Genomic DNA, 265634 nt, shown 5'->3' on the forward strand with positions numbered 1-265634 from the left:
TTCCCAGGGGGTCTCCCATTGGCCCAGCCAATGTATTGCCTCAATTTCAGCAGCCTTTCCATGTAAACCACAACTCTGACACTGCCATGGCAGTGAGAAGCTGGCTGAGTAAATTCCCTTTGGAACAAGGGAAGGGCTGGAGCTGGCGCGTGCCTCTGGGGCTGTAACGCTGGCCCACGGCTCTGGGCAGGACTGCAGCAGCTTTTGTTCCCCTCTGTGCTCCTGAAAGGAAGTGGTGAGAGGCAGCCAGGGTGCCTTTATTTCTGTGAAATGGAGTGAAATGAGCGAGGGGACCCATCGGAAGCAGATTGTTACAAATATTAGTGACCTTAAATGATCTCTCCAGGGCTGGCAGAGGAGCAGGCAAAAAGGACAGAGTGTCCTCATTTGTCACGTTAGCAGTTTATCATCCATGCTCTGCAGGGCTCATTTGTCTCCCTTGTGAAGGAGACATCCATGTTTCCTGCTGGGGGAGAGCAGCTTCTCCAGGAGGGTTGAACAGACTGTCCACAGAGGCTCAGCCTGGTTTCAACAAGCTCTAGCTGCACCAGCCTGCCCTGGCTGGTTAGACATAGTCCCTTGGCCAACTTCTAGCAGGTTTCCCATGTTTTCCAGTCCCACCTCCCAACCCTTGGGACCCTCTCTGCACCTTTGTCAGCTTCTGTTGAGGGCTGTGCTGGGAAATCACCTCTGCTGCTTTGCTGGGACCATGCACAGACTGGCTTTTTCCAGAGCTACAGAACGAGCAACAACACTCTCTCCTGTCCAGGAAGACTTTTGGGATGTCATCATAAGCACTGTTCTTCCCCTCTCCCATGGTGTAGGTTGGATAAAGATTTGTACTTCCTCAAAGCCCTTGTGGGAGAGGAAGGACAGAGAGTAGCCTTGAGAAACAGAGTCTGAGAAAACCAAAGCCCAAGACTGCTCCTTCTGGGTTCTCAAGAGAGATGTGGAACTCTGCCCCTGGGTCTGTGCTGAAATGCTACCAAGCCTCAGATGCTGTAGTGCTTCTGGGGTTTGACTCAGCTGTGTAGAGGATGGAGGGGGAAGAAAAATCTGTTCAAGCCTAAGCTTTGCCACTTCATAGTCAGCATGTGGTCTCTCTTCTGTGCTGTTCTGCTGAAGCACTGTGCTTGGAGCTTGGCAGAGTCCTCTGTCCTCACAGATATGGGGAACAGAGCTGGGAAAATACTGCAGGGAAAGGGCTGGAGCAATTCAATCAGCAGAGCTTAAAGGAAAGTATTGCTGCCATACCTCACTGCTACATCAGTCTCCATGCCCATGGAGTGTTTAGGGGGGGAAAAACCCCAAACCCCTGCAAAAACCCCACCACCATAAAGGTAAGAGGGATGCACACTGTCAGATCCATGGACTGTGGTGTGGCTGCTGTGGGCCTGGGTGTTTGAGGCGTTCAGTCCCTTGTGTTGCACAGCACTGCTGTACATGATGGCTACAGCTCTAAGGCAGATTACTCATCCAGAGCTGACTGCTGGGTATGCCATGCACTGCCTGCCTTGGGCTGGAGCAGGTTTGAGCAAGGCCTTAAAAACCAGGTCCCAGTGTGTCATCATGGGTTCCCTGATTAATGCTTCCTGTGAGATTTGGGGCTGACATTCATTGCTTGCATGACTTTTTGTAAAGATCTCTGCTCCTGTACATGCAAGACATCTCTGGGCAGTAGAGATGAAAGAAAACTTCTTTCTTGATTGTTCTTCTAGTCACTGGATTTTCTGTTGTCTCTGAGCAACCTACAAAACTCTAAGCTAGCATTAAATGGCAAACAGTAGATTACTTCCTTTTCCCTTCCAAGGCTGCTTAATTTCAGGAGGGAGAGTGAAGCCTTGCTTAGCTGAGAAGGAAGAAGAGCTTTAGGTGTGCTTTGCTATTTTATGTTGGTTGCTGCTGGTGGGACCATGGAAAAATGCCATCAGTTCTTTTTATAGTTTAGTTTGCAAGCTGTAATTTCTTGGCAGAGAAGATGATCATTGGTGTGTTTTTATCCCTTTGGCATAATGAGTCATCAAAGATGATATTAATTAGAGAACTAATCTCCCTTGGTGGCAAATGGTGCAAGTTCTCTAGTTTGCCAAGGGTTTGCTCCATTCTAGAACAGGATTGAGGGGTGCTAGTTAGTTGGTATGGAATCTTAAGCTGCTTATCACCTTTCTGTGCATGCAGAAAAATTGGAATTCCCAACAGGGCATAACAAGGAGCTCTTTACTGAGGGACTGGATATTGAAATTCTAACTGGGGAACAATTCTGCTTCTGAAAACTTAACATACCTGTGAGCTCTCAGCTTGGACTGCAGCTGTGCTGTTCTGATACAGCTAGAGATGTCTGTGCTGTAGGACATGGAAGCTTTAAAAATGACAGGATGCAGGGAATTCCTCCTAGTCTGTGTTGTGAATGGCAGCAAAATCTTCATTTTGATACCTTTTCACTGTCTTTATGAAAAATGCTGCTGAAACTCCTTGAAAACTTGTGGTTGAAGGAGGTCAGAAAATGGCCAGAGAGCTTTCCCTGGGAGCTGTGCTTCCTACTGTCCTTTGTGCTGCCATCACCTTATAAGGAGCTTCTGTGATCCTCATCTGCCTAATAACTGCGTGGGGTGGTGGGTGAAAGCTGCTCAGAGAGAGCTGCTGTTTGCTCGCAGAGGAATTCCATGCACACGCCCCTGAGCAAGGGCCCAGGCAAGGAGGGAGATGGAATCCACAGCCTATAAATCCCTATAAATCCCTCCCACGTTCACATCTCCTCAGCCATTCGCTGACAGCTGTTTACAGCACTCCAAAGCAGCTGGAGAGGAGCCCGTTTCAAACCCAGCAACTCGTGCAGTGTTTGACAGCAAAGGGCTCAGCGGGACGGGCACGTGCTGTTCCCTGCAGGGATTGCTCTCCCTTCAGGCACACAGCAATTGTTCCAAACCCTGCTTTAAATACTGGACTTGTTACTCTATCAGCAGTGCCTGGAGGAGCTAGAAAGCTGCAAGATTGACTTGTCTGCACTCGCCTTGAACTTCTTAGTATGTTGAGATTCCAAACTAAGCCTTGTTTTTCCCCCACCCTTGGGCAGATTAGGAAGAGGAGGGAAAGGCTCATAAGCATGAGGAAGGAAAGGGAAAGATCAGAAAATAATAGATACTATGCTATGTTATGAAAACTCCACAAAAATAACTTGGATGTCAACAGCCAAAGCTGCTCCTGTGGAGTAATTCAGTGCTGTTCTCCATGAGTGCTCCCACCTGTCTGTCAGGCTTTGAAGGACTTGAGGACTTCTGCATCTAGGAAGGGCTTTAATAGTCTACTACACCCCCTGATTTACCAAAGCCTGAATGTGGAGCCACAGCTTCTGTCTATAATAAAAGAAACATGAGATAAACAGTGGCAGAGGTAGAAACTATCAATGATGTAAGAGGTGTAGCGTGATCTTCCAGAGGAGCTTGTTCTGGTTCCAGCTGTGCTTGCAGGAACACTGTCCCTCTCTGTAAGGTCAAACAGCCCATAACTTCTGCTCACTAACCAAAGGCTGCTGTCATATGGACAAAGCATTAAGGCAGAATAAGGAGAGCAACTTAACAGTTTCCAGACTTAAATCTGAATTTTATTGTTGTATAATGTTTGTGTTGGAACTCAAGGTGATGGAAAAACTGATTCTAACCTTTTCTGTTTGATTAAAAACCCTTCTGAACTTCAGCATGCTGGCTAAATTCCAGCTCCTAGAAGTAATTGCCTTTTGCTAAGCTACACACCTCCTGTGAAACCTTATTCAGGGAACTTAGTGTAATTATTATCCTTCCCTTCAAATAAATGGTTGTATAGCACTGTTGATCTAATCTGCCTGTCATGTTCCACAGCAGAGAGAATTTAATTTTCAAAAAACTCATATATTAGCCCATATAGCATGTAGGTAGATGTTTCTGCTCTATATCCTTCCCAGAGAGAAGACCAAATGCAGTTCCTACTTAGAGGGGTTAAGAAAAAAAAACCCTTTTTGTTCTCCTGATCTTGTGAAAACTCTTCTGTGTGAGAGCGAGTAGAGAAGGACATGAGAGGATGAGAGAAGTAAGTGGTAGTGGCATGTTCACATGATAAAATCCCCTACCCACAGACAGAGCAAGTGAATTGGTTCCTCTGTGTAACCTCCTGGGGAAATCTTGTCGGTAATTGAGCTCTGCTCTTGGAAAAAGGAAGCACTGTTGGACACAGATAACTGCCCTTGGAGTGTGATTCTGTGAACTGGCAGGAACCTGCACTGGCTGGAGGCCTGCATGCAGTGCCTGGAGTCCTGGTGGGCTTGGGAAATCACATCCTTCCACAGATGTGGGAAACAATGCAGGTGGCTGGGATTGCCCAGGCAGTTGTAACTTGGAAAGGAAAAGGGAAAAAAAAGTGGTGTTTGCATTTGCAGCTGCTATCTGTGAAAGGGATGGAGAAATACATGGACCTTCCCATGACCATAGTGAGAGACAGGATCCCAAGTATTTTTATATAGAGAATGTCAGGGTGTTTAAGGTTTGATATGAGTTTTTGGTGTTTTATTGGAATTTTGTTTGATTGTTGCTGGGGTTTCTTTTAACTTCCTGAAGAGCCTAGCAAAAGTGAAATGTGCTGAGTAAAGTTATCTGAGTAAAGAGGACTGTTTGTAACCTGCCTCTCTGGGAACACAGCCTCCCTAGCAGGTGTCCTGCCCCCTCTGCAGCAGGGCAGCTTTATCACCTGCCCTACCAACACAGGAAATCTATTTCCTGTGTAACAACGAGCCCTTCTTTGAGATTAGTCTAAAGCACAACCACACTTGGGCACTGGTAACTAACTCAGTACCTACAACAACAGGCCAGTGGTTTGGCTTGTGAACTTGTATGCACAAATCAGGCACAAAAGAGCCCTGAAAGCTGTTTGATTGCTGTTACAATGAATTTTTGCCTACCTGAGCACCTTGCTGGAGTGTACAGGGAAGAAGAGACTACAAGACCTCACCTTCTCCCATCCCCTGAAAGAACCAGCAATGTTCTGCTTTTTAAGGAGTTAAATTTCAGCATGGCATGGTTGGCACAAACAATGTGCTGTGTGAGTGGCCATGAGACAGTTGTGCCCACACTGAGGTAGGGTTGATTCACAGTGCTCTGCTCAGCCTCAGCTGGAGTGGGATGGATACAAATTCCTCAGGATGACCTGGACAGCCTTAGCAGATGTGTATGTGGTGAGTTGAAGTGGGGGTTACAGGGCAGCTGAACTGCATTTGACAGTTTGCTGGCTTTCTCTGCAATTTGCATTTATTGCTTTTGCTCTCCACCATATGATTTCCTCTTATCCCTCTCTCATCCTGTACAGATGCTAGATGGAAACTCTGCCAACTCACACCCTCTCTCCAAGTGCTTCCCCAGGACCATTCCTAACTGCTCTCCCTGTCTTGCTCCACACCCCTCACTGTCCCACTCTGGGCTTAACTATCATTGTCATGAACACCTACAGAAAAGAATGAAGACAGAAATAGAATTAGTCAGTAAGACTTAAAGCTAAGTTTTTTTCATCTGTTCCAGATCTTGATAAATTTGTAGCATTCTCATCTGTGACTGGCAGGAGCAAACTCCTTCAACACATTCTTTATTCCACTGAAATGTGGTTGTTACCCCTCCCCTGCACTGAACAAGGTGAACCATGGGTACAATTCCTCTTGCTTTGGCAAGTATGGAGGTTGTGATTAGACTGACAAGAGAGAAAGATGTTGCAGATGTCAACCAGTCATTCAGCAGTGCACACCCGAGTCCAGCTGGGCTGATCTACACATGCACATTTGTTGCACTTAGAAAAGGCATTTTTTAATTTTCAGCTGCATTTCATTTTGCTACATAAAGAAGCAGACAGATCTGGCCTTTCTTTTTTAATAATGTCTTAGGACCAGGGTACAAAAAAGGTTAATGCATTAATTTTTAAGACAGGTGATAAATGTACTGCAATAAGCACATCCTACATACACAGAATATATTTCTCTATATAATATGAACACAAGAGATATAAAATAAGTTATACTTATCTTGGTTTTTCATCACAGTAGGAGCTCAGCTTATATAAAGTGACAACAGGATTGGAACAACACACTGCTCCAAAGCAACAACAAAAACCAGAAGAGTGTGCGCGCACGTGTGAAGGCAATGAAACAGGAAATTCAGGGATTTCTGCTAAAATCAGATCTTGAAAACAAAAATTTCATAGAGCATGAAAGAAATGGGGAAGGTCTCTTGGCTCAGGGTAGAAGTTCTGGAGGGGATCAAGTGTTACTGTGTGGTGAGGAGGGTGTGTGAAGGCTGACATCTTGGCTAGGTTTGTGGAGGCACAGAGCAGAGCAAGCTCTGCCAGTGCCCCTCTGTGCTGTGCCCTTGTGATGGATCCACCTGGCAGTGTGGGGTTGTGTCTGTACAGTGAGAATGGGGCCTCACAGCTTTCACTGTGCACAATGAGAGCAAACACGTCACTTCACAGGATCACTGACACCACCACTGTTCACAGAGCAAACGCTACCCACTGGCTGTGAAATGCTGCCTGAGCCTGGAAGTGCTGCTCCTCCCTTCCCACCCACCTGATGTCCACCTCTAGGGCCCCTCCCTCTGCATCCCTTGAGTGTGCTCCTCTTGGCCATGCCTGCAGAACAGTCTCCCCTGGGGACTGAATGGGAGGTAGCAATGACTGGGAGCTCTGAGTGCCTGTCCCAGCGAACACTGAGGAACTCCAGCTGCCCAGTTCAGAGCTCTTTCAGATTTTATTGATGTCTTTAAGGACAGGGGAATGTTTGTAAAATTTGCATCTTAATGGTGAATCAAGGTTCCTAAAGTTCTTAACTCGGGAGTTTCATATCTAGTATTCTAGTGTGGGCTTATGTGAAGTAGGAAATGCTCTTTATTTTGGCCAATAGCTTGAAGACCTTGTGGTTTTTCTCTTAGTCTCCTGAATTTTGCAAGACCCATTAAAAGGCAGAAGGTGCAGCCAAAGCTCAGGAGTGATACTGGCAGTTAGCAGATTTTTATTAGTGCCTATTCCACTCTCCAAAAATGCAGCCCACTTCAGGTTTTCTTCTACTCATGCCTAACAGAGTCTCCTAGTTTGCAACATCCTTTCTTTACCTTCATATTTACAGACTACACATTAGAAAGCAGGGACAGTACACTGGAAGAGTTAATTGCATATTATCATGAAGGATTGGACTTTTTTGTTCTGCTTTAGATTTTGTTCTTCATACAGCAAAGTAGGTATAAATCCAAATGTGATCTCATATCTAAAGGTATAATTTAAGTAAACATGTTTTTCTAGAACTTTTAATTTCCCCTTCCCTTTCCCTCTCCCCTGTAACCTCCCTTTCACTCTGTTATTTTCCTTTTGGATGGAGGGAGGAGATGGGAAGGGAGCTCATTTGGCAGCTCATGACCCTCCAACTTGACTTTTATGAGATGATTCGCCAAGGCAAACTCCTCATCATCCAGCATGCCATCTTTGTCGATGTCAGCCAGTTTCCAGATCTTGCCCAGCACGGTGTTGGGCAGCTTAGACCTTACCATCTCCTTCTTGGCGTTGGCACCAGTTATTTTCCCGTCGACGGGCGAGAGCGTGTAGAAGATCTCGTCGTACATGGGCTTGTCCCTGGCCACCACCCACTCGGCGTCGTCGATCCCCTCCCCGGCCCCCTCCCCGTAGCCGTGGCCGAAGGGGCCGTGCAAGGTGCCCTCGAAGGCTCCTCCCTTCACCATCTGGGTCGGCCGCTGCGACTCCTCCTGGCGCACCAGCACCATCAGCTGCGCGATGTCGTTGGCCAGCATGTCCTCCACCGTCTCCAGCAGCTTGCTCTTCAGAGGCTGGAACTTGCTGAAATCCTGGGCTTGCAGCTGGTCCTTAAAATGGGACAACACAGCAAGAGGTGAGCAACATGGCCGTGTATGGTGCAGTAATGGTGTGCCTGCCTGCTGCTTGGCTCACCACACTCTGCTACTCAAGAGGACAGGGGAGCCTGGAAAATGACCAAACAATTCAAGCCAAACTGCTTGTGTGCTCCTGCTACATCTTCCTGCCAGTGCTCTCTACATGCCTGCAGAGAACTCTCTACTAGCTGCAGAAAGACCTACAGCTTTATCTTTCACCCTTGACTCATTAAATCCACACTATTCACTCCAGCTGTATTGATACAGGGTTTTTTAAACGCATTTTAACAAATAGTGAAGGAGATCTCCTATTGGATACACTCCATAGATGTTCCCAACAGCTTAGGGAGAATATCTTTTTAAAAATAGGCAAATGCTGTTTTCCATAGGTAACTAATAGCAACCTCAACAGCTAGAACTCAGAACAGGTTTCTGCTTGGACTGAAGCCACGCAGCAATGCAGCAGTGCCCAGCGTTGCTTCAGTGTACAATACAAGGCTCTGATCCAAGGCCCTTTGAAGTTTTTCACTTGCATGAACACTGGGCCAGGTCTCAGGTCTGCAGAACAGAAAACCTGCTTCTCTGCTTAAAATAGAAAAGGGGCTTTAAGTTTTCACACCTTCCTTTCTCTCTTTCTAGAAACAAATAGTGAAGTAGAAGGCAAATATAGCTCTTGAAGAATGTGGCATATGTAAACTTTTCAGGGCACAGCTTTCCTTTTATTATAAATTAACAGTATGCTTAGGTCTAAAAAAATCTGCAAATGAAACCTAGAATTAAAAATAAAACCAGAACAAATCATTTGCTGTAATATGATATTCAGGCAATTATACAAGAAATGAATGTGAAGCTGTAATGCTTCACATGAGCTCTATGTGTAAGAAGTGCTCGTGCTCAAATATAGCCTGCACATATTTTAAGGCACATTTCAACACTACAGCAGGCTTTTCCCACAGATGTCAACAATCAATATCTACATGGCTCTGTTGTATTCCCTGCAGTTACTCTAATGCTCTTGGATGTTTGCCAGGATGCCACTGCTTACCTGCATTTTTCTCAGGTTAGGGAAGTCTCCTGGTGAGATCTGATGCTCCCGTTCAATCCGGGCATAAATATCTCCCAAGTTGTTAACAAGCTCTTTCTTTTTATTGTCTTTCCCAAACATTGAGGGCATTTCCTTCTTTAGGGAACTGATGATGTAGGCATGGACCTGAAGGGAATTAATTTGGAAAGAAGGTAAATGTTAAATAGCACATCAGAAAATTCTTTTCAACTGAGTATCTCTGCCTAGAACTCGACTGCATCTTGTCCCACCCTGAAGAGCAAGCTCAGCTTCTCAGCTTGCCTGGACCTAGGGATTGTTATTCCAGTGCTAAACACTCAGCTGTGTGGTCTGCCTGTGCTGAGACAAGGTGTAATCCTGAGCATACAGACAGTGACATTCATATGCACTTTCTGGAGAGAGCATTGGGCTTTGTTTCTTCCACTGGGCATGGCCTCCAAGACAACAGTCCCTTTTCAGTCCAAACATACAGGTTCAATGTTTTGTATGAATACCAGTCCTTAACTTATGCAACATTCTGGCTTTTTTCTTTTTTTTTTTTAATGGTGAACCAAGCATTTCTTCTTGAAATTAAGACCTTGCACTGAAAGCTTTTGAGAGATCTTTTTATCTCTTTTCTCAATTCATGTGGGGTTCTTTCAGTTTATTTCAAATACTCAGGAATACTATAGGCTTATTTCTTGTTTGTGTAAGTCTCCACCACCTCTGCATCCATCTAAGCCAGGTACCTCTCTTGGCTAAGAAAGTTTAACACAAAAGACCTAGAACATATCAATCCCCTTTGTGTATAATATACTGAATTGGTCCTAATTCTCAAGCTGCTACCACAGAGAACCTGCTTTCCAGATCCCTTCAACTGCTAGCTGCTTTGATCTGTAACTACCTTCCTGCCAGGACTGACACACCAAACAAAGGAGCTGTTTTCTTCTCATATTGGTATAGGGCTCACGAATTAAATGGATGGAAGAAGTGCACAATCCACCAGTTCTGCAAGCTGAACTGGCCATAAACACCTCTCCACAGGCTGGATGCTGCAGACAGCCCAACCCAAATGCTTGGGGCTCCTCTGGGCACACCTACCTTGGCCAGGCGTGCTCGCTTGATGAGGTCGTTCAGCTTCCTGAGGGCGGCGTTGCGGGGCAGGCTCTGGATGTCCCTGAACAGGTCCTGCTCCTCGGCCTCGAACAGCTTGCGGTTGTCGGGGATGAGCAGCGGGTGCGACCAGAAGGAGCCGATGTAGACTCTGATCACCTCGGGAGTGTTGACGATCTTTCCCAGGGACCACATGAGGGCACCGTACACCCGCATCAGCTGCTGAGTCTCTATCTGGTCAGCCTTGTTGAGAACAACTCTCATCTTGTCCTCGTGGTTCTTCAGGGCCTTGATGACTTCAGAGAATTCATCAGAGATGTCCAGCTTGTGAGCATCAAAGAGGAGAATGATGCGGTCGACTCGTTCTGCGAACCACTCCAGTACGGCAGCGAAGTCATAACCTGCAAGGGGGGCAGGAAGAGCAGAGATGCAGCAAACATGGCAGTACAGAGCCTACTTGCTGTGTCAAACTATATCTGTGCCTAACTGAGGGTAAGCTTGCAAGGAAGTGGCTTTCCCAGTAGAGCAGGTAGCTTGGTAAGGATATGAGGCACCTTCCTCCACATGGAAATGTCACAGCACACAGTTAAACTCTTGTCTTCTCCACATTAAGAGATCGCCCAAAGAAGTCTTGAACTTGTGCTCCAGATCTTCATTAAAATGCACATCAAGGAGCAACTGCTGTATTCAAACACCTACTGCAGAAGTCTTGTATGCAGCAACAAGAGAGGTCTAGTTTGTGAATGACTGGCCATCAGCATAGCTTACAAAGAGTGTAGAAAGCTGGGTAATTGCAATACTTGCACCCAGACTGGTTTGAGATGCGTATCTCCACTTCCTAATAAATCTCAGGTCTTGTCTAGTTGTGCAAGACTAACTTTGTCCCATTTAATTCAAAACCCAGCATGCAAATAATCTTTCTTACCAGAGTAATCACCCTGTCATACCTGCTGCATGTGCACAAAGCCAAATGATTTGTGTTCACTTAGCCAAGAGCTTGAGGCTTAGCAGAGAGCATTGCTGTGAATACCAGAGGCAGACACACACCAGGAACAGTGGGCTCAAATTTCCCCTGCCTCAGGACTAAAGATCATGGACTCAGTGCCAGACTGGGTCCACCTCTAAGCAGTACAGGGCATGATAAATAGTGTGTGGAGAAGTCCCCAAAACAATAGTAATGACAGCAACAAAATTACATTTTTTGCTAGCTCTGTGGTGGTTTTTTTATCCTTCTTTAAAGTCTTGGTGAGAGACTGGTTGGTTCTCTCCCCCTGCTCTGTCAGGCTTCCCTATGCTGTGCAACATTTGGGGTTATCTGAGTCACCAGTGCTGCACTTTGTAAAGGGAAATCAGGACAGAGCAAATGCTATTTGCATTCAAATCCTTTAATATACTATTTTAATCTTGGCTTTCATGAATAAATACATGATAATTAGTTTGGTGCTTTTTCCTCCTGCTCCCCTTTCTTCTTCCTCCTTTTTTTCCTTCTGTCTCCTGTAAAACCTAGAGGCAACCAGTGCAGCCCAATCATTAGACTGGAACTACAGAAGGGAGGATAGCAGAGTTCTGACCTTGCTTTTTCACACTGGCCTTTTCTTCCATATGACTAAGCAATCTGGAGTGAAATCCCAGCTCCCATGTCAGGAGTAAAGACTGTGGGAACTTTCTCTTCAGTTGGATAAATTGGTATTAACTTTTTGCCATTGAGAACTTTTATATAACTTTAAAGTATTATTACTGGGCAGTGTTCTGCTTTGGTCAATTACAATTTGCTCCTCACAGGAAAAGGGGGTGTCAGAGTGTGGTGTGTTCTTGGATGTGAACACTTTATCCTGCTCTCTTCCATGGGATCTACAGAAATCTTAAATGAAAGACAGATGTTTGTTCCAGCAGTGTCCTTCTGCTCACTAGGACACTAATGTCTCCTCTAACAAGAGCAAGCAATGCTGAGCCTGGGCTCTTTGCTCAGCTATGTTTGATGCTGGGAACTTCAGAGAATTCAAAATCAGTATTAGCTTTGAAAAGACCTGCTGAACATTCAATACATTATATTGCTAGCTGTGTATCTTGTTCAATCTGTGTGTCTTACCTTAAACACAGTCAGTTTTTAAAAACTGAAATAAACTTGATCCTGCTCGCTTTCAGATACTAACAGCCTTTTTTAACCTTAGGTGCTAACCTCAGCTTTTGAAACTCAGGGGTTGTGGTTGCTGGGAGCTCTACTCCTACCAACTCTAATTGCAAATCTGCTGCAAAGATCAGCATGCTGACTCCTTCCTAACCTGTGCTGGGGGCAGTGGCAGCAGGACAAGGTCGATGCTGAATACCTCACATCACCTGGCCTGGGTTCAGGCTGTCAGCTGTCTCTCTACAAGCAGATAATGGATGTGCAAATAGGGACCTCCCATGCCCCCTCAAACTTTCCTAAACAGAAAATACACAGACTTTATGTTCACTTCTACCAGGGCTGGAAGTCATCTGGCATGGCAGGACAGTTTATTCTTCATACAGAGAGCTGCTACACAGCTTGCTTTTTCATCATGGAAGCAGTGAGTCAGGGTGACTTTATTTGGAGATGTTTGTGCATTTAACCTTGTCAAATCTCATGGACTGGGATGTTTTCTTGTCAAGCTGGCACATGTTTGAATTGTACCATAGCTACTTTGTCCAGTCTTTTTTTTGGGAGAATCAAGTGGAGAACAGCCATGCTCTCTAGCCTACCTTGTAATGCTATAGTGATGTCCTGTCACAGATCATGTGGATGGTTTCCCTCTGACAGCAGAGGAACAGTCACTGTTACTCTCTGTTGTGTTAATAGGGGCTGGATGAGTAGGGGAAATTGCCTGCACTGACACTCACTCCATCTTGCAGGGATTTAGTAAAAGTGGGGATTGATTATTTAAAAGAAGGGAGGTATAGAAAAAAAGTGTAATTGTAGTTTTGGTATTAACTGAGGACATGGGAGACTGACCTTAGTCGGGTCTCAATGTTTATCCAAAAGTATCTTTAGGTGCTTAGGTCTCATGATTATCCTGTATCAAGCCTGCATCCACAGCAGCACTTAAAAGCTATCTATTTCCTGAGCCTCTCCTTCCTATTAACAAAAACAAATGCTGCTCTACCCAGCAAGAAAAGGAAATTACTATCTGCTCAGGTTCTTTGTGTATTCCCAGCTGCTACAGTAACATACAATGGGTTTTGAATGTCCCTGTGGACTTCATTAAATGTCTAGATTGATTACCAGACTTTCTTTCCTGGCTTCTCTGCTAGTTCAGAGATATTCTCCTGACAGCTGTCCTGCATATCTCCATTAAAGAGAGAACAAAGCCCTGGAGAGGAGCACTTGCTGTTGACTGCTCTGAAACATCACCATGGGCTCATTTACATCCCACACTGGGACCAAAGCCCAGCCCACACCCTTCCCTTGTATGTCCCACTTGCTCTGCCTCTGGGGAACCTCTCCTGTGGGTGCCCAGCTAAGCAAGAAACAAGTCTTGTGTGTGATCACAGCTACATTCCTCTGTATGGAGGTACTTGGCAGGAAAAACAGGGTGTAAGAATATGTATTCTGTTCTTAAATGATGGAACACTATAGAGGGAAAGAGGGAGAAGTTATCCTGAGTGCTGTAAGTTCCTTAATACACAGCATGACGTGGCACAGAGCTCTGTTTACAACTATCTACGTGGAGCCAGTGACTGTGGTGGTGTTTAGGAACACAGTGCCTAGAGAATTGCTACAGATGTGATTCATGGAGTTGACTTTTTAGTCTTGCTTTTAGTGTGTAATAGAGTAGATTGTTACTGAAGTGTTTGGATAGCAGAATGACAGTGTAAATGGCTAAGGGCAAGCAATTAATAAAGGTGTTTAAAAATAAGGTCTTAGATTAATATTTTAATGTTTAGTTTGGAGCTTTCATTTTTGAAGGGCTGTGGAGGACACAGAGAACTTGGGGCATTTTGCCTGGCTCCAGCCAGAGCTGGAGGTGTTCAACACCTGAAAACATGAGGCTTATTCTGTGACTAAATTAAAGCACTATAGCCTGGCCCACTTTTCATTTCACAGATACACTGGGCCTGCCTCTGTCTTCCAGCAGTTTATTACTGTGTGAGCTTAGACCAAGAACTTATCTTCATCCATGGTCAAATTAGGAGTTTTCCTGGTGTCCCTTGCTCATTCCACTGCAAATGTGTTATGTCTCCCTACACTCCCTGTGTTGTAGGGTGTTGCTAAGGCCTCTCACTAAAGCAGGCAGTCACTCTCTCTGCTTTGGCAGTGTTTCAGGGGTGGGTGAAGCTGTCCATGGAACAAAGTTTTATTGTGAACTTACAGGGTGGTAGGGAAGTCATCTGCTTGCCAAAGCTGCATTAATGCAAAAACATTATTACAGGGATGTTCAGACTGAACTGTAAAGGCAAGAATTGGCTGTTCAGTAAAGCCTGTCTGTTGTACCCTGCTAAAAAAAATGCTGCATATTTAAACATTCTCAAATATCACTGGTGCAGCTTCTTTCACAACCTCCAGATAAGGTGAATGTGAAGAGAAAATGAATCCATATCATACAGTACCAGGAGGACAAGATGAACACGATAACAATTTTATTCCATCAGATTTTTTTTCATGGGACAGGTTTCCTTCTGACAGAATGAAAGGGACTCAACAGACTAAACACAAAGCTGACAAGTCAGCAGGACTGTCAGTGGCTTCAGCTTGTAGAGAAAATGATCCTCTTGCAGACACCCTGCCACCTAGACTCTATAAGGCAGGCTAGCCTAATGAATTCTTGTCTGTGCACCACTGGAATACCTGGCACCATGCATTTCACCAAGATCTGGCAGGATTATGCAATTACATTCTGTCAAGTCAGATCAAGCATGATACAGTCTTTAGGATGACTGTGGGAAGATGGATGATACCTGACCTGGCAAAAAATCTGCCTGACTGTAAGATTTTAAAGCCAATTTAAACCAGCAAGGAGTGGGCATGCACTGGGTCAGCATTTCTCACCATGCAGCTACACTGGTTGTTGGTTTAGGTTTGTTTTGTTTGTGCTATTTTATTTATTTTTTTTTTTACTGCTACAAGCATAGTACTGATTTCCTGTCTTGTGGAACCATAGCCACAGGTCCTATGGTAATGGAGTTCAGGTGGGGTTGAATGGGAACAGTGTGATCAAGAAGTGCTGAAAACCCCAGCTTTGCACCAGGTATCTCTCAGCTTGCTGTGATTACTGCTGTAAATCATGCTGCTGCTTTTAGCAATTCAGCTCTTTCCTACTGAATTTTAGTATTGGGAGCTTCCTTCTCACCTTTCTAAAGCTGGTGTTATTTTTCATCATAGAGATGAAAGATTTACCAGATTTATTCTACAAGGCAGTGTCCCTATATGTCTCAAGTGGGAGACTGGCTCTGATTGTCTGAGGACAACATCCTAAGATGGGACAGCTGACACTGAACACTGACTGCCTAGAGAAGGAACAGCTCTGGGGAGATGAAATGAAATGAATGCTGATTCCAGGAAGCTTATGACTTAAATTTTTACAATTGAGTAAGAGGGTTTTGAGGCTTAGTCTAACTGGTCACAGTAATGTCCTGCCTGAAAGCCCTTCAGAGTTCAGGGAAGAAAACTTATGTCATTGCAAAACAAGCAGGCAGTCCACAGTGGAATGTGAGAATGTGCCAGGGTAGGTGTTACCCAAATGTGACAGATGGCTGTGAGCAAAGGAGAAGGAAGGTCAGAAGAAGAAAATGAAGAGAGGGAGAGGGAAGTGATACATCCCTTTGAGGACACACAAAGTGAGTGGGAAGCTGGGTTGGGTGGCTGTTATGAGACCCAGAGAGCAATGGTGTCCTAGAGAGTGAAGGGTGCTGGGTAAGAGTGTTAGAGAGGAAACAGCTGGGACTGGGTGGAAGAACAGGAATTTCAGCAGGTTTGTCTCAAGATGAGGAGCTGGTTGTGCCAGCAAGGAGAGGACAGAAGGGATGACGAAAAGCAAGTGATGGTACTGGATACATCTCACTGCAGCTCATCCTAAAACACCTTTGTAAAAAGCTGCCATACTCCTCTCTGGAAGTGGCTGCCTTCCAGGGGAATACAAAGAGATTCCTGTAATGCATATCTGTGGGTGTGTTGGGAAGTACACACAAGGCCTTTGGGATGAAAAGATTTCTTTGAATGTCGCATGCCCTAATTTCTAGAGCTGCTGATTCAGAGCACTGGGAGCTACATCCTCCTGCCAGTGCTCCACATTTCCTACTCCTCTGTACCAAGAACTAATGGAAAAATTTAAATACATTTTGGAGGCTTCAGGTTTTCCAAAGCAAAGGCAAAAGGACTCAAAGCACAGCAGATCTCTGTTCTGAGCTAGCAACAATGCTAACATTTACATTAACCAGTACCTGGAGTGCCAGACTGCACAGCCTTCTGCTTTCATATTGTTTACTGCAAGGGCTTCAGGGTGGGAAAGAGACTGGGAGCCTATGGGGCTCTTGCTTTGTGTCACTGGAAAGTGAACAAAACCTCAGTAGGCACATTCACACTGGAGCAAAAATGAGAGCTGTCCAGAGCTAAATTTCTTTATAACAGCCTGTTTAGCTCCTGTGTACACACAGCTAGAACTTGCCCCATCTACAACTTTTATATCATTGCCACTCGTGACAGATGGGCCTGAGAATTACCTGATACTTTGGCCAGTTCTCAAAACAGTTTCTTGACAGATTTTGAGATTGCAAAAGGCACCTTAATAAGGCCAAGTTTTCCAGAGAAGTCAGTGCATAGCAGCATTAATGTGTAGCTGGGATTCCAAGGAAGTTTTTTTTACTATAGCATCCAAACACAAAGTGAATTTTTTTGCATTCATACTTTAAATTACAGGGGAAATCATGCTTGAAAAGCTGGCCTGAAATGGCCACCAGTAACTGATAGCTCCCAGTGACCAGGAAACACATTCCTTCTCCATTGTTACTCAGGATGCTGAAAGAATGCATGGTAGGCAAAAATAATGCAAATTGATGAGATGCTGATGGCATGACTATCTTCCCTCAATGCAATAGATACTTAGAATATTTCTGGAGTGCACAGTGTACAACAAATGGACAAGCTGCACAGCTGTTCTGAAAATCAGACTTGTTTAGTAATACAAATGCTTGCTGTATGTTAAGAGGAATAGAAAAAAAAGCACAGCCCTTTATCTGTGCAGCCATTTAATCTTGTTCTTTTTGTGTTACTTTTTTTTGCTCTTCCAGTTCTGGAACTGCAAAATGTATCAGTATTTCCAATCCTAATCATGAAGATAGTCCCTCCCAAACCCCCTCCCCCAGCCCCCACCAAATAAAATAATGGTTTGGCTTTCTCAAACCCCAAATATAATCTTGACCTTTTGTTTGCATGCTGCTTTCAGGTCAGAAGAGTTAGGCTCATTTCTAGAAATAAAAATGAGAACTGTGAAGACTTTTTGCTCATTTTTGTGTTGTTTTTAAGAGGAAGTGCAGAACAGTGTGCCTATAAGAGCTGAGCATTTCAGTGGAACAGTATGTGTTAAATGAGACTGTGATAAAATCAGGCAAATTGGCAGAGCAGCTGTAACGGAGGTGAACTGGAAAGTCAAAACTAACCAGTGCACTTTCACCCTCCCAGGCAGAGTGAAATACAGAATATAAGCAAACATCACCAGTGGGGAGTATTATAGCAAATATTTGAAATGCCTCCCTTTTAGAGGCTTTCAGGGTGGATGCCTTTAGTTTGTATCATGCTGTTGCTAGCACATGTGACAAAGCTCCTCAGAAAAAATATTTTTTGTTGCCATTATACCCTAAACAGCATTGCATGAAGTGGGAGAACATCAATTCCCTTGGTGTTTGCCCTTCCCTTCCAAGCATGGCTATTTGAGACACAGCCAGGCTGAGAGCTCTGCACTGCCCAAGACTGTTGTTATTAGTATTTTTCTTCTTGCTGTCAGACTGGTGAGTGACTAAGTGTCTCTGGTGCTGAAGCTGCTGGTCATTTGGGAATTCTACTTTCCCAGGAGAAGGGTGAGGCTGGTGGGTAGGATTTTTTCCCTTGGTTATGGGATGCTTAGGCTGTACTGAAGCCAGAATGGAACTGGTGGAAGGCTGGGAAAATGCTGGAATAGTGTATACTGAAAAGAAAACTAATGGGGAATGACACTGCCAGTCCTTACCTCCTGCCTAGGACCTTGTGGTCCTAGCTAATGCAGGAAAGGAAGAAAGCAGCATATAGAGTGAATACAAAGTAAGTGTTCAGGATATATCCAGGAGGGATCAAATACAGCTTGGCCAAGGTGTCACTGAACTTGGCAGACCTGGATCTGCTCAGCTCAGGGCTGAGACAGATGGGCAGCAGAGCGTGCAAAGCTCAGCCCCCAGGGATGCACTGCCACTGAAGCATAAGAGCTCCTGTGGCCAGGTGGCTCCATTAAAAGGGCAGACTGCACAAGGTGATGAATTATGAGGAAGTCCTCACTCCTGTCCTGGCTCTGATCTGTGGGCCTCCACTCTGTCCTCCTTTGTTTCAGTACGGTCATCCCCTCCTCATTTTCTCTCCCAGCAGACTGGTCTGAGTTCATTATGTGACACCAGAACAGTGCTTTGCAAGTGGATGGCATTTGTATCATCATCAAATTGTCAAATCAGACAGGACTGCACTGCTTTGGTACAAATACCTCCCCTATGTGCATCTCTGCAGCCTCACACTCCCCTAGAAACAATAAATACCAAAAAGGACACAGAGGAAGGGACAAGGCAATGCAACCACCAGTTCTTTAACTGTGGGCATAGATTCATGACCCAGTCTCTAAAAAAGATCAGGAAAGAAATGACTGCCTTTCAGGCAAGGATAACACAGAAGCAGGGACAGACAGAATGCTCTGGGCCAGGACATCCTGGAAACATTTCCCACAAAGCCTGTAAATGACACCTGTGCATCCTAGGGAGTCTGGCTACCACACCTGTGTCACCGTGGCTGCCCACCACAAAGTAGTGCATGAGTCAGGAGCTCAGTAGGTCAAATCAGTGCAGGAAGCTCCTTGGCTACACTTTTTACAAGAGCCTGAGAGCAGCAGCAGCTGCTGTGTCAGTGCTGGTGATGTCACTGCATGTCAAAGGGATGTGCACTTCAGCTATGACAGACTGCATCACCCTCAACTGCTTGATAGGTCTAAACCTGCAGCTCTGCTACTGGGAAAATTCATGGGCTGCTCTGTGGGGGAAGGGGGCCCTTTATGGTCATGCAGTCCTGGAAGAGAGCCAGTGCAGAGCTTTGTTTCCTCAGATTATACAGCATTCCTAGGAGCAAAGCTTGCTAGCCATTTGCAAAGCCCTGCTGCTGGCTGTAGGAGGCTGAGTGCTGCAAGCACTAACACCAGCATCTCATGCTTGTGCACACACTGGCTGTGAAGGGACTGCCAGATCTGTCATCTTTAACAGCAACAAGGCAGTGAATTTAATTCAGAGTTCGGTTCAGGCAAGTGAAAATCTTCAGAACCCAGACTTGGCCCCTGAATCAATCCTTTAAACCCTGTTCCCTTGCTCCTGCTCTTTGAAACATGGATGCAATAACAGGAACAGCCACTGCTTTGAAATTCAGAGGTATAAGGTGGCTCTCATGGATTGCTACACTTTGACAGCATGGTATTCTGCTAAGCTGACATTATATAGATTAACTAATGCTCCTGACATCTAATGGGGAAGGAGATGGACTTGTGATGTTCCCACTGAGAGGAATTTCCTATTTTTAGAAATGCTGCTGGTTCTCATGGGATGGGCAGGCTGGGAAAGCCTGCCACATCTTTTACATCTTTACTTTCCCCCTCAATTTTATAACAGATTGCTGCTTCACTATCTACTCTCTTCCCTGGCATTGCATCCCAGGTACCCCAGTCTGAGGGTCTTAGAAGCTACTAAGCATTAAGATAAGCACTTTAATTACCTTTTTTACCTTAGAAAAGTAAGATGCTTACCTTTTTAAGGTAAGAAAAGCATCTGTATTACAAGCAGTTAGGAAAAGCTCTGTAAGACTCTCTAAGGTACTGCTTCATTCCCAAGTGAAATCTGAGCAAGCTGGGATGATACAGAAGAATTTTATTGTGTCAGCCCTGTCTTGTTTTCTGCCTAGACCATGTTACTGCTCTATCTGCCTCCAAAACCAACTTTCTAATGAAGTCAGCTGGCTTGTAAGCTTGGTGGCAAAGGTGTCAGCCTCACCACTTTTTCCTATTCCTCTTCCATGTGAGCTGGGAGGTGAGTACTCCCTTTCAAACACCTGGAGATCAGCTCAAGCCAATGCCTGCCAGCAGCCTTTCCTAAACACAGGCACTTCAACACTCTTGACTCTTTCTGCTCCCTCTAGACAGAAATTGCTGGAGTTGTTCCAACCTCAACAAAGCCATATTGACCTAAACCAGATGAAGATCTTGTCCTGTATCTATTGCAAGGTCATCTGACCTGGCCGACATGATCACTGTCCCGGATGTAAATAGTGACAAAGTGAGATCCCACCTACACTGCACTTTTAACTGCTCTGATTAGATTAGTTGACAGGTCATGACAGTCCCCTTGTATGGCTGGAGATACAGCAGAGCAAATTCCTAGGATGGCAGGATGATCAGGAGATCAGGCTGTACTTTATCTAGAGTTGCCTCCTAATAAAAGGGTCAAATGACCACACACTGTAGTCACAGGGCCAATGTGCCAATTTTCTGTCCTAAGTGCACTTAATTGCAATGGGGAAGAGAAGTTGTCCAGGAAGAACCTGTTCCACATGCTGAGACAGGCCTCCAGTTCTACAAACACGTATAGCATTCAAAAATGTACAGAATTGGGACTCCCCTTTAGCCTCCTCAGCTGTTCCCAAATATTTGCAGAGGCATTATTGGCTTGAGTTAAAGTACACCAGTGACTTTTGTAACAGTGCACAGCTGTGTCATAAGCATGTTCTGGCACTGCTGGCATTCATTAGAGTAGCTGCAGGAAGTAAAGAATTGTTTAGGTTAGAAAAGATCTTTAAGATCATTGAATCCAATCTTAAACCCAGCACTGGCCTCAGCTCATTGATCAGTCCCATCCATTGAGATCTCTCCACGGATTCCTCTGCAGAGCCCTCCCACCCTCCAGCAGACCAACACTTCAGCCCAGAATCTTCAGGTGTAATCTTTAGACTGACTGAGGGTCTGCTTTCAATTTCCTTGTCTAGATCATTTATTAAGACATTAAACAGAGCTGGCCCCAGGAGTAAGCCCTGGGGAACATCACTTGTAACTGGCTTCCAGCTGGATTTAACTCCTTTCACCACCACTCTTGGCCTGGCCATCCAGACAGGTTTTCACCCAGGGAAGGGTGTGCCCATCCAAGCCATGAGCAGCCAGTTTCTCCAGGAGAATGTGAGGGAAACAGGGTCATAGGCTTTACTAAAGTTTACATCCTCAGCCTTCCCCCATCCAAGAAATGTCACAGCAAGAGATCAGGCTGGTCAAGTAGGACCTGCCTTTCATGATCATGATCAGTTCCATGACCTTTGCCAGCACCAAGGTCAGACTGACAGGCTCTAGAATGGGACACCAAGACCCACTGGAAAGCTGACAGAGAAATTTTTGCAGAAGGAGCAGCAAGAAGTGCCAGTGTATTTTGCAGGAGGGTATTTTTAGTTTTGTAAAGCTGAAAAGTAGGAAAAATCTTGCCATATATGTCAGCATTTGAATTAGCATTTGAGGAGATTTGGAAAAGGGGCTTGAAATGACTCACCTATACCAATTTTAATTTTTTTAATAGCAAAAATACTTCCTCCTAAGCAAGTTTCTTTCACTATGATCATTCCACAGAAGCAGTTGCTTTCAGTGGCATTTTTTGACTGGAAAAAGTCTCCACCACATAATACAATTTTTTTTATCTTCATAACACTTTCTGCTGAGGGAAAGAATGCTTGCACAGCATATTTTTCAACCTTCTCATGAAGGCTGGCACACCCTGGAATTTCTGATCCCCTAGCAATGCAGAGGTCCACACTGAAAAAGGTTTATGTTGAGGGTTTTTTGTGTAGCTGTGCTTTATTGACACTTCTTTGCTAGCTAAGGTTCCTGTGGTGGAAAATCCCAGCAAAACAAACAAAACCTGATTCTGTGCAAGGTGGCTGCTCAACTAAGAGAAAAAAAGAAAGTTTCCAAGAAAAATTTCAATACAAAAGTTGTAGGACTTGGAAAGTCATGAGTCATCTGAAATCTTATGGAGCAGAACATGGAAATATGGAAAATACCTCAACACTTTGGGGTAGAGCCTGTGCTGCTGAAACTCAACTGTGCACTATTAATTGGCAGTGTGCATGAGAACTGATCTCAAACCTGAATGCTGAGATTACTGTTCTTGGCTTTCTTCCAATGAAATGGTGCATAGCTCCCAGCTTTATCTAAGGAACCTTCCAGAAATGCAAGCTATGCCACCATCACCTTATGAAGCAAGAAAATGATCACAGGGGTTAAGTTTAAAGTATAAAGATGTTGTCCACTTTAGAAGGTGAGTCTGAGAGTGACCTCAGAAGTTCACTAAGAGACACTGTGCTAATTATAAGCTCCAGTTACAAGGGTCTGTACTGCCAGGACAAAGGGAGATGGCTTTAATCTGAAAAAGAGTAGGCTTATATTGAATATTGAGGAGAAATTATTTACTGTGAGGGTGGTGAGGCACTGGCACAGCTTGTCCCAAGAAGTTGTGGATGCCCCATCCCTGGAAGTGTTCAAGGCCAGGTTGGATAGGGCTTAGAGCCACCTGATCTAGTGGAAGGTGCCCCTATCTATGGGAAGGGGTTGGAACCAAAGGGTGTTTAATGTCCCTTCAAACCCAAACTACTCTAAGATTTTGTGATTTAGTGTCCACAGGCATTCCAGTTCCCCACTGCAATCAGGAACTTGAGTGCCAATTGTTCTTAAACCCAATCCAGTCCTGCACTAGATTTAGGAAGCCTGGCCAGTGCAAGAAACCAGTTTGATTACAATGGGGGCTTTGGCTATGGATCATCAGTAAACCACTGAAAGCATTTTTTTCTGTAAAGCAGATAGGTATTACTTGACTCTGACAAAGATTTCTGACAGTAATCTCTTCCATAGGGAAATACTGGACTGTGACACAGGTACAGCTGACCTTGCCAGCAGCCTTCCCTGAAAACATTTAAATTCTCTGCAGATTAACCATGTCTGTTTGGTCACTATTTGCAAAGCCATGCTGTATCTCTGAGAGGCTCCTACCACTGCTTTTATCTACAGCTTGTCTAGTTTGAAGTGAAAATCATATAAAGTTCCTTTGGTTTACATTACTGACATTTAGAAGAGAACTGAACTTGGCACTTACCTCTGCTAATTCTCTGCTTTTCTCCAGAAAGGATTCCTGGTGTATCAATGACACTGATGCTTTCTAATACGGGATTAGGTAGCTGGGCACAGACAAACCTGTGTCAAAATAACAGTGTAAAAAAAATATTAGAACAGGTAAAACATACTTATGATGTGCTGAACATCACAGGCAGCATGGCACAAGCCAGACTCTGATCTCTCAAATCTTTGGTTGGAGCTTGGAGCTACTGTTACTTAAAGAAATGAGAAAGAAACTAGAACTCATCAATTTTCTCTATTTTGCTGCCTCTGGGACATGGGTCTTAGTCATGACCTATGACAGGTTTTTTATATGGGCCCCCAAATTGTGAATTATGAAAACATTTGCATTTTTTCATTTATGTGCTGTTTAGATTTTAACAAGAAGTGGTATTTGTTTTTCTTTGGTTAAGCATTCCCCTGTAGAGTCCTGAACCCAAGTGAACTAAAATAACTTGCTTTAAAAAAAAAAATCAGCAATGCTACAGGACTTTTGCTCTCCTTCAAATCTGGTCTTAAACAGACAAAAAGTGTGCTATTATTGCACCATGGAAGCAGTAAAGCATAGGCAGCATGAGATCTCAAGAGGTTGCTCAGTCTCTCCTCCTGCCTCAAGGCAGGATCAGTCAGGTTATTTGTCTAAAGTGTTCTTCAAATCCACAACAATGCAGACTCACCAACATTTGCTGTGAGACTACTCCATTACTTAATAACCTTTACAGTAAATCCTGTTTTTAATGTCTAATCTAAATTCCATATGCTATAATGCCCCTAGTTACAAACAACAGAGATGTGGAAAATTATTTATTTTCCCCCCTCTTGTCACAATATACACCATTGTCATTCTGCTCTCCTCAGTGTTTCCTCTATAGATAACAGGTTTGTGGTTGTTTTTTTCTTTTTCCTATCTCTTTCAGTTCTCCCTAGCTGCCTTTCCAGCTCATATCTACATCCCTGAAGACCCCTGCAGCCTTCCTTTGGGTCCTCTTAAACTGCTCTGCATATTTCTTCGGGCACAATGCCACAAGCTGATGCATTCCAGCCATGGCCTTGCTAGTGGTGAGCAGAGTGGATGGATTGCTTCTTATCTCTTGGAGTTGACAGTCCTGTTTATACATCTCAGTGACATGTTTGCTTTTTTAACAGCAGTATGACACTGTTAACTCACATTCACTTTGTAATTCACTGGTCCCCCCTCTGCAGCTCCATTTATGTGTAATTGCTCTTTAGCTAGTTGTTCCCCATTCTGTATCTATGCAAATCACTGCCTAAGAAGAGTCACTTATGCTTTGTGGGCTGCAGCTCGTCTATTTCAGTTGCTAGTAACAGCAAAGGACAGTAAAAATCTGCTTCCCAAGCTCCTGGTAGCTTTTCAGGGATAGAGGTGTGTGTGTGTGTGTGTACATATGCATATTAATATGGTGGTGTGACATCCTGTCACAGAAAACATGTTACTGTGGGAAGAGGCAGTACCACGGAGGATGGGGGCTGGCACAAGGACTACTCAGTGCAGTCAGGGCAGACGTGCCCCTGCAGTGTGCTGGTTGAGTCTCAGGTTCTGCAGAATTCCCTGCACCTCTGAGTTCCTCCAGGCTATGGCACAACCCAATTGTTCTACTTGTATGACTCCAAGAAGATTCTGATAAGAGTGAATCCTCATGGGTTAAAGAGTGCCTCCTCCCTTAAGCTGTCAGCTATTTCAGACCACATATTACAGCTTCCCACATCCCCAGCTTGGCAGGTGGCAACAGGGAGCAATTCTGAATATGTAATACCTCATATCAAAGAGGGGGACTGGCTTGATTATCCTGTTGAGTGCCAGGCACAGCAGCAGAGAATAAAAGGCTCAGGAGGTCATGTTATTCCCTTGTCCTACCAACCCATGTTTGCTCTTCACTGTTACAGCCCTGAGTACTCCTTGTGCTGCAATATTAAATAGGGCAGGGGGATTTTCCACTAGTTTATCTAGGAAAAGTACTCTACAGGAGATTTCAGATATAAGGTCAGAGGCCAGCATGAGGGAGTGCATTCTGGCTCTTTTGGCAAAGTTAAGGCTGCTGCCCTCCTGCTGTCCCAGCAGAACTGCAGGACCTCAGGGAGCTCGACCTAATTCTGTTTGGGGCCATATGAAGGGTAGAACGTTGTGCCAAACTAGAGTTTCACTACCTCTACAGGCAGAGCATAGGGCTGAAGGAGCAACATGTTATTTACCACTCTTGCTGTTCACAACACAAAACCAGGACTGACTCCACCTTAGCTTCCCAAAACAGACTTTGCAGGTGGGGGAATTCTTGCAACCTAGTCAATGTGATAGGAAAGTAATGGGTGAGATTCCTGATTTTGCTCCAGGCCCTTGGAGCCAAACAAATCTTCCAGATAATAAGGTGCAACTTCTCATCTCTCTGGAATCTTCCCAGGGGTGGGGTTTGGCCAGCAGAGTTGGGGAAAGGAAAACAAACTCTTCTCTCAATGCCCGGGAACAACCTGGGGCAAGAAGGGCAGACAAGAGATAGGATTCTGCAGACCTGCTATCCCCATTCCAGCCATGGGCAGGTGCTTCATCTCCTGGGAATGAAGGGAGGGAGGATACTGGCTCTGAGCAACACCATTTGCTTGTCTCCCAGCCAAATGCTGACTGTACCAGTCTTCCCTTGCTTCCTGGAAAGCAGCAGATCCCAGTCTTTGCTGGGGAGGGAGTCCCAGCTAAGGGTGGATGCTCACTCCTGGAGCAGCAGGCTCTGCACCCCACAGGACACAGTGCTGTGGGCTGTCACCCCTCAGCCAAGACCAGCTTGGCCTGTATGAATGCTACTGCCCCGTGCTGCTCTGTTCCTTTCCACTGATGCTCAGTCAAGTGTTACCTTTAACCATCTATGGGCAAAGCACACTTCCCCGTGGCCACTCTTATCTCAGCTTACAAGTGTGGCCCCTAGAGGTTAGCTCCCTTCTGCAAATTTCTTGCTCACAGCTTCCTAGCTGAGGTCAGGGCCTTGGCATATATACAGCAGCAGCAAGGTACATGCAAGGCAGAGATGGCTCTGCTTGTCCCTAGCCCAGAAGCCAGGCCCACTGGAGAAGTAAGTGTGGGTGGCTTGATCTGGTCCAGTGGGGTGCACCGGGACTTATATCTGCTAAATTTCTGGCCCTCTGAGTCAACTCTTGCATATGTTTAATTTCTTAATTAGCATCTGCTTTTTCTGCATGTGGCTCACACAGCTGAGCCAGTCCCCCTCAGCATGTCTCCTCTGTCAGTTTAGAAATCATTACCCCCCTTTTTTCATGTCAGCAAGAGAAAGATGTCATTAGCTGCTGTGGCTACTCCTGCATTGCTAGAAGGACTGCACTTATGCTGCTGCTGAATCACTGCTGTGTCCCTCTGCCCTGCTGTCTGCACCGACACAGGCTTGACTCTTTCCTCAGAAGAAGGAACAGCAGAAGAAGCATAACAAGAGCACAGCATGAAACAGTGAACTGGGCTAATGCATGCAGAGCTCCCTTGCTGTATCAGGAGCAAACTGCATACAGGACACATCCATCAGGCCAGTTCAGAAGTGTTTGGTCTTTTGCCCCCCATGTCTGGCCTAATGTTCCTTCTCTGCAGTGAACTGGCTGCCAGCTGTGGCTGTTCTTGGCTATCAGCTGAGCTGCTCTGAATTATGTCCTCTTCATCCATGATCTCTGCACTCCAGGCAAGAGGCAAGCAAATAACTATTCTGCCCTGGTGTAGGGAGTGGGCAGTCACCTGACCTAACCTGGTCAGGTGCAGATGTTCTGGGCCCTATGAAATTACAAAAACTTCTCAAAGTCTCTCTGATGCAAGACCATGTTGATGCATTTGAATGATGCTCCTCTGCAGTGATCAGATAGCTCTTCCTGTCACCCTGAGGTACTGCACACAGCAGTGACTTCAGCTAGGTCCCTCTCCTGCCAGCAAGTTTCTCCCCGTGCTTCTCTGCAGGGCCCTTCTCTGCCTTGCTGCAGCCCACACCAGCACTCCTGAGGTCAGTGCTGGTAGGAGATGCTGCACCCTCTGGACAGTCATGCTCTAAGCTTGGAAGATCGAATGGGAGCCAGAGCCCAGCCCAGCTTTCCTGGCTGTTTGGCTGAGCAGCTGCCATGTTTCCAGTGTCTCCCACACTGTGTTAAGGGAAGGCGTCAATGATGGGTGTAGTCAGTTTGTTGCCTTCTGCAGCACAGTTTGTGCTCATCTAGGATATGGGTGTGTGCTGCTGGCTTCCTGCAAGGCCTAGATCCAAAATCTCCCTATGGCTGGGCTGGGTCTAGGGGATGGAAAGGTTATATTCCTCATGTCACAGAGCTGCTCTCCAAACACCCTGCTACTCTTTTTTACAGGAAACACATTAGAGCAGTCATCAGTTTGCACCTGAGGTTGTATGTATAAGGCATGGGAACAGAGAGAGCCTGATTTTGATTACAAATGGAAGAAGCTAGAAATACTGAAGCAGGGGAGAACAAGTATAATGAATATATTTACCTCTAGTCTCCTATAGAGTGAGGGTAGGCTGTGATGTCATTTTTGTTTTGTTTGTTCAGGTAAAATGAAAGTTTGTCACACTTGCATTTATCAGTCCTTCAGCAACTGACTTAGGTTCATCTGGCAGGAATGGACTGGCTTTGCATCAGCCATGTGTATGGGAGCAAAAGAAGTGTATTATCCCTTTGTATTACTGGCTGTGCTGCTCATTAGATTCTAACTTTACTCCACAGAACAGGAGAGTTCCTGAGTACTGACCTGTTCAAAAAGGCATTGCCAAAGGCGTTGAGTTTCCTGAACGGTTTTTTGGGATCCACCACCAAAGCGTTTCCAGGAACGATTCCTTCCACATCTCCTTGCATAACTGCTATAAAGGAGTCAGTTGTAGGCTCTGGTCCAATCCTCATCCCTGGGAAATCCTGCTCCAGCAGGTACCTGTAAGTGAAAACAGGGTGTGGGTATGAGACACGAGCTGCTAAGTCCTAAATTAATTGTACTGAAGATTGCAGTGCAATTATGATGCTCAAGAGCATGGATCCTTCCGAGACTATTTTTAGCACTGTCACTGAATTGTTTGATAAATGTCTTGGTAGCTTTTCTACTTAGGATCTCAACACTGAAAGCTCATTTAAGGTGGATTAAGAAACTGAGATGATTATAGCTGCTGGGAAGAGATTCTCATCACGTTGCATCATTCTGTGTACTTCAATCCTCAAGACATTTGGAGCAGATTTAGCACAGCAACGTAAAAACAACAGTTCACTGCAATCACAGAGTTAATCCTGAAACCCTACTGGCTCTTGGTGCCAATATCAATTACTTCACTGCTGCTCATTTCATCCAGCTAATGTGCTTAGCCTCTAGTCCAAATCAGTCGCTTAAATGCCAACTTCCCCTGCACTTGACTGAAGTCTCAGCCTCTGTCCTTGTGTGCTTCTGAAATGCAGCACAGGTCTGCACTACAAACTGCTCAAGCATATTGAGCACTACACACGTGGGTGGGGGAGTATATTCCAAGATATATATCAAGCTAGATAGCACAGTAAGGACAGAATCCCTTATTATTTCCTGAAGGTAGTTTGGCAAATTTTAGGGAAAGATAGTCACCCACTGGATTGTAGGGCTTTGAATAGGACCCTGGCAGCATATCCCAACTGACCCTGCCAAATTCAGGGTGGGTAAATGGCATATACATGGGACAGTTCCCTTTGGCTCATGAAGGTGCCAAATGCCATCACTGAGGCCAGGTCTGTGTTTGTGTGGGTGGGTGCAGAAAACCACCTGCTGATCCTGTGCTGAAAACCAAGACCATTATGTCCATGTGGCTTGCAGAAGGTAGCTAGAACTGGTCTAGCCCTCCATGAGGGATGGCATCAGAGGTGACAAGTGATAAACTCTGGCAAGTTACCTGAAGAATAAAATTACTACCAGACTATGGAAGTTAGTAAAATAATGTGTTGCTTGTTGCCAGAGGGTAGCTGGAATTCCCTCTTTGACCTAATCCTCAGTAGGAAGAAAGATTATTTCAGAATTGCTGTGATGCTAAAACTAGATTATGGGGATGTGGAAAAGGAAATAGGGGAAAGACTGGAGATTTTTTTCATGAGACTGGTATGTCTAAGCACCAGAACTGGCTCACTCAGGTGAGTCTTAGTGAGTGAAGTCCTTGTGTGAGGGACTATAGGACCACTGGCATGAAGGCTTGTGATAACTTTAGTGGTTCCTACTTTCACTGTCATTTTAACATAGGTAATCACTATCCAGTGTTTAAAGAGCAACAAAAAAAACCTGTGCAGGCAATTTATTGATACCATGTCAGCAAACGTGTCTTCAGTTCCCAATGGGCAAGGCCAAATCAACTAGATTTAGAGATAATGAAATGCATAGCCAGGACAAATCACTGATACTTAATCTGGCTTGGTACACACTCACACTGCAACAAGAATACCTCCACAAATGGTATCCATAATTCCCTTAGGAGATGACCATACCTCCTCCACTGTTTTTTTATCATGTATTTTCTTGTATCTTTTGTCCAAAGTGATTTCCAAGTCCCATGCTCACCAGAAGGTCACCAGAAGTGATTCTTCTTAGTTGCAGAACTCTGAGAAGCTACAGCAGCTGTTGAGCAGCTCCTAAAAGACCTGAAATAATTCAGCAAGGGAGCAGCCCTCTGACCACCCATACTAGGGTGGACATATCCTATTTATCTAAACCTTATGTAGGGGTTTCTCAAAAAAGAACCTTTGCTATAAAAATGGGTGATTACCTAAGAAAAGCAGACTGCAGGTAGTGCTGGTGTGTGCCACCTCTCTGGCTGGTGATCACAGTACACCTTCCTGGCTGCCACAGTAACTCCTCACTAGCTTGAAGCACCTGAGAACAACAAGGGGCTCCTTCTCTTCCACCATGGGCTCTGTAGACTATAATATGAATATTCTTGGTTCAATTCACTGGAAAAGCCCCTACACTGCATAGCTATTTGCTAGTTTAGAAGCCACTTGGTCAGACTCTGGAAACTAAGCTTGTGCCCCCTAGATGGCAATTGAAACACCAGCCCCTGATGGAAACTGCTGTCAAGCCTTTTTTCTTTTTAGAGGCTTGAAATGCACGTGTAATATGACAACTTTTGAGTAGAAGTAAAAAATAGTAAGGGTGGGAGTTGTTTATTATTTATAGATAAAACTTCCCAGAAAATCTAACCAAAAGTCCTGTGTGTAATAGCAACACTCCTTCAGACAGCCTGCTTGAAAGAATTTTACCACAGCTCCACTCAGCTAATGTTTCAAAGCATTTCTGTTTATTTCTTGTGTAAGACCTTGAAAAAAAACCCACAAAACAAAACAAAAAAAAGCACAAAAGAAGGAGCTGCACACCAATGTTATTGACTTATGTGCAACAAGTGGTAGGAAACCAGAGAGATGAAGATTTGTACTGGCCACCATCACAGCATCTATTTTAAGTGAGGCCTCTCTGGGAGATTGGGGTACATTGTGCAACAGGGTGTCAGCAGCACAAGAATCTCATTATGCAAAGGATAAATACAAGGGGTTGTATTGACACTGCCTGATGGGGGGAAGGCACCTCTGCTCAGCAGTGGCACAGAGGCAAGCCAGAGAACAACTGGCAGTTGTCACATTTGTGGGGATTTCTGGGAGAGAAGAGCAAACAACAGCTGTGGAAAACACCAACCATCAGCAAGCAATTTCTTCTGCCAGTGCTGCATGCCTCAGCTGAGCTGCTGAACACCAAAGGCCTGAGGAAGTGACCTCCAGTGAGGCTAGGGAAGTCTGCAGAGTACCCCAGGCAGGAGGGGAATAGGTCTTTTGTGACCACTCTGCTTTTTAGAGAAGTGTCTGGAGTCGGTATGTGGCTGGAAGCATCGTGTTGTTTGCCTGTTTCAGGCCTGCTCCTGGGAAGGGCCAGGGCAGGGAAGCTGGGTTAGTGCTAGCTCAGCTTGGGGTCCCCTTTCCCAGGTGGATTTGGAAATGGGTAAGGAGAGGCCAGGCTGCCTGGGCAGGAGTGCCTCAGGATGTGGGGGAAGGGGCTGCCTGCCCGTGATGAGTCATGCAGGAGCCCTGCAGGATGCTGAGTGTGGCAGCAGAGGTGATGCTGAGCTGAAGGGGAAGAAGGCAGAGCAGGAGGAAATGGTGACAACTGCCTGATGCAGACACAGATGAAAGGTTCAGGGCTGCACTGGGAGGTCACACCAGAGCTCTGCGTGTAGCCTGTGACAAAGAGCGTGGAGAGGCCAGGACGTGTAAATGATTAGCTGTGGGAGGAAGGGGTGGCTACACCAGAAAAGCAAGCTATGTTGACAGTTAGTAGGACTCTGGCAGGCTTGTTTATTTTATTAGCAGGATAGCTGGACCTGAGCCAGGATTATTTTTAGAAATGACCAAGGAACCTAAGTTAATTAGGAGAGTAATGTTCTGTCCTGTACTCCCACCCTCTTACAGGAAACATAAAAAGCAATAACGTTATAAAGGCAGGCTCCAGTGAGATCCTGCAGTGGCTGTCAGATATTCCCAGGTAGAAGTGTTGCTTTGCCCTAACCAGCACTGACTTTCAGCCCCTAACCCTGTAGAAAGGCGTCAGCCAAATGTTTGCTGAGGAGAGAAATGGGAGTGAGTACAAAGAGATGATACAGCAGGAATGGAAAAGCTGCATTAGCAATGCTACACCTTTGACTTAGCACAGAAAGGCTTGGTTCTGTGTCCCTGCAAGCAGAAGAGGAAACAACCTGGTTCCACTGAAAACAAGCCATACTCTGGTCTCACCTCACTGGTTTTGGCCCACACAGCTCACCTCCCTCTTTCCAGGCTCAGACTCTAGGAATGTTTCTCACTGCTGACCTTGACTGCCTTTTCTGCCATCAGCTCCTGACAAGAGTGCAGCCTCACTGCAAGATGCTGCAGCTTAGGTACTTCACAGCCTTGCATTTCTTTCTTGTTTCTCTGCAGATTCCTCAAAACAAGGAAAGATGATTGGAAGACAGACATTCCTTAGGTAGGTGACTAAGGGTGTTTTTTTTTTTTTTTTTTTTGGTAAGGTGTCCTGGGATCCAGGTAAATTGGGACTGAGTAAATTCCACATGATTGTTTAGTGGCATTAAGTCATCTCCCTAAATTGCATGGCAGTATAAGCAGGATGCAATTTAAGAGTGGAATTGATACATAAGGCTAACCCTAATTATCCCCCATCCTGACAAGACTGTGGACGGAATGTCCAGAGGCTGCTTCTTGCTTTAGTCTAAGACATAATGGTTGTCAACCCTCCCACTTCCTCCCCCCAGCCCCCTTTAACTCCTCCCTGCTCTCAGCTTTAGCTCCCACTTGCCTTCCCACAATAACTCTGGATGCTAATCTGGTGTTTATCCCAGCTCTTTAATGAGCAGTGCCTGCAAGCTCACGCTGGAAGGCTGTCACGAGCAACATGAGGTTGTTTGGCCTTTGACTGGGAACACACTGGAGTAACAGACTCTCACACTTCTCCTAAGCCAGAGAACCTGGGGTTCTACCAAAGTTCTCAACTTTCACCTTCTTAAGCACTATTTTAAACAGAAGACTCTGCCTTTCTGGAAGGTCCATTTGGCATTCCTGTGAAGCCCCCAAACCTCCTGGTCACTTTTTTTTCTGCTTGACCATCATCTCTGTGAAGGCTTGTCCCAGCCCTGTGCCTGGAAAAAAACTGGAAGAAGGCACAAGTGAAAAGCAGTTGTCAGAGGGGCTCAGATCCACTTGCTGACAGCAAAGAGGCGTTGCTGCCTTTTCACATGAGCAAAGACTCAATCTTCCTCAGCCTGGAACATGCTCTAGGCACCCAAACATCCTGCAGAAGAAGCTAAGGCTTACAGAAAAAGGACTTCACTCAACAGACAGGGGCAAAGACAGGAAGTGTCTGCTAACAGCATGCAGGTCAGACTGCAGGGAAACACTGATGCTGACAATCTAGAGAAGAGAATTAGGAAGAGATGCTTTAGTTAGACAGCTTTATAAAAAATTTAGCAATTCCTCATGTTCAGGCTCTGAGTGTCTGTAACCCAGAAGACAGAAAAAGGTTTCCAAACAGACTTGGCACCCAGTCACAGAACAGAGATCTGGGGTAGAATCAGGCAGTTGTGCTATCCTCTCTGTTTTTCGTAAGAGTAACTCCCTTTGCAAACATCTGCAAAATGCTTCTCTGGATCATTTTGTACCCCTTCACCATCCACCTGACTTGCTCATATGAGAAAAGCCTTTTAAACTTTGTTTGCCAGGTACATGCCAAGGTAGCAGAAATGTATTCTGTTCTTGGCTCCTGACCAGGAAATCCAGCAGCAGGAATATTACACCACGTTTAAAAAAAATCTTCTGCATTTCTCAAGGTCATTCCTTTAGAGGTACAGTCAATTTGATTCACCTCTCTCTACTCCCTGCAGTTCCCTCCTTCACCAAGAAATACTGGTAGAACAAAAGGCTGGCTGCCTATGGCTCGGGTCCAGATCTACACTGGGGTAATTCCACAGATTTCAACACAGCCACACCAGAAAAAGGCTGGAATTTAACGCTTAGCGTATGAATCACATAGGAAACACGGACAGCGCATATTCAGCTATGATCCCAAGGGAAAGGCTGCTGCACGTTGAACTAACAGCATGGCTGAACAGCCATCCCTGCAACCAAGTCCAGCCGGAAAAGTTTAACCCTCTCTGCGACAGTTTCACATCACCGAAATGAAAGAGCTGCTAGCAGCTCCTCTTTCATTATAACTCGAAAGGAACTTGCTGCTCCCAACATCTCGCCGAGCAGGACACAGTGTGAACAGGGCTTTGCTTCTGCAGCCCTGAGGAGGGGCAGGTCTCTCTGTGCTCTGCTTCTCTAAGCAGGCTCTGTGTGCTGTCTCTGGGACGGTGCAGAAAGACAGACACACGCAAGCGTGTAACAGCGACCACTGCAAACCGAAGCACCCCGTTTAAAGCTGCCTCACCCCTCAAAAGCCAGATCCAATTGAAAAGAATGACTACAAGGGTCAGCCCGGGCAGCGCAGGCACGGGATGCCCCGCGCGTGGCTTCCCAAAGCCTTTGCACTTTGGACGGCCAGGAGGGCCCCAGTGACTCACACCTCCACACTCCCGCACTCCTCAGCCCTGCCCTGGGCTACTTTTTGCCACGTCGGTGTTTTATAGGACATCTTACACCACCCTGTGCTTGCGAAGGAATGCCCTGCGTTTGAGTGGAGGTGACTTTTCAATGAAAAGCTGTTGAGGGGGTAAAAGAAGGGGGATCAAGGCATGGCACGGGTAGCAGGGACACGCTCTACCCCACCCCAGCGCCCAGGCGACGAGCGTGCAGGCATGCCTGGGAGGGGGCAGCAGGATTTTACCTAATGAAGGTGGTCTTCCCAGTGGAGTACTGCCCCACGAGGAGCACCATCGGCTTGTTGTCGAAGTCGGCATCTTCCAGGGCGGGCGAGTGGAACTCGTGGAACTTGTAGTGTTCTTCCAGCGGCAGCAGCTTGGTCTTGTAAAGCTTCTTCAGGCCGTCGCTGACCGTCTGGAACACCTCCGGGTCCTTCCGCCGACGGTCGTCGGTGCCCAGCCAGCTGAACATCTTGTGGCCTCCTGACGCCAGCTCCGCGGCGACCAGCGGGGCTGGGCTGGGCTGGCTGCGAGCGCGGGCTACCCGCGCATCCCCCTCAGGCCGGGCGGGCCTCACTCCGCTCCAGCGCCCACCCGCGAGGGCCGCCCGCCCTCACGCCACCTGCGCCGGCGATCTCAGCCAGAGAGCAGTCCCCGCGGGAGGCTGAGGGAGCGGCTCGTCCGCGCAGCCCTGGCCCAGCGGCACCGGCGGGCGCCGCCTCCCCTCACGCCGCCGGCTCCCGGCGTGGGCATGGCGCGGAGGCCCGGCCCTCCAGGAAAGGGGCGGGCGCCGGAAGCCGGCCGTTCCTGGCAGGCGCCGCCCGTTCTCCCCGGCGGGTGAAGCCGCGCCGGGCGCCGCCATGTTGGGCACGGGGAGGGCCGGGCCCCGCCGCGCCCCCTGGGGGTCGTTGAGGGGATTTTCAGCCCGGCCGCCATTTTATTGCCTTTCTCTCCTCGCTGCGAAATAGAGCTAAAAAAATCCACTGAAATAAACCGTGCGAGTCTGAGACGGAGCCGGCTGAGTACTGCCAGCCTCATCTGGGTCTCCAACCTATCACAGAATGGGCCAGGTTGGAAAGGAACACAGTGGGTCATCTGATCCAACCTCCTGCTCGAGCAGGGTCATCGCAGAGCACCTGGCAGAGGGCTGTGATAAGATGGTATGGAATGCTCCAGTGAGGGACGCTCCTTTCTGGGCAGTATGTCCCATGTATGGTCATCAGCACAATAAAGAAATTCTTCCTTATACTCAGGTAGAATTTCCCGTGCATCAATTTCTGCCCGTTGCCTCTTGCCCTATGTCTTGGCACCGCTAAGAGGAGGCAGGCTCCATCCCCTTGACAGCCCCCTTGAGATGCTCACACACATTGAGAGATGTGCTCTCAGTTGTCTCTTGTTCTTTCCCCAGCCCAGTGACTGGGCTGCACTGCTGCCCCTCCCTTCATGGGGCTCACAGCTCTGGCTGTGCCTGGAGGAGTCCATCTAAGCAGATGAGATGGGCAAATTATCTACTGCCCCAAGTTCTTTATTCCTCCAGCAATGAGGGATGACAGGACAGCTGCATAGGTCTTCCAGGAGTGGCCTGAGGCTCGGCATGTCCTTGCGACTGGCCATCAGCTCCACTGCCAGGCTCTCCTCACCTCCACTGCACAGCTGGGATAAAGCAGGACTTTTTTCCCTAAAATATCTCCTAAAGGCTTTTTCACTTTAGTCCATCCCATGGGTCTGAAAAATGTGGCAAGAGGCAGTTTTGGAATCGATCCTGCCGTGTGGCAGTTCCTGCCCTTTCCCAGCCGTTTCTAGCCGGGAGGAGCCCAGATCTTGCATAAGCAGAGACAGCTCTGCATTAAAACTTTTTTTTTTTTTTTTTTTAATCCCCCCAGGAGTTGGGGGATACATGGAGACTCTGTGGCCCTGTGTGCCTGAACAATAATCCAGGTCCATTTCTATGCCTTCTACTGCAGGAGGAAATACTTTCCTTGTTCCCATTGTGTCATCCCAGGCTCTCTGGAATGGCCTGACCCAGGAGGTGCAAGCAATGACTCCAGGGACCAGCTTTCTTTTTCTGGAAGAACACAGCAGGCTGACTGTATTTTCTGAGGATCAAAATTCTCTGCTTTCCTGCCAATGTCTAGCACTGAAAGTAGAACTGATGTTTTGAAACCTCCTTAAGACCAATTTCCCTCATTTCTTTAGTTTTATAAATAGAGACTTTTGGCTTTAAGAATTAGATGACTCCTTTCCAGTGAAAACTCCTGAAAATGAAAGGCCCCATAGAATTCAACATGTTTTGGCAAGAATTACTCATTTTGTAGGAAAAAAACTCGCTTTCATCTTCTAGATAGTTCTGCCATTTAAGGGCTGTGCTCCTCTGATGGTGCTCTGGCATTTCTACAGCTATATATGGAGTCTCTTTGGTGTTTGCTTGTGTTATCCTCAGAGCTGAGCAGAGGTCAGGCCAGGAAACCTTTGATTGTAAATCTCCCTGGCCACCTTGGTGCCCTTCCTGAAGGCAGTGAGTGGAGAGCAAAGCAAGGTTTCTGTTGTGCAAGGCTGCAGGAGCTGACTGCCACAGGTATGGCAGAAGCTCAGTTGTTCCCCATTTACAAGGTGAGGCTATTAATCATTAAATTGCACTAATCATAAGTATGCATGTCTGATGGCTGCCAAATGGTCAAAAAAAAAAATTCTTTGTCTTGGATGAAGATAATCCCTTTCCTATGGATTCATTATCTCCAGGGCAGATCACAATGAAGCTTGGCAGTCTTTATAGACTTTCTGTAGGTATCTCACAAACATTACACAATTTTATTTATTTTTCAGTCTGTTTTCTTAGCCATTTGAGACTGACTTCCTCAACAACTGTCTTTACCTTGAGATACAGAGTATGCCAAAAACAAAGGGAAGTAAAATTAGGAAAGGAAGTTTACAGTATAATTAATTCTGTCAGAATCAAACTGAAAGTTTTAATCTGTTTTCATTAATAATTTATTTTCATTTCTTAATCAGAGGTGTTTTAATGGATGGTTTTCTGTTGGAGAGCTTGGTCTTATGGTCCAGTCTTTAATAAGTTTGAGCTTTTTTTAGTAATTTACATTTTTTAAATGTAAAAGCTCTCCTTTGACTGCCCTGCAGAGAAGCCACTCTACTGCAGTACTCAGTACATACCTCTGTCTGATACTGATGGGGTCCACTAAAGTCCTCTACTACAGAATTTGTCTTTATCTTTAAACATGTGGTTGATTTAACCTTTAGTTTTATAGTTTCTCAGGCATGTCCCTGCTTTTGGTTACAGGGATGGCAGTCACTTAACTGGATGCTTGCCTTGACCAGGAGGGAGAAGCTTGCTGGAGAAGCTTCACTTCCACTTTGCTGAAAGTCAGTGAGGCTGGACTAAGTATTTGTACACAAAATGAAACCTGGGTTCTCGGGGACAAGACACAATGTTGTATAACTGAAACTTGTGAAATGGTGACAAATATGTTTGCTTATCTGTAGCCTTGGGGTGGACAGGTTTACTTCTTACCCGATCATCTGAGATGGGCAGACTGAAGTCACAGAATCTGAAAGATGTGACTCAGACCATAATGTGTTGACAGTTTCAAGAAGCCTGTGGGAACAGTGCAGTTCAGAACTTCCTGCCACTGCAGTTACTGCCACTGTTTGTCCATTACCAAGTATGAAACTTGGGGCAGTGTCAAAAGTTCAGGTGCTGATGGGTTCAACAGGGAGTAACCAGGGTTGTGGGAAAGGAAAGAAGGGAGAGCGAGGTGCAGAATGCCCCCAGAATTAAACCAAATATACTAATTTGGTAAGTAAGGGAGGGACAGTTTCCTCTGGTCCAGCTGGATCAAAATTCTCAACTGCCTGCTGGTGCCATATGGCCTCTATGTGGAGACATAAAATTGTCTCCAGCATAGTCTATTCCTTTCCTCACTCACTGCTTTGCCTTGCAACTCTGCTGCCTTCCTCCCCTGCACTCACTGCTCCTTCAAATTCCTCTGAAATATCTCCCATTGGTTTTCTTGTACCATTTTTCAGGTGTCATGATAGACACACACACACAAAAACACGCACAGAGTCCTTTTCCTTTCCCTCCCTGTACTGCTCTTAGTGCCTCATTGCCTGAGGTGGAAGGAGGTGTTTTACCACAGAAGTGCCACCAAAAATGGGGAGTGTGGGGCTGGATAATAAACATCCAGTGAGTGGGAAGCATTCTTGCTTCCAGAGAGCTCCCTCCTTAGATCTGTTTGGCAAAGAAAGCTGCTTGTGTTGCACACAGGGGACCGGACTGATGGGATGTCTGTAATAGTGCTGGAAAGAAAAATCCTCTGAGCCCTTCACCGTCCTTGTAGTGCAGAAGCTTGGTCTATAAACTCTTGAATGATTTTGTCTGTCTCTGCCATGGGACATACACCTCTATCAAACTTGCATAAATGTTCTTTGTGGAAATTGATACGATTAACTGATTGACAAAGTGTCATGTCCCTGTTAGTTCTGAGAAAGTATGTGAGGTTGAGAGTATTTCCTCTCTGAACTGTTTGTTACCTGAAAGCAGAAATCCTGTTAAATTATATTAAGACACAGTTGAACACATCTTCCTGTTCTACCTTGTCAGAGATTTACGGAGAGATGTGGTGTTTTGTTCTTTGAATAACTGAGTAACAAGCTAAACAAGGAAACTGCCTTCTCCTGAAGCAATGAGTCAAAAGGTAGCCTGTGTGATGGGCTGACCTCTTCTTTCATGTCTTCTGTGGAATATTTTTGCATTGACTTCTCCAGAAATTTTCTGTGATTGCTCAATATGCTTTTTTTTTTCCCCGCCTTCTGCTCTAGCACAATGTTTGATAGGTTAGGACAGGCTCTTGGAGTTACGTATGCAAAGCATATATATACATGCTCTTAAATACACACATAGGGAGAGATGACAAATATACTGTTTATGAGCAGCAGGCATCACTGCCAGGTATCCTCTGCTGTGAGAACACACCTGGAGAAGGTAAGACATCAAATGCCAAGTGCTATGTAGAGGGATTTGGTGCTGGCATTTAGCAGTTATCTCTGGCTAGCACAGAATTAGGATTTTCCAGAGGTTCGAAGGGAATGTAACTCTGTCACCATGTTAAGATGAAGCTGTCCTCTGGGATCAGATGGGGATATTAGTTACACAATGCAGCAGCTGCTGCTGTTCTCTGGATGTGTTGAAGGGAAAGGCAAAAAGTTTGTATCAGTAAATGTGGGAAGGTTGGGTGTGATGTAAAGCAGCTAGATGAGCCACATCAGCTGCCCTGCATGTCACAGCTCCAACACTTCTGCCTGCCAAGTGGTTGGCAACACAGGCTGGTGTTTTAGCTAACCCACATTTTGTGCACCCTTATTCTCTCACTTTTGCTGTTTAGAGTTGGTTTGGCTGATACTTGATCACTGAGTATTCTGCAGAGATCAAAAATATCATCTGTCATTAGTGGGAGTTGTGGGTAGTCAGAATATTTAGTGATTGGGATGCTTATGAATAGGATGTTGTAACCTTAAGTGCTAAAACACAGATCTTGAGTAAATGGGATTTTCGTATTTCCATTGGTTTCAATGTAGCTTGGACAATTTCCACAGCTAAGGATATGTATTTTTAAATCTCACCCAGAGTCTTTAAAAGTGAATCTGTGGTCAGAGAGGTATTACTTGAAATTCTGAAAGCCATCCAGGCATTTGATACAGACTTTTTGTTGATATCACTGGGAGCAGGTTCACTGCTTGACCTTGAAAATCTCAGCACCAGAAGGTGTTCATCAACTTTTGGGCCAATAATCTAAGCACAGGAAATGCAGGGAAAGGTCATCCACCTGTCTCTATATTAATTAATTTTGTGAGAAAACGTAGTTCAGTGCTACTTTTCAGGATATTTCTATTTGCTTTACCAGGCCACAGGAAGAGCAGGAGTCAGCTTTGAGAATTTTTTTTCTGAAATACAACACTCTGTTTAATCAAAGACTAGAAGTTATACCTGCAAGTACTGTTTTTATACAGTTGTTTAGAGACTAATAAAGATTAACAATGCCTAATGCACTCACACTATCATTTTGACTAATGACTACTAATTTCTGTAGCTAATGTTCTGCTGTGTTACATGAATGGTTGTAAAAGATGGCCCTGCATCATTTGTTCTGCTCACCCTAAAATTTATTATTTTGCATGCAGGCATTTACTACTTTGTTCCACACAATCAAGAGCAGCTCCTCAGCCCAGATTTGGATTGTCTTTGTTAAATCAGAAGAACTGAGCTGAGCTCTGTCATCCCCAGGTTTAGCCCTGAAATGGCCCACTATCCAAGTGTTGCCTGAGGTAAATCCTCCCATAGACTGAGTAAGAGGCTCTCAGAGAATTAATTCATGGTCCAGTTACTTTTACAAAAAGTGAAGGATTTTCCATGGATTCTTCAGCTTCTTATTTCAAGGCTTAAGAATGAGGCATTTAAGATCTTGAGAAATCTCAGGGGAGATCATAGGATGCTAATGCAGGAAGGAGTTAGATCAGATGGTAAATATGCAAACTAGGGGAATGTGCAAAGAATAGAGAATCAAATCCATTTAACCTACTGGCTCATGGCTTCCCTCTAAAGCTTTTAACCTCTGTCTGCTACACTTGGCTGCTTTCCCTTAGAAATTTTAATTGCTGGAAGAGATATGCACACACTCTGCTCCACCTGTGGAGGAGGACTGATTCAGTGTGGCTCAGTACCATTGGTGAATGCAGGAATACTTTGGCTAGTCATATACAGCTGTATCTGGTGCCTGTTCATACACAGGACTGTGGCCAGGCAGAGGGTTAAACACAAGGTGGAACACTTGCTGTCTGAGAAGTGACTGTTCATGATACATGAAGTGCTTCATTGCACCTTTTCCAGGTAGTTTGGAAAAGACTTTAAAACAACACACAGTCAGGCTTAGCTGGGAGGTTTTCAAAACATAGAAAGTAGCATCATTGATTCAACACACCCTTACAGTCAGGGGTGCTGGCTGAATTTCTTGAAAATAAGGCTACATATTCATGTGATTTAAGACTTAATTTTTGAAAGCAATGGTTTTTTTCATACTATATTTGGGTTTCAAGACCTGTATATAAAATTCAATCATTTTTCAAAATGACAGAGGGAAGTGAGAACTGGTTAAAAGTTAAAATAATTTTATCAGGCACTGTGAATTCTCTGCACACCCAAAAACAGTATCTCAAATGTTTGTTCTTCACTGTAGCTCAAAGTGTGCCAGTTGCTTTCCACTTCTTTTCCTGGGGAGCAGCAGAATGAGGAATTCTTCTTCACACATGTTTTGTCTGCCTATGTAAAGTGCAGCTGGTCTCCAGGCTGTTTTCTTCCTTTGTTTTTCTCTATCTCTGTATGTTGCTTATGTTGTTGAGGCCATGAAGGCCAATGGCTGTAAAAAGGGAAGGTTTGGAGGGAGAAGACAGCATTTTTCATCTGGAGAAAAAGTAAATAAGTTGTTAGGCACTTAAATTCTTTTTCAGCTCTGAAATGTCTGTTGTACAACAGAAAATTAAATTTTCATTTCCAGTGTTATCTTTTGAAGCTTTTTCTCTTGGTTGCCCTTGAGGGTTGACCTTTGTGAATCACTTGTAGAGTAGTGTACAATCTGTGGTTGTTTGTTTTCTGACAGGGACTTCTGCTGACCTTCAGCTTTGATGGGAGTAACAATCAACTGGTGCCTAACCGAGACCAGCGTCCTCGGGTGTCTGGGGCAGGGATTTTGAGTCTCTAAGAGCCTCCTCAGTGAGGGATCCTTCCAAATACTGTATCATTATGGCATGTGAACCATTTCTTAAACTTTTTGTCCTGGTTAATTTTTTTCAGTCCACACTGTACTAACTGATTGTGATCACCTTGTTAGCACTGACAGAAGTGATTTACCTACTGAGACATTAGTCATGATTTCTCCCAGCAAGGAGTGGTGCAAATGTTTAGCATAGCTGCTAATATTAAAAAAAGGCCTAGGACATCACTCTTCAGTGTTTTTAGTGGGGGATGAGAAACATCTGTCTTGAATGTGGATGTTACAAGGAAAAAAATACCTCAGCATGCAATTTCATGTGTGAATCTGTGGTGTTCAGCAAGATGGAATGTGAGCTCTTGGGGAAGATCATATCATATCATTCTCAAAATGAGGCAAAAAGGGAAGAATAACTATCATAGGAGTGTGAGTTGTGGCTTTCTGAAACCTAATGTATTCCATTTTTCTGTTAGCCTTGGGCTTGCCTTTTTTTTTTTTTTTTTTTTTTTTTTTTTTTTTTTTTTTTTTTGGGAGGGGAAATAGCTTCATGCCAGAATGTGATTGAATAAAGACTGTCATTCATGTTGCAACACGTTATGAAAATATCCCGGAGAGCCTAAAATAGTCCTGAGAGAGACATAGAATAGCCATGTAAATGGCTTCAAAGCTCTAGTAAAAGTCAGTGGGGTCACTTGTTTTGATTTCACTCGGATCTACAGTGATATTAAAGCCTTGAAAATGCAGCAATAAGTGCTCAGTTAGAACTGGATGAGCCCCCACCACTCCTGGGAATGCCAGTGTTTCTACCCACCACTGCTGACTAAGAGGAACACTTTTAAAGCCAGGGTTAAATTTACTTTTCATACTTATTTTAACTATCAGGAATTCTTCTGAAAAGACACGCCTCATCTGAGAAAACCAAGAGTTTCCAGCAGAACTGTGCAGTGTGAGATCCCTCCGGAATCCTCAGTGGAAAAAAGTTATCCTGGTGTTATTGGAGACATCAGCATGCCTTTTCTGCTGTGCTTGAAAAAAAATAAACCACCTGTGCCTTTAGGCAGAACTATATTTCAGAAACACACCACTCCCATTCAGCAGAACTACCAGGCTTTGCTGGAGTCGTGCTTGAGGAGCAAACGCTTGTTCACAGATGACACCTTCCCTGCTCACATCAGCTCCATTGGAACAGGAGCACTGCTAAAGAAACTGCCCCACAATTTACAGTGGAAGAGGCCACATGTAAGTGACTTGCAGTGAGTGCTGTGTGTAAGAGGGTGATTACAGATGATAGCCAGCAAATAGTTTTAGTACTGAACAGACTACTCTTAGACTTTAATTTAGGTGCACCTTAATGTCTCTGGGGATTACATTTATTGCATCGGGTGTCATTTTGGAAGCTGGGCTACATGGAGTTTCATAATTACCTTTGAAGCATTTTTTGCCCAAAATCATAAGCAGCCTTGGAGCAGGCAGGGAGAGGAGGTGAAGGAAGCAGAGTTGGTTTCCTTGGAGCTCATATCTACAGTGATCTCACTATGATTCTGTGGTGACAGATGAGATCCTTCTCCCTAGCGATCAAGATGATGACCTCTTAGAAGATTTCTGAGTTTCTAGACTGTTCTTAGCAATGACCTTTCTCTCCATGGACCTCATACTGTTATGAAGCTGGAGCCTGCTACTTTCCCAGACAGAGCAGGTACCTTATCCTCATGCTGGGCTGTTTGTTTTTTTCCCTCCTGCTTAACTGTTTGGTCTATTGTACTTGGAGTAATCTCTCCCCAGCTCTCAAGGCTGAGCTTCTATTACAACCAGTGACAGAGCATCAGCCTATGAGTTAGTTTTAGTTTTGGAGCCTTTGTTTTCTACTTGTGCTCATGTTTCCAAGGCCTTTGCTGGCATTTCAGGCTTAAACTGAACATCACAAGAGACACCCAGGTGCAAGGGCTGGTCACAGAGCACGTTCTCATAACGAAAGGGTAGATAACATGTGTGGGAGGCCAGGACTGGGGCCTGGCACAGTTAGATAAGGCCTGTTACTAGCAATGCCAGTTCTGCTTTTACTGAGCCACTGAGCAGAGTATTGACGATCAGATCCTCCTGGAAGCAATGTACAGAATTATATGAGAATTTCAGAATTCCTTTGTCTGTAGGGAATTCTTCCATGTAATACCAGATAGCATGTTCCAGGTAAGTTATTTTCTAGTTGTCATATTTCGTGAGATTTAAACAATTTGCCAGAAGGATCAGGTTTCTGCAAGAGGAAAAAAAAAAACAAAAAAAAAAAAAAAAAGGGTAAGCATGAGTCCTGGCCTCTACAAAGTCTTTCAAGTGTCTCTTCACCCCTCAGATATTGGAATGGATTTGAAACCTCCTCTGTCTCTCAGTGAACTGTTCTGCTGCTTTGCTATGATTGTTGGGGTATCCTGTGCATGTCCAGGAGTTGAACTTGATGATCATGATGGGACCCTTCCAACCCAGCATATTCTGTATTCTATGATTCTAAGACTGCCTTATGAAGAAGGCTGCTGTTTGCTCTGGATGCCAGACTTTCTGAGCAAAGACTCTGTGAGAATGGATGCTGTGCATCCTTCAGTCCCTGTGCTGCAGAGGAGATGCTGAGATTCTGCTATTCACCCTGCAGACTTGTAGCTTGCTGCATCTGATGGTCTGCAAACTGAACACCCAAACTCACCAAGGGTAGGGCTTGGAGTCTAATTACTGTGACTGCCTTCTAAGGGTTTGCTGTTTCTTTGTTACTGCCTGCAGGGGAAGCCAATAGTGTGAAACTTAGCTTGAGCAATTTCTGGGTCATTTGAATGAAATGTAATTTTGACACTTAGGTTATTAATTTAACTCCAGAGGCACTTTTGAAGGGGAAAAATCACCACATTATTTCTGTCTCTACAGTTATTCACAGGCTTATTCTTGTCACAGCAACAGGAATGCTGTAGCATCCATCAGTCCTATAGCTCAATTGTCAGTCAAGCTGTGGAGATGTCAGCCAGGTTGAATGAAAGATTGAACAGTTGTGCTCAGCCCTCAAAACTCTTGGCTGGCACTTGTGTGGAGGAGCAGGACTGGCAGGCTTAAAGGATTGTCTTCTCAGCATGGTATCCATGAAAAGCCATGGTGATGCACTGAGCACCAGTGACTTATACTGGGGTCCAAATTCAACATAGACCAAGCACAAATGTGTGCCCAGGCTGGTGTCAGGTTAGCCAGAGCACATAACAATAGGTTTATACCTGAGCCAGAACAATGTCTGCTGGCACAAAGGACTCTCAGTATTTTAAAAGCTTTAACTTTCAAGCTAAATCAGCTCATGTTACTGGCTTAACTCTCTTCTTTTTTTTTTCTCTTTTCATTTGTGTTTCCCAGGCTTTGCACAAAAGTCCTGTATTTTATGCTGCAAACAGAAAGCAGCTTGATCTCTGCCAAGGATTGGTGGGTAAGGAAACTCCTTTGTATAAATATCTAAGTATTCTTTCACAAGATAACATTTTGCATGGAAGTTTTAATGTTTAAAACTTGGCATGGAAATAGAAAGTATCCATCTCCTCTCTCCACTTGGCATGTGGATGAAGCAATCATTTACTGCCGCAGGCTCAGTAAATAAGCTGGCAAGTTTCAAGGTGAGATTTGAGGCATGAGAGGTGTCTCCACAAGCTGAAAACACTGCTCTGTGTTGTTTCTGCCCATGCTAATAGGAAGTGATCCTGTGCTCTTACTGGTCTGTGGTGTTGCTGCTTCACAGTTGAACAGAGACCACAGAAGGACTTTATATTTGTACCTAATGCTCAGTGTGAGTGTGTTTTCTTCTCAGCCTTGCAGTTAGAAAAATAATTTTATGCTTGTGTTGCCTAAAATAAAAGTTATATTGCCATCTGAAAAACAGGTAGAGGTGGGAGTAAAATAGTTTTTAAGTGCTTTATGTCCTTAAAACCAAAGTTTGCTAAGTACAGTCTTGCATGTAAGATCCTCTGGAAATTATTTTTTTTTTTTCTGAGAAGCTAATGTTTTCAAAGAAAAATGGAAAAGAATTTTTTAATAGTGTGTCTCTAAAGAGAACAGAAAAAACCTCACCCAAAGCCAGTAAAACACGGAATGTTTCTATTGACAGTTATTGCTTGCTAAATTTCTTATGTAACTTAACAGTACCCAAATGAGAAGATCAGGAGAGAACAATTATAAACCAATCACAGTTTGGTTAAGTAAAGAACATATCTGGATCATCTAATTTGTTATAATTGTGAAAACATCAGCACAACAGCTCTTCTGCTGGGCTCTTGGTGGGGTTGCTGAACTTGGCTGAGAGCTCTCACTTTTCAGCCAACTGCATGTGTCCGTTTGTCTTGGCGCAGAGAACTGCTGGTTCCTGGCGGCCCTGGAAGCCCTGACATTCCACCAGGACATCTTGGCTGCAGTTGTACCACAAAACCAGAGCTTTGAGAGGAAATATGCGGGCATTTTCCACTTCCGGGTACAGCTGCTCCCCCAGATTGCAGGAGATCCTCAGATATCCTCTGCTGTGTGTCACGCCCTTAGATAATTTATACATGGTTCCCTTTGGCCAGGGGCAAGTGGCCAGAGGGTATCCCAGTCTGGAGAGGAGCCCATCACCTCTCCCACAAAGTAGTGCAGGCAGTGAGTCAACTGCAAGCCACTGAGGAAACACCTCTGCTTGGCTGCTCTCTCCAGCTGCGTCCTACCCATATTTTAACGCTGACAAAACTCTGTTTCAAGAGTGGCAACAGTCAGCAGGATCTGAGCACATCAGCTCCAATATTCTAGCCCTTTGCCCCCCTCTGGGTATAACTCTGCTACCCTGCAGTTAGGAATTCCTTCCCCACTAGTCCACCTGTGGCTAATTTCCCTGCTTACTCCTTTTACACCTGATAGATGCTTTGTTTTCTCCTCTGGCCGGGTGGGGCTGGGGAGCTGGCCCTGTGGGTGAGTCAGCACATCCCACTGACCCACAGCAGCTTGTTCTGTGCCCACAGCCAGGCTATCTTGCCTTTCCTGTTGTTCCAAGGGGAGGTCCCTTCCAAGGGAAACATCAGCTCATTCCTTTCCCCTGACAGTTCTGGCACTTCGGGGAATGGGTTGACGTAGTGGTTGATGATCGCCTGCCGGTGAATGAAGTGGGGGAGCTGCTCTTTGTTTCCTCGGTCTATAAGAACGTGTTTTGGGGAGCCCTTCTGGAGAAGGCATATGCTAAGTAAGTGATTCATTTCAACTTATGCAAATAGCCTCTCTAAAATATGTTGGTTGGTGCCTACACAGTTTGTACTTGTTTATAAATGCAAATCCTAGGCCTTGCTACATTTGGAGAGTAGTAGATGGCTCTCATCTTAATATTATTGCACATGAAAGCTGCCATTGCAGTAGCTGTTATCAAACCAGGCCCTTGAGTTTAAATCCAAGGGTTTAGGTGTGAAAACAGCCCTATTGTGGAGGGTTGTCCTCTGAGTGTTATCATTGTTTGCAGTGTATTGGCTGAGGCTGATGCCTTCCCTGTAAATACCACAGAGGAGTGAAACACCGTAGATAAACATTTCCAAATGTGAATGATTTCTAAAGCCTCCTTTAATGTATTATCAGTATGAGAAACCTCCAAGGATTTTCGTTTTGGAGGTCTGCCGAAGCACTGAACTTTGTTTAGGCAGACGTTTTTGCTCTCAGGTCCCCAAAGCTGAGGCATGTCACAAGTCATATGGCACGGTGAGAACAGTGGCTGCTCTCCAGGGTGTTTTGTCTAAGGTGGTAGTATCAGCACAAAGAAGAAAGCAGCAAGGCCTAACTGATGGAGTTTGCTAATGTTTGGCTGAAATAATCTTTGCAGAGCAGGGAAAAATACTCCAGTTAATTCTGAGAGAAAGATCACACAAAGGTGAGAATGTTCAGTTATTTTCATTTGGTGTTAGGGTTAGAATGAAAAGACTGGGCCAAGTTGCACTGGAGTGATAAAGAAAATCAGATTAGAGACTGAGCTCTCAAGGCACTGTATCTTAGATACAGCACAGTGCCTGGTGATAAATTCAGGCAACATTCTCTAAGGCAGAGTCATCAAAGAGTCATGATAGGCATGTTCTTATTACAGTGCAGACAGTGACTGAAGAGTCCCTTTCAGACTATGGCTAATCTTGGAGGCAATTTTGTAGATTCTCCTCTTTCCCAAATGCCAAAAATTCCCTTAAAATTAAACATGAGCTATAGCCTTCCTTTTGCTTTTTGCACATTTTAAAAAATGTTTTCACTTTTTTCAACCTGTGACTATAACCCAAAGAATATATTGATGTCTTTTTTTGCTAGACTCTATGGCTCCTATGAAGATCTGCAGATTGGGCAAGTTTCAGAAGCCTTGGTGGATTTTACAGGGGGTGTCAATACAAGGATCAAGCTTGCAGAAGCTCCTCCTGATCTTTGGAATATCCTGACAAGAGCCACCTACAGCAGATCTCTCATGGGTTGTCAGACACACATAGGGGTGAGGCTTGGAGGGACATCAAATTACTTTATAACTAAATACCTTTCTAAAACCTGTTTCCCTCTGCTTAGCTGGTCATTGTGACTCAAAATGTATCAAAGCTGCCACGTGTGGTTTTCTGTAGAAGTGATATACTTCATGTTAAACTTTGCCCATGGATTGATTCCCTGATGCTCTCAGCTCCCTGTTGTTTTTAAGAACTGGTTTATCTTTCAAAGAAAATACTCTATTGGATAGGGACCTACTGCATTTTCCCATTTTTATTAAATAAATTTTCCATTTTTACAGATGGTGCAGTGAGGTACAGACACACATGGAATAAAGTTATAGCTAAGGTAGAGAGGTGGGTCATTCACAACATGAATTAAAGTCTTGGCTTCCAAACTTTATGCTACCACCTCAGCTGTTGGGAAACTCCTCTGAAAATCAAAACCTGACTTTCTGTGCTTCCTTCAAGTGAGGTGGTCTCTAGCTGGAGATCCGCAATTTAGGAAGGGCCATTAACAATCAACCTTCCAATTCCAAGCATACTGCATAATCTGGCTCTTAGGAGCTTCAATTTATTTATTTATTTAATTTTCAATTCTTCATTTGCTTTAAAAGTCACTGCTTAAAGGATTACAGGTCTCTGGTATTGCTGTATGAATAGGGATAGAATAAAAGGTTTATTTTCCTTCTGTTTCTTTCTTGTATACAGACAACAAAAGTCCTGAAGAATGGGCTTGTTGCTGGCCATGCCTACACAGTAACTGGTATTAGAAAGGTAAGACCAGCCCAAATGTCATGGGTCCAGGTTAATTTGGATATTGGCAGTTTTTATTGCATTCATAGGTTCACCAATTGATCAGAGCAACTATAATATCTCTTCCCCAATACTCTTTTCTTAGTCTAAGGCTAAAAGAGACTGTGGACTTTGTTATGATTAACATTTTAAGTGTGTCTATTTTGATTTGGAGGCCTTGATATAAAGGACAATTGTTATGGATCAGTGTATCTCTAAGGGTGGTAATGATTCATAGGGCTCTGCTGAGACCATCACCTACAAATGCATCTCAGCTGTTAAGAATGAAAGGACTGGCCTTTGGGGCTGCTGGGAGGATGTGATGAAACTTGGGGATTTGCTTTTTACTTGGGGTAAGAAGGATGGCAAAGACTGTGTGGGGCTTTGGAGATTTTGGTGAAAGCTTGTTCAGTACCTGTTTGTGTGGAGTTTTTCAACAACGTGTCTGTCAGGCTCCTCTGATGAGATGAAGAGCCAGGCAGCCTTAAGAGACTGACCAAGCATGTGGAAACAGTGTGAAGTCAGCTGTTCTGCTGTGTGCTATCAACAAAGCCCCTAACTGGCCTGGCTCCCTCTCCTCCCACCATGGCATCCCAGTTCAGGAGGCACTATTCTATATGGTCTTTCATGGGGGGCTACACTGTGCTGTGCCATTGCACTGGGGTAGGACTTGGCTTTCACATGAGTACAAAATGAGCAGATGTTGGAAAGGAAAAGGAATTTGCAGTCAAGCCTTTAGATTAGGAATCTGTCATGTCTCTGGTTTCAGTTTAGAATGTAAGATGAAGCACCTTAATCTCTTTGTTGCTGGCATTCAGAGTTGCATGTTAAAAGATTTTTTGTCATCATACTTGCTGGCATCCCAGAGAACAAAAAAAAAAAAATTGTTAATATCTGACATAATATGATGATATAAACCAGATGAGAACTGCTGTTACTGCTTTCTGCAGGTGACCTGTCAATATGGACCAGAAAACCTAGTGAGACTGAGAAATCCATGGGGGAAAATTGAGTGGAAAGGAGACTGGAGTGACAGGTGAGTTTAAAAAACGAAAGGTGTGACACTGAGGGGAGGAAAGGTTTCTTGGAGGAAAGATGCTGCCATCTTCAGGCATGAATTAATGTTGAGGGCAGCAGTAAGATAATAGTTACTTGCACAGACCTTCTGGTGTTAAAGCAATGACTCCATAGATTTATGTCTCCAACAGACAATGCTGCTCTAGCTGGCTTCTCTTCACACATGCAGCCTCAATCAGATAAATTCTACTTTTCCTTTCACTAAATGCCAGAGGAAAAATAATATCAACATGAGACACTGACCACCTTGCTGTGATCTAGAAAGCTGTGCAGAAGGCTCTAGAAAACCCCCATGTTTCAGGACACAGTCATTTATCATGGGAGGGGCCAGAAAAATGTCTTCCATAGGCTGCATGGTGTTGGAAGAAGTCCAACAGTTGAAAGAAGTTGAAAGAAGTCCTCTCTTCTGACTGCTCAGGGAAATGCTTTTGGGCATGAGAGCAGAGGAAGCAGCTAGTGAGGAAAATGGGCTCTATATTTGCATTTACCTGATTTTTAATTTTTTTTTAATTGGAACCCATGAAAGACAGTGGTTTGCATACTAGACCATGGGCAGCTGTTAACTTGTGTCCTGTTCAGCTTCGAAGTGGAGCACGTTTCTTGCTTCCAGGCTTCACTTCATTTCCTGCACAGTCTGTTTGCTGAGGCTCAGGGCATAGAAAGGAGGGGAGAGAACAGAGGTCATTGGGAATGTGAATGGCTTTCACCTTGTCTGCAGAGCAGTAACTTCTCTGATGCGTGTCTGTCACATAATGACAACACACCAGCTGTTCTGTTGAAGAGCATAATGAGCAACATACTGCAGGCCTGCCTTAGAAACTACTCCCAGCTGCCTCTTGTGCTGTCCTAGTCATTCATTCATTATGCCAAACACTCTTCTTATTATGTCTCCTTTGACAGAAAATTAACCAACAAAGCAGGTCTAGATTTTTATATTTTAAGTACTTGGGAGCTGTGTGTTCAAGTGAACTGATTGGCTGATGGAAAAGGAACATTTCTGGCTTCTGCTGGCGAAAACTGGAGCTGTGTAGCTCCATCTCATGGGACCCAGGGTGGTTGTGGAGAGTCTCATGTGGCTGAAGGCAGGGTGGGGGATAAGCACAGAGATATGTAGAAAGCAGGGATTTGGCCTCTTTTTTTATAGAGGAAGGTTATGTCCTCTGCCTTGAATTTGGTTAGTCACCTCATGTTTGTCCCCTTAGCTCTTACAAGTGGGAACTGCTGAGCCCGAAGGAGAAGATTTTGCTGAGGAAAAAGAAGGAGGATGGAGAATTCTGGTAATGGCACAGTCTTGCTACTCCCCTCTCTGCTAGTAGCCCTGGGGCTGCACCTGGAGCTGAAGCATCACATTGCCACTTAGGCCAAGGCATAGGTGATGAGCTTCATAGCAGCCTGTGCTCCTCTCAGCTTGATGCTGTGAGAAGCGGTGACTGTCCTTTGCACTGTTCTTCAGTGCAGGAGTGAGGGAGAAGCAGGACATTGCTAGGTCTCCTGGAGGTGCTGGAGATAAAGGGCAGCCCCAGGAGCTTTTGTCCTGTCTTTCCTTCTTAGTATAGCTCTTCTTTGCCCATTTGTCTGCAGCTCTCTTCACAGCTTCTGCCACGAGGTGGCAATGTTGCTGCCCCTGTAATTTCACTGCATTCCCTTTGCTGGCAAGATTATTTTATTCTCCGTTCTGCTGTCCTTTGCTGAAGTTTTAGTCGTGCATTAGCTACTCCTAGATGCTGCTGTGGAAGCAGACACTCTTTTCTTTACTGTCTATTAAAATATGAGCATTACCATATGTAACACAGAATGGTGTGGCTTCGAAGTTCCCTGCTCCCTTTTCTTTTTGTTTTATGAACCATATGGACTAAACTAAACTTCTGACAAGATCTCTCTTGGCACTCTTTTTCCCAGGATGTCTCTGCGAGACTTTAAGATTCATTTTGTAGATCTGATGATCTGTAAATTAACTCCAGACCTGATGAGCCAGGAAGATGGGAAAAAGTGGATGTACTCCTGGAAGAGTGGGAGATGGGTTAAAGGAAGTACAGCAGGAGGAAGTCTGGGATTCTGTAATGGTGAGGGGTGCTCTTTTCAATAACTCTGACTTTTGGATGCTCTGCTGACTCATTGACCAGCTCCTTATAACTTCTTAATATAACATTGATAACAGAAACATGTGCTTCCTGTTTAAGCCTCCAAACAAACATCAGAAATAAGCAGCTGAAGGACTTTGACATCTACTATCACAGAAGATGCACTGCTTGCAAACACAGGGCAGTGGGCTGATTATAGCATGAAATAAGCTTTAGGATCCCAGGATCAATTGCCAGCACGGATCTGCTCTAGGGCATTAAACTTGTCGGTTAAAATTTGCATCCTCAGCACCTCCAGGGAGTGTGTTTTAGGTAAAGTGAATAAAATAGTCAGAGGCTCATCTCTTCTGGGAGCAGAGTAGGTGGAGTCTAAAGCTAGCTAGCCCATACACCAGGGATGAGAGAGAAATAATGATACATCTATAAACAAAATGAGCTCTTAGTTGCATATAGACAGAAGTAAAAAGTTCCTTGTTCCTGGATCTTTCTCCTGTCTTAGATAGTAGTTGTACTGCTAAACTTGTAAAATGCACCTTAAAATCAAATTCCTGTGGGGTCTGGAGATGCAGACAGCCCGCAACCTATTCAGTCCAATGTCAGACACCATTTTGTGATGGAAAGTTACATCAAAATGTTTTTCTTGTTTTACTTAGGCAACTTTTGGATGAACCCTCAGTACTGGCTGAATGTGTTGCCAGTTGAAGACAGTAAGAAAAGCCCAAGTGCATGCAATGTGGTTATATCCCTCATGCAGAAACACAGCACCAAACACCGGAACCGAGCCCCTCATCTTTTCATTGGATTTTTACTCTATAAGGTGCAAAGAATTGCTTTGCTTTTCTTGCTCTCACCAAACAGGAGAACTTCCAGCCCCTGTAGATTGTAGTGCTCTTCAGGCCAAGAGTTTCTGTTGTGTGCAGGGTGATCTCTGCTCTTTCCTCCTGCCTGTGCCCAGTCTCCTCATGCATCAGGGCTCCCTCAGGCTCTGTGCCCTCCTTGCTGTGTCTCCAGCATGCTGTGTGTCAGCCTGCAGAGCAGTGTGAAGTGCCTTTTTCTTCAAAGCACATTGGGATTTATTTTGCTGCCTCTGAGGGTATGTGCAATAGCTGGAAGAGGGTGCCAGGAGTCCCCTTACTTTGAGGCATTTCCACTATAGTAAAATTGTACCTAAAAAGTGTTCCTAGTATGTGGCAGCTGCTCATGTGTGCATACTGCTAGCTCCCTCTGTATCCAGAAGTAAGTGGATATCACTAGGAGTGAGAGTTTCCTACCTTAAATTCACTGCTTACCTGAGTACTTTGAGAACCACTCTTCTCTCTTGGACAGAGCCACAGGTCTTGTTGCTGCTGTGAGCTCGTACAGTTATGGAGAGGTGACTTGGGGAAGGGGTTTTGGGTGGAAGGACTGAGGTTTCTAAAGGCAAACACCTCATATAGGTGTATGTAGCTGCTCTGCTTCCCAGCAAGGACTTGGCTGCGTTTTGTGAGACACAGAGGTCCTTACTGACAGATGCTCTGTTTCTTTTCTTCCTGCAGGTGGGCCTACAGGTGAGTCCCTTGTCACCACTGCTGGCTGTTCTCTGGGGGACCTAGGCTGGTGCACCTGTTAAGACAACACTGCATGTGGTGTGTTTGCCTTTGTTTCTTGGCTGGACAGCAAGTGACAGTCTTTGAATTCAGTGAGGCACTACAGCAAGGCACTACTAACATAGAGCCATCCTCTGACTCTGCTGAAAAGCAGCCATACCAGGGGAGCTCATTGGCTTTGAGAATGGGCATTATGTGTTCAGCTTCTGTTCTCGGTCTTCATAGGTATTAGGAGTAGCTTCAAGCTTTACCTGATGAGCACTTCATCCCTGCTGCAGCTGTGGGATGGTGCCCCAATTCTTGGCTGTGTCATGAGAGTCAGAGATGCCTTTCTGCTGCCTTCCAGTCTTGACATGAGGTGGGAAAAGAGCCTGTGCCCCATGCAAGTCAAAGATCTCCTAGGGAGCTCAGGTTCCTGGCTGTCTGATGTTGAAGCTGAACGTGTTTTCAGCTTCTTCAGGTCAGCTGTATTTCTAGAATTTTCTTTATCCAAGAGGCTTTGGTACTGAGAAAGGGCCCTGGAACTTGAATCTTGATGAAGTCTCAATTTTGGCCCTGATCTCAGAGGGCTATTTAAAACAGGTACAACTTTAGGTCATTTTGTCTTTAAAGGGCATATTTTCATATCTTTCACTCTGTTACCACTCAAATGAGAGTTTACCTCTTAAATGAGAACTTGGGCTGGCAAAGAACTACTTTGGGTATATGGTATGAGCAGCACAATTGTGTTCCTCGTTACCTTAGACCCAGCATGGTAACATAAGGAAAGGTGGCACCCCTTCCTGACTTAAATATCTTGGCCACTCTCGGGGTTACCTTCAAGGTAAACTTTCTGGCAAAGGGGGTCTGAGTGTGACCCTAGCAGAGTGCTCTGCTACACCTGAGTGGGAATGGTGACAGCCAGGACTTCAATCTCAGGTTTGTGGTGGTTGCCAAGATCAATACAGAGAGATGGCAAGCTGAGAGCATCTAAAGTATTGGAACTGCTGTCAACAGGGTATTGACTGGAATATAAAAACTTTGAATTTAACATAAGGGGCATGAGGAGGAGTAACCCTGAACCCTTTATAAGAAAGATTGCTCTATTAGTAAGAAAAATACTGGCAAAGGAAGAGGAATAGCATCTCCCCATGAGACTGCAAAGTAAAATGGCTAAATGTTTTGAGGAACAGCCAAGATCAGAAGGTGACAGTAGTTTTAGCTAGCAGGATTATTTATTGGGCTTGTGTACTGGGCACTCAGTGGCATTAAAATTAATTCCATGTTGCCTGGATCAACATTTTATCCATCATTCTATGGCAGAAAAGGGCCTGTAGAGCAAAGAGTACCAGACAGATCAAGGACACTTGCATAAGTCAGGATGAGGGCTTAGGTTGCTCATGCAGTATGCTCAGATCACAGGTGTTCTGAAAAATCCTTTGCTACCAGATCCTCAGGAAAAGCTGGGGACAAAGTATGTGGTCTCTGTGGGAAAAGAGGTGTTCTGGCTAGTGGAGGGCAGACTCTAGAGCAGTTCCTGCCTGCAGTAATTTTGGCCCATATGGCCGACTTTTGCAGAAGCCACTTTGACAGGAATGGCTTCTCCTCCCCAGTTCTTGCTGCTGTTCCTTACAAGTAGTGTCATCTTTTTAGTAAGTGCAGGAAACCCAGTCCCTTGTCCTATTAGTACTGGGCAAGGTGCTGCATGGTGAGAACCATCCTGTCCTGGGAGGAGACTGAGTCCTTTGGATTCTGTTTCCTGCCTGTGCTGTAACACACGCTGAGATGTGAAGGCAGGCCAGCTGTGCCCTGCCTGTGAATCTTCCACGTGCCTTTTGTCCATGTGTTCAGCTAGGCCAGAACACAATTCTCTTACCTTTCCTCCCTGAACAGTACCAGGAGAGCAACAGAAAGCTGCCCCCAGGTTTCTTCAGCCGACACCAGCCTGTGAACAAGCACCAGGTTTTCCTTGATGAGCGGGAAGTGACTTGTGACTTCCATCTGGAGCCTTGTGTCTATGTGATTGTCCCATGCACCCTGGAGCCTCAGCAAGAGTCTGAGTTCATCCTGCGGGTCTTCTCCAGGAAGCACGTTCTTCGGTGAGATGCTGCTGCCCCTCTGCCAGCACCTAATTTCCTGGGAAAGTCTGGTCTTTCTAGTCTAATGGGGGCAAGCATAAAGGCTTAACTCTGCAAAAAGCAGCATGATCTCTTTCAGAGAAGCTGGCTCTGGATTCTTCCTGCTATAGGATTCTCAGTGGTTGAAGTGTTGGTTTTGGCCTTATCCTTTCAAAATAGGCTGAGATAGGCCCACAAATCCTTGTAGTGTGCTCATGTTTGTGACTGTGGGAAGGATAAGGGCTCTTCAGCTTTTTGACTCCGTCAGTTTGCCAGCAACTCTCTGCTGGCAATACTAGGATGGTTGTTTGTACAGAAATGGTGCTTTGGATACTTCAAATGCCAGCAGCTTTTGGGGTCCTGTACGGATACAAGGCCTTGCCTTACTGCAGCTGTAACACCAGAGAATAAAACACAGCAAGAGCAGGTTGGGCCCCTATATGGGGAAGGACACCTGTGGCGAGACAAACAACTCAGATCTGTCCTTAATGTGTCTGCTTTTTTTGCATCTCCAGGGAGATGGGTGGGAACACGAGCTTTACCCTCTGTAAGGTGAGTGGGTGTGAGTGGAGTCGAGTATCTGTGGTTCAGTCTATAGCTCTGAATGTTAAGTTTTTACTGTTGCTCTGCCCTAGAGGAGAGGCTGAGTGAGAATGTCAGCGTTTGTGTTGCCACACTTGAAAGCACATTATGGGTTTACAGACAGGATGCTTTGGACCAAGGGGACAGATGCAGTCAAATATGGGGGACAGGCAAAACTTTGGACAGCTTAGTTGCCCTTTGAGTAAATATCATCTAATGACACCATCTTACTTGCTCTGTAGTCTTTCCTGTTCATGGCTTTTTGGATACTCATGGTCCATTCTTGCACTTCTTTCCCTTCCTTTCACACCTTGAACATTTTGAAGGCATTATGATTCCCATGCAATGGCCTAAAGGTTATTTTCAAAAGAGCTGGTCTCAATGGCATTAGATGCACATCTGCAGCTTGTGCTAGGGAATTTAGAGCATAGTCTGTTCCTCTGACATAAACAGGGCCTTTTCTGCTTTCATCTCCTCTGTTGGGCTGTGTGAAGGGGAACTGAGATCCTTCTCTCTTCTTGGCACAGAGTGAGCCCCGTGCTTTGCACAGCTTGGGCTGGGGTGACAGGATGTTTCTCCCCACTAAGTGTTATCTGAGTATTTCTCTCCAAGAAATAGCAGTTCTGTGATGTAAGGTGGAATCTTAGCAGTGGGCTGTGTTACTGATGTAACACTGCTTGCAGTGGTGGGCAGGGAATGGGATGATGTTCTGGGAAACTTGGCTGACAATATTTTTCTTCTGCAAGTTAATGATTTTTTTTTGATACCTTAAAGGAAATTGTCGATAGGTATGAAGGCAAGATTTGGGAGGATTTCTTCACAAAGCATTTTGAACAGGTAAGTGCTTGCATAAGTAAACTCCTCCAGAGCTATTATGTAGCTCTGTGAAAGTAAAAGCATATGGATGTTCAAGGGAGGTCTGTGGATGTGTAGGGAGCAGAGAGGGGCTGTGGAGAGGAGGTTGGACTCTGTACAGTGATGACTCCACACAGCAAACTTCCCTGTGGAGCTTAGCAATATGATAGCATTGAGACAGGCACAATTCTCTGCACAGCAGGGTGTCAATGCCTGGAACTTAATGTGGATGTGACAGCATCAAGAGGCTCAAAAGGTATTAGCAAACTGATGGGCAGAAAGTCCATAAACAAAGGCTAAAGGACTGAGCAGGGATGTACCCTCTAAATCACTTTTCCAACAGAGTAACAGCAGAATGGACTACAGAAGCTGGCCAGGCTCACATGCTCTCCCTAAACATTAATTTCTGTTGCCTGTATTTGGGACAAAGTGATGGGCTGTGTGGATCCATCCTACCCTTTGGGGCATTCTTACATTCATTGGGAAAAGTTACCTATTAGAGAGCACCCCTAAAACATTGAATCTTGTCTCATAAATACTTCATCACAGTTGGATGGTGACTGACCTGCTTTGAGAGGTGAAATAGATATTGTGTGTCACTTCATCTTTTTCCCATAATTTTCCTAGTGAAATAGAATCTTTCACAGGAAGGATCATTTTCAGTGATTTCTCTGGCCTGATTTGGGATGGAGCTGGCCATCAGGGGTCCCACTGACTGTGGTGAGGGATGCAAGTGTTCCACCTTTCAGAAAAGGTTGCTGCATTTGTTTAGTATCATACCCTGTATTTGGCAAACACAATTTCACAAAAACAAGTTTTCACTTTTAATAGAAATATTTTGAAGGAAGCTGTTGCTAAAAACAAGGAATACTTTCACTTTTTGCCCCTTGTTTAAGATTTTGAGAACAATGTGGCTTTGGATGGGCTAGAAATTGCCACATACTGTGAGGTGCTGGTCCTTTGCTGTCAGGATATCCAAGCACACACAGGGGCAGAAGCAGCTACTGCTATTTCTGAAGGCTCTACCCTGGCATGTCTCAATGACCTGAGAGCAGGCTTTTATTTTTGAAGAGTGATATTTTAAAAAATCCTCCAAACAAACGATTGGTGCAGCTTCTAAGATCTGTAAACTTTAGTATGACAAGGAGGAGGGGGAGTCTCTGCTTTGAAAAGTCTGGGGAGAAGTATTCCAAAGTTTCCTTTTTTTCTTGTTTGTAAATGATAAAAGCAGATCTCTTGACAGTGTGCTTGATGGGACAGATGGAACTAGGGCTGAAAGGTCTGCATCCTCACTCAGTGGAAAATCTGCAGTACTGCATTGATCTGTGTGGAGCCCTGAGAACTTAGCCCAGAGCTCACTGCAGCTCTTGCAGTCTCAGAATCTTGTCATATTCAAAGAGAATCTTTTCTATCGATTTTCACAGTGGCTGGAGTGGGGCCAGAAAAGCAGAGAATGAAGATGGGGCATGCTGGGAAAACAAAAGAGGGAGAAAAGTGATTTAATACTTAGAAAAAATACTGAAATTCTCTTCTGTATCACAGAATCCTGAAATAAATGCTGTTCAGCTCCAGAGGATCTTGAATAATATATCTTGGAGAAGTAAGTGCTGAGAAATAATGTTTCTGTAAAATAAGCCCTTTCAGAGAAAATTCGCAGCTCCTGTATCTATTTCTTGAATTCTGGGAAGAAAAACTGGCTTCAATCTGACTGAACTGACTCTTCTGATGCCATGTTAGATTTCCAGAGCAAAAGGATTTGCTGGGGTGTGAATCAACATGGCAGAAATATTATAAGCAGAGCTAATCTAGTTTGAATTTCAGCAACTGAGAGAATGAGGGTGGAGAACAAGCATGGATGCAGATTTTTAATTTGGACCCAAACCCAGCTTGACCTCAGTTTTGATTCTGAAACTGTATCTCATTTCACCGTGTGCCAAACTAGATGTGGAATGCCAGGTCCATAGGATTCATGTGGTGAAGGATGTGATGTATTTTTCACTTAAACTGAATTTGATATTACTCTTTTTTCTACAAAGGTGGAGAAGGATAGTTCTGTCTTTGTAAACTGACCCACCACATGCTGTCTTATCTGTGAGAAAACTGTATTGAACTAGGAATCTTTACTTTTCATAAATTATTAATTTTAAGCATGATTTAAAAATCTTTACTTGGTTCATATTTACTAAACAGAGCTATTACAATATTAAAATTATTAAGGCATTTTGACTTTCTGCAGGGAAGGGATTGGTGAGTTATGATTCTGTCCCTTATTCAATGCAAGGTGCAGACCAATTGTAATCATGATTTGCAGTGAGATTAGAGCCTATTTCTGTTACTTTACATGAAACTTGTGTATGAACCAGGAATGCTAAGCTTTGAGGCAGCATAATGTTTACATCAGTGCCTGTACTTTTAATTATATTAAGAGCTGGCAGTGTGTCTGTGAAAGAGAGGGACACAGAGATGCTTTGTACAAGGGTTTCAATTAATCTGCAGTGCTGTTCCCCAAAGCTCTTCAGGTCAAGTGACTTTGCTCAAGGTCATGCAGTAAATTCTGTTTGGGATTAGAGCTTTGGATGTCCTTTTCCTTCCATTTTCTCTAATAGCTGAAGATAGTGTACCATATTTCATTCTATATTACATGCCTGCAGGGAGCTCATATTGGATTTTCTGAGACTAGTAGAATCCATCCTGTTGCCTCATATTTTTATCATCATAAATGATATATCTTCTCAAGTGTGTGTAAAGTTTCATGCAGGCTTTGGGGCCTGAGCCCTTTCAAGTAAAGGCAAATTTTGTGAGAGTCCATTTTTCTGAGAGATGTCCAATGACTCCCCAAAACAATTTTTTTTTTCTTCTCCAGATTTCCAGAGTTTTCACCTGAATTTCAGTCTGGATTCCTGCCAGGGTATCTTGGCACTCCTGGATGTATCCTTGTCATGAGTGATTCTTCTGACTCATATAATACTTTACCAGAGCATTATTTCTTAGGCCAGACTGGGTGTTACTGTGATTTCTTTACCATCAGAACATGGCCCTGCTTATTGAACTTCTCACCTTCCATAATAACAGTTCAGCTGAGACAGAATGGAACTGGTTTGGGAAAGGGGTTGATTCCTGCCACTTCTGAAATCAGCAGCCAGGTTTCCATTGACTTTAGTGGGAGGAGGATCAAGTCTAGAAATAGGCATGTGGGCTAAGAAATCATTATCCTCATATTATAATTGCATAGATGTTAGAGTGGCTGCAAGGTTTTGGGTTGTTTGGGCTTTTGGTTTGTTTTTTCTTTTTTCATTTTTTAATATATGTAATGGGTGCTCTCTAATGTTTAATTGAGATGTTTTGACCTTAATTCTCCCACTAAGCTGAATGCCACTGGCACACTGAGTATCCAGGAATTCAGAGTCCTGTGGAAAAGGCTGCTTTTCTATTTGGTACCATTTCTATGCCACCTTTCAATATCTCCCTGCTCACAATCCCTTTGGTGTCACCTGTTAGGTTTTGGGTGGTTTGGTTTGTTTAAAAGTACTCCCTCACCCCACAGGAAGTTTTCCAGAAGAGAGACACCAACAGATCAGGAAAGCTTGACCTTGTGGAACTGCAGGCAGCTGTACAGGAGACAGGTGAGCCCACAGCATATTTTGGCAAGTCTCATCTTCTTGCTTATGAAAGCTGAAAAAAAGCACAGGGTTGGGAAACATCTTGATAATGGCATGTAGAGCCAGGAGAAGTGGAAAACTTTATAGTTTGCATGGCCTTGGATATCTCTGCTTCCTTCTTTAGCTGAGTCAACACATCTGAAAATTATTTTGCCATGGGATGGGCTGCCCACTCTTTTCTCAGTGTGGTCTCACACTGTAAGTTGTCTGAAACAGAAGTGTCTGCTTATTTCAATTTTTATAACCCAATTTTTAAATCCCTTCCTGTGTGTTACTAATTGAATTTTAAAAGATTTTGTGGGGTTGTAGGGATGCAGACCAGATCTAGCTCCTATTAAATTGCAGCCTCTGCTGAAAGCAACAGCTCAGAGACCAAACCTGGAAGTGTGGGAATTACACAGAGGCTATAATGGTGCCAGACTTCACTAATGCAGTGTCTGAAGCTTGATCTAGAAATGGAAGATGATAAATGTAGGCCCAAATACTGAGCTCTGTTGCTATTGCTGGGTGTTTTGTGGGGGTAGGTGCTCAGTCTTGTAGCTTCTTTTGCATATTTACACCTTAAATACCATTCCTCTTTTTGGTGTATGTTCACCCAGTTAATCTGAGTCAGTGAAAGCACAGTGAGAAACCCAGGCAGACCTCTGGTAAAGCAAACTAAAATCCCAGGCCATGAATAGAGAATGCTTTTGTTCCTTGCAAATGCTGCTGCTGCTGCTTGACATTGGGACTGATGCATTCTGTATGAGCTTCCTCTGGATTTTATTTTTCATCTCCTTTCCTACCCTCTTGGGAATATTGCTCTTAAACCCAGCTGCTGCTATTACCCTCATATCCTATTAGCAGAAGAGGCCTATTTGTATTTTATTCCAACTCTGGAAGGACTGTAAGTATAGGGGACCAGACCTGAACCCTTTTAAATATGGAGAAGATATCTTCATGTAGACATCTCATTTTGGCTGGCTAATATTTGATTATTTTACCCCAGGTGTGAAAAACAAAGCTGTTGGAGAAGGGATGAAGACCATTCAGTTGCGCCATCTCATTCTGTTTTCCTTTTTTCCCCCCCTGTTTTATGTAGGCATTTCACTCAGCAATGAAGTCTGTAATTTGATGGCAATCAGATATGGTGACCCTGGCTTACAGATCAGTTTTGAGAGCTTTGTTTGCTTCATGCTTCGAGTGGAGATCATGGGAGGTGAGGCTGGTGCTCTGTGTCTGGCCAGGCAAGCTGGGCTGCCAGCTGAACCATGGCCCCTCTGATGCTGTTCCCACTGGCAGTGGCAAGGTCAAAATTGCAGGACTGGATTTCTGAATAAAGCAAGAGCAATCAGTTTTAAGCAAGGGACAGATACAAAGGAAACCAAGCTCTCTCTTCACCTCCCCACCAATCCCTTCCTACAGACATCCAAGCTGTACATATCTGAGTGATTAAGCTCTTTGCACTGGCCTTCTGTAGGAAGAGGTAGGCAATACACAAATGAAAATTGCTTGTTTTCCATGAAGAAGACAGCCTTGAAACACACCTTTTCCAGGAAGAAGAAAGTTTTGAAATATGTCTTTGATGGACTGCAGTTTGATGATGAGACAGCTGATACTCAGATCATACTGTAGACACTCAGCATATGTCTCATACTTGTAGTGGGTAAGGTTAGGACCACCAGCATTTTGAGGTTTTTCAGATGGATGGGCAGAGAGTGATATGCCTGACTTTATTCAGCTGCTCCCAGTGTTCCAGCTTTCAGGGGTCTCCCAGGGACAGACCAGAGAAGCTCACATGCATTTGAGAATAGTCTACAAAGTCTGCCTTTGGGGTTTTTCCCAAGAGAGCCTTGGCTATCAAGTTAATGCACCTCATTTACCTCTTTTGCAGAGGCCTTTCGTAATCTAACACAAGATGGCAAAGGGATATATCTCCGGGAATCTGAGGTAAAGCCCCTTCCCTGACTGTCAGATGCAGGCCCCTTTGTTGCATGTGGCACTGCATGTTTTATTCTGTAACCTTAGAAAAGATATCTTTAAGATATCTTACAGGGCAGGTTACAAACAACCACGAGGTTCAGGCTTCCAAGTCTTCTTTATTATGGCTTCTATTCTTCTGGAGGCAGAATATCTCCAATGCCTCATAGTCCAGTCCAAGTGAGAGTATGGCAGAGCTCTCATAGGGATGGAATATTTCAACCCCCTTTCCATATTATTTTACAGTGGATGATGATGACACTTTATTCATGAAGCAGTGCTGTAGAGGAGGAGACAACCAGACCTGTACCAGAATGAGGAAGGCTGCCTTGTTTCAACTTTTTTGCTTCATACGAAAAGTCTTCCCCTCAAGCTGACTTGACCTGATAACCACAGACTTGGTGAAGTTTTGCTAATTAATGCATTTATTTTGAGTCCTATTTCACTTCAAACAACCCTACTGAGGAGAGACCATTGGATGGCAACTACCACAAATTCAAAGTGTGACACCCTGGAGCATGGTGGCTGAGTTGTTGGGGTCACCTATGTCATGCTGATTTTGATAGGCACACATTATGGCAGTGCCCAGAGGCTGTGCTTGGTGAAGGGGCTCTTGAGTCCAGGAGGGAAAAGCCCCTGTCCTGAGTAGCCTGTCACCTGATAGAGGGATCCCAGTTCTATAGCTGCTAAGCCCATGGTAGAGAACTGGAATCTGTGTGCTTCTGGGAAAGAAGGGGTGGAGATTCACAGAACGAACACTCTTCCCTAGCTCTGACTTGGAAAGGTGAATTGCAAGCATTCAAACCATCTCTCTTGCTTTCATAGTTAACATAGGCCTATTGAAGTGGCTCTAATTTGATTTGACCAAGTGATGAGCTGAGCCTCCAGCTGTTTGTTGTATGATGATTGTATATTTATTCCAGAAAGGCAGTGGGTTTTCTCTGCAGATTGAAGACTACAGTACAGTGAAAAGTAAACTGATCCCATATTGTTTTTAAGTCACCAGAGACTGGCAGGGAGTGAATGTTCTCAGTAGGGTGATACAGGAGCTGTCTGATAAAACATTTGGATATTTATTTTATATAGGGTGAGAGTGTGTGTGTGTGTACTTCCAAAGGAGACAGGTAAATATAGGTTGTAGCTAATTCAATAGTACAACCCAGGTGTGAGGGGCTGTGAACAGGATTAGAGGACGTGGTATAAATCCATGAGAGAGTTGCTTGATGCATCTATCTGTAGGCTCCTTTTGCACTTTTTTACAATTCATTTATTTTGGGCTGGAAATTTCCACGCTAAGTGCCTGTTACAGGTTGCTGCTTTGATTTTTTTTCCTTTTTTTTCCCCTCTTTTTTGCATTCCTGCAGACAGCTCAATTGAGGCTCTTTTACACTGCACAGCCTAGTCTGAGCCTGGATGCTAAATGAAACAGAGCTCCTATGGGAATGAACATATAATGAAAGACCATACTCTAATACCTTTGTAGGAAGGAGTTATATTAAGATTGCATAGGTAGCCTTCCCTCTGGCTTTTTGTGACTTTTTAGGTGCTTAATCTCATAAATATTTTTTCAGAGTGCATGTGAGATTCAGGAATGAGGTGGACTGTGGGTAGGAAAGTAAACATGGGCATGACTGAGCTCAGGGATGTGCTCACCACTGCACTGAGGCCTGAGCAATAGCATAAGCATATTTATAGAGGAACTCCTTTGCATATAAGTGTTCCCAGTCAGGAGGCACTAAACAGTAAAAACAACAGCATGCACTTTATTCCCCAGAACAGTCTGTTTCTAAGCAATATCATTTTCACCCTGTTTTTATGAGAAAACAGTTAGAACCAGATAAATAGATGGCTGTGTTGGTACTTGTTTATTACAGATTATATATCTATCATTTATTGGGATCAACCTACTGTGGAGTCACAGGGTTCAGGTCTGTGGAGCAGAGCAGCTTGGAGGGAGCAGGGACACCCAGGGTTCCTGGAGTAGCCGAGGGCTCTGTGTGTGCCAGCCTCCCAAGAAGCCTCCATCAGCAGCTCCCCTCCCAACACACATCTCTGTTTCCTTTTGTGACTCACAGCTGAACATGATGGTGCAAACTAAATTAGCCTGATTTAATTTGCACTCAACTCAGCAGGGGATGTTATAAACACTGATTTACTGTGTCCAGGAGCAGCGTTGGAAGAACCAAAAATGTTGGTTGAGGGAGTGTAGATCCTGCTTTTGTTAGCATATTTTGGAAAAGATGGTCCCTGGCACCATGGGAATGTCCAGGGGGATCTGTGTGAGTGCAGAGTGTTCACAGCAGGCTCTGTTGGACATGATGGAGGGGAAATCTGTCAGTCCCAACTGAGTTTGCTGCACATTTAAGGCTGGGAGTGTGCTGGATGTAGGTCTGCCAGAGGTTGTGTGCAAAACTGGTGCAGGACACCCAGTTTCAAATTGCAGTTCATTTTTATGTTGTACACATTGTTTTTTCTATCAGATTTTGTACTTATTTACTTCATACCTCTTTAATGCAGAGCAATGTAATTGCAGGGGGATTATTTTGCTATTGATTACTCGATCCAGGAAAGAAACAGAATTCATCCATGCCATGAATCACTAAGCATTTGCAGCAATAAACTTTATTGAGCCATGTGACTTGCTGTTACGGAATTGTAAAGAATCCTTTACTGGAATGATTATACCAAACCATGTACAATTCAAACTGAATTATCTGGCTCACAATGAAATGTTTTTGGCGAGGGCACCTACTCGGACACTGTGAAGCTTTTATATTGCTAACAGAATAATGTTTTCTGGGCAATTCTGAAGATATATTACTCCTCATTTACAATGTGCATTGTGAAAAAATGGTCTGAATTGCTGCTGAAGGATACATTCGTTTGTAACCACAGCATTTACAGGGAGGCTTTGCAGTGGGTGGTATTGCTCTAGCCGAAATGAAAGAAAAGTGGGACTGTGGCTTGAGACTAGTATTGGTAATAAAAGCCCTTTTTGAAAAAGATAGGTGCAAGAATAGCAAATAATGTCTGGAGTGGGAAGAGGAGATGGATGGTGAGGTATACTGTAACAATAAGGCTGAGATGAAATTGAAATGAACTAATCAACCCTTTGCAAACAAAGTCTTCAGCTAGAGCTTATTGCTGCAAATACACACACACACAACTGGAAGTATTTAACATTTCCTGATACAGTTGATACATAGTGAGAGTGCAGTTAGGGTACAGCAGATACCAGCCAGCCTCATTGCTCACATCCATTCTGCATGGTCTAGATGGCAACAGGACAGGCTCTACTCTCAGGCTAACAGGATTCCAAAAGAACTAAGAATTACAGGAATGACAAGCATAGCTGGAGAGCTCGTGGGTACAGTGAAAAGCTGTGGCAGTTTCAGGCAAAAGGGGAAGAGCTGCTAACTTGTCCTCTGGGGACAAGTAACCACAGGGCAAATTGCCCCAAGACCATGGGGCTCTTGCCCTTAGGCAGCTAGGGATGACCACCCTAGGGGATACCAAGCTGGCCCAGGTTTGAGATAGGCAGAAATACTCAATCTGTGTCTTTTTTTCTGAGTAATTAGTTAAATGCTGTTGAGACACTGCAGTGCAATTCTGTCTGGGGTCACATCTCTCCTTTTACCAGTTTTACAGTGGGGCCACCAGGACTTCTGCCTTACCTAGAAGCATATTTGCAATCCTTTGCTGAGAGGTATTCTATTCATGCAAGTGGCTATTGAACAATTATAGCTGTCCAAGCTGTGCCAGCAGACTTTGATCACACAAGATGCTTTGTGTGGAATGAATAATGTTGCTTTGCTTGTGATTATTAAACAGTGTGTGTAATCCTAACTCCACGACCCACAATGGACCCCTAAAGAGCAACTTTTCATTGGATTGGCACCATAAAAATGAGAACTTTTGAAGCTTTTGGAAGGAAAATCCTGTTTCCAGGGGCAGGTGCTGCCTGAAAACTGTTCACTGAGCAGAATGGGTGCAAAGTGTCCCACTAGTGCAGACCTCTGCATGGGCAGTGATGGGAATGAAGAGACAACCTGGGGACATGGAGTCAAAGCCACTGCCAAATCCAAGTGTCCACCAGTCCTCACTCACCCACTCTCCAGTTCTACAACCAGGAGCCACAATTCTGACAATGGGTTTTTCAAATTTTGCAAACCTAAGGTCCTGCTTTATTTCCTCTGGGAGCTGTTTGGGTCAGTGTTTCATGGAAGACTGTGGAGACTTTTCTCCAAAAGTTAGTCCTGCTAGGCTCTGGTTGTATGCAAACCTGTGCTCCATTGTGGAAGAGGGTGAAAAGGAGTGTGTAATACAGAGGAATGATTGCATCATTATTCAGAAAATTGAAGGGCAAAAATCCCCTTTGTTATTATTTACAGTGCCACAGTGCCAAGGGGAGAAAGATCAGGGTCCCAGGGTGATGGCTACTGTGTGACACGAGCAGGACTTGATGTATACTTAGCAAAGACATACTTCTGCAATTCCCCAGGGGAGTGATGTGTTCAGCCTGGGGCTCTGTTAAGAGATAAGATTTGACTCAACCTCAGCCTCCTGAGGTCCTCCTCCCTTTGCATGCCCTAGCATGGCTGCTCTGTAATCCTCCTACTGCTGGGAACTGGATTTTTCCCACAAGCAACACTTCTATCTTGTTGGCGTCCAAGAGCTCAAGTTGTGACCCCATCCCAAGGTTTGGGGCTTGGCAGGGAGCCAGTGATCTCTGAGTAGTTCTTTTGCACCTCTCTCTCTGCACATGCACCCCCACACATTCCTGTGAACCACATGTCACCTTCCTTAAAAACTGTTGCAATGCTGTGGTGAAAAAGAAGATGAAAAAAAAAATCCCTTTTTTTTCCCCTCCCCTGCTCAGGGAGCAGCTCCTTGCAGAATGAAATGCTAACGAGTGCCTTTGCCTTTCCTTCCTGCTGTGTCTTACACTGAATTAGACCTGAAAAGCAGTATCACCAAGCTTGAAGTTCAATTTATCAGTGCAGTCAGGATTGATTTGTTACACTACCTATTCTGGGGAAATGAATGTCTCCATCGCGCTCCCTTCCAGTGCAGGCAGACCTTTGTTTTGCTCACATCAGCCATGTAATGTAAGAAGCTGACTTTCTACAGATAAAGGAAAAAACCTACAAAATCCTGACTAATTCTACCCAGCCTGGCAGTGCCAGACAGTGATGCCACTTGCAAAGGATACACTTGGCATTGTGGTGGCTGCAGATACCAGGCAGAAGTGTTCTCTACCTGGGCTTATCTTGCTACTTTTTTGTTATTGAATAAGTGTTTAGTGCCATAAGTGTCCTAGAAAATTATTCTTGGGTGAATTACATGTCCCCATTATCACTATTAATGTTATAGCTGGACCATCGTGTTGATCCTTGGAACTCATATTCACAGTAGGAGTCAGGCTAAAAACAAACTTGTTTTTTGTACAAATTTTCAGCTGTTGTGTGAGACAAGAAAAATGGACTTTGCTACTGCTGTTGAGGAGGAAAATTTTCACTCATAATCTAGCACAGGGAATCTCCATTAACAGAGCAGCAATTATAAATCGTTTTCTCTTGCAGCACATTTTGATGGAATATTTGCAATGAACCACACAAAAATGTGAGAATTACATATTCAGGCCCAAAATACCCAAAATGTGAATGCTGTGAAGTGTTACAATGTAAAAAGACCCTCCTCCCTCCCAGCTTGTCATGCACACATCAAATGTGGAGGGAAGGGTTAAGAGTTAAGCACCCTGCAGAACCATGCAGAGCTCTTCATGCTCCTGGAAATGTGGCTACAAGAAGGATGTCTATAGCTGGTGCTCATTAAGTGAGGTAAAATGAAAGAGGTAGTTGCTCTAAAGTAGCTTTTTTTTCTTCAGGTAAAAGCAGAATTTCATTCTCATAAATATGCTGCAGCTAGACATAAATTACTTATTGCTTGAAAGCAGCTCTGCACTGCTGAAGAGGTGGAGCATAAGAGTGAGAAATTTGGTCTTAAGCTACCCTGAGTGGGTGCTTTCAGCCTGGCTGCTGGTGGCAGCAATGCTCCTTTTTGCCTGGGCTGGGGGTGCTGAGGGCTCCTGCCTCTGCAGCTCAACGCTGAGTTTCCAGAGGACACAGAACTGGGATTACATCTGTGATTGTCCCGTTGCCACAGTCTCTCCCTTCCCACAGACCACTTCAAAACCCAAGAGTTAGTTTGGAATACTGCTCCAGAAACTGGGGCCATGCTGTCTCTGTAAGTCTTTGGGTACAGCCCCCTATTAATGGAGTAGGTGTTTTTTGTGCTCCAAAGGAGCGCCCACCCTTATTGACCCTTCTCTGCTACTTGGGTATTCATTGTGATTTATTGTGTTTCATTTTAAAATGAAAAAATAAAACAATATCAACATCACCCACTCTTCCTAGCAGCTCCGTGGTCTCAGATATCAGCAGAATCATAACCCTAGTCTTAAAAACTGCTGCTCTTAGAGCATTGGTTTGTGTGTAGCAAAAGCCTAGCACAGATGGCTGAGGTGTTCCCCCTGATCCTCTTGGCCAACATTAACTCCACCTGTCCATTAGCTCCAGCTCTGCAAACTCAAATCTGAAGTCCTGCAGGAACTGGCTCATGTTGGACCACTTGGGCAGCAGGGTGTGACTGCACCCAGGAGAGGTGTGGCACAGACCCAGCTCTTAATTTAACTTAGAGCCATGCTTGTCTCAGAGCCCTTTTCTGAAACCCAGGTACTGTCCATGCTGAATGCATCCCTTGTGCACAGCTTCTACCTTTCAGTGAGGCTGGGGAAATGTCAGCCTGATGTTAAGATGCTTGTCCTCAGGGACTCTGGCCCCTGGCCTCCCAACACTCACCAGGCAGATACAGACAAGAGAAATAACCCTGAGCATCTCCAAAGTAGTTTGATCTGAAGGGCTCATTATTTTTGAACAGCTGAGTTGAACATTGCTGAGAACTCAATTTCCATTTCAGCTTGCTTTTCTACTTGTGCAGGGCAGAGCGTGGGAGCAAGGCTTGGGCACTTCACAGCCTCCTCTGTATGGATCAATATTTTCCAATGTGCACAAGTTTCCAAGAGTTTAAACCGCTGAGTTTTGCAGAACTTTAATTGTATCAAATGCAAAAAAGAAAGGGATACTCTATCAAACCAGCACATAGCTAAGCACATAAAGAATTTAGGGGATGAATTAACAGAAAATAATTCATATGCTGCAAGAATAAACTGCTGAGTCCAGTAGAAGGAACTCCCATTTATTGTTCATTTTTATTTTTACTTTTATGGTTTACAAGTAATTGGAAATAAAAAATGGCAAGAGAAGTTTGGTGGAAGGGTCGTGTGGAGGTGCCATTCCTTAACACTACTCTTTAAATTATGAAAAATCTTGCAATAAATCTAGAACATCAATGAACTTCTGTCAGTTTTGACCACCTGATGGAGCTGAAGGAAGCTGAGAAGTCCAGATTATTTTGCTGAATTAAGGTGATGGAACCTGAGCTAGACACAGCTGTGACTGGAGAGCTTACTGTGACAGGAAATAAGCCCTTCCTGCTGTGAGGCAGACATTCTTCATTTCTCAAATTATTTAAAACAACCAGAGGCAATAGGGTGCTGCTACATATGGCTGAAAGTTAGGATCAGTTGAGAATGTTTCTCCTCAATGACCTGGCATATAGAATCATAGAATAATTTTTGTTGTAAAGGACTTTTAAAGGTCATCCAGCCCAACCCTTCTGCAGTAAGCAGGGATATCTTCAACTAGACCAGATTATTCAGATCCTCATCCAACCTGGCTTTGAATGTTTCCAGGAACAGGTCATCTGCACCTCTCTTGGCTGCATGCTCCAGTGATTCACCATCTTCATTGGAAAAAATGTCTTCCTTACATCTAGTCTAACTCTTACCCTCATTCAGTTTAAAGCCATTCCTCCTTCTCCTATCAACTCCTACTCATGTAAAAAAATCCCTCTGCAGCTTTCTTGTGTGTCCCCTTAAGGTACTGGAAGGTGCTCTAGGGTCTCCATGAAGCCTTCTCCAGGCTGAACAATCCCAGCTTTCTCAGCCTGTCTTTGTAGTACAGGTGCTCCAGCTCTCTAAACATCTCCATGGCCTCCTCTGGACTCACTCTGACAGGTCCACATCCTCCTCATGTTGGGAGTCCCAAGGCTGGTTCAGTACTCCAAGTGGAGTCTCATGAGTAGAGAATCTGTTCCATGGACTTGTTGGCTTTGCTTCCTTTGATGCAGCCCAGGATGTGGTTGGAAATATATGAGGAGCTGCCTTTAGTTACCAAAGCCCAGAGAGAAGGTCTCCTGATGGTTGGTAAAGCTGCTTTCCTAAGAGGCTGTGCTGGGTGCTTGTGCCCTTCCCAGGCTGGGTCCAGGAGCTGAGCTGGATGTTTTGCAGGGCTGAACGGCAGGCTGAAGGTCCTGCAGTGTCACTTGAGGCTGCCTTTTTGCTCTTTGTGTAAAGTCAGTGTTTTTCATTGGTGAATAACCCTGTCCTGGAGATTGCTGTGGTGAGGGATGAGGCTGTTCTGATGTTAACAGGAAGTGATTGCAGTGGGATCAACCCTTTCTGTATTGCTTGGGTAGCAGGGTGAAAGTATTCCATGGATGAGTAACCATGGGATGGGAGGTGGGCACACAGTGTCTCCATCAGTAACCCAGCTCTTGGGGGCTGCCAAGGATATGCTCATCTGCTCTATTGTCCCCAAACTGAAGCTACTCCTGCCTGCTTCTGGACTGTGCAGGGACAGTCAGCCTGGGACCTGAGCCCCTCCTTGCATTCAGCACATGGAGGAGGCAAATTAAAGGAGTCATCCTTCCAAGTCAGATTTTTTGTACAGCTCTTCAAACCTAGAAACCACTCCTTTTTCTCCTGGCACTAGGCTCAGCTTGCTGAAACAAAGATTAAAAGCCTGGATTCCACTAAAGATTCTTCAGTGGCAGCACAAACAGGCTCCCTAGGGAAGATTAACTATTCCCTGCACTGAGGGGAGTTTGAGCTTTAGCAAAATGGACTGATGAGAAAAACATAGGTAATACTGCAAAGATGAATTTGATGAAGTTGGGCAGAGCACAGTGGGGGCATGAAAGGCTGGTTAAGTGTTCGCTTTTATGTATAGCTGAGTTCTAGGTCTTTAGACAAGACTTAATCTTTTCTATAAACAAATAACACATTCATTTACATGAATAATCCACATTTCTTATGCAAATCATTTCCCTGTTGCTATTTCTACTGAGAATAATATTCAGTATAATTACCACATTAATTTAGTGAATCTATTTACACAGGATAGCTCTCTGTCCATGAACACTCTTCACCAGAGAGGCCCAAAGAGCAACAGGGGAGGCCAAGCTGCCAGTCATGTGTGCCCTGTGCTTTCTATTTTTGTTCCCATGAAGCATTCTGGGACCATTTGAGATGTCTGGGCAAGAGCAGAAGAATGCCAGCATCCTGCCTCTATCCCAGGGAGAGCACCTGCTGCTAATGGAAGGCAGCTCTCCCCTGCTCACCAGCCTGCTGTTTGAGCTCCAGCTAACTATAATGAGGCAAGGCACTTTGAATAATAACTTTCCTTTGGGTATAAGGCTATCTTAATTTTTTGTGTGTTTAAGTTGGTAATCGCCAGAGAGTTTGAAAATCTTCCAGGTTTTACCACTCCTAATTATGTTCTCATGCATATGCATCCCCTGCTTGTGCGCTCATTACTGCGAGAGATCAGAACCCTGAACATTGGAGCAGTTCCCTCCAATTATCTCCCATATGCAGAAGTTCCTGTGAAATACCTCTCCTGCACGGGATGGCCCAAGCTATTTGGAGAACATCTTGCTGTCCAGTGCACATTTTGCTCCAGGTGGTAAAATCATGATGCATTTCATCCTTTGTGTGTCTTGCCCAGGCTGCTCCTACCTGGGATGTCTCCTTGCTTGTAACACCAGCCATTGAAATACTTGTTCAGGGGAAGTTATTAAGGTGTCCTAATGGAAAATATTTCAAGTTTCTAAGGCCCTGATTGCCTCTTTACCTGCTCTGTTTGCATCTATTGATCGTTCTGGTTCAACAAGACCCTCTGGGACTAAGAAACTCTAACAGGTTTGAATGCATTCATGAGGTTCTGTGCGGGGAAAGAAAAATAATGCTGTTGGGCTTCTGACTTGTTCTTGCTCAATAACAGCAAAACAAATGTGTGCAATTAAACATTACTTTGTTTTCTAAACAGCAGACTTGAAATTTTGTCCTGCTAGTGGGGGAATCAAGCTGCTGCTTTGCTGTCTAACCAACAGTAAGGATTTGGTGATGGGAAAGGAGATGTTAATCCACCTGAGCACGTCCAGGATAGAATACCATTCCCTTGTAGGCAGGCAGGATTTTAGCACCATGTGTGCTTTTGTGTAGGAGATCACAGTGGATCCTTATGAAAAGATCAACATGGAGCAAGCACAGACATTGACATTACTCACTCTTTTTGTACAGGGTAACTGCTTGTTAACTATTTTTCAGGGAGCTATGGGGTTAGTTGTTAGCCCCTTGGGGCATTTGTACTAAGAGAGGGAGGTTGCCTGATCAAATAGAAATTACTGTCTTTATGCTTAAAGCATTGGATTGTACATGAAGAAATGTCTATTCCTAGACACTTCACCTAAATAACGAGATTAAAATCTTAAGAAGTAAGGTGATGTGTGGCTCACTGTCTCCAGTTTTTGTATCCCTCAGGAGAATGGAGAGATAAATAGTCAGGAATATTTTCTATTAAAAATTTTATAGCAGGAAGATGAAGGTAAAGCTTTCCATCCAGCTGTGAAAACCCTCCTTCCCCAAAAGTACCTGGTGCAATATTACATAATGCCAGCTGTGTTAATAGATGCCTAGATCCCAGTTGGCATTGGGCCACACTTACATATCAGAAATAGAGATTTAATTCTGAAGTCTGCTTAACACCTGCACACAGAAGGACAGAGGCATTAAAGGTGCTTTAAGGACAAAGCTTTATTTTAGCTAATGTGTTCTCTCATCCATCACATGACTTGTTCTTTATTCTGTTGAGTGTCACCTGTCCAAACCACAATTATGGGCTTCAATGTGTCTGAGAGACAGAGTACTGCAGCTGGCAAAAAAGGGACTGATTTAGCATATTCAAAGCAACAAAAGGGTTTACTCTGAATTCTGTCAGGATTCTCTGCTTTTAGAGATGGATTGTGTGGGGTGTGTGTGCAAGTATGTGAATGCACACAGGAGCACAGCTCCCTGGGAGGCAGGTGAGCAGTTTTGCTTCCCCTTGAATTCCTTGAGGCAGCACTGGGGTCCCCTGGGAGCATGTGTTTTACCAGAGCTGTGCTGACAACTGCAGGGTGCCCAGGACCTCACAGGCTCAGCTGCTGCTGGTAAAGATTCACCTGTCCTGTGCTCTGTTTATGGATTGTTTGCTGCAAATTGGCCCATAAAACTCTCTGCTGCCTTTGCTCTCAAATGCTCCTTTGTGGCCATTTGCAGTGCTGCCACTGGTTGCTGGTGCAGTGACCTGGAGCTAGGCAGCTTTCCCCACCAAAACACTGAAAAAAACAGGCTGTGGGATTGGCAGCTGTTGCTTATCCAGGGGCTTTTTCCAGAAAATGGGAGCATCAGGAGAGACTAACATGCACCAGAGACATATGGGGACAGACAGGATCTAGAAAGCTTTATTGTAGCAATAAAAACCCAGAGCAACTAGTGAAAAGTATTGAAGATGGTTTCAGTGGAAGAGCACTGTCCAAGGGAATTGTTCTTTGCTAAAATGTCCCTCAGTCACACCCTGAAGTCAATGTGTCTCCCTTCAAATTTCCCATTACTTTTCCTCTTGCTCCCACATCTGCTTGGATTGGTATCATTGGGCAATTGGAAATGCTCTGAGTAATGACTGCATGTAGTCCAGAAAAACCTGTGCTCCAGTAAATGGAGACAAGGACTGGGGAGTATGTGAATTAAACACAAATATAAGTGGGTGCCCATTTGCAGTTGCTGGAGATGGAAAATACCTTGAGGTAGGCAAGAATTCCCCTCAGCCTTCCTCCTGTTTTACTACAGAGAAGTCTTTGCAGCTGTTCCAATGAGGGAGCTCAGTGCTGCCTCATCCATCAGTGCCACAGACACTAGCCTGGAGGTGGGAGTCTGACTTGTAGGAACTGCAAGCAAATGTCTGGGTGTGTGCTCTTGCCCATCGACTCGGGAAGCAGCTTCTGTTGCTGCAGCTGACTTGATGAGAGCTTCAATTAACAAATGCTATTAAAGTAGCTCTCCTCTTCATTTTATTTTTTTTTTTTTTTTACTGCATAGCATTTCCTGACAGCTTAAACGTTTAATTAACTGGTAATGCCATCGTGGAAAGTTTGCTAGAGAAGAATGCTTGCGGTTTAATTGAAAGGAAAAAAAAATTCCTTTAGAGGTACTGGAAGAGATCTGCTTGCAACACTGAGAGAAGCAAAAAGCCTGCAGGAATTCCTGCATTTCCCTTTTTGAGTGCAGCAATAGGTGAGAAGGTGCACAGCGATATCATCACCCAAGAGGAGAAGGTGAGTGCTTCACAGCTTCATGTTTGACCCTCCCATTTAAGCTGTAGATGTAGGACAAGCTACAGTTCTGTTGCCTCAGCACAGGAGACAGCCAATATAAAGTTTTGGTTTTATTTTTTTAATACTTTTTAAGACTTACAATTCTCCTGGTATTAGGCCAGAGCTCTCTGTAACATTTTTGTTCTTCTCCAAGGACACACAGGGAGAACATTTTTCATATAAGCACTGGTCTGATTTTTTTGGCTTCTGTTACAGCACAAAAACAAAGGCAGATCTTACCTGCCCCAAAAATGTGGAATACTGTTCATGTTATCTTCAAGAGCCATCATGGAAGCTGTTTTTTGAGATGGTAGGGTACTGCCTGAGATGGCAGAGATCCTCTGCTGCCCTCACAATGCTGAGGGCTGTGTGAGATGGTAGCTGTAGGTAGGAACCACCAGCTCAGCACAGCCTTGCCCCCCTGCAGCAGCTTTCCACAGGGTCACAGCATGGTGGTGCCAAGTGCTGCAGAGCTGGGGATCCCCATGGCTAAGCAACAACCTCCTTGGTTCTGTGCAATGACTTCTGCCCTTCCTCTCCTCACACTGACCAAGTGACCCGGAGGCTTTTTGAACAGCTACAGTTCAGAAAAGGGAGCTTTGTTCCAGTATTAAATATAAACCTGGAAGTCACTGACATGACTGTTCACATTTGAAGCACAGCTCCACCCTAGAGCTCCAATGGTTCTGAGTCATCCCTGGGAGCAGGCTGGGGTTGTGGGGTGGTGCTGGGCCAGGGCATGTGCTGGCTTGCTGTCCTGGAGCCTCTGCACCCAGGCTGGCACCTCCACTGCTGGTGACGAGGGACAGCTGGGCTCCTGCCCAAACACGCCAGTGCTCAGCACTTGCCAAAAGAGCTCTTTGGGAGCAGCTTGTGCCCACCCTCCTCTCCTGGCCCTGTCCTCATCGTGCTTAAATTCAGAATGTGTAGCACACCCTTTGCCAGGGGTGGGAGGAAAACTTCTGAATGAGCTTCTTCCCCGAGCTGGGAGCACACACCACAGAGACACCACTGAGTGAAATCCAACACCCTGTATAACCACACGTTACCATGCTGACCCTCTCAAACGCTGATCTCTTATTTATTACAAGCAAACACAGTCTTTCTGAAATCCATGCTACTGCAAGCAGCACCTCTTCATGGGGATGGTGCACTGCCCTGAACAGCACAAAGTGCTGGGCTACCCCAAGTCACTGACTGAAACCAGATCCTCTCCTGGCAGTAAAGCTCTCTGTCCTAGAAACCCCTTTCAATCCAGAGCTCAGGGGGGCTCCTCCATCCTACAATAACCTCCCATGCTGAGACTCCTCAGCATCCCCAAGCTGGGGGTGGATTTTGATCCTTTCCTCTGATCATTTCTTGATTGTATCTGTTTAAGCCCCTTTCAACTTTCTGAGAAAAAATTGCAAAGTATTTGTGATCCTTTTGGAAAGGAAACACTCTGTGAATGGAATCTCAGATGTGAACTGAACTCATACCCAAGAGTATTCCTAGTAAAAACTGCACTGAAGCAGTGTCCAGCTGGTTTGTAGGCCCAGCTGAGATTAGATTCCCTTGAAATGTGCTTTAGAGATGCCCTTGAAATAGCAAGGAAAGCTACTTTCCCCTTCCCATTCCTTAAAGGACCCTGAAGGGCCACTGTCTGAAGCTGTGATTGTGATGAGTCCCCCTCCCACTCAGAAATCATGTCCTTTTTTTGCTTTCATGAAACTATCACTTTCATCAGCTTTTCAATGCTGATATCAACAATGCCAACCACCCATTTCCTAGACTGTTTTTCGTTCTCTGGCTGTGCTGCCTGTAAATATGCCATGTTGGAAACAGGTAATATATTATGGACCTCACTTGTGAAGCAGCTGAGATTGGCAGATGAAAATAGAAAAATGGGAAAGATACGGGTCAATAATACAACGAAAGATTTTTTTTTAAATGTTTTTAATGGAATTGCAGTAGGACATTTATACAAGTCTCTGAAAGTCTACCACTTGAAATAACTCTCAACCTCCAGATTTATATTCTTGCCTTATTCTTGTTTAAATAGCTGTTACCATCATCTGCTTGATATATTATGTGTCCCAGCACCAGGAGGAGGAATACACTTCCTTGGGATCAACGCATTGCTAGAGCTCCTTGAGTCCCCTGCCTCCACAAAGGACACCTGGGCAGAGTGGGGATTTGTACAGTGTCCCCTCCTGGCTGGAGTGGTGGCAGTGCCAGCGAGGAAAGATTGAGCCCTTGGCTGTTCTCTGCCAGGCACAGTGAGTTATCCATCACAGCACTGAGCCCTGCCAGTGAAGCTTTCCCTCAGCAGAGGGAGTTGTTTCTCAAGGTAATAAGAAAGCATTATCTGATTGCATTTTTGTCAGGTATGTCCTATTCATTACCTTACCTGTAATCTAATTTGTAATGTATTTCCTTGATATTTTTCTATACTTCCCCTCTGTATTTTGTAATAGCTTCCCCTGAAAGTCTGACCTACAAAAAAGACAAGGTTTTAAATCCAGCTTTGAATGATAACACCCTCCAAGTGCCTTTATCTGGAAAAAACTCTCCTTGCACAGAAGGAGGTCTGCTAGGAAAAACTCAGCACCCTCTGAAAATGTGTTGGGGGAACACTGTTTAACAGCAGCCAAGGTCACTTTGTCCCAGGCATGAAAACACCCGTGGCTATTTTCCACTTGTGGCAAGGTGATCTTTTGGGTCAGAAAGCCATTCCTGATCCAAAGGAGGTATGTGAGAGCTAGCAACCAGTCTCTCCCAACAGCAGGGATGAGCATAAGGTAAGAAAACAACTATAAGCCATGCAAAAAACTACAAATTATGTGCCTCAGCTGCTAAAAGCTGCTCAGGTGTTTTACCTTGGCTGTCAGGAAAAAGCACAAGGCAACAGTTTGGGGAAAGAACAGCACCTGTAGGTCCCAACTAGGTTGAGCAAAGAGTTTTATGGTGGTAGAGGTGAAGTGTGATGGTCCAGCTACCCTGAACATGGGGCTGAGGAATGGTAATTGACATCACAAATGACGCACACCATGGGAACAGGTCGCATTTTCAGGTTGGTGTGGGCTTCCCATATGACATCAGGTTGGTGGCTCACCAGGGCATGAGGACTTTCTGCCATCTTCCCACCTGGTTAGTTCTCCTCCTGCCTGGCTGTAAAACAAAGTTCAAACTAACTGCCTGCTGGACCTGGATTTCCTCATTCTGGAAAAGGTGTTTCAAAGTCACACAGCTTTAAAACAAAGAAAGAGAAATGTCCCTTCTTGTGGATGCTAATGAAATTTTTATCTGGGCATCTTTCTGTGACTGTTGGGCCTGAGAGGCATGGAATATGTTAGGGAGAAGGGCTTATTGAGCCCTGGAAATAAATCAGAGGAGGACAGAGGATGAAGATTGCAAATGATAAATTAGCAAGTGACAGAAAACAACTGCAGGAAATAATAAAGCCAGGAGGAGTGTGTGGGAAATGCATAGGAGAGATTGTTTACAACATGTGCATTGGACTTTCCAGCATTTTACATCTTATCTCTATTTCATTCCATATGTTACTTTATGCATGGATTCTCTTTTTTATGGGTTTTGTTCTATAGTTTTTGTACTGACATGAATGACTCACATCTGCTCCAATACTTAATTTATTCTCTGTGTCTCCTCCAAAGGTTTGCTCAGCTCATGTAATACTTGTCAGTGGCAAGATCAGAAGAGCAGTGTCAGGCAGGTGAGCAGGGATAGCTGGGTGAGACAGCTCTTTTCTGGAGTCCTACTCTGTAGTTGTGTTAGGTTATTTTTCCTGCAACAAGGTCTGTAATTCCCACTTTGTCTGTCTGCTGTGCTGGGGCTGTGTATGGAGCCGTGGGGCAGGGAAAAACGGCCGAGGTCCATCCTTGCAGGACCATGGTTCGGCGCTAAGCTGCTGCCGGAATACCAACAGCTGATGATTATGATTTTATTTTTTAAGTGTTCTTGACAGCTCTGGAGACACACATCTTCTCTTCCAAATCCAGTAATTAAATTCCACCTACCTGAATTCCCCCTGCTGTTTCAATTGGTTAAATTAATCTTCCCATCATGTCTGAGCCTCCTGTGTGTGTTGTTGCACGGTGGCCTTCTCTCGCCCCGGAGCCGAGCGGGGACCGAGCCGGGCCGAACTCGCGGCGGCTCCGCGCATCCCCTCCCGTGCAAGTGGCCCGGACTCACTCAGGGAGGCAGGGCAGAGCGGTGGGCATCCCCGGTGACACACACCCACCCCCGCACCGCTGGGTGTCCCCGTCCCCGTGCTGTCCCCCCGGCAGGGCAGCGGCTCCACGGGGACCAGCCCGGCTGCCTGCGCGCTGCACCTTTCCCCGGCGAGCGGCTCCGGCTCCAGCCCCCCTCCTCCCAGCGCCTCCTCCTCCCGTTCCTCCTCCCCTCCCCTCCCCTGCAGAGCATGCACAGCCCGGGACTCGCGTCGCCGGCTCCGAGGCGGGCGGGCGAGCCCCTCCTGGCCGCCAGCCCCGCTGCCGCTGCCCGCCGAGCCGCCCGCGGCTCCCCGCCGCCTCCTCCCGCTGCCGCCGCCGGACTTTTCCCCGCTGCCGAGGATGAGGCGGCCGACGCGGCGGCTGGCGCTGTCTCTGCTGGGGGTGCTCTGGCTCGCCGCCCTCCTCCTCTTCTTCGGGGCGCGGAGGAAGTTGGAGGCGGCGGAGCCCGAAGGACACACGCCGGAGGTGAGGAGGGGGCGGCGGGGCCGCGGCTGCTCCGGCGGGACTCGGGCACGGTGCCGCCGCCGCCCGGGGAAGAAGTTCCTGGCGGTTTTCGGGACCCCCACCCCAGCGCGTTCCCCTTCAAGTTTGGTGCCGGAGCTGTGCCTTTGCCGGCGGGCACTGGGGCCCTTTCCCTACCACCCGGGCTTGGTTCCCCTTCCTCCGCTGTCTCGGACAGCGGCCGCCCCAGCCGCCCCCCGGGGCTGCGGCCGTCGGGGCTGCCCCGGCCGCCCGCGGTACCGGCCCGTTGTCCCGCCGCCAACTTGGAGCATCACAAGCTCCCGACCCTCCCCTGGGGAGCGGGGGAACCGCTGCGCCCCAAGGGAACGAAACGCGTGGTTCGTGTCGCGGGTGGGGGATCGGCTCCTTTCCCCCGTGGGTCGCGCCGTGCTCCCGAGCTGCGCCTTACGGGGAGCGCTCGCTCCTGTCCGGGCTGAGACCAGCGGGAGCGGGCTGGGATGGTCCGTGTTTGGAGCCCGCTTGAAGCGCCGGGCTGTGGTGGAAGAGCAGGCACGGGCAGGGTGTGCTGCCCCGGGATCCCCAGCCGGGCTGCGAGGGAGCACGGTGCCCGTGCCTTTCCGTGTCGTGTTTGCGTCCCGGAGTGACAGCACGGCACGGGTGTGAGGAGCAGCTCGCTCCGCACGGGGAGTGAATCTGACGAGTGTCACTGCCCAGACGAATAGCGGGGGAGCTGCGAGCATCTCCGGCTGAACGAGGTCCCCGGTCCGCTCCGGGTCCCGTGTCCTCTCCTCCTGGGCTGAGAGCGGCTGGGGCTTAGCTGAGGGTTAACTTTCCAAAGGACATGGATTAGATGCTGCTTAGTTGTACTGTTGTAAATCTTGAATTAATTAATCCGGGTTAGAGCCCAGCTTCTGAAAATACATCAAGATTAGGGTTATTGTGGCAGAGGAAGGGTGTGAGCCCTCAGCCCCTTTTTTTGTATCGGTGGCACCCAGCAGTGTTTCGCCCACAGTCTGTGACAGCTTTACATGTTTGCCACATCTTTGGAGAGTCTCATATATGCGTCTGTCACCTCAGCAACTGAATTAACGACCTGATCGGAAAAAAAAAGAGTCAGAACTCATAAAGCTTACTTTGATTTTTTCATCCCGAGGAATTATTGGTTTTCCATGTTTTTTTAAATAAAAATGATTGAGGAGGTCTCTTCAGGCTTTCGCAAATCTTTCAGTCCTAGAAGAAGGGAATGAATCTGTGTGACTTCAGGCCCCAAAAAGAAATAATTATCTAGACATTTATTTATTTATTTAAGTGGGGGAAGGCAATAAATAAGTCACTGAAAACAGAAGATGAGTGCTTTCTTAACTAGAACTGTGCTTTGGTCTTGGAACTGTATTTGTAAAAATTGCAAAAAAAAGACTTCCCCTGTTTGACAGAGGCTACTATAATCTCCTTGAAATCTACCTTTCTTCTCGTTTAGCACCAGCTGCCGCTGAATTGCTGGCATTTTGCAGCCCATTTTGACTTTCTGCTCCCATTCAAGGCTCCCCCCACCTCGGGGGGGAAGCTGTAGGTTGCTGATGCTGTGACAGGCTGGTCTTGGCTCCCACAGCAGGTGAAGGGAACTTCTGCCACACAGGATCTGTCCCCACGTTTCGGAGATGCCACTGCCGTGTTGCCATAACTCCAGCAGTTTGCCTGCTTAAATTACCTCTTCTTCATTTCTTCTGAATTTTCCATCCAAACAGTTGCATCCCCTTGAGATCCATAGAGTGCAGATTGTTTTTTATTTTTTAATGCATTGCATTTTTTGGCTTTGGAAACCGCTTTGGAGCAGTATGACTTATAAACTGCTTATAAGCGTGGGGAATGTGATGTCACTTCAGTTAACACTTCTGAACGGCTGCAGAGCTGAGTGGGGTACCAGAGACAGGAATGCTGTGCTCCACAGAGGAGCCTGGTGCTGTGTCCTGCTGCCCTGGCCTGATGAGAACTTGAGTTAAGAGTTGTCTTCCCAAATTCCTTGAGAAACGTGGATTGCCAACAGCAGCTCAAACAGTGTAAGACAGCTACAGAGGGGAAATGGAGCAAATCCACATGAACTTTTCTGTCAGCATTTTCCAAGCTGTTCCCTTGCCCCTTCTCTTCCAGCTGAGCTGTATTTCTGTGGATGTGTATCATGTCTCATGTAGGCTTAACCTTTAGACCTTTCCAGTTAGGCTCCAGCTGGTAATGCTGCCTCCTGTCCCTGCCTGTCCCTGGCAGGGCTCCCAGCACACATCCATGCTGGAAGGCTGTGGTGCCTGAGCTCCCTGGCTGCCTGTGGCACATTGGTGGCTTGCTGAAAGCTCATGGAGCTGCTGCCCTTGGCTCCAGGGATGCCTGTAAATCACTGTTATTTTGGTCTGCACCCTGCTTTACCCTGAATCCTGAGCCAGGTCCAGGTCTCAGCTTCCCAAGAAAGGCTTGTGATGTTTTTATTGCAGCCAGGGGATCCTGTGCTGGGGTGGGAATGGTCTCCAAGGGGTCTGATGCAGTCTTTGAGTCCTTCCTTTTGCTGAAAGTATGCTGCTGGCCTGGCATCTCAAGGACCTGGTGAAGGCAGGACTTGCAGCAGTAGCTGAGCTTTCCCCGGCTGCTCACACCCAAACAGGTGGGTGCAGCAGTCTGTTGTAATTAACTTGGCTTCACCTCCCCCTGTAATTTTTTCCCCTGTATACCCCTGCAGTCCATCTCTGTGGATCTCCCGCTGCTGCCCAGTCCAGGCAGGCAGAGGGCCCCCCTTCTTGCCAGTCCTTGCTTCCCTCAATCCCTGTCACCTCCTTTTCCTCCTCCTCCTCCTCCCTGCTGCCTTCAGCCGCTGGTGGTGCATGCCAGGGCGGCAGGAGCAGGTTGAGGCTGGATTTTAGGGTGTGGGACTCCCTCCTGGCCATGAGGTGTAGCAACCTTGCAGGGCTGGTAGGGTATGGAAGCAAAAACCTGGCTGTGTTTAGGACCATGAAGTTGTTCCTGGGACAGCTTCTCCGGTCCCTCCCGTGCTGTTTTTACCGCTGTTGTTTGGGGCTGGGAGGTTGTTTTTTCTCTTTTTGCAGGGGCAGATCAAGCCCTCTCAGTGCAGTCACACTGCCCTTTGGCTGCCCTTTGTGCAGTGCTGTGCCTTGGCCCTAGCAGGGTGCCAGTCCCTGCCAGGAGCTTTACCCACCTGGGTGCCTGGTTAGCAGCCTGCAGGGAGCCCAGCTGATGGATGGGGCTGGAAGGACACGGGGATGCCTGGGGTCACGGATCAGCTGGGATTCCTTGATGCCTTCTTCTTCCCTGCCTTTGGTGGAGGGTTTTGAAACCCTTTGCAAGCTTTAATTAGTTCCAGCCTGTCTCCTTGTCCCAGCAGTTTTCCAGCTGGATAAACCCGGAGAGGTTAACTGAACTTTGTATTCTTCTGTCTCTGGAGAACTCCAGAGGAATTGGAATTGTTTTATCCTCTTGGAAGGTCAGGCTGCTTGTGACCCACCTGAGGTCACGCAAGGAGACAGTGGTGGGGCTTAGCATGTGCTCCAGTAATCCGGGCTCATGGTCCTGTGCCACTGCCTGGCATCTCCCCTGCCTCCCCCTGATCCATCCCACTGCTCTGCTTTGGGGGGGGGAGGGGAGGGGAGAACGGGACATATAAACTAATAACTTAATTACATTAAGGAATAATGAGAGGAGCTGATACGCAGGATTAATTACAAGCAAAATCCCAAATTAATTGTGAAGTACTTGTAGCTGGCTCTGCAGCAGTGCTTTGCTGGTGTGCTGGCTCCTGTGTCCTGTGCCAGCCTGTGGCTGGGGATGCTTATGAGGGAGCAGGAGATGAGTAGGTGGGTGGTGAGCCCTTGGTCATCTCATTTTCTGCACCTGTACCAGACCACAGTGGCTGTATGGCAGAGCCCTGCAGCAGGGAGGGGTTTTCAGGTGTTTGGGTCCTGTGTTCCAGGCCAGCAGTGTGTGCAGGAGGGGCAGGAAAATAGTTTTTGTTTGGTTTAGGATTTTATTTCCCTTCATTCCTTCCTGCATGCTAGCTTGCTCCTTCTGATGAATGGCTGAAGCACAGCTGACAGCCTCTGGAGGGAAAGCAGGTCTGTGATGGGCTTGACTGCTAGAGAAAAGCAGAGGAAAAGTTTCCTTTATTAAAAAAAAACTGACCTGTTCTACTTGACTTGTACTAGTGTTTGCAGTGCAACATCTCCTTCCTGAGTGTGCTCAAACAGAGCTGGGGAATGGCTCCTGGGAGATGTGGAGAAGCTTGGCAGCCTCACTGCCTGCTCTACTGCTCAGCACCCTGCAGGGTCAGACCTGAGTGCAGAGGGACCCTTGCCAGCTTTGTGCTTATGTGCCTTGCACCAGCCTGTGCTTCCTTCTGCATCATCGCCATCTAGAAAGCCTCAGCACCTGGAGCTCAGCTGACAATCTCCAGATATTAAATTCCTGTCAGTTTTATAGCAGCAGAGCCACTTAACAGATTAAAATAACTGTGTATCCTGCAAAAATTCAGATCTTGACAATTAAGGGATTGAAGTGGCAAAGCTGTTTGGAACAAAAGGAAAAAAAAAAAGAGGCGGAATGTTTAATACCCAGGAAGCTTGTATGGACTGGGACTTGGCTGGTGACATGGGTAGGTCCAGGATGTGGGAGAAGGGAAACTTATTTCATGCTTTGTTGGTGAAATCCTACTCTGAACAATCTCTAGGAGCAAAACTAGGCTTTATAGGATATGCAGAGCTTTGATTGTGAAGGAGGGGTGGTGGAATCCAGTTCCTCTCTCTCTGCTTGTGTGTTCAGTGCTGGATAAAACAGAAAGCCATGCCCAAGCTGCCCTCATGTGTGGGATCAAGCAGGACAGGTCTGGTGGAGCAGGAGTCTACCTGAGGAAGTCCACCTTGGTAACTAAACCAGATGTGGACAAATGGTGAGCAGTCTGCCTGGTGCACCTCATTTAATTAACCTGCCTGCTACACATTACAGCGCTCCCTGGGATACCTGAAACAATAACCAGTCAATGAAAACCCTCCTAATTTTTCAGTGGTAATTGCAATGAATGACTTTTGCCTCCATTACATTCTGGTGGAGCTCTGTGTTGCAGCTGTGACTGATGGGGGCATAAATATTGATTGAACAAGACCTGTTTGCTTTGCAAAACAGTGAGCATTGGAATGTACAGGTGCCTTTCTTAGCTTGGTGCTTTTAAAAAAAGTATCAGGGAGGGAAGGAAAGGAGGCAAGGATTCTGCTTCTCTCCTGGTAAGAGTATAAATAAATTTCTGTGCAGGTGGTATGTGTTTTGTTGACAAGAACTGTTGAGCACCAGAAGAAGAAGAATACTTTTTATTGTGCTCTGGAAGGATAAAAAGAATTGGAAGAGTCCTGCTGCTTCACTCTGAAGGAGTGTTGGAGGTGGTGGTGCTCTGAGGGTGGGTTGGGCTCAGGAGTGTTATGGTTTCTCTTGTAAACTGCCTCTCCTGTCAAGGTCCCTCTGGAGCACCCTGCACGTGCAATTGCTCCAGGCTGCAGCATCCCTCTCCAGCTGGTGTGACATGGTGTGGCATCATCCTCTCCTAGGTACCAGGGAAGGGCTCAAGCCCTTGCTGCTGGGTTTTCAGGAGGACTCAGCTCTGGCTCACAGCCTGAAACCCTTGGTGACCTTTGGGAGTGGGCTTGACAAAGGTCCCATTTTTGAGCGAGGAAGTCTCCAAAACAGCTCTGTGTCTGGATGCCAAGGCTTCAGAGACACAGCACATATGTTGAAGTGTCTCCATGCTTGAGGAACATGTTGATATCAGGGAAGATGTTTTGTCCTGTTTATTCTTTCACCACCTCAGATATGCACAGAGTTGGATTGTTTACTAAAAAATTCACTGTTTTCTCCCTGCTTTTCATTTCCTTGATAAGAAGGCATCATCTTGATTTATTTTGATGGGCTCATGGCCCAGGGCCTGTCTTGGCTGGGTTTACTTCTTGCTCTGCTGAGACTCTTGTCCCTGGCTCTGCAACGTGACCTGTCCCTCCCTGCAGGCAGGGGACTCTGCACATGGAATGGCTGCAGGGTGAGAGCTATAAATGGGACTGCTGTGCTTGAGGAAGGCAGGTCCAGGGGGCATTTTATGGTACTAGAGATTTTCTGTGCCTCCTGAAGCTGAGAGGTTGGTTGTATATGTAGAGGCTGGGGCAGAGTGTGGAGGGCACATTCTGCTGAGCTGCCACAGGTGTGAGCTGGGTGAGCTCCAGCATGGGAAGGGCACTGCCAGGAGATGCAGCCTTGCAAATTACACTGTCTTGTGATCCCTCATGAATGCAGGTGCAACGTTATTGTCCCAAGCTGACAAATCCCTGGGAAGCTGAATATTGGGGTTTTGGGTGCCCAGTGTTTTTCTTGGGTGTGTTCTGTGTGCACAGCTCACGGGGTTCCACTTCGGTACCTCTGGGTGTGTTTCTCTGTGCTGTAATCTCTTTGCCAGTGGGAAAAGCAAGCTCGGAAGAAGTTGTGGAAATGCAAAAGCAATGTACTCCGCCTGGGAGAGTCTCATCTGTGAGGGCAGGCCAGCATTTGGTGCAATAAAACCAATTAAGGGGAATGTATCTGCGGAGAAAGCAGAAGTAGGATCTGTTTAAGGAAGACGTTTGCGTGAAGGAGTAATTACGTGAAGCCTAACGACAAAGGGTGCAGCGGATTGACTATTAATTGGAGTAGCAGGAGCGGGAGATTGCTGGCGTTAGCTTTGTTTCTTGCTGGCTTCCTCCTGTTTAAAGAAGGAAGGGGTGAAGAGCAGATGATGGGGGGGAGTTTGCTCTCAATCCGCTTTCCCGTGCAATGAAAAAGCCATTTCTCCCCCTTTCTCTCCCAGCAAAATGTTCAGATTTTGCCAGCGACGCTTAGTGCAGTTGCTTACTAAGCTGCAATTAAATTGATTTCCCACCCTCTTTACCCTTTTTGGTTCCAGAATCTCAGCAGGAATCAGTGTTACAGGAAGAGTAAGCCAAGGAGGAGATCTTGAGTCCCATTTTCTGCTCCTCTAAATCAGTATTGCTCCACTCTTCATATGTATTTCCAGAGGAGCTGGGAAAGTGAGGCTGCCCAGGTGTAGGTTTTCCCATATAGCTGCTTCTGGGGTGGGAGGCACAACTCTAGGTCAGGCTGGAGCAGTCTGGGGGTACCTGGATAGGCATTGGGTGGGATAGGCATTGGGTGTCCTGGGAGTGGCTGGTCCTCTGGGTACCAGTGGAGCAGAGTTGCTGGGAGGAGCAGGAGGAGGATTTCTTGTCCTTAACGTGTGCCTTTGGTGAAAGTGGTCAGAGAGGTTCAGCAGGAGCTCACCCCTTTTTTCTTGGAGGCAGCATCAGTTGTACTAATAGTTTACCTCAGTCCTGCTGTTTGGAACTCCCTCATGAGCCTTGGTTAACTCTTCGTGCAGCCTGAGGGAGTGAGAGGTGTGGTGGTCCTTTGTGGGTCATTGAAGAGGTGTTTGAATAAAGGACAATGTGCCAGTGTCACTTCTCCAGGAGGGGACAAGGTGGCATGCTGAGTGGGGGACTGTCCCCAGACAGCAGGTGTGCAGATGGGTGGTGGCACTGGGAGGGTGTGGCAGGGCTTGTGTCCCCTGCCAAACCCGCCTTGCCACACATAGGCAGAAATTAATGATGATTTACTGCAAAGCATCTCGAGCTCCAGCTTTGTGTTTTTATTTGGAGGAGCAAGTGAGCTAATGATTGCATCTCATCTCAGAAAGTACTGCGGGAAGTGCAGTGCCAAGAGAGAATTGATTCAGAAGCAAAACAGGTTCATTTTCAGATCAGGTTGAAAGACAAGGGAAAGAGAGATTCTTCTTTTTTTTCTTAACTTTTGTTTTTTCCCCTCAATCTCAAATGAGGCTGAGGGTCTTAGCCTTTCTCTCTTTGGTTTTCTTGTGGAAACATCAGCAATAAACCTGATTGGAAAGTGATATGAGGAGAGTAGGGTTCATGCGGTGCAAAAACAAATGAGCTATGAAATCACCCTCTATTCTCCAAACATTATTCACAGAGCCAGGAAAATTGAGACGGATGATTCTTTTTCTTTTGAAGCTACTGGAGGAGTAAGTCCAAAGGATGTGATTTGGCCCATGCCAGGAGAGAAAGGCTGCTTTGTCCTGGCTTTCCAAATAGCTTTGCCTGCATTTAGACACACACCATTTCCTCCTCAAGGACCACTGTCGGCATCTGCCAGCTACAGCCACACCTCATAACCCGTTATGGAGACACACGGCTCGCAAATAAGACATGAATGTGTTCAGTGGTGCAGGCTTTGGCTGCAGCCCCCCCGCTGGATGGAGCTTGGCACATCTTTTCTTGCTTGTGTGCTGGATTTTTAGTTGTTTGTTGGTAGGTGAGATGGAGAAAAGGTGAGAGGGAGGAGTTACAGGTGTGAGCAGACGCACTTTCAGTGGCTGGCTTAGTTCTTCTTACTAAACAGTGATTTAAAAAAAAATATATTTAAATGTAGTATTTACATTTGGGTCTAGACAATCCGCTTTACCTGTAGTTCAGGTTCTGTGATCCTGCTGATTCGGGATCGTTCAGGATGGAATAATATCCTCTGCTATCCTTGAGGATCTGCCTTGGGGGGATATTTGGGATGCAGCCTCTGTATGCTTTGACCTCGCCCAGACAAAATGTGAAACTCAGGTCCTAGTGAAAGTGAGTGGTTTTTCTAGTGTCCAGGTGGATGTGGGAAGACACTGGGAACTGCTGGAGCTGGAGTGTGGGAGCCAAGCTGGGAAGGAAACTTGTGTAGCATGATCCTGCCTTCAACAGGAATGGAGCTGAATGGAGGAGGAGCAGGGAGGAGTCAGGGCATTCATGATGCCCGCTGCATTTTCCTGGTGCCATAATAGAGTGCAATTTGGAGAGAGGCAGACTCAAACATGCATTACCCAGCCATCTGCTGCTGCCACTGGGATCCAAATGGATGGATATACACATAGTGCTCGGAGTTAAGCCATGTACGATGTGTAGGCTGCATATGTTGTGCTCTCGGTGGTACAGCAAAACACTTTGGGAAGAAAAACCTCCTGTCCTGCTCTCCCATCCTGCAGGAAGATCTCTGGTTTAAATCTCTTCAGGGTAAAAAGAACCAACTCCTGTGCAGCCCTTGGGGATGTTCCCTCAGCCCAGCCGTGTGCTGGCCAAGGCATGTGAGGAGCTGATTTTGGGGTGGAGACCCCTTGCAGAGGTGATGTGTGAAGGTTTTGGTTAGGAGCACTGGAAACAGTGAAATATCTGAAATTTCAAATTAGACTTGCAAGTGGTGGAAAAAGGGAGTTGAATGATGAAAGAAGTGTTACATTGCCTGCTGCCATGGGCCTGTGTTACTGTGCCTGGGTGTGGATGTGTTTCCTCAGCAGGGACCTCCTGGATGCACCTGTGCGCTCAGGAAACACAGTACTTCCGAAAATCAAACATAAATATAAACACGCTCTACCTTGAGAGGTGAGAGTGAGCTCCAGCAGGCACCTGAATGCTGGGAAAGGTCATTCACATATTGTTCTTCACCTGAGGCACCGTGGGATTCAGCAGGGTGAGGACACCTTCCCTCCTGAAGGCAATGTCAGCAAAGGAAAGTCAGTTTCAATTTGGCCTTTGCAAGCAGAAACTCTGCTCACATAGGGGAGAACAGCAGGAAATCGTGTTGGTGCTTTAGGGCACAGCTGCTGGGAGGTGGAGGGTGGTCAGCCTTATCCTACAGGCACAAGGGGTGCTCTGGAAAAGGGGGTTTCCCAGCTCTTCGTGCCTTACTGCGTCCTTGAGAGCTCCTGCTGCCATCATCATGGCCAAATCCTGACTCTGTGAATGAAAGAGAAGTTTCATTCACAGGAGTGAAGCACATCTTTGCTGTGTAACCAAACCTTTGCACGTCTGTTTACCCAGAGCATCGTGCTGGGACAGCAGCCATAGCACTGGGGCAGAGCTGGTGCAGCAGCAGGTAGACCCAGCACGGGGATTTGCCCATGCGATAGCTGGAAATTAACTCATTAAATAAAGCAATTTGCACCTTTTAATCTCAGTCATTCCGGTGTGTGGGCACCTGTATTTAGGAGAAGAGCTTATTCTGCTTCAATTAATTTTATATCAATATAAGCTGAATAATTAAAGGTGTGAATGAAAGGCTCGGTAGCTAATTCCCTTCCCTCTGGTGCACAGGCTGCACTGAGATAACCTGGGAGAGGGAGCTCCTGGCAGTGCCTAACAGTTCTGAGTTTCTGTATGTAAATATCAGCTGGGATCAACTAATTTTTGATGTTGATCTGGATTTGGGCGTTGACACCAGCTCTGTGTGTAGCTTTGGGCGACCCAGCATTTCTCTGGTCCAAATGCAGGCTTGGTTTTCAAGATGTTCTCTCCATCTTCAGGCAGAACCAGCAGCCATTACTGCATCTGAGAGATAAAGCAGGTAAATTCACACTTTTTTCCTTGTTTCCAGAACCTGTGTTTCAAGTCTTAGGCCAGGAGTGGCTGTGTTTCACAGGTGTTTCATTGCAGTAGGATGCTGTAGATAGCTGGCTATTTCTGCTTGAAAATCACAGGGAACTTTTCAGAATTGTATAAATCCAATGAAAGAGTAAAAACTTGCAAAGTGTAAAAGCTGGAGACATTTCTCCTTTGAGAACAAACTAATGCTTGACCTAAAAAGTATGATATATCTCAAGTCCTGAGGCACAGCTAAACTCATGCTATGCTCAGGATTTCTTCTCCTCTCCCAGTAATCCTTTCCTAGTGCATCAGACAGGTACAGGAGATTAATTTGCTCAAGCTCTTAATGTTTGCTTCATGTTACTAGGACCCAAATTCCACAAGAGGTTGGCTTTCACTGAAGGAGGCTCTCAAGTCACCCAGTTCAGCCCAGTGTGTGCTTAAGGGCTTTTGCCACGTGGGATTTGGTTTGGAGAGAGCATCTGGGGAAGCCAGCACTCACTTTTTTGTAAGCAGGACTGATTTCAGTGCTGTAAGGAACACGGGGAAGTTTGATAACCCAGCAGCATGGTTCAGTGCCTTCCCTTGTGCTGCCTGGCTGTGTTCTTGCAAGGAGCCACAGTGTGATTACAAGGGCTGTTAAATGCCCTTAATATTCACACTGTTGGAAGAAACATTACTCCTGCCGGCTCTGCTGTCTGCTGCTGTTTGCAGTAGCATTGCATTGATGATTAAATCACCAATGCTGCAGTGAGTAGTGTGTGAAGCCCTCCCAGCCAGGAGATGCAAAGGCAGAGTTAAATCTCTCCTGTTTGTCCACTTCTTTCTTTGCTGTCTCTTAACAACATTTTTTTTTTTTAACAAACAAAGCGCAGCGGAACAGTTTGGAGCCATGAAACAAGATGGGAATTGAGCTCCTTGCAGAGAGGTTAAGAGAACAGGGCATGGGCACTGTGAGAGGAAGGAGCTGGAGGGCTCAGAGCAGCCCATGCTTAATGCAGTGCTTTGCATGCTTCTTCTCCTCATTCTCTTTACAGGCACAGATGGGAGAAGCAGCAAACTGAGTAATACTTATTTGTGTGTATACCCTGGTACGTAGTTGCTGGTGCAGCAGAGTGGAGAGTGGCAGGGAGTGCTATGATTGTGGTGTAGGGAGGCTTTTGGAAGTAGGGACTGTTGTGAGAAAGCCCTGTTGCATCCTTATCTCTTCTGGGTGCTCAGGGGAGCTGCTCCCAGTTGGTGGTGGGTTTGGAGAGTGCTTGTTCCTCATTGTGCCTGTGCCACTGCCTCAGCTCCCCTGTTTCCTAGTCTGGCGCTGGGATGCAGCTATTTCTCCAACAAAGCCTTGTCCCTTATGTGCAGCCTCAGCTGCCTTGGGCAATCTTTATTATGTCGAGTATTTTAGGGAAAAGAGCCAAAAGCAGATTCTTGGCACCCTATTCCACTTGTTGGTCTGCTCTGCATCCTTCTGTTTTCACATTTCCCTGTGTGCCTTCCTGCTCAGTCACAGGTATCACAGGTGACTTGTCTTGGAGGTATCCCCACACTTCCTATTTGGCCCAAAATGTGCAGTGTCCATCCAGCCATAAAGACTTGGATTATGCCTGTGGGGCCAGGGATCTAGAAACATCAGTGGCTGTTTGGGACACAAGTACTGAGCCGAGCATCCTCAGCTGCGAGGAGATGCTGGGGACTTCCCCAAGGCCGGTTCCCGGCAGCACTGCAGCAGCCCCCCCTTTTCTACACAGGTATTGCTGGGAGAAGGCTGGCACCTCCAGAAATGACTTGTTTCCATGGCCTGCCCTGCCAGGGTGTGGGTGAGGAGCCCTGACAGGGTGGCCATTAGCAGAGCTGTCGGGCAGTCGCTCGCCGTCGGTTCGAGTTAGGGAGAGCAGGTGCTGGGGACGCCTGGCTGGGCGCTGGCATGAGCTGTGCTCAGGCTTGCTGAGCCTCCATTGATTTCTAAGCTTGTCACGCTGTTCATTAGGAGAGGGAGAGCACACGAGGTGCTTAGCTGGAGTGGAGTCGATCCTGATGAAGTAGGTTTCTCTGCTACCTGGCTAGGGGCAAAAAAAATTATTGCCTGAGTCTCTTCTGCTTGTAGAGTCTTCAACCTCAAACCTCCTGTCTTCCAGGAGTGTGCGGCAGCATCTTACCACCTCCCCTGGCACTGCCCTGTCCTTGCAGACTGGCTGTACTGAGAAGGAGTGCAGAAAGTTGTGCTGCTGGTGCTTTTGCTTGTGGGATGATTTTGTTCCCTGTCCCTCCCTCTTGTCCTTCCACTTCTCTCAGCTGGGTCCCTGTTGTGTGCTGAGCTTGTGTCTCTTTTTTATGCTGGAGCTGCATTGATCAAGGCAGTAAATCAGCTGGCTGGTGCTGTGGGTATAAATGATGGATGTAATGAACCAAGGGGGAGAAGAGGAAAATAAGGAGGGGGGAAACAGAACGAAAAATTGGGAAGAAAATAGTGTACTCAACAATAGATGGGCTATGAGATGAAATATCTACCTCAGCCAAGGCCCCTCAGCATGGCAGCATGATTCTGGCAATGGCTGGAGGTGCTGCAAGGGGACCTGCTGGGGGAGGAAAAGGGGGTTTCCATGCATGCAGAGCTGTGCTGACACCCCACCTTCCCCCCACATTGCTGACAGCAGCTAATGGATGGTGGAGATGAGGATGGAAGCTGGTGTCTGCCGTGTGGGCTGCATTGAGGGCACCAAATGGAGCTAAATCATAGCCAATTTATAGTCTTGCTGGCTGCAGCTGCAGGGGAGGTTTGAGATACTATTTGAATGTCTTTGCAGCTCTTAAGGTTGCATCCCCTTCATTTGCTTTCTGCCATAGCTGTGTTTCATTTTTTTTTTTTTTTTTTGAGTTTTAAAGCACTTTCCTTCTGGTGAAAGGCTGAAAGACCCAAGGCTTCAGCCTTCTACTGATTTCAGCAGTTTCTAGGTCCTTGAGCTGCCTGCACTGTGTCCCTCAGCCCTGGCCTGTGCTTTGGGGATATAGTAGGAAGTTTGGAGCTGAGTCAGTGGCATCTCCACCAGTGGGTTGTTATCCAGCTGAACAGAGCCTGGCAGCTCCCCACGGGCCACAAACCAGATGTTGTGTAGCAGTGATTTAAAGTCTCTGTCATTTAGAGACAAATCAGTGATAATGAGTCTCTTTTTATAGAGAGGGACTTTGAGGCATGGGAAGATTTAATGGCAGACACTTTGTAAAATTAGCTATTTAGCTAACTTTAGCAAAATCTTAGCCGAATTAACTAAAAATGAGCTAAATTCAGCTAAAATCATTTGAGAATTGTCATTCTGGATGGAAGGAAATCAGGAGTTGAAGGGGAAAGTGAAGCGTTAGAGGCACTGATGAAGTTGTACCACCAGTTGGTAGTTCAGGAATGTGCCCCCTGTCTTGGGTATGCTGCCAAGTTTTGGGTATCTCCTTGGGAATAGGTTCTGGATTGGAAGAAATTAAACTGGCTGATGGGAAGTTACTTGCAGGGAGATAAGAGTAATTTCCTTGTAGACCTCACTGCTGCCAGGCTTTTGTTGCTTGAACCACTTGATGGCTGGCAGCAGAAGGATTCAGTGCCTTCATGGTCACTCTCAGCCACAGCTTTTGTAAGAGGAGGGAAAAGAGATGGGGGAAAAAAATGTCTTGTGACTCGGGATGGTATCTTGAGGGCAGGAAAATGGGGCAAAGCATCACTCCTAGGGGAGCTGTGTGTAGCTGCCAGTGCAGAGAGGTCTGCTCTTTCCTGCCCTGTGTTGGAGGCAAGGTGCCTGGTTGGATGGGTCGGGAATGATTCGTTTTCTGAGGTTGGGTATTGAGAAAAAAGCAGGGCTGTTGTAGTCCCGTGCCCTTGGAAGTGAAATACGAGGAAGGAGAGATGAAGAAAAGCCTTTGAAGTGGCTGAAGGAGGAGGTGAAAGAGGGTAAGATGAAATCCAATCCTGTGAGCCTGGCTGTTGGCCAGGAGGATGTGGTGAACTTCTGCTGTATGCCTCAGGATCAGTCATGACCAGGAGCACTTAGGAGCTATTTTTCCTCCAGCAGAGCTACATCTTTCTGCAGATGTTAAGTTGACAGAAACAAGATGGATTGTTGCAGAAGTACAAAGGGCTTGGATGTACACTTTTTCCCTTTATCCCATATTGAGGTAGTTGTAAACCCCACGGGGAATTATTCCTGGTAGAAGATCTGGTGATGTGCTGGTGGCTTTCTGGCTTTTGGCTTTTCCCAGAGACAATTCCAGTGGACTAACTAAGGGTGTCAGTGTGACTGGCCACCAGTGGTGAAGCCAGTCCATGGGATCCCCATCTCCTCCTCCATTAGCTAGTAAGCTTATGGATTAGGAGGGACTGGAGTTGTGGCGTTGTGGACTGTGCATGCTTGGTCTTATCTGCCCTTGGAGCTGGCAGAGTCGTTTTATCCAAGCCATTTTTCCAAGTGGTGCAGAGTCAGGAGGGCATGTCCCAGGGAAAACCTCACTTCCTGCATGTTGGGGCTGGGGACCACAAAGGGGGACCTAAGGCAAACCCCAGAGCCTACACTCCTGAGGGAGATGAGAAGGGAATACAGAGCTGTGCAGAGTAGTGCAGGAGTTTGCTCAGCATTCCCAGCTGGCTTCTGGGACAGGAATTACTGTGAGGTTTTCAGGAAAGTGGTCTTGGAAGAAATATGTAGAGGCAGAAATCTGAATAATCTCTCAGTTTGCAGGCTGTTCTGATAAACTGGTGTCTTCAGGAGTGACAAACAGGTTGTGCAGTTTTTATGCTTCCTCCAGAAAAAAACCCAAACCCCTAAATGCCGAAAACCAATGCCCTGCCATTTAACGTGGTTGATAGGGCAAGGAAGAAATACATCTCTCTGTTTGGTTCACTTTCATTAAATAGGTTACCATGAAGCATTGTTTAGTTTAGGAATTTATTTGTCCTCTCTGGAAACTGCACTGCCTGTGCTGGCTGGGCAGACCCTGGCAGAGGGTTTGGGCCCTGGGCAGTGTTCAGCATGGGACAGCTCTCACAAGCTGCTGTAGTTCTTCTGGGTTTGTGGGTAATAATGAGCTGCCATGGGAAATATCAGTTTCTTTTAAAGCAATCTTCTGTACAAAAGTCCTCTTGAATTTAATGAAGACTTAGAAAGTTGTTCCTGCAATTTTTACCCTGGCATATAGATATCCATAAAAGAGCCCTCCCGTAAATGGAACAGAAAGGAAACCATTCATTTTAGCGTCTGTGCATTTATGGATTGATTTTTACAGAATCCTATTAGTTTCACTGCCAGTAAATGGCATGAGGACTCTATTTCAAACCAGACAATGTCAAGATTTAAAGGTGGGCATTAAATATCATCCCACCTGTTGCTGTTCAGCTCTGCTGCGTGTGTCTGAGCAGAATGTAATGGCAGAGGCCAGGATTGCCAGGTCGATCTCTTCCAGCTCTTTGCTTAGTAAAATCATTAGAAGCCACGATAACGTAAGAGGCTGGCATTACACTGTTTCAACAGCCCATTAAATAGATTTGATCATTTTTGTGCAGTGCTTTCTTAAAAGCAAAGGAGTAACTCCTGTAGCTGTTCGTGGTGCTGCTTTTGAGAAAAGAGTGATTTAAAGTGCTCCTCTTAGTTAAACATGTTAGAATGAAGAAGACCCCCAGCCCCATAAACCACAGACTACTACTCTTCCAATGCAGACTAGGTTTTTTTTCCCCTCCCCCTGTGTTAGGTAGAGGACAGAACATCCTCTCCCAGCCCAGAGGACTGCTGACAGTCTGGCTCTACCAGCCCATTTTACACTCTTCCTTCACGTGATGTTTGAGCTGCTGACAGCCAGATGGTTTCATAAACAGCCACCTCTCTTTGGGCCAAGGGTAGCTCACTTTCCAGTGTCATTACCCAGCTCTCAGATTGCTACAAATGAAAACATGCTATGCACATTAGTGTCATTTCTATTTCCCCCCTCCCTGTTTAAGCTCCCTGCTTTGTGCATCCCACTTGAATTTTGGTGGTGTGGTGCTTTGTTTTTTTGTTGGTGGGTAGTTTTACTCTTCAATTTCAATTCCAGCTGCATTTGGTTTGCAGAATGTGGAGACTTTTCAATTAAAACCAAAACTGAGCTGCACACATTGAAGCGAGGCAGGAAAAGCAAAAGGCTGACATTTTGAGTGTGGCACAGCAAGTGGGGGACATTGCTTAGCCATGACCATGCCTGCTTGGGCAAAGCAAATCTGTGATGCCTTACTGGACTCTTTAGAAAAGGCAAAGTAATGTGAAAGTCATATTCTATATATCCATATGTGTATTTTCCTATATATAGGTTTTCTGTAGCTGAGAGGGAAGGGGTTGTTGCCAAGATCAGTGGTGTAGCCTCAGATGCCATGTGCTATTTAGGGAGATGATGCTGCTGGTTCTCAGCCATCTGATCACAGACACAGAAATGTGCTTCAGAGTTGCTTCTCCTGTCTTACCTCTGTGGGCTGACCAGGTCACCCCTGTGTTGGTGCTGTTGTAGTGGAGACTTGGAAGATGTCACTTCAGAAAGAGAAAAGAACCTTTTTGAGGGTCAGAAGAGAAGGGAAGGATGTTAATAAACAGCCTGACCCTGAGCTCATCCTCTCCCTGGCTGGTTAGGCTCTGCTCTCATCCTTTGTCCACTGTATCTTGTGGGCTGTTGGAAGTATCCCTGCTGTTCCCCTGCCCATGGCAGGCACCTGCAGCACAGCTTCTCCAGGAGTGTTTTCCTGCCTCAGTGTTGGGGAATGGTTTCCAGGGTTGGAAGAGCACGTGGCTCTTTCCTTCCTGGGCAGCCTTGGGCTTCCCCTGTGGGGTGACTGTGGAGCTGGGCTGCTCTGCCTGGGGGCTGGTGAAACTCATGGTGAGCCAGCTCAGCTTTGAGCTCCCAAAAAGTGCTGCAGATGCTTTGAGCTTGCCCTTTTTGACATGTGTAATTTCTGAGTGCAGCAGATTATGGGAGCTACGTTTGGCATGGGATGTGCCAGGGCACCTTTAAATTGCAGGGCTGGGCTCCTGGCAATAATAGGATTTGGCTGTAACATCTGTAGCCTAAATTTCATCCTGTCCCAGGGCTTTTGAGACTAGCTGGAGCCGGATTTTTAAATTTAATTTAACTTTTTTTTTTAAAGCTTGAATTGGACTGTACCCAAAGATCTGCCACATTCACCTGCAGCTCTGGGATAGCACAGCTTATAGTGCATTCCCAGAGGATTTACATCCCATGGAGAATTTCAGGGTCTCTGTGGGGCAAGCAGCCACTGTTCCACACTTTAGCTGTCCCATCAGGACATGGAGAAAGGATGGGGAGGTCTGGGTGAGGCTGTGCTGAGCCTGGAGGTGCAGAGCAGCACACCCTGCACTCACCTGACTCTGTGAGCTCTGTGCTTCCCAATGGGAGGCCTGGGAGTGTGGCCTAGAAGCTTGGCAGAAGCTCACTCTGCCACTTCTTTCACCAAATCTGATGGTGAAAAGCAGCTCCCTGGTTAAGGCTGTAATGAAAGTTATGCTCAAAGCAGGGTTAAAATCCTATTTCTTTTGCCCTTTAATTATTTAATTTATTTTCTATATTTAACGCGCTTGCTCTTTGTGAGTCAACTGAATTTTCATGGGTTGTTTTTTTTTCCTCAAATATTTATCTGTGTTGGCGGAGGGAACATTTTAAAATGAGCTTCTCAGAACTTGCCCTAGATGCCCTAGTGTTTCTTTCTGGTTTCTTCTGCTATGGAGTGGTTACTTGCTCCACATTTCCTACATGTTTTTCCTGCTGCATCCAGTACAGATAAAATGTTAAATCAAAATAAAGAATTTTAATTTTATTCCTCATCTTCATCACGTGGGTAATAAAGGGTTGGTGGGCTTAGCCTGGTGCTGGCAGCTGAGCCCTGCTCCAGTAGTGCTGGCTGCCTATTCCTGTTTGGCATTGCTGAAGGTGGGCAGGAGTGAGGGATAAGCCACAGTGAGCCTGCTGGAGCTCAGCTGTGACATGTGAAACAGCAGAGCCCCTGCCAAATGCCCTTTGGGGGGAAAAACCATCTTGTCCTGATGTACCAGCATCCTGGTGTCTTTTAGCAGCCTGGATTCATATTTTAGAATAATAAGGCTTTTGCTGCTATTTGCTCACTGCCATCTTGAGGAAGTGGAAATGATGCAGAAGGGGGACACAAAGTGATGGCTTCTCTGCAAGAAGTAGTCTTGGGCTGCTTAGCCTGGGATGGAGGAGTGGGCTTTTGCTGCAGGTCTGTAAAGTCATTAATGGCAGACAGTCAATGGATAAGAAATAGCTCCCATCTCTTCTTGGACAAAATGTGAGATTGACAAAGAAAGCTGGGAGGTGCAGTTCAGTGTGCTGGGTTGCAAGCTGCTTGTGGAGCTCCATACAACTGCATTTGCTGGGTGCTGAAAGCATGGCTGGGTTCAGCAGTGGCTGATCAATATGCATGGGAAAAAGGTATGGACAGGTGTTAAATGAGATCTTCCTTTATCCTTACTCTTCTGAACACCACCTTTGTCAGCTCAGCAGTTTTAGAGCTGGGGGGTCCTGCTGAGCCCCCTGCCAGTGCAGGCAGCTGGGCAAATGTTTCTGATGCCTGACTAGGACAGGGAGGAGGCTGCATCCCTGCTGGGGCTGTTGTGCATCCAGCTTAGGAGCTTAAAGCAGTGCTTCCTGGGGCCAGAGCACAGCACAGACCATTAGTCTTGCTGAGTACAGCTATGATTGTGCTTAGTGCTGCCTTCCTATCTCTCCTGGCTGAACCGTGGAGCACTTTGCAATGATTAATTCAGCCTGAGACTCTTAAGTGAGCATTATTGCCCCATGTTAAAGCAGACATAAAGGTCGCTGGAGGAGCAGGAGCAGAAAGTCTCTGCCATACAGCTGTTCACCAGCCTGGCTGTCTCTAGCCACCAGTATGTCCCACTGGCCTTCTTTTGTCTCAGCGCTTTTTCAGGTCCATTTTGTTGCCCTTGAGATGTTGTTCCTTTTGCTGCAAAAAAAAAAAAAAAAGGGGGGGGGGATGAATTCAGATGCTGAGCTGTACCCAGTAGCTCAGGATTAAAACTCTCTTTGACTGCACAGATGAAAAGTCTTGGCTTGTGTAACCGGTTATTTCTGGTGCATCTCTCCAGGCGTCTGCCTTGATGTGGGCAGCAGCAGCAGCAGCATATGCTGCCGGCTGCGGAGGGACCAGTCCTGTCACCATCTGTGCAGGCTTGCTGGGGCAGTGGCAAGCATTGCTGCTGGGGCTCTGTGTCCCTGCCTTTCCCAGGGCTGTGCATGAGCCAGGGGCAGGTCATCCAGCTCGGAGCTGGGAGCCTGTGGTGCTGTGTCCAGAGCTCTTCACATCTCATCAGAGGTTTTTCTCCTTTGGGTACTAGTGAGGGTATGAAGATTAGGAAAGCTCTCAGATGGAGCTTGTGCTCTGAAGGTGCTTTTACAACAGTAAATCAAGTATAAAAGTAGTCAGGTGGGTTTTTTTACAGTCATCAGAACCAGTGCTGGTTGAGATGTCTTAAACACAGATGATAGGACCTCTACTCTGGCTGCTGTGTTTTTGGGAAAGATCATGGAGTAGCATGTCTGCATGCTGCTTGGCACATCCTCTCTGTCCACATGGTTTCTGCACTTCCCTGAGGTGGTGTGGCTTTTGCTTGCTCCAGTGTGCCTCTCAAAGCCTGAGTGTACCCCAAGCATCTTCTCCCTTTTGTATGAAGACACACTGTGACTGGTGCCAAGGGTTGGGGTAGTGAGGGGAGATAGAGACAGGCCTGGAGCTGGAAGAGCTGCTGGAGGGTGTAGGAGAGGGTAAGGATGGAAAAAGATCTATGAGAAAAAAAACAAGCCCAGTGGATGACTAGCATTAAGAGAGGCAGCATCACTAATTTGGGGCTTATCTAGTGCTTTCAAGACCATCCAGACAGCAGAAGGTTGTGTTTTGTTTCTGGTTACACAGGCCCAGCAGGGATGATGTGAGACACTTCCCTCCAGCAGCATGAGCCTCCTTTGCAGTTTCCTGGTTTCCACTGGGAAGCCCAGCTGGAGGCGTGGCTCCTCAGCAAGGAGATTCCCTTCCCCTCTAGCTGTGGCCCATCAGGCACTGTATATCCGAACCTGAGGGCTGTGTTAGCCTGGTCTCAGTCATATCCCTCCTTTCCTTGCCTGCCTGGCCACAGTTTGACAGCATCTTGTTTTCCTTCAGCTGGAAAGAATGGCTCCTCACTTCCTTGCAGCTACTGTCAGCAGCAAACACAGCCTCATTTGTGTTATCCCATCTCTGATCCCACCTAATCCTTAGTGCAGCTCTGCAGGCAAGGGACGTGTGTTGCTGCTGGAGCAGGAGGGATCAGAGGCATGTGGGTTGGGATGTGGCCCATATCTGCCATGGGGCTGCCTAAATGTGGGTCCAGCCTCTGCTCTCCACTACTTGTGTCACATGGGGGACTTCCCTCTCCTCCCATGGCTTTCTGAGGGCAGGGAGCTTTGCCTTCAGCAGAGTCTGCAGAGCTCCTGGTGAAGCTGATGTGTCCACCCAGCATGAGGTGCTCTCTGTGGAAGTGAGATGGGTCTGTTCCAGAGCTGACTCTTTGGGTTCAGAGGTCCTGGAGGTGTTGCTATCAACTTGTTTCTGGTAGTTGGGTGGACAAGCCTTGTGTGGTGACACCTCTGTGCTGCCTAGACCAGTAAGTGAACTGCTCTGCTCTGCTTACCCACATGCATCTTGTGACAAAATGTCATGTACAGGACTGCCCTTGTGTCTTCATGGAAGAGGATGAGTTTTGGGGTTTTGAGATATGTGGTAGGGCTTGCTGCCTCCACATTGTGTGGAATTGTGGAGCTTAATGGATGCATGCCATGAGCCATTACTGCCTGGGTGGAGGAAATCTTTTCCTTCATCAGACAAGGGGACTGGTCCAAGCCCAAGCAGGAGCTGCCCACCAAGATTGTGTTGTCGTGACTGAGGCCTCCAAAAATGCTCTTTTCCTTACTGCAGTGAAACGCATGTTTGTATGTGAGAGAGAGAATCAGTGCCAAATGCAGATTTTTTTTTTTTTTTATGGTAATAACAGCAAAACTCAGTGCTGGTTCCTGGTTTCCATCCAGATCCCCAGGCTCTTGGATGTTTTGAGTTTGCTGCATCAGAAGACTTAGCATAGGAATGGTTTTTCTGATGTCCATGCTGCAGTTTCTGTGCCCAGACGTGGCTCTGCTCAGGGTTTTCCCATGCAAGCAGCAGGGCTGTGCTGCTGGAGAATGGCCAGAGCCTGGAGATCTGCCTGTGATCTGCCTGGCCAGGCCACACCAGTCATGTCCTGCTTCTGTTTTTCCCCATCCCCAGCCAAGTCTGCATCAGCCCAAGGCTCCTGCAGTGCCTGAGCTCACGGCTGGCTGGGACCCACAATCCTTCCCCAGCAGGCTTGATTATTTTTGAGCTTACCATACCTTGCTAGGCTGCATTTCTCACTAGGCGGCACTGATTTTTTTATTTCTTTTGCTGAGCTGAGATAGAGGCTCAGTAAGGCTGGGCTGACACATATGCTCTAAATTATGCTGCTGTATCTCTGGCACTGTCAGTCATGGTGTGCCCAGGATCTTGCAGACACTCCAGCAGCAGGTGCCTAAGGATCAAAGGTTTAGATCTGTTCTTGCTGTCACAAATGTTTTATATCTAGTTTCTCCTTGAGGGGAGTTTTGGGGAAGAGGGGCTGGTGCATCTGAGGAGTAAACACACCCTGGGGCACCATTGCTGTGACCTGAGCTTCATCTCCCTGCCTGTGTGTTGAGGACCAGCTCTGGGCTACAAAAACATCTTCCTTTGCAAAATGTGTGTGTTGAGATGAGGACATGGGTCACCAGTGCATTTTGACAGGGGGATGGTTTCTGACAGGTGGGTGCTGGCAGGCCCTGAGCTCCAGCTGAGCCCTGAGAGTTTGCTCCATATAGGTCAGTACCCCACAGCCTCTGCTGCCCCTGCATCCTCCTACATCATGTGAGTTAGGGCAGCTCCTGTGTTAGCTGGTGGTGCTTTTAAATCTATTGGAGAAGTTGTGCTGTGACCAGGAATTTCTCCACTGCTGCCACGATATCTGCTTGGTATGGTTTGGACTGGGCTGGGCTGCAGCACATCACTGCACAGTGGGCATATGGCAGGAAGGCTCTCTGTGAAGGTTCAGGGCTTTGTAAGTCATCAGGAAGGGTTTTCCTCTGCTCTTCTCACTCTCTAAGAGTGAGAGGTGGAAAAGGGAAAAAAAGCCCTTGTACTGGAGCTTCTCAGCACAGGCAATGCTCCTGCCCAGTGGGAGCCTTGTGACTTAATTGTAGGAGCAGGGAAGCTGAGGCATGGCTGGAGGGAGTCCAGGGCTTTTCCACAACCAGAAATCAAGTGCAGAAGTGGGGAATTTGATTTGACAGCAATTCCTGTCCCTGCTGAGCTCTTTCCTTAGAGCAGGTCGTGCCTTGGTGCTGTCTTGGTCCATCTCTGCTCCCTAAAGCAGTTAGCTCTCAGAGGGAGGGGTAAGGGTGAATTGTGGCTTCTTAAAGGCAGCTAAAGCCATGCATGTAACTCTCCTGTGGGTTTGCAATTACTGTATTTTCCTTTAATACCTATTTTTATAATATGTGTGTTTTTTTTATAACCTTTCCCTCCTTTGGAGACACTTCACATTCATATGATGCTGTTACTGTCACCCCTCATTGCTGCCTGGCTTGGAAGGGTGGCTGCTCAGGGAAGGATAGTAGCATTAGTTTCTAAAGCTGTGTAAAGATCCTCATGGAAGCAATTACCAGATGGATTACCCCTGGCTTTGCTGCTGTGAAAAGGCCATGTTGGGTCGAGGATGCTGACTATATTAACTGCACGATCCCTTCCTTCTTGGGAGGAGTGGTTGGGATTAACCTCCTGATTTTTAAAGGGCTGGGTTCAAAGCAGGACGTTCAGAACAGGGTTCCAGCTGGCTGGCTTCTTTATTTTTCCCTCCCTGTTCCCTTTTCCCTTGCCTTTCCCCTGATGTGCCCTGTCCTGGGCTGTCGCTGGCACATGAGAACCACAGCTCCAGGAGGAAGGGGAAGACCTTCCCTGACCTCTGAGGTGCTCAAGCTCTGTGGTTTGGTAGGACTTTTGGCTGTTATGCAGGAGGAGGAGCAGAGCTCAGCTGGAGACTGAGTACAGCTATGGACTCCTAAGTACTAAATCATCTGCTGCTCCTGCTGAAGCCTGGGTAGGCTGGTTCGACCTTGATGGCTGGGAAGCAGCTCATGTCTGTCCTGAAAGGAAAACAAAACACTGTCCATGTAGAAACTCCCTTTTGCCAGTTTATTTACCCACCATGGCCCTGGGCTCTTCTCAATATTTGACCTCTGGTGATTCTGGGAATATGCTGAATCTAGCTGGTGTGGGAGCACACAGGGGATGTTGCCTTAATTTCTTTCCCAGTTAGTTCCCTTTGTAATTGCTGATGAGCTTTGGGGAGCAGCTCTTGCACTCAGCCATGCACTGGCCATGCAGCCAGCAGAGGATGGCACTGAGTGATGCCTGTGCACTGGGGAGGGGCTGCCTCTGGTGCACTAGTTAATGTGCCACCATGGCCCCAAAGATGCTCTTTGGCATCTCCTGGCACCCTGGTGAGCCTGGAGGAGGTTGCTGAGGGCATCCCCTCTGGCAGGGAGCAAAGGCATTTTGGGAATTAGCAGGTGACCAATGACCGAGATAGCCCAGGGTAGCTATGTGTGTCCCAGTGCTGATGACAGTGGCAGTGGGAGTACTGGTGGGGGACTGCTCCCATCAGCTCAGAGGAGCTGGACTGGGAATTGATGCTCAACTTATTTTGGGGCTACTGCCAGTTCATGTGTTTTCCACTTTTTTTTTTTTTTTTTTTTTTTTTTAATAAAAATCTCAGTGGAAGCAGAGACTCTTAAAATGTGTTTGTCTGGTTTGCCATCCAGAATTGCCATTTGTAAACCCATTAGTTTGCAGGTGCCAGTGGACTTGGACTGGCATTGCTCATCCTTTTCTTGGGGCTGTGGGAAAGCCCAGAAGACCAGTTTTTGATGGAAATTTGAGGAGACTGATGCAACCCAAGCACAAGCAGTTGAACTGAGATGTCCTGCAGCATCCCAGGAGAGCTGTGGGCAGGGGTAGAAGGAAATGACCAAAATTCTTCTCCATCCTTCTGCTTGACTCCCAGCACAGATAGAGCTGGGTCTTTTGTCCAGTCAGCAGCTTGGTTTGTGCTGACCTCCTAAATATTCAGCTCATTATACACTGTAATGTATAAATAAAACAGAAGCAGGCAGTACTCTCCAGGAGGATATAATCGGCTTCCTTTCCTTTTTAATTATACAGGATTTGTCTCCATGTGTCAGGCTATCCTATGGGCTAATTTATAATTTTAAAGAGTTAGGATCCGTGTTCTTTATGTAGTGAGACTCTTATGTACACACCTGATTTTGGGGGTCCAAGATAACAAAGTATCTTTCTAGGTGGAAATGCAAGGAATTTTGTTGCTGGATGTTATTTCTAGAGGTCAGTGGCCTGGATCCTGCATTCCTTTCCATCATCACAGAGAGGCAGGAGTGTTGGAGATGGTGAGGGTGGCCATGGGAATTCCTGGGATCTGTCTGGCTCATGTGATGCTTGCATGCATTGCCTGTCCCTCTGTACAGGCAGGATGGTGGCCTGGACAGGAGCATTGTCCACACATGGAGCTCTGGCTCTGGCTGCCTGCAGGAGATGTGGATATATTTTAACCTGGCACTGCTGCCCGTGCAGCACTTGCCTGCTGATAAGTGTGGTGTGAACTCTGAGCTGACTTGTTTTCTCCTAAGGGAAGCCCTTGAAACAAAATTTGGCTTTTCATCAAAGCAATGAATCTGTCATCTTTCCCTCTGTGCAGCTCGGAGTCCCCTGCTCCTGATTTGTGAATAAATTCCCCATTTTGGTGTCTGCCCTGGCCATCCATTTTAAAATTAAAGCTTTGGTGCCCTTACTGGAAAAAGCATCAGTAATTCTCTAGTGGCTTTTCATGCTGTTATATTTGGCTGGAGACTTCAGCAGATTTAAGCCTCTGGAGGGTGTTTTAGACCATGTATGTTGTTTACCATAGATACAGACAAGAAGATACACAAATTGCTGGTTCTATTTGTGATTGACTTAATGGTGGCCCAGATTCCTTAGCCCTGGGTCAGCTGCTTGCACTGACTCAGTGGCCAACAACCTGAACTGATGCCAGTTGAGTGTAGGGATGATAAGAGGAAGATGCTGAAGAGCCTTCTCCAAGGCTCGAGGGGGATGTTTCCATCCAGGCTGCAGTTGCATCTGTACTTTGTGAGGGTCAAACCTTCTTCCAGTTGTTGAAGGTCACATCTTCTTCCCTGACCCCTTTCCAGCCTTTGTCACTCCTGTTGCCTGAAGTAGTAGATGTGTTGGTTGTGTGAGTGTGTGTGTACACCACAGGAGAGATCCAGGCTCTGCCCACACAGGAGCGGATTTTGGAGGGTGGTGAGCAGCAAGGGCAGAAAGGTGGGGACAGTGTGTTCTTGTCCTCAGGGCCAAGTGAGAAAGTGGGACACTGAAAGATCCTCAGGGACTCGTGCCCCCTGCTGAGCCAGCAGAGGAGGAGGAGATGCTCCATCCTTTGAAGATGGAGCAGGATGCCTGTGGGTGTGCATGAGCAGGAAAGGGTCAGTGGCAATGAGAAGCTTGTTGGTGAGTGCTCAAAGCTTCTCCAGGGACCCCAGCTGCAGGGGAGGCTTTGCTGGAGAAGTGCTTTGCTTTAATTAGGTATCTATATTAATATTTTATTTGATCTTTCTATTGTTTTGCTCTTTCTTGCCTCAAAGTGGGGTCAGAACAGACTCAAATCTGAAGGTTCCAAGCAGGGGGAGGTGCTGCTCCTCTTGGAGCGGGGTGGGATCCTGGATCTGCTGTGTGTCCCCATGGGGTCCCGGAGGAGCTGCCACCAAGGTGCTCATGCATGTTGTGCCCAGGTACCAGTGCAGGAGGAAGAGGAGTTTCACAGCCCTCAAATAAATGAACTGGAGCTAAATTCTCCATGGATCAGAAAACTAATTAGGGCAGTTGAGGCCGGGCCCCAGAGTTACCTCCATTCCCAGTGTGTGGTTTGTGTCAGCACAAAGCAGGGGCACTGAGCCAGTGAAGCACTTAAGCAAGTACTTAACTTCAAGCATTTAAGCAGGGGTTGCTGTCGGTTCCTACAAATGCTTGGAGTCACTTGAGTTTGTATTTAAGTGCTTGATTGGCTTAAGAATTGTGTAGCTTGGGGAAGGAGAGTAAGAGGAAGGAGGTGCCTTGCAGGGTTGGTACAGCTTTGGTGCTGAATGGTACCTAATGTACTTGAGGATGTGATGCAGGATGAGCACAAAGCCTGTTTTCCAAAGACCCACAGCCTGCTTTTGGAACCACCACATCCTATTTGGATGGGGCAAAGACTGGCCATGGTGCTGCCTGTCTCTCCCTTGTATCCTGGGGCTGGGGCCATCGGGATGTACAGCACTGCTGGCTCAGGGCTAAGCCATGGGCTCTGGGCTGGAGGAAACTACACCAAAACTCAACTGAAGGATCTCGTACCTCAGTGCTCCATCTGGGTTATTCAAGGATGAGGACAAAGGCAGTCTGATGCTGTCCCACTTCTTTTCCCTCTGGTGCTGCTGACCCTCTTAAGTGCATGTGCTGGCACCAGGGGACGAGGAGGGATGAGCCCTATCCTGTTTGAAGTATTATAATCCTTTCAGATGGCATTAGCGCCTGGGCCAGCAGCAGCTCTATAATTGAACCTCCTGTTTGCAGGGGCCCCACGCTTCAGTGAGACTTCTAAATCTCATTTGTATAATGCCTGGTTGCAATTCCTGCTGAAAGATTGCCCTCTGCCTCCAGTGCCCCTGAGCCTGCTGAGCCCAAAGATGTCTTTGCTGGCAGAGGGATGATGGAGCGTGGCCGGGCAGCAGCGTGCTGCATGGCATCTGAGTTTCCAGAGCTTTCACGTGGTTATTGAAGCTTTTGATAGGCTGATGTAATTTTTTATTTCCCCCTCCCTTCCTGTTTTTTAATGCCTGAGTCCCAGGGAATGGGCTCAGTGGCAAGTGCTCAGTCAGATATTATGTAGGGATGAGATTTTCCAGGGAAAGCTGGGCTTGAGGGGAATCGAGGTAGAGGCACATTTGGTTGCTGCCAGACTCTTTTGGGGTCATCTTTGTACCTGCACAGGCAGAACCCTTTTTCTGGCCAAATGGGTTCCTGGGAAACCCTGTCAGCTCTGCCAGGGTTTTGCTGCCTCCTGAAAGGATGCTCATGACACCGGTCTGCTTCACTCTGGTCTGAAGGCAGAACTCAGCAGCCCTGAAAGGAAAACGGCTTTTATTTTAGTGAAGGCTTAAGTTCTCTGTGTTAAAACAGTGCCACAAAAGAAGAAAGTGGCACACTGCCCACTCCTTGTCTTGCTGGGCAGCTGGAAGCTGGCCCTGGGGACCGGGGTGACCTGCCTGTCCCCAGGCACTGCTGGCTCCTCTTGGGAGGCTTTTCGCCTGACATGCCTTTTCACTGCTGGGCTTCTCTGGGTGGCCAAAGAGCTGCCACAGCTGGCCATTCCCTGCCAGTGTCCAGCCTGGCCTGGGCTCCCTACTGTGCTGGGAGGGGTGCTGGGGCTGCCTGCTGGGGGCCACAGCAGCAGCAGCTGGCTGGGCTCTTGTTCCTCCTTCCCGCTCCAGCGATCCCTGCTGTACTGTAATCACACAATTATTATGCCGTTAAAATGTCATATTCGCAGAAATCCACATAAACAAGGCATTAGCAGTTGCCAGAAAATTGTAGTTTTACTGCTAATGACCCATTTTCCCCCTGCAGCACCGCTCCTTTTTTTCTTAAATATTATTTTTTCCCTTCTTTGTTTCTTTGGCATTTTTTTGTTTTGTTTTGTTTTGTTCCTGCGCTGTGATTTAAGAGGCAGATGACGAATTACATCTTTGCACTGAGAGGCTTTTAATCTTTAATGTACAGTTACAGTGAAAAGCTGCCTCTCTGCTTGCTCTGGGCTCTGTGCCCTAAGCCAATGAGGGTGATGAGTGGTTTTGGAGGAGATGCCTCTAATGGGTCATTTTTTGGGGGGTGCTTTACTGAAATGGCAGAGAAAGCTCTTGGTGAGCCCTGCTCTTGGCTGGGTGCTGGTGTGAGATGGAAGCTTCTCTCCACACTAGATTTTGTCTCTTTTTGTGGGTGTTCCTCTTGTTCACCACCCCTGGGGACCCCCCAGTGTGGTGTTGGAAGAAGCAGCACTTGCTTGCCAGGAGCAGACAGCCACCCCTTGGATACATTTTTCTATTTCCATTAGGCTCATTGAGTTTCTCCAACTCTTATAAGCATTGACTGTGTTTGCTATAATTAATACCAGTCATTAAACTGCAGTGTTGAAAGAGAAATTACCTAATTCCAAGAAAAAAAAAAGAAAATTTATTACTAGTATGTGAGAGAAAATGAATAGAATTCTTGGAGAGATGAGCCCTGTAGAAGATAAATAGAAAGGCAAGTGGAATATTGACTTGATCCTTTTCGAGTGCAGGGTTAATTTGGCCTCTAAAGTGAGTTAGATTGTAATAAATTAAATTTAGATTTCTGCACATCAGTTAAATAACTCCCAAGACAGAATTCTGGTGTGAGGAAGAGGTGATAATACATTGTGAAAATATTATAATGAAGACCTTATCTGGTAACCTGCAACCAATGTGCTGTCCCTGGGTGAGCAAAGGGGATTTCTCCTGATGCTTTAACTCTCATTCCCTGTCTCTGATCAGGTGCAGGTGAGAAACAGGCGAGTCCCTGTGTGCAGGTTGGTGAGGTCTCCTGTCTCCTGCTGTTTGCACAGCTGGGAGCTGTTCATGCTTTCCTCTTCTGTTTTGAGCAGGCATGTTTTGCAGAGGTCAGTGTGCACCAGTGTCTGAGCTGAGCATTCTGCTCCAATTTTGGTTACCTTTTTAGGGAAGCTTAGATGGAAAGAACTCCCAGAAGATTTGGACAGGTGGTGTAGATCAAAAGCAAATGATCAACCCCTAGTATCTAGCTCTGGCTGAGAAAGTGAACCCAATCCCTGGTCTTGTTTTGTGGCCAGATAGGGATTAAAATAACTTTAATCTCTGGCATCTCAGGTGTGTATTTAATTACCCAATGTTTAGTATCCGTCCCACTGATAGCTTTCCTCAGCTGGAAAAGGAGAACCTGAGTGAATCAAGGTTGGCTCCTGTCTTTCAGGTGGAGATTGCATGGGAGTATTAATTAGTCACTGCAGAGTGAACAAGGAGTGCAACCCTAGAATGCAAGGTATATCCAGAGCAGGATGAGAGGTGGATAGTGTGGGGTAAGACACTGGTATTTGCCCATGTATCCATTTATTGCTGGGATCCCATCCCTGATAGCAGGACATTAGCTGAGTTAGATAGAGACTGGGAAAATGCCATCCCAGACCCTGCCAGACCCTGACATGTGCCAAACCCTGCTTCTGCTGCCTGGCCAGAGTATTGCTGTGCTTGCAGCAGGTGCAGAAGCCTCAGTTTTGAGGGAATCCACCAGCCTTCCCACCTGAACCATCAGATTCCTTCCCAGCTCCACCCTTCTAGCTGATGCAAGGCTATTGGATGTAACTGACATCACACAAACCAAAACTGCATACACACACTCACACCTCTTACAGCCTTAAGTGCTGTGTGGCCACTTTTGAAAAGCCATTTCTCTTCTTACTAAGTTTGATAAAACCAACTTTTATTTCTCTTCACAGCATTAAAATTTAGGGACTGCAGCTCGGGCGGTTGTTCCGGCAGCGCCAAGCCTCCTGGGGTCATCGTGAAATCTTATAAACATCAGGCTGTCGGTAGCTCTGCTGTGCAATCTCCTCACTTTTCCCTGATCTTTTACTGCCGTGCTAAATCATGTTTTGCAAGATGCCTTAGAAAAAAACCAACATAAACAACATTTATCACCCTGTGCACGTCGGCCCTCCCGAACGTCTGCGGCCGGGTTATGTGCGTCCTCCTTGTAAAACTCCTACAGGGACCTTTCTGATTTCATAACTTTCTCCCAGCCTTGAACAACTTTATTCCAGTCCTCAGTAACTTCTCTAAGTATGCCTGCTGGCTCAGTGGTTCCTTCTGATGGTGTCACGCTGGGGTAGGTGCTGGAGGAGGTCCTGGGAAGGCCATGGGGTCACACCAGGGGAGGATGAATACCACCCTCTGTCTGGAAACCCCTGCATCCCTGGAGTTTGTTGGCTCTTTGGGAGTGCTTGTTTTGCTGTAATGTGGAGTGATGTGGGGCATCCTGTGGCTGCTTGCTCTTGTGGTGGTTCACTTGCAGGAGCCGGTCCCTCCTCCCCTTTCTGTCACTACAAAAAATGCACTGCCAGATGCGAGTAAAATCAATTATGGGATAAAAATCGCCCTTTTCAAAAGCTTCATTTTGTGCTATTAGCAGGCAAAATTGGCTTTGAGATGGTGTGAGCCGAGGAGGGGGGAAAAAAAAGAAAAGCAGAAGAAAAGATCAATTATTGGATAAGATCACAATTTTCTTTGGGGCTGAGATGTCTGTAAATGTTTGCATCTCTCAGTGTTACAGGTAGGCTGAGATCAAAGAGGTTGTGCTGCTGTAGTGATGAGATCTTATCGGGGCTGTTTTGTGCTGGCTGCCTCCGACACTGCCAAAGGATGCTAAAACACCCAACAGCTTCTGCTGCTCAGGGATGCTCAAACCCTGACAGCACTGAGCCACCAAGAAATGCTTAAACCCCCAAAGGTTGTTGAAGCTGCTGAGTAACCCCAAAATGCAGCTCTGCCATCCTTCTGGAGTGGGGGGGACCACACAGGCACGTGCATCCCTGCTCTTCTCCCTGTGGTAGGGATGAAGTTCTCAGTGAGATATGTGTGGTGGGAAAGATGGGCTGAAATTGGGCTGGGAGCATGATGGCCCCCTTCTTCCAGGGTCCTGTTGCTGGAGCTGGGGCTCGGATGTGGCTGTAGAAATGCGGGATTTCTCCTTTCCTACCTGAAAGGTTATGAGGGCAATGGGTCATGTGATGTAAAACACCTTTGTGTTTTGGCTGGAGAGAAATTAAACCCCTTACAAAACGTTTGTGCTCTTGAGATGGTGCTGCTTGAGAGGGGGATCCACCAGAGACCTGAATTTGGTTTCATATCAGTTGTTCTAATTCAGATTGGCAGACTGTCTTTGACATATTGTTTCAGGACCTGAGGTGGAAAAATAAACCCTGAGTGCCTCATGGGACTCCTCATTAGCCTGCTCTAGCAATGCAGGGCTGACCAACCTCCGGTGGGGCTTGGGAGGAGCTCAGGAGCGGGGTCAGCGTCCTCTGGTGTCTGTGTGTCTAACGGGGCTGACTTTGTGCGGCAGGAACCGAACGCGGACTGGGACGAGCTGTGGGATGAGTTTGAAGAGCGGAGGTACCTGAGTGCCCGGAGGTGGAAGGGCGGCGAGGACCCCTACCGGCTCCATGCCTTTAACCTGCGCGAGAGCGAGAGGATCCCCAGCGACCGCGCTGTCCGCGACACGCGCCATCACAGGTTCTGCCTCCCTGCTCCTGCCAGCCCCTGGCCGCAGCCCTCCTGGGGTTGGCTCTGCCTGGCTTGTGTTTCTGAGTCTTTGCTTGATTTCTTGGCATGTCTGCAAGTCTTAGACCTGTTAATTGAAACTGTGTAAATTATTCCAGGACCATAGAGAAAGATAGGAAAGGCCTTTATTTTCCCTTCCAGATAGTAATGGGTTTGCAAGAGCAAGTCTCAGTGGTGCTGGGTACTCTTGCTCTTTAGATGATGCAATGAGGTGATGCAAGGGGGGTAGGATAACTGCTGAGAGTTGAAATTGCTTTGCAGAGAGAGGAGTGGGGAATAGGAGATAATTGCTGAGTGAGGAGGAGAGAAGGGTGGGAACTTGTTGGATTACTAGCTGCTCCAGCACCACTGAGGTAAAAAATATCCTTTGGTGCCCAAAGGAGCTCTTTGGTAAGACAGGAGAATTGCAGCAGCAGTTGCCTTGTAGATGGAGCTGCACTCCTTTGTCAGTGTTAGAAGGCTGGGGTGGGAGCTTTGGTGCACCCTTGATTGCTGAGGTCTCAGCTGTAATCTCCCTCTGGTTGTCTTGCCAAACTCACCAGGGAAGAGCTGCCCTTCCTGCTGAAGGTTGGTGGGGTTCATGGTTAGTTTGCTGGATGGGGTGATGTGAGGATGTCCTAGTGTTGAAGGGAAAGCTCCCAATTTCCCTCAAGGCAGTTTTCCTCCTTGTCATCTGAGGACAAAGTGTATGCCTGGCCCTGCTGTTCGTCACCAGTTCACAGCCAGTGCATGCTCTTTCTGTGGAGCTGTGCCTGGCATTATGTCCCAACTTGCTGGCAGCAGCAGCTGTCTCTACTGCCTTGTCCTGGGAGCCCTTTTGGATGAGTCCTGCTCTGGTGGGAGCTCTGTGCTGGACCCAGCCATGGCACTGTGCTGCCCCTGCTGCACCTCGCTCCCAGATCAGAGTGGCTCCACTCCTGGCATCTGACCCAACTCTGAATTTCCCCTATTCCAGTTCACATGCAGCACTTGGGCTGAAATGCTGAAACAGCACCAGTTCCCCAGCCCTGTAGCAAGCAATGTGCTTATTTATTTATTTAGCTTCTTTTTGTTGTAAGGACCAGATGCTCCTTTCTCTGGAGAGGAGCTGTCAGCCCTGACGGACGCCTGTTATAGCTGAGCAGAGAGCGAATGTGCTATTCCTGGAGAGAATTAATGCTGGGGATATTAACCATCTGCCCTATTAAAAGGGAGGATTGACTCAGTTGCCCCTTGCCTACCATCACTGTGCAGTGGCAGCCACCTTGTTCCTGGGCAGGCAGATGTGGCACTGAGTGCTCCTGTGAATGAAAAGTTCTCATTAAGGAGGAAGTGAGGGCACAGCATGTGGGAGGGGCTGGGGCTAATTTAATTTGTTTCCAATTTCCTTAACCCGGTAATTGGATTCTGATTTATTGAATGTGCCTGAAGAACGCTGCGGATGATGCACCATTAGCTAAGCATTAGAGTGGCCACAGAGGAAATGGAGCTGCTGGCAGATCTGGGGGAGGCAGGCACCGATGGGGAGGATGGAGGAGGGAGAAGGATCTGGGATTTGTGGTTGGGGGACAGAGGAAAGTGCAGACCTGAGCCCTCTCTGGAAAAATAATCCTTACTTACAGCACTGGGAGCTGCTGCAGATGATGCTCTGGCCCTGCCATGCAACCTGGAAGCTGGTCTTGAGTTGTGCAGCAGAGATGTGTGGGAAAGCATGGATTAGCATGGCCTGCTCTTGGAGCAGGGAGGAATTGCTGATGGCTGTGTAAGAACATATAAAGGGAATCCAGCATGGGGTTGATGAGATACCCTCTTGTGAAGGGGAGAGTTGTGTGGACCAGTTGTTGTGGTAGGAGAGACACCAGCTGTGCTCATGCTGTGTGTCCTGCTGGAGGCTGTGTTTAGAGGCTTGGTTTCAATGGAAAGCTGGGATTAAACTGCTCAGAGGGACCCTAGAAAGTCAGGCCTCAATTCTACTCCAGCTGACTTTGGGGCAATTCAAGACCTCACACCAAGGTACCACTGTGCCAAGGGACTGCTGCCCAGCTTGTGTGAGGGTTTAGGAGGCTTTGGAGAGGGTCTCATCCATCATTTCAGCTCGTTGCCATTGATAAGCAACTTCTCTTCAGCCTCAGTCTGATGTTGTGCTCTGCTCTCTGACAAGGTTTCCAGTGTGTTGGCTCTCCATCCTCCATCCTCTGTACATGTGAGATGCACAGACCTGCAGACCATGGTAATGGCCAGAGACCCATGCATTGTGTCCTGATCCTAGGGACTGGGATGTGGGAATGCTGCTCCTTACAGCTTCTCTGGGGGGTGTTTTTCATTAGGATGGTTGTAGAAAGTTTCCTGGTGTTTTCTGTGCTAATGCAGCCAAGCATCTGGACCCACCAGTGATAGCTGAATATACAAAATCTGGCAAGGACTGAGCAACAAGCTCCTTGCCAGGAGGTCATAGAAAGGGCAAATACTTTCAATGGGATGGGATGTGGCACTGACAGCCAGTTGCTTAGCAATATTTGCTGGATTGATTTTGTTTTTTAATTGCAGCCAGTGGAATAGTTTCAGATGGTGAAGAGTTGCAGTGTTCCAAGAAATCAGAGCAGGAGGAACTGTGGTGGCTCTGGCTAGTGCAGGGCTGTGAGCTTCTGTTTGGCTTGTGGGTGATTTCAGTCAGGGAGCTGTCATGTTTTCTGTGCACTACCTTGTGTCACTTGGCCTGGGAGATCTCACAGCTGGAGCTTTGCTCCTGGTGACCTTGTGTTTCACTGCTGTTAACTCCATTCCTGGTTGCACATTGACTAAGACCTTGGGCTGCATAAACGAAGAGGGAGAATACCTTGGATGGTCCTGTGGTGGTGCATCTCATGCCCACCAAAAGTCAAAGCTGTTAAAACATCCCTGTGATTGCATCAGCAGACTGCCCCTGGGGCTTGGTGGCACATCCAGGCTGTGCACAGCCAGCTCATGCCTCTGGAGTGGGTGGCTAGTCACCCTCCACCACGGTAGCCACATGCCCTTGGGATTGCCTCATCCCCACATCCCACCTCCTACAACTCCCACGGACAAATTGTGGGACTGAAATGGCAGTGAGTGAGTCAGTGGTGGGGGAGCAGAGCTCAGGTTTCCAGTATTGCTCAGCAGCTTGGAAAGCCGACAGCGAGGATGTGTCACCCCCAGCCTGAAGATTTTGTCGTGATGGCTGCTGGGCCTTTTCCATCTGTGGCAGCCAGCTCCTGGGGAGGCTGGTATCCCCACAGCAGTCTCCATATGCTGCTTGGGCTGACCCCAGCTCCCAGGGCTGGGCTGGGTTTGATGGATGTGCTGTTGTGGCTGCCAGGCTGGGCGGCACCGGCCTGAGCGGGGGCTGGTGCTGCTGAGGGTGGCACAGCAGAGAGGGGCAGTCAGGGACAGGGAGAGGAGATGAGAGGCTGGAGGAGAGGCAAGAGCCTCCAGCAGACTTCTCCAGCTATTGCAAATCACGTAAACCAGCTTCAGGCATCTCCCAGTGCCTGCTTTCCTCTATTTGTCTTGCTTTTTACTTCAGTAGTGCTGTCTCAAGAGCTAACAAAGCCAGAAGGAGCCCTCTCAAATTCTAACATAAGACTCAGCATTTCTGAAGTTCCTTCCTTCCCTGAGTTGCAGGTGCTTTACAAGAGGTCCTACCTACCCAACTGAAGTTTAATTTTACATCTGCTTAGGGGTGTGTTTGTGTATGTGTGTCTCTGAGATAAAGCAGCTGCTAAGATCAAGTTGTGATTGGAACATGAGGCTGGCAGGGATGCTGCAGGTATGAGGATCAGGTGTTGCATTGTCTGCTGAAGATGAGAGCATCCTGGCAGCCCAGAAGCCAGGTCCTGTCAATTTGTGCCCCCTAGAAAAGCTCTGCTGTTATAGTGTGTGCTATTGTCTTTGAGGAGACCAGCACAGACTCTTAAGATTTCCTCCAGATTTCTTCTCCTAAATCCCAGTGCTAACCTAACTGGAGAGTGTCCCTTGGGTAGGAAGACTGCTTAGGACTGGTTGCTTTGCTCATATGGGCTGTTCATGGAGGGATGGGAAGATGCAGGTGATGCCTGTGAGGTTTCCCTAAGGCAGAGAACTGCTGTCTTATGTTCTCAAGGTCCAGAGGTGCCAGGATTACAGCCCTTGATCAGGAGCATTACACACTGCAGTGCTGTGTTGACCCATTAATTTCAGCTTGAGTTCCGAGGGTGCAGAGCTTGCACGTTCCACATCGTGGTTGGGATAGGCAAAAATACCTGACTGTGCTGTGTGGGGATGACTGGGAAAACCAGGTGGTGCTGGTCACCTCTGCTGGATGTGGTACATGTGTACACAAGCTCCTGGGGCTGGGCATGGCTCTCTGCCCCTCCCTGTGTCCCACTTGGACACGGCTGGCACATGTTGGCATCCCTGTGCAGATGGCAAGACAGCAGCTGTGGCGCATGAAGGCTTGGGAGTGGCTCTGTTTTTGGGTGAGCTGATGATTGCAGGAGCAGCAAGCACTGAGAATATGGTGATACCTTCTTGGGAATTAAGAAAAGTAGGTTTTGACAGCATTGCTTTTGGTTTAGCATGTTTATGTTGCCCTTGGTCTTCTCACATTGCCTTATCTTCTTCCAACTTCCTTTTCCTCCAGACCAAAACCACTTTGAGGTTGTTCTTGAGGTGAACACTGGGTCTCAGCAGCCAGAAATGTTTTGCCCCACATAAAGATTTAAGCATCTTACCTTTCTTGCCTGGTTTCTTAAGAGTCTCCAGAGGAGGAATCTGTCTGGAGGACAACATGTATGGGAAAGCCCAGGCAGGACAGTGGGGGCTCTGCTCTGCTGTCCTCAGTGTTACCTGAACAATAGACCTGCAGAAGCAGGTAAGTCCCTTGGATCCCTAGCAGGTGACCAAACCCATTTTCAATTTGAGGGAAGGTTTATAAGGACTTAGATGGACCTCACACAGCTGAGAGCAGAACCAAAGCTATAGATTTTTGAGGTCTCCTGTTATCTTTCACTTTGCTGACTCCATACATTTCTTACTTTGGCCTCTGGACTGTAGCTGTGCTAATCCACTTTCCTGTGTAATGCAGACTAAGTCCCGAGGGATTATTATTTTTAAAATGTGCTTATTCAAGCAGTGTCTCATGAGTTGCTGACTGTGGGTGTGCTGTGTGGCAGACCAGGGCAGGAGGTGGAGTGGGCAGGGGTGCATGTGCTTGTGGTCTCCCTGTGCCTGATGCTGCTGGGTGCATCTGCCTGGGGCAGGGGAGTGGTGGGACAGGTCAGAGCAGAGGAGCCTCGAATGCAGTGCTGATGGATGGACCCCTGGCCATGGGGTTGGATGAAGGAGGGAGCCAGGTGAGGAGGATGGGCGAGAGGGAGTGCTCAGATGCTGCCACATCTCTGGACCTGGCATTGGTGAAAGCTGGAGGAGGTGTCCTTGTGTGTCTGTGCTGCTGGCTTTGCTCTGTCCTGTACCCTCCTGTGTGGGTGCTCCCCCATGAGAAGTGCATGATAGCCTGAGGGAAGAAGAGTGACAGCAGCCTTGTGTGAGCTTGGGGTGGCTGGGTGTAAGGGGGTACAGGTTTCTTCTTCTTGCCTTTGGGGCTCATTATTATTAGCTGCTGGGTGGCTGTCAGCAATGTCCTGAAGAGATTTTCTGTTCCTTGATCTGTTATTCCAGCTGTTACTCTGTTTTCTGAGCAGAGCCAGGATATTTGTCATTTCATTGCAAAGTGAGATTTATCACATTTAGGCAAAAGCCTGTCTGTGTGAGGGCTGTCCCTGGATATTTTGCCTGCACAGCATTTTGGGGCTGAAACAGCTGGGTAAGAGAAACTCTGGTCTCCTTATTTCTAGTGACAGCAAGAGCAAAGCATGACCCTGCAGGTGAGCAGATACACAAATCAGTGGTGGAAAACACATTTCACACAAAAGTATTTCCATTAGGAAACAACATGATTGGGGACACCAGACCCCAAGAGGTTGGCTCACAGCGCCGTGTTTTCCATCACCTCCTTAGGCTGAGATCTCTCAGGATGAAGATGTGAGAACAATCCTTCAAGTAGAGTAGGGGCTGGCTTGTCCCTTTGGTATAAACTGGGACCTCTTGCATTGGTCAAGGTCTTGGTTCTGCCCTTGATCAGATGGCTTTTGTGGCCTAAATTTGAAAGTTTTATGCTGATGTGGATTGCTCACCTCACATAGTGGCGTTTGCACTTGGCTGTCTGGGTGAATTTGGCCTTGAAGCTGCTAGGGGGTTTAAGGAACCATTGGGTGATCAAAACACAGAGAGATTGTTTTCAGGTAGCACAGAGAACAAAGAGTATTGAGATCAGCAGTTCTTGGCAGCTTAGCAAGGAAAGCAAGACAGCTATTAATCAGAAACTGGCTCTTGATAAAATCATAGAATAATTTGGGCTGGAAGAGACCACAGGAGGTCTTCTGATCCAGCCTCCTGCTCCAAGTTGGGTCAGCTCAGTAATCAGCCCAGGTTTGTCTCAATGCAGAAAGCAATGAGCCTACTGGGACTCCTGCCTCTCAGCATTTTGTAAAAGCTGATGTAATTGAAAAACCCTGGATGCAGTGCATGGAATTTATAGTTATTTCCTCCCTGCTACCTGTGATTGTGAAACAAACTTTAAAGTTGCTTGAGTTGCAGCTTTGTCAATGGTGGGGTTGAGACAGGCTTGAGAAAACTTGACCAAAGACAAAAATCCCAATGAGTCTCCACTCATATATTTTACCTGAAAGTGGAGAAAAATATTCACTGGACCATTTTAGCACTGCAGAAATTCAGTTTGGTTTTTTTTTCCTGCTTCTGCTGGAGTGGGTATCTGGTACAGATGTGGGAATACCTGCTGTGTGGAGGTGGAGGATGTGACAGTGCTTATTCTGCAGTGGTGGATTTTCAGTGCTATTCCTCCCCTCTTCTGTTTTTTTGCATGAGAAGGATAACTTGAGGGTAACTTGAGAAGCAGCTGAGGAGTGAGCTAGGCTCTCTGAGGAGCTGATGGAAGTGTATAGGCGGGTGTTTGGGATGCAGGAGGATGTGCCAGTTAAGTGGTTGTGTTACTCATTTTTTTCCTGCAGGCCAGAGCTACTTCCATCTGAATGGGCTGTGCAAGGAGTGTGAGTTATGACACTTGTCTGCACAGAGAGCAGAAACTATTCCTGAGCTGTATTCTTGGCTAAAAGATGTCTGCAGGCCAAAGGGGATTGGCAGGGTGGGGATGTACTGGGGCAGTCTGTAGGGACTCAGTGTCTTAGAGTCTGGCTGCTGGCAGTGGGGATGACTGAACTATTCCAGAAAATACCATGTATAATACTAAATTTCTTACTGCTGAGTTTTGTTTATCCAAAAAACAAAGCTGTCCCTCCTCCCAGCCCCTCAGTGCTTTGCTGGGTGGCAAGAGCATCTGCACAGGACAGGCATCCTCCCAAGGAAAATCTGAGGAGCTCACAGGGGAAAAGGCACAGCTTCCATCCCAGCTGTCCCTTTCCTGAAGAGCACCTTCATTTTGTGCTCCTTGCCAAAAATTGCAGTTTCAGAGAGGAAAAAACTGAGAAGTTTCCCCTCCCTCCTCCTTCATTCCTTCCCCCCCACCTCCCCCAAATGATGTATTTCTTTCCCCTAAGTCCATTCCATTTTGGCTTTGTTTCCCTATGAGACAGTTTTGATTTCATTTTGGAAATTCCCCACTCGCCCATCCGCTGCATTTTGCCAAGAAAAATGCATGCACAAAACAGTTCTGGGTTCGATTTGAAATGACCCTTCCCTCATCCTTTTTCAGTCCCTCCATTTTCCCTGCTTACATCCCAGCCCAGTGGAGAAATGTGCACTGTGCTGAGGACTTCTCTTCCTCTTCACAGTCCCAATGAGAATTTCCTTCAGTTGTTGGTTCCCCCATGAGACCAGGTTTGGTTTTGGGATGCAGGAATTAGGAGAGCCTGTGGGATTTCCCTTTTTTTGTTCAGATTGGGGTGCTGGAGCAATAAGAGAGTGCCTGGGGAGAAGGGATTGGGACTGGTGCTCTGGTGTCAGTGCTCTTGGCTGAGTCACAGTGCCGTGGTTTAAGCATCCCTGCACCAGAGGGCATGAAATGGGCAAGAAGAATGTGTACAGCCTTTGAAGAGAGGGGTTTGCCTCTGTTAATATTCTGTGGCAGGTTGGTTTGTGTTGAGGAGTAACTGCTGGTGAGATGCACTGTTAGCCCAGAGTTGAGCTGCTGTCTATCCATCAATACTATGTGTATCTCTTCAGCCTCCAGTTTCTTGCTCAGTCCCTTGGGAAATGGCACAGCTACTACTGCCAGGGCTAATTATTCCTCAAGACAGAAGACATGTGATAAAATATTAACCTTTTTCAAAAACAGAGCCCCAGTTAATTAGCTCCACTTTTGTGACACATTTACCCAGAGATAAAAGCTCATTCCCCAGATATCTGTCTGTGGAGCAAGGATCTTTCTGTATGTCCCTGTCACAACTGGGGACATAGAGGAGTGGAGGAGTGAGAGCTGGGAATTTAATAAAAGACAGTGACCTGCCAGTCACTGCACCCTGAGGATAAACTGCTCCATTTCAAGGTGAGCAATGCTTGGGAACAGGCACTGCTGCATTTGTTCAAGAGCCCAAAGCTGGAAACAGAGACAGAGTGGGTGGTGGGATCCACCTCGCTCCCTACACTTGGGCTGTGTCTGTGTTGTCAGTGCCACATCTCTGGAGCTTGAGTTTGGGGCTATGTGAGTAGATAGGGCTCAGTAGAGCTGAGTGAATAATGGTGTTTCAGTTGTTTTGGTTATTTAAGAGAAAAAAAAGCCAGGAGATAGCAATTTCAGGATAAACCAAAAGCAAAGCTGTTGGTGAATCTAAAAGTAAAAAGACAGGAGAACTTAAAACCAAAGGAATCTGTTTTTCTCATCCTGAAAAGGGAAAAATTTCATTTAGATCTCCAATGTTTTTGACACTTCAGTCATCTGAAAATGACAAGCTGTATTTAAAAGCAAGTGATTGTGAGTATCAGATGAAAAGCACACATTGGGCTCCTGAGGAACAAACGATGTGCTGGAGTGGAAGTGATGCTGCAGCGTTGGTGGCTCCAGGAACTGCTGGAGGAGCACTGCACCAGGGGAGGCTTTTCCCAGTGGGGGTCTCTTACAGGGCAGGGTTGACTGCAGTCCCAGCTGTGGCCCTGGGGGTTGTTGTGCTGCATCAGTCAGCATGGGGACACAGGATTTCCTTTTCAAACTCCAGGTGCCTCCTTCCCTGCAACAGACTGGGAGGATCCTGGGGTTTTCATAGGGAGGAGAAAACCTTGCCTGTCTCAGTGTCCTTCAGCGGCTGCACCCACCTGAACCACACCAGGGCCCAGTGATGATTTGGTGGTGGCCATCCCTTCATCACCAAGTGCTTCAGCATTCCCAGGGTGCCATTGATCACCCTCTGCTATAACCATCCTCTGCCTCTGACTGCTGTAACATATTGACCACTTTGTCTTACAGTTATTACGTGCCATCGATTACTTTGATAACTTGCTCCAAGTTATTCTGACAGAATAAAGTTGTTTAACTCTCATGCTTGTCTCGCTATTTCTACTGACCTAATATGTTTATGTAGGCTGAAATCAAAGTCAGGTATTAGTAAATAATGGAACTAATTCTCCATGACTGGCTCCTGTTGATAATTAAGGCCATGAGACAGTTTCCTCCATCAATCTCTTGTTTGTTTTTTTCTCTATCCAGCACCCTAAAGTCCTACTCCATCAGCTGCAGCAAAAGGGCATTTTATTTTGGGGTTGTTTGGGTGTTTTCTGCTGTGAGTACTGCAGATCTCTTCATGTTGGAAGTGTTTTTGAGCTATCACAGCATGAAGCTGCATTTGTGCTTCCCCAGCTGTGACTACGGAGGTGTTGTGAGGATGGGGACTTTCTCTGCTTTGATTTGCCATGTGGTGCCAGGAAGCTCTGGTCAGAAAGCATCCTCCCTCAGGAATATTTACATCCAGGGTTCCAAGCTTCTGAAATGTAATTTCAGATTTTTCTGACTTATAAATATCTTTAATAATGGATTGGTGAATTTTCCATGAAGGTGCAATTTACCAGATTTTGCCTTTACTGCCTCAAAATGAAAAACTTTGCCATCAACTCTGGTATTGCAGTAAAACTGGAATCAGTTTTAAATTCTGCTGAATTGTACTGTTGGTTTTGGGTTTTTTTTTCCTTCTTTTCACTTTTGTTAGTTCCATTTTTCTTTTTGCCTCAGTTCTGAGGAAGGAAGGGTGGAGGGAGTCAAGAAGCAAGACAGACCCTGAGTCTGTGTGGAGGGCCCTGGAAGTCTGAATTATTCATGAGCTGCTTGAAAATCAAGACACACAATCTGGTTTAACTTGTTTTTAAAGGGACCCATGCTATTCTTTCCTTCCTTCTTAGTAAATTCTCTTTTTTTTCCACTCCCCTTTTCTGAAGACAGAAATCTAGCAAATTTGTAATGAATTATAAATGCATCTTCTCATCAGTTTTGAGGTTCACAGGCAGCAGCACGTCATGTGCACAGAAGGTTATTTTTGCCTTCTTGCATTTCCCCTTTTCTTCAAATTTAGTCGTTTTGATGAATTTTTTAGATATCTATCTTGCAGGGAAAAGAAAGAAAGAGCCTGAAAGAGGCAGTGAGTTAGAGGAAATATTAATTGCACGCTAGCCAAATCCAGCACTGCTTCAAGTTTCAGAAGCTGTGTAGAAAAATGTCCTTCTTGGGCAACCCAAGGAGACTGATCTCAGGTCAGCCAGTGGTTAAGTTGCACCAATTTGCAGGACTCTATTCTTTTGTGCATTTTCTAGCATTTTTGTGGGAAAGGTGCAGGCTTGGACAGGTTTCTCTGGATAGCTAATCTACAGCCAGAGCTGATTCACTGCCCCAACAGATTTTTCCTGATGGTCTTCTTTATAATTTTATTAAATTACATCTAGTTCAAGCCTGTTGAATAATTCCATGTTAGCTCCAATGCTAACCACCAGTGAGTGTTTGTTGCAGATGTTCCTCCTTACCCTAGCTGAAGCACATGTACACCTTGAAGTCATTTGCTCAACCAGGGATTCCTCTCCTTGGATGACCATTGTTCCTGCCAGCCTCAGCAGCGTCTGTTTTCTTGGGTTGCAATACAGGATGTGGCCAGAAATGTGTATTCTATCACCATCTGTTAAAACTGGGTGGGGCAGTGATTCCTTATCTCCATGGCACACACCATCTGCTAATGGGCCATCTTTAAACCAGCTGGGGCAATCATCTTTATCTTTTCCACAACCCATCCTCCGTCCAGGAAGACATCATCTGCTGCTGGCCCATTCAGTCCCACTGGATGACTGATAAAATTACATCATCCCACTGGGAGATGCTCCAGCCAGGGGGAGGAGCCAAGCTTTTCCTACCTAGATAAAAACTGAGATTTTGGACAGCAAGATACCTTCTTTCCACTGGATTCCAGAGGAAAGCTGCACCTTTCCACATCATCCCTGGACCTTCAGAGGAAAACTGCACCTTCTACAGGAGCACTGCTCCAGCTGAACCCCATCTGCCACTGCAGGAGGATGCAGCCACCATTTAATGGGACTGCTACCAACACCCTGACTGACTGACAGGGTGTCAGGCTGTATTCTGACTCTGTCAGGGTTGGGATTGTTCTTTGTAATACTGCATTTCTATTTTAATTTTCCTAGTAAAGAATTCTTATTCCTAATTCCCATATCTTTGCCTGAGACCCCCTTAATTTCAAGTTTATAACAATAATTTGGAGGAAGGATGTTGACATTCTTCATTTCAAAGAGAGGCTCTTGTCTTTATTGGCAGACACCTGTCCTTCAAACCAGGACACTGTTGCACGCCACCCTAGGGATTTTTCAGCCCGTTTTTGGGAGTACAGGCTTGAGGCACATGCCAGTCCAGCACAAAGAAATCCTATTGACCTTACTCAAGGGTATTTTTTCACTTTGGCAAGCCAGACTTGAGCTGGCATTCCCTGCAATCACATGGCACTGCCTGCTGACATCTGACTCCATGTCCTTCTTTCCTTCTGGCACGGCTGCTTTCCAGGCTGCTGAGCCTTCCAGCTGTGTTTTCAGCCTCTCTGCTCTAGGCCTTGGCTCTGGTGTTCCAGTAGCACCAACCTGCCCACAGCCAGCCCAAGGTGGACCTGCTGGACCTGTTGGGCACAGGAAGGTCTGGAGCTGGTGGCAGTTCCTGCAGGCACTGCTTTTCCTGCTGTGCTCTGGAAGTCATGTCTGTGCTCTGAGCTGCTACACTCACATTGTGGTGTCTCCTGGTGGAGCTTAGGGGTGACACCAGAGGGAATCCCAGAACTTTCTCAGTAGGTCTTTGTGCCAGAACCAAGGGTGTAGATGGGAGATGAATGCCATGAAGATCACTTTCTATGTGCTCTGGTCAAGCAAATTCTGGATTTTTGTGTCTCATTTATTGTGTTGCATGAGACTGATGTGTTGACTGTGGTGTGAACAGCACTTCTTGGATTTTCCATCTCTGGACGTCATCAAATAATGATTTTTTTGAAAAGTACTCTGCAGTCAGGCACAAGTCACTGGACTTAATGCATGGATAACTGAGAAATGCAGAAGTAACTGGGAGAAATGCCAGAGGCTGTGTTGCCCAGAGGTCAGATGAGGTGGTGCACGGTCCTGTCCAGCAGGAACCTCTATGAAATTACTAGATTCCATATGAGTTGGCACATATCTTGTTTTATAGCTCTATATGAAACCATGTCCAGGGTTCCCACTTTTAGGGTATTTTCATGGAAGTCTCCTAGGGTGGTTATTGGGAATAAACTCTTTACTGGGAAGGCAATGGGCCACTGGATTAGGCTTCCCAGAGAAGCTGTGAATGACACATCCGTGGAGATGTTCAGATGTTGGATGGGATTTAGAGGAATGTGGTTTAGTGCAAAGTGTCCCTTCCCAAGGCAGGAAGCTGGAACCAGATGATCTCTAAGGTCCCTTCCACCCAAAGCCATTCTGTGTTTTTATGATTTATGAATTTTGCTTCAGCTCAAGGACAGGGTTTAGGCACAGTAGGTTTCCACCATTGTGTATGCCACCCTGAGAGGTATGTCCTGCCATCCATCCCTACAGGTGTGCAGAGCCTGGGTGTATTTGGTATTGGCCAGGACAGTTGGGGCTCTAATCTTCTCCTTTCCACTGACAGCTCTTTCCTTGCCTGTGGTGGGGAGTAGCTTCCTCTCTCACTAGAGTGGTAATTTTCATTTTCCTCCATGGGAGTAATTTTTCACACCTTGGGGAATGTCATCTGTAATCAGTGTGGTTTGTCCATCAGGGGTGGTGTGAATCCATCCTGTTGGTGATGTGATGGCAGGTCCCTGTCCTCTGGGCTGATGTCAGAGCCCTGTGGCTGCAGAGTGCAGACAAGCCCAAATACCCTTATTTTGGATGTGTGGTGACAAGACTGTTCTGCCGAGTGTTTCCAAGAAGAGAGGAGCTAGGAGGGAGGGGAAAGATGATGTAGCTCTGCCTGATGCAGCTGGTTGTTTAAAATAAATTTGCAGAGAGTGCTTTGGAAGTGGTGAACTGTGTTGAGGGAGAGTTTGGACTTTGTGAGAAACGTTAAAAATTCAAAGCAGAGTTGTTGGCAAGTGATGGCTGTTAAGTAGAGCAGAGGAATGAGCAGAAGCCTGGCAGGGGGAATCCAGGGGGGTGGGATGAGGATAATCATTTATTGAAGGAAGTTAATGAGCCACAGGAGAGTGAGTGTAAAAGGTGGGTTTTGAGAGACCCAGCACAGTGCTGTGGGCATGTGATGTGCCCTTGGATGAGCCTGGGGCACCAGAAGAGCCTGTGTAGGGTCCATCTCTGTTCACACTGTTAATCTTTACCACTGTGCTGTGCAGATGTGGTGACAAGGTGTGCTTTGGTTTGGTGAGGGACACTGTGAGTGAAGTTTGCCATTTTAAATGTGAGATGTGTTCATATTCCCTGGGAATGGGTGTGTGCTGCCCTGTCAGGAGGATCTCTGAGGATGCTGGGGCAGCTGTGTGCTGAGGCCACCAGTCTGTGATACCACTCTGCTCACTAGCAGCACAAGGGCCAAAGAAACTCAAGAAAAATATCTTGAGAAAGGGACTTTGGAGACCTGGGGGCAATTCTGGAGTGTCCAAAGTTTGGGACTTTGCAGGAGAGCTTTGCAGTTCCTGCAGTGAGTGCAGGGCTCTATGTCCCCACAAACAGGAGCTGCATAATTTATTCCTGATCTGTTACCATCACATTGGGAACCAGGAGATGAGATGTGCTGCTCTGTCCAGCCTGAAGGAAGTATGATAGGCAATCAGTCCAGGCTGGGATTTTCCAAGGCTGATTCCTAAGGTGTTGGCAGCCAGACCACCCCTTCAGAACTTTCTGATTCTGAAATTATTTTCATTTTGAATGGAAAAAAAACTTTAATCAAAAAGTGACTCCTTCCACCAAATGAAGTTTGACTTCTTGCATGAGGAATAAAAATTGTTCTCCATCTGGATGTTCTCCCTGGGGTTTTTAGGATAGGCCAGCTTGGATTCTGTCTTCTTTCATCCCACCCAGATGCTGGGAACTTGCAGAGCAGCCTGGCAACATTCCTGCTTGCACTTGCTGTGCTAGGATTACTCCCCAGTCCTGCTGCAAGGTTTCAAAGCATCAAATTTTAAATGGCTTTAGCCAGTGAGTTTCAACACACTGCAAATACAGGCAGTGCAGTTATTGCATTTTTTCCCTTTTTTTTTCTTCCATTTTTTTTTTAACAATCTCAAAAAAACTTTCATTGGTTTCTTGAAAATGTTGTGGGTGTTGCTTTTGGTTTTGTTGTGTTCTTTTTTTTTTTTTTGTTGGCAATTGGGTGACCTATGAAATACTATCAGCAGCACAAAACACTTATCCAGTGACAGCCTGAGGTAGCACAGGCAGCTTTTAGCGGGTTTATTTTCGTTATTACAGCAATTTTAGGGCTGCATGCTGCAATTTTCACTTGCAGTGAGGTATTAAATTGAAATTACCCCAGATGTAATTGTCACACAAAATAATTCTGGACATGCTAGATTTAATGCTTTTCCAAGCTGTGGTTTTTATTACCCAAGTAAGTGCCAAAAAAAAGACACTTGTAGTAGTCAACAACTTAAACTGAAATCTGCCTTCTGGGGACCCAGGATGTTTAGTTGCAGTTACACTGGGGGAGGAAGGAGGGAAAAAAGAGACCAAGTAGAGGAAACTTTGGGAGGGCTCCTAAAAGAAGAACCCAGTAGTTAAATCCTGGGCAAGGGCAGAGGCAGGGCCATAAAGCACACAGGAGGAGGAGCCCTGGAAGATGCAGCAGCTCTGCCTAACCCTTTTGCAGGCAATTTTTGGAGAGGCAAGTCCCAGCTGTGGTGTAGTGCTGGTCATAGAGATGAGGTGAGGCTGGAGATCCATAGCAGCATCATTCCTGTCCTTGGGGTGGGACAAGCTGCACTAGACTGAGGCCAGGGGTGAGTTGCAGCTCTGGAGGTGCCCGTGTGTGACATTCCAGCTTTTCCCACGTGCACATTGCCTGTTGGGCCGGTCTGGTGCATGGACATGTGGAGTTTTTAGCAGGTTGTTGCTCACCAGGAGCCTCAGCCAGGCTGCAGCAGCCCCAGCACTCCCTCCCACCCGTGGGAGGCACAGGCACACCCAGCTCCTGCTTTATTTACCAGCTCCTTGGCTGTTGTGATAGCGTGAGTAAAGTATTGATGACTTTGTATTTTCCACTCTTGCTCGTTCTCTGCCAGAAATAGCTTCCCTTGTTTGCTCCACAGAGCCCTGCTGGAAGTGGGTGGCAGGACATGCATCTGGGAGCTGTGTATAAATAGCACAAGGGAGAGCAGTTGCCACAGTCTGTCCCTGCAGCTCTGCAGAGCAAACAGGAGCTGAGCCTGACCAAAGCTGAGCTGCAGCAGTTTGGGATGGCTGAAGTGGGATACTGGGTGATGCAAGGAGTGACCCAGAGAAGCTGCTCAGGGCATGACCTGGTGCTGTTTCATAATTCAGAAACCCTCTGTTCTCAGCATCCCCGAGATGCAATTTTGATGGATGAGGGTGTTGTGGCACAGGGCAGTGTTGCTGAACTTTCTCCTGCATATGGAATAGCTGTGTGACTTTGGCGTCCTTTGGGATGGACCCAGAATTAGAATTGGCTCGAAGGTGAATTTCTGGTGTGGATGACTGTGCTGAAGGAACAGCAGAGTAATGAGAAACCTGCTTTTGGTCAAGTTCAAGCAGGATTTGGAAAGGGTTTTGGAGAGAAAGCAACTAATTTAGCGTGAGCTTGCAAATATTTTGTCCTACCCAAGATACCATTTTTTCCTTACTTTTGGAATTTTCTCCTGTTATGCATTCTTGTTCACTTTGTGGATAATCTGAAATGCAATATCAAAATTAAAACATGGAAAATCTCATTAAAAATAATATCTGGAGCATTTTGACATTTGAGAGGTATACAACATACTGCTCTGAATAGCATAAACCAGCAACATCTGGCTGCTCTATGTGCTTTCTCCTCTCCATCCCCAGCTTAATTTTTCCATCTGTTTTTACTTCACCTTGCAGGTACTGTGGTCCAGAACTTTGGGGGAGTAAACTGATGGTTTGTTGGAAGAGTGGCTGCTCAGTGTTCTTTCCTGCTGTTTTTGAGGATAGTAGTGGTAGCACCTGGGCAGTGACACAAGCAGACAAGTGGCATGTGGATGGGAAGGGACAGGATGGCTGTGATGGAGAGCTGCTGTTGTGTCATCTTAAGACCATCTTGAGGCACTGATAGGGACCTGGAAAGGGCAGCAATGGATGTAAGAGGTATCTGGATTTTCTGAGCTGGGAATATATTGGTGTCAGTCTATAGAAGCCACAAATTTAATCAGTTAAAGGTCAAAGTAATTACAGAGTCTGTGACATTTCCTCCTGGGAAGGAGGCAGCAGGGGCTGTGGTTGCAGCTGTGGGTTTTTGCCTTCTGAAGGCTGGATTGGAAAGTTTTAAATCCTAATCTTCCCTGTAGTCTGGTTATGCAGTTAAGGCAGAATTAATAAGGAAACAATCAATTTAGAAGCAGGGCTTGACTTACCTTGTGAGTGGCTGGTGGGAATTTCTTCCTCAGGAGGCTGGGAGTGAGGTGGATTGGAGCTGGAGCTGCAGGGGTGCTCTTACCTCTGCTGGTGCCATGAGCCAGGATCATGAGAGGAGCATTGGTGGGTAGCTGGGAAGCACTGGTTAGAGAAAAGGGCTGGGTGCCTCCCTTCTCATCCCTTCCCATTTATGACTGAAGTTCTTTGCTGCTTTAATCCTTGGTGAATTACTTGGCAGTTTCTGGACTCTTTCAGAAATGATTTACACAGAAAAAGTCTTATTTATTTATTTGTAATAGTAGCTGGAGACCATTTACTGATGGGCTGTGCTGCCTGTGTTGATGAAGTAGACTCTCACTTTGAATTCCAGCACCTGAATGGCCTTTTCTCTTCCTCCCTCCCCAGGTGTACAACTTTGCACTACAGCCAGGACCTCCCACCCACCAGCGTGGTCATCACCTTCCACAACGAGGCCAGGTCCACCCTGCTGAGGACAATTCGGAGGTAAGAGCTCCAGGGCATCTCTTGAAAGAGGGAGAGTGGGCCAGTGGTCATCATGAATTAAGGCAGAATTTGCTTGCACTCACCACAGCAGCAGGACCTGACCTGCCAGCTGTGGTCTCAAATGGTGACTGAGACAAATTAGCCTGAAAGTTGCTCTCTGAGAAGTAGGTTTTACAGTAGTGTTGGGAAGGAGATGACACAGTGGGATGCTCAGGAAAGTGAGGAGTTGTGCTGTTTTGCAGGGTCTAGCATGGAAAACTCTTGAGGGATGATCAGGAGATTAGACAGAGTCTGGGCAGAGAGCTTTTCTATCCAGCTGGGTATGAGTGCTCAGCTGTATTTTGTCCCAGCCCCCTGGGGACAGCTATCATTCTATGGATATCTGCTCCAGTGCTGCTGTATGAGCTTCTCCAGTGCCAGAAAAGCTTGCTAATTGAGAAGCCCTAATGACACACATGCAGACCAGATTTTCAGGGATGGTTTCTGTACTCCTGAGACATGGTGGAGCACTCTGGGCATGTGGCCATTCCTTCATTTGTCGGTTTGTTCTTGGCTGTGTTTTGCTATCCTGGGTAGACTGAAGGCTTCATTTTCACTGCAGGCTTTTGAAATCTGTGTTTAATCCCAATATGTGCCTTGAATCTGCAGGTTCTCTGTGGGGAGATGTGGTGAGGTGTGTCCATGTCTAGGCTGGTGGGTTCCTCTGTAACAGCCCTGAGTGTGCTCTGTGCCCAGCAGTGCTTTGCAGCTGCATCTCCTGTGTGCTTAGTGAAGGTCTGTGCCCTGCTGCAAGTCTTGCCTTTTAAACCCTGCCATGTCTTTGCTGAGATTTTCTCTCAGCATCCTTCCTCAGGTGAGCATATCCAGGGCCACAAGTGAGTTTGACAGTCCTGAAATTGAATTCCTGCTCTGCTTTACAGTTTCATGCCCAATCCTGTCTCCTTGCTTCACACTCAGTAATCTGTCACTGCTTTCTCTCTCTGGGGTGTGTGGATTTTGGGTGACACTGATGCTTGGTGCTGTGTACCACCTCCTTGATCCTGGACCTTCTCTTTCATCTTTACAGTGCCTTGCATAATTCTGCCATTCTCCAGAACCAGTTGTATTTGTAATAGGTGGCAAGTGCAGTCCCCTAGCCCCTGAGATGAAGGGGCCTTATAACATGTGAAGTACAGGGATGGATTTTAATCTCATTTCTCCCCATAACTCAGCACCTGACTGTCCTGCCAGGTGTGGTTATGAGTGATGAAATGTTAGACCTATGGTACAGCTCTTAGCCCTTATCTGGCTTCATTAGAGAACTGTTCATTGCAGTGATGGCAAGGTTAGAAATACAGGTACATTGAATTTTAACTTCATCCTCTAGGTGATTGTCCTTTGAAATTTCTTATTTCCAGCATAGGAAGACTTTATTCCTTGTTCAGTTTTTTTTTTTTTTTTCCTTTGCTTGCCTTGATTAATTGACTTTACAGCCTTCCTTACCTGGTTGTGTGTGATTTTCACCACAGCTTTGCACCTTTGCACTGCTTCTTCTTGCTTATGGGCCCTGGCAATTCGAGTACTCATGTTTTATCTATGAGGAGGTTTTCCCCAGCTCTGGGGGCCTTTCTGAGCCCTCTCTCTTGTAGGCCCATCCCCCAGCAGTTCCAGAGCCCCACTGAGCTGCACCCCAGAGGCAAGCCCAGGCAGTGAGGAACTGAGATGACAGCCTTGGGTCCCCATCTGCTCTGCCTGTTCCTGGGCTGAGATCCTGAACTCGCCTGAGCTGACCCTCTTTTTTCTGGTCCCCATGGTTTGGAGGTGGCCTTCTGGCATCAGGGTTCATAATTTTCCTCCTGGATGCAGTTCCTAGAGACTTGCTTTGATGCAACCAAGCCTAGGAATACTAATCCTTGGTGGCAGGCTGGTGATGTGGCTCCTGCTCTGTTCCCCTCTAGATGTGGTTGTGCCCATATTTCCACCTCCCTGCCTCTTTTTGGACCTAGCTGAGGGGTCATCTGTCTCTTTAGCCTTTGTAAGTTAATTTGCTGTGCCTTCTGACTACTTGGGGCTTTTTCCCTCTTGCTTGCCAGATACTCAGTTTAATTGGATCTTCCAGATGACTCCATCCCACAGTGGCTGTAACAACATGGTTCATTTTCCTTGGCCATTCAGAACAAACTCTGTCCTCATGACAGTGCTTTGTGCCTTTTGGGGCAGTCCGTGGCCAACTGTTTGAGCATTGTGGTGGGTTAATTTGGCACCTCTTTTACCCTGTTCTCCCCAGTACATATCCATAGTGGTATAACCCAGGTGACAGATGGACAGACTGACGAACAGGGAGGTGATTTTTCTGTAGCTGGTGGGAGATTCTGGGTTGCAAACCTGGTTTCCCAAGATCCATTGTGTTGGTTGGATTTTCCAGCCTCATTGCAGAATCAGTGTTCTCTGTTAATTGCCCTGTCAGGAGCAAGAAATAGGACAGAGGGACATTTCTTGGCCTGTCCAAAGCCATGGGTGGTGGGACACCGTCTCTGCAGAAGGGGCCCTTCTTAGGGGACCCCATGCAAACACAGAGGAGTGGCACAGGGAAGTGCTGCTGAAGGCAGCAGGGGAGAGAATTGCCTCTTGCAGAAGCAACCATGCATCTGATGAGCAGGGGGGATTTTTGCTGTTCCTGCAGCTTTCCTGGATTCTTGAGAGCCTCAGTGCTCCCCAAGTGCTTAGGCTGAGCTGTGTTGCAGGCTCAGTGTGTTTCAGGCTCTTGGTGGGAAGCAGCAAGACGTGGCCTCCACAGCACCCCTTGCCCAGATCATGTTGGGAGCACTTGGGATGGTGCATTTATGGATATTTTGTGTTGTGAGATTCATTGAGAGAAGCTGGTGGATTGTGTTGAATAATGAATTCATTTAAAAGTTTCATGATCTTTTCTCTGCCCATTTGCCAGCTGGAAGTAAAGCAGGAAAAAAAAAAAAAAAGAAAAAGCAAATTTGTCGAATGCCCAGATCTCTGCAAATGGTGAGGTCAGCATTTATAAATGCATATGCAGCTGTGCTTGTGAATACATACAACTGTCCAGGGAATAGGGGATGGGTGTCATGAGAAAGAGAAATAGAAAATGGAAGAAGAAAAGGAGGAGATGGTCAATAGCAAAGTAGCTCTTGAGATTTTTTTTAAGGTTTTTGCTGTGCAGGTGGTGAAGAAAGCATCATTGGGCTGTTTCAACCACTCGCTTTTCAACAAGTTCCTTATCCCTCTGGGGTTCAGTTTCACATATTTCAAACTCCAGGGCTCAGTTCTATGAATAGTGAGAGTCTCCAGCAGTGCATGAAGTGGGACCATGTGAGTAAACCCAAGGTGGGAAGGCAGGAGCAAGGGAGAAAATGAGCAATACAGAGGCATTTAAAATAAAAAATAAAACCTCACCAAAACAACAGTTTTTCTTTCCTGTCTTTCCATCCTATACTAGCCTGGATTTGGCAAGGGAATCCTAATCCTGTCATGTGGATGACCTGCTGGGCAGACGGTGAGACAGTCCCATTTACTCTGTTGAGTGGCTTTTATTTATTTATTCTTCAAACTTGCAGCTGGGGAGCTCAGGGCAGGAATAAGAAAACTTAAATTATTTACCTCTTGCTGACAAACCAAAACACATCCTTTGGCAGAAGTCCTGATGCAAGTGCTTTGAATACCACATCAAACATTTAGATCATTACTGAGCAGAGTGAATATCACACCTTTCATTTTCCAGTGCTCATAGGTGGAAGAAGTGGTGTCTTGTGCAGCCAGGACACTCGTGCCACTGCCTTGTCTGCATCCAGCCACATCTGAGACAGGGAGGTGACGAAGCCTCCTTGCTTAGGCACCATATGGAGTCTGTGCCATAACTGAAATGAGCCTGATTAAAGAAGCAAAAACAAGCCAGGTGTTGCACAGAAACTGTATAATTAGCACTTTGTGCTGACTATTTTTTCATTTCTTTTTTTCTTTTCTGCTTTTTGCTTAAACCCTGGACTTTTTTTTTTCTCTTAATTTGCTAATCATCTCTCGCGGTGACTGAGTACACAGCCCTCCGTGCGCTCTTACCTTTTGATGTTAACATAAGAGAACTCTTGAATTTCAAAGAGCTTGGTGGGTATTTGAAAGAATAAAATGCAAAAGCCGCAGTGTAATCAAAGCTCATTATGGTTATTCTTGGTGTGATGTCTTTCTTCCTACATAATTAGCCATTTGGGGTTGTTGAAGCAGTTCATTTTGGTGGGTATTTTCTCTCCGTACTCTGTCTGATTTCGATAATTGTGACCCTTGGCCCTTTTCATTCTTCATTATGCTCCCAAAGGTGTTTTTTTCCCCCCAACAAGTCCTAATATGTTGCCATGGAGAGAATTAACAGGTTCATGAGTTCTCAAGGATGGGTGCCCACAATCACCTCTCTAAAGCAGGTGGGTGATGACCAAAACCACACTGACTTGGTCAGAAGGTCTAAATTCCTTCCTGCAAACATTTACCGTGGCTTACATGGTTTGGGTGACTTATGCACTGGTATTTATTTGGAGATGAAATTGCTGGATCTAGTGCTTACCTCTGGGTGGGTGGAAAAGGATCCCAACAAATTCTTAAGGAGGATGGATGAGGGACTTTACAATGAAAATTCAAGGTGAAATTTTCCATGGCTGTGTCTGCATAAGGTAAAAAAAAAAAAACAGAACAAAGAATATTTCAGCATTGTCTTTTCAAGATAATGCAGCAGCCAACCTGTTCTTATTAAAATGAGTAAGCGCTTTCTGGACTGGAGGCATGAGCTTTCATCATTTACCATCATTTGGATGGTAACAGGTCTTTTGGCAATTTAAGGGAGAAAACACTGTGATCTTTGGTGCAGCAGAACTTAAAAACTGTTTTGATTTGTTCAAATGTGTCCGTCACTGCAGTATATATCTACCTATGTTTGATTTCAGGGAAACAAAATCTATAGTAACAGAGGGACTTCAAAGCACTGTAATATTGTCTTCTGATTTTTCCCATATAAAAGGAAAAAAAAAAAAAGCCATGCACAGACATAAAGAAAGAAAAGTATTTTTAAAGAAATCAAAGCTGAGCAGAGGCACAAGTAATAGAAAAGCCGGCTTTGAATTTTTAAAAGTGCTTTTATGGTCTGTCTGAAAAAAAAAAGCCAAACCAAAAACCGTAATGTTGAAAACATGGAAGATTTGATACCTCTTTTTCCCATCCTCCCTGAGGAGTGCTGCAGGAGGGCTGCTTGCATTCTGTGTTCACAGCATTGTGTGTGTTACTGTTCTGGTTTGAAGGACAGGTGTCTGCCAATAAAGGCAGAAGCTTCTCTTTGAAATGCAGAATATAAACCCCCTCCCTCCTAATTATTATTATAATTTTGAAATTAAGGGGCTCTCAGGCAAAGATATGGGAATTAGGAATAACAATTCTTTACTAGGAAAATTAAAATAGAAATGCAGTATTACAAAGAACAATCCCAACCCTCACAGAGTCAGGATACAGCCTGACACCCTGTCAGTCAGTCAGGGTGTTGGTAGCAGTCCCATTAAATGGTGGCTGCATCCTCCTGCAGTGGCAGATGTGGTTCAGCTGGAGCAGTGCTCCTGTAGATTGTGCAGTTTTCCTCTGAAGGTCCAGGGATGATGTGCAAAGGTTCAGTGTTCCTCTGGAATCCAGTGGAAAGAAGGTATCTTGCTGTCCAAAATCTCATTTTTTATCTAGGTAGGAAAGACTTGGCTGCTCCCCCTGGCTGGAGCATCTCCCAGTGGGATGATGTAATTTTATCAGTCATCCAGTGGGACTGAATGGGCCAGCAGCAGATGATATCTGCCTGGAGGGAGGATGGGTTGTGGAAAGGATAAAGATGATTGTCCCAGCTGGTTTTAAAGATGGCCCATTAGCAGATGGTATGTGCCACAGAGATAAGGAATCACTGCCCCACCTGGCTTCAACAGATGGTGATAGAATACACATTTCTGGGCACATAAACCCAATACACACCCCACAGTGGTGTCTGTCATTAACCCCATGGAAGGGTGATGGCTTGTGGAGTCATAGAAGTCCTTGGAGACTCATTCCCTCATGGGTCAGCATGCTGGCCTTTTCCCCCTTGCTCTGGTCAGTCCCACAGATGGCCACTGTTGGCATTCAGGGGTCATCTCCTCCGATTTATGGGGTGGCAACTCCAGGCACAGAGTTGGCAGCAACCTGTGGAACAGTGGGAGCCTGCAGCTGAGCTGAGACGGGGCTGCACCTGTCCCCAAGGCTTTGGAAATTTTCTTCCATAAGATGTGCTCTGGCAGGACATCCTTTAGCACACTAAGTACTGCTTAGAGCCTAGGCCTGAGCCTACACAGCCCAGTGCCACAGTTTTGGTTGAGTAATTCTGCAAAAGCAGAGTCAGCCTCTTTGCATCCACCTGGCCACAGAGTTAAGCCCTGCATTGCATTTCTGGCAGCCAGATCTGCAGGAGAGTCCAGGCAGAGGCAGGCCTTGAGTGTTCCGAGTTTCCCGCTGCCTTCTCCCCTCCCGCTCTTGGTGGGTTATTTATTTATTTTGCTGGCTGTTTTTTACAAGCCTGCAGGTTGCACAGAGTTAGGTTTCCAGGCAATCAGCACTTGTTAAATATTCCACTGAGCGTGATATTGCTCTCCTGTCTCTGTCTGCTGATGCTCGGCTACGGTAATTTGCCGAACTCAGCTCTGGCGTACGGGGATTTCTAAAAAATAACAAGCCTATTAATAACAATAATTAAAAAACACTTGACAGGTGGAAACCGCACATCTAAATTGTTCTGTGTGCCCCAGTGGGAGGAGGGGCGCTGAGCCTCTTTTTCCCAGTCCTTCATTCAGGCTGTGGGTGTTGGAGAGGTGTTGTTTAACTCTGCTTGGTGCAAGCCAGAGTGTCAGGGTGGCCACAGCAGCTCCACACTGTTGCTTAGGGGACAGTGGCTTTCTCTTCCTTCAAACCTTAGCATGCAAGGCAGCTGAAGTGGGGCAAAAGAATGGCTTTTGCCAAGATCATGAAACTGCAGGAGGCAGTGATTGTCTTTCCAGAGAAAGTAATTCTTGGAAGTGATTTTTGAGGAACTCCACAAGGGAGGTGCTAGGCTTACCCACTCTGGTCTGATAGAAAACCCCCTTTTTTGAGGATTTCTGCCAAGGGAAAATGAAAACCAACATGGAGGAAGGATTAATTATATGTGGAAGAAATTATTTTCTGTGAGTTACTCAGAGAAGTTGTACATGCCCATTTTCTTGAAGTGTTCAAGGCCAGGCAGGTGCATGGAGCACCCTGGTCTGGTGGAAGTTGTCTCTTGCCTGTGGCAATGGGATTGCAACTGTATGACCTTTAAGGTCCCTTCCAACCCAAACCATTCTCTGATTCTACGATTCTGTGTCAAGCATCTTCCTTGGGACGTCCTGTATGCCTTCCAAAATAATCGAGTTCAACTTCTACTCTCTGCAAGGCTGTAATTCCAGCATGTGGAGGGGAGGGAGTGCACCAGTGCAGGCAGAAGGCACCTGGCAAGGGGGAACCCCCTGGATGGGTTGGGCTGCATTTTTTCCCAGCTGGTTGGGTGGCTCCCAAGTCCCCTAGGGCTTTGCCCTTTGTAGCTCTGGTTATTGTGGTCTGGGGCAGGGATGTGGTTTTTTCTGTCTTCCAGGTGCTTTTTTTGCCAGAGTTTTGGGAGCTTGAGAGACTGGGAAAACCTGTTAATAAGGATCTGGCAGGGGATCAGGGGCTGCAAGATTGTTAGGTAGTTGAGTGACTGCCCTCCTGTGCCAGTGGGAGGTCTGAAGATCTGAAATTTGGGGCGATTTTAAATCCTTTTTGGAAAAGGAACCATGCTCAGGATGAAGAAGTTTAAATGCTGTAAAAGCCTGTACAACCTGACTGGCATTATCAAAGCCCAACTGAAGCACTTAGAAGGCTTTTGGGATGCTCTGGGGCTTCTGCTTCAAGCAGATGGCCATGACCCTTTGCTGGGGCAGGACTTTAAGCATGTATAATAGCAACTGCAACTCCATGTCTTATGTGTCAGGGTGACTTTTGCACTGCTGTTTGTTTGGAGATTAAATTGCTGGAGCCAGTGCAGCCAATCCATGACCTCTGCACCATGAGAAAAAAAGGAAAGAACAGGTGTAGATTTTTTAATAATCACAATAATAACCCTTGGTGGTGTAATTAAGAGGAGCTTGTAGCTTTGAGCCATGTTCCACAATGTCTGTGTACAGGGAGGGAGCTGTGAGCCACATCCTCCAGCCTCTCTCTCATTACCTAGGTGGGCTCCAACCCTGCTCTCATCCTCTCGGCAGCCTCTGCCACACAGTCAGCTCACAGATAAAAACAGTTGTCCTGCCACAGCTGTGAGCTGTGTAAAGATGGGTTTGAGCTGGGTAATTTTCTCTGTGTTGGCTCTGCTGTTGCTGGACACCATATCATTAGCCTCAGAGGAGGTGGAGAGGTGACAGCAGCTTTGCTGTAAGCCCAGTTAGGAGTATTGGTGCAATTTGGAAAGTAAAAAATAGCACCAGGTTTTCCTGGCTTTATGTGGGGCTCTGCTTTTGCTCACAAAGGTGAGAAGGGTATTTCAGCTTTTTCCTAGGAATACAGAGCACTTGGCTCCTAGATCAGGCTATGGGGAGTTGATAGCCAGGCATTGCAGATTACTGGGGGATGGTTTCTGGGTTCTTACCTAGTGTATGCTTTCTGGAAATCCAAGCCTGGTCTTCTGTGCTTTGGCAGGGGGTCAGTTCCTTGGCTTTTCCGCTCCATTTGCTGGGTTGTTAAGTTGATCAAGCACTGTCATGGATTTTCTCTCTTCATTCCTTAGCGTGCTGAACCGCACCCCGGTGCACCTGGTCCATGAAATCATACTCGTGGATGACTTCAGTGATGACCGTAAGTGACCCCTTCCCTGTTAAAAGCAAAGGGCCAAAAACCCTGGGAGAGACTGGGATTAGTGCTGGGACAGGGGAGAGTTTGCTGGAGTGGAAGGCAATTTAAAACCCTGTGGCTGTGAAGAGCAAACCCTGCTGTGCTGGGTTTGCATCACCACATGTAGAATTCAAATTCCAGATGATCCAACCTCTTCTCAACGAAAATAGTGCAAGAAAAGCGCTTGGCAAATCGTTTTTATGCCCAGCAGATGCGAATCCAATCCTTACATGGCTGTATGCCACCATGGCTGTGGTGTGTTTGATCTGGCTTTCAGCTGTAGCCAGGAGCAGTTCTGGGTTGACACCACTGGAATTCCACAGGACTGTGACAGTCTGACCCTCTTGACCCTATGTATATGTTCTGCATACATTTATGTGGATGGTTAGCAACTCTTGATTATTTTTTTTCACATTCTTTTTCACCCATGGAAAGAGGATTCCCTGCATGGGTTTCCCATTTCTGATGTGCACCATAAATAGCATTGTACACCACACAAACAGCCCACATCCTCCTGCTGTTCTCTCCCAGTTAACAGCATGACTCAAGGGAAATCAATAGCTCTGGTCTCCAGTTGAAAGTAGCTGAAGCCCCACGGGCTCCCAGGGAACCACCCCAGCTAAAGACCTTGTCTAGTGCAGTGGGAGAGTTGGAGATCTAAGTGCTCAGAAATACTGTCTCAGGCATAAAAAGGATGATAAACTGGCTGAGTGGTCTGTGGCACTTATGTTTCAAGGAGCTGCAAAATAAAGCTGTTTACTTGGAAATGTGAAAACAAAGCCAGATAGGTTTCTTTAAAAAAAAACAGATCTAGGCTTTGCTCTTGGATGTTATAAATAGGCACTGCCTCAGAGAGCATTAGGGACAGATTTCACACAAGACCCACTTCTTGGCATTGTCACCTGCCTGGGAAGTTGATGAAGCTAGGGGAAGGAGCTGCTGTGATTAGGGTGAGCTCTGGAGCAGCTCCAGCACACAGGGCAGCCAGGCTGGGCAAGTCTGGGAACTGGCAGAATGGCTGTGACAGGGAAGAAGAGCAGGTGCAGGGACTTGAGCTGCCCTGGAGAACAGCAAATTTTTGGAGGGTGGAGGAAGTAAATACCAGGTATTTGGCTAAATAGGGGGAGTACTTGCCTTCCTGGAAGGGGGGAGGTTTGCAGGAACACAGCTCCCCTGTCCCAGCATGCCAAGTGCTATGAGCCAGGGAGAAGGAACAGGGCTGGGTCTTAACTCATCCCAGGGCACCAAAAGTGAGCCTGTTTCCTGTGTAACTTGGGGCAGCCCCTCAGCTACTCGGTGCTTCTCAGCTATCTGACATCTTTGCTGTGATAGTCTGAGCCTGCTGGCATCTGCTCTGCATGCATTTACATAAAATACATTCATTTGCATAATGCACTACACACACATGGTCAGTATTTTCCCTGCAACCCACCCCAAGCAATTAGTGCTTTTATCTCATGCCCAGTTGTGTCTTGTTTCTCACCTCACTCAGCCTGCTGACTTGTTATTCACTGGGATGCAGTTCTTCAGCACATGAGTTCCCACTATCCCCAGCAGATTTTCATTGTGAGTCTGCAGCCAAGCCCTGCCACTTCTGCTCCCCTGTTCCAGCTCTGTCCCTGAGTTGTTGAGGCTGTGGGTACAATGATCTCTTGCTGACAGGCATTTCTGGAGTGGGTGAAAGTTCTTGTGGGGGTGTGTGGGTTCAGGGTTTGGGCAGAGGGGATAGAACCCTCACCTCTGTGTTTATAGTGCTGAGGAAGAGGGGGCAGAGGGTTGAGAGCCATGAATGGGTTGTGGAGGTCATAGTGTGGGTGTGTAGAGGTGGAGGAGCTGTGATGGGTAGGTACACCTGACATCCTCCACTTTGGTGGGAGAAATTTGGGTGGGAAGGGATAGATCCTAGGGCTGTGTGTGGGGTTTCAGGACCTCCCTAGCTCAGGTGTAGAGGGCTTTCAGGCCTTCCTGCCCCATGGAGCTTTTGCCCAGGGTGTGAGAAGCCCTCAGCTGCTCCACAGGGCTCTCCTTGAGCATCCCTTTCTCCTTGCTGAAGGCTCCAGGCCACCACAGGAAGCTCCTGCCCTGCCAGGCAGACACGCATCAACAGCTTGTGCGTTGCTTTGCAGCTACCAAAAATAGTCATTTGCATTGATGTGCAAAAATTTAGATTCTGACCTGAACCACAACTTTTCTATGCTGATTTTAGTGCATAATTCAGCTGCTCTCAGTGTAAATCTGCTGATTTTACACTAGTTTTAAGAAAACTGCTGCTCTGCTCGGCCCAATTTATACTTTGTGAGCTGAGGGGTAAGGTTGTTGTGACCCAGCAGTGCCACTGCCCTAAACAAGCCAACAGCCAGAGCAGGGCAGGGTGCTGTGCCTGCTCCCAGTGTCTGCTAGGAGTGCCCGTGGGTGCTGGCAGGGCTGAGGGTGACTGTCCCCCCTCTGTGTCTCCCCAGCTGACGACTGCCGCTTGCTGGGCCAGCTGCCCAAGGTGCAGTGCCTGCGGAACGGACGGCGGGAAGGTAAGAGCTGCCTGCCCACAGGGACACAGCTTTGGGAGGAGTGGCAGTGGTGCAGCCAGGGAAACCTCCATGGGGTGGCCAGCAAGGAGGTCAGTGGCTCCTGGGAATCAGGAGATTAAAGAAAACATGATAAAGAGCTGGGATTTGAAATGGATCTCCCCGCTCTCGCTGAAAAAGATGGGACTATTAAGATATCCAGTGAGGCTCAGCTGTAGCTTATTAGCCAGAAAATTAGAACAGGCAAAACAAAGCCCCGGGTCTTATTTGTAAAGATGTTTGCTCTAATGAAAAAGAGAAGATCTGCTCCTGCTGCTTCTGTGGGATTTTTTTTTTTTTTTTTAATAATTAATTATATTTGAGAGATTAAGAAGGGCTATATGGGGGATGATTGCATGTCCTATTGGGCTGCTGCTGGCAACCTTTTGAGACATCTTCCCATTCCCCATGGCCTGAATGTGTGTTTCAATTCCTGGTTTGCAGTATTAGGATAACTAAAAACAAAGAAGTTTTACAATGCTTCAAATCCATTGTGTGCATCCAGGTCAGTGTTGGGTTGAGTGGACTGAAGAGAGGGGAAGGTTCTTTTCTCCATGGATTTTTTCTGCAGAGGTTTCAGCTCTGCAGGTCTGGTGACAGGGTGGCATCAGGCCCCATGAATGTAAGAGACAATCCAGCTTTTGCACATTAAGGGAGTTCTCCATAGACCTGCACGTCCTTCTCACCTTTCTCCCCTGTGTTATGGGGGTATGTGTGTGCTCATCTTCAGCAGCTGATAGACCTGCAGTTATTGGTGCTGTATAAATCAGTCACAATGTGGGGACTCAACCTTACCTTGCTGAGTACATCACTTAAACTGTATACCCCAGGGGTTGCCAGGGTTTGGGAGGGGCAGGGGTGGGTGAAGAAGAACATACCTAAGCACAAGATCTTAGGAGTCACAGAGAGAGGTACAGGGACAAGTCTGCATTGTAGGAGACCTTGGCAAAGGCTGGATGCTCCAGGCTTTGTTCAGGTGTTCCCTCTCCTGCTCAGAGGCTGTTCCTTAACCCCTTTCCCTTGGGAATTTTAATATGAAAATCAGTGACCTTCTGCATGACCCTGATATATGGCTGCTCCCTGAAATTCTGTCTCTCTTTATTTGTCCATATGTTCCCTTGTATTTCCACTGTTTCTCCTTCATAAAGAAGTTCTGCTCCCCTTGAATCATCTGTGTCTCCTCTTGTTTGCCAACAAACCATCTCCTTTCTTGGTTTCCTTGGATGCCATGGTTCCCTTGAGCATCCACTGCAGGCAGAAGTGTTGGAAAGCTGGTAAACCTGCATAAGTAGGAACAGGGCATCTTTAAGAGCAATGATCTTGCCCAAGAGTCTAGTGTGAAATCCATGTGTGCAGCTGCTTTCCATGACCTGTCTCTTTATTCATTTTTCTTTCTCACAAATGCGTGCAGCAATTCATTCCCACCTCAAATGGCTTCAAATTCGCCATCATGGCCCTGATAAATCAAGCACCTTGCAAAGCCAACCCACTTTCCTTGGTGGAAAATGTGTTCCTATTGAGCTGCAGATCAGCTCCCAGGGTGGGAGAGAGATCTGGGGATCACTGGGACACAGAAGGGGTCACAGTGAAAAAGTTAATAGTCTGGGAACAGCTTGATTCTGGCACAAAGTGTTCCCACCCTCAACTCCTCTGCCTCACATCTATGTTAGATTTGTTGCCTGCAGAGGGTCATGAAAGCATTTTGAGTCATGTTTTGTCCCAGAAGGTGACAGCAGAACTAATTGTGCAAACTACATATTGGCAGAAGTGCCATAAATCAGTAACCTTAGTGGAGCCATTTATTTCCCCGGGCATCTTAGGAAATGCTTGGCATACTTTGCAGCATTGGAAAGGAGACAGTGATCCTGGGCTATGTTTTATCTGGGTGGGATTTAGGCAGGTTGAAACTGGAAGGGAGAGTGGAGGAGGATGGGGGTGTCACCCATCCATCTGGGCAGCAGCTGACATGGCACATCCCTGCACAGGTCTGATCCGCTCCCGAATCCGAGGGGCAGACGTGGCAAAAGCAGCTGTCCTGACCTTCCTGGACAGTCACTGCGAGGTGAATAAGGACTGGCTGCTCCCTCTGCTGCAGAGGATCAAAGAGGTGAGTGCTCCTGAGAGACCAGAGTCCCCCTCTGGGGATGCATCCCCATGTTCCTCTCTTCCTCTCAGTGGGTGTGACCATCCAAGCATAACCAGCTGCATGCAAGCATCTAAGTCAGGGGTACAGAGAAGCCTTTTGGGGCTCAAAGTGGCCTTTTCTGCTCTTCCTCCACCCAGCAGGCGGGTGGGGTGTCTGTGTGACTGGGGTGGGTGGGACAAGGTGTCTCCCAGGGCCGTGGGGCTCTAACTGGCAAGCACAGGTTGAGTGGTGGTAGGGGAATAGGTGGGCAGTGCTCCAGCAGAGATTTTAATTAGGCTCATGTAGAATGCTCAGTGATGATGATTTAAGGGAGTGACGGCTCCTTGAATAGGGGCCGAATTTAATTTCATGCAAATTAAGCGCTAATAAATTGATTTAATAGGATTTAAATTCTGCTGATTTCAGAGCAGACAATGACATTCACCTTTCCCTGGCGGCGGCTCCCTTGCCAGACGTGCACACAGAGGTTGCTGGTGCCTTGTCACTCGAGTCAGGGGGGCTCTGTGCCCATGACCTGCTGGCAGCAGAGAGCAGGGATTGAAACCTTCAGCTCCAGTGCAGATGCACCATCCTTTCCCTTCATTGTGCCACACTCCTTGACCCTTGCTACACCTCTTCCTCCTGGTGGCTGGTGTTAATTACTCAGCAATTTTAAAACTACTGAGTTGCATTGACATAAGGGCAGTTGAGGAGCAAGAGGAGGCTGAGGTGGTGGGTCAAGGATAAACCTGGCTGGCTGGTGTTCACAGTGCCCCTGACCTAAGGCATCCTGCTTTTCACACCTGCAGATGTGATGGCTGTGATGGCTGGGCTGTGCATCCCCTCTGTGTGTCAGCAGTGGGACTGGGGGAAGGGGGGCACAGCACCAGGTCAGGTCCCTCCACACGGGCGAGGGCAGTCAGTGCTGCTGGTGTTTGTAGCACAGCCAGCACTGGAGAGGTCCCAACCTTGGTTTGCAGGCTGGGCCACAGAGCTGCTGATAGATGGTAATGTAATGGAAATGGTCTTTTCATATCATTGATCGTGGCTCTGGGAGAGTTAGGAGAACACAGGCTGTGATATCCCACTGGAGCCTCATAGCTGGCCTCTCCAGGGTGGGAGTCACTGCTGAACTTTACAGCATCACTTGTTCCTCTGGGCTTTTTGAAGGCAGGCATTCCTTGCTTTTTGTCAAAGCCCTGCTTGTACTTCAGTGAGGAGTATCCACAGCAATTGCCTCTTTCCCAGGCAGAGCTTTTGATGTGTTTTGTCTGGAGAAAGGCAGCAAAGGCAGCAGGAAGGGGGCTGGCAAATCTGCTTTCCCACACAGCTCCAGGACAGTGCCTCAGGTGCCACATCCATGGGGTAGGTGAGTGTGAATGCCATGTGCAGCATCTCCATAGGAGTTTCAGTACCTTGAGTCTGAATGCAGCATCAGACACAGGCATCACCTCTGTGAACTCTTCTGGATTGAATCTTTCCCCAGCTGGAAGTAAGGCATTCTGTAAGCTTGTAGTGCTGCTCGTGCTGCCCTGACCTTGCCCAGAATCTTGCAGCCTCGGGCAGCAGGGGAGATGTACTACAAAGAGTGTTGAGGAAGGTGCAAAGCCAGAGGAGTCCTGCTTGCCTGAAGCTGCAGGATATGGGCAGTCCTCAGTCTCCTTCTTGCAGGCCCACCGTGCCCATCCTTGCCAGCAGGGTTAAGTATTGATCAGTGAAGTGTATGAAATGTTACTGCTGCCACCTTCAGGCTGTGCTCTACAGATGGGCTCCCTGTCCACCTGCTCCATGAGGATCAGCTGCCTAGGAAGAGCATTTTCTTGCTCTGTTGATCCCAGGAACAGTCTGTTTTGAGCTGATGTGGTTTAAGTTCCAAGCAAACAAGCAGTGAGTCCCTTAAAGCACACCCATCATTTTTGCCACCCCGCGCTTTGCATCTCTTATTTTCTCAGCCAGAGCAGCTATTGCTGCCAGTTCCCATGGTGGGAAGTGCCAGAACCCATGTGTGCCACCATGCACCCCTGGGGAGGTGCCCCTCAGGTTCCACCTCGAGCTTTCCCAGCTGCTGATGGTTTTCCCTCCAAGGCTGATGCTCGCTGGTGGGTGTGGGCAGCATGAAACCAGGATTTGGAAACAAGCAGGAAGAGCAAGTGATGGAGTATGGGGGAAAGAGAGAGGGTCTGGGGGATCTCAGTCCTGTGCCTGGGAGGGTGCCTGCCTCAGGGAGCAGCAGTGATGCTCAGTGTCTCACACCAGCCTTTGCAAACACATGGTTGAGAGTGTGGGCCTGGCCTCTTAGTTTTACTTATGGAACAAACATCTCCAAAGCCATTAATGGTGCATTTCATTGGAGTGACTTTTCTAAAAATGTAATTATCCATCCCGAGGTGTTTTTACAGAATGACTCAACAGGCTCACCCCAAAACTGGTTTTGCAAATGGCACTGGATAAACCAATGAATGGTGTCCCCCTACTCCCAGCTCAAATATCCCAGTCTGGTGCTTTCCTGGCAAAAAGGAGACACGAGGGGCAGCCTGGCTAATCTTTGCCTAATCCTGCTGTGGGGCCAGAGGAGCAACTCTGGCCCCTTTTGTTGACCATTACAATGTCAGGATGTAGAGGCTGAGAGCCACATCACAGCCAAGGTCCTTCTCCAAGGCTGAAATGTATCTGTTATCTTCAACACCATTTTCAGAGCTTTTTCATCTTGGTTTAGATCCATACATTGGTGTGTTTGTAAAGTGCATTGCAGAAATGAATTCTCAGGTTTGTGAGAGAACTGAAGGTTTGGGTGTTGTGAATATTAACATACCCTGGTATGGGTGGGTATCAAAAAAACGCAGAAAGATGAAGTTTGCTATAATAAGATCTGGTGCTCAGCCCAAAATAAATCATAGCAACAGCGCTGTGCTCTTGTGCATGCCATGGTTTTCTTTTGAGGGTCAGAGAGACCTTCATGAAAGCTGAGTAAATATAAATGTTCCCAGGACATGGCAGAGAAAGTGAGGCAGGGAGAAGACAGCACTGCTCAAGGTTAGCATTTTGCAGTAGTGCACTCAGCCCAGATGTGAAGGGGATTTTCTTACAAGAAGTTGTCAGCTAGCTGAAAGTGCTCACCTGTAAGATGGTTGAGGGGCAGGTTCTAAATGAGTGGATGCAATCCTTTCCCTGCAATGCTCAGCACACAAAGCAGATGCTTTGCTCAAAACCTTCCCCATAGCCTCAGGCAATTAAAGGATGCTTGGCTGTGGCAGCCTGAGGGGCACTGCTCAGCAGCCACGGTGGATTTGGTGGGTTTGAAAGTCTCATGGTGCTTGGATGTAGCTTGTGTTTCCCCCGTGCAGCAGACCTTGCCCTTTCTGTGAGATGTTTGACTTACAGAAAGGGATGGTGAGACCCCTGGCTTGACCCTGTTATGGAAATACCAAGTATTTGTCACGCTCAATTGGAAAATCAGCTCTAGTCCAGCTCTCAGCTCATGGCCTTTGGTTACTTTTTCCTACTGCTGCATTTGAATACTCCTTTGTCAGGACTAATTTCTAAAACAAAGTCTTTCCCCAGTGAGAGAGCAAGCCCGAGTGTGCTCAGATGCTTTGCTTTGTATAGCTGTGAAAAACAATTTGATCTGGTGAGGGTAAAACCTTGAAGTTTGAGCTATAATTGGAGTTTGGGATTTTTGAAAAGAAAAAGGGAGATAAGAGACCAGTCAAAGCTGTCAGAGTCTCTTCCTCCCATAGATATTTTTGTTCATAACTGTTTGTATAATCTCTTTGCCCATAACAAGATGTTAATTAAATCACCACCAACTATTTTGAATAAATCAGGTCTTTCTTTTTTAACCCTTTCACAACTTTGGCAAAACTAACTGTATTGCCATAGTTTGTGCATTTATAAAGATACCCATATTGAAGCTGTTTGGCTGTGTTTTTCCTCTGTCATTTCAATTGCCTGTTTGTCACTTGACTTCTAAAACCCTGTTAAAAGTACTTAAGGGAGGTGAAAGGGGAATATTTTGGTGAATTTACAAAAGGCAGAAGGAGCTTTAACCCAGCCCAGCTGGATGCGAAGTACAGGCACAGTCTGAGGATGAGGAGACAGTGAGAGGCACTTGTCCCTGGCAAAACTGAGTGACACCAGTGTTTCTAGTCACTTGGTGTCTCCAGGTGTTTGGAGTCCCTTGCCCAGTTTGAATGGTGCCATCTGAAGTCATGGGTGTTTTTACTTCTGCTTTGCAGGATCCCACCCGAGTGGTCAGTCCCATTATTGACATCATCAACCTGGACACCTTTGCCTACGTGGCAGCTTCCTCTGACCTCAGAGGAGGTAAGTCCAAGCTTTGTGCACGTCCTGTGGGCATCCATTCCACGGTGGGAATGTGCACTGGCCTTTGCACCACACCTGTGTCCCCTGCTGCCTCACAAAGAGCACGGTGACACTGCTCAGTGCTCCTGCTGGCTGCTCCAGGGCTGCTCTGCACACAGGTGGGTGTGGAGTGAGAATGTGCTTGCTGCAGTGGATGAGGCGGTCAGGCAGGGAAGAAGGGTCACATCAAAGCCACCCTGGGCAGCACTGGAAGTGACAGCAGGAGATGGGAGATGTCTAGCCAGCAACTGGAGGATGCAAGTGTAATGCTTATTAGTATGCCTGTGCTATTTGTAGCACACAGTATCCATCAGAGCGTGCTTCTGTGTGCACAGGGGGACTAGGTTTCAGCAGCAGCTTTAATTCTGACTTTTCCTGCCTTTGGAGCACTTGACTTTGAAATTGTAATGCAATGTATTGTTTCTTGTTCATATGTAGTAGAAGATCTGTTAGGCATTGGACTTTTCTCTCAAGAGCTGCATCTCCTGTAGCTTAAGTAATTTGAAAGTGGGGAAAATGTTCCATCAAACACAGCTTCTGCAGCCTGCATTGCCTCCTAATCCATATCAATTTCTAATTTCCCTATGGCACTTCTCTTCTCTGGTTTTAGGTTTTGACTGGAGTCTGCATTTCAAATGGGAGCAGCTTTCCCCAGAGCAGAAAGCCAAACGACTTGATCCCACCGAGCCCATTAAGTAAGTCAGGAGAGGGAAGAAGGCACTTGAGTAATGGGGCAGGACAGGCTTCTCATGTGACTTCTTGTATCCCCATGCACCATAGCAGTGTGCAATCTCTTCCAGGACAGTTCTGAACTTTTAATACCTCCAGCAAGCTCCTGGCTAGGTTTTGCAGTGCAGCTTCACCTTCCAGCACTGAAGCCTGAGAATGCCACAAAGATAGAAGGGGTGCATTTATGGTTACTGGGGTTTGGGTTGTGCTAAGGATTATGGTTAGGGAAAAAAACCAGTGCTGTAGACAACTGCTTCTCTCAGTTCAGCTGCCACTTAAAACTAAGGTAGTATTCTCAGCCCACATAAACTTGGTGTCTTGTCCAGCCTTCCCAGATTAGCAGTGCTCTTCTGAACCTCTCTGAAGACTCCTCAGAAATGGGGATGTGCAGGAGATGAGGCAAAGCTGAATAGGAGAGGAGGTGCCATCTGTCCTCCTGCCATGGGATGGAGGGGTCCTTCCTTCTGCTGGAGATCTCTGCTAGAAGCAAGCCTGCTGCTGGTGTCTGCAGCCCCAGCCAGATGTGAGGTGTTGGAGGAGGCTCAGGGCCTCAGAAGGCTCTCAGGGGAGAAAGGCACTGCTTCTCCTTGGAATGCTGCTGTTAATAGGAGCTCTCATTGGCTTCCCAAAGGCTGGCCTTGCATTCCTGATCACTCTGCAATGTAGGACACTGTGGAGATTAGCCTGGGCACAGCAGTCACCTCTGCTCCCCCCAAGCCTGTACTGAGGCATCCACTGAGGCATTCAACTGTCTCCAGTTGAATGGAGATGGGACTTGTGCCAGCAAACAGTGAGTCTCCTCAAGTTATCTTCTGGGTCTGCCCTCCCCTCCTCCACAGGCCTTCTCTGTGCAGTTTTCTTAGCTAATCCAAGGAAAGAAAAATAACCCTGGTTTGAAATAAAGATCACACAGCTAGTGAAGGCTTTTAAAAAGCCCTTCTGAATTGGCTCTGCCTTCCTCTCCCCAGTAGAATGGTGCTCTTAATAGGCTGGCTCTAGGCAAAAAGCCTGTCTGAGTGAATAACCCCCGAGTGCTAAGTGCATTTTTGATGCTGAAGCCTACAATCAGGGCTGTCAACTTTGGGCTTGTAGGAGTTGTGCTGACGGGTGTATTAGCCAGTCATTAAGTGCCAGGCAATTTATGATTGACTGCAAAACACCAAGGTGGCTGAAAGAAGGGCTCAGATGCGTTTTGAGGTGTTTTGTCCTTTTCTGGGTGAGAAGGTGATACATGGGTAACATCCTGGTCATGGAAGAGGAGGCAAAGGGGAAGGGTTGATTCTGTGCATCCAGGTGCTGCAGCAGTGCTTGAGAGTGTGTGCTCTTCTCCTTGTCCATTCTGCAGGACACCCATCATTGCTGGGGGGCTGTTTGTGATTGACAAGGCCTGGTTCAACTACCTGGGGAAGTACGACAGTGCCATGGACATCTGGGGTGGGGAGAACTTCGGTGAGTTGCTCTTCATCCTCCTGTGCCTTGCTGTATTGGCTTCCCTTTCTGAGTCATGCCAGATGGATACAAGGTCATTTCAGATTTCACTTTGAATGTTCTGGGTGGTTTCCCTCATGGGTTCATAGGTTGTGGTCTTAGAAGAGTCAGAGATCTAGCAACCATGAATGATGGGAAGTGAGCAGTTGTTGGTACTTGGGACTGCCTGCCTTCCATGCTGCTTTGATTTTCTCTAGGTAAATACCTTCAACCACACAGTTTTCAGCTTTGGTGTTACCAACAGATGAGGGAACACTATGTGCACCTTCCTATTCCTTTCTGATCTAATTATCTCCTCAGTAAAGCAAAGAATATATCTTATTCCATTAATGACAACATTTCCAAGCTATAAACTGAGGTATCAGTCCCTGTTTGAGTTTGCAGAGTACCTGAAACTGTAGCTCCATCAGCATGCAGCAAACAGGTAGCAAAGTACCAGAGCTGCTTATCCATTCCTGTATCCCTGAGTGGCTGAGGGCTGCCTGGCTCTCTGTAATACTATCACTTTTTCTGCACCAAAAAAGGGTTGAGCTGACCTAAATTCTGTCACTTCTGGCCCTTATCATGTGGCAAGAGGGACATAAAGAAATCTCCTGCAAGCACACTTGAGAGGGCACATGAAAGAGGTAACAGCCTGTCCCTTGTCTGCTTGTTGAGCAGAGCTGCATCAGGCTGGGCTGTTCTCCCTCTGAAGCTGCAGTGATGCTGTGGATCAGGACAATAGACTGTACCCACGAAGGAAGGGGGAGGCACTCGATGTCAGGCAGGCAGGTCAGAACTGGCTTTAATAGCCTGCACCTCTGGGGAGTGGGGCTGGCCAGGAAGGAAGGCTCTTGTGTCTCAACACACACAGCAGTGCTGTCAGTCATCTAAGGGAGCAGATGCTGCTGCCTTGCAGTAATCCATCCATAGCCTGGCACTGGCGTTTCCTTCACATGCCTTGTCCCTCTAGAAATATTTTATTTATTTATTTTTATCTTGTTATGCAGTAGGAATCTCTTTCATGCTTTCTCATTGTGGGTGGGTACCTTGCCTCTAGACTGACCCAAAGCGTCTGGATGGGGTGGCTGTGAGGAAACCTGGGGGGGAGTGGCAGCCCTCCCACTTCCTCTGCTAGATCAGTAGCCCAGACAAAGCATTCAAGAAGGGAACTAGACAGGAGAAGAGCAGGAGAGGGACTGCCATGCTGTGCCTGACCTGCTGTCTGTCTGTGCTCATCATTCCTCTCTGACAGCAGCCAGCAGGAGCTGCTGCTGGGAGATGAGCAGTGACAGGAAAGCCTGCTCCTGGAGAAAGCTCCATCCTGTCAGCTTGTCCCATGCCCTGTAACAGCAGGCATTTGCTCCTTATGCCTGGTTATGGCCCTTCTTGAATGCTGACCAGGGGGCTGGTCCTGACCAAACATGCACTGGCAGTGCTGCAGGATGTACCAGGGCCTCGTGTGACAAAGGAAAGCAAAATCAAAGTTAATATTGCATCCATAAAGTGTAGGTCTGCCTAGCAGCAGGGCAGATCCCATCTTGCCCATTGCCCTGGGAGCAGAAGCATTGCTCATAGCTCCATCTCCTGCAGGTGCAGCAATCAGGCAGTGTGTCCTGTCTCTCCTTTGCACCCTGCTGGCCCTGGTCAGCTCTGGGAAGGGAATGGACAGCAGGAGCTGACCTGCCTGCTTCCAGCACTTGCAGTGAGCCATGCTCTTCCTGGTAGCTTCGTCCTGAGGGGATGCAGGATTCTGGTCCTGCAGCAGTGCTGCTGCCTTTAATGTTATTGATGGGGCAACTGGAGGGAGCTGGAGGCTTCAGGCAGAGCAAAAGTGAACGTGTTCGGCATTGAAGGAGAACACCATAGATGTTTTGCATCTTAAATTTACTGAATCCCCTGTAGATGAGTAATGGCAGGAGGGACTTGCAGGCCAGCAAGAAGTGCTGGAGGTATTCTGCAGAATGAAGGCCAAGTCCAGTTCACCCCAAAGTGTATTTCTCACACCCCTCTTGGGGGTCACTTGGAGGGGCCACGTGCCCTGGCAACATCTCTTGTGGATCAAGGAAAGCACACTGTTGGTTCCTGGCTCCTCTGAGCTGACCCTGTTCCATGCTTTAGGTGGTGCTTCAGTTTACCTTCCCTTGGGGCACGTAGCTCTTGGCTGCCTGTCTGGAGTCCTTGTTTGTTACCTGCTCCATGGGTGATCCCTCCCTGTGGAAACTTGTGCTTTAATTATTTCTGCTGTACCTGGAGCAGTCTCTGCAGGGTGCAACTACCCTGAAACAGAGAGCTCAGACTCCTCAGCATCTCCTGTGCACTGTGTCCTCATTCCAGTTCCCAATACACAGAGATGACCTCTTCATTAGGCTTTAAAAAGATCAGGCAAGGACTGAATGGTGTGAGTATTTCCCTTTTAGCACATCAGGGAGCTGCTCTCCTCCCAGACTGAGCAGAAGGACCAGAAGAGGAGAAGGCAGCTTGCAGTAGCCATGCTGTGCTCTGCAGCTGGTCGTCCCCTTGTATAGGGTGCCCTTGTGACTGACACAGCAGTGCCAGCAGAGTGGCCAGTGCTGTGACACACAGACAAGTGACAGCAACAGCCACGTGCGAGGGGAGCCAAGAGCAGCAGCTTAGAGTGGCTACATGCTGCCATAATCTCATTTCCCTGCAGCTGTGATTAAGGTTGCTCCCAATATAGCACCAGGACATGGCACAAGGGCACGTTTTATTGGCCTCTTAATACCCAGCACTGGGGAAAGTGGTGAGGCTCCAGCTGCTGTTGGCAGCTCCTGCACGTAAGCACGGCAGTGAAGGGAAGGGGAGGGAATTTCTGGAAAGGAATACTGCTCCCTGCTGTGCTTTCCCAGCCCTGCCATTGCTTGTCCCTGCTGCCAGGGCCAGCTGTTGGGGATGGGATCAAAGCTTTGAGTTTTGAACCCAGGCATCAAGGCAAGAAGGCTTGTGTCAGCCTCCCTTTTCCATTGGCTCAGGGGCAGGTTGATGTGCTGGGAGCAGGATGGGAGCAACATGATCCTGGCTCCCACCCCTGCAGCAGCTCAGGGCTGAGCCCTGTGTGCTCACAGGGCTTTGGAGGCCCCAGCTGGCCTTTGCTCCCTGAAGGTGTGAGCTGTTTCTGGAGGGATGGAAGCTTTGTAATCCAGCAGTGCCTGCCCTTGGAGGAGGAGGAGTCCTGTCCACACTGCCCAATTGGCCTTCCTGCCACAGGTGCTTGTCTTGCCAGAATCTGACCTGGGGACAAGACACCCTTGTGCTGGTATATATGGGGGGACTGTTGGGAGCACAAGCTGTCAAAGACAATGGGTGTTCTCCTGTCTTAATTCTGTAGTTAAATGGAGGGGTGTGTGTGAAAAGGAATTATTAGTTTTTGAAGTTGATACATGCTACATATAGCTCTGCACTGTCAAGAGATGAGAAAATAGGATTCAAAGAGCTGCAGAAGCCTTTTCATTTTCATTTCATTTCCACGCTGGTTCTGTCTGAGCATGACTGACTGACAATAGAGCTGCAGATTCATAGCTTCATAAGCACCAGGGCCAGATGGACCCATTAGATCAGGCATTCTGCTTACCCTTCCTACCTCATCCAGCTCCCTGCCAAGAGCTTTATAACTTCTGGTGTCAGTGGTGCCACAGGCTCATTTTCCTTGAGAAGGGCCCTGTGGGTCAGCCACAGAGTGTCTTGGAGACATTTCCCATACTGACAGTTTATCCAGATTTTTGGGATAATCCCTCCCACTGCTGACCTTTGCATGTGTGAAGGTGTGTGCCTTATTTGACTGCAGCATTGGCACTGAAGGCCCAGAGTACCTGGGCAGGGTAAGCTCCTGTCCATTTTGGGACAGGCAATGGATGCACAGCTCCCTGTTCACTTTGCTCAGTGAACTCAGTGGTGGATTCATAAGGATAATGACAGCTGTAGTCATTAATGGACAGAATTCATAGCTTCTCCTGGTGAACTTGACAGCTCTTTGGAGGGAAGTGACTCTGAAACAGGCAGTGCAGGAGTAATAAGGAAGACACAAAACTGGCAAGAGGATTCTGCAGTGGATGAAAAGGGACCTGCTTATGGTCTAATGCTCGCCATTGTGATAGCACCTGCTGTACTAGAGGCAGGTTTCAAGTGCACTGACTTCAAACAGCTTGCAAAGAAGCTTTGAAATGCACTTTCAAGGCCCGTTGTGCCTTGGAAAGCCTGTCTGGTAAGTGATTTAGCCCAGTTTAATGTTGCAGGGGATGAAGTAAGAGCTAACACCAGGATTCAGACTGCTCTAGGACAGAAAGACAAAGTGCTGAAGCTGCTTCTCTTACAGAAATCTCTTTCCGTGTGTGGATGTGTGGAGGGAGCCTGGAAATCATCCCCTGCAGCCGTGTTGGGCACGTCTTTCGGAAGAAACATCCGTATGTCTTTCCAGAGGGAAATGCCAACACATACATTAAGTAAGTGGTTTGTACTTGCTTTGGTTTTTTTTGTGAAACAGCCTTGTAGAGAGAAGGGGGAGCAGAGAAGACAGGCAGGAAAGTTTGTTTGGAAAACTTTGAAATATCCTTGGGCATGAATTTCTTGAGCTGAAGAAGTGTAAGTCAATACAATTGTCCCATAGGATTTCTCCAGTGTCGAGAATATGACAGAAATAGGACATTTATATGGTAGCTTTCATCAGCACAGAAATGGAGGGATGGCCCCAGCACATCCCTGAGTGCTGGAACATTAAATGGTTTCGACCTTGAGGTCATCAGAACACATATATAATGACCTGAAATCAGGCTGTCACCAGTGTCTGTCAGTAGCCAGTGACCTTAGCTGTAGGCTCAGTGTGGCTCAGCTGAACCAGAAAATTTGGTTCCCAGTGTCTCTCTGGGATGGGAGCCACACAGCTTGCTGTAGTGGGTGATTCTGTCTCCAGACTGGTGCTCTCTGCTGTGCAGTGGGCTGCACCTGGCTGGCATGGACACTGAAGGGACTGCCAGGGCATACCAGCTGAAGGGTACCTCTCCTCACACACAGGGACACAGACTGAATCAGGTACTGACAGGGCTGCCTGAAATGGGCTGAGATCCTGGACACATCAGGCAAAGAAGGGGGAAATCCAGAAGATGGACTAGTCATGGGCAAAGATGATCAGGGCAGCAGGTGAGGCCAGGAAGGATTTCCTCCATTTTTAGAGTGTGAGACTGAACATTGTTGCTTAAGTGAATGACAGAGTAAAGCACTGGGGGAACTTACAGTAAATGCAGGGTTGTTTCTGAGCTAACCTGCAGCTGTGAGTGCTTACACACCAGGCTTTCCTTTTAGTGAGGGCTTCCCACTGTTAGAAAGAGCCAGCAGCATTTGTGAAGACCCAGGTGTCTGCCACAGGGTTACTGCTGACCCAGGCTCTCTGCAGCTTCCTCAGCTTTTGCTTGAGACAAGAGGGAGTGCAAATTACACCTCTCACTAACACCTAATATGTGATTTCCAGCCACCCAGTGCGTGGAGCAGGAAAGGGATGGCAGTGACGGGCACAGGGCATTGCTGGCATCAAGGAGCAGAGCACAAATTTGAGAATCACCAGGAGGGCTCTTGCTTTCAGGAGTGAAGCCAGACTGCTTCAGAGGGGCCTGGCATGTGACAGAATCTCCTCTGTCAGAGTTGCTTCAAGGTGGCAGCTGCCTTGCATCACCTGCAGGAGGAGCCAGGGGAGCTCAGATGGGCACAGCTCTGACTCCCTGCCAGGCACAGGCTCTGGGGATGGCTGTGTCATGCCTGGGTGTGAGCATTGGCACTTGTCCCCAAGTTTCTTCTAAACTCAAAGGAGATCAGGAAGCCAAACAAAGGAACCCTGCACATTAGGGAAGGTTAGGTACAGATGTAGACACTGATTTAGTCATGGCTTGCACTTAGACTATTGCCTTAAGAGAGAGAGAGGAGGAAGCCCATGAATCAGCAAGGGCTGAAAATCAGTCTGGAGGAATGTACCTGTAAGCACCAGGAGCTGGGATGTTATTAACCTTAGAGTATCTATCAGCCTTAATGCTGCAATGTATAGACTGAGAGAAGCAGCTCCGGGCAACCTGGTGCTCTGTAGCACTTCAGTTTAAATAGAGGTGCTAGCAAAAAATATCTCCACCTTTCTGCCAGCTTCTGATAGTTTTTCCACAGAGCCCCTCCTTTAGTGTGAGAGAGAGCTCAGACTCCAGTCTAGGGCTGACTTTATGTGCAGGATATTCCTTTTCTGGGCACCTGGGGCTTGGCTGGATTCAGAGCCTGCCCCCAGCACCTGCAGCTTAGTGATGTGGCAGCAAAAGCTTGGAGGCACTGGCCTGCCTTGGAGCAGGAGATTAGCGGGTCCCCTGATCTGGACAGGGATAGGCATGGAGCAAGAAATTAATTTTCAATAAGGGTTAGAGCCATTTGAAGCCAACAGAAGGTGTGCTGAGGTTCAGAAACCTTGTGCAGATACCTGGCTCATGTGGGAGGGTGGCTTTCATGCTGCAGCACCCTGGTGGGATGTTTTCTCTTTAAGTTTTGAGTGCTGAGGTTTGTCTCAATGAAATCCAGGAGTGCAAAACAGTAGAGTCCATTCAGGATTGAAATAGAGGAAACATTTGCAAATATTTGGCAAACTTTTTAGAACTTCATCCCAGCCACTAAATAAAACCCTAGGCATTCCTGCTTTGGAGATGATGCTTAAGACAGCCTGCTGTTCTGGGTCTGGTGGGTGCAAAGCATCCAGCTGAGTTTGAAATGGTGAATTCTTCATCCAGGCTTTATTTGTGATGCCTGAGATGTTTGGTCCCTGGAGTAATGGGAAAGAAGGAGTACCTTCTCTAGCAGTGAGGGATGGGCTGGCTCAGAGGGGCTTGGGTGAGGACCAGGCTGAGGGTGGGAGGCTGGATCAGTGCATTTTGGAAAGTGTCACCTTGGTTTGATGCGTGCTGTTGCCTCCCTCAGGAACACCAAGCGCACGGCAGAGGTGTGGATGGACGAGTTCAAGCAGTACTACTACGCTGCCAGGCCCGCAGCCCAGGGGAGGCCTTTGGGCAAGTAAGGATCTTCCTGTGATGCCTGAGCCCTGCCCGTGCTGCCTGAGCCCTGTCTGTGCTGCCTGAGCCCTGCCTGTGCCTTGCCTGTGCTGCCTGTGCCCTGTCTGTGCCCTGTCTGTGCTGCCTGAGCCCTGTCTGTGCTGCCTGAGCCCTGCCTGTGCCCTGCCTGTGCCTTGCCTGTACTGCCTGTGCCCTGTCTGTGCCCTGCCCGTGCTGCCTGAGCCCTGCCTGTGCCCTGCCTGTGCCCTGCCGGTGCCCTGCCTGTCCTGCCTGTGCCCTGCCCATGCTGCCTGAGCCCTGCCTGTCCTGCCTGAGCCCTGCCTCTGCTGCCTGTGCCCTGCCTGAGCCCTGCCTATGCTGCCTGAACCCTGCCTGTGTTTTTCCTGTACCCTGCCTGTGCTGCCTGAGTCCTGCCTGTGCCCTACCCGCACCCTATCGGTGCTGCCTGCACCCTGCCTGTGCCCTGCCTCTGCTGCCTGTGCCCTGCCTGAGCCCTGCCCATGCTGCCTGTGCCCTGCCTGTGCCGAACCTGCTGCCTGTGCCCTGCCTGTACCCTGCCTGTGCTGCCTGTGCCCTGCCTGTACCCTGCCTGTGCATTGTCTGTGCCCTGCCTGAGCCCTGCCTGTGCCGCCTGTGCTGCCTGTGCCCTGCCTGTGCTGCCTGTGCCCTGCCTGAGCCCTGCCTGTGCCCTGCCTGTGCCTTTCCTGCTGCAGGGGGTACTCACAGAGATATTCCCCTGCTGTGGAAACCCGCCTGCTTTGTCCCTGCAGTGATAGTAAAATACTGATGGTAGGCACATGCTATAGCAGTGAGGTGGATAAACAGCCAGTTTATATGCTGTGCTAGTATATTCCAGTGAGTGAACCATTCCCAGGTGGGGGGAAATGCCCTCTGCCTCTGTCCTGTCCTTGACATTACATAGAACTACTTCTGATCCCAGAGCGGTGTTTGGCAGGCAGAGTCCAGAGGTGTTGGTGGCAGTGGACAGGAAGGAAAACCATCAAATTTTTGTCCTCTGATGCTTTATTGGAAGACAGCAAGTGTTTGGGTGCAGGCAGTTTGCCATTCATTCTGTGAAGAGTGAAAAATTACTCACTGTCAGGAGGACTGTAAATATTTGTGTTATATTTCTCATTTTCACATGCTCCTCTTTGCCTTAAAAAGTTTCCTTCAGACTCCAGGGGGTTCTGAGTCTAAACTTGAATTCATTGTGACCACTCAAGTCCTGATGACTCCCCTGTTTCCACTGAATTAATATCCTCCTCCCATTCATCAGCACAGAATGAAGTAGCAGCTCTGTCCTCTGCTTGGTGTAGTAGGGTATAGAGAATTTAACACTATGTGAAAAGGAGGTACTGGAGGGTTCTGACCATTCCATAAAAGCCAGCTCCTAACAGCTCCACAGGCTGGCCCAGGGAGAAGCTGGAGTTTTGGAAATGTAGCTGTACAGCATGATCCCTCAGCAGAACTTTAGTCCTTATTAATGAAAGAAAAAAGTATTTCACTGTGTGATCAACTTCTGCTGGCTTACCAGTGTGTTTAGGTGCTCTTGCAACCAAGGCCTCCTGTAGTCCTGTAAACCAAGAGTAACTTAAAAAAGCAAATAGCATATTTTAATTTCCTAATATGTTATTATATTCAGGTAAGGGTTTTTGCATAGTACACAGCATACATTTTTTACTAATATTTTTTAAATTACTGTGCTCTTCCATTAACCTTTTCAGCTCCAGACTCCTTGTTAAAATGACAATATGTCATCATGCCACTTTACCAAGTGAGACTTCCAAAGAGACAGAGATCAAAACAACTGCTCAAGCCCATGCAGGGAGAAACCAGAGCTGCTGATGCTCTTGTGTTTGCTGTCTGTGCATTTCTCATGGGTTTCTCTCAGCCTCCCTTCATCATTTCCATTGTATCTCTGTGGTGTTTTCTTCCCACAGCATCCAGAGCAGAGTGGAGCTGCGGAAGAGGTTGAAATGCCACAGCTTCAAGTGGTACCTGGAAAACGTTTATCCCGAACTTCGGTACGGCTGTGCCATCTCCAACTGCATCCATCAGGCCAGTGGGGTGCTCCATCCTCCCTCCTGCCCCACAGAGCTTTCTGCTGCCCCAGAGACACAGGCACCCCCTCCCTTGGGCTTCACAGAAGGGCAGAGTGGATTTTGTGCTGGCTTTAAGCACAGCTTGCTCACAGCATGACACACAGCAGAGCTTTGGAGATCCTCGGGGGTCCCTTCAACTCAGCATATTCTGTGATATCTGCTTCCTCTAAGCTCTTTGCTGCAGGGCTGGTGAGGGACAAAGCACCAGCTATTCCCATTTGCCCTCAGGAATTTATTAAGCATCCTCCTGCCCATAGTGTGGAACAAGTTGTGTAGGGAAATCAGAGAGTTTTTCTTACAAAAGTACTCCAAGGCAGAAAATCCACCATAGCCTCTGCTGGGGTGTTTTGATACTTAATGACTCCTGCTTAGTAAACAAATACTAATTTCCAGTCCTTTCACACTGTTCTGCTGCACTCAAGGCTTCTCTGTTGTGAAACCATTCACTCTAGGATTTTATGACTTGTATTCAGATGGCTCTGCCTTGCTTTAGCCCAACGCTTTGCTAAATATTATTGCTTTTGCACAGATATCTTTTAGTTACCAATTTACTCCAGAAACCATTGCATTCATTCCCCTGGTCCCTATCAAGAGCCATCCTCAGAAAGGATGGTGAAGTTCTAGAGATACCTTCAGGGACCTTCTGGTGCAATAGCTGAGTGCAGAATCACTGTGTGAAAATGATGATTTATGATTTATAGCCATTTTCTTACTTATTTTTTTGCCATGTGTGGCATTGCACAGCAGCATTCACAGGTAGTGCCAGGGCTCTGTGACAGTTTGTTATAAAGTTCTCCTCTCCTGTAAGCTGAAGGCTGACCTTCAGCCTGCTCACAGCCTACTCCTGGCTCCTGTTTGCCTTGTGCAGTTATTTATTTTTTCCTCTCATAAAGGTCAGCCATCCATCTCTGAGAGCTTCTTCTGCATGCCCTGTCCACGTGCTGCTCTCAGTGCTTCAGTATTGTGGTAGATATTGCCACCCCTCATTTTCTGAAGGTGAAATGGTGCAGCCTCACCCCCCTGAGCCTCCCTGTGCATGGGGCAGTATGATCTTGTTCTCATGCTGTTCCCACAGGATTCCTGAGGAATCACTCTACCAGACTGGGATAATCAGGCAAAGGCAGAGCTGCCTGGAGTCACACAAGTCTGAAGACCAAGAACTCCCCATCCTGGGCTTAAATCCTTGTAACAGCAGCAAAGGCACAGTACCAAAGGCACAGGTAAGATGTGTTGTGTATCCCCATGATGCTGGATGGGAAGAAGCCATGGGGGCAGCTTCAAGATGATTTCTTAAGGTTGCTAAAGCTCTGCTGGAGGACTTACCCTTTTTGCCAGTGTCTTCCCTTAGGCAGCATGTTGTTATACCCTGGTGACTCCACCTGACCTTGTGCAGCAGCAGGGACTGGTGCAGGAGCCACAGGACAGCGTGTCCCACTCATCTCTGTGGGAGCCTGAGCTCTTCCCACTGCCCAGGAACACCATGTGCTGCTCATCTGCACAGATCAAAGGCAAAGAGAATTATAACTTCCTCTCATCTCTCAGCCTTTTTCTCTCAAAATGGACTGAGTTGCAGTGGCATTTGTAACTTCATAGTCTGCATTCTCTCAGTATTGGATTGCCCATTAAACTAGTGAGAATTTAATGAGGATGATCTCAGTTTTTTCAATCTCACTGAGACGAGGAAAAGCTGTATGAATTGATGTTCTCAAAAGCACAGCCTAGGAGATGGTTGAGCCAAGAGCAGGCACATGTGCCTTGCAGCAGAGTTTCTGGAGCAAGACCCTGAAGATGCACACAGCTTCAAAACCCACCTTTTCTTCAGGGTCCCTTTGTGATTTTGGGCATGTCAGTAAGTTCTGTGCTCCCATCTATAGAAAAGGAGGATAACAATCCCTTGCTTCTCCACAGTTGCCATCAAGTCATTCAGTAGGAAATGGTGTGGTGTGCTGGTTTCCCCTTGACTGTGCATCCTTAACCCTCATGGTTACATATTCAAACCGGGTAGTTGTGCATATAAAAGACCCAGGCTTGGGGAGACTGCTTAAAATATCCCTGATCTGTGTGTGCAAACAAAGCATGTCATTATGAGCATCTCTTTCAAATGCAGTTGCAGGCCTGTCTGTAGGCAGGAAATTAATGTCTGTTTCACAGCATGGCAAAATCAACAATGACTACTTGAATATTAGTCAGTTCAGAAAATGTAGTTAATAAAATTGCCAGTGCCACACAGTAACAGTTCTTAGTGGTTTCCATGTTCCAGAATTGTTTTTCTTTTTTTCTACTGCTACATGAACTTTTCAAACAAACAGCAGGCTGATGAGAGCAGGTCATCATGTTTTTTCAGGGCTAGCTAAGCTCTGTGGAAGAAAGGAAAAGTGTTCTAATGACAATGGCAACTTCCAATGAATTGGCTGGTTTTAAAAAAGAAAATCTGGGAAAATCAGAATGAAAAATGCTGCTGCAAGTTCGTGTTTCAAAATGAAATGGTATTGGTCTTTCTGAAATACCAATTTGATGTGGTATTTTAAAATGAGAAATGTCACGCCAGCAAGTTGGATTGTTTCATTCCCCCAAACACATTTTGTTTTGACGTTTCTGTGCAGTAAATTTTTGGAATTTTTCACACCACGAACTTTTCATCTTCCTGTTCAGATTCTGCAGCAGTTTGCAATAGGTCAACACTTCCCACTGGATGGCAACTCCATTTCTTGTGCACATCCAGGACTAACTCTGCAAAGGAACAGAAAAATGCAGTACAGATTGCAGAATGGCTGCACTCAGTACACAGCAGGAATAGAGAAAAGCCTTTCCTTTTTATTTTTCTCTGTCTTCCTAGGATGGTTCTTCATTACTTGTACCCATGGAGAATAGTTCAGATTAAAGCAGGATATTTACATTTTTATTGTGAATAGAAACTTATATTTTAATTACTCTGTTTCCACAAGACCACCTAAACTTGTGGATGACATGGGTGTTACAGTCACCAGTCTGTGTAGGATTCATTATGCAGCAATCCTGAATGCTGCTTGGTTTTACATTTGATATACCAGAAAAGGGTAATAATCTTTACTTTTAACATACTGAAGTCACATCTTGTATGCCCTAAGCTTCATTTTGTGAAAAATAGGCTTAGCTAAATCAAAACTGTGCTTTCTTGACATTCAGTAAGTAGTATGAAAATATACTGGCTGTCCAAATTCTTTATTATTGTTATTATAGTTACAGTAATTTGGTTGCTTTGATTGCCTTTCTGTAGCTGTCTCCCTGCTGGGCTGCCCCAGCCCTTTACCAACATTACATGCATGAAGTGGCTCTTTGTTTTAGGTTTTTCTACCTGTAGTGTAGGTTAAGGGTGTTGTGAGACCTCTGGCCACATCCATAGTTTGGGTAAATTGAGATGAGTACTCAGTGGTGAAATCAGACTTACACCTTTAGCAGGTCTCAAAAATCCTCCCTGATGGTGTCTGGTGTTGGTCCTGAATTACTGAAGGGAGCACTGAGGCACAAGAAGACCCCTCACCCTTGTGTAGGAGAGTTCTGTCTTCTCATCCTGGGGATCACTTGGCCCTTTCCTCTCCAGAGGGCCTGGCAGCAGTCAGGGTGGGCTCTGTCCCCTGAGGTGGCTCTCAGAGGGGTCTCGAGGTGGCTGAGGTCCCCAGAGTGGCTGTCAGGGGACTCCTGAGTTAGTGATGGGCAGAGATGTTTGTGCAGTGCCCATCCCCAGGGCTCAGCAGGCTCTGCCTGTGCTCCTGCCCTCTGGAGCCTCAGCACTCCATGCCTTCTTGCATCTCATTTGCTAAATGAACAGATTGATTTAGTTTTTCATGAGAGAAATGCATCTGAGGGAAAATAATTGATCATAATTTTGTCCTCATCTATCTAATGAAGATGTGAGTAGGTTTTTTTTTTCAAGCCAAGTGTCAGTTGGTATTAGTTCATAGAGTTTGGAAAAGACATCTGACTGGGATTTATTTAAGTCATTAGCAGCTTCAGGAAACCTGACATACTTCAGATAAAAAATCTGAAGATGCTTTGACCTGGATATAACACAAGTGTAAGCAGTTGCTGCAAGAGGAATGTAAAGCTCAGGCATCTTTTAGACAAGTGAGGAAACAGAGGGAAGGCTGCAGCATCCATTTCCTGGGCCTGCACCCCAGAATACCTGGAGTTTGCAGCTCAGTGGTTGCCATTGCATTTGAGTGGCATGACCTTGACTTTTCCTGGGAAGGAAAGGCAGTGTGATGCTCATCACAGTTGGCTTGAGGTCCTCTGTGTGCTGACTAGATCTGCACTTTTTTTGGAGAGCATTCAGCCTCTGTCCAAACTATGTGATCCTTCTGAGACATCTCAACCATGAACATTGTCTTCTGACCTTCCTCCCTCAAAAGCCCTTTCTTCCTCTCCTCCATGGGCATGCCCTGGCCTGGCTGTAGGCTGGCTGGAGCTGTGGGAGCCAGGCTGAGCGAGCAGAGCAGAGGGGCAGCAGTGTCCCCTCTGCACCCAGGCTGTCCTGGGCACCCCATGTATTTGGCTTTCCCTCTCTGAGATGTGTGGAAGTGCCACTTGTATCCCATGTTGATGAGAGCAGTGCTTTGCTATCCTGAGGTGACTCGTGCAGTCACGTGCCTTGGGAAGCCCTTCCCTGGGATTTTAAGAAGATAAGTGGATAATTAGATTGTTCCACCTTCTTCAGAAACACTTTTCTCCAGCTACCACCTCTGCTTTAGGGTAGGGCTGCCCTCTGGCAGCAGAGGCCTTGCTGTCACAGAACACTGGGCTCCCATGGGACTGCTCCTTCCCTGACTCCATCTGCCAGCCAGGCTATGCCAAGCCAAAGGTCACTCTTGAAAATAATTTCCTCAATTCACAATAATGCTGAGTAACAGTGACAGGTGCCAGCTCAGATGATGCTGAAGCCTAGAGAAACAGTCACAAGCCTCAGATGAGGGGGTTGATGTTATCTGAAGCTTTGGAGGAAGGGGGTTGCTGGTTGTGCTGTGAAGCTGGTAGCTGTCTTCTCCTGGCTCCACCACCCCTCCATCTTTGCCTTCAAAAAGGCAGGAAATCTTGAGGTGAGTTTTACCTCATGTATCTGTTTTTCTTTGGTTCTGGGTCAGCTCCAAACCCTGATGGCATCTCCTCAGGCAAGTCTGGAGCAGTGCTGGCTCCTTGCAGGGCTCCTCAGGAGTACCGTGGGCTGCCCCATCCACCACAACCTCTGTGGTGCAAAGCTCTGCTGCTGTTCCTGCTGTGCCAAGGATTAGGAGATAACCTAGTTCCTCATGTGGAAAAAAAAATAAATAATCCCAATTCATAAAAATAAGGGAAGAGAAAGGGTAAGATAAAAATTCATGTGGCCATGGGCATGTATTTTGACTTGAAGTCCTTCATGGATTCTGTGGTGTTCAGCTGACTTCCCTCCTCCTCTTCCCCCTTCAAATTTCTTTAATTTCTGCATAATTTTCTTTGGCTTTCATCTAGGGCTGAAAGGGAAGAAGACATGATTAGAGCTGGATAAAACATTTTCAACAGGACTGGCTTCCATAAAAAGCCATTCTGCCAATATAGATGAGCTGTGTGAAAATCTGTCAGCGGAGATAAAGACAGTGGAAGGACAGCCTGGGGGCAGGAGAGTAGGATCCAGTGTCAGCTGTGGAGCTGATGCACACATCCAGCTCTGGAGCCCTCACTTGTTATGATGAATGTCAGCTTAGGGAAAATGGTTTCCACCACCCTTCCTACCCCATGGGCCACTGCTGGATGAGAGGCTGGCCCTGCCTTGAGAGGATGTGAATATTGTGAAGGTTTGAACTTAGCCTGGTCTGGGAAAAAAATCATGGATAACCTCTAGTAGGAGCAGACTTCCATGAGATAATCTCAGTGAAGCAAGAAGGTTAAGATGTCAAAACAAAAAAAAAAGTCTGATGGCTCGAATTAGATGGAGAACTCAACATATACACAAGTTACAGGATTAACAGGCTGCTGCTGAGGAGCCTCATGGGTGCAGCTCCAGTCCTGTCCTGAGCTAAAATGACAAACAATTGGTTAAATATGTAAAGCAGTTTTTCTAAGCAGCTTGTAGCAGCGTGGGTGCCAAGAACAGATGTTGGAGCTTGCCCCATAGGGTTTGGTTCTTCACAGATGCTGGACTAATTTGGCACCTGATTTCCCAGGCTGGTGGTTTACACAGCAGCTGACAGTGTGCGTGGTTGGGATGTCTGGAACGTGTTCAGTGTAGGATCAGGTAAACCCTGCTCCACATGACAAAGAAAAGTAATTGCCAGAAGGCCCTTTGGGTGTGGATTACAGCTTTGAAAATGAATGCTTGTAATGTACCCAGCTCCTGGGCAGCTCTTGCTGAGGAGCCTGTGGGCAGGCTGTTCAGAAAGCCAGCTTTGATTTCCATGAGCTGGTGGGGAGTAGTGGGCTAAGAAGCACAGAGTATGAGGATCACGGTGTGCAGTCCTTGTGGAGCTGAGTCTGCTGTGCAAAAGCATGTTTTCCCTTCCAGGTGGCTAAGAACCTGAATGAAAGTGGGATTTATATTCCCAGGAGTTAAATGCCTGTAGCTGTCTGTTTTGAAGTTGAGGAGAGGAGTTAGAGCTGCTGACGGTGACAAATACCAAAGGACTGGAAGTGTTTCCCTGCTCTAATAACTCATGCTAATGCAACCCAAAACCTCCACCATTCAAAGTCAGGGGAGCTGCAGGCATCCCAGCTCTGACAGTAGGGCAGCCATTCTTCACATTCCCCTCCAGCACTCAGAAAGAGTTGAAGTCTCCCAGGAGCCCCATTTTTCCAGCCCCAGCCTAAGAGCCATATGTTTGAGCACTGCCTTCCCCTCCACTGCCAACACATCACTTCTCACAGAGCTCAGACTCCTCCACAGCTGAGTTCCCAACTGTTCTGCTTCCTCTTTGCACCTTTTCTTTCACAGCAGGTTCAGAGTTTTCGTAGCCTGTAATCTGTCAATGCATCTGCTGTGGTTCTTAGGTCTCTTGTGGGAACCCTTTTGCTCCCTGGCCTTGCTATCTCTGGCAGGGTTACTGCACTCTGATACTCAAGCCAGCCTGCTGTTGGTTCTCCAGCCCTGTTCACCTGCCCTGCCATGGCTCAGAAACCTGCTTTCCATTTTTTCCTACTGCTGCTGCTCAGAGCCATTTACACAGCAGGAGTTGATCCTGCTTTGCATCCTGGCTGGGAGTGCTTGGAAAACCCTTCCAGCCCCACTCTTTCTAATTTCCAAGTTGATGCTCACACAAAGTTACATGCAAAACACCTGTTCCAGAAGTCCCTCTCCAGGGTTATGTGAAGCATGGTTTGTGGTTTCCCAGCAGCCAAATCAGCTCTTGTCTGCTTGTGCACACACATGAAAAGCAGGGAGACAGACATTCCTTGGCTGGCATCCTCTCAGGAGGTGCTCTTGGGTAATACAGGCACAGATAAGTGATAGAAAATGTTCAGTTGGAATAAATGTTGGAGTAAACTTCTGTGCAACACTCCTGGACTAAACAGTGTGTCTGTAAATCCATGATGCTTTGTCCAGCACTTTTGGAAATCCTTGTCCGACTGTCAGCTGCTCCTCTTTTTCTTCCAATAACATCCAGTGGTGAAAAAAGTGGTAATTCCAGAGATCTCCTGTTGTTTGGTGAGCATCACACAGGACAAAGTCTGTCTCTGCTCCTCCAAAAGTTTATTTCTGGGGCTGAGAAGCTGACAAAAAGCGGGTGAACATGAAAGAGCAGCAAAAGAAAAAGGCCTCCAAGACATCCCAGTGGAACAAGAGTAGCAATGGTTATAAAAAACTTTTAAATTTGGTCCCACTGCCTTGATGGAAAGCAGAGCTTTATTTTTGTGGTATCACCTCTTGTCTCCCACTGACAGCTGCAAAGCATCTCTGCTGCTCTTCCCTGAAAAAATAGGATTGCACATTGTGTGGTTAGTAGTGTTCCTGCTTCTCTTTTGCTTTTTTCCCATCCTTTTGTTCTCCAGCCAAAGCCCAGTTCCAGCTATGGTATCTTTTGTCTCATGAAACATGTTCCAGCAGCTGTTGCAGACGTTTTTTTGGTACCTCAATGACAACTGCCATTTTGGGGAGGCTTGAAAAATTCCAGTGACTTCTCCTGATGCCTCTTGAAGTCAGTGAGGTTTGTGCTTGATTTTGGCAGGATCCAAGCCAAAGTGGTTTTTTTTTCCAGGTAAAAGAATAGCAAGAACCAACACTGCTCTCTCAGCACCTTTCTTTCTCTTCCTCTGTGCAGGAATGGACGTACACATACAACCACCACGTCCGCCAGCAGCAGCTGTGTTTGTCTGTGTACACCCTCTTCCCTGGTTCCCAGGTGCTGCTGTCACCTTGTAAAGAAGGTGACAACAAGCAGGTGAGCCCCTTTCACTGGTCCCCCATTTTCTTTGAAGTTCCCTTTCTTTCATCACAGTATTGCTGCACATAAAATGTCCTGTGCTCTGACTTCATCTGGGAAGCACAGTCAATTTGGGAGTACAGGCTCTGGCCTGTTGAGCCCTTTGCCTCTTAAATGAGTGTGTTGATAAGGATGTCTATTAGTGAGGGTGGTGATCTGGATACTTCAATGCAGAAGTCAAACCCAAACTGGCAATTTAGTTCACACGGGCTGCCAGTCAGGCAGCAGATGCTAACATTTCCCTGCAGTTAATCACTGAGCTGGCATTTGAACCAGTGACCTGGGGAAAAAGCTGTTAGTAATATATTATCATCCTGAAGCCAGGAAGAGGCCGAGTTAAGTGAATGTACTTCTAATGGGAAAAATGCTCAGCGTGTGCTGTGCTTGGTGTGGGTTTGGGGACCTTTTACTTGACAGCATCAGGCCACAAGGGCTTGGTGACAGCTGTCCTGTTGATGCTGGAACAGTGCAGATAAAGCATGGTGGGGAGGAAGGTTGTTCACTGTGTGTGCTGTGTGTCTCCCTCAGCGCTGGGGCAAAGTCGGGTCACACCTTGAGCACATTGCATCCCGCTTCTGCCTGGACACCGAGAGCGTGGGGGACACCAACGAGAGCATCAGAGAGCTGGTGATCAACCCCTGTGAGAGCACAGCCATGAGCCAGCGCTGGGACATGGTGATGTCCTGATCTGCTGAAGGAGGCGGCCGAGACGCGCCGGGTGGGGCTCAAACCCAAACCCTGGGGGTCCCTGTGTGCTGTGGGACAGCAGGAGCATCACTCAAATAAACATGGGATACTGCAGTCCAGGTGGAGCAGCGGATGTTGGCTGCCAGGCATGCAGCTGGTGTTGGCCTGTTGGTGGTCAAGGAGGAGGGGTGGCAGAAAGACAAGTTTGAAATGTTTTAGAGGGGTACTGGGGGGTCCTGCAATGAGCTGGACAGAACTTCAGCATGCACAGCGCTGATTAATCTCCCTGGAAATGCAGGTAGAAGAGCCTTGACTGCCTAAAGGAGACAGGATGAGCAAAACAAGCATCTCAGTAGCTCTTGGGGGTTGAGATGGGTGCACAAGATGGGATGTACCAAGGGATGCTCTGAAACATCATCGAGGACCAAGTGGAAGACAGTGAATTATTTTTGCACTTTGCTGTGGATGTTGATGTCTTCTGCAGACCACATGGGTTGAGCTGTGTTGCACATCTGAATTGGTACCTGATCCACATCCATGGTGTGTATACAGAGGCAGAGCAGTCCTTGATGGCTGTGACCAGGATCAGAACAGTGATGGGGGAATCCTGCTCTGTGCTAACTGCACACAGTGCTTGTTGAATCTCCAAAGCCCAAGCAAACAGAGGATTCACTGCATGGGATTAAAGGATATAAATTTCTGTCAAGCTGGGAGGAAAGGCAGTAACGTGATTATTTCTCCTCTCTGAAGGCCATGGATCACTGAAAACTCCCCTAAAATTTTGCTAATGTGTCCCTCACTTCTCTGCTTCAGATCTGGACTAATTCAAATTTTCACTTTTCTTATATAAAAGTAATATTTTTGGTAATTGAAGGTAATTGTGTCATATTTCTGTTTCCCAGTTTCCAAACTACAGATGAAGGGACTCCCATAAAATGCTGCTACTGATGGAATGGTGAAGGTTTAATTTTTAATCAAAATTAGAGACACTGCTCCAAGAAAGGAAAAGGGATATTACCTGGGTTTGTTCCCCATTATCTTGTAGCCCACAATGTAAGGTACTGAAGAAAAGGTTTGGGACTCCCCATTAACACCTGTGAGCAGGGCAGCCTGGACCAGCATGTACCTCTATCTCAGAGTCACTTAGCATAACCAGACCAGGCAGAAATTAATTTCTTAGCTTTTGGAGGGAAGTCTTTTACCAGAGATCATGTCATGTGTGGGAGTGAGGTGGCAGCCTGAGGAGAGTAGGACAGACCACCTCAGGAGGAAGGAATAGAAGCCTGGAAGGTCCATTCCAGCCTGTCTTTCAGGGCAGCTGCCACTACAGCCACAGGTAACAGGCTGTGCATCATCAAGAGCTGTGCACACAGCTCTTTGGTAGTAATGACTCCCAAAGAGAACTTTCATAGGACTGTCAGTGTGACTTGAAAAAAAATACATCATTTCTGTCTGAAAATGCTAGGATTTAGTGAAAGTCCTATCCTTTGTTTCCTGTGCTACAAACTGCAGGTGAAATACCATAAGCTTTAAGCCTTCAAGTGCTCTCAGCATCCCTTCTTGAATAAATAGCTGGCTTTCAGGATTTTACTGCCTCAGTTTCTCCTCCCTCAGTGCTGGGAGAAAGCCATGTGTTTAAATCTTGCTGGCTTTAGAAGCAGAACCAGTATAGCTCTTTATGTGCTAAAGGTCGCAGTGCAGAATGCTTTTCATGTGCTGCAGTGATTACTAACCTCATCAACTCCCTTGGTGCCAGCCTCAAGGGCTTCTGTTATGAAAGGGCTGGAGCAAGCTGTCATTTCATGGTGGAAGGGGACATTGTTTCCCTGCCACCACTCGGTGCAGGAAACAAAGGGGAGCCCTTCAAATGGAATGGACCCATTTCACAAGGGAGGGCAGTGACCTTGGGCTTCTTTTTAATTGAGCAGGGACATAGCACTTCTACTTTTCACAATGGTGATGACAGGCAAGGGGTAGTAGTTCCCTGTCTAGTGTTTACAAGGGAAGGCAGCTCCCAAGGGCTTGCAACTTAACACATTCACACCTGTTCTGTGTCCACAGCCTGGCACTGCCCAGCAGCTGGCAATTCCATTCTGGAAATTCAGATTGCTGAACAACTTGCCATGGGTTTTGAAGTTCAGCACCTGGCAGGTACACTCTGAGCAGGGCCTCAGACCTATCTAGCTTTACTGTTTCCCACCAAAGCTGAAAATCTCCGTTCTCCTGACAGCCAAAGCTCTCTGAACTGCTCTTAGCCTTAGCAGAACCAGCTACCTCACTGCATATGTGTGTGTGCTTGGGCACATGGACCCACAGGACCTGCAGGGATGTGTTCTAGGAAGGAGTTGTTTGATCAGCTCTTGCCTTTTGGGAAACACAAATGCTGTAGCAAACCCCTCCTATTCCAAAACGTGCTAAGGGATCACTGTGAACATGCCTGGGGACAGTGGAAGGCAGGCAGTGGTGAGGGGGGCATCAGGCATGCTGTGCCCTACCAGAGTCCAGCAGCCAAGGTCACCTAAGTCTCTTGCAGGCCCAAAAGCCACCAGGTACCTCACAGAACTGGGACAGCAGCACTTGTCAAACTGGTGATTGTTTCTCACAGAGCCATCAGCTGTAGCCCTTAGGATACAGCTTATTTCATGGTCCAGGAAATGAGATTATCCCTATGGATCAGCAGTGTTTTCAGAGAAGCCTAGGAGTATCAGCCTGACTCCTGGGGAGCTTTATATAAAGCTGGCAGTGGTCTGGCAGTCTCCAGAGTTAGCCCCAATATGGCATTTAGCAAATCTGCAGAGACCTTGCATTGTGTCAGGGAAAAGGTTAACATGCTGCTGAAATCCAACTCGTACCTTCAGGTTTGTTTCATTTATTAAAATACACTGAAAACAGATGAACTTTTCTTGCTTTGTGTATTGTCAATGCCTAGACAAATTATTATCATGCTGTGAACAGGTACAATGTGACTGATTGGGATCTAGATGGGCTCCCTTGCCAATGCTTCTTAAGCCTCTGTGTCATTTGGTAGTAATGCTTTTTGGTAATATTTTTCACTGACTTGAAAGAATATAAGATAAAGTAGAAAATATGATTCTAATCCTGGCTGTTGAGCTTTCTGACAGCCTTTATGATCTCCAGGTAAGTCACTTCTTGTGCCTTGGGAAAATTGGATTCAGAGCAGGAAACTCAAGGCTAGAACTACTATTGGCTTTTAAAGAGACAACTAAGGCTGTCAAAAAAAAAAAAAAAAAAAACAAAACAAACCAAACCCCAAAACACACCAGAAAAAGACAAAAGAATCACTTCCCCTCCCTCTCAAAGGAGATCCATGTTCCAATGAGAAAAAAATCTGTCTGATTTTAGTTGGGCTGGAGAAGTCTTTCAGTCCTTATGTTGTGTGATTTCTAGGTACTTTGTGCTCATCTTCTCTCTGTACCAGTGCAGTACCATGAGGTCACAACACAAATCATCTGTGCTCAGAACCTCAGGTTACAACATGTTGAGGTGGTGATTTAGTGGTGAAGAGGTGGAAACTGAATTCAAAGATCTTTGTTTATCCAGCAATGCAACCGCAAAATGGGGCTAGTGGATGAAGGCTGGAGAGCTGGTGGTGGGTCAAGACAAGCACAGCCCTGAGTGCTAAATCCCATCTTTTGCCTCTAGGAGTAGTTTGGGATAGTTCACCTAATTTTATTTCCACAGTTTCCCAGAATGTTAGTGAAGACTGAGTGTCTTGAAGAGAGAAGAAGCCAAGGATTAGTTTTTGTTGCATGCAATGCCAGCAGTACTGGACTGGAGTCTCCATGGACCCTTTTTACCTGCTTGTACAGGGTCTGGTTCAGATGGAGTTAATTTTCTTTGTAACAGCCTGTAATGTCCTGTGGTTTGCCTGTTGACCAAAACAGTGTTGCTAGCACACAACAATGTTTTAGTTATTGCTGTGTCTGCACAGTGTCAAGGTCTTCTCCATCTCTCTCTGCTGCCCCTGTGAGCAGTCAGGGGCTGGGGGAGAGGACTGGGAGAGGGGACAGCTGGGACAGCTCCCCCAAACTGACCAAAGACTCATCTCATCCCATATAATGTGACTCTCAGAGATAAAACTGGGGGGAGTTCTGCCCCAGGAGGTCTCTGCCTGGCTGGGCATCAGGCTGCAAGTGGTGACTGACTGCCTTTGCATCACTTGGTTGTTCTGGGGGTTGTTCAGTTTCATTTTCCTTCATGACTGTCTTTATCTTGACTGACAAGTTTTTCTCACTATTTCTCTTCAGATTCTTTCTCCCATCCTGTTGGGCAGGGAGGGAGTAGGGGCTGAGCTGGCAGGCAGGGTCAGCCCACCCCAGTGCCCAAAGCAAAGCAGGGTCTGTGCTGCAACAGGCTGGTGTTCCTTGTGGCTCAGGCTCTGATCACAGCTCTGCAGTGCAATCTGCACTGCTCACATTTCAGGTTTTAAATGAAGCAAAGTCAAGCAGGTTTCACACAAGCAACAGAAGAAATGCTGCTCATTAATGTTCTGCCTAAATTAATTTTGAATGGTCAGTCCAGCACCAGTGTTAATGTGCAGCTGCTTTACATGGCTGGAGAGTTAAAGGAAGCCTGGTATGGGTGTCCAGCTTATGTTGAGACTTACATGCTGAAATCCAGTGGCATTTTTCCAGATTTATGGGTGTTTTGCCAATGTCCATTGTTCTGTTTCTCACTGGAAGTGCCTTCAGAACCCTGTAAGAATAAAAACCTGTTGCAAGCTACTGCCTCTCCAACTGAGTCTAATTAAGTTTTGAAGGGAGCTGCATTGTAGCCCAAAGCTGACAAAAAAGCAACACAAGGATTTGCAGGTAAGAATTCTCCTTTTGTAGTGCTGAGCTGCTTTCTCTGATACTGCTTGGGCACCAAAGAAGCCCAGACTGGTTCTGTGGGATATACAGAAGAGGTCATGGCTGGGTTTCAGGGCTGGGTTTTGCATAAGCAGTTGTGTAATAACTGTCTATCATCTGTACATCAAAATGAGGGATGTCTCTCATTTTCCTGTGATTTACATGAAAACATGTCCAGACAAGGTATTGCTACTGCACAGGATTAAATTCAGTTGTAAAACCAACCAGCCATCCAATCAAAGAGTTAAAAAGGAGAAGGAGTACTGAAAGCTTGTATGTAGCCTGATAGATGTAATAGAAGAGTGGTATTGCGAAATTGGGACTGTTCCCAGGGTGAAAGGCTTGGGAGTCTGCAAGTCAGTAAATATGAATTTAGGATTATTTTTAAGAGCCCTAGTGACTTAGTAGTTGCACCACAGGGATAAGTTTATAACACAGCACCTGGACAAAGTCCCCCCAGGGTGCAGTTTTCTGAAGGAATACAACCTCTGCCCTGCTCCTGTGGCCCAGCTGTGCTTGTGTCAGTGTTAAACATGCACTATTGTGGTCCTGACTGGCCATGGAGACACCTGCTGATCCACCTGTCTGTGTCTCTGCAGCAGACAGATAAAAACCCTGCCTCCTTTTGTGCTTTGGAGCAGTTGTGTGAGCCTCTTCTAATGGAGATTGGCATCCTGGTGCTGTAGTGCTGTTCTGGTGTTTGAAATGTTTTCAGAAGAATCAGTGTTACAAACACTTTGAGCAGTTTTCATGAATTCTGATCCTGCTGACAATTCCTGGATCATCCCCATGGACATCCAGCCTCTGTTGTGTAGCAGAGATGATTGTTTTCTCTAAATGCAGAGTCAGACCCAAAGCCTGTGTGTAGTCACAGCCAGATCCAAGGGTATTGCTGACATTAGCTCTGACTCTCTTGGCCTAAGCCCACACAATTTAGATGGCTTTTACAAATTTTACTGGACTCCAGCTGCCACGGCACTGACAAGGATGTGCAGCAAGGATCATCTCACCAGGAACAGAGGAACATGTGTTGGGAGAGAGCACTTCTAATCCTCACACTGATGCTGCTATCACCTCCTTACTAATCTTTGGGAAGTTGATTTTGGCAGGGCTGTGCAGAAGGCAAGGTGGAAAGGAGGTTCCCTGGAGGTTTGGCAGTGGTGGGAAGCACTGCCTGACACTGGAGCTGGGGGAGGGCAAGGTGGATGGGTTCACAAGATGTGCAGGTGGGAGGCTGGGGAGTAACCAAAGACAATTCAGATGATTTGAGCATTCAAACACTTGCACCCAGGTGTACAGAAAGCCTGGGTGGATCCCAGATCAGCACCCTGTACTTAGAGAGGGGATTTATTTTTGAGTGATAGCTGATCCAGTGCTTGAAGTGACGCAGAACACCGTAGGAAAAAGAATTTGCTTATCTGGTCACAACATACTTTCACTTCTGTTAATGGAACTGTTACAGAGTGGCAGTGGATTATTCAGAGCCCTGGATGTGAAACCTTGATTTGGACACGGCCCATGTGTGGATAACAGGCATGGCTTGTCCTGTCCCTGCAGCTGTGTGCTGCCAGGGTGTGCACTGCTGGGTCTGCAGTGGATCCTCAGCGTGAAGGATCGCACTCATTGCATCTTGAAATTGATTTTCTCCTACAGAAAGCTGTTTGAAGCAAAAACCAATTTGGTTTGTATAAACTACATTAGAGATAAGAAGATATCCCTCAGAGTGCATAAGATCGCCTTTGAAGACGTTTTCACCCTACTGTGAGTAACAAGTCACACAATAAAAATAATTTCTTACAGCTGATCTGATCTCCACCCATCCATGAGCTAGCTCTGAAATGAGATAAACCTATCTCCTTTAATTCAGGACAGGTGTATCACATTCCCCAATCATATTTCAGAGACTAGGGAGGCCTGGTTGTGTTAACACTGAGCATATAAGCAGGGCAAGTAGGCAGCTTTATCTACTTTGAGGGACTGGCCTTATAAATAAGGTGCTGAACTGCTCCCACTGATCTCTGGGCTGGTCTGTGAGGTTCCACCTGTGCTGCTGCCCAGTAAGGAGTGGCTCTGGAGGGTCACCTGTGTGGCTTCCTTTTCTTTCTTAATAGTTTTGGTATCTTGGATCTTCTGTCTGTTTCAGTCATTCCAGTCTCCTCCTCAGTTGGTTCCTGATTGTTTAGATAGTGTGTTAGTCAACCTACAGAAAATGTGCTTTAAAGGGAAAAGCAGCAAGGAAAAAAAGATAAACATGACAAACCCACCACTTTTTCCTCCTTCCCTTCTCCCAGAGTCTTGGCCTTTTGTAATAGGTATCCCTGATGTGTGCTAGCATCTAATTTATAGGGTATCCAAGAGATCTATCCAAGGAAGATACTGGTGGATTTGCAGTCCAGTTCTGGGCTGGAGCCATCCCTTCTCTTCCCTTAGCACAAGGTTGTCAGCTCCAGTTCTAGCACTGGGTACATTTTGTGGGTCCTGTGTTGCTGTTTTCCCTCAGCACAAGTGTCAGCTTGGCTCAGGAACACTGGGAAGTTTCTCCAAACAGGAGCAGGTGGATTCCAAGCAAGAGATGCCAGCTCAGGTTGTCCATGAGACTTCAGGGGGAAAGTATTCTGGTGGGCCAGGCCTGGAGCAAGCACTGGTTGTTCAGCAGGGAGCAGGGTGACATTCACAACTGGGCTTGTTGCTTTTGATGGCAGAAAGCAAATCTGGTGGTTTGGCTGCATGTAGCTGTGAAATGAAAGGTGCTGTGTTCATGTATCACAGTAATTAATGGCAGTTGTCAAAAGGTGCCTGAGAACACAAGCATCCAGAAGGGAAAGGAAAAATCTGTGGTGCCTCAACTGAATTTTGTAAGAAGTTACTGGACTGGGGAAAGAAAAAGAACACATTCTTAACCTGACTTCAGCTTTTTGTGGTAAGTGATGATGGCAGCAGTGGTGGGTGCAGATGTGCAGGAAGGGACTGTGTGCCATCCAGTCTGTGATTGGAAAGGGTAGCCCTGGGCTGCCTTGATGTGAGGCAATGGAGAGTTCAGAGCTCTGCTTGCTCTCTCAGGTGTCCTGCATGCTCAGGAGTGCAGGGCTGTGCCCCCCTGGTTGTGCTGCACCTTCCCTGCCTGGCATGACATTCCTGCTCCAGTCCCAGCACAGTTACCTTTGGTGGGACCCCATGGAGTGAGCTGTGCCTGGAGCATCCTGCAGTTGTTGGCATATTATCAGCTAATTTAAAATTACTCACACAAACCCTTATCAGTGCATGAGACCAAAGGGTGTTAGTGGGCATAATGACAAGGAAGGTTTTATGAACCACTTCATGAAGCCAAATCCTCAGGAGCTATTGAGGCTGTAATTAGATTTGAGGATAATAAGATTTTTTTTTTTCCTTTCTTCTTCTTTTTTATTTTTTTCCCCCTCTTTCTTTCTGGTAACAAATCAAGGGAAAAATTGGAGCTCTCAGTTCATTCTTGTGTATTCAGAGTGTGGCTGCAGGCTCTACTCAGTAACACAAAGGGATTACAACTTGATATCAAGTAGCCTGGGAGAAGTGTGAGCATGAAAGTACAGGGACATGTTTTGCTCTAGACCATGTGGATCCCTTATGGATGTGCCTGGAAAAGGCCTCCCAAGCCTTAGGAGCGATTAATAACAAAATCAACTAATAACAAGATCTGCAATGTGAAGAGAAAACAAAATGCTGGCTAGTTATGGGGAGAAAATGAGCAAAGCAGCAGGGGACATGCTAATCGAGTCTGATTCATGTCGTCTCTATAATCTCAGCTAAAGTTTCAACAGCCCAGGAAGATGAATTACCCACTCTAACCAACACAGGGATCAGCATGGGGTTTATTAGAAGCAGGCTATCATTTAACAATGTCAGGAGTGTATTTATTATTAATAAGCAGTAGACTCCACAGTCTAAATGGAAAACCATCACTCCTCCTTAGACACCAAACAAGGTATGTTCATAAAGCCAAATGGCCAATACATTGTATTGCCTGAACACAAATACACACTCTGCTTTACTGGACCTCAGGGCTTCCTTTGTTTAGCTACAGACTAATAAACCAAAGTGCTTGAAGCTACTGGAGGACAAAGCTGTTCACCATATGCTAATTTTGACTCTCAAAACTCCCTGATGGCTTCACTCCTGTGAAGAAAGAAACCAGAGAAAGAATTCTGGGTTCAGAAGGATTGGTTAAAAGTGGATGCTTATGGGCCAGGGTACAAAACCCTCTGAAAGAAATTCTGCCTTCCAATATGCACTGCATGTACTTTCAGCTCAGTGGTTGCTCAGCCCTTTTTCCTCAAGCCCAATGCCTTTATCTATAAGAAGATCAATCAGTAAAATGTCTGGTAATACACAGTGAACATTTTGGTTTCATTCATTGCCACATTAAGATACCCAGTATGGAAGCATAAATAATACAGTTCAAGTAAACTACCACTTAATGTAGTAATATTTCAAAATGCATTTCTGGGAAAGGCTTGGGGCTGGCCATGTTTTCAGTCTAACTTTGCAAATCCAGAGTATTTCTGGACCAACAAACATACAATACTCTAAACCTATAGCATGGCCAAGGAACTCTTACATTTTGCAGTTCTGTTCTTGCTGCATAGTCAAACAGCAATCACAGAAACCATCTTCTGGTCTAAATGTGGGAAAGAATTCCTGGGCACAGCCTTCTTAGTGATGAGATGTGACTGGACTGTGGGCTGCCACAATTGGCTTTGAACATCACAAAAAAAGTATCTTTTGTTTGCAATTTATGAGGCCTTATCAGCCATATTTTTAACATGCCCTCCTAATGGCACTTGAAATGTGACAAGGTGGATTTTAAAAATTTAGAAGCCAAACTGCAGAATGAACTGAGAGCTGAGTCAGGGATGGAGAAAATACATCAGACTAATTTTTTCACCTTTTTTTATCAGCTATCTGGGAATACCTGATTTCAGAGGTTTAATATTACAGAAATTTCTTAACATTTCATGTCATTTTAAATTAGTTAATTTCTCAGATTAGGGATTTGTGAACATACTAGACTAGAAATGCAGGATATAGATTATGCAGAGTTAATGCTGATCTTTAAACCTGCTCTTCATCAGAAGTTTCTTTGTAAAAAGAAAAATGAACCAGTTGACTTTCCTGTTCCTCATTATCTTGCACTTGGAAAGGGAAATACTAAATGTCCATTGAATCTTATTTGCAACTCTGAAGCCCATCTTTGCATCTTGCTCTGTGAGATATCTTTGGCTGGGGCATGGATCTGGAGGGTCTTGCTGTAACAAGACTTTTTCAGTTCTCTTCACCTTCAGTATTCAATTTGTCCATTCGCATTTAAAGTCCTTTTGTGTTTCATTGCCATTCCCATCAGCTGCTTCTACTGCTGTCACTGTTCCCTGCATTTCCCATAACCATTATCCCTGATCAAGTCATAAAAGCAGGTATGATACCATCTCCACAGGAATGATTTTCATCTAGGTGTGATGAATACCTCTTGCACTGCAATAGCTTGGATTCGAGCCATGCATAATTTTTGCATTAATTATGTCATTACTGTTTAATTGCTGCAATTAGCAGCATCACTTTCTCTGAGCCATCACTGTCATCCTGTGGCCTCCACATTATAGCAGGATCCCACCTGTTGGGGCACCCTCTGCTGATGTATGGGGTGGCTGTGTAGTGTCAAGAAGCTGTGCTCACCTGACCACAGGAAAGGGAATATCTGAGCCAATTCTCTTCTTTGTGAAAGCACCTAAAACCCTGCAAGGTGACCTGCAAAATGGTGCCTCTCTGAAATGTTTCTTTTTAATGTCCTTTTTCTGTAGCTTCAGATGGCTACACAAAGTACAGGAAATACAGAATAAGGTCTCAGCCTGAATTTTAAGGAGCTTCATAAACTCAATTTATATGCCATCATGACAATAAGTGCACCTGGAGGTGACAGGCACGTTGTTTAGGAAATAAAGGCCAGGCTGGGGCTGTGTGTCAGGAGGCAGGCTGGTGTGGCCACTCTTCAAAAGCACTGTAGCTGGTCACCTCATGCAGAAAGGGATTCAGTTCATGGCTATTAGGGTGATGTTTATGGAAGATCTGAGTGCTTCCTACTGTCTGGTGAAAATACTAAACAGTGGACTAATGAAAGGAGTGTCACCTGGGAGTGCTTGAGGAACCTACCCCCTGCTGCATGTGCAGTGGGGAGGGCTCTGTGCAGAGCCACTTGTGGGTTTGTAAGACCCCAGGGTCTTATCCTGTCAGGATAAACCAGGTGGAACCATCTCTCAGGCAGGCATGAGACCCTGTGTTTTCATCCTACAGCAGGGCTGTAGGCTCAAATGAGATAATGTCAGAGGGGGGCAGTGCACCAGGTTATTTGTTAATCCTACAGCTGTAACACCTGGAAAAGCTGCCAGGGCTGGGGTACACTCATGATATCAAGTGAGTACCAAAGTCTGTGTTTCTGTTGTGCTGAGAGGAAAGGGCTTGTTTCCCAGAAGTAATCACTCTTCCAATAACCTGGCCAGCCCTGGAGAGATTACACAAATTGCAGCTGCATTTTCTTATTCAGAAGCAGGATTAGCTCTTTAAGGAGAGTCATATTTGGTGCTGTGCTTGTTGGGCTCAGGAGGCTCCTGAACTGTGCCTCTCAGGTCTCCCATTCAGCGTGGAGCTGTCTGCTGACAGCACCATCAGCCATCAGTACTGCACAATATCCATCAAGAAACCAGCAGCAGGAGGTTCTTATCCAGGAGAAGTGTTCTTCTGCCTTAAGACATTCTGCCTTAAACAAGGATCAGCCATCCTGCCAAATGCATAACAATCACTTTACCTGAACACTTATTTTGCATCATACAGAGAGAAAAATAACTTCTTGAATTGGTTTTAATTCTTAGTGAAAAAATAATTTCTTAAATTGCTTGAACTTACTTATTCTGTTACTTTACTTTTTTTTTTTTTTTTTTTGTGTGTGTGTGTGTGTGTATGATGAGAAAGATTTTTGTGCATGCTTCTGGAGCTTTTTTTGAGCTTTTTTTTCTTTCTTTTTTTTTTTTTTTTTTTTTTGTGTGTGTGTGTGTGTGTGTGTATGATGAGAAAGATTTTTGTGCATGCTTCTGGAGCTTTTTTTGAGCTTTTTTTTTTTTTTTTTTTTTTTTTTTTGCAATGGCCCTGCTGGGAGTACTTATGGTTGTTGCATTCATTTGAGCTTGCTTACACAGACAAAACTCACTCAAGCAAAATCAGTGCTGATCACTCTGCAAGTGGGAATGATGATGAGGTGACAGTTATATGGGCTCAGTTTCAGGGACATAAACCATCTTCATTGGCTGGAAAAGCTCAACCTTTTTGTGTTTGTTTCAAGTGCTTAGGAGGAAAGGCAGCAATTACAGATTATGGCTTTAGGTCACTTTAAGTCACCCAGTGATGAACATTTATGCCACGTATTACCAGCTTTATAAACTGCATTGTTCTGTGCCAGTGGTTACCCACTGTATAGGTAATTGTAAAACAAACTCCATATTCCAGTTGACACCCTTTCTAATTACATCTCACCTTCATTAGGCTATTAAAGTGATAAATGCTAGCAATTACATTGAACACCAGTAAAAACCCTCTGTCTTCAGTGTGCCCTGACTGGTGACTGATTTGCCCTGGAGCCTCGAGGAATTATACCAGTGGAGAGAAGCTCTGAACAAAACAACCCCCAAAAAAGGAGGAAATAAAAGCTTTTTTTTTTTTTTTTTCCTGAAAAATATTTTCCATTTTTTTCCTGGGGCGTTTTTTGCTTCAGTGCCTGCAGCACCTCGTCCCAATCTGATGTAGGGAAGGAGTGGGGGGGACCTGTTGCATTTTGGCCATAGAAGCGGTGGAAAGGATAATGCAACATGGTTCCTCATGCAATGGAGAAGCAAAAGAGAGAGCTTTATTTACAGAAACACTACACTTATATAGGGTAGTTCATGCAAAACAGAATAGAAAAGGCTCATTGGTCCAAGAAGGCAACACCTCTTTGAAAACATGCTTTCTGCAAAACATCACGAGACACTCACGTGGCTCTCACACACCCTGCAGGTGCATAATCATTGTTATCATTCCTTGTCCTTGAGCAGCCTGAGGAACCCAAGGCCTCAAGGCTGCTTTTTTCCTGGCTCTCAGCAGTATCCAAGGACAGACACCCAAATGGAAGCCTTTCTGGGTGGTCAGGAAGTGGAACAGAGGGTTTAGGATCACCCTGCAGGTCTGCCTGGTTTCCATCTCATAGCAAATTTAATTTTAAATCCTCACAATGCTTTGTTACAGCTATGCATGCATTTCAGTGGGGACAACAGCCAACCACTGCAGGAGCAGATGTTTCTTTTCCTGAAGGGAATGGACCACAGGAATGGAGTGACAGAGATTTGTATTTATTTTTTAATAAATATGATAATTTCTTCAGACTTCTTCCTGAGGGTTCCTGCAGGGCAACTGCTATTATTGCCAAGAGCATACCCTGAACTGGACACAACTCCTCAGGGATGGTTTCTTGGGGGCCAAACAACTGGGACTTCCTAAGAGTAATAGATTTGCCAGAGAAGGACAAGCAAAGTCACCTCCTGTTATCACTGCTGGTCTTCACATGGACAGATTGAGGGCTTCTCAAATGCAGTCGCTGTCTGAAATTATTTGCTGAATGCAGCCATTAGTCGTTTTTGATTTATGAATTTTTCAGTCTGTGAGCACCTCAAAGTGAGGTATTTGAGATTCAAAATCCTGGCTGTGCTGATGTGTTGATTAGCTGGTCTGAATGCATTGAGGTACTTGATGTGCTCCTATTTTGTGACTAAAAATGAGTGTGACCTTAGAATGTTTTGTACTACTAAAAATAATAAGCCATTACAATCCTTAAGAGTTGGCCTATGCCTTAAGAATATAATCCAGATCTGGGAAGGATCAGCTCTTGGCTGCTTATTGACAAATGATATCAGTGAACTTTTCCCCAGCTTCTTCTGACAGGATGGCTTTTTGATCTGTACAGTCCCTTGCCACATCTGAGTATCTTGCAGAAAAACCCTGAGCAAAGCTATCAGCACCTGTTTTATTGTTTCTCCCATTATACCAGAAAAAGACACAGGTGAAAGGTGATGATTTGTTTTGGCATGATTGCCTTCTCTAATAAGGACTGTTCCTAGGGAAGCTTTCTGCATTTCATTAGCTACAGGCTGGTCATTGCATTGGGCTGTTGTGAAAATTTTATTTTTACCCAAATGATAGAAACTCCATGTATTTTTAGTGACTCATGCTGCACAATGTGAAATCTGTTTTCTGTGACTATTTTTTTGTGACTGCAATATTTTCTTAGACTACTATTTTGAATATATTATTGCCAGTATAATTAGGAAGAGAGAGAAGAATCAAGGGTTCAAGGGTGAAGTTCATACCTGGTGTAACTTTCTGTGAAACCAAAGGTGCTGGTGTGTGAGTCTGGGGCAGAGCTGCCTGTGGCCCTGCCCTCCCTGTTGCCCACAGGGGTGCTTGAGGGTATTTGTGGGTGGTTTATTCCATAAAGAATAAACAGATGCAAGTGTGAGTCAAATCTCCAACGCCTACCTCAGACAATGACAGCAGCAGGAGTCACCAGATTGTGTTTTGGTGACACCCAGCTTGTTCCATGAGGAACCCAACCCCAGGTAATAGTCAGCAGGGAGAGTCAGTGCACCTGGTCACTGCAGGTATTTACTTTTCAAGCACTTTGACACAAATTTTAATAAATGGTCTTGCACAGATGCAGGTGTGATGTTGCATCTTGTGTTAAAGCTGTCAGCATAGATGCAGATGAAAGGAAACAGGGAAATGTTCAGGCATCTGGGCTTTTCTTCAGGACTGAGAGTAACCCCAAAAGGTTTATTTACCAGATGGCAGTTTGCAGATGCCCATCCCTTCCAGCCTGGATCAGATGTCCTCTTTAGGGCAGAAAATAAGTTTGTGGTATGGGCACCTGGCCACTGGCATCTCCTGTGGTATTTAGTGGTAGGGGTGAAACCTCAGTGTTTGTGGCTTGTTCCTGATGTGGCTGTTAACCCCAGACAGGGCCAGGGTGCTGCTGCCTTGTCTCAGAAGATGTGCTCCAGGCTACACTGAAGTTTTTGGATTGTTCTGTCAAAGTCTTTGGGTTAGATCCCGGAGCCAGCAGGCACTTGGTCATGGTTTTATTCAGAAATCCCAGTCTTGTGCTAATCCCTGGTTAGAGAAACAAGATTTTTCAGATGTTTTTCTGAGATGAACTCTTGAGTTATAAATAGGAATTAATTTTGCAACTAAATGGTTTCTGATTTCGCTTTAGATTGTCCCTCTGTGAATGTTTCACCAGTAAAATTTTTGCTCTTCCTGCTCCCTGTTTATTGAGATAAGAGGGTCTAAGCTGCCTCTGAACTGACACCACAGATAGGGGCAAATAAAGGTGAACATGTGTACTTAAAAGAAGGAGGAGTTAAAAAAAAGTGACTGTATCTGCATTGGAGCTCTGAGGCCTGTGTTGCTGACCAGGTAGCACAAGTAGAACCAAGGCATAGAATTCTTCATAATACATAATTTTTATTATAGTCAATTGGCTTTTCCATAGCTCATAACCATGCTCATTAACAAAATGCCCAGAGATTTATGAAGTCTGTTAAAATAAAAAGAAAAAATTAAAGATTAACTATTGTGAAACTTCCTTGTGTTTTCACATACCCAAGAGTTAAAATACAGTAAAATGATTTTAATCACTCCTCATCCTGACACGGAATAATTGTTTGTTCTTACTGTTTGGATTACAGAGGTCTTTGCAGATCCAGTCAAAGGATCAAAGTCTTACTGTGTGAGGCACTGTACACACACAGTAAATCTGTGGCCCCAAAGAAGCTGCAGGATGGGCTATTTTTCAGTTTTTGTCTCCCAGCAATGCAGTGATGTCTTTTCCCTCTCTCTTTCTCTGACAGGCCAGTTATTTAGTGCAAAACCCATCTTTGTGATTTCCTCCAGAGATGCTGCAATGCTCTGTGTTGCCCATAGTTAATAGGACCATCCCCAGTGCTTTGGCAGGAGGATATAAAGAGAGTGGGGAAGAGGAAGGTAATTCTTTGTTCTCGGAATCCGATCCATCACAGCCCGTGGTATTTCCTGCTCAATACCATTCTCTGTCACTCACTGGGGCATGTGTTGGGTCAAACACATTACAGTTTGATTCTTCAGCTAATGGCTACTGAGGCCTGGTCTCAGTGTGCTGCAACAAGCACAGTAATTGAAATTCAGACTGCAGGAGAGAAAAGGCTTAGTCTTCATTTTAGCACATCACCCGCTCGCTTATACAGAGTTTTCTCTTGGATGCAAGGGCTTGATTCAGTATTGCCCCAAAGTCTTATCCCATATTAGTAAAAAAATATGACAGTACATACAGATCCCAGCTCTGGTTGTTTTTATGTTCAAAATGTCTCATCTTTTTGCTCTGGAGAACAAATTTTTGATGGTTCACTGTGGCAGAGTCAAAGTCCCTGATTAGCTCCTGGGAGTTGCTAGATTTGTATTGCCTTTTCCATTAGTGAGTCAGGAGAGCTGCTTCATTCAGCTCTGCTCTACTCTCACTCCCTTTTTCCATCTCCCTGTGGCTGGAGGAAATCAGAGTCTGGGAGAAGGACAAGACTTTTCTCACCAGGAAGGCTGAGGGGGGGGATGTGACTGCTGCTTGTTCAGCTCTTGCTCCATCTTAAACCCTCTCTTATATTAGTGTTGATATAGTGAGATTAGTGATTTAGTCTGGGATTTTCCAATAAGCTCACCAAATTTAAAATTAACAAGTTTTGTTGCAGAAAAAAAAAAAAAAAAAGTTTAAATTAAGAATGCACCAGGAATTGAGGTACTATCATGTTGTTTTCCAGTTTATCTTTACTCTCCTGGGTGCTTCCCAGCATGGTATTGTACCATTCTTCTCACCTTGATAGGAAGCAGTCACTTCCAAGTCTGTCTCACCTTAGGGCTGGTCTTGCTGAACCCTGTCCTTTCTGTCCCTCTTCCCTTTTAGGCATTACTTTGCATTTTATACTTTTTTATTGAATGGAATAACTTTCACAGAAGTCATTCTCTGTACATGACCTGAGACTCTGCCCTTCTTTTTACAGTCTTGTGTATTTTGGCCCTGTTTCTATCCTGTGACTCTTACCCATAACCTCCTGTGTTTGACCATTGAATTAGAGAGTTGAGTTCTTCTTTTCCTTCTCCCCCAAGAAGAAGGAAGCATTTAGAAATGCAGTGCAGTTTGGCTGGACAAGTTAAAGGCAGTGTCTGATGTGCTTCCTTAATACGTTGTAGAATACAGATAATCAGTGAAGAACCATTCACTAGGGACCATGAGCTGTTCTCTGCACTGGCATCTCACTCTCCATGCACGGCTCTGAGCCCTAGATGAGTGCCTTATCTAGCTATTTAAGGTATTTAATTAACACCTCAGAGCAAGTACCAATCCTCATTTTCCCATGTACTGATAGAGCAGAGCAAAGAGAGCAGCCCTGTTATCAAAGCACACCGTGCAGCCCTGAGAGGAGCCTTTCATCCTGACAAAGAGCTCAGGGCTGGAGCTGCTGCCAGCACAGTGTGTGTGATGAGAGGTGTTCCCAAGACACAGGGTCAGCCTGGGAAAGGCTGTGGCAGCTGGAACAGGAGAGCAAAGCACACAAACCCTTTCCTTTCAAGGGAGATGCTGGTCTGTCAGTCCATGCAGCTCACACCTGGCCCCCACAGCTCTTGGGAAGCAGAATTTAGGGAGAGCAACTTTCTCCATCAGGGATTTGTACATTTGAACCCAACCTGAGTCCTGATGCTGTGATGCTCAGGATGACTGCACCACTCAGCTCTGTGCTCAGATTTTCCACTTGTCCTGTACAGCTTCACCACTTGATCTTTGCTTCTCCTTCAGCTCACATGGGATTCAGTCTTTCACCACCTAGAGCACCCACCAGAGCCATACTGCAAAGGAAAAATACTCTCTCACCCAAGTCTGTGCAGTTATTAAAAGTTCATCCTGGTAAATCCCTGAACTCTTTCTATACAAGATCTTCTTGTTGCTTTTTTTCCTTCCTTTCTTGACAGCACACCTCAGCAGCAAAACTGTCTCAATTACTGGAGGAGACCCCTTCTGTCTGGAGCTTTTCTCCATGGATTTGTCACCCTTCCTATGCCTTTCAAATCCAAGGTCATATTCTCCTTTGGTTTTGGACTGAATAGATATAGTCTCCAGACTAAGCTGGACAGCCTTTTTTATGGGCAGGGCTTTACTTGTGTCAGTCAGATGGGCAAGCTCATATGCATCTGACTACAAAGTCATCAGCATGAGAAAACTCAGGCTGGTGATGCTTTAGATTCTATGAGGTTTTTTACTCTCCAACCCTGATGTTGGTAAGTGCTGATGCTGTAGAAAAGCTGTGATGTGACTCTTCTCTTGGCCAAAATAATTCTTAGAGAGACCAAATGAGTTTAGCCCCACTCTGGGACTCTTGGTTTGTACCTACTCTGATGAGTGGGTACAAAGAGTGCACTGCTTTTTTTCAGAGGAGAAGTACCTGATGTAGGTACCCTGCATATTCCAGGGAAATGCAGCATGATCCTGGGGCTGCAAGGAGAGCTGCCTGCTGTCCTGCTCAGAGGCAGAAAAGATCTGTACCACTCTTACCTAACAACAGAACTAAGGTGAGTACAATTTTTTTTCTGACATTACCATCAGGTCTGTAGGTATCTCACACCTTCTTTCAAGACAGCCTTTCTTTCTAAACTGCCTAGATACCTTGCAGGTGTGCATGCTTGGGTGCTCCTGCTTTAGAAGAGGTCACCTCTGTTGGATCAAGGGACGATGAAGCTGGAGTCATCAAAAGCATATGATTTCTGGTTTTTCCAATATTTCAAATTTGCAGGAATTTGGTGATGGAGTTGTTAGTCTGAGAGATTAATTCAATTTCTCCTTCTATGCCATTATTTGTGTTTTGTTTAACCACTATGCTCAAACAAGGGCCAGCATGTCAGTGTGTTACAGCACAGTTACTGTATGGGGGAGAAGCTCCACCAGCACTTCTTAAGGACAAGGACAGGATGTCACACCTGTGACCTCCATCCAGGTCATGGCCTTAATTCCCCTGTGACAGTATTAGGGTTTGCCATAATTTAGCTTCAGAACACTCTGCTCTGATTTGGATATTAACCCCATTTTCAGGTTTTGCATACATGCTGAAAGACATGGAGTCCCAGAGTAGCTGGGATCAATTCCTTTAATTCCTCCAGGTGTTGGATGTCTTGTGAGGGTGAGGAGGAGAGGTGGAATGGCAGCAGGGCACCCTAGTTGGCAGCTTACAAATGGCAAATTGTCAAGGAAGAGGAAGCTGTGCTGCACAGTGCCTGTCAGGAGTCAGCAGAGACTGAGGCAAGGGCTGGGAACCTCAAATGCTTTTAGTGAGCTGTCAGAACGAGCTGCAGGCCAAGGATTCTCCTTTAGAGGATGGCAGGAATGTTTCTGGAAAACAAACAAATGTGAGACCGTCCCAATCTGTTCACACCAAGACAAAAACAAAACAAAAAAGCGAGAAATAAATGTTCTCATACCCACAGGGCTTGAGCAAGGCTGGAGGCAGAAATGCCAAATAAGGGCTAATATGCTGATGGAAACAAGAGCTTCATTTGGATGGAGCTTCCACCAAGAGCTGTCTCTGGGACCCAAAAGCTGCTTATGAGGAGATAGATGAGGGCCAGCAAGGGGAAAGGAATAACAGTGTTTCTTGCCTTTCCAAACAGGTGCTAGCAAGGTTTGGTAAAGCAAAGCAGCAGTGCTATCACCAGATGGGAGTCCCTGTCATGTGCAAGGACAATGTCATGGCTCTGCTTAAAAATTGTTTTGATGTTAGTCCTGGTGATAGGATGGGCTTATTCTCAAGGAGAGTTTCACTGCTGGCTGCTGAGGGGCCAAACTTTTGTAGAGGTTTTGTTGAGATTCAGTATTGAAAGTGTTGTCATATTCTGTTCCTCATTCAAATGAGAAACAAAGTCCAAAATTTCCTGGGAAATCACATTCTTAAAAATAATGTCAGACAGAATGCAGAGAGTTATTGCTATAACACTTGAAATCTTTTTTACAGTGCAGTGTTAAACCTTCTGGATAATGCAGAGATGAGCCTGAAGTGATGGGGTTTTCATAAGCAAAAGTTGCAACTATTGCAAAAACAGAATGGAGCCCGATGGCATTATTGAAATGTTTGTGTCTTTCTCATGGTGAAAATTCATTGTTAGTGTCTTTCATGTTTGACAGAATTGCATTTTTCTGAAGGAAAAATATTCCACTAGGAAATTCTAGTGCTAATATGGGTGTCAGTAGCAGGCTGCCTTTTTTTTATTATTTTTATTTTTATTCTCAAAGAATTCCCACAGTGGTTCTGAAGTCGGTGGATATTTCTTCTAAAAATAGGACTCTGGAGAGAGATATTTTCCAAACCAAATCCCCCCCTCCCCCAAGTGGCAGTGGGATCTAGCTCTGTGGATTCATTATGTACTATTAAGCAGCTGCCACATTTCACTCCAGCAACACTTGTACTTCATTTATGAGCAAAATGATGCATATGTGAATATGGCAAAAGTGCTGCAGCTCGTGGTGAATTTGCACTGAGGAGCAGCTTGTGGGTGAGGATTGGGTAAAAACAGATGCTGAAGTAGGACTTTGTTACTTGCCTGATAGTTTTTACAGTCATAAAAGTTTATGTTTTAAAAGGGCAAGTCCTGCCAGAAATAGAAGTGCATAAACACAGAGCAAAGGAGCTTGTTTATGATTAATATTAATCATAGCTTCCCTGCATCTTGTGTAAGAGAAGCAAATAAATGGTAACACTTGACCCATATACAAAATTATGAATGAGGAAATTAAATGGATTGATAATATTCTTACATTAATTCCATAGTGCAAAAACAGTGGGATGCCCAATCACTGCAGCAAATGTGACAATGATTGAAGGATGATTCCTCTTTTACACAAAACCTATTTGTGTTCACTACCCTGGAAAATTTCCTAGCCTGTTTCTTTTATTTACCATGGTGTAAATTAGGAGCCTTTCTGCTAAAAAGAGTGTGATCTTCACAGGGGTAAGAGCAGCAGAAGAAAGAAATTAAGACATATGCCTGAAATGCTGCAAAAAAATAACAGTCTTAATGCTTCAGTGCAGAAGCTGTGTGGGTGGAGTGAGGAGAGTTCCCTTCCTTGAGGCCAAGGCTCCACTAGTACTTGGGCAAAGTGATGCAGCTGCTCCCCAGACAGCCCTGGAAGGTGATGCAGAGCTGGCTGCTGGCCACTGTGCTGGTCCTTACTGGGTTAAACCTCACCTTCTTTACAGTGGGGCTCTAGTTTGGGTTTGTGCTGAAACCAGTGTTGATAACAGAGATGTTTTTGTTATTTTCAGCAGTGCTTGCACACAGCCAAGGCCCTTCCTGCTCCTCAGGCAGCAGAGGGGCTGGGGGTGCACAAGGAGCTGAGAGGGACAGAGCCAGGACAGCTGACCCCACTGACCAAAGGGACACTGCACAGCACAGGGCATCATGTTCAGCATGTAAAGCTGGGAAAGAAGGAGATATTTGGAGTTACTGATTTCCCAGTAATGCTATGTGTGATGGAGCCTCTCTTCCCAGGAGATGGCTGAACACCTGCCTGCCCCTGGGCAACAGGGAACTAATTCCTTGTTTTGCCTTCCTTGTGCACATGGCTTTTGCTCTGCCTTTTGGGGTGTCTTGTCCTTAACCCATGAGTTTTTAATTTTACTCTTCCAGTTACCTTCCTGATGTGGTGGTGGGGGAGTGAGCTGACAGCTGCAGTTAGACCAGGACATGCATCCAGAGCAACAGCCTACCCTCAGGAAAGCCAGGCAAAGAGGAGATATATGTATTTAGTTTAAAATCTATTTTAAAAGAGCCCCTGTGTTGTGCAATCTTTTTGGTGTATTTTTATCCCAGGGTAGAGAAGAATAAAGATTCACTAAATTCCAAAAATCTGTGCTACCAGCTGAGACCTCACAAGCTGTGTTGGCTTCACAGAAAACTTGGGTTCAACAGCACTTGTTGGGTTTTGCTCTCTGGTGCCAGCACCCAGTGAAAGAGGAAGCTGCTGGTCCTAAGTTAAGGGCCCCTCCTTTATTTGGGCTTTACCAGCAGAAGCAGTTTTAATTTTTCAGTGATCCTCCAGCATATTTTTTTCACTAGTAGATTAAACTGCACACCTACCCTTAGATGGATTCACATCCCTGCTCTGCAAAAGCAGACTTTAAGGCAGGGGAATTGTTGGCATTTGCCACAATCTCACAGGATACCACTGGAAGAAAACACCCCTGCTGTTCCAGTGCACAGCTCTGTGCTTTTTGCTCAAATCCTTCTGGGTTTTTTAGAGGGTTTTGTTGTTGCTTTTTTTTTTTTTTTTTTTTTTTTTTTTTTTTTCTTGCAGGTTTCCACAGACACTTAGCATAGCAAATAATCCCAAGGCTCATTACTGCACATAAATCCCTCAGCCTTCTGGGTTTCCTTCTCTGGAGCTACTGTGGAAATGGACACATCAATACAGCCTTCTGCAGAAAAGCTGACAATCTCAAAATGGGCTCATGCTGCAATAACCAAAACCTCCTGCCAGGTTGGTGATGGGGATTTCTAATCAACTTTGCAATGAATATTCCTTAAATCATGTTAATCCACCATTTAAGCAGAGATATCAGTTCCAGACAATGAATCCCTATACCTGCAGGGGGATATACCTGCAGTTTCCCCAGAGAGGAGGCGATTAGCAGCACGAGTGCTGTCAGAGCAGCCAGCAGCTATGGCATTTATCACCTCACAGCTCCTTTGCTGCAATGAAGGAGATCTTTGCTCCCTGCTTCTGGTGCAATCAGCTTTTATTTATGTAGTGGTAATAGAAAACAGCTCTTAAAGGAAAACTGACCTGGTTTGCCCTCTGAGGCAGATTTTGCTCTAATTTACGTGGATGCATTTCCTATTAGAATTTGCTGGGATCTCATGAGGAAGTGAAAGCCCTTGAACACAAGCAGGCAATGCAGTACCCAGCTTTCAGACCCACAGAACTATAGTAAACACTGTATGATGATGAAGATAAACTGTCTTTTCACGAGCACTTTTATGTTCTCATCTCCCATAGCTCCTAGGAACCAGCTGCTGTGTGAACTGTTAACACCCCAGCCCAAAGAGGCTGCAGACCAAACAGAAAGTCTTGTTCTGGGGAAATTCCTGAGCTCAGGTGATTGCAGGATTACTTTGGATAAGTAAAGAACTGTAGATTGATAAGTTTTTCTGTTAATCCTTAAGGTAAACTTCATGAACATTCACTGCAGGGTAACTTTTCTTTCCACCAACAAGCTGTGGTAACTTGAAAATGAGAGGGTAATTCCTTGGGTCTTTGTGTCCCACTCCAACTCAAAGCAGGCTGACTTCTGAGTTAGGTGGTGGTGCTGCTTATGTCCTTGTCCACCTGAATATCTCCAAGGGTGGAGATGCTCCAGGCTCTCTGGTCACCTGTGCCTGGCTGAGCCACTCTGAAGACTTTTTTTGTCTCCAGCCATGTGTAATTTTCCTCTCTGCTCCTTGTGCCTGTTGCCTCTGCCCATCTGCTGTGCACCTTCAAGAACAGCCTGTCTCCACCTGCTCTGGAACTTTTTGGATAGTGGGAGAGGGCAATTAGGTGTTCCTCCTGGCTGAGCAGACAAACTCTTTCTCTCTTCTCTCACATTGTGTGTTCCCCCTGACCATCCTGGTGGGTTTCTGCTGACCTTGCTGCACTTCCAGTGCCCCAACTACACTGGGCAGCCCCAAACTGGGCATAGCACTGCAGATATTATCTCAAAAGTACTCTGCAAAGGGAAAGGCTCCCCTGCATTGACCCACTGTGCTGCAACTTGTGCAGCCCAGTGTGCTGGTGGTTTTCTTTATTGCAAGGTTTCATCCTTGTCTCTTGTTTGGGTGGCTGTACATCAGGATTTTTGCTCAAAGATATGTTTGCAGGCTGTAGGAGTACACTTAGGATTGCTGCCAGGGAATGTGTCCCTGAGAATGTGCTGCCCACGTTCCCTTGAATTTTGGGCCTCTTTAGACTATCTCAGTTTGGTCTTCCAGAAATAAATGTTTCCATATTTTTGCTAGGTACTCTTTAATTATTTGTCTTTGGGCTTTGGGATAATGGAGGCCAGTCCCCTCCTAAATAAAAGGATATTTCCTCAGGCAGTCCTGGAGGAAATGAGCTGCCCAAGTGAACTGATGTGGAATTTTAGTAAGAGCCCAGCATAAATGTTAACAGGCATTGGCCTAAAAATATCTGCTGCTTTTACTGCTGCACAAAGAATGACATGCACCTCTGATAACTTGTCTTGTGCTGAGTCCTGCCAGGCTGTGCCTGGATCCAGAATGATTACTGCATTTCCTGGTGCTTTGAGGAGGAGGCAACCAGATGAGGGGTGCAAATAAACCGGTTTTCCTCTAAGAATAACTGCATCTGAAGCCACAGTTGGCCACAGGATGCTGTCCACAACGTGGGTTGATGCACAATTCATTGTGCATGGCTGGCAGGAGTGTGTGTGTGCATATCTATACACATGTGTATCTTCATGGTGTGGTATCTGTATGAAACCATTACACCTCAGCCAGATTGGCTGTTGAACTTCAGCTTGGCTACGTTTGCTCAAGGCGTGGCAAAGCTTCCCTATATAGCAGAGCAGGGACAGTGCCAGCCCTCCTGTCTCTCTTGGGGTTGGCTGGAGTCACGCCCGAGGCACTGCAGGTAACAAACATCCCTTTGCTCTTTTATTTAGCACAGGATGAAGCAGGTGAAATGCAAGTAACAGGGCTGGAAAAGCACCACAGACACATTGAGAGGGATTTGCCTTGGAGGGACAGAATAAATTAGAGTCCCTGTCCTTAATGTTACCTGGAGGGAAAGAAAAGAAGGATTTGCCATCCTAGAAAGAGCCTCCTTTGTAAAAACAGTAAGTTGTCAGAAGTAATTGGATCAAGTGGGAGTAGAGATTCTAGGATGAGGGGGATGCTATAGTTACTGTAGGCTGCTGTTAAATGAGGTAGAAAAAAGGTATCAGGAACTGTCCTATGCTGTGCATGCAAAACAAGACGAAAATTGACTTAATAAATAGCCAGAAGGGAGTACTTCACAAGCTGTTTGGAGCAGAAGGTCGTGCAAGATGCCACTGGGAAAGTAATCTCCTGGAGGGTTGCCAGAGTGCCTGGCTTTGGCTTTGATTTTCTGTGGTACATGGTGTGTCCAAGGAGCTGCTGTCCATCTGGGGTTCAGGACACCCACGTTCTGATCCCTGCACTGCCTCCTCAGCTTGCTGTCTCTGCAGGAGGCTGCTGATTATCTCATTTGTTTTTTCCTCTGAGTGCTAGGAAAGATAATAAACTCACACTTTCCTTCATTATAAGATAATTCTGGAGCTGAGCCCCTGAAGTTTTTACAATGCTTCAAGTATGTCAGTGACAGGATCTTAGAGGAAAAAGTGCTGGGCATTACTGTAGCATATATTGAGTGTTATAGGAAGATGAAATGTAGCTTGATAGTTTGGAGTGTTTGAGAGGAAACAGGGGAAGAAGGGCTGCTGGCATTTTGGCTTTTTTGGTACTCTTCATTGTGTTTGAGAAAATTAGTTGTTCTTTCTAAAGTACAGAAACTGAACTAAGCCAACGTACAATGGAAATGTTTTGAGAAAATCAGTGGAGAGGAGAAAGTTCCACTGTGAAGTACACATGGTTTCTAATTGTCTATTTCTACTTTCTACTCTGTGAAAAATACCAAATGGGAGGTGTAATTAGCTGTCAGCAGCATTTGCCACCAGTGAGTACCTGATTTTAGTCATGGCTTGACCTCTTTCCTGAATGAGAGCTGGAGGGAGACAGGACACACCTTCACTGCTGCCTGTTAAGATGTTCAGTGTAGGGAATGGTGGCTGTTTGGGGTTCCCCCATGGATTTCTGCAGAAGCCACCAACCTTTTTGCCCTGCTATGCTTGGAGACTCCTCTTTCCTTCCCACCCCTTCCAACTGCATCACTTGATCTCTCTTTATCCTTCTGTCTGTAGCTTTTCCTCTGCTTACCTTCTGTTCCTCATTCTTGGCTGTTTGTCCCTTTCTCAGGGACAGACAACACGGATGTCCCCCTGCTGAGAAGGAAGAGGAACCCTAAAAGAGCAGTGGGTGCAAAGATGTGTGTGATTCCCTTCTCTGTTTCAAATAAGTAAGTGTGTAGAAGGAGATCCTAGGACTAAGTAAATGTTTGTTTACCCCCTCCTGAATGTTTACCTCCTTCCAAAAAATAATTTCTTTCCTTAGTTGAGTGGCAGTCTCTTTTCTTTTCTTTAGAGTTTGACAATGAGTCTGAACCAGCTTTTGTGAGTGTTTAAAGTCCCTCCCTCTCTCCTTGCATCTCGTGGCAGGGAGCAGTCCAAGGGCAGCATCTCTGATATCCATTCCATTATAACTCTGTCCTTTGAAAGCCTTTCTGGCTCTCGAGGTCAGTGACAGTAAGAAGCTCCCCAGCCAAACAGGCAATATTCAGCTTGAACAGCTTTTGTGATCTTTGCTGTTGCTGATGCACCCATGGGAGAGCTGTGGCCAGGATTCAGGATGCTGCTATCTCCAAGAGGTGGCCATCAGAGCATGCTGGAGCAGCCAGGACACTGCTAGCCAGGTCCTGACCCATGGACTGCCTGCAGAGGGGCATAGGTGGAGAACTCATGTGTCTGGTGATGAAGATATTCCTGCAAGGGAATCATAGTTAAGTGTGTTATTTTCCTCAGTCTGGTTGCTAATTTAATCCTGATACGTTAAACAACGTAATTAAACACACACACACACATGCTAAAAACTCTTGTTCTCTGTCAGAAGAGAGGGAGCGTGTGTCAGACCCAGCCTTCAAGCTCTGTTAATTTTAATTTGAGTTTTGGAATTAGTAATCAGTTTTGCTGGAACACTGTTTCAAGAAATAGATCTTAGCATGCACGGAGTCTGGGCACAGTTTCAAATGAGTATTTGTTAAGAAGCCATTCCCTTGTCGTGTTATGGTACATTACATGAGATTTATTTCCATTGTATTAAAAAATGCAAACCCAAGGGGAATGCTCTCTCCTCTTGTTGGCCAAGGGTGGTTTTGGGGTTTTTTTTTTGTGGGGATTTTAATTACAACAATGAGTTGCAAACCCACTTATTTGTTTGGACTGCTGTTACCATGCCAGGAGGCTAAGTGACTTGAAGCACCAAGAAAAGTGATGAGACTAAGTAAAAAGGGAGTGGGGGTTGTATCACACCTTCATTGTGGCTGAGCTGTGTTTCTGACATGTGGGAAGAATTCATAATACAAACCTGAGGCTTTGCTCTTACTGGAGCCATCTTCTCTATTTGTGCAACACCAGGGACATCTCAGATCTACAGATAAGTTTGTTTGGAAGAAGACAGCCCTTTCATCCACAAAAAAAAAAATTAAACAAAAAAATCAAACAAGCTAACAAAACCAACCAACCAAAAGAGCTATGGCATCTGTTGCTGGAAAGTGAAACTAGGTGACTTCAGGCTAGAAATTATCACAGCCAAGTTAATTAACTGTAGGTGAGGCTTGCCCAGGGCATGTGCTGGACTTTCCAGTGCTAATTTAGGAAAAGTTACATCTTAAGTGGAAGTCAGGAGCTGGGAGCAGGAATCCCTGAATCAGGTTTATGGCATCCATAAAGCAAGATGCCAGAGGAGGATCACAGTGATTCTGCCTTTAAAAATCTGCTGATAAGGGGCTTCTCTTTTCATAAGGAAGCAGGCAAAAGGGGAAATATAGCTCAGGATAGTTAATATTTTGGTTTTGTCAGGGCAAATGGGAATGAAGGATGAAAATTATTGTGGACCCTGATTCATGCTTTTATCCAGCAACATGTAATTTTTTGTGACAATAGGAGCTGAAGGAACCAGGAGGCAAGGCAGGCTGCACAACCTTCCTGCTACTTCTCTGAACCCTGAAACCACAACAGAACCTTCCAGCTGGAGGGAGATCCTCAGGAGGTGGTGCCCAGGTGTGTCTCTCTGTACATCCATGTGGCTCTGGGGGAAACACCTCAAAACTTGTGCTCTGGTGGGACAGAACAAACTGCTTTCTTTAAACTCCAGTGCCACCAGCCCCTCCAAATATGCAGTTTTTCCTCTTTCTTGTGTCCTTCTCCCACTCCTGTCCAAAAGCCCATCCCACAGTCCAGTGTCTCCACAGAAGATGAACTAGCTCTCCTTGGAACAAAAGTAGATCTTTGATGGAAGAAATCCTGCTGTGCTTTTTGATACCTGTAGAGGGACAAAGCCCTCAACGGGAGATTTTGGCTCCTGCATCCATCCCTAGCTGTGCCAGCAGGTGTATCAGCAGGTCTGTTCAGTCCAGGGCTTCACTGCATATTTGAAATGTTCATTTTCCTAATTGCAGTGCCCCTTTCTGTTAGAGACATTAACAGAGAGAAGTTCAGCTGTGCTTCAGATTGGAATATCTACAGATGCAGCTATGGGTTATAATATATCTATATCTATATCCATAGTTTAAATAGCAGCTGGAAATCCTGTGCCCTGGGCACACTGTGCTGCCTGACCAGAGGGGCCCTTGGTCCCTGTGGGCACTGTCCCTGCTCACACTCCCCTGCATCTGCACCTCCTGCTCCATCCCTGTGCTCTCTTGTATTGCAGCTGTAGCTCAGTGCTCACACAGCAGCTCGCTAACAGCTTTGCTCCCTGTCCTCAGGGAAGACTCCAAATTGAATTTGTAGCACTGACAGCACTGGTTTAGGATAAACCGGTTGGTATTTGGTGACTGCTCTTTCCCCATGCATTTCCAGCTAATAAGGATTTTGTCACTGTGGCTGCCCTCAGTGGTGCAAGCTGCTGCTCCACAGTGTTCCTGTGGGAGGGGAGGTGTTACCCCACACACTCCTGATGCACCATTTTGGAAACTGATGGCAGTGCCTGTATTCTCCTCACAGGAAAGGGAAGGATGCTCTCCCCCAGCTCGGCCCCGATGCCAGAGCGGGGCTGGCAAACCACAGGAGCAACAGGAAGCCTCCAGAAGGTGAAGAAATTTAACAGCCAGGATTTCAGAGAGCTGAGAGCCTTGTGCCTGAGCCAAGGGCTACTCTTTGAGGACGCCACCTTCCCTGCTCACAGCAGCTCCATCGGCGCCAGGCTGCTCCCGCAGGAGGAGCTCTGGCAGATCCAATGGAAGAGGCCAACGGTGAGTTCCTCTAGGTGGGTGCTCTGGTGGCCACTGGCCAAAGCCTGCACTCTGGGCTGGGAGCTCTCTGCAAAAAGCAGACCTCAAGGGGAGCACTGGAAGCACACTGGCAAGGAGGGATCCTTGCTGTGGGATGTGATAACCTCTGAAACATTAATGATTTCATTAGGCCCGTTTTTGTAGGAAGTTTGCTTCTGTCTGTGAACCTGGCTAGAACTACTGTTCCCACTTTGATCTGCTTCTGGAGGGCTTGGTGCAAACCTGAAAAGTTGTTAAACTCTATTGAAGATCTCAGATTTCTGTAATCCAAGTGTCTGACTCAGCAATACCTATTTTAAAGTAATTGGGACAAGGCAGGAGATGAAGCACGTTGGTGTGCTGATTCCCAGTTGCAATTTAATAGGCAGTTATCGTCTGGCATATGGAAGTTTAGAATGGGAGGTGGAATCACATGCTCAGCTCTTTTATCCTAGGACCTAATTTAGGAAATCTTCCCCTGGTCCAACTGCTCTGTATAGCACTGCTGTGCACCATTTGCTGCTGGTGCAGCTCCTGGATGAGCCACGTGCTGCCCTTTTTCTGGGTTTTGCTGAGCACACTGCTGCTTCCTGGGGCCTTTGGCTTCCCTGGGCTGGGACAAACCAGCTCATCTCCCAGGAGGCAGTGCCTCAGGGTAGAGACAGTGACTGTGAGCCTGTAAAGAGACAGCACAAAACAACAGGGAAGGATTTATTTGGATGGTAGATGCATTAGGGCAGTGAGAGTGTGCTGCAGCGTGGTGGCCTTGGCACAGCAGCAGCAGAGGATGCAGCCAGCATGGATGTTGAAACTCATGGATCCCAGAAGGGAAGCAGAGTAGCCAGGACAGCTACAGAGCTGCTAAATGTGGATGCCCACGTGGAAAGGTGAGAAACAGCACATGGATTGGTAGGTGTGGAGGTGCTGGGTGCACGTAGGTGGATGTCCTCTGCGGAGATGCCATGAAGGGATCATTCTCTTCTGCAGAAGCTTCTACCACAGGCTGAATGTCTGCCTTCTCTTTAGGTAGTTTTCCATCAGAGTCTCTGGTGAGAGTGCAGCTGGTGCTGTGTTTTTACACCAGCACTCTGCTTATGGGTTCACAGCAGGTGGGAATAATCTCTCTTGAAAATTGGTTGTATTAGGAAAGTAACTAAAAATGCGAAAGAGAGGAGTTAGTTGTCTCTGTTTCCAGTCTGAGAGAGGAAAAAATAGGATAACTAAGCATTAGTTTCACAAAAGACAAACACAGATATTAGAAAGGACTCTCCAGGGGAATTTTAAAGATGAGTAAACTGGAATAAAATGTTATGATAAAGTTCTTTTAAGTACTAGCACCCCGGTGCTTTTGCAGCAGAGAAGTGTAGGACTTCAAAAGCATACAAAGTGACTTAGAAACCCAAATACCACTGATTTTTGAGGCACTGCACTGTGGGATGAACATCTATCCTAGTCTAATATCCTGAGAGTTATTTCATGTGCAAAGGGACTGATGTGCCTTGCCAAAAGCAGAATCTGCTGCTGCTAGTGCTTGAAGCTTGTCAGGTGAGGCAGGTATTGGAGAATTCTCTGCTATTTTGCTGAATCCATGAATACTAAGGTTGTGAATAAAAGGTTTGGTGCAATTGGCTTCAAAAATTTGCATCTGTCCTCTCCATCCTAGCACTGCCCTTCTGAAGAATTTTTTTATGGCAGCCAACAATTTTCCAGAGTGTTTCTTCAGGAAGGAGCAGGATCAAAATCCTTGGCTTTGCCAGAGCTCTCCTTCACAAAATTAAACCATATGCTCATGACCCAGGGTTTATGATGTGAACATAGAAAAGCCTTTTGTTCTTTTATAGACTAAAGCAGCATCACCAGCTGTTCTTCTGATTGCCAACTCAGCTGGGTCATCTGGAACAAAAGCTCAGGATTCCAGTGCTGAAGAAGGCCTCAGTTTGACCAAAATTTTCACCTGTAGATGTTTCCCAACCATGCAGGCTTCACCTTGCCAGGCAGGATGCAAGATTTAGGGCAGTGGCATCCCGAGGAGACCAACCAGAAATTCTCAAATGTCAACACAACAGCCACGCTGTGTCATGGTGACATCAAAGTGTGGCCTCACTTTCCTGACAGAATGAAGCAGGGGTAGAAGAAACTGCTGAATTGCAGTGTTTTCTTTCTGTTTCTAGAGCTGCAGATGTTTTGAGTGAAGGGTCAGGAAGCAAATAAAGCTGTGTTTGCATTTCATAAGTCCTGAAAGGCCAGTGCTGTGTCCAGCTGCCTCTGGGAGCTGGACCCAGGGGCAAGAGGGAGGTATCAGGAACAGTGGTGGCCCAAACATGAAGTTTTGCAGTTGGGCACCTTTCACCCATGCAGAAATGTTTGTATAATCTTTGTTTGTAGGCCAGTGCAGTGCTTAACTCTAAGGATATGTGATCCCAGGTGTTTAAGCCACTTAAACAGCTCAGCCAAGAGATACCTATAATTTCCCCAAGAGAGACTGTTTCCTACCTGAATGCATCTCCCAGAGACTCAGTGCAGTTGTATCCTGCTGACAAATCACAGCAAATTTAACCTGTATCTGCATTTTTCTCAGCCTCCACCATTATGTCCCTCTGACATTAAAATAAATTTGTCTGGAATTGTACCTGTGACTGGCACCTTGGTCCTAATAAGCTCTTAGCCTCCATTTACTGTCACACAGTATCTGGTTATTTTAGTGGTAGATAGCAATTATAACTGCTGTCTTTGTTCCAGATCCAACTGAGCAGTTGAGCAACATGCTGCTTCTATTTTACCTTGTGCACTGTCAAGAGAATTGCCAATTACATTCAGAATTTGGAGTCTTCATATCTGGGGGTAATGTATAAAGTAGAGAGAAAACAGCTTGATTTCAGACAGTAACAGTCAGCAGTGACAGCCAGAAACAACTTTTTGACTTGTAAACTGATTTTGTTTAATAAGCATGTGCCTGAAAAGGGAGGGAAGGTGGCTCAGGAGCACAAAGACAACATTTGAAATGTCACTTTTCCCAACTCTGCAATAGTTACAGTTCCCCATCAGATGGGGATTGCTTCAGGCTGTGTTTGCATCCCCAGGCCCTCAATCTATGCCCACTGAAATGTGCAATCTGTAACAGGGATTTTGCCAGCACTTCAAGCATTACTAGAGGTCAGGCTGAAGGTACCAAATACAGCAGCACCTCACAATTAAGTATTCATTTGGCTCACCTGTAGTTTTGAGAAATAGAAAAGAAGTTCTATTTTAGACTGAATGAAGTATTTTCTGTAGCTAGGCTTTCCTTATGATCAATCAAAGGGAAATTCTCCATGAAGAATTATATCAGGTTTTTAAAACTGAGATGCTCCTTTTAAAATGTTCAGAACAATTCTTTTTCATTGTTTTCTGCTTCTCCTTTACACAAGCTATTGATTGGAACTGAGGAAGCCTTGAAATGATTAGCTGTTGCAGAATTTGCATTTTTATTCAATTAATGTTCAGGCCCAAATCTTTCTCTCTGTTCTGATCATTATGCATAATACTGTGCAGATGCAAAAAGGAATTGAAAGAGGATGGTCCAGACATTGTGAATTGTGGTGATGCTAAATGTGGAATGCTTTACTCCTGCTAAGATTGGTTATGTTTTCAGATGTGATATGTGTAAGGGGAGAGAGATTACCACCTGTGCAGCAATGCCTTGCCCTGCAGCAGGGACAGCTCAGTATGGTGCCCATTGTCAGTGTGAAGGACAGTTTGTGATCTTCAGTGCTTGTGCTTTAAAAGAAGGCTGAAATGGGCACAGGATGAAGGTGCTGAAAGCTTTTCTGAAGGCTCTTAAAGGTTGCAGCTACTGCTCCAGCTCCCTTGGTCTCTTGGGGACTCTGTAGCTCCATTATGGAATGAGGGGATGCTGAGCATGAGAGCTGACATGGACTTTGCATCACCAGTCTGTGCACAGCATCCATGCACTCCTTGGGTGTTGCCTCAGGTGGGGAGAAAGGTAGCATCCAAAGGAATTCTTTGGATGGAAGGTGCAGAAAGAGGCAGTGTGAACTCAGGCAAGGGATAAACATTGTTCTCATAGCAGAGCCCTGTGCTACTGCACTCAGCACCTAAAAAACTTTGGGGAAAATTATACTCATTGAGCCAATGCTTGTCAGCTGGGAAAAGTGATCCATCATTTGAATCACTCATTTTGTAAAAGGGTTTGCTCATGTTTTTAATTCCCTTCCTCTGTCCCTTCCCAAAGAAAACATGACCACCTTTCAGGAGCAGAGTATCTATTGTTATCCTGCTTAGCCTTTGGTGATTATTTGTTCCTTGGCCTGTTATTTATTTCCCAGAAATTTCCATGAATTAGCATCAGCATTAAGGAATTTTGAATCCAGCAACTGACTGAAAATGGACCCCTTAAAAGAATAATTTTGAAGTTAACATCTTTCTAGGCTGATAAGCTGAGCTGGATTTCCTAGGGCATCAGACTTGGCCCGTCTCTAGCTGGAGGGAGCTAAAAAAACAAATTTCATTCAAGAATTTTGACAACAATTTGAAGTGAACCCAAATACCTTTCTCTAATAGAAGAGGGAATAAATGAAGAAAAACCTACCAAAAACAAAAAGAAGAGGGGAAAGAAATGCAAGCTGTCACATGAGCTGCTTTAATGAGGAAAGTTATGGGAAATGTGTGGCAGTGAGGGACAGTGGTGTCCTGCAGGTTTGTCACTTTGGGGCCAGTCCCCAGCGTGAGCCAAAGCTGCTCAGCAGCTGTTTGTGGTGGAGTTCACAGCTTCAGTTCTCCCAGGGCCAGCAGGCTCCTGGATCCTGCTCAGTGTTTCTCCGTGATGAAAATCACAATCAGTTCTGCTTGTTGTCTCTGAGTGTGTGTGTGCAATCAGTGGAATTGAACGGGAGCAGCATCCCCTGGCTGCCATGGTCCCAGCCCTTGCCTGCTCAGCTGATTGCACCTGACCTCCACTCAGACTACACCCCTGTGGCCTGGGGAAGCTGCAGTGCATCACCAGCTGTTATGTCTGTCTTTCTGGAAGATGGAAAATGTTTGTTTGCATGGTATTTCCTGACTCCAGTGGTGTGAGGTTCTCAGACCTCCAGTGCTCTATGGCACCTGTTCTGGAGCTCTTGGCTCCTACTTTGTGGGGTTATCTTAAATAAGCAAAGCAGCTAATAGTAAAAAAAGTTATTTATTATGGAGCACATCTTATTACAAAGCACATCAGTCTCAAAAGGCAATGGCAAAAAGCACTGGCAAAGCAATAGCAATAAGTGAATGGCTAGAAGCCCTGGAAAAACCAATGGCTAAAAGCATCAACTCTCCCCAATACATACTCTTATACAGGATTTTTCCAACAGGCTAAGATGCAATCTTGGACCACCACTCCTTAACCTATTAGAATTCTAGTTTCTTAGCACAGCAAGTTATGTATAACACTACACATACAATCTATCTTGTTCTATCTGAAAAATGTAAGCAATATTCTTACTATAGCTCTATTATGACTAAGCACTGTCTACAACTGTGGGCCTGGAGCCTCCACTGAAGATACCAGTATGTTTCAACCTTCACTAGAACTCACTCTGCTACTCTGGCATTTGAAACCTTTCACTTACTAAAAGCATTAGAACTCACCCTAAAATTACTGACTTACTGTTATTTAAATGTCTACTTTATGTGTGAGTGGCTTAATATAATTCAATCCATCCAAAGGCTTTAATTCAATCCCTGCATTTTCATTTCTCTCTGAAGAATTCCGAAAGACCCCTGACTCACTGACTCCAACACAATGGTCTTTGGGGAGAGCTGCTTGTGAGGGGGAATTTGTGCATCCTAGGTGGATTGGAAAGCAGGGCTGCTATGGTGGTCTGCTGACTTTCCTCCTTCCCTGTTTCTCAGGCTGGGGAGTCTCAGGCAGGATTATATGGCTGGAGGGTAGTTGGTAACATCATGGCACTTCCAGATTTTACTGTATGATCCCAGGAGGAGGTTCCAAGATCTCTAAGGAAACAGCCTCTCAAAGGCTTCAGGTACACACTGGAGCCTTCCCTTGTTCACCTCCTTTGTCTTTGTCTCCTTTGTTTTAGCAAATAGCCACACAAAGCAAACAGGTTACAGGTGAAATCTGAGCTGGTTTCTGGTTTTGTCTGGTTGTTGACATCCATCCATCCTCCAGCAGGATTTGGCTTTCACATTTGTGGGCTCCACACCTGTGTGGAGTGTGGTGAACTCATTCTTCCAATGCAAAAGAGAGCTGGAGCAGACCATAGCTTTTATACACAACCAATGCATTTATATTGAAATCAGGCAATTAGGAATTGAGCTATTCTGCTGTAAAGCAGGGAATTGAGTTCTGTCAGTACAAGCAAACCCCTTGGGAGTAGTCTGATTTTTCCTATTAATTTTGGCTTAGTCAGTTATCCTTTCCCTCTCCAATCTGCTGGAGACCTTTGGTGTGGCCCAGCACAGTTTATATTGGGTGGGTTAGAAAAGACCTTTAAAATCACAGAGTCCAACCATTAATCCAGCATTGCCAAGCCACCATGTCCCCTACTACCATATCTACATCTCTTTTAAATACCTCCAGGGAGGTGACTCTACCACCTCTGAGGGGAGGCTGTTCCAATGTTTGGTCACCCTTTCAGTGAATGAATTTTTTCCTCATATCCAGCATAAACCCGGCACAACCTGAAGCCATTTCCTCTTGTTCTGTCACTTGTTACCTGGGAGAAGAGACTCTGTAGCTCCCACCTGGCCACCACCTCCTTTCAGGAAGGTGTAGAGAGTCACCCCTCTGAGCCTCCTTTTCTTCAGGCTGAAAAAATCAGTTCCCTCATCTGCTTCTCATGAGAATTGTGCTCCAGACCCTGCACTAACTTTATCCTTTGTTCTGCCCTCATTACCCCAGCTGTCTTTTTTCTGTGCAGGTTTCCTGTGGCTATGGGATGTATGAGTGTGACTGACCCCTCCTCAGCACACTGCTGGGCAGGCCTTCAGCCCAGGGAACTGCAGTTCTCTGTTTATTTCTTAATCCACAGCAACACCATTACAGGCACAGCAGTGCTGCTGAATTAACATTTGTCCAGCTGAGAGCAGTTTGGCTTTCAATAAATAGCAGCCTTTTGATTTGTCATAGTTGGTGTGTGTTGAGCAGGGAGCACCATGACTCATGATGGATGTGTGAGGATGGTGGGGCTGCACCAGGGGGGAGCAACACAATGAAGGGGAGCATGTGCACCTGTGGCAGGAGCAGCAACAGGGCTGGGATTTTATTTCAGGGTTAAGGTGAACTGACCAGAAGGTACCTCTGCAAACAGTCAGCTTCAGCCTTTTAACCCTCAGTAGCCTTGTGCCTGCACTCAGGATCATGCTGGGCCAGTGGGGAAATGTGTGGAAAAGTGGCCAGCACCCAACCAGAGAAGCCAGACTGGCTTACACTGCCTGGGAAATCCCACCTCAGGCTTCCAGTTTTTCACAGAACTGTTTGACTGTGTCCTTTGCATGTCTGTGTGTGGTCTACATCTACACTACTCACCTCCAGCTCCTTCTAGGGACTTGTTCTTCCCTAAAAGATTCAAGCAATTATAAAAAGAGATTTAGAGATAAATGCATGTACAGGACACTTTCCTTCCACCTCTCAGATTAATTTTCTATTTTGCCCTTCAGTTGAACAGTACTTCTGTGGTAAGACCATACTCTAGAGGATGAACTGGTTTGAACTTGAACTTCTCTTTCCTTTTGAATTCATAATGAAGCCTTCAGTGGGCCAGGGAAAGCGAGTGATGAGAGCTTTGTCCTGGGGGGATGAGTTCAGGCAGAGTGCTTGACTTGCAGCCCATATGGTTGCCTTCACTGCTGGGCTCAGAGATACTCTGAGAAGAGACCATGTGCCTCCCTGAGCTCCCTCTTCTTCCCCCCTCCAGCTAAAACTGAAAAGCCTCCATGAAAATGCCACAAAGCCTCATCTCAGTGAAACAGGGCAATGCTTCTGAACAGAATAATAGTTAAAGCTGTGGTTTCTCTCTTTGTCATGCAATTTGAGCAGTAGGAAATAGTGAGGCTTGCACATTTTGTGTGGTGGTAACTGCGTGTTTAGCTGTGCTTTGCAATAATGGATGATATGGTGTTTTATGGCTGCTGTGTTCTTGCCTTTGAAGAAAGAGGAGCTAATTGGAGACTTCCTTTCCTCCTGGTAGAAAAGGTCCAGATTTCCAGAGCAGTGCACCCATCACAATTGCTCTGTGCTCTGTCAGAAGCCCTCTGTGGGCTCAGACAGCTGCTGAGCAGCCCCTTCCCCTGGCCAGTGGCAACAACACACTCTGTATTGTGTCCCAGTTATTGCCATCTCTGTAGGGAGTGCAAACTCCTGGAAGAAGAGCTCCAGGGTGGTGGGGAATACAGCTTGGAGAGTTCCCTTTGACACAGAAATGTCTGTGTGCACAGTCAGGGCGTGCAGGCTGGGGCTGACTGCAGATTGTGTGTTTTCTGGTGTTAGACTGATCTGCCAGTTTCTGTCAGCAAGGAACCTGCTTAATGACTCAGCTCATCCCTGTTGGCTCCCTGGGGAGTCAAACACCTTGGTGGGCAATAGAATATTTGGTGAGGCATCTAATGGGCTGCCTTTTCAGCTGGTCCCCACGACAGGCTAGCAGGATCCACAGAGCACTTATGAGCTTCAGCATCCTGGCACAGAGCAGAGCATCAGCCCTTTCCTCAGGGATCCCATGAAGACACAGCTGCCTTCCCATTAGTTTCAGGCTCATGCTTCTGGGTGCTGCTTACCCCTGTGTCAGCTATGCACTGTAGCCCAGCCACCCTGCTTCTGGCAACTCAGACTTCAAAGCCCTCAGAAATGATGGAGGAAGTAAAAATACCCATTCCTCTATGCTGCTGGTTTTCTGGGATGGCTACCAGCAAGTCAGACAGACTCAAAAGCACAGGCATGTTCAAAGCCTTGCCATGCAGTGTAATCTTTCCTGCTTGTGGAAAGTTTTGAGTTCGTCCAGGTGAGGGGCACAAACTGCTCTGGGAAACAGAGGCAGGGAGATGATAAAGCTGGGATGGATGTAGAGCAGAAGGGAAAAGGGCTCAGTGCTGCTTCTTCTTTATGCAATGAGCAACCACTGCTGCTGGTGACCACACATCTTAGCCCTGCTCCCATGCCATGGGTAAATCTCTTGCTGCAAATCCTCAAAGTCCTGTGATAGGTGGAGATGGTTGTAGAAAAGCATCTCTTAAGGAACTGGCCTGCTGAGGCTGCTTTCCTCCACATCAACAGTGCTATGGGAGCATGATCTGCCCACCAGCCTGGAGCAGTGATGTTGAATTGCATCTTTTCCTGACAGGGAAACTTTTAGAGGGGTTTGATCACTGTGAAGCCACTTCAGAAAGCTGACAGCATTTGCTAATGCTGAGCTCACACAGCCATGCAAGTCATGAGTCACATTGTGAGCTGGTCTCATTTTAGTGCAGCATGTGAGATCAGCTGGGAGAAGGAATGCCAGGGCCTGTTCAGGGAAGGGCTGCTGCATTATTTTTCTTACCAGGACTTTTCTTTCTTCCTTTTATCTCTTTGTTTTCTTACATGTGTGATGACTTGCCTATTTCAGGCTGATTGCTCTTTCAAAACAGCCTTACCATGATGGAGAGTGCCAAGGGTTACTCATGGGGGATGCTGAGGCTGCTCCTTCCTGAGCACTCAGATATCCCACAGAATAGAGAATGGCTCACATTCCTGTGTGCAAAGCCAAGCTCTGAAGTGCTTCCCCCTTCACTGCCCAAGCAAGACTCTTAAGGAAAATTCTCCCTGAATCAAAAATGTCAGCCAGGCCTATGGGATTTTGCAGACAGAGATTAAGCTCTCTTTCTATATCTCCCTCACCAGAGTGAAGAAAAGCAGCCCAGGCTGACCTGTATTAGACTTCAATGGGAACACAAAAGGCTCAGAGTGTAAAATGCTCCCAGACCCACTGCTGAGCTGAAGTGCAGACCCTATTCCACTTTGCTTGGAGACCTGTGTGTCTGTGCCCTGCAGTGCCCCAGGAAACTGCATGATTTCAATGCCTAGCTCAGAGCTCTCTCTGAAAGGTGTCAGTAGCATTAGAGAAACCCAAATGAAAACTCAGGGAGCACCCACCCCCAAGTCCCCATCCCCAGGAATATCTGAGCAGATTAAAGTAGAGATGACTGAGTATCTCCTTTTTTTTGGAGGAAGGCAGCAAAACATCAGGGCTCAAGAAAAGCAGTTTTCAGATGTGGAAATGGTAGACAAGGTCTTCAAGGGGCAAGAACACTCTGCTGGCAAAGGCTGGGTATTTACACTGTTCTTTGCATTTTCTTTCCTCCAGGAACTTCAGAGAAATCCTTATTTGATCATGGATGGAGTTAGCAGATTTGATATCATGCAAGGAGAAATAGGTAAGGTGATATCCTTGATTTAGAAGAGATCTGCACAAAGCAATAACCTGTGACTGCTTGCCATGTTCCAAGTGTTTGGTGGGAAGATGTAGTAAATAATCAGTGCAGGCCAATCTAGACTGGCATAAATCCACACACAACTTATTGCAGATATTTAACAGGATTCCCAAATGCAGCAGCTCAAATCTTTGTTGCTTTTATCTGGCATCTGCCTTCTGTCTGTGTAAGGCCAAGATTAGAAATGGAGATCCAGCTGAGATCAGGCAGATGCTTCAAGAAGGGTCAAACACAGTTAAGTGTAAGTAGGTAAGCAGGCACAGCTCCAGCTTCTGTAGGGCTGAATTTTCTTTCCATCCTAATGTCTTCATTTGACTGTCAGTGTTTTCTTTCCTGGGGATATTTCTGTTCAACTCCTCTGATACTTTTCCAGTATCAGAGTATATATCTGCACCCTGTGTCAGTTCCATCTTGTGCTCCTGGACCATGTTTGTCTTTGGGAGCAGCTCTGCTCCCATGTAGAAAGAAATGCCTTTCCATTTCCCACTCCACTGAGAAGGTTGAAGGTTTCCTCAAGTTTGAAGGTTTCCTGTTCTGGACTGCAAGTCCATGACTACAAAAGATAGGAGCAGCCTGAAAGTGCAAAAGAGTGTCTGGGGGACTGCAGGGCTCCCAGTGGACATTGCTGGTGAATCCTGGGCAGTGCTTCAGCATCTTGGAGGGGGAAAAGGAGACAGAAGAATGCTGTTTGCTTTTAGCAAAGTGGTTCTCAGATGTTGCAGCCCATTCTCTTTCTAAAGAGCCAGCTGAGATCCACAACAGCAAGTAGCTGACAGTGCACTGGTTTCTTCCCTCCCCTGAGGTGACTGCTGGATGCTGGCTGCCCTGGGCTCCTTGACACTGAGAAAACAGTTTTTGGAAAATGTCTTGCCAAAGGACCAAGGATTCCAGGACGATTATGCTGGGATATTTCATTTCCGGGTATGTATTCCCTGTGGATTGGCACCACTGCAGCTTGGCTGGTTGGATTGCAAAGGGGTCCCAGCTGCAGCCCCACATCTCAACATCCTGGAGTGCTTTGGTTCTTCAGTGCTGCCTTCCAGTTCAGAACTTTGCAGCAAATCCTGAATTTTTTAATGATTCCTTGTGCTCCAGGTGGTGCAATTGCACTTCAGGGAATTTGATGCCCTTTTCTGAAAGTGATGACTGCAAAGGCAGCAGTAGCAGCTGTTCAGATAGATTTGTGTACATATATGTTTTAGATGGTGTTCTGGTGGCTGCTGTGATTTGGGCAGTCTGTTATGGCTGTCATCTCACCTGCACTATCTATTTGGCCTCATTTTCTGTTTCCCCACTTCACCTTGCCCTTTTAGCTTGTTGAAAATGGCTGGAAATTACAAGTCTTTGGAGACAGATCAGAGGAACAGGCTTTTGATATTTTGAAAAGAGATTTGTTTCAGAGAGAGGAACAAGGCTTTTTAGTAAATCTCACTTTCTACCAGCTCCTAAAATTGTCTGAATCTCCCAGAAGGGTGACATGGGTAGCAACTGGCAGGCTCTGCTTGCTTGTATCTGAGTCAAACAAATATCTGCTGGGATTAGAAGGGCTTGCAGCACCACTAAACTCCAGAAGCTAAACTGGATGTGGAGAAAATCAGGATAAACTCAGCCATTCCTCATCCCCCTTATTTCACAAATCTCTTTTGTTTTATGCAGCTCAGGACCAAACAGAGCTCTGGCAGTGCGACTTTTTTGACCTCCTAGGCTCTTGTGGAGCAGCACCAGGAGGATTATCTTGTGGACAGTCTAAATTTTGGTCTGTTTCTTTGCTTCTTAGAATACCAGATGTTCCTATCTTGGCCCATTTCCAGCATACACTGCCACACTCTATGAGATAAACCAGCTGAAGGGACACCAGTCTGGTTAAAACACATTAAAAGACTGCAAGCTAGATTGTCTTTCATGGGAGCTTTGAAAAGATTAGTTAGGCACAATCCTTAAATCTTAAGCAGTATAAATACCTTACAGTATTTGAAAATGTTTTCCCTGTCATCTCATCTGCAAATCAATGCAACTGTTTCTGGCTTTCCTTGAGCAATAAACCCCTGAGAAAGCTCCTCTGAATGGAAATGCTTCTCTGCAATGCCTTTCAATTATTCCATCAAAGATATTTTACTGCCATCCACAGGCTAAGCCACCAGTCCTCAGCTCAGTGAAGAATTGCAAACAAGGCATATCATATGCTAATATAAAAATTTTAGCTTATAACTTTTATTTTCCCACCATTTGGGAGCTGGAGCATGTTGCCTCTCAGGGATACAAGGGGCTGCTCCATTGTTCCTGTACTTCAGCTGTAAGAGTCAAGGGTGTTAAGCACTTCCTCAGCTGTAGCTAAGATGGGCAATGTTTTTATCTAGGGAATAATTACAGTGATGTTATTTCCTCAGGGATTAAGTTAGTCCCATGTTTGTACAGGAATCCCTTTCTGTGTGTGGTGCCCATGAGGCAGAGTGTGTCACTCCTGGTGACAGTGAGGAGCAACACCTCAACTTGGAAAACCCAGAAGGATTCTCCAGGGGAATACAGGGAGATATTGCACAGCACATCAGCTCTCAGCCAGAGGGATCTGCCCTCCATGCTAATGTCCCTGCTCTCAGGAAGAAACAAGTGAAATCCCTAAAGACCATAAATGGTCAAGACCTCATTTGCAGGAAACATCCAAAAAGTGCCTTTTAACAGCATACAAAAGATTGGTGATAGTTGATAGACATGCAATTCCTTACTCGATTCCAGAAGTGGATTTTTCTAAGATCCCTGTTCAGGAAGGAAAAAAGGAGGCAAAATGACCACACAGCATTTCCCCCTTCACCATCAGGACCCTAAATGTGTTGTTGTCATCTTGGGACTGTCCATTTCTTTTTCCTCCTCTTAAGCCCAGGAAAATAAAGTCCTGATATAAAAGGCTTATCATAAATGTGGGATCGAATTTTTGCATCCTGCCTAAATAGCAATTCTTGGTTTTGTTTACTACCACATTCACAGCTGCACTACTTAAATCCCATAAAGGGATATAAAGAAATTTAACAAAAGCAGACTCAAACCAAAAAGTGATCCTGTCTGAAAGCAGGAGAATGGCTTCTCCTGTAGCACTCTTGTACTTCCAGAGCACGCTAGGACTTCCCATGAGGTTTCTTTTTCCCACTTGGGCTTTTCCTGTCCTTGTGAGCTCAGATGAGACCACCATCTGAAGGTCTGTCACAGTCAGGACACAGCAGTGACTTTATCCAGCTGAAGGAAATCAGTGCTGCATTCAGACAGCCTCCAAGCTTGAGCTTGGCCAAGGAGCCTGACTTTTGGAAAAACATCCCTCAGTGGGTTTGGGCTGCAATAATCCCCACAGGGAGTTCTGTGTGCTCTCCTTGTTTGCCTGGTCTGTTTGCACATGAAGCACGGTGGGGAGGTGTGGCTGGATGTCACACCTTGTTTCCATGCAGACCTGCTCCTGCTGGTGACAGAAGGGCTCCTTAGGTGGCTGAAAGGGCATCTCCCTTTGGACAGCCCTTTTGCCTGTCTCTGCTTCAGAGGACAGCCAGTGGAAGGCTTTTCCTCAAGCCCCCTCCTGCCAAAATGGAGCAGAAGCCTCAGATCTCTCCTGGAGCTCAAGTCAGAGGTTCCCACCCCACCACCTCCTGCCACTATTAATGTAGGAAGGGAGAGGCCTGGGTGAGACAGAACATAAGTAGGATCAGACCTGCTTTCAGCTGAGCAGCCTGTAAGATGCTTTGCTGCTGGACAGATCTGATCTTGTGCTTTCTAGCAGAACAGCTCATTTTGGGGTTTTTCATTGACTGAAGCTGTTGAAATAAAATCATGCTGGACTAAATCTATTGCTGGCATACTTCCACTAGAGTCCTTAGCATTACTGCAAATAAGAGCTTGGCCTCTTATGATTTCGAATCATGCTAAGCTACATTAATCTGCTAATGACTCTGGAAATGGCTCCTTTAGTTCATCCCTGCAGATCTCTTTTCCTGTCTTTTCCCTTGAAAAGTTTCATCAGCTGGATCAGCTGGAGAAACACCTGCTCTGTCCACATGCTGGAGAGACTGCCTGTGTCCTTCACATCCATCAAGGAGATGGATAACACCTCAAAACAGTCTTTAGTCACTGCACTGTCTCCTTCCATGACAGCGTGTCAGAGTATTAATTGAAACACAGAGAAAAGAAAATTTAGAGGCTGGATCTTGACAAAGACTCTCTAGCCAAGAGCTGCACTGTGGGGAAAAATTCAAGTGTGGCTGAGTAGTGAGGCTCATAGAATCCACCTGCTGGTCATTCTTTATCTTCTTGAAATCTTGCTATTGCTCAAGAATGTTAGCACATTGCCCATGTTGTATCTCTCCTCCCATTGATTGCAGGACTAGCTGTACTCCCCAAGAACTTTCCCTGCCACTGGAGAATTCAGTCCATTGGTAGTTTGTTTACCAATGGGGACCATTAGCCTGAGGCAGCTCATATCCATGCACATATCCATGTTTTAGATTAATCCCTGGGCTAGTTCAGGAGGCTTTTCCTTGGCATGGACATAAGTGCTTAGAACAGGGTCATTATTTTATTTTATCTCTCCTTTTGAAATATATATATTTTTTTTATCTATTTCCAGTTCTGGCAATATGGAGAATGGGTGGATGTAGTGATAGATGACCGGCTGCCAATCCTAAATGGAAGATACCTGTTTGTACACCCCCGAACTTCCAATGAATTCTGGCCATCCTTGCTGGAAAAAGCATATGCCAAGTAAATATACCTGGTCTGTTCTTCCACCCAGTGCTGAATGCTTTCTGTGGGTGGTTTCAGCCTCTGCCTTGTGCAAAGCACACAGGAAGGAGCTCAGGCTGAGAGCTGCCTACGTGGTGCTGTGCTTATGCAGGGAACCGTGGCTGCAGCAAACCTGGGGCCAACAGAAACTGGAGGTGTTTGGGTTAGACCTAACTCTACCCAGCCCTAAAGGCAGCCAGCCCTAAATCTACCCAGTTCAACTCTGGAATGTTAATGCCTGAGAAGCAAATGGAGCAGGGCAGTGGTTGGTGACACCAAAGGGCCTGGAATGTCCTCCTGATTTCAGGCAAAATCCTTTGTCTCTGTTTTCCTTCCCATGTTGTCCTCTGTTTAAAACTGCAGAGTCTAAGCATGGATTAGCTGTGTTTACAGTCACTAATCAGAGATCAGGTGGATACTTGGAGCAGGCAATGGGAGGAAGCAAGACTGAAGAACATGCCCAGGCACAACACATACTCTGACTCTACATACTCTAGGACTCTGATCAGCTCTCACTTCTCAGAGAGCTCTGACTCTTAGCTGAGGTTCCAGAGTATGCAGAGTAAGTAATGCCCAATAAAGAGATAACAATTTTTAAAAATCCTCTGGAGAGGGAAGGGATCAGATTGTGGCCCCTTAGCATTTGCCCATTTCCCATTATTAAAAATGCTGAAGAAAAAGTCCTATGTTAGGGATGGGATGAAGAGCTAGAACTTGGTACTTGGCTGGTGTAACATTTGCAATGCAGTGAAGAGGAGATGAAGAGAAAATAATTTTGGCAGATTTGGTCAGGAATAAGCAAATGTTAAAGCAGCATGAGAGCAACTCAGGAAGAGGATGCATTTTGCCCTGAGATACATCAGAAAAGTTGACTCAGGATTCAGTATCAATTTGCTGCATAAGATTTTAATTACAATGCATACCAAACCTCTATTAAATTAAAGTTGCAAGCAATGCTGTTTATGAGATTCCCATTTGAGAAGTTATTCCCCAGTGCCCAAGACAAATTCTTTTCATCAGTGTAGGACAAGGACAACTCTTCAAAATACAATTAGCTGCAGACTTCATTTGATTACATTCATTAAATACAGTGTGTATGGCTGGGTTTAACAGCATGCTCTACCTGCTCTAAGTACAGCATGTTCCAGCTTATTTGCTGTCTCAATAAAAACCACACGATAAAAACAACAAGGACTCTGTTGGCCATATTAAATTATTATCCTATTATTGCACTCTAGCAGAGTGAACTGGGAACAGTGCTGAGAATTCGTTTCTGCCTTGCCCTGGAAGCATGGGTAAATACCTTCACCTCTCTTTCCTTTTTTCTCATTTGCAAAAGGAATACTGGCAATTTTTGTGAAGAGTCCTGTATAAGTACAATGTAGAAACTAACAGTTCAGCTCCATTTGACCTGAAGCATCCATTTGAACTAGTCACCCTTGGCTCCCTTCCTGTTCAGAAAAGTGAAACTGGATGCTTCAAGATGAGATGCAACTCATCTCCCTAAAATGTCTCTGCTGGCATGAGATGCACCTTATTATTTTCCACTGTCTGTAAATGGCTCTGGACTGCCTCAGATGGAGATGAATACATAGAAAAAGCTCCCCCTTTGTCTTGTTCCTTCCATGTGTTGTGCCTGGCCAAGTATTTTGATCACGTTTCCTTTCATTACCTGGCCACAATGTCTGCCCACCCTGGGCTCCCTGTGCTCACCACCTCGATGCACATGTTCGTTTTCAAATCAAGCACTGTGCATTGTTTATCAAAACAGTGCAAGGACTAATTAACTTTTTTTTTTTTTTTTTTTTTTTTTTTTTTTTTTATCTTTTAAAATTTTCCCATAGGCTGCGTGGCTCCTACCAGAACCTGAATGGAGGCTACCTGTCAGATGCCTTAGTGGACCTGACAGGTGGAGTCCAGGTGCAGTTTTCTCTGAGGGACCCCCCTCCTGACCTGAAGGAGATCCTGAAGGCAGCTGACAGGTCTCAGTGCCTCATGGGGTGCAGCACCCCGGGCCAGGTGGGTCACAGGGCTCTCACATGCCTCTCCTGGTTTACTGTGTTTGCACAAGGGCTGCTCTTGGGAGGGAGCCCATCATCACTCTGTAAAACAGTTACAGTTTGTGGATGCCCAAAGGGATCTTGGCAGCAGGAGGTAGATATATGTGATTATTTGGTAAGGACTCTAGAGGCATTTGGGCAGATGCAGATGGATTGGTCTCTGGGAGAGGGGGCTGTGGCTTCTCTCCTGGCTAATTCCACTGCAGTAGAGGGGTGGTCTCTTGCAGCAGGCCTGATTTTGGCTTCATGGCTTTGTGATCAACTCTGGTAAGGCTAAAACACACCTCTCTTTGGTAAGAGGATGCAATTATCTCATTCTGGCTTGTAGGCTTACTGTTATAATGCTGGGAAGTTGCAAAAGGCTGTGTGATACTAAAAGCTGTGCTTTCCCCCTTCTGCAGGCAAGGAGGAACATAGAGCTGAAGAATGGGATTGTTCAGGGTCATGCCTACACCATCACAGGAGCTGTGAAGGTAAGATCAGGGACTTGTTCCTGCCTGGAGATCTTGTACTGACCATCCACTACAGGGCAGCTGCACTGCTGTTCCAGTCAGAGTGATTTGGATTAGCTTCACACTCAGGGGGGATTGCTGAAAGCACACAGTTCAAACTCCAAGAGATGGAAAGACTCTGGCACAACAAAAAGAGGAAGGATATCCGAATCCATATTGTTTTCTAATGGAAAAGGCAACTTAAATTTACTTTTATTTTGGGACACTTCGGCAGCAAATATAATATTTCTGGAGATTTTCATTCCATGTTGACTGTTAAAAAATGTGCTTTTGTGTTTCAAATGCAAGTAGAAGCACTGGCTGAAATTGTGGGATTTGTCATATGATGCAAATCTACATTTGTTCAGCTCAATCACAGGCTGCCAAAAATCACTGTGTGAAAAGTAAATCACTGGTTCAAGAACAGTGTTTCTCCATCTTTAAAGCTGTTGTACTCATGCAGAACTGCTCCTGGCTGAATATTAATATTGATGATCTGAGAACCAATTTATCACATGGATCAAAAGAAATTAAGGATTTTTACAGCCAGAAGTCAGAACATGGCTTAGCCCAGTAAGCTGCAGCGCACACAGGGAGAGCTAACAGTGGAGAGGGAAACCAAACAATAGCTATGCTGTCAAGCAAGATAGCTACAAAACATTTGAATCTTGGAACCTAAAGTGCTTTGGAAAGGAGATGTTGCTTTCCCTAAGCTATTTTCTGCCTTATCCCCCTCTCTCTGTTGGCTGTCTCCATGAGCTTGGCTTTGGTTCATGTCCCCTTGTGCCATGGCATGCTTGGTGCTGTCATCACAGCCAGCGTGCTGCTTCTTGGAGAGCACTTGCTTGTAGCCAAAGGGCTACAGAATGGAAAGATGGGGGTTGCCAAGCTTCAGAGAAGGCCCCAGCTGCCTCTTTGCAGGGCAGGGACAGAAGGGTCCCCAGTTCTGTTCCAGTCTCCTGCTGCTCCTGGTGTGTGCAGAGAGGAGAATCGGTCTTTGCCCCACTTAAAGAAATGCCAAGACACCCAAGGGGCTGTCCTGAGGGGAAATGATTAGAGGCTGGGCCTTTACCTGAGAAGAGTTTGCCATGGTATTGTTTCCAGCACCACCTGTGTGCATAAGTAGAGCCAGAAAACAGGGGTTTGCTTCTCCTTTCCACTTCCACCCTTTTGGTTTCACTGGCAAAAGTTAATTGCTTTTGACTTAAACCAGTGGCAGCAAAAGGAGGAAAGCAGCAGAAACTCCAGCTGTATTGTAAATATTGCAAACCACAGTATTGTAGATACAGACCCACAGATTCTGTTTATCATCAGCTCTCTGTGCTGACTGTTGGCTTTCACTCCAGGCAGTCTGGTGACCTCATTCCTCAAAGTCTCTGCCTTTGCTGACTCACAACATCAGATGTGCAGAACTAGGCACTGGAATTTCCCAAGGCTGTTGAATTCATGCAGTGTGACAGGAATGCTGCTGCTTCTCTCTGTGTCAGCTATTCACTATCCTCAGGAAAGCAAAATGGGCACAGTTTTCTCTCACACATCATTCCTTTGCAATGTAGCAGAAGGCACTGGTTTTTCACTGCTGGGAAAATGAATCAGAGGTTAAATCTGGTCTCTGAGGTTTAGAGGAAATTCCATTTTATTACCCTTCTCTTCACTGAGTATCGCAATTGTGAAAAGCTGTGGCTGAGTTTGTTTGTCTTTCCTCTTCACAGATCCCCTACAAGAATGGCTGGAAACATATCATCAGGATCTGGAACCCATGGGGCCACGGGGAGTGGAAGGGGCCCTGGAGTGATAAGTAAGGTCTTAAAGCTCTAATGTCATAGGGAATCAATTTTTTATAAGAACCTCTGCCCCACACCCTTTTTAACAAAACAGATATTTCCAAACCAATTAATTATAAGCATTATTTCCATCTGCATAGCAACTGCCCACAGAAATCCAATCCAGGGAAAAGTAGTGCAGCCTTGCTAGGCTCAAGTGTCCCTTCTTGTCTGTGTGTGTGCATTTTACCCAGTGCATAATTCTACATAAGCCATGGATGAAAGAGCTCTTATTTCCTGGAGAAAGCTCTGACCATGTCCTTAGATGCTGGCTGGCTGCTTCTATTGAATTCTCCTGCAGTAATCACACATCCACCTCTCTTCTGCTCCCAGGACTCTGACTCTGGGAGGACGATGGTTAGAAAAGTGGACCAGGGCAGTGTTAAACAGAGGGACAGAAAGGGTCCTTTGTTTTTCCTAAGGCAAAGTGCCAGGGAATGGTTTGAGCTAATCTGGATCATTCATGCAGCTTTGGGAATGTGAGACCATTTTGCTGCCTGTGTGGATAATCTAACATGTCTTTCCTAAAGAATGGGATGATACAGACTGCAACAGGGTTTTGTAAATAAATATACCTTAGTTTTTCTTTTGGAATGGTATCAGTGTTTCCATGATTAGAGAGATGTTCTTGTGCCACTCTTAGGATATTTAATATGCCCCACCCCTCCCTGTTGCTAGGACCACACACAAGCATTCTGCTGGGAAAAGTCAGGCTGGAGTGTTGTGTCTGGAAGGGTTGGTGGGCTGTGTAGAGGAGTCTAAGGCTGGGATAACAGCTCTCTGCTCAGGCAGATCCTCCCATCCTCTTGGAAGGGTGAACTGCAATCTTAAGTGTAATTGAAATGTCAGTAGCACGTTCACAGGTAAGCTGCACAGATCAATAAATTATTGATTCACGTGCTGTTTATTTATCTTAAACCCCTGCAGAAAGTACAATTATCACTAAATTATAAACATTTGACTGGGTAATGTACACTCTACATGTCAGGGTAATGTCAGTGCTCCAGAGTGCTGTGGCTTGGTGCCTCATTAACCTCTCCAGCATGGGGACAGGTGACCAGGATAGTGGGGAGCATTCCCCAGCCCAGAGTGGGAAGCTCAGGCACAGCAAAGGCACAGAGTTTGATTTGCTGGTTGAGGAATAGGCCAAAGATGAAAAATTGTGCTCACACCCTGTTGATTTGTTCTTTTTTGCAGCTCTCATCAATGGGACCGTGTTGAGCCTAAATACAGAGAAGCCCTCCTCAGAAATAAGGATGATGGAGAATTCTGGTATTTCCCTATTGATCCTTTGTCCACTGGGTTTTCTATTCACCTTCATTATGAAAAAAGTAATTTGGGCAGTTGTCTGTTCTTGGTGGTGGCTCAAGGCACCCCGTGTTAGCTGTGTGCAAACAGCAAAATGGAGATTGTCCTGACCCTGTGGTTTCAGAGGAAGCAAGACTTGAAAAAATAGAGCTGGCCAAGATTAAGATGAAAAAAAGGAAAACTGAGAGAAGTAAAAATCCATCCCTCTGAGACTTGGTCATTTTGTCACATTGCCTCTCCTCACAAAGTGTGTGGTTTGAACCTTGGACTGACGGTGCTTGAAGGGGACAGCTGGCTAAGCAGGTCACTGAGCTTGTGCACTTGACTGCTCTGCAGGTGCTTGTGGTTTTTCACTGCCTCTGATTGCTCTCAGATACAGCTTAGACATGGATAATCTAACTGTCCCTTAGGAAAACTGATTATTCAGAAAGTGCACGTGTGGCCCTCTGATGAGCACAGGGCAGCAGCAGTGGGTCTGAAATACACACTTGAGGCTTGAGTGGAGCATGAGCATGGGACAGAGCACTGTGGAGCTACAGAGGCAAGGGACAGTGGCAGAGATGTGCTGGAGATGGCAGGGCTCCAGTGAGACACCCCTGAACATGCCCTGTGGATTCCCCTGGGGCACTGGGGGCAGGTAGGGCAGCCCAAAATGCATTGAGAGCTGAACTCTTCTGCAAGGTAGCAGCCAGAGGAGCTGCAGGTGCTGCAGGGTTCTCATCATCCCTTTTTAAAGACATGGGTGAATGTGGATACCTGAGTGGTGTCTTCACAGAATCACAGAGTGGGTCAGGTTGGAAAGGACCACAGTGGGTCATCCCAGAGCACCTGGCAGAGGGCTATGATAAGATTGTTGTGGAATACTCCAGTGAGGGACACTCCACAACCTTTCTGTGTGGTCAGTTGGGCAGTAAAGGAATTCTGCCTCATATTCAAGTGAAGCTTCCTGTATATCAGTCTCTGCCTGTTCCCACTTGTCCTATTGCTTGGCATCACTGAGCAGAGCCTGGCCCAGCCTCTGACCCCTCCCTTCAGACACAGACATTGGTGAGTTCCCTCTCCAGGCTGAGCTGGCCCAGCTCCCCCAGCCTTTCCCAGAAGGGAGATGCTCCATCCCTTGACCATCACCCTCCACTGGGCCAGCTCCAGCAGCTCCATGTCTCTTGTCCTGAGGAGCCCAGAACTGGACACAGCACTCCAGATGTGCCTCACCATGGCTGAGCAGAGGGCCAGGATTCCCTCCCTTACCTGCTGGCAATACTCTTCTGTCTTAAAGTGAATGATGAGATTTCCCTCCCTCTCTGCAGGATGTCCTATGAGAACTTCCAGGAGCAGTTTTCCTGGCTGTATATATGTAACAGCACCCCAACCTTCCTGGACTTTGGAGATGAGCACTGCTCAGTGTGGTCCCTGACCAGCTACACCAACCTGTGGAGCCAAGGCCTTCCCACGAGGAAGAGCCACTATTCCTCGGGTAAGGGATGCTGTCTCCTCCTCTCCACTGGTGCTGGCATTCACTCTGAGCACCCAATTGCAGGAGTATTGATTGCCACTTGTTAATGCCTGCCTGTTCCCATTACAGCACTTATCAGCTAAACAGGCAGGAACAAAGCAACAGCACTGGCTGCTCAGTTAAAACTGAAGGCTTGTGATTTAGGAACTCTGGAGTCCTTAAGTCAAAATGAGCTTGTATATCTTCTTTTAGCCAGTTGCAGTTGGTGGTGCTGGGGACCTCATCAGAAAGTCTGGTCTGGCAAATATGCTGCTGATTTTACAGAGCAAAAAGCACTCTGAAATTAAATGGATATGGAATGAAGTAATGGTGCTACAAAAGCTCATTTTTTTAAGATAAAAAGGTCTTTGGGCAGATAAGACCAGTGGTATCACTGCCTGTGCAAGAACTCTTCTGGCATTGTAAGTTCCAGTAGTAGTATATTTTTACTTTTTTCTCTTATCTCACTTTTTTTGTTATATTTTTTTCCCCTACAGCTCTATCAGTGTTTGGGCTTTGTGTTTTTAATCTAGGATGGTAGCATCTGATCAGTGAAGAGGCTTCCTTTTTTTTCTCCAATGATGATCCTTGACTTAGCAGCAAGCAGGTTTTGGCTTACAGATTTCAGGCTCCTAACCTTATCACCGGGTCTCAAGGTGTGATAACAAAGCAATGCCTGTGCTGCTGCACACCACAGTGTGGGACTGAGCAAGGGGATGCAGGAGATGCTGAGCTGAGAGTGTGTGGGCAGAGCCCTTTCCTTGGAGCTGTGTTTTCCAGCGGCCCTGTAGTAAAGTCCATGTCCAAGTACAATCATTCTAATGTGCAGCTTTTGAGGCCACACAGGGGTCTGGATTAAGGTCAAGTCTGCTGCCATCTCAGTCCTTTTGGGCACTTAATTGCTTTTTTTTTTTTTTCTTTTTTTTTAACATCAGGAATGCTTCCTGTTAACCAAAGCCTTGCCCAAGAAGCATCTGTGTCTCTCTGGTGCTCGTCATTCTGTCTGCCCATCACAAACAGTAGCAGGAGGGGAAGAAGAGGTTAGCTTTGCACCATTTTGTCCTTTTCTATGTGTTTATCACCTCAAAGCCACAGTCCTTTTCAGCTCAGCCTCTGGGTCAGGTGTTTGATTAAGAGCCACATCTTTTCTGCTGCTGGGAAACTGTGCCATGCAGGTGAAGCAGATGTAGGGGGTTGAGAAATCCACACGACTCCTGTGACTTTGCCAGAGATTTCTAAAATGATAAACGTGCAATTAGTTTACCTCCAGATGCCTCAACTTCTAGTGCTGGTATGGGGACTGCAGTGCTCTGTTGCATTGAAAGGATCTTGGAGCAGTGTCTGCCTGCTCCTCTGGGTCCCCACAAGCAACACCTTACACTTCTACTGCTGGAACATCTCTGTGCCTACTGTTAACCTATTAACACTTTCTCAGCAGGTGCAGCCTCAACAAACCCTCAGTATTTTTTCAAAGTGCTGGATCACGACCCAAATACCTATAATGTAGCAATTTCACTCATGCAAAAACATGCTGAGGGTATGCAGGATGAAAAAAACCTGAAGATTGGCTTTTTCCTCAGCATGGTAAGCACAGTAATCAGATATCATGTGGGCACTGTTGTTCTCTGTGTGGTTTATTTTACCTGTTTGTGGGAAAGAAAGACTGAATTGCCTTTTGGTCTGTTAAAAAGTCAGTATGTGGTGTGAATTTCTGGGTTCGAGAGCCTTTGCTTGAGACAATGTAGGGAAAATCCACTCAGATACCTCCACTGCAATTTCTCTGGGTTTTTTCCTTGGTGACTGTCCAGAGAAGTGCCTTTTCAAGCTGGTCTCAGAGCATTACCAAGCTTGCTGAAAGCACAGTTGCCAGTGTGGATGGATGCTAATCTTTCTCAAAGCATTTTTGTTTTGTCTAATGACTGTGGGAGGCTGTTGTTCTAAACCCAAAGACTGAAATGGAAGAATTTCTCCTCATTCTCCTCATTCTGGAGAGTTTTGCCCTAGTCCCAGACTTTAAATAACTGATGCCATAAGTTTAACAGCTCCTCATAAAGGAAGAGCATGGCTTTGTAGCTCATAAAAAAAAAGTGTGTCTGAGAAATAAAAAATGTCATTAAAAGGGCATCCCTCTGGCAAGTGGAGCTCACTATCTGTATGGAAGATATCCTCTGTCCTGTGCAGGTATCAGGGGTGCAGGACTCCATCAGTCCAGCTGTGCCACTCAGAAAGTGTTGCTCCTGGTAAATGGGGAATTGCTCCTTCCAGCATCCCCAAAAGTCATCAGACATGGAAGTCTCTGTGTGCTCTCCCATGATGCATGTCCACCTAGATTAGTTACCTATTTTAACAGAAGTCACCTTCACTGAGAGGTGATGATAAAGCTCTTGGTTCCCTCAAAAAGGGGGTTATTTAACCAGGAAGGAGACTAGGAGACAGATTTTCTCTATTCTTGCTTTATATTTAAAATTTTTCTTTCCCTCAGTTGATACTCAGCTGTGTGTTCAGCAGTTCTGCTGCTCTGTCACACCATAGCTTTTATTAATATAATGATATTGGTGTGTATTCACACAGAGGATTATACAGAAAACATTCCCTCACAGACACACACTAAGTATTTCAATATGAGAGCTGCTCCACCAGCTCCTCACAGCCAGCCCGGTGTCCTGCCCTGGCAGCAGCAAAAGTCCAGGAGATAAACCAGAGTGGGTATGAGTGCCATTCCCTATTTCCCAGTGCTCAGCCTCAGTGCCTGAGGGCAGTCAGAGCACCTTGGGGTAAAAGTTTACGAGGGGTTTTGTAACCCCTTTGCACAAGGAGAGTGCAGCTTCATGTGGCTTCACTCCTCCTCCCTGATCTGCTTTCTCTGCCATGATTCATTAGCAGCAGCATCCCTTGTTCTGTACCCTCTGAGATGCATAAATTGCTGCTGTGAAGTAAAAGGAGTGCTATCCCCTGGCAGGATGAGAGCAGGATGCAGTGCAGGCAAGGATGCAAACCAGAATGGACATATCTGATAGCTCTAGGAAGCCTTTGATTAAATATAGACGTGGAACACTAATACATGGCTGTGAGGGAAGTTTAATGTTGTGTGATAGAGCTGAGAAATGTATAGAGGCTGATTCTTATCTCACACCGGTTTTGATTCCATTGAGATATTAATCTGCTTCTGCTTTTTACCAGAAGGAATGTGGAATAAGGCTCAAAAGTGGGGAAAAAAAGTATTACACCATTTATTTCTTTGCAACACTGCCCATTTCTATCTGCTCAAGATCTGACCCATAATACTTGGCAGTCTGTGTACCTCCCAGCTGTCTGTATCAGTAGTCATCCTATTTTTTTTTCCTTCCAAAATAGCAGTTTTATGTTCTTGTCTCCCAAAGGCATGGCTCATAAATAACTCTGCCACGCTGTATAACCATTCTAAATGGAATTTATACACGCTGATATATTTTGGAGAATATGTTAAGGAAGGGTTTTTTATTATGCTATCTTTACATGTCATCATAGTAATAGCTGTTGCATTATATTTGTTTCATCTCAGCAAAAAAATAGTGGAATAACAGATGCAAAATCAGAATACTCAGTTTTCTTGTGACACTTGCTGGTTTGGATTGGGATTCTTGAAGCATTGTCATCTGACATGCTTAGAGGGCTCTCCGACCTCTTTTAGTCACACAAGATCTCAGGGAATTTTTTAGTAGTAGTATTCATCCTTGATTCCTTTGTGAATTCCAGTCTGCTCAATGTTAATTGAAGTTCTCTTCAAATCTCCTTACATTTGTTTTGGCTTCTGTTTCTTTCAGTTTCTCCACCTTTGAGCAACTCTGATATATCCTTGAGAGAAGTCTGTCCCCTAGATGGGCTTTTGAGGCTGGGGAGGTGGAGGTGATAGATGCAGTGTGTACTCAGAGTGTGGGAATGGAAGGCTGCTGTGAGTGTGCTTCCTGATTTACTTCTGTTCCTGACAGGGACACAGCCAGCTGCATTTTCTTTCAGGAGAATTCCAGAGTTCTGAAGCAGATCTTTTTCCGGACTCGGGATGTGACCAGCTACCTCACCTTGAGCCCAGGGACCTACTCTGTGCTTCCTGCTGCAGCAGAGGAACAAGAATTCCAGTTCCTCTTACGAATTTTCATAAGGAATCAAGACCACCATGAGTAAGATGACATGCTCTCCTTAAAGAGCCCAGACTCACGGTGTGCCTGGAATTAGCTGTTTAATGTCAAGATAACTGATGTGGCAATTTGCTTTCAATGCATTCTTGGAGGGTGGAGAAGGCACAGAGGAGTGAGAGGGGGATCAGCTGCACAAGGCTGGCCACTGCAGAGCAGGGCAGGAGCCCATCTGCAGCCAACAAGGGTCTCAGCTTTGGTACAAAGAGCCACACAAGGGAGCAATAATTGTGAGATTTGTCCTCCACCCTTGATTGTGGGGTCATTTCTCTTGGCTGAAAGGTGGATTGGGAGCTTTTCTTAATTCTTAACAGCTGTTTGGTAGTTTCTTATGTTCTGCTGGCTGGATGCCACATGGATCACATCCCATTCTGCTGGGAGTGGGACCTGGAGAAGCAGGACCAGTGAAAGGCCTTGATCCTTTCACTCAGCCACCTCATAGGCAGGGCTCTGTGTAGGCATGAGAGCAGCCTTGAAGATAAGTTTAGTGGAAAAACGGTATCTGAGTTCATGCAAAGGCAGCTGTTGCCACACACACACACATTCACATTACCACGTGAATATCTGGGTGTGGTTTACTCCTCTAGGTGAGCAAACTTTGAGTCCCAGCCTCACCAAATGACCTGCAAACATCACCTGTGCAGTGCCTTCCCTTCAGAAAGCTTCAGAGTGGATGTGACTGCACCTCTTACCTCACTGGCCCATATCTTAATAATGAGATTGCTCTCCAGGCTTTGGCCCCGGGCAAAAATAGCCCAGGGCTACCTGAGGCAACTCCTGAGTTATGGAAAGCAAACACAAGGAGTCCATGCTGTGGGCTGGACTGCCTTCAGCAGGGTGAGTCATGTGTGAGGCAGCTCAGCCCTGGCAGTGAGCTTTTAGGGGAGCCTGTGACCTTCACCAACCTTCCTGAACTAGGCCAAGGGTGGAAGTGACCTTCCAGTGGGTCTTTGCAGCACTTACCTATACAGATGTTATAAAAATAGAACCTGGCTTGTCTAATTTCTCTATGGAAAGCAGAACTCAAGTACTGAATGTGATTGGTAAGTGTGTCTTAGGAATGGTGAGCCTGGCCCAGTTTCAGGCAGTCTGCACATATTTAGATGTTGCCTTTTAATAGCCTGGATGCTGTTTTTATTCCTGACTGTTAAGCTGGGCAAAGAGAAAGGAGGTGAAAAATTTCTGTGGCTCAAGGCAAGGCAGCCTTGTGTTCTGCATGGTGAGGTTAGTCCTGGCATGCTCAGGGTGAGACAAGCTGCCCTTTCTCTGCTGCTGGTGCCAAAAGAGCTGGCTTGGGGAAGGCAGAGAGCAGCTGGAGACTCAGAGCTGTCTCTGCCTGTCTGCATGGAGAGACCAGGACTGGTGCAGCAGCCTTGTCTGAATTGGGCCATGGGTGCTGAGCATCCTGCAGGATCATGGGCTGGGTGAGTGCTACTGGTGGTGCCTGCCTTCCACCATGGCTGCAAATCAATGTTCTTTTCAGAGAAATCACAGGCCTCTTTTCTCCCAGTTTGATTTTGTAACTCTTTTCCAGAAGCTCATACTCCCTGACCAGCCCAAGGCTGCCAATGGTAAGAGTCTGAAACTGGTGTGGATTCTGGTGGTGGTGAATGGCTCCCAGTGAGCTGACTGGTAGTCACCTCTACTGACTCCTCTTCATCTGCTCTTTTCTCCCTTCACCACTCACTACTGTCCCAGACCTTGACTCTGGTACCTGCAACCTTGCTGGGAGGGCAGGGCACCTCTCTGGAGAGATGGAGTGACACCAGAGACCTTTCTCTTCTCATATATCTTTTTCAGAGCCTGGTTTTTGAGGAAACAGGTCCTGTACAGTCCCTCTGTCAGCCTGTCTGTCTGTCCTTTTCACCTCACCACCTTTAACACTTTGACAAAACAAATATAGCAGGGGAGAGAACACTTAAAAGATTCTAATTTCTTTCAATGTCTGTAAGATGGGTATATATCCATGGGGAAGAGAGGGGGAAACAATTCCTGTGAGTGAGATTGGACATGTTTTCTCCATGAGAATGATGTAAGTACTTGTACCCTATAAAGCACTGGAGTCCATAGGGATGAGATTCAAACCAGGTTTCTGCTGATTTTCATCAGGATATCTTCAGATACGGAGACATAAAGCAAGCTGCACTTTCAAACTGGCTGCATCTCTAGTTTGACCCATATATTTGCTTCTCCAGCCCAGCTACCATGGGTTTCTGACTTCTTGCTGTGAGCTGTGCACATTGCCTGGGCTGGTCCAGTCCCTGCTGGTCCCACCAGCAAAACCCTGCCACTGGGATTCTGCTGTTTACAGCCTTCAAAGACACAAATCTTTGGAGAACATAAAACTGAGTCCTTCTTTGTGGTTCATTTTCCAGCAGGCAATTAAGCCCCGTAAGAGGGGTAGTGTAGATGGTGACTCTTTATCTCTTTCCATTGAGAAGCTGTCAGTTTATCTGGCTGTTGTCCTTAGCCAATGTTTTGACTTTGATGAATTGTGGTACCCACAGTTTCTCCTCCTGTTCAGGTATTTGGGCTTCCTTGGTATGAAGTATCTCACACAGAGATGAAGGCATTGGGTCCTGGGCTTAGATTGTTTTCTGAAAACTTTATAATGTTGGGGATAATTGGCCTTAGTGCCTGGTGGATATTTTCACTGGAAGGTTGAAAAAAAAAAATCACTTAATCATTCCAATTGCAATTGATGAAGTATAGTCCAAGCTTTTCTTTGGGGTTGAGAAGGTACAAGAGGGAGAAAAGCCAACTCATGCTCTATTTTCTTGGTTCACATGAATCTTCACCTGCCCTGAGCAGTGATCCCAACCAAGGTCACCAATAAGGATCAGGCCTTTTATCTCTTTACTCATGTATTGACTTGCTGAATTCCACCCTGGATGTGTTCTGTCATCTTCTTTAATGCTTGAACTGCTCCTTCCTGGTTGTACTAGCTGTGACCATCCAAAAAATGTTTCTTCCTTCATTGCAGTAGCAGTTGCTCACTCCTAGTCCACTTTATTTTGGGGGTGTGAAAACTGCAGCCTATACTGTATTCCCTGACCCTGAAATTAAAGTGCTGTTTGGATACACAGACTTTTGCCTCCTGTTTTGTAGCTGAATTATTTATGTCTGCTCTTTGTTTTTGATGCAGGATATACCAAGAGAGAACCAGGACAGCTCCTATAAGGCTCTTTTCCTAAAATATGCTAAGCAGGTATGCTCTCTAAAACATATTGTTGGGAAAAAAAACAACCAAACAAACAAAAAAACCCCCAAAAAACCCCACAGGTGGACTTGCAAAAAGAAAAACTGATCTATAATGTTGATATAAATCCATTTAGAATTTTTTTTTTTAAATGTAGCTCCATCCTCAAGTGGATACCCTGAAAATGGTATTGATTGACCTGCCAAAACCCCCAGAAAAATGGGACATTCAGCTGGGTTAGATTGTCTAGTGCCATATATCAGTGCAATATTGGAGATTTATAGCTGTGCTGGTGATGGGCTTGCATGTGTACTTTCTTTTTTTTTTCCTTTCTTTTTTTTTTTTTTTTTTTTTTTGGCTTTGATTTGGTTTGGTTTGTTTATTTGCTGAAAGCAATTAGAAAGCCTTGGGTAGTCCCCCCCTCTCATCAGCATCATTTTCCATTTGCCTTCTCAGCACTTGGAAACCAGACATCAGTCAGTGTTTGAGTAATTGATTCCTGCTCTCTCAGAGCCAAACTCTGTGTTCACAGGAGATGCTTTTAATGGTTTAATAAACTGTTATAAAGAACTCCTTGACTTAGTCAAGAGGAAAAAAATCACTGTCAAAAGTCTCTGCACAATGAACCTCTTGCAGTTAATGGTTATATCAATGTGTGGAGGTGAAAATGAGCAGGGGCTGCCATGCCAGGTGCCCTGGGGTGTCTCAGGAGGGAAGCAGCTGGGATTTGGGATGGGCAGCAGTGCCTGTGCTCCCAGCCCACTCTCACAGCTGCCTGCTGTGCTGCCCATGCCCAGCTCCCCATCTCTGCACAGCAAACCCAGGTGATGGCAGTGCCTGGAGCTCCCCTGCCTGGGAGCATGGAGGGTCTTGTTATGCTCCAGAGGCAATGCTGCTGCTCTTTTGGTACATAAACACAGGTTCTTGGTTGCCACAGTGCCTGAAGAAAAAATGTTTGGGGCAAAAGTGGCACAGGAGAAAACTTTATGCTCACAGACCTCTCGTGTTTTATTTTGCATTAGGACTCAACTATTGATGCCTTGCAACTGCAACAACTCCTTAATGAAGTGATCCTGAAAGGTAAAGCTTTTACATCCCTGCTAATGTTTTTGGTGCTTCCCTATCCTTAGACTAGAGTAAATTAGACAGAGGATTTAATGGTGTCCTGGTGGTCCTTAAAAAATCCTCAGGCTCAAAGGGCTCTTAGGACTTGCTAAATCAGCATAAGTAGCCTTTCAGTGGTCACTGTAGTTTCCCTTAGTCCAAGAGGGAAGGGTTTCCATTCCTGGGCAGGGACTGTGCAGAATGAGCCCAAACAAGGCACCTTTCCTTGGGGAAAGCAGAGATGTCTGAGATGTGCAGATTCCCTGTCTGACACAGAGCCTTTGCTGCTGTTTGAGAACCTGAACCAGAGCTGGGGCTTTCCAGCTGTGTGAGCCTTCAGCCTGGTGTTCTCCTTCCCTCAGAACAGTGTCCTGATGCTTGTCACAGCCCTTGCTCCTGCTAATTCCTTCTGTTTTGTCAATCCTTGCAGATGAAATGACCAGCCTGGGAGGGAGATTCAGCTTTGATTCATGCAGAAGCATTTTAGCTCTGATGGATGTATCCTTTCAGCAGAAGCAATAAACTTCCCTGGTGCTGCCCATCCTTGCCTTGAGTTATGGCTGGGCTGAGCATCCCAGTGTGAGAGCCTGCAAGTAAATATTAGCCCCAGTCCTCAATAAATAACTGTCCCATCATCCATGCAGGACTTTCTGTGCATGCCCTGGTTCTGATGTGTCTGCTGAAAGGTGAGGATCAGCCTTCTGCTACCAGCTGTCTCTTTGCTCTCATTTTGCCCTCTCTGGGCCCTGGCTGAGCTGCACCCTTGGCAGAGCTGACAGGGAGGCAGGACAGAGTTTAGGCATAGCTCAGCTGTTCTGGGGTGGCACTTCAGTAGGCTGCCAGCCCTGCTGGTGTCAGGGGCAGCACTGTCACTGCTGAACCCCAGGGCACTTGCCTGCCAGGCCATCCCAGTGTATCTTTCCTGTTTAGCTGAAACACTCAAGTCTTTTTGCTGTTAACAAGACAACATAAGAAATACATTTGTGGCTGTTGTAGAGCAAGAGGGCTCCTTGATGAAAACATACATCTTCCTTGTGTGTTTCTTCCCTCTTACTTGCTCATTGTCTCTTTTCCTCTGTGCCTTGAAAAAACTTTGAGACATTCTCAAACCTTTAAAGACTGCCAGAAAATGGATAAAAATTATCAGAAATCCCTCTCTCTGTCCAGCTTTGCAGCATCTAGCCAGTGAAAGAGACTTTTCCTCCTTTGCAAAGCCTGTCCTGGGATAAGTGGGCACTGTGAATGCACAGCACATGCGAAGAGCTGACAAAGCCTCTGCTCTGCTATAACTCAGGACAGATTTTTAATTCTCTGGCCTGCAGATAACCCATGTACAGTGTGACCTATCCTGGCTGCAAAGCCATGATCAGTTTTTTCTCTCAGGTTGCACAGCAGTGGCACTGGTCTGCATGTATTTCACTGGTGATGAGTTTTGCTGTTGGGAGGTTTCTCCATCCAGCAGTGGGGTGGGTGCTGTGTGGAGGGGAGCAGGCACACTGACACTGCCCTCCCTGGGGGCTGTCAGCCTCAAAGGCTGCTGTGCTGTCTGACAGGAGGCATCAGCATCATCTCCTGCTTCTCTTGGCTCCTCAGTGCCTGCTCCCCTGGAGGATCCAGGAAGATCAGACCCTGTGGTGCCCTGTGCACAGGCAAGGACACGGGGCCATGTTCATCCACAGGGGCTAAATGTCACTGCAGCTTCCCCTGTGGTTAAAGGCACCTTACAAATAGAAACCTTTTGTGGTTTGTGAGCACAGGCATGGGTGGCTGTACAATGTGACAAAGACAGTGAGTTTAAAGACTGAGAGCAGAAAAACTCTCAGATTCTCAACACGAAGTAACAGACAGAAGAGGCTGCACCTTAAGTGTTTAGCTCTGTGGAGGCAGCATCCTGGGCAGCAAAGGCTGCCAGGTTCAGCTCTCATTAAGTGCTCATTCCTTAACTAAATGCACAGCTCAACTCGAATGGGAGGCTCACCCTGCAGGAGTTTGGGAGCCTCTGGCAACGCCTCACAAAGTACATGGTACGGGCTGGGGGTGCCTCTCTTGGCTCTGGGAGCTGTGGGAGCTTGGGTTATGTGGATTCTGTGGATTCTGTGCCCTGGGGCTGTCCAGCAGCAGGGAGCAGATGCTCTGTGCTCTCACAGCACTGCAGGAGGCAGCCTTGCAGAGATTGCTTGCTTAGTGGGTCAGAGTTCCCTCCTCTCACGCAAGGGAGGCAGCCGGGTGTGTAAAGTGCTCCAAATGAGCAGCCCAGGCTTTCCAGAACAGAGAACATTGAGGGGAAAGGTAGGAAGGCCAATTAGGCTCAGGATCTGATGGAAATCTCTATGTCTATGCCACTGCTGCCAATTTTTTTAAATTTTTTTTTTTAGAGACGCTTTCTAGGCTGAAATGACTTCTTTAGCAGAATCATCTGAAAAATGTAATTTCCTCATTGCTGCAGTTTCTAGTGGAAATGTGTAGGATCTGATGAAAACTTGTCAGGGAGAAATGTTTCTGCTCCAGGATAAACACTGGAAGCAGTGACATGGTATTTAGTGTACCACCTAAATTCTTCAGGGCACCCATGGCAGCTTCTCTTTGTCAGGCCCTTCTCCCTCAGTCCTGGTGCAGGACAGGAGGGTTTCCTCAAGGCTCAGGTTGGGCTCTGACTCATCCCATCCATCTTGAGATGATCTGACACCACCTAATTCCCCATCTAGATATGATGCTCTTCCCACTGACAGCACCTCAAATGTGGCTTATGCTGTGTTAGGAAAGCAAAAAGTCTTCTGCCCACCCCAAACTGTGGAATTTCTTACACAGTAACATTCTGTCAGAGCCTTCTGAAAATGGGTCTCCCTTGTCACAGCCACCCTGTCCTACCTGTGGAGCTTCTTGCTGCATATTATTTACTAAGGGAAAAGAACATACATAACTGGTTGTAGTGGTAAATGTGGGAAATGGTGGTAAAAGCTTGAAATCTGCCTTTGCTCTGTATTTTAGGATATCTTCATCAGGGAAGACAGAAACCATTCTGGATTTCTTGATGCTGCTGAACTGAAGAACGCTATTCAGGCAGCAGGTATGCCCAGAGGGGCTGAGCAGCTCCCCTCCCTGTTCCTGTGGCAGTGAAGGGAAGGGTGAAAAAGGGAAGGAAGAAGACCTTTAGGAGAAAGTGGCTTGGATTTCACAGAGATGCCAGTTGGATCACAGCTCTGCTGGGAGGTCTGTGCTGGGGAGTCAGCAGAGAGAAGAAGTGCAGCACTGCCAGACTCACTTCCAGGTCATGGATGGAACACCCAGTAGAGGGAAGGAGAAAGGAAGAGTGGATTCTTTCCCTTGCCTCAGTTCCTGCAGTTTCTCTCCAGGGCAGTGACTAAGTCTAGAAGGGAAAGACACACTGACAGGCATTTATTTAGTTTGCACTGACCTCTGTTGGCTACTGAGTGCTGAAACTCTCAGAGAGTGCACAGGAGTGAAGCATTTTAGCTGAGTCGTCCCAGTGGGGACTGTGTGTGTGAAGCACATCTCTGACACAGCAATCCGTTTTAATTGTCCAGTAGAGAAACTCCCATTTGGCTGCCTGGAGCTCAGAGGGGTGCTGTCCCAGGAGGAAGCTGGTGAGGGACTGCTATCCCTGGAAGCCATCAGCTGGCAGGATGCATGAATAATTTTTTTGCTGCTGAAAGCTCAACAAAAAATCAGCATCTGTCTGAGAAGTGCAGCACTGATGTGCCAGATGTCAAAGGAGAAGAATGGCCAGGCCCATTCTGTGAGAAAGATGCTCAAGTGTAAAACTGGGAGGAAAAGTGTACATGGAGAAGTCCTGTCAGCCAAAGCAATGAAGCTGTTTGAAAAAGATGCTGTTAAGTGCCAGATTCAGTACATGTTTGGGTACAAGTAGTTCTGAGTGGGGAGGAAAATTACAAGCTCATTCTTGCTGCCCTCTGAGCCAGACATCTGCATTTGCATCTGGCTGGGCAATGGGATGATCCCTGTCCTGGCTTTTGGGCAGGAACCCCAGCAGGCATTTGGGAACTTGGTGCTATCTCTGGGAATGGCATTAATGTATCTAAATCCAGCTGCCAGACAGCTGTTCCCTGAAGTGTTCAGTGCTCTCCCCAACAAAGCACTGCAGTGTGTGCTTAATTTTCACTGTTTTCCTAATGCTTCCAATGATAATAATGGATCAGAGTAAAGCAGGCCAGCTCCATTAACAGCAGCACTGCCCTGAAATGCAGCAGCATTGGCTTGATGTATTTACAAACCCCTCTTGGGCAACAGTAAATGATAACATCAAGTTAGTAATTAAAAGCTTGACTAAAACCAGAGGGAGGAATCCAGCAGATGAAAGATTTGGGGAGTAGTCATACAAATCAGCTGAAAGGTCTTGGGAACAGAGAGGACTGGCCCTTCAGTCCTGTTGATGAGGTTAATTGAGAGACATTACCAAGTAGGCAGATTTCAGAGCAAGTGTATCCCAGACTGACCAGTGTTTTACTAGTGTAAGACTTGATTGTAGCATCCCATAAGCAATATTTGCTGGAATCCACTCTCTGGAGAGAGCTTGATTGAATTCCCACTGTCTTCAAAAGGTTAAAAATAGAATTTGTTGCTCACCACTACAGTGGTTTAAAACCAGACTAAAAGAAGATGTTTCATTAATTAGATTTATTTTTAATTACTGTCTTTATCTCCTTCAAAAAGAATATAAAATCAGGTTTACCTTAATTTGAAATGAAGCCCAAATGCATTTCCATTCTTTAATTATTCAGCATTGTGTACCTGCTTCCTGCTGGAGACCTCCAACTAGGCTCATGCAACCAGAGTTTGTCAATGGTGATATTAAACCACTTCCATTGGCTCTCTCTCTCTCCATACACAGGTGTGGAGAAGCCATTTCTTTTATTTCTGCTTTTTCAACTAATTTAGCTCCGTGATGAATTCATTTAAAACCTAAAAGTTTAGAGCTGGTTGAAAAAGCAGGAAAGTTACTTCATATCCAGCTGAGCTACTAAAACCTGGAGTGAGCAAATGAGACTTTTCTGAAGTCTCAGAGAAGGCATTAAACCAAAGCTATCAGTCCAGCTCTCTGCAGAAAATTTCCCTTTTGTTTTGCATATCAGCTTTTAGTGCAAAATACATTTAAATCATTCCTCTTATACAGCCAGCACATTTAGGGTAGTTTTATTTAACTAATAAAAGAATCATTCTAAAAAGCAATTTTCGTTCATTCAATTGAATACCAATTTCCATCCAAACAGACTGCGACACAAATATTGAATAATAAGCTAATAAAAAAGAAATGCACCCTTCACCATTTTCTAATAGAAGAGAAAATGTAAAAATTAAGAATCCCAGGCATGCTATGCAGCACAATAACCTGAGTGTGCAGCATCTGCCCCTTTAGCAGAAAGAGCCAGTGGTATTGTAAATGCCACGCTCAGACTTTTACAGTTATGAGCCAAAGAAAATCACCCTTTCTTATAGAAAATAAAAGCTAGAAAGGCAAAGCAAGATTAGCCAGCTCAGTGTTGCAGCTGCACAATGGGAGTCAGTGAGTAAAGCCGCTTTGTTTTTCCATCCGCCTGCGCCGACTCTCAGCACGAGGCGGGGGAAAGGCTGTCCAGGGGTGTGTGACAGGGTGGTCTGAGGGTGTCCCCAGCTGGCTGGCAGGGTGCAGGAGGCCACCCGAGCCGGGCCCTGTCTGCCCTGTGCTCTCCCCGCAGGTCTGGCCAGCGATGGGCGGCTGGTGCGCCTGCTGGCGCTGCGCTACGGCGATGCCGGCGGCCGGCTGGGCTTCTGCGACTTCCTCTGCTGCATGCTGCGCCTGGACACCATGAGCCGTGAGTGCCAGGACACCTGGGACACCCTGGGCTGGGCTCCACAGGGACACTGAGTCCTGGCAGTTTGCCTGAGTAAAGAGCATTCCTCTGGGGTCTCAAATTTGTGGAGGACGCATCCTCCTTTTATCCTAATTTCCGGCTGCAATTCCCCCTCTCTTTCCCCACTGTGAGATACAAACTTCCTGAATCACCTAAGATTCCCCTCTAATGCATAACCCTCCTTTTAATTTTTAATTCTTATAGAATTCATTATTCCCCCCCCCCATTGCTTCTTTTATCCTTCAATATCCAATTTCATTTATCAGCAAACCTACAGTTTGTATGTAAAATATCTTTTTGTCCATTCATCAATCAGTGGAATCCTTCCCATTGTTTCTTTTATTTCTCAGTGCTAGTTTTGTCTACCAGCAGACCCATAGCTTGTTTGTAAAGACAAATCCATCATTCCTCTCACCTGGAAACGACACACCTGCCCCAGGTCGGGGCAGGGCCCAGGCAGCTCCTTGGGCAGCCTGTTTGCCAGGAGCTGGATTTATCTCCTGTCCACTGGAGAAAGGCAGCAGTTTACTGTTCAGTACAATTCTCAGTTTTTTGGTAAGGAGAAAGTCCAGTATCCTCTGTGGATAAACAAACCCTGTGTTCCATCTAACTATTGCAAAGAGGGAGTAGGCACATCCTAAATGAGCTTTTGCCTGAATGGAAATGAAATTCAGTTTCACAAAATCGTAATTTTTGCTACTCTAATAATAAGCATTTTGACTGGAGATATTGGTAGTTAAACAAAGTCAGCAACCGTGACCCCTGTGCTAGAACATCACTACAGCAATTTATTTCATCTTTGGAATGAGCTGGGTGTCAACAGTGCATGGAAATGAGCATTCATTTTCTCCCATGTGTTTTTAGCACTGATGTTTAATGGGCCAATAGTGGTCAGCAGATCTGCTTGGATGGCACTGCCTAAAATCCCATTTCAAGGGAGTAGAGCAGAAGCAGCTCTGAAAGTGTTGTAAAATCAGAGTGTGTCCAGATTTTAATGCTTTCATTAAAAAAAAAAAAAAAAAAAGAGCTTGTAAACACCCATTTTTTGTGATTATACATGTCGCTTGCTGTAGATGAAAGTTTTTATGCCTAAATTAGTGCCATTGTATTTTCTTTTTCATTTAGAAAAGATCCTTTTACATTTTAAGTGCCAATGTAAAGACAAATCCTTTGCATCCATGTGGAAAGGAGTCTCTAAATTCTCATTGCTGTCTATAATGGGAATCTTAAAATGCTCTCCACTCTTTCAGTTATCACTTTACAGAGGCTTTAATGTGGAATACATTTCTCAAACTTTTTAGACCATTGTGAATAAGTTTGTTACAGGAGAGGATAAGGGTGCCAAGTGGGAATAAAAGGCAGTCAACCTTTATGATGATGTGAGTGCAGCAGGGAAGATAAAATCTGTCCCATTAAATCATTACTCATCCTTTCAAGATAGCCAGAGATGAGACCCAAACCAAAAGCAGCAGCTTCTTTGCAAATTCTATTTAACTGGAGTTAATGAAGCAGTAAAGAGGCACTTACCTCTGCCCAGAGGAGGTAATTTCAGCACTGCCACTTTTTCCTCAAAAGACTGCTGGGTGCAAGCCCAGCCCTGCAAATACAGCCTTGTCAAAGGGTTGGGCACAACATGAGGTTTTCCTTGTGCTTTTCTTCAGAGCTCTGTGGCTTGCTGTGCCACCTTTCCTCCCTGCTCTGGGCCACACAGGTGGCTCTGGTGGCCTCCTAAGGGGCAGATGGGCAATGAGCCCTGGTGCTCTGTTCCTACCCTCTCCCAGCAGCTTTTTTGCTAAGGTGGGTTGGTTTCAAAACATCTGGAATCTAACAGTCTTTCCCATTCAGGATGGGAAACTCTAGGATCCCAGAGAAGTGTATCATTCAAGGACAGGCAGACTTAAATTTGCTTCAACTTTTTATTACTGTTTATAACAGCATATTTCTGGGAGAAAAGTAATTTCAAAATAAATAAAACCCCTCAAAATACTGTGTTTTGAGTTTATCCAAGCATTTGGATTTGAAGACTTCTCCTAGACATACTGCAGTCTAAATATGCACATAGAATAACAATATTTGAATGGATTTAAATTTTCTGATGGCAAAGTGTTCTGTCAAAAAAAACTTTCAGCAATGTTAATTTCAAACTCTAGCTGAATAACAGCAGCATCTGCATTTATATTCCCTGCAAAAAGCTTGCAAGGCATACTAATGACTTCAAGCGACTCTCTTTCTTTAGGGCACATTGTGATCACTCACTGCCAGGGAGGATGGAACAGGACCAGCAGAAAGTTTCCCTGTGGGAAGATGTGTTTCATTAGTTCACCATCCTCCTGTCAGTCTTCAGGCAGGAAAACAATTGAAACAAATTATGAGAGGAGATGAAAGCAGCCACATTGAGCACTGCCTGTCCCTACACTTCTGCCAAATTCTGGCCCCAAATTTGGGATGCTTTCCCAGGCTGTGAAGGGGTACCCAGCACAGAAATGAATTGTGGCCAGGCAGGACACCTGAGCCAGGCAGAGAATCCCAGCACAGGGATTGCAGCTCTGCTCCTCAGCTGCCACAGCCTTATGTCTGCATTGCATTCTTGCTTCTTCCTCATGAAATAAGTTTTTGTTATTTTGTTCTGCCCCTAGATGCATTCCAAAATTTAGCAAAGGGCGGATCACAAATCTTGATGACGGCGATGGAGGTAAGAATGCTCCTTCCTTCTCTTCTCTCCAGCTCCAAAGTGGGACCACATCTTAGCAGAAGGGTGAGGTTAAAGATGATGTGTGATGTTGCTAGGCTTCCATTCTAGCTAATAGTGGTGCAGGTTTTGCCTGGCTGGAAGCACATCCCATGTGGGAGGTGTTTCCCTGGAATTCCCTGGCCATCTCTGGCCAAGGCATGGAGTCTTCCCTTGCTGACACCAGCCTGTCCATGCTGGAAACATTGCTCAAAGTGACTTTGAGGAACTGATAAAAATTTTAAAAAAATCCATGCCCTCATTTCTCACTGCCTCTTCTGTTAATCCTGAATTGCAAAACATCTTGGTTTTAAGAAAGAAACAGCAGACAAATGGTTGCTGCTGCTGTTTGTCTTAAAAGCACAGCCTGAAGGATAGCTCGCTGAATGGGGATACATCAGGCTTTTTATCAGCTAGTCTGAAGCAAAAATCCTGCTGTGCTCCATAGTGATATGGCTGAGTACTGCATTTTATCAGTCTGGGGACTGTTATTTGACAACCCAGTGTTTAAAAAGATTTTTTTAAAAAGCCTTTTACAATCTCGCCAGCTACCATTTACACTCTGTGGTTAGTGCAGAGCCACATTGTTCATTAAATCTGTTTTTAGCAAGGGCAGAGCACAGTTTGCAAGCAGAGGACCTGAACCTATTCTATAGGATTGTCTGTAGGACAGCCAGGTTCCCAGAACTTGCTCTCTCTTCCACTTGCAATCAGGCAGGTGCCACCCTTTCCCAGCAATTTCTCCTGCTGCAGCTGCTGCAATGATTTATCATGGAAAACAACATATGGCAAGAGTTTCTGGGTCTGAATTGTAATAAGGGAAAGAGGCAGTCCAAAATCCCTTAGCTATCCTGTACAGTACAAAAGGACTACAGTCAGGGGGTCACCCCTGAAGGTCCTGAGACAAGTCTGAAGACTTGGTGTACCATCACTCAATGCACCTTTTCTACTCCTTTTTCCAGTGGCTGACCCTTGTCATGTACACCTAGAGAGATGCCAGAGGTCATGGTAAGAAATCTCCTCAGTGCTGACAAGAGAGGGTGGGGTCCTTGCAGTAATCTCAGCCTGGAGTTGTGGGGGCTTTTGGGAGAAGAAGCTGCGAGAGGAAGAGGAAAAGAGGTGAGACCTGCAGCATGAGAAGGGCTGCAAAGGCAATTGGACTTTGGGCTATTTTTTCTGGGGAATTGCTGATGTCCTGACCAGTCAAACAGACCACCAATGGCTCAGCTAGAAACTGAGCTCATAGATGAGTGAGCAGAACTTTTTTTTTTTTTTTTTATTTTTTTTTTTTTTTTTTTTTTATTCTGAGGAGTGCAGTTACCTCTGCCTGTCTTACACAGCAGCAAATGTACAGTCAGAGGGTGGGTATAAGAAGTAACTTACACTTCTTGGTCAGTCTGACTTCACATTTTTAACAGAATTATGTGATTTGGTTTACATTTGAACTACACTCCCCACTTTGTGCTTCTTTTGATGTCTGCTCCATTCATGTCAGGCCTGACTTTTTCCTCTGGACTTTCCAGTTTTGCTGCTTGGTTCTTGTGAAAGACTCTGCCTTTTCCTGCAACACTTGTGCTGTTTATACATCTGAGAACCACCTTGGCCATCGTGGTTCTGCTAACCCTCTGTGATGCAGCTGTTCCAGTTGCAGTGTTAGAGTGTTAGTGCTGGTCCCAAACATTTGGCACTGAGGTGAAAGCAGGAAGGAAACCAAATCCTTAGGGAAAACATGCAGTGGAGGGGCAGCTGACCCCAGGAGCATCCTTGGGTGAAGTCAGACACTTTCCTTTTCAGCCTGGTCCAAAACTGGAGTAAAAAACCCAAACCCATGACATTCTTTGAAATCCATGGAGTGCATCCAGATGAGCTTTCCTAGAGACAGGAATTACAATAGTAGATCATACATGAACAGCATCTCTGTGTCTCACACCCTGTTTCTGAAGGCAGTTTGCACTGGATGCCAGCTTTGGTGAGAAGTTGGGTGGGGATATGGATAACTGGGGTGTAAATTACACCCCCCAGGGGAAAGCAGGGTAGGTTCAGAGCCAAGGCAGGGATGGCTCCATATCTTTCACCTTCTTGGCTCCTGGTTGCATCCCCTGCTGTGGAAGGAGCCCTCAGCACTGTGATGCCTTCAGCCCCCTGAGCTCTGTGTGCAGTTTGTTTGAGAGCCTGCCCTTTGCACTCAGAGCTGTGGACACTGCAAACATGCATTTTGATGTGCTCATGTGTGGAAACAGAATATTCACAGCACTGCACCAGGCACTTGCACTGCAGACTATCATTAGGTAAATATGAGAAGGACCTTGCCTTTGGAGATGAAGTTGCTTAAATTATTGATTGCAAATTATATTCATAGTCTATTTAGTCATCTTTCTTTCTTTTTTTTTTTTTTTTTTTCATTAATCATTCATAAACTGATCATAACTTCTGGGAATATATAATTAATCATAATTTTCACTTACTGCTTTGGAATGAAATCCTGCCTGCAGGGTGTTTGTAAGCAGTTCACTTGAGCAGTTTAGCAGACACTTGCAGCTGGAGCCTGGGCAGTCATGGCACAGAGCCCTCAGAGACCAGAACTGGTAAAACCTGAGCCTAACAAACTGTGATTGTTGTGGGAAAACACACTTGGCATCCACTGAAAAAATTCTCTTGGCAAAAATATTCCCATCAGTGATTCCTAAAGGCTGACCTGAAGCTGGCTGTGTTCTGAGTCAGTCTCTTTACCTCTGTTTTAGGTGGCTTTTCTTCCTCCTCAGTAGAACAGTGCCCAGAGCCATCCCATACAAAAACCATCCATGGAATTCTTGAAAAACCAGAGTGATGGAGTGAAGCCAGGTGTCCTTATGCTTGATGGAGATGGATGAAGAGTCCTTTCCAGGCAAACTGGAGGTGCTTTGGAGAGAGAAGAATTGCTAATTCAAGCACTCCTTGGGCAAGCTGGTAGTACCTAATGGTCTGGGCAAGCTGGAAGTGTTGACTGTAATCTCCTCTCATCTTCCTGTAAATAGTACAGAAGTCAGGAACAGCTCCTTTAACTCCACTGTGAAAATTAACAGACCCATGCCTTTCATGTGAAAAGATGTATGTTACAAAAACAATTAAGACACAGTTTTATTTGAGTTATTTCATAATTCTCTTGTGTGACATTTATAAGTGCCAGAAAATGATTGAAGAAATTAGTCATAATTAATAAATAACACCAGAAGCTTTTTGATTTTCTTTATACTTTTTATTAATAAATTAGAAAAAAAAAAGGTCTCGAGCATTTTTGAGTTCATCAACTATTGGGATTCCATTTTATTTGCTACAGCAATGGGGTGGCATATTAGACAAATAGATTGTTCACTGCTTTTTTCTGATTTCCAGAATCTATATTGGGACTGTCTGGGAATAGAAAAGTTTGTCTGAGCTGCATTCTCTTCCTCTGTCCTGATGTCTTTAAAAATGTAGGGCTTCTTCAGACAACTCCTGCTCAAAAATTTAACTTAGACCTGCAAAATAACTGTAACCTTTCTCTACCCACACATGAACTTCATTTTCATACTTTTTTGTCATGGCATTAGCAGCAAATTTAGTGATCTATTCCACTCAGCTATTGAAAAAACAATAATCTTTGAAGACTCTATTTGTGAAAATGCCAAAAAAAAGGGATGCAAATGTAAATGGATGAAAGAAATCCAGGGTTGCCATGGCAATACAATTCACACCGTGCCTCACCCAGGCTCTCTGCACAGGTTTCCATTGAGGCATCCACACATTAGCAACAGATTTACCCATTTGGCAGGGAGATGTTGCACACTGGAGCAACAACTGCATCCCAAGGTAAATATGAAACCCAGATCTTTGTGTTCATGAGGTCAGTCTGTGTTGTGTCACTGCAGCTTGGACAGCATTAATCATGTAGGTAGGTCCTAGGCAAGAGGGGCCACTGAACCCACTCTTTCACTGAAACTTAGACTATTTTAATATTTTTTTTCAGTAATTTTTGAACAAACTGATTCCTTCTTCAAAGTGGTACATACACATCCCACTTTAAATTGTTAATCACTGATTAAGCCCTCTGCAAATGTTGGCAAAGAGAGAAGATAAAAAGGGGGCCATAGAAAAAATAAACAAAAAGGTTTATTAGTAGAATCGTTTCAAAGAAAGGTTTATGTATCTTAGCCTGGGAATTCAAAAAGGAAAATTAAAAAGCTTCAAGTATTTCTGGATGATTTCCACCACACAGTTTGGCCGTGCTCAAATGGATCAGACCTGCTGGGAACAAGCTCTTTGTTGCTACAGAGAAGTCATCTCTGTTAAAGCTGCAAAATTCAGTTCAAGTCAACTGGTTTAGGCACATTCATCTATAAAATACCAAGCCATTAAGATTAATCTTAAAAATCTTAATTTGCAGCCGATGCATTACCTCTCCTTTTGTTGAGATGTGTAATTGCCTTTCTGTGGAGGGCAATTCTGCCTGTCAGGAGACAAAGATCCTGTCTCATAACTCAGCCTGGCCACAGCCTGAAATGTCTGCTCTTCATTAGCAGGCAGGCTCAGACCCCAGGCACCCCTGGAGAGAAGCACCACCTATCTATCCCTGGGCTGTCTCCCCGTGAGAGCTGCTGGGTGATGCTCTGGGGAGCATCCCCAGGCACAGACCCCTGCAGAGCCCACCCTCAGCTCCATCCCACACCCTCTGTGCACACCAGCACCCTCAGGGACCAGCCCAGGGCCCCTCTGGCTCTGCAGGCTGATCCTGCACTGGGGCAGGGCAATAACTCCCTGCTGTCAAGCTGAGCATGGCTGCCTGTCTGTGGCATTGGAAGGATTGGTATTCCACTTGATTTATGCCTCCAACCAAGCTAATTAAGCAACAATTGGGGAGGAATCCATCATTGTGACAGACTTGTTGATTAACCATCCCACGAACAAAGTCAAGGGTGTTTGGTAGCCTGAAAAAGAAAAAGGGTCAATAAGGGAGAAAAGCAATGATTTGGCCATAATACAGTGGTGACTATTATTTCCAAAAGCAACAAGAAGCTTAATACATTCCACAAATACTGAGGCCAGCACTGAAAACAAAGGCAGCTCAGATCAGTGGGGTGTTAGATAAAGAGAGACAACTTCTACATTTCATCTTTGTGTGATTAAGCTGTGAAGGCAAACTTTATGGGGATGGTGCCCCTATTAAAATCTTCAGGCCCCGTCATCTGTGATTGCCAGCTCTGAAATGTGAGTGTGGTCCCCATGAGGTTTCTGGTACTTGTGAAGGCTCTAAGATTCATCCAATAATTTTTTTTTTTTATTAAAATCAGCTCCTAGTCCTCAGGGACACATATCTGGAAAGCCCTAAGAGAACCTGCTGTTAGAAATTGAAGAAAAGGACCTAGAACAAATGGTCTATTTTTAAATCTTCATGAGGCTTAAGCCCTCAAGAGGGTAAGAAGCAGGCTGAAGCAGATGAGATTAGTGATGCTGAACCCCCTAGCACAGGAGATGGGATATAGAGCTGATGAAATTAGGTAGGATGTAGACCAGCCATTAGCTTTAGAAGGACTTTGGTGGAGAGTGGAGGCAGCTGACCCTGCAAGTATAATCTCTGGGAGCAATCTCAGAGCCCTGCTGCTTGCTGCCCTTCTCCTGAGAGCAAAGGGCCCCATGTCTTAGACCTGCCTGTCAAAGGCTGTGCCCAAATTGTACCAAGAGGGAGAGGAGTAAATTCTCACATGAATTATCTAGAGGGTCTGTTTCCTGGGCATGCAGCCTGGATCAAGGCTTTTTCAGCTCCTTGGAGGCTGTGCTTTGATGCCCACACTTGAGAGAGCACATCTTGCTGCTGTGGCATGGGAGACTTGGGGTGTCCATGGCTAGTTTTGGAGCAACTGAGCCTCCCTCTCTGCCTTTGGCTGTGCCTTAGGTCTCTCACAGAGAAACTGCTGCTGCAATTTATACACAATAACTAAAACATTTTCAAAGAAAAAAAAAAAAAAAAAAAGCTCATTATGCCATAACCACATGCATGGCTGGAGAGGGGAAGGCTGGGTGAGACCCTGGATGTGAGCAGCCCAGTGGCCCCTGCACTTTCTGCTGTGCACTAATGATTTTTGGTTTTGTTTCTTAATGCAATGCATTTCTCAAAGCAGGGAACAGTCCTGGCCATGAGCTGCAGACTCTCAGGCCTCTCTCAAGCAGGGGTGTAGCAGTGAGGGTCTGGTATTTCAGTGTGCAGCCTGGAGAGGTGCCTGGGAGTGCTCAGCTCTTGCTGCTGCCCTCAGTGGGAGGGTGACCTTTCCTCAAAACTGCCACCTGTCCTCATCTGAGTAGGAGGCAATGGAAATTCCGTCAGGAGAGACCCCTCCCCATGTTCAGGTGGGCTCAGCAGGGGCACAGACAAATACTGGGATCATTTCTCTGGTGGGGGGTGCCAGCTCTATTTGGCACTATTGAGCTTAGCCTTAGCACCTGTCTCTAGGATCTCTTTGCTGCAGGTCTGCAGCTCAAACATTTCACTCTTACCTGGCAATTCCTCACACAGAATACCTTAACCTGCAATTCCTGGCTGCACTCCTTGCACCTGCTCCCACCCTGCAATAGCTGAACCTTTCCAGCCCTGGAGAGAGGGATACCCAGGCAGTCCCAAAGCCCAGCAGCTCCTTCAGAGCAGGTTTCCCAATGCCCCCACCAGGCTGGCCATTGTCCCCTGTGTCCCTGCCACCAGCTGTGCCACCAGCTGTGCCTGGGCTGGGTGTCCCCAGCCTGCTGTGGCTCTGGGGTCCCTTTCTGCTGCCTGGCAGTGACATCTAGAGGCTCCCTGGCCTGAGCTCCTGTCTCACTGCTCACAGCTCTTGGCATGCAGAAACCTGCTCCTCACAAAGCCCCTGGGAAGGCCTGAAGCACTGCTAGGCTTAAATCCAATTCCTCCCCTTGCTCCTCCTTCCCTAAGCCACCAGGGGAAGGATCTTTGTTGTAGCATCCCAGGAAAATTTGACATTGTTCCTAGAATACCAAAGATCTTGGAGAGCCAGCCTGTGTCTCCTCCCTGAGAGAAGAACTGGTCCAAGTAAGGCTGGTGCTGGTTAAATAATACATACAGCTTTCCACTTGAGGAAATATTATTTCCTTGCTTTACATGCCATCCATTAGATTTGATGCCATCCAGCATCAAAGGCAAAGCTGCCACAGGAATACCTCTGGCTGGCTGTGCAAGATGAAAGATTATTGTGCAAACAGTATTATGCATTTAAAAGCAATGCATTCAAGAAAAGGGGAGGAAATATATCATCTCCATAGGCTGAATTATTCAGCCAGATGATGAATGCATCTCCTGAAGCATTCCCAGGGTTTGAGCTGAAATACCTACCATGGGGAGAGAGGGGGAATGCCATTGCCTAAATGAAAGATACTTGGGATTCAATAGAATGTCTATTCTCTAGGGTCATATCCCAGAGGCATTTTGAGTCAGCAGAACAGGTTGCAAATTATCTTCTAGCCTGAAATCAGGGGAAAAGCAACTTAGTGGAGTAGAGCTTTCTCACAATAAAAAATTTGCAGGAATGTTGCAGTGAAAAGTGTGAGGAATGGCTCTTGCCCATCCTGTGTCTTATAACCACCCTCCTCTCCTCTTTATCTATTTTGTCTGCCTGACACTGAGAAGCTGGGCTGTAATGATGGTTCCCAGCTCCACACAGGGAGAAATGCCAAGACAAGGTGGGAGACACAGCTGTGGAGTCTCCATCACCCTTGGATTTCATGGCCTGAATCCCTTCTCCCTATCTCCAAAGGACACAACTTAAATCTCCATCCATGGAGCAGGAAGGTGCTCTGATTACCAATGGTGTATGATTTGCAAGACCTAAACAGTCATTAACCTGTAGAAATGATAATGTGCTTAGTTGTTTGGGTTTTTGGTTTTTGTTTTTTTTTTTTTCAAACCAGCATTCCATATGCTCTAAAACTCAGAGGTGACAGGAGATATTAAATTAATCTGAGATTATCAAGCTGTCTTGATTTTATTGGATTGAAGGAAGAATGGTTAAAAGAAAATCATAGCTGTCAGTGGCAGTTTTTCCTTTTTCTGATAAGTTTTTTTTTCCCTCCTAGACACTGGTATAAAAACTTCCCTTTTCATTATTATATCAGATGAAACCAAAGGAATTTTTCCCCCAGTGGAAAAAAATAAACAGTTTCAAGCTTTTAGGGTGATCAGTGAAGGCCAAACACAATGTTTAATCAAATTTGGAAGATTAATTGTAAACCTTATCCACAGCTTTTAGACACCATTTTTTACTCAGTGTTCACTTCATGTGAGCAAGTCCTAGGACAGGCAGACATCTGCAGTCACTCAGCTCTGCTGCTGAGGTATCAAGGCACTTCTTAGACAGGGGCTGGGTTCAAAAGCCAAAATCAGAATATGGGATAGAAGAAGCCTTTTCCCATTAAACTGCATTTGTAAGAATGATTTCTGGGCTTTCACCCTTGTGCAGTTTCACTTTAGGGCCCATACTCTCCTTGTCCCCGAGGCTGGGAGAGGGTCCTGCTGGTGGGCAGCAGTCACATCCAAGAGGCAGCAGGCTGAGCAAACAGCTTTGCTTTGCTGAGCTGGAAGCACCAGCCTGAGGAAGGCAAGGGCCAGCAGCTGCTTGCAAAGCTGCTGGAAGGTTCAGGAAGGTGTGGTATCAGAACTGAGCCATCAGGGCTGTGCCTCAGGATGTGCCCTCTGTGGATTGACACACATTCCCACTGACCTACATTGGAGGGATTCATGAGTCACACATCTAAAAGAAAAAAAAAATTCTCTAATGAGCAGGCTGCTGTTATGGAGAAGGAATTTTGTGTGAGATACTGAGCAAGAGCCTTTGATTATTTGAATATAATGATGTACTTCTAACACAGCATTAACAAAGAAATAACTGGCATTAGGCCTTTATGCAGACATTCATGGCTTTCAAGACACTTTATGGGTGAATTGATTCTGTTCAATCAAGCAAGGCATAGAAGAATTATTTCCTTCTCTAGCTCCACAATGAGTCAATAAATGGGACAGGATTTCCAAAACTCCCTTTAGCTTTTGACTGAACAGTGGAAGAGCTTTTAGAGAGGCCTGGGACTCAAGTGTACCCAGTGGTAGAAAGTCAGAGGTAGAAATCTGTACGTCAGGAACAGATTGTTTCTTTTTTTTTAATGAGATATGCTCTGATTTAATGATGACTTCATTAATCCAGGGATGTGCCATGTCATGCATAATACAGGAGTTCAGATGGATGGAGCACAATGTTCTTCTCCAGCACAGGGATATGAAGTGGTGAGATCTGGATGGGGATGATGACAGCTCCCAGAATTAAACTGGGATCCAGCTGGGCATGGCTCAGAGGGACACACCAGCAGAAGAATTGGTTTGGTGGCAGGGGCTTGATCTTTGAGACCCAAACCATTCTATGATTTCATTTAAAAAGCACTGAAGGCATGCAAAGCTTTGGCAAGTTGGGATTTTCTGGGAAAAGTATTTGAACAAACATTTTTTTTTCCTCTTGAAATGGATAGATTGTGTAAGAATTTCTGGGAAACAGCAGAGCTAAAAGCCCCCTGTACTGCTGATAAGCAGACACTCCCCCGAGGCTTATCTCATCTTAATTTGTCAGGGTTGTGTGTTTTAACTACTTAATCATTGCATTAAAGACTTTATCTCATTTACAACATTCACTCCTCTTCAAACTCTATTTCTCTAGTTCTCACCTCTGGAATTTTAAACCCAGAAACTTCACCTGAGCAGGTTATTGACAGAGGGGATGGAGCAGGTAATTCACAGAGGGGATGGAGCAGGTTATTGACAGAGGGGCTGGGGCAGGTTATTCACAGAGGGGCTGGGGCAGGTTATTCACAGAGAGATAGAGCAGGTTATTCACAGAGGGGGTGGAACAGGTTATTCACAGTGAGATGGAGCAGGTTATTCACAGAGGGGATGGAACAGGTTATTGACAGAGATGGAGCAGGTTATTGACAGAGGGTATGGAGAAGGTTATTCACAGGAGGACTGGAGAAGGTTATTGACAGAGGGGATGGAGCAGGTTATTCACAGAGAGATAGAGCAGGTTATTCACAGAGGGGATGGAGCAGGTTATTCACAGTGAGATGGAGCAGGTTATTCACAGAGATGGAGCAGGTTATTGACAGAGGGGCTGGAGCAGGTTATTCACAGGAGGACTGGAGCAGGTCATTCACAGGAGGAGCTGTTTGCCCGTCCCAGGCAGGCGGCTCTCCCGCAGTTCCAGCCGGGAGCTGCAGATGGCAGGATTGAACTGCAGAGCCCAGCATCTCCAGCGCTCCTTGCTCCCCAAACCAGCAAACGCCTTCAGCCCAGGCACCAAGGCTCAGCAGCCCCGCCTACGTGACCCTGGGAATACCTCGCCCAAGGCTTGCTTTGGAGGTGTTAAACCCCTCTTGAGAAAACGATTCTTCTCCCCCACAAACACAAAGATAATGTTGGTACAACAGGGGTTACCCTGAAGGTGCTGCACCCACTCCTTCCACACACAGAAGAGTGAAAATGGTACAGAGAAAGGCACCAAAGGTGATCAAAGTCTTCTGAGCAGCTTCTGGTTGAAGAATCATTAAACATATAAGATTATCTTAATCCAGAGAGGAGCTGCTTACTGTGATGGTTGACAGCAGGTGCATAAAAAAGACCATTCATTGTCCTGTAATAGAAGAAGCAGGAGCAGCAGGTAAATCACTTGCTGGAGTGCTCAAAGAGGCCAGATGAGGCATTGCTTTCCATGGCCCGGAATGGTGGAGTTCATCTCTGTGGGGTGCTGGGGCTGCCAAACCTTTGAAAAGTGACTGGGCATCTTCACAGAGAGGAGTCAATCAGGGGTACCATACTCAAAGGCATCCCCTCCTGTTTATCTGGAAGTCAGTTCCAGGCATTAAACCCTTCCCAGGGTCTGCTGTTGGAGTCAGGAGACTTTCAGCTGGCCTGATGCAGCACTTTGGTGGCCCTGGCCTGGGGATTCACTTTAGGGGGTGCTGTGAGCTGCTCAGCTTTCAATTGCAGAAGTCTTTCCAGAACAAAGCTCTGTCTATATTGCATGAGCTCTTAGTCTAGAAGATGAGAAAATGTACTTACATATATTAAAAATCTATCTTTGACCTCTAAGTGGGTTTTGAAGGGGCAGAAGGTGGGATTCCTGGGTCAGGGTTTCCAAAGGCATGGGATGGCAGCATTGCACTGTGTCCTTAAGCCTCTTTGCACTGAACCAGCAGGGAAAGGCAGGCTGAGTCCCTGGTGTTAGGACTGTGGAGCTGTAAAATGTCACAGAACTATAGAATCATTTAGGTTGAAAAATGTTGAAAAATGGGGTTTGAGGTCTTTGAGTCCAGCCACTAACCCAGTACCAAGCCATGTCCCTAAGTGCCACATGTCTTTAAATACCCCCAGGGATGGTGACAACCACCTCCCTGGACAACCTGTTCCAATGCTTGGCCACCCTTTAGGTAAAGAAATTATTCCTAATATCCTTGTCCTATCGCTTGTTACTTGGGAGAATACCCCCAGCTCACTATAAAGTCTTTCCAGGTAGTTGCAGAGCACAATAAAATCTACTCTGAGCCTCCCTTTTTCTTTGTCAGCATTTGGTAGGCAGAGCTTGGGCCTGTTGCTCTCAGCTGGCACTGGCCAGGCTGCATCTCTCCCATGGTCTGTATCCCAAAGTGCAGCCCCAGCAGCTGGGGAGCCTGGGCTGCCCTTGGCTATCCAAGTGCAGAGCAAAATGGCTTTCCTACCAAAAGATCTAGATAATGGGTCTGGATCTGTGTGAGAAGCAGGAGAAAAACAGGAATCAGACCAACAACATCTGAGTTAGTGCCTTTCTCAAAACCTGTTTTCTCTTTGAGGAAAAAACAATTATTTTCCCATTTAATTAGGCTCAATTGGCAGTATGGGAACAGCCCTAATTCACAGCCATTTCCTGGCAGGGCTAGATTTAGTGCAGCATGGTGGGGATGGTGGCAGCAGCACCTGTAAAGCCAATAGGGGACAGTAGCAGGATCTCAGTACTAAACCCTGCAAGTGCCAATGCCCCAGAGCCAACAACTAGTTAATAGGAAATCATGATCAACAGCTGCTCAGGTCCTTTGATTGGCTTCTTGGCATCAGCCAAGTGACCTTTTCTGCTCTTCCTGACTGGACTTGATATTCAGGCTCTTCAGCTTGCTGTCTGATCTGGTTGGACAGGAGGGCTTGGTGCTCCTATCTGTAGTGAGATTTCCAATGTTATAAGGTTATGAAATCTGCTAGAACCAGGGGAAATGCCTTCAAGTTGCACCAAGGGAGGTTTAGGTTGAATGTTAGGAAAAAGGTTCCATGGACAGGTTTGCCAAGCATTGGAACTGACTGCCCAGGGAAGTGGTGGGGTCACCATTCCTGAAAGTATTGAAAAGGCAGATGCAGTGGTGAGAGTGACATTGCAAGGGAATTGGAGTGTGCGCTGGTGTGAGATCATTTGCAAGATTGTTTGGACTAGTCAATGAAGAGGACTATCAAGGTAGAAAAATCTCCTGCTTGTTTGTTGATAACAAGCAATGGAGAATGAATAGTCCATGTTTCTGATCACCTGTGCTTGGTGAAGTTATGGCAGAATAAGCTCTTCCTCGCCTTTTGTAGCTAAACATAGAAAAGTCACTTGGTTACAGACAGGCCAGAAGGAAGAACAAGTTTGATCTTTGCTTACACCCTGCCCTGGTTTGCTGCTGTGGCAGGGGACAGGGAGAAGGCACCTAGCCCAGTGCTGGTCTTGGCTTTCCACACTGGAAAAGGGTCAGTCTGGCCCTAAGCAGCATCCAAGCAAGCACTGACCAAGGCAGGTAAGATGTTGGGATTTTTCCCTCAGCAGCATGCACTCTCCTGTTTCCAGATCCTTAGTAATCTCCATTTCCAGTGCCTGATTTCCCCTTACCCTAAATTTACTCAAGGCCTGACTGGAATCCTTTGCTGGGGTGGGGGGGTCAGATTCTATTTATTGGACTACTTTTCCATAATTGCATTTACCTGTCGGTAGCCCTCTAATCTGCCTATTCCCAAGTCTCATGCAGTGATGCTGGAATCCATTTATGGCTGCATGTGCAGGAGGGCCCTGAGGAGGCAGCTGGGCACACATGTGTGTGTGTGTGTCCTTGCACACGTGCCCAGGGCTGACAGCACAGCTCTTGGCATGTCCTGGCCAGTGGCTGCCTCCAGCCCTTGCTGGGCTGAGCTTTGCCTCCACATGACAGTGGCTCCCATCCCAAGGAATTATGTGGAGCTGCTGTGTGCCAGAGTCTGTTCTGCTTCAGAAAAAGGCTGAGCAAAGGCTTTCTGCACTATTTGTTCAGACCTACCTCATAGATAATAAACCAACAGGAGAAAAGGTGATGGCTGTGACCTGGGCTGTTCTGTCCTGCCCCATCACAGCAGAGCCACTGCCACACTGACAGCACCCACCTCCAGGAGCCAGCTGCTCCAGGAAAGGATACAGCCATGAGGCCTCATCCCTTCCAGCAGGAATGTTCTGCAGCTGTGGCTGGGGAATCTCTGCCCCTTGCCCTGCCCTGTGTGACACCTCCTGCCTGTGCCCAGGGATTCTCACTGTGTTAGCTCCAGGCTGGTGGGCATCCCACTCCCAGATCAGCAGTGCTTCAGGCAGGGAAGACAAGCCAGGGAAGCTCCTCAGGGGGTTCTTTGTCCTGAGAGGTTTCTCATCTATTCCTGGAGTAACCCCAAAGCCTTTTTGCTGGAGAGCACACGGCCCTTGGCTGTGCAGTTTTCCTTGGATTGTGATGATGTTGAGCAAAGATCAGTGCAGTGCTCTGCTGGTCCCCTGCTCTATGCCTCCACGGGGACTGCTTCCTCCACCCTGAAGAGATCTGCTCCTGTTCCTCCTCCCTATCTGCAGGCCCATCAGTCCAAAAGCAAACACACCAGAAATGTGATGTGAACTTGCTCCCAAGAGCAGTAACCTGCAGGGATGGGGCTTCGGCTGCTGGTCCACAGTGTTTGGCTTCACAGATGTTTTCAAGGGATTCTGTTTTGTTCTGTTTGTTCCAGGAAAACCAGAGGAATTAGATGACATGGGAGAAGGGGATCTCAGCATAAATTTTGTTGGAGGCATTACAGTAAGCAGCTCTCCAGCACTTGAGCTGGATCATAAATTTTGTTTAGGGGAATAAAATAGAAGCACAGAAAAAAAAAAAAAAAAATCCATCAGTGAAGAGGGTCTAGCAACCTTTGCCCTGACATATGCTGGAGTGTTTTTGAGCAGTGTAATGAAAATCCTCCAAAGAGCAAGGCAGTGGAAGAACTGCTGTTACAGATGCCCTGAGACTCAGTTAGCTTAACTTCTTTATTGATCTTCCCTGGAAATGAAGCACTACAGCAGAGAGGTTAAGGGAAACAGATAATAAACAGGAGAGACTTTGAGCACATGAAAGCTGGGATGACAATTTAGGGAAGACATCTCAATGGAAGCACAGTGCCCAGCTCCCCAGGGTTTCGGCCAACAGGAGTTAGTAACCAAACACTGAACCCACTTTTCTGGCCCTGGATCAGGAGGTCAAAGTCCAGCTCCTTGTCTCTGCAGGAAGGGGCACGTCAGGCATCAGTTAAAGTGGGAGGGAGGAACTGCACTGAGTGCCAGACAGGACAGAGAGGGCTGGACTTCAGTTCCCGGGAGTTTGGGTGCTTTGCAAGGCAAACCAGGTAGCACCACACCTTCACATTAACTCTGGTCTGTGCTAGACTGGGGCTACTTTGCTATTTGGCACCTGTTTGCAAATCCAAACTTTGAAATTCTAAAGAAAATTGTGCTCTGCTGGGGTACCAAACTGTGCCAGTCCCAGGTGAGAGCTGTCTCCACTGCCCAGGGGAAGCAGGCAAGGAGAGACCCCAGTCTGAACACTTCCCTGCTGCTGCCTGTCCCCTGCCTGGGTCCCCAGGGCTTTGCTGAGGGAAGCAGTGGCATCTCTTTGCTCCAGAAGAAGTAACACTGAGCTAACAGTGGCATGGAAATGTGCTGCACTTCTTTTTGAACTGCACAGCTGCAGCTTTGCATTTCTGAAGGTTTTTCACCTAGGGAATAAGAAATGTCAATATTACCATATAGTTTTCCTTGGGTGATACAAAATCCTCCAGCTGTCAGGTTAATTTAAAGCCAAAAAGGAAATCAAGTTTAATCACAGTTTTGTGATCATTTTTACCACTCACAGGGAAAGTTCCCCCGGCTATGCTAAAAAGATGTTTGATGTTTCAAGGACATTGATTTGTTAGAGGAAAACTTGCATTCCTTGAGCTGAACATCTCCCTGAGCAAGAGAGGAGGGCATAGCCCAGGACCAGGGAGGTGCAAGATTTAGAGGGCCAGAGGTGCAAACCACCACGAGCAAGAGGAATCCAGCACACCACTGCTTAGGAAGGGCAGGGCAGGGTGGAGGGCAAGGGAATGGAAAGGGCTGGAGAGGACATTGATTTTCTTAGAGGAAAAAGTGAGCAAGAATGACCTCAATGGAAAAATATTTTCTCTCTCTCTCTCCCTTTCTGTCTCATGGACAAATATAGCCCTACACGTTATGCAAAGGCAGTGCTCAAGCACGCTTGGAATGAGCAACTTGGGAGGCAAATTGCTACCACTTGTCCCCACTCTTGTTTTTTGGTTCTTAGTTCCTTTTCTTGCTTTCTCTTCTCCCCTCCAGCATGGTCCAGCCTTGACAGCTGCCACAAAGGCACCTCAGAGAGCCCCTGACTCAAGAGGACAGGGAGGTGTCCAGGGGACAACCACAGTGACAACCACCACAAAAGTACCTGAGCGGGAAACTGGATTGAACCAGGGCTGTGTGGGGTAAAGAGGGGAGAAATGGTTGGGTTGAGTAATGGAAAGGTCTTTCCAACAGTCAGGAATGCCTGGAGATCTTGCCAACACCCATCCCAGGCCATCCTTAGGAACCAGTTCAGCAATACCCATCCAGGAAGGCACAGGCAGTCATTCCCCTTATTTCTGCATAATTTCTTTCTCTTTCACTACAAACATTACAGAACATTTCTGCTGGGAGTCACAAGGCTGCCAAGTGCCTTCAGCTGTTTCCATCACCTCCTGTTTTCCCAGCCCAGTGTTTTACCTGGAGGCTGCAGCTCCCATGGACCTGCTCTCCTCCAGTGGCTTCACTGCTGCTTGTCCTTGGTCCTGCAAGGGGCTGGAGGGGCCCTTTCAACTGAAAGAGGGTAGGTTCAGGATGTTAGGAAGAAATTCTTCACTCTGAGAGAGGTGAGGCTATAACAAGCTACCTACAGAAGCTGTGGGTGCCCCATCCCTGGAAGTGCTCAAGTAGCAATACCAATATTAACAATAACAGCAATAGCAATAGCAGTGCCTCCCTTCAAGTACCAGAATAATCCCTATGTTGTATGTATGAGGAAAAAAAAAATAAAAACTAAGAATTCAAATGTCTTCTTCAACCCCAAACTGTGAGAGAGCTGCAAAGAGGCACAGATATCCCTAATCTCCTGCGAAAGAGTCAAACAAAATCTGCAGGGCTGCCTCTAGGCTTGCCCTTCCCAAGAGAGAAATGGGAAGAAGTAGAGCCAAGGAGCTGTAGTGACCCCCATGTCCAGCACAGATGGTGGGGGCTGGTAGTCTGGCAGTGCAGAGGTAAGAACAGCCTCTGCCTGACGTTATCCCAGGTTGCATCCTCTCTTTTCTTGAACAAACTTGATGCCAAGAGCATGGAAAAGGTCTCCTCCACAAAGCTAGTAATGTCTGATTTCCAGGAAATCAATCAAATGCGACAAAACTAAAGCAAACAGATCAATCTGTAAACAGAGAGACTTTTCTCAGTCTTTCATGAACAAAAAAATAAAAGGAACAATTTTTCCCTTCCCTCAAAAAAACCCCTGCAAATGTCATCTGGCAGCGCTGTTATTTCCACTTCCCGGGAGGGAGGCAGGCTGGTGCTGCTCCCAGATTTTCTGTGAATGGGCTGGGAAGCAAAGCAATTAGGCAGAAGATAATAAACCATTCACCCAAACACAACAGCCAGCAGAAGAAGGGCTGTAAACAAGTCCAGCTTTTTTACCTCCTTCAGTCTCCAGCAGTTTTGTGATACACACCCCAGGCAGGTTTTATGCCTGGTAAGAAGCCTGAGGATGAGGTGGTATTTGCCCACCTAAGGAGTCATCTATGTTTGCAGAAGATTAAAAATAGTAAAATTCTCCAAGCTTCATGCAGAGTTTTTGTGCTTGTTGTCTGCAAGAATCAGTCCAGTACTGGTTGCTGGCATCAAGCCAATTTGCAAACCAATTTATGGAAACATCCAGACCTTGCTGGTGCAATGCCTGCACTGCCTTGGCACTGTTAAGACAGAGGATAAGCTTTTCTGGCTCTGGTAAAACTAACCATCATCCCTGTTCTTACCAGAAATTGTGGTTGTAGCATGCCCATGGTGGGAGGCAGAGGAGAAGCCAAGGGGGATCCTGACAGGAGCCAAACCCTTCCTGGTGACCCCAAATCCTTCTTCATGTTGGAGACCTGCTGGTGGCCCAGACTGCATGGCAAGGAAGCCAGGAAGGCTGCAGGGATGGATGCAGGCTTGGCCAGAGAGGCACCTCCAAGAAGTTCATAAGATCAGTAAAACTTCCCAAGGGACAACAGATCTGTCATGTCCTCTACCACATTGTTCCCAGGTGTTTGAGAGTTTTGATGGAAAAGCTGCTTTTCTCACAGAAATGAGAATTTCTCACAGAAATGAATTTTCTCTTTGGCAACAAAGAAGTCAGTTTTCAGCCAAAAATGTTGCACTGGGGAGAAAATGCTCCCATGTGAGTAATCCAAGTATTCTGACCTGAGCCATACATCCTCTGGCCTGGGACATCTGTGAGATGTTGCCCCAGGTGTATCCCTTCGAAGAAATTACTTGACCAAATGGGACAGGATGGGATGGGAAAGAAGTAATAAATGCAGTCAATATCCAAAAGGAAAATAGACTAAATTCTTTAAAAAAATGTGAGAAAGGGAGACTCTGCATTTATGAGTTATTGGAAAGAGAGGTGATGGGTAAGGGATGAGAGGAGGAAGAACTGTGCTATCAAGGTCTATGACACTGAGGAGGCTTTTTAAAACCTGCCACAGCCTCTCCTAGGCATGCATCTTAAAAGACAACAGTAATTTTGTTTAGTTTGGCACTTCCACAGCACCTGACAAGCAGGCATCTAGAAGGGCTCTTCTGATTTTCAGTCCAGAAGCACAGGCTTCACAGGAGAAATTTTATGTGTGATGATAAATCCTGAAAAATATCAAAAAAGCAGATTCCAGAAGGGGCAGCTTCAGGGTAAGAGTTAACTCTTCAACCACTGATGCCTGTCCGGCATCAGCCCTTGGGAACTCACGTCCAAATGACCTGGGGAAAAGCACCACCAATTTGGAATGCTCATTTCTCAAGTTCTGTACAATTTACTGGCAGATAAATAAAGTCTTTGTTGAAGTAATTTTTTTCCCTTCTGTGAGCAAACACAGTATAAAACATGGTTTGGAGTGAAAAGCCTGAAGCCAAACAGTGACAGATTCCTTTTTACTGCCATCCATCACGTGGAAGAGCTGTTTGGAGACTGCTGTCTCTAAAAAACACCCTGCATGTTTGAGAAGTGATCTATACAGCCATTCCATCTGTCTTTGGGATGATAAAAGCCTTCAGCTCAATCTCCTTACAGATTTCTTCATCTGCATCTCCTGGACCGGATGATGAGAAACCTGGGAAACAAATCTTTTCTGGCTCTTTTGAAACACTTCATTGTAGATTTGGCAGTGCCATACTGATGAAACCTGACAGCAGTATTTTTTATTTATTATTTATTATGTTATTTACTTATTTATTTATCATCATTGGCCCTTCTTAGATTTTGGAATTATTGGGACATGCATGGATTTCCTGTCTGAACCACAGGACTTTTTGCTTTATACTCCACCTCTCCCAAACCACTGAGGGCATTGTCTGCTCATGAATGATGACATGGATGGCATAATTTGCTGAGTGCCCACTCTTCTTATCCCATAGAGCCCCAAAAGATACAAGCACAAGTCTATAAGCAGGAGGCCCTTATCTCCATCCTTCTCTCAGCAAAGGTGAGTGGCTGACTGAGGTGGTCCTGGCCTCCCCCAGGACTGCCCTCTCCCTCTCTATTACCCTGCTAATGCAGATTCTGACCCATTAAAGGCTTGCTGACCCTTCCCTCTTCCAGCCTGTCTCTCATTGCTTCTCTTCCTTGGGCCATATGGAGCATCACCGGAAGTATTTTGTCATTTCCATTGATTGGTGTAGGACAAACAAAGGGCTGAGCAGGCAGAAATGGATAGTCCAGTAGATCTGGAAGGTCTTGCTGAATTATGCTGATTCTCCAGCTCTAATTCAGCTTCCCCTGCTTTGTACTGTTGCTCTTTTTTTTCCCAAATGAGATTCCAGCTAATGTTCACCACAGGAGTCCACACGATTGAGAACCCACCATAACCTTAGAAGAGATGCAAGAGACAAAGCTCCCCATGTCAGCCTGGCATTCTTTCTCACCCTTACCAGGACAGTGGAGGAGTCTGAGGAGCTTTGCTTTTCCTGCAAGACCTGTTCTGCCTGATGTGCACCTGTGGTGACTGGAGAGGGGCCCTTGGGCTCTGCTCTCCCAGCACATTTCCCTGGTTGCTTGGTGCTGGGCTCACAGGAGCTGCCTCCCGGGATCTGCAGCAGAGCAGAGCTGTCCAAAAGTCCAAGCACTTAGTGCTAATTGAATTAACACCTTCCACTAAGGCCACTGGCTATCAAGGTGCTGATTTACTTCCTGAGGCTGAGGACCAGATTTTCCAAAGCGATTTTCCAAAATGACTGATGCAACATGAGCTTCTAATGAGCTACCTTGCATCTTACCTAGGTCCTCACTGTCACTGAACTGAGACTCTGGCATCCTGATTTGGCCATCAGCGGAGACTGAAGCCACACCCACCATTGTAAAGATATTTTTGTGCTCCATATAAAGAACCACACCCTTAAGCACGTTGCAGGCTTTTGCCATTTCACGCTGTGTGCAGAGATTTAGTGTGACTGTGAACAAGGATTTAGTCTTGCTGTACTGCAGATGACCCATGAAACAGCTCTGCAGGTACCTGGTCTGCACAAAAATCAACCCTACAGCTTTCCCTTACAGCTCTGACGTGCTGTCATGCTGTGAAAAAAATCAGACCTGTTTACAGCTGCTTCATGCTCAAAAATATTGTACGTTTGACAGGAATAATGCAAAAATCAAAAGGGGTAGCTCAGACAAAATCACTTACAGGCATCTTTGTGTCTCCTCAAGTCTGCATTACACAAAGCAGTAGGTACAAGATTAAGTACTCTGAAGCCTCTAAAAACAAGCTGTGCACGTTATGCCCCTGAGCAAGACCGTGCTGGGGACGAGGGCTCTCGGAGCAGAAGATCTGCATCCCTCCCGCTGTGTGCACACACAAACATCGTCCTCATCACTCTGATTTCACGGCCCGTCCAGCCGGTGACAATCCCCGGCTAAGCCACCACGAATTTCCCGGCGCACGGGAGGAAGCAGCGGGCAGGGCAGGGCAGCGCACGGCTGACATCAGCCTGCATCCGGTTGCCAGGCGACCGGGAGATGTGCACGTGTTGCCATGGCGATGTCAGCTCGTCACCAGGAGCGCAGCCAGCCCTCCCTGCGCACATCCCGGGACACAAACGTGGGATCAGGCAGGGTGCTGCAGCCAGAGCCGCTCACTCGGGCAGGGCAGCCAGGACAGCTCTTCAGCCTTGTCCTGGTTTGGAGGACAGGTGTCTGCCAATAAAGGCAGAAGCTTCTCTTTGAAATGGAGAATGTAAACCCCCTCCCTCCAGATTATTATTATAATTTTGAAATTAAGGGGGTCTCAGGCAAAGACTGAGAATTAGGAATAACAGTTCTTTACTAGGAAAATTAAAATAGAAATGCAGTATTACAAAGAACAATCCCAGAACACTGACAGAGTCAGAATACAAACTGACACCCTGTCAGTCAGTCAGGGTGTTGGTAGCAGTCCCATTCAATGGTGGCTGCATCCTCCTGCAGTGGCAGATGTGGTTCAGCTGGAGCAGTGCTCCTGGAGAAGGTGCAGTTTTCTTCTGAAGGTCCAGAGATGATGTGGAAAGGTCAGGCTTCTCCTCTGGAATCCAGTGGAAAGAAGGTATCCTTCTGTCCAAAATCTCATTTTTTATCTAGGTAGGAAAGGCTTGGCTCCTCCCCCTGACTGGAGCATCTCCCAGTGGGATGATGTAATTTTATCAGTCACACAGTGGGACTGAATGGGCCAGCAGCAGATGATATCTTCCTGGAGGGAGGATGGGTTGTGGAAAAGATAAAATTATTGCCCCAGCTGGTTTAAAGATGGCCAATTAGCAGATAGTATGTGCCATGGAGATAAGGAATCACTGCCCCACCCGGCTTCAACAGGTGGTGATAGAATGCACATTTCTGGCCACATCCTGTATTGCAACACAAACCTTTTCCTCTGAATACTGTGTGATTCTGCATTTTCCCCTGGCGTTTCTCAGATGGTGCCATGTCTGCTGTCCGTGACAGCCACACACAGCATACAGATGGACAGACCACTCTGGGGGAGGTGGCAGCATCCTTCTGCCCTCACCACTGCCAGGGAATGTCAGCAGCCAGGGTAAGCTCACAGGGAGGGAAAATATCTTGGGTTGATATGGCCAGAAATGTGTACTCTGTCATCATCTGTTGAAGCTGGGTGGGGCAGTGATTCCTTATCTCCATGGCACATACCATCTGCTAATGGGCCATCTTTAGAACCAGTTAGGGCAATCATTTTATCTTTTCACAACCTATCCAGGAATCAATTCCTTCCAGGAAGATATCATCTGCTGCTGGCCCATTCAGTCCCACTGTGTGACTGATGAAATTACATCATCCCATGGGAGATGCTCCAGCCAGGGGAGCAGCCAAGCCTTTCCTACCTAGATAAAAAATGAGATTCTGGACAGCAAATTATCATCTTTCCACTGGATTCCAGAGGAAAGCTGCACCTTTCCACATCATCCCTGAACCTTCAGAGGAAAACTGCACCTTCTACAGGAGCACTGCTCCAGCTGAACCACATCTGCCACTGCAGGAGGATGCAGCCACCATTGAATGGGACTGCTACCAACACCCTGACTGACTGACAGGGTGTCAGGCTGTATTCTGACTCTGTCAGGGTTTGGATTGTTCTTTGTAATACTGCATTTCTATTTTAATTTTCCTAGTAAAGAACTGTTATTCCTAATTCTCATATCTTTGCCTGAGAGCCCCTTAATTTCAAATTTATAATAATAATTTGGAGGGAGGGGGTTTACATTCTCCATTTCAAAGAGAAGCTTCTGCCTTTATTGGCAGACACCTGTCCTTCAAACCAGGACAATACCCCATCTGGGAAGGGAGGGAGCTGCTGTTGTGTCACTGATGGCACATGCTGCTTCCCAGGCTCTCACAGCAATAGCATGGCTATGCATGATGCTCGTGGTGAAGAGCACCAAAAATAATATGGTGACAATGTTAAAGACAACTGGAATGCCACAGGATGCCTCACTTATCCAGGAAGGATGAGCAAGCAGGAGCTTGTCTAGGTAATCTCAGCTTGGTGCCACTGCCTAGATTCAGCTTGGGATCTTTAAGAACACTTCCAACTGAAACCATTCCACAATTTTATGATCCTGCAGTGTTGAGCTCCTCAGAAATGGGAAGAGAAGAAAAGCAGGCACATTGTTAATCAAGCCTTAATACTGATACCACAGGTCAGCAAAAGCCAACACCAACAACCACATTGCAGCAAAAGGAAAGGGATGGTACTGAACCCAGTCTCTGCCCCACCATGGAAAATAACCATTGTGACCAGCAAACACCTTTACTGTCCTGCCCCACACTCACCTTCTGCCCCAGGAACCACTGCTCATTGGCAAAAACCAGCAGCAGCTGCCAGTGCTCTAAGCATTACAGATTATGGAAAAGTTTTAGAGAGGAAAATCTTTCCAGCCATGTGCAATAGTTATTTCTGGCCCCAAAAACACTGGAGGGATCACAACTGGTTTTTGAACAGCAGGCAGATGAAATGACAGATGACCTCAAGCTGTCAGGTGAGTTTTTCACAGGTGACATGGGACCAGCTGTGACAGATAAAATATAATGGCAGACAGGGAGAAGTCCTAGATAAAGAAAGAGCTAGAGAGGAGGATCTGAAACACTCACTCTGAGAAGCTGTTCAAAAATAAGATTGCAGCCCAGCTGATGGAAGGAGGGGCAGCTGGTGTTGAACAATGTGGGAAGTGCTCCCTGCACTCTGGGATAAAAGGGAGAAGGTCATCCCTGAGGTGGTTGGGCTGATGGTTCCTCTCTGCAATGCTGATCACCTCAGTAGGGCAGGTGGATTGATTTCAAGACTGACTTTTCTGGTTTGAGCAACAAGAAGCCCTTTTCTTTCCTCTCTTCACACAAGATCTGGGCACAGCTGAACCCAGTGTAAACTTGACTGGATTAAAACCCAGAAAGTGGACATGCAGAAGCTTCCTATGAATTCAGGTGTGAAGGCTGCCTGGATGTCTCCAGAAGCCCTGCCAGCCTCCTGCCTGCCTGCCTGCCTGGCAGGCATCATCAAAGTCAACAGGCATCAATACAGAGGCTTTTCAGCCAGGTTTGGACAATACCAGGCACATTTCCTTCTCTGAATACCAAGTATGTGCTGCAAGTTGTACTGAGGGTTGAAGAGCTGAAGCACTGAGAGCAGAAACAGAATACTGTTTCATATAGTCTGAGTCCAATCCTACTCAGTGCTTCTCTAATCCTGGAGCAAGGTATCCTGGCAATGAAATACCAAATCCAGCCCTTGCTCTGTCAGTATGTGTTTTGCCTAGGTACCCAGCAAAATGCTTGTTCTTTCCCTTTCTTTTTTTAAAATTTAAGTTTCCAATGCCAGACTATGTGGTAAACACATCCATAGGAACAATATGAAGAAAATGGAAAAATTCAGATCATTTGCCAGTCTGTTCATGCTTGAAGCAGCATCTAGGGTTTAGGTTTGAAAATAACCTTTACATTTCATTAAATAACAGCTATCAAAATCCTATCTGAACCCTAATGTAATTATTTTTTCTCCTTCCCATTTTCCACATCCATCTGAGGGAGGAATGACAAAATATTGTCATTATGTGTCCTTCATGTCTCTGTACAACTCTTTGTAATTTAGCTGGTATTTGACTCAGCCATTTGAAAGAGCAGATTGTACCACCACACATCCAGGCAGCTCTTTTCTCAGTGACGGGAAGGAAAATTGCTGGCACCACACAAAAGCTCCTGCATTTTGCTTTCCATGTTCTCACCTTTATGCTCTGCAGCTTTTCAAAATAACCGGACTCACCCAACTAACACAAATTTATTTTCTTTCCATTTTCTCCTTCTTCTATTTCTCCTCCTCTCTCTCTCTCTCCTTTTTTTCTTTTTTTTTTAAATTTTTTTTTTCCAAAGGGAGGTTGTGTTTGTATTTCTTTGGACACCCCCTGGGACTGATTGTGAGGGGAGGAAGAGTTTGTGCCTCATCTGTGCCCAAATGTGGAGCTCTACACTTGATCTATAGAGTCACAGCTGTGGTGACACAGGCCACAGGCAGGTGACCCTCTCCTTTTCCACAGGATAATGCTGCTCCTTCCTTGCAGTTACTGTGGAGAAAGATGTGGGGAAAAGCCCCTTTTGTTTCAAGGCTAATAGAGTTCAGAGTGACCTTAGGACAACATGGGCTTTGCCCAGAGTGATCTTTATCTCATTTCTTGTTTCAAAGTCACAACAGAGATGGAAGAATAGTCAGTGGACCTATGGGAAGGATTGTTCTGTTCCCACACCAAGCCAGGTAGGAGCTGGTCACAGCAAAGGTTTGCACAGCCCAATTACCTGGAAAGGGGCTCTTGGGAGAAGAACAAAACTAGGGCAAAACCACGAGGGTTCTTACTCACAAACCCTCCCATCTCCAGCAGGATGGTGTTGAGGAGCTTGGCACCAGAGATGTTTTCTGGGCCTCCTAAGGGTTTTTCTCTTGGACCCTGCTTTTTTCTCACCACAGGAAGGCCCAGCTTGTTGTTGCTGTGGCCCCACAGCCATGAACAGTGCACAGAGCAGATCTGCTGCCACACGTGGCTGCTGCCACTGCCACTGCCCTCCCTCCCATCCCCTGCCAGAATTCCTTCCTGGTCCCAAAGCAGTGCCAGAATGGACTGATAACTTTCTGTTCCTTTGTCATTCAGGTCCCAATTGCTCGAGCAGGCAATGAAATGGTGGCTGTGGGATGGTGGGCAAGGGCATGGAGAGGGAGCCACAGAAATGGCCTTCAACAGCTGGCAGGGAAATAAAAATAGCTCTGCTGGTGCATGGCTATAAAAAGCCACTTTGAAGGAGAAAATTGTCTCCATTACAGTCAAGTGGCACAGTGCCTTCAGCTGTGTCTGGACACTTCTGATTCTCAAGGAAATTGTTTTGAGGACTTTTGCTGAGCTCCTTCAGCAGAGCCATGCAGCCCATGTGTTCAGGCACCTGCTCTTCACACCACTACCTTCTCTGTGCCCACTGCAACCAAAGTTTCCAATCTTCCCTTGGTCCCACTAATGCTTTCCCAGGTGCTTTTGAGCCCATGGTCCCTCCCATCACAGATCTGCTCTGTTTCTGACAGTCTTTGGCATGTGCAGGGCTGGATTTCTGACTGCAGATGCCCCTGGCAGCCAGCAAACAGCACTCCTACCAGCCATTGCTGGGTTTTGGCTTCATTTTTCCATCACAGATCCTCCTCCTCACCTCCTTCCCACACAGTGGCCCAGGGAATGCTATCCCCCCCCTCCTCTGAGCTTTGGGAGATGTGGGATTCATGGCTCTGTGGGACCCTGCCCATGTTCCCAGCTGGGACCAGTGTACCATGCACCATTTTTCTGTGGAGACACTCACCTGGGTGAGGACCCTGGGTCAGCTGTGCTGCAGGACTGTGAGTTCCATGGTGCTTTTCCCCAGTCTTGGGGACATCAGCAAGTGCATCCTTGTGCCCTCTGCAGCGAGCCCACACACACCCATGGCAGTCCTGAGAGGGCATTGCTGCTGCTGGAGCTAGACACTGTGAGACAGAAAAACAAACAAAATAAATCTATATCAGAATTTGTCAGATTGGACTTGGGATAGGGGGTTCAGATTCCAAGGACTTTGATTAGAGCTACATGGGTTAATTGCTGCTGAGAATTTAGCCAGGTGTTCATGTCTTACATGAAAGCCCAGAGTTTAAAGTGAATTTTGGCTTTGAAATACCCTGTGTGCTGGTTGCTTCTGCCTCAGTGAATGAGCTGCTTTGTTACAGTCACACATGCTTTGGTGCAGGGGCCTTTCTGGCACCCATGTGCTGATGGTGCCCTGCATGGGGACAGCCCATCAGCTGCTAACAGGGCACATTTGGTGGTGGAGGGTGAAGTTTCCACCTTCACCTCAGAGCAGCAGCTCCAGCCAGCAGATGCAGCCAAGTGGTGCTGACATTTAAAGCAACTCCCCAGATTACATTATGGAGATTATATTTAATATGGATGGCCAAATCTTTCAAACAAAATCAATGATCTTTTACTCAATGATACCCATGCCACATCTTAATGAAGGCTCCTCCACCCAAGGCCCCACTTTTCTGCCGTCATTTGCTCGTGTGACATCGCTGACTGCATCAGATGGTACAAAATGCTATTTTAATCCCTTCCTATTGGATTTTATGCGTTCCCATCCTTGATTTGTCAATTGCTGGATCAATTAATCAAGGGACTCTTAAGGGAGAAACATTTTTTATTACTGCGAAGGAAGGGGAATTAATTTAAATTCTGCATCTTCCTGCAGCATTCAACATCTATTATTAGCTCTCCCCACCAGGCACAGAGAGGAGGACAAAGGATCTATGGACAGATCTGTGGCCAACTGAGTTATTTGCAGAAATAAAAACCATGCTGGGCTGATCCTCAGTCTGCCCCTTGGTTTTCACCCTGGGAGAGGCACCCAGGCAGTGCCCCTGAGCCAGGGGAGCCTGAGGGTCCTGCAGCAGGTCCAAACAGGCTGTGCTGGAGCCTGTTACAACATCTGTGGCTGAGAAGAGAGAGACACTTGTCATCCCAGTAAATTCAATTTAATTAGTGATGCCTGAAGATGTTTAGTCAAGACAGGAGCTTTACTAAAACTCTGTGCAATTACAGATCCTAGCACCAGCCTTTGTGAGAGCTGGGGGGAAACCCAGTTCAATTGTGTGTCAGCTGGTGCCTGTCTCAGGGTGAAGTGAACCCAGCAGGAACTCCTGAGCATCCTTGTCAAGCTGCAAATTTGCTGCAGGCCCAGCTCTAGCATGTTCCAGAAAGCAGACTCCTGGCCCTAAATAATCACCAGCAACCATGTTTTCTGTCATTGTGGAGGCCTTTGAGCCTATCAGGGAACTTCTAGGGGAATGGAAAAATCCTGGAAAAATCTGGCACAGGCCAGACTCACTATCTGAAATGAGACAAAGAGGCTTTCCTCATGGTGCCCTGCTGCACTGTGTTAATTTACCTCTATTCCCTGTGGGTCACTGCCCTTTGCCCTGCCCTTGTACCCTCAGACCATTGCCCCCTGACCCCATACTTAACCTTGGACACTGCAGTGATTTTGTCTTTTCCCCTGGATTCCTTCAGAGTGGCTTTGCAGTAAACCTTGCTGGAACTCTATACAGGAGAACCTTTCCATCTTTCTTTCCTGAATTGTCTGTGGTGTGTGTAACTGTGGATTCAGTGTTTGTACATATCCAAGTGTTTTCCTCAGAAGATGCTTTAGGAGAGGTAGCAGCATTCACATCCAGCACCACACTGCTGCCATGTCATTCCTCTCAGGTGTGATTCCTGATTTCCCAGCACTGGGTTCATTGGAATGTTTCACATCTGATGGGGATGCACCAATCTTAGCAGGAGCTCTCCCAAAATGCAAGGTGGCCTTTCCCCCAGCAAGGCTGGATGGAGAAAACAGTTGGGAGCTAATCCCAACTC

General features: G+C 46.3%; 4 protein-coding genes across 12 annotated transcripts; 3 read left to right on the top strand and 1 right to left on the bottom strand.

Moving 5' to 3' along the window:
- Positions 1-5868: 5868 nt before the first annotated feature.
- On the bottom strand, positions 5869-35324 carry EHD3 (EH domain containing 3). The gene is made up of 6 exons (XM_079299053.1): positions 34792-35324; positions 28186-28362; positions 23413-23510; positions 10051-10463; positions 8953-9117; positions 5869-7880 (listed from the first exon to the last, which is right to left on the bottom strand). The coding sequence occupies exons 1-6, from the start codon at positions 35016-35018 to the stop codon at positions 7353-7355; spliced, it is 1608 nt and encodes a 535-aa protein (XP_079155179.1). The 5' UTR covers positions 35019-35324; the 3' UTR covers positions 5869-7352.
- Positions 35325-43317: 7993 nt separating this feature from the next.
- Positions 43318-64468, top strand: CAPN14 (calpain 14). The gene is made up of 20 exons (XM_079299338.1): positions 43318-43563; positions 45703-45772; positions 46686-46804; positions 47406-47542; positions 48637-48811; positions 49509-49574; positions 50543-50628; positions 51872-51946; positions 52569-52732; positions 53404-53567; positions 56176-56414; positions 56948-56984; positions 57789-57851; positions 59412-59469; positions 60733-60797; positions 61235-61303; positions 61414-61492; positions 62610-62726; positions 63402-63457; positions 63734-64468. The coding sequence occupies exons 1-20, from the start codon at positions 43333-43335 to the stop codon at positions 63758-63760; spliced, it is 2097 nt and encodes a 698-aa protein (XP_079155464.1). The 5' UTR covers positions 43318-43332; the 3' UTR covers positions 63761-64468.
- A 16044-nt stretch (positions 64469-80512) lies between these two features.
- GALNT14 (polypeptide N-acetylgalactosaminyltransferase 14) lies at positions 80513-173653 on the top strand. 3 transcript variants are annotated; one of them, XR_013773371.1, is made up of 16 exons: positions 80513-80781; positions 112663-112832; positions 130374-130472; positions 139303-139370; positions 141866-141931; positions 143953-144074; positions 148328-148415; positions 149065-149149; positions 150529-150632; positions 154984-155110; positions 157605-157697; positions 159637-159720; positions 160874-161018; positions 168060-168179; positions 168750-169388; positions 169463-173653. XR_013773371.1 is itself a non-coding variant. In XM_079298620.1 (15 exons), the coding sequence occupies exons 1-15, from the start codon at positions 80656-80658 to the stop codon at positions 168906-168908; spliced, it is 1656 nt and encodes a 551-aa protein (XP_079154746.1). In that variant the 5' UTR covers positions 80513-80655; the 3' UTR covers positions 168909-173653. The 3 variants fall into 3 exon arrangements, 2 of the variants coding, with proteins under 2 accessions (XP_079154746.1, XP_079154747.1); XM_079298620.1 differs by having other exon boundaries at positions 168750-173653; XM_079298621.1 differs by lacking the exons at positions 80513-80781; positions 112663-112832 and adding an exon at positions 128771-129053 and having other exon boundaries at positions 168750-173653.
- Positions 173654-179976: 6323 nt separating this feature from the next.
- LOC306798508 (calpain-13-like) lies at positions 179977-240383 on the top strand. Of its 7 annotated transcripts, none has more exons than XM_079298614.1 (24): positions 179977-180220; positions 196750-196866; positions 197812-198059; positions 208415-208484; positions 209344-209462; positions 213145-213278; positions 215144-215318; positions 215761-215832; positions 217563-217648; positions 218871-218945; positions 220289-220455; positions 221409-221513; positions 221909-222057; positions 224470-224630; positions 226180-226216; positions 227791-227853; positions 228867-228924; positions 229379-229446; positions 230904-230972; positions 231937-232015; positions 234663-234779; positions 237455-237510; positions 238509-238554; positions 240288-240383. In XM_079298614.1, the coding sequence occupies exons 1-23, from the start codon at positions 180211-180213 to the stop codon at positions 238533-238535; spliced, it is 2262 nt and encodes a 753-aa protein (XP_079154740.1). In that variant the 5' UTR covers positions 179977-180210; the 3' UTR covers positions 238536-238554; positions 240288-240383. The 7 variants fall into 7 exon arrangements, 6 of the variants coding, with proteins under 6 accessions (XP_079154740.1, XP_079154741.1, XP_079154745.1 ...); XM_079298615.1 differs by having other exon boundaries at positions 221912-222057; XM_079298619.1 differs by lacking the exon at positions 234663-234779.
- Positions 240384-265634: the final 25251 nt, after the last annotated feature.

The sequence above is a fragment of the Erithacus rubecula genome (assembly GCF_903797595.1).
Source record: "Erithacus rubecula genome assembly, chromosome: 2".
Classification (NCBI taxonomy): Eukaryota; Metazoa; Chordata; class Aves; order Passeriformes; family Muscicapidae; genus Erithacus; species Erithacus rubecula.

Coding starts and splice junctions, on each gene's coding strand:
- CAPN14 (XM_079299338.1), top strand. CDS start 43,333: ATGCCTTTTCTGCTGTGCTTGAAAAAAAATAAACCACCTGTGCCTTTA. Junction 45,773..46,685: donor TCTCTGCCAAGGATTGGTGG/GTAAGGAAACTC, acceptor GTCTTGGCGCAG/AGAACTGCTGGTTCCTGGCG. Junction 57,852..59,411: donor TCACAAAGCATTTTGAACAG/GTAAGTGCTTGC, acceptor TCTGTATCACAG/AATCCTGAAATAAATGCTGT.
- EHD3 (XM_079299053.1), bottom strand. CDS start 35,018: ATGTTCAGCTGGCTGGGCACCGACGACCGTCGGCGGAAGGACCCGGAG. Junction 23,511..28,185: donor GGCAATGCCTTTTTGAACAG/GTCAGTACTCAG, acceptor ATTTTGACACAG/GTTTGTCTGTGCCCAGCTAC. Junction 10,464..23,412: donor AAAGCAGAGAATTAGCAGAG/GTAAGTGCCAAG, acceptor CCCCCCTTGCAG/GTTATGACTTCGCTGCCGTA.
- GALNT14 (XM_079298620.1), top strand. CDS start 80,656: ATGAGGCGGCCGACGCGGCGGCTGGCGCTGTCTCTGCTGGGGGTGCTC. Junction 149,150..150,528: donor GATCCCACCGAGCCCATTAA/GTAAGTCAGGAG, acceptor TCCATTCTGCAG/GACACCCATCATTGCTGGGG. Junction 159,721..160,873: donor AACGTTTATCCCGAACTTCG/GTACGGCTGTGC, acceptor CTGTTCCCACAG/GATTCCTGAGGAATCACTCT.
- LOC306798508 (XM_079298614.1), top strand. Junction 215,833..217,562: donor CCATCACAGGAGCTGTGAAG/GTAAGATCAGGG, acceptor TCCTCTTCACAG/ATCCCCTACAAGAATGGCTG. Junction 224,631..226,179: donor AGGAATCAAGACCACCATGA/GTAAGATGACAT, acceptor ACTCTTTTCCAG/AAGCTCATACTCCCTGACCA.